Source organism: Saccopteryx bilineata, chromosome 5, assembly GCF_036850765.1.
Source record: "Saccopteryx bilineata isolate mSacBil1 chromosome 5, mSacBil1_pri_phased_curated, whole genome shotgun sequence".
NCBI lineage: Eukaryota > Metazoa > Chordata > Mammalia > Chiroptera > Emballonuridae > Saccopteryx > Saccopteryx bilineata.
Genome location: NC_089494.1, coordinates 10,073,635 through 10,359,822, shown reverse-complemented (window position 1 = coordinate 10,359,822; position 286,188 = coordinate 10,073,635). Strand labels below are relative to the sequence as shown.

At 42.1% G+C, this 286,188-nt stretch overlaps 3 protein-coding genes and 1 pseudogene across 9 annotated transcripts; 2 read left to right on the top strand and 2 right to left on the bottom strand.

Annotated features, from left to right (window-relative positions):
* The first annotated feature begins 18,279 nt into the window (after positions 1 to 18,279).
* Positions 18,280 to 21,803, top strand: CCL20 (C-C motif chemokine ligand 20). 2 transcript variants are annotated; one of them, XM_066280988.1, is made up of 4 exons: positions 18,280 to 18,419; positions 19,607 to 19,721; positions 20,592 to 20,669; positions 21,340 to 21,803. In XM_066280988.1, the coding sequence occupies exons 1-4, from the start codon at positions 18,338 to 18,340 to the stop codon at positions 21,359 to 21,361; spliced, it is 297 nt and encodes a 98-aa protein (XP_066137085.1). In that variant the 5' UTR covers positions 18,280 to 18,337; the 3' UTR covers positions 21,362 to 21,803. The 2 variants fall into 2 exon arrangements, with proteins under 2 accessions (XP_066137085.1, XP_066137086.1); XM_066280989.1 differs by having other exon boundaries at positions 18,289 to 18,419; positions 19,610 to 19,721.
* A 21,231-nt stretch (positions 21,804 to 43,034) lies between these two features.
* On the top strand, positions 43,035 to 89,405 carry DAW1 (dynein assembly factor with WD repeats 1). Of its 5 annotated transcripts, XM_066280179.1 has the most exons (14): positions 57,041 to 57,073; positions 63,489 to 63,561; positions 65,296 to 65,408; positions 65,536 to 65,680; positions 67,017 to 67,075; positions 69,749 to 69,871; positions 74,292 to 74,391; positions 79,349 to 79,456; positions 81,105 to 81,211; positions 82,096 to 82,198; positions 82,967 to 83,081; positions 83,883 to 83,959; positions 85,620 to 85,782; positions 89,084 to 89,405. In XM_066280179.1, exons 3-14 carry the CDS (start codon positions 65,314 to 65,316, stop codon positions 89,116 to 89,118), a joined length of 1,230 nt encoding a protein of 409 aa, XP_066136276.1. In that variant the 5' UTR covers positions 57,041 to 57,073; positions 63,489 to 63,561; positions 65,296 to 65,313; the 3' UTR covers positions 89,119 to 89,405. The 5 variants fall into 5 exon arrangements, with proteins under 5 accessions (XP_066136277.1, XP_066136278.1, XP_066136276.1 ...); XM_066280180.1 differs by lacking the exons at positions 57,041 to 57,073; positions 65,296 to 65,408 and adding an exon at positions 43,035 to 43,133; XM_066280181.1 differs by lacking the exon at positions 65,296 to 65,408 and having other exon boundaries at positions 56,989 to 57,073.
* Positions 89,406 to 116,798: 27,393 nt separating this feature from the next.
* SPHKAP (SPHK1 interactor, AKAP domain containing) lies at positions 116,799 to 241,864 on the bottom strand. 2 transcript variants are annotated; one of them, XM_066280176.1, is made up of 13 exons: positions 241,569 to 241,864; positions 219,542 to 219,620; positions 206,205 to 206,307; positions 188,305 to 188,418; positions 152,002 to 152,061; positions 150,247 to 150,381; positions 146,059 to 146,311; positions 140,774 to 144,503; positions 131,754 to 131,939; positions 129,890 to 129,976; positions 126,336 to 126,388; positions 126,054 to 126,238; positions 116,799 to 119,018 (listed from the first exon to the last, which is right to left on the bottom strand). In XM_066280176.1, exons 1-13 carry the CDS (start codon positions 241,594 to 241,596, stop codon positions 118,875 to 118,877), a joined length of 5,157 nt encoding a protein of 1,718 aa, XP_066136273.1. In that variant the 5' UTR covers positions 241,597 to 241,864; the 3' UTR covers positions 116,799 to 118,874. The 2 variants fall into 2 exon arrangements, with proteins under 2 accessions (XP_066136273.1, XP_066136274.1); XM_066280177.1 differs by lacking the exon at positions 129,890 to 129,976.
* Positions 129,062 to 129,192, bottom strand: LOC136307000 (U2 spliceosomal RNA; annotated as a pseudogene).
* Positions 241,865 to 286,188: the final 44,324 nt, after the last annotated feature.

Genomic DNA, 286,188 nt, shown 5'->3' with positions numbered 1-286,188 from the left:
CATGGACAGTGAATGGACTGAGGAAACACAACCTCACTGTTTCCCAAATGCAACAGATGATCTGTTAAAAAAGCACACAACAAAACAAAAGAAGAAATTCTGTGATCCAGTACATTTGGGAAATGCCTTGTGTTCCCCTTCTAGAGATTTAGAACAAATCTGAGCATATGAATGTCCAAAAACATCGGTAAAGTATTTGGTTGATTGCTTAGCTCACGGCCACCCGAGATGACCCTCCACCATCTCCAGGGACAAGGGCGGTCCACAGAAAGGCATGGACGATGCTTCTTCAGGGCCACGTGCGAGGCCTCTGCCCCTCGCCTGGACCCAGCCTGACCATGGCCTGCTGTTGGGCTTACGGGGCTTCTGCCCTGACTGCTGGGGCCAAGGCCACGCCTCAGGTCACGGTCCTGGAGACTGCCCTGTCTTATTCTCCGTGTCTTCTTCTTAGATCAGTCACCCCTCCCCAGATACCCCACCCCACCCTGGAAACGCAGCCCAGGGCTGGGGCTCTGTTAGCGCTTCCAATTTCATAATACATTCTTCTGCCTGGATGATTTACAACTTAGAGAACTCCAAATGGCTGTAGTTTTCAGCCACTCCACCCAAGGGCCTTTTCCAGTCATCCTTGTCCCCAAACAGTTTATTAATCCCAAGGTACGACGCTTGAAATATGGTGTTGCTTTCTGGAGTGCCTCATATAAGGTAGATGTTCGAGACACGTGGCTGACATTGTGGCCGGGGAGCGTCCGTGGGCTCACCCTCCCTTGGGGTCTGATTCCGGGCTGCGCTGTTGCCAAAAAACCATGCGCTTTAGAGTCGGGAAGATGCAGGTTTTCATCTCAGCTGTAGCACTTCTGTAACCTTGAACCAGATACAAATTTCTTTGAATTTCACTTTTCTCATCTGTACAGCGGGGATTAGTAAGCCGATCTCACAAACTTGTTGCGAGGATTGGTTTAGAATTGGTTTAGACACCGTCATTGTTAGCAAGAATCCCATGATTTTGGTATGAGCAGTTTCCAAATACAATTTTGAGAAACCATGGGGTTAACAGCAGATGTGAAATTTCTTAGTAAAGAAAAACTGTATAAGTTAATATTTGAAAACCATTTAGAACAAGCCTGGTACATAAGGTGTATAAGAGCTATGTAAGTGTTTAAAAGAGAGAGAGAGAGAGAGATCTGGGAACTGGACTAGCTGACAGGTGCAATCCATTGTGCTTTTGCAGAAGTCCTCCTGAAGGAAGGAAACACTCAGTAGATACCCAGCACATTTGCAATTTGCAAACCATGCAGCAATGCCCCGTGCACCCGCTCTCTTCCCTAGTGCTATCTTAGGGACCCCTGCCCTCCTCACGAGGATATGCCCCCTGCCCTCCCGCATCCACTCAGCTTCAACCCCCATATCACAACCTTTCCCCTTTGACCTGCCTCCTGTCCCCTGCTTCCTGTCCCCTAGATCCACGGGACACAGGGAGAGACAATCCCCAGCACCTAAGGACAAGCAAGTGCTGAGCGTGCCGGCGTTTTCTCCAGGGTCAGATGAGAACCTGGCCAGCGGTTCCTCCCTGCCATGTCCCCCAGAGACAAAGAGGGCTGGCTGCCTTTCGGTTGGCTCATTTCCCACCGGAAAGAAACGAACCGTGTGAGCTGCGGGACCAAGAGCCTTGCCCTGGCTTTGGGGGACTCGCTGGACCGCACAGCCGGCCTTCTGCACCAGGCTCTCTTTGCGGACGCAGTCTTTTAGCGAGGGGCTGGGGTCCCACAGCTGAGCCCAGGAAACAGTCAGTTGCCAGACCTCGGACCATGAAGCCAGCTGGTACATCTTCAGTGTGTGCTGTTCACATGTGTTCAGAACTTTGAAATCTCTTTTAAATTTATCGGGGTGACATTGGTTTCAGGTGTACAATTCTACAGTACAACCTCTGTATACTGTCCTGTGTGTTCACCGCCCCAAGTCAAGTCTCCTCCCATCACCGTTCATCCTTACGTAAACCTCTGCTGCCTCCCCCATCTGAATTTCTTTTCTTTTCTTTTTTTTATAGGCATCTTTCAGAGAGGGTGCTATACAGTCTGCAGATCTGGTCTGTATTGTTTAGCTTCGGCATCTAGGCAGAAAAATTGCTCCCATCCAGTGTGTCCGTGTGCTCCCGGCCATATGGCTAAGAAGCGTTAGAACACAGAATTAGAAAAATACTGATTGCAGTAGGAAAAGAGTGTGTGTGTATCTTGAACTTGGTGGTGCAGATGGTGCGGGAAAAAATATTATCTTGACTGTGCAATGAACTCGTTTTAGGACTTTGACTTACCTCTTCTGTGTGTGATTGACTTCCTCGTTGAGTTGAAGGAATGAATTCTTAAGTCGCTCGCAACCCTGAAATCTCACTGTGGATTTGAGCATCCAACCCTCTCCCCTCCAATTTCACATTTTTAACTTAAATCTCTGAACTGATAGAAAATAGATGACAGGAATAAAGTGGGTCCACCTTCTTCACATTTCTCAATAAGCCTGGGTTTTCCTTTTCGGGAATTGACAGAAACTACCAGAGCTGGTTGGCTCCGGTCCCAGCCCCAGGAAACCACCTTCCCAGCTGGGCAGAGTGGAGAGAGGGCCTGGGAACAGCGTATCAGTTAGGGTTTCCGAGGAGAGCATGTTAAGTAACACTTAAACGGCACAGCACGATTATCTGACTGGGGATAAAGGGAAGAAGGAGAGCAGTGCCAAGGCTGGGAAACTACCATCTCGACTCAGAGCAATCCTGGCAGTCTGCCCGCAGGAAGCAAGTGCGGACAGCCTGCAGCCCACTCTGTTTCAGAGACGTCCCTGGGAAGCCGAGGGTCCTTTCTACGTGGGGGACTCAAGGAAATGAACGGAAAGGAACAAGCACAGACTTTTTGTGTTTTTTCTAGAGTAAATCCGAGGTTTTGCAGAAAAGCTCCAGGCCGGTTAGAGAATCAATGAAGACTCTAATGAAAGATGTGACCTGCCTCCTCATAAAAATGAATGCACCTACACGCATCGACCCAACATGTTTTTTTTAAGACTTAATATATATTTTTGGAGCACTTTTAGGTTCACAGCTAAGCTGAGAGGAAAATGGAGAGATTTCCCGTGTACTCTCTGGCTCTACGTGCACGGCCTCCCCGGTGGTCAACACTCAGCCTCAGGTGGGTGCATTGGCTCCAGCAGTGAACCCGCAGTGACCGGGCATCGTCACCGGAATCCATAGGTTATGTAAGGACTCCCTCGTGGTGTAGTACATTCTGTGGGTTGTGACAGAGGTGTAACAACATGCGTCTTCCACTGTAGTTATCATACAGAATATTTTTACTGCCCTAAAGCCCCCCGCGTTTCACCTGTTCATTCCTCCCGCTGCCTCCAACCCTGACAACCACTGGTCTTTCTTGCCTTTTCCAGAACGTCATGTCCTTGGAACCGTGCAGTATGTAGCCTTTCAGATTGGCTTCTTTCACTTAGTAATATGCATTTAAAGTTTATGCATATCTTTCATGGCGTGGTAGCTTATTTCTTCTTTTTTTTAAGTGAATTTTATTTTTTATTTATTTTATTTTATTTTGTATTTTTTACAGAGACAGAGAGTCAGAAAGAGGGATAGACAGGGACAGATAGACAGGAAGGGAGAGAGATGAGAAGCATCAATCATCAGTTTTTTGTTGAGCATTGCGACGCCTTAGTTGTTCATTGATTGCTTTCTCATATATGCCTTGACCGTGGGCTACAGCAGACCGAGTGACCCCTTGCTTGAGCCAGCGACCTTGGGTCCAAGCTGGTGAGCTTTGCTCAAACCAGATGAGCCCATGCTCAAGCTGGTGACCTCGGGGTCTCGAACCTGAGTCCTCTGTGTCCCAGTCCAATGCTCTATCCACTGCGCCACTGCCTGGTCAGGCTTAATTTTTACCTTTCTCTGATATTTTAAAATTGTGGTTGCTGCCAACTCCCCCCCCAAACCCCAAAACTCTTCACTTCACACTCTTCATGTGACCCCTCCATCGTCATTTTTCTTTCTCATTTACTTCTTCTGTTAAGTTCAAGCTCCTATAAAATGACTTTTCCTGTTTTTACGGGGTTTTTATTATTATTATTAAAAACAGCCCCCTAGGGAAGGTGGACTAGCCCACCATCTTTTTCTGTCTTTGCGAACCAACCAACGGGAACCGTGGAGAACAAGTTTCTCCATGTCATTGTCATCATGTTCTTCACTTCTGCACTGGGTGAGAAGGCTGCCTCAGGTCACTACAATATTAGTGCAAACATAAAGTTCTGAGACCCAAGGCCAAGGTAGCTGTGGTGGGAGAGAGGGAAATGAATTGGAAGCCAATTGTAAAGTGCGAAAAAGAATTTGTGACCAGAAGATCCGGGAAATGAAGGGTGGGAGTCATAGAAGGTGACTTGAGTTGGTCCCTTCATCTGGTACACATCTTGAAGCTCTACCCGCTGGGAGGTGCTGTACAGATTAAGACAGGATAACATAGGTGTTTATGTGGTGCAAAAAGCAAAGACTCACAGGAATTCAAAATTAAAAACTGTTTCATCCAATGACAGGAATTGCCCTGAAAAAGTAACTTTTGAGTCAGGGCTTGAGTGTCCAATAAGATATGAACATCTGACAACAGGGATGGACCAAGTGAGGGGGTCGGGAATGGGAGGAGGACTCCGGGGGTGAAGGCAGATACAGCCGGAAAAGGCCCTCGAAATCAGCATGTCCACATTGCTGGTTGAGAAACAGGCCGGGAGGATTCTGAGGGGTTTTCTGATCCTTCTTGGGTGATAGCTCTGCACCTCAAGGGGTGTGGGCCGAGCTCCAGCAAGCGAGGCCCTTCCCACCTTCTCAGCCTGTGGGTCTGCCTGGCGAAGCTTGTCCACTCCAGGTACAGACAGCTGGTTACTCAGCGCGGCGTGGGCAGGGGGAGACTGCAGGCTTGACTCCGAGAACGGTCGGGCAGTCTCCAGAGAAGGAAGCATGGCCCCTTCCCTCCACTCCTGTCTCCCTCCGTGTCTGAGGCAGAACCGTGTCCTGCCTTCGTGGTCCTAAGCAGCGTCTCCCTTCCCTTTCCCTCTCCAAACCCTCGTGTTTGCATCACACCAACTCTCCCTCTTTTACTTTGATCACAGCCCTGCCGTGGGCTCCGAGGAGCTCCTGCGTTTGGGTCGGTGACCCGGTTCTCCCGCCTCAGTTCGCCCAGGGAGGTGGTGGTGCGTGTGCCATCCCGCCCAGCTGCCCTAACTGCTCCGAACTGGAGAGGGTCCAAGGGCTTACTCGTGACGCCTTCTCTCTACTCCCGAACCCATCTCTTCCTGGAATACAGGAAATGTAAATAGGTCACAAGAAAGGCAAGACGAAAAAGATCAGCAATCTCGACGCTGCAGGAGTGGAAGCCAGGCAGGAAGCCGCGGGAGGAGCCCTTGCCAGACCTCGAGGCGGAATGGGCACGTGCTGGGCAGAGTCTCTCAGGTGGTGGCACGCACACTGTGGGTGGGTGGCAAACGCGTTGGGAGCGACAGGAGAAGAGTGCAGTGGGAATTGCTTTAGAAACATTTTTTTAAACAAGACATTTTTACAGGTGCCAAGAGGTGTTCTTCCACACATAGGAACTGTTCAAGTGTTTTGCACCAACAATGAGAGTGCTTTATTTTTAGTCCTTCCCCCTCCCTTTTTAGCATACATTTTCTCTGGTAAGGAAACACTAACTCTTGTTAATGCCTCAGACAAGATTTGAGATCATAGTGATAGAAAAAGTGGACAATGTCATTTCTCCTTTTGTGTCAAGTGTCATATGTTAGATTTCCATATCCCACTGCCTTATTTTTAATCTTTTCATATGCCACAAAATTCTCTAAGGACAGAGGGCAGTTCTTAAATAACTTTGTTTTCCCAAGAGGGCTCATCAGAGTAGGCTTTCAGTAGGTTGCTGGTCTCCTAAATAGTAAATCTCTGGTCAATCTCCTTTAATAACTTAAAATCTGAAACACAGAATTTAGAACTTATTTTCCTCTTTCTCTTTTTTTCATCTCCTCCTCTCTTCCCCTTCCCTGTTTTCCTTCTCTTCCTCCCCTCCCTCTCTTTGTCTCTGTCCCCCCCCCTCCCCCCCATAGATTCAAGTCTCACTTCTGTCACTCACTACCTGTGACTCTGGGAGAGTTACTTTATATTTCTCTGTTGCAGTTTCCTCACATGTTAAGGAGAAATAATACTATCGTGTTATAAAGTATCTATCTTATAATGCTATTGTAACAATGAAATAAATTAATATCCACGAAGTACTTATAAAAGTGTCTGCCAGTAAGCTGCTATATAAGTGCTTGCTGTTAGTCCTTTTTCATTGATTCATGTTGTATCTTTCTGACTGAATTAGGAACTTCTCAACCACCAAGACTGTCTCTTGTCTTAACCTCCTCACTTAGTGTGGTGGAAACAGTATCAGTATTAATAGCTTGTGTTTGATTCATTCTTTGCATGAGACAAAGTGCTTTCAGTTAGATTGCCTCAGCAGTCTTCTCAGTGATACTAGATATTATTTATTTGCACTTTAGATGCAGAGCTCAGATGAAAACACAGGGCCACATGACTAGTCTGTGACTCAGGTGATGCTAGAACTCCAGTCCTCCTGACCTTTGGTCCAGTCCTGTTTCTTCCAGCCAACCTGACCACATGGCCCACGTTCAACAAAGATCATGTGTGTTTATGTGCCTCTCTGAAATGTTTCTTCTTTCCCATTCTGCAGCGTTATTCGGCCAGTTGTACCAGTGTTAATTGCTTATTTATATATTTTGGTATGATGGATATTCCTAAAAGATGAGGTTGGTATTTTTTTAATCCTCCTAATGAATTTCATTGCTAAAAATCATAGGAAGTGTCACCTTCAGTCTCTTCCTTCCCCTGCTCCTCCTTCAATAAGACTGTTACATATGAGGGGCTTGGGTTAAGGTCTGCAGGACAGAGGCAAATCAATGAATCAAGTTGGTCATGAGCCCCAAGCTACTCAGTCACCTCACCTAGTTGTAGTAGCAATTGAAACATATTTTGAATTAGGCCAATGATTTACTGAGTTTTCCTGAACTGCTACTATAGACCACACAGGTTGGTAGCTCTTGGTTCAAGCAGGAGGGCTTGGAGGAGCAGCCCATTGGGTTTGCTGCCCGTGGGCACCCGGGAGCTCGGAAGAAATGTGCCATAAATGGTAATGTATGCAGTTGGAGTGTCAAGGTCCTACGCCTAACCTCTGCTGTGAGAGGAAGAATGATCAGCCTGGTGTGATGTAACACAGTCTAGAAAAATAACGAGATGCAAAACGGATGCTTACTTAGGGTTAGACCATGGTGAAACAAAAGGAAGTTGGATAAGCCTACTGGTTAAACTGGCTTGTTACAAGCTGGTTAGAATCATAGGGCGATACAGAACTGGTTGAGGGGGAGGGTACGAGACACTGGAGTTTGGGAGATCAGGAGATGTAGGTCAAAGGGTACAAACTTGCATTTAGAAGGAGAATACGTTCCAGAGCTCCAATGCACAGTAAGGTGATTATAGTCAGTGTTACTCTAGTATACACTTTGAAGTTGCTAAGAGACAAAATTTTAAATGTTCTCACCAACACACAGAAACTCCTAAGACTATTAATACTACAAGAGTTCATAGCCATTTCTTCTTGTTTAGTCTACTTGAAACTGCTACTTAATAAGATCTATAAAAGAATTTCTTCATGTCACTGAGTAGTAAGTGACTTCTGAAAGGGAAATCAGAGTGCAGGTATTTGCACACGGCTCATTCTCTGATGGAGATGTGAAGACCCAGAGAACACAGTGGCTCCCCCAATCACACAGCGAGTCACCGGTTGGGTTAATTAGTCATTCTTTAGCTCTCATGATCACAATAACCTGCTTTTCTAAACCCGTTTTATGGACACATTTTCCTCACATAAGAAGGCAACTTCACAATTGAATTTTGAAAAAGCAACTAGCCCATTAAGCTGTTTCCAGTTAATGTTTACCTATGTTATCCAACACGAAATATAATGTATTATTGATGTTCTCTTGGAATACTTCTGTCTCTTCTGGGGCAATCAGCGAACGTAGGAGGACAGTGAAAATTTTGCAAAGCTTACTGCTATATTTTTATGAAAGCCTGGTAAGAGGTATTCCAAGAAATAAAGTTATTTTCTTTTCCTTCAGCGGCAATGTTAAAAATATGAATAAAAGTTTTTTAAAAAAATCATACTTCTAAGTTCATTACTGCCTATACTAGGAAATGGGGTTCCTTTTATTTGTAGTTTTGAAAACAGTTTATTCTGTTCTGATTATAAAAGCAGTATGTATTTATTGTAAAAAATTGATAAATATAGAAGCAGAATGGAAATAAGCAGAAGAACCTCCCACTACCGGAGAAAATTTCTGTTTCCACTCTGGGAAATTTCCTTTCATTGTTTTTTTAATGCATAAGAATAAATACACACAATTTCCTATAATGGGTTAACATGTCATTTACAATTTTGCGTCCTACCTAGCATTATGTTACTAGCATTTCCCTCTTGCATAAAATACTTCCAAATCATTTAAATGGCAACATATTATTCAATCCTATCGATATCCTATCATTATTTCAATCATACTCTATTATTATTACCTGTTGGTGTATTTTTCTTTTCTTTCCTAGCCTACATAGTGCTGTAAAGAACAGTTCTGTGTGTGATTTTTTGCAAACACTTCTAATTAAATTCTTAGTAGATATGAACTACCTTAAAACTGACCAGTCTCGGCCCTGGCTGCTTGGCTCAGTGGTAGAGCGTCGGCCTGGTGTGCAGGAGTCCCTGGTTCGATTCCCGGCCAGGGCACATAGGAAAAGTGTTCATCTGATTCTCCACTCCTCCCCCTCTCCTTCCTCTCTGTCTCTCTCTTCCTCTCCCGCAGCCAAGGCTCCATTGGAGCAAGGTTGGCCCGGGCGCTGAGGATGGCTCCATGGCCTCTGCCTCAGGCGCTAGAATGGCTCTGGATGCAACAGAGCGGCGCCCCAGATGAGCAGAGCATCGCTCCCTGGTGGACATGCTGGGTGGATCCCGGTAGAGCGCATGCGGGAGTCTGTCTGACTGCCTCCCGGTTTCCAGCTTCAGAAAAATACAAAAAAAGAAAAGAAAAGAAAAGAAAAAAACAAACAACAACAAAAAAACTGACCAGTCTCAGTTTTACTGAGTAACTCTAGAAACGTGAAACGAATGGACAGTGGACCCCTTCTCCACGGAACCATAGTAATCACACAATAGTGGAGAATTGAAACACCACACATCAGAACTTGGAACATGATCTTGGAATGGATATCATTCATAAAAACCTGATGGAAATCGCCAGCTCTAATGTAAACCTACGTGCTCTGAAGGGACACATGGCCTCGGTCCCTGACTGAACAGCATTCCTTTGCAAATTACTTTCTGCCTCATCAGATTATTACAGATAGCATCTTCATGTTCGCTTTGAGAAAGCATGCAGGGGAATTTTCCAGTTTACAATAGGGAGCTACCAAGATTTCATCAACAGAGCAGTGGCTCAGTTACATATTTAAAACCTTTGATCTGTTAAATAAATATGTTCAATACCCAGAGGCTCCTTTGGAAAGTACGGGAGCGATAGGGGCTGTCCTCCACCATTCCACTGGCTCTCTTCTTCCGGTTCTTCGATTTCCTTGGCAAAATATTTACTTTACGAGTTCAGGGTGTGGCATATACATTTCATGGAGCCTGTTCTCCTTGCGCCAGCAAAAAAAGAAAGAAATAAAGTTTCCCAGAGTTAATGAGGTGGAGGCTGGGCCATATCACAGTAGTTGATAACGCTCAGGTATTTGACTCATGTTCTGGGCTCCTATCTGATAGAGAGGAAGATGCAGTTGCTTCCATAAAGCCCTGAGTGCACGCTGCTATTTCTGGGTGTTGTGGAATGTCCAGGGAATCGGGCCCACCCCGTCAGAGTTCTGGGATGTAGCTTTGCAATGTCAAAACGATTGAACATGACCACAGTCTTTGACCCTAAAATTCCATGTTTTGGACTTCAGTGTGCATTTGTGTGTGTTCATGTGTGTGCATGCATGTGTGTGTTCATGTGTGTGCATTTGTGTGTGTTCATGTGTGTGCATTTGTGTGTGTTCATGTGTGTGCATGCATGTGTCTGTTCTATGATCCAAGTCTAAGCAGAGGCACTTTCACAGCAGGAAAGAAGTGGCCCTGGCAATTTTTATGAGTAAGAATTTCAGTGAGGATTCAATTGGAAAGATGCATTTCACCCCAGGGCAGCCCAGTGGAGGAAAAGTTTTTTTCTAGATGTGTGCAAAGGAAGTTTTTGTTTTTTCCAATGTCAAAAAACAAGCAAGGAAATGTCATCTGTTGGGCCCTCCAAAGACTGTGGGATGTTACCTGTTTGACTCGTGTTAAATTTCCATACTATCTGATATCAAAGGGGAAAGGCGACCTCTTAGTGGGTCGAAACACTTGAGCAGGAGATATTGAAGGGTGTTCGTGGGATGACGGAACCTGCTATTAAAGAAACGGAAGTGTAGGCTAATGGTATACGACGCCATCCATTTGATAACCCGAAAATAACCCCTCGAGGAGGAAATGAGGGACAGTCCGCTGACTTAGGGAAGAGGATCTGACCCCTTGATTCAGCTCTGGGCCTCCAGGTTTGACACGGACCAAGTCAAACGTGTCTCTGGCTTCAGCGTCCTCATCTTTAAAATGAAGGGATTGAACTAGATGGTCCCCACGCTGCTCTAGCTTAGAAATTCTATAATGTGATATTATCCAAACACTGTGGTAAGGACCATGTCTGTCCCTGAAGCTCGGTCCGGGTCAGGACCCCCTGGTGCGGGAGCTGGGATGCGCAGGGCTGTTCGGTACTGTGTCCCCACCCCTCCTGTCGGAACTGAGTGCTTTCACAGCACCTTCCTTACTAAAATAACTATCATCCAGTTGGTGCTCAATGAAGGCTGTTTTTAAAGGAGCTCTTACCTTCTTTTCATGGAGCCCATCAGAGAGCAGGAAGAAGGAACTCCCTTCGTCAGCGTGGTGGAGCTTATGTTTATCTGTCACAGATATAGGAGGGGAGTTAGGTGACTTTTAAATGATCATGTTTTGGGAACAAATAAATGTTTCATGCGATGCAAACATGGCACCACACATTGCCTTGTTTTACAGTTACTTGTGCGTGTTACCTCTATTATGGTATGCTCTCCTGAATTCAGTCGTCACGTTCTAGCCATTAGTATATCCTGTGGAATATCTTTCACCTAAGACACTGGTAAAAAAAAAAAAAAAAAAAAAGAAAGAAAGAAAAAAGAGTAAGAAACTGAGACTGTACCACAGCAGGAATGAGGATGCAAAAATGTGTCTGAAATTCGAAAAAAAAAAAGGTTAGAAAATAAAATCCAGTGTGATTAAATATAGCCTTCTAATAAATTAAGTTTGAAATCACTTTCTTATGTTAACCTTCTCATTAACGTGTGTATTGACCCTCCCAAAAAGCAATTGAAGGTCACATCTAAAATTTTTTTTAAGTGATAACTTTGAAATGACACATCAATCACTTAAGCACAGGGAAATACAATTGCGATTAATATAAAACTATCAAAAATCAGTTTTGTTTTACAGTTATTCAAGGGACAGGAAAAGAGATGTGATTAAAAAAATGATGAGAGAGAGGGAAGAGAAGAGGAGAGACAGCAGGAATGGAGGAAGGAGAAACGAACAGAGAATGCCAGCAAGGGAGAGTTGTCACACAGAAAGCAGGAGAACCCGTGGGCTGGAGTGAGTGCTAGGTGGAGGTGCGTGGAGGTTTGTTTGTTAGCAGCTTTACTGAGACATCAGTCATATACCATAAAATTTACCCTTTGAAAATGCACAACTCAATGTGTTGTAGGATATTCACAGGGTTATGCAAACGTCATCACTATTTTTAGAAATAAATTTAAGAAGAAACCACATAGCCATTAGCTGTCACTCTTCATTCTCCCCTTTACCCCGACACCTCAACCTAGCCCTAGACAATCATGACTCTACTTCCTGTTGCCAAGTTTGAACATTTCTTGTAAGTGAAATTGTATAGCATGTGGTTTTTTTGTGCTTGTTTTCCTTTACACTTCATGTAAGGTTTTCAAGGTTCATCCATGTTATAGGATCCATCAATACTTCATTCATTGTCATTGCCAAATACTGTTTACTACATTTTGTTTACCTACTCATTAGTTCATGATACATAGATTGTTTTCACTTTTTCTCTATTATGAACAATTCTGTCACAGACACTCATATGTAATTTTGGGGTTTTATTTTTGGTGGACATGCATTATCATTTCTCATAGGCATAGATCTAGGAGTGGGATTGTTTGGTCGTATGGTAGTTCTGTGATTAACCATTTGAAGAAATGTCAAACGATTTTTCAAAGTGGCTGCATCATAGTTCATCACCAACAGTGCGTGAGAGTTCAGTTTTCGTCATCATTGCTGGCAACTCTTATTGTCCATCTTTTTGATGATGGCCATCTTGTAGGTGTGAGGTGCCATGTCATTGTGGTTTTTGTTAACAATTTTCTAATGACTGAAGTTATTGAACATCTTCTGCACTTGTTGGTCACTTCTATATCTTTGTAGAAATGTTTATGCAGGCATTTTGAACGTTTATAACTTGGGTTATTTTTGTTTTTCCTTTTAATTTGCAAGGATTCTTCACATAATCTTTATACAAGTAGAAGACCCTTATCATATATATGATTTGCAAATATTTTTTTACCTTTCCATTTTTTTTTTTACATTTTTATAGTATACTTTGAAGCACCAAAGATTATAGTTTTGATATAGCTCAGTTTATTTGCTTTTTATTTTGTTGTTTGAGCTTTTGGTGTTGCATCTGAAAAACCAAGGTCATGAAGATTTACTCCTGTGTTTTCTTCTAAGAGTTTTATAGTTTCAGCTCTTTTTTTTATTTTATTTTTTACAGAGACAGAGAGAGTCAGAGAGAGGGATAGACAGGGAAAGAGAGATGAGAAGCATCAATCATTAGTTTTTTGCTGCGCATTGCGACACCTTAGTTGTTCATCAATTGCTTTCTCATATGTGCCTTGACCACGGCCTTCAGCAGACCAAGTAACCCCTTGCTCAAGCCAGCGACCTTGGGTCCAAGCTGGTGAGCTTTGCTCAAAGCAGATGAGCCCCACACTCAAGCTGGCAACCTCGGGGTCTCGAACCTGGGTCCTTCCACATCCCAGTCCGACGCTCTATCCACTGCGCCATTGCCTGGTCAGGCTAGTTTCAGCTCTTATATTTAGGTGTATGATCCAGTTTGAATGAACTTTTGTGTATGATGAGGTAGAGGTTTAGCATCATGTTTCTGGATGTGAATACCCAGTTGTCCCATCACCATTTGTTGAAATGACTATTCTTTCCCCCATTGAATGGGTCAGTTAACCATAGGCATAAGGTTTATATCTGGACTCTCAACTCTGTTCCATTGATCTATCTGTCTACACACTTATGTCAGCACCACACGTCTTGATTAGTGTAGTTCTGTAGTAAGTTTTGGAGTCAGGGAGTGTAATTCCTTTGCTTCTGTTCTTCTTTTCGAAGATTGTTCTGGATAGTTGGGATCCCTTGTAAGTCTTACAAATTGTAGTATTGACGCTACCATGTCTGCAAAGAAGCTAGCTTAAGTTGTGTTAGGAATCTTGTTGACTCAGTTTGGTAGCAGTGCCATTTTAACAATTAGAAAGTCTTCTAATCCATGACATGGGATGTCTTTTTATTTATTTAGAAGTCTTTTTAAATTTCTTTAAAGTAGGTTTTCAGTTATAATTTTAATTGATTTTGCTAAATTTATACCTAGGTATTTTAATATTTTTTGATACTATTGTAATATTTATTGTTTTCTTAATTTTATTCTCAGGTTATTCATTGATGGCGTATAGAAATTGAATTGATTTCTATGTATTGTTCTTAAATCTTTTAATTTTATTCCAGGATAGTTTTTTAGTAAATTCTTTAAGATTTTCTATCTATAAGATTATTGCATCTGCAAATTAGAATGGTTACTACTTCCTTTTCAGTTCATGAGTGTCTTCTCTCCTTTTTGGCCTAATTGTTCTGACTAGAGCTTCCAGCATAATGTTGAAGAGAAGTATTAAGAGCAGACAGCCCATCTTGAACTTGATCTCAGGGGAAAGCACTCAGTCTTTCAACATTAAGTATGTTGAAATTAATATTGTGGGATTTTTATAGATGATTTTTATCAGGTTAAGGAAGTTCTCTATTATTCCTAGTTTGATGAGTCAATTCCTGGTTGGATTTTTATCAGTTATTTTTTATATGCTTTTTCCCCCTTAATTCTGGTAGCATTATGTGTTACACATCTTAGGATAAATCCTACTTGGTGATGGTGCATGATCCTTTATATATGTTACTAGATACAGTTTACTAGTATTTTGTAGAGGATTTTTGTGTCTATACTCATAAGAGATATTGACCTGTAGTTTTCTTGTGATATTTTTTTCTTATTTTGATATCAGTGTAATACTGTCCCAATAGAATGAATTAGAAATTGTTTCCTCCTCTTCTACTTTTTGGGAAAAGTTTGTGAAAAATTAATTTAAAAAATTATTTTTATTTGGCCCTGGCCAGTTGGCTCAGTGGTAAAGCGTTGGCCTGGCGTGTGGAAGTCCCAGGTTCGATTCCTGGCCAGGGCACACTGGAGAAGCGCCATCTGCTTCTCCACCCCTCCCCCTCTTCTTCCTCTCTGTCTCTCTCTTCCCCTCCCACAGCCAAGGCTCCATTGGAGCAAAAGATGGCCCGGGCACTGGGGATGGCTCCTTGGCTTCTGCCCCAGGCGCTAGAGTGGCTCTGGTCGCGACAGAGTGACGCCCCGGATGGGCAGAGCATCGCCCCCTGGTGGGCGTGCCGGGTGGATCCTGGTCGGGCGCATGCAGGAGTCTGTCTGACTGCCTCCCCGTTTCCAGCTTCAGAAAAATACAAAAAAAAAAAATTGTTTGACTGTTTGGTAGAACTTATCAATGAAGTCATCTGGAGCTGGGCTTTTCTTTGTAGAAATATTTTGGTTACCAGTTTGATATCTTTACTTATTATGGAGTTATCCAAACATTTTATGTCTACTTGAGTTAGTTTTAATAATTTGTGCCTTTCTAGTAATTTGAGCTTTTCATCTATATTATCTAATTTATTGTCATAGAGTTGTTTATAGTATCTCTCTTTAGTCTTTTTATATGTCTTGAAGTCAGGAGAGATGTCCGCTTTTTCATTCCTGAGTTTAGCAATTTGTCTTTTCTCCATTCTTTAGCTCTTACCCCCTTTTTTTTTCTTTTTTCTTTTTTTTTGGTATTTTTCCAAAGTTAGAAATGGGGAGAAAGACAGATTTCTGCATGTGCCGGACCTGGATCCACCCGGCATGCCCACCAGGGGCTGATGCTCAGCCCATCTGGGGTGTTGCTTCGCTGCGGCCAGATCCATTCTAGCACCTGAGGTGGAGGCCATGGAGTTGTTGGCCATGGAGCCGTCCTCAGCACCTGGGGCCAGCTTTGCTCCAATGGAGCCCTGGCTGCAGGAGGGGAAGAAAGAGACAGAGAGAAAGGAGAGAGGGAGGGGTGAAGAAGCAGATGGGCGCTTCTCTTGTGTGCCCTGGTCGGGAATTGAACTTGGGACTTCCACACACTGGGCCGATGCTCTACTGCTGAGCCAACCAGCCAAGACCCCCCTTTATTTTCTTGATTAATCCAGTTGAAGCTTGTAAATTTTGTTGATCTTCTCAAAGAACCAATTTTTGGTTCCACTAATTTCCTCTATTGTTTTTCTATTCTTCATTTTCTTTATCCCTACAATACGTTTCCCTCTGAGCAGTGCTTTCTCTGAATCACATCAGTCTTGGTAGGTTGGATTTTTATTTTCATTTATCACAACATATTTTCTCCTTTCTTCATTGCTTTTTTCTTTGACACATTGCTTAGGAATGTATTGTTTAATATCTACGTATTTGTGAATTTCCCAACCTTCCTGCTATTATTGAATTCTAATTTAATTCCATTATGATTTGAAAACATACTTTGTATGATTTAAATCCTTTTAAATTTATTAAGACTTGTTCTATGCCTTACCATATGATTTATCTTGGACAATGTTTCTCTTTTTTCTTTTCTTTTCTTTTTTTTTTTGTGGCAGAGACAGAGAGAGTCAGAGAGAGGAACAGATAGGGATAGACGAACAGGAAGGGAGAGAGATGAGAAACATCAGTTCTTCGTTGTGGTTCCTTAGTTGTTCATTGATTGCTCTCTCATATGTGCCTTGACCGAGGGGTTACAGCAGACTGAGTGACCCCTCGCTTGAGCCAGAGACCTTGGGTCCAAGCTGGTGAGCTTTGCTCAAACCAAATGAGCCTGCGCTCAAGCTGGTGACCTCAGGGTCTTGAACCTGGGTCCTTGGCATTCTAGTTGGACAATGTTTCATATACACTTGAGAACATTGCTATGTTGTTGTTGGGTGAAGCGTTCTATAGATGTCTACTAGGTTTACTTGGTTTACTGTGCTCAAGTGCTCTTTTTTCTTTTGGCTCTTCTGTCTAGCTTTCTTAGTTATTATTGAAAATATAATGTTGGCTCTGGTTGGTGGCTTAGTGGATAGAGTGTTGGCCCGGAGTGAGAACATTCTGGATTCAATTCCCAGTCAGAGCACACATGAGAAGCTACAATCTGCTTTACTCCCCCCTCTTATCTCTCTCTTCCTCTCTCTTATCCAGTGACTCAACTGGTTTTGGTGTGGCCCTGGGTGCTGAGGATAGCTCGGTTGACTTGAGCATCAGTTTCAGATGGGGGTTGCTGGGTAGATCCTGGTCAGGGCGCATGTGGGAGTCTCTCTCTCAATCCCCCCTCCTTTTACTTAAAATATGTATGTGTGTGTGTGTGTGTGTGTTGACATATTTAACTTTATTGTTGAATTCTCTCTTCCTCCCTTCAATTTTCTCAGTTTCTCTTCATGTATTTTGAGGTGTTATTGTTGTGTATTTGGTCATAACTTTTGTATCTTTTGGGTGGATTGATTCTTTATCATTATGGAAGTTCCTCTTGACTTCTAGTCAACATTTTTGTTGTAAAATCTGAAATTTTTTGTTTTGTTTTGTTTTTTAAATATAAGCATAGCAACTTCAGTTCCCTTTTGTTGATTGTTTGATTGTATGATTTTATTTTTAAAATGATTGTATAATGTAACTCACTATTTTCTTTGGATGTGCAGCTTTATGATTTGTAACACATGTGTAGATATGTATAACTATGACCCTAATAAGATAAAAAATAATCTTATCCCTCCCCAAACTCCCTTGTGTTGTTTCTTTACAGTTCACCTGTCTTGCAAACCCCGTCCCTAGCATACAATGACATTCTCCTTAGTAGAAAGTTCTTATGCCAGTATCATCAGTTAAGAATGCATATTATATTATTATGTTGTTACTATTATTTAACATGCTTGGTTGTTTTAACCACTGCTGATAGTCTTCCCTCTTCTTCTTTTTCAACCCTTCTGAAGTTTGGATTGAATTATATAACAACATTTGCATGAAGAGTGTGGGACAGGTGAAGTTAGCTCTCTGGGCTGCAATATTGATTAGAGTCATATCAATGTAGCCGAATCTTAGAAGAGTTCACACAAAATCAAGATGAAGCTGAGGCTTGAGTCTTACTTAAGGGTTGATATTTTTCACAGAAGTTGGGGACGGACGCCACTACAGCATTGTTGTATTGTATTACCTGCTCTGAATGGTAGCTAAAGAATTCCAGGTGTTTGGAGATAGCTGAGCACCAGCTGTGCAGTTGTCTATGATCCCTGAGTATGCCTGGAATCCTACTTCATCCTCCTCCTCCTCTCTGACTGGCTTTGGAAAGCAAATAGGATATAACAATAGGAACTCTGGAATGTTTCTGTGTGGGGCTGACCTTTGCTTTATGGCTAACCCTTGTCCTCTCTTTCCTGAGACAAGAGATTAATGTAAAACTGGGTGGAAAACCTTCAAAGGATGTAACAGGATTTTCCCCCCTTTTCTCTCCTCCCCCAGCTTGACCTTCACACCTTCCCAACAAGTGAAAGGCAGGAAGTTTTCCTCATGGTTTTTCTTTGTGACGACGTGATGGGGCAGGTCCCTCACTGGGGAAAGCCCCACGGGAGAACACGCCTTTTGTGTACATTCCCAATATTTGCTATAAGTAGTGCCATCTCAGTCCCAGGTGGCTGTCAAGGCATAGCAGCGCTGAGAGCATTGGTACCCAGCACTGAGCACATCTGTTCTTCCAGAAATGATGAGTAGCAGCAGCAAGAGTTTGCTCCTGGCTGCTATGATGTCAGTGCTGCTCCTCCGCCTCTGCAGCGAGTCAGAAGGTAAGTATCGCTCTCTCGGCTCACACAGGAAGAAGCACCGTTTTCATTTTACTTGAATTTTGAGCTCATTTGGGGGTCCCCAAAGGACAGAAGCCTGTTAGAAAGGCTTCAAAAGGGAGTAATGGGAGTTGTTAGCTCACTGGTGAGTGAAGGAGGGAAGAGTTCCTCCACCACTGAGGCTTTTCTCCCTGCTGTCAACCCCAGCAGATTTGGGGGGGTTCCCCAGAGACCCCCCAAGCTCCAGAATGCCACCAAAGTGCTATTTCTGGGAGTGGTGTCAATTGGGTAACATTACCAGAGAATGGAGTGTTTCTGAAATGTGAGGAACACGCTCAGTTTTACAACTTTCTCAGCTCCCAACCAGTTTCTGTGAAGTTCAAAACTCATTCTTTTGGGGTGGCTTAAGGCACCTGAGTTTTTCAACCTTGCAAAGCCTCTGAAACATCATTTGCTAACTTTGTGATAACATTCATCTCTTATCTTACAACAGGTTATAATTTAACTTGGAGGAATGTCCAAGTATTGCTTTATTGCTGTAAGAAAACATCACTTTTAGCAACAGGTGCATTCCTAAAAATACACCTGTTGAACTTTTACGGACAAAATGAAAAATTTCCATTCGCTATTGTAATTTCAAATTGCTTTAGTCATAGCTCTGATCAAAGCAGCTTTCATCAATTACATTTTCCTTTGAAAAGTCTTATCCTTCCTCTCCTGCCGATACTCAGTAGCCAGATACTAGATGAAAATCTAACAATTTATTCATTTTCTGAATTTGGAAGCTTATCTCTAAGAGTTTCTTCCAGCGGGAGTTACTTATATTCTTTAATAATGATAGCGTGGGTTGAATAAGACAGTTTGTATTTCTAAAGATGTGCTTTTTAGGAGAAGTTGTGCACTTCTAAACGATACTATTGAACCAAAACTTCCCTAGCATGAACACTTTTTTTATTTTTTATTTTATTTTATTTTTTTAAAGAGAACTGGAAACTATGTTCAGTTGGGTCTCAAAGACACTGGAACTTCTCATCTAAAAACTTTATCTACCACATGAATCAGATTCCAGGTTCTCCACAATGACAGGTAGTTTCATACAGCTTATCACAGAACAGCTTATCACACTAAACAGTACTATTTAGTTTAGTATGAGTGTATCCCTGCAGCTCAAACCTCTCACTTCCTTTCAGCAGCAAGCTCCTTTGATTGCTGTCTTGGCTACACGGACAAGAGCATCCCGATCCGATTTCTCATGGGCTTCACACAGCAGCTGTCCGATGAAGCTTGTGACATCAACGCAGTCATGTAAGTTCCTGATTGATTTGAACTCGGTTGTATCAGGAGTCCATGGAAATTTCAGGAATAGAAAGTTTCTGCCGTTTTTGAGTTTCAGAAATAACAAGCGTAGCAAAGATAGCTTTGTTTTAGCAGTGCGTGCCTCTTTAAAAGCTCACACACACCTATATTTACTTTTATTAAATTTATTAGGGTGGCCTTGGTTAATAAAATGACATAGGTTTCAAGTGTAGAGTCCTGTAATATATCATCTGTATATTACACGGTGGGTTCACCATTCAAAGTCAAGTTTCCTTCTGTAGTGCCAGAAGGAGGCTGCACTCAAAGCTCACTCTATATAGAACTGGAATAAGGCAAATGTTTTGTTGTTTGTTTGTTTTTAAAAAAACACAGTAGGGGGCAAAGTCACTTTCTAAAAAACACTTATAGGCTACTGAAGTGCTATTTCAGAAAAATATGAAAACCATTATTGACTTGAAAATGAACATCTTCTACCAGAAAATGGTTGAGTCTATAAGTAAAAACTCAGAGTAATTATACTGTCCTGTATAGTAGTCTTGCATTATATAGGCTATTATACTTTGAAATAATAGAAGTTGTTGATCAGATATGTATGCAATTCTGGGACGTTATCTTCCTGCCATTGCACAACCACTTGCTAAATTGCAGAAAAAGCCAGGGAGCGTGGTTTCATTTCTTGCATCAAGCTTTATTGGGATCATTTACTTATTTATTTTTTGCATTTCGTTTCACCTCTGAAACAAATGAAATGCTTCGTGTGTAGAACAGTCAGTGGGAATGTGAAATTTTCATTGCATGTTCGATGACAAAGCCATTAAAAAGCTCTTTAAAGACACATGCAATTTTCTGATTTTCCAGCTTCCACACAAAGAAGGGATTCGTTGTGTGTGCAGACCCGAAGATGAAGTGGGTGAAACGCGCTGTGCACGTCCTCAGGTAGGCAACGGTCAGCGCGGCAGCTACTCTCCCGAGGGTCCGGGGTGCGAGCGCGCTGCGGAGTGGGGCTCCTAGGCTCGCTGCGATGTTTTGCTAAGCACTGTGGAATGTTTTAAAAGGGAAATTTGAGTCGGACCGTCAAAGCAAAAACTCGCTTTTTTTCACTTAGAAGTCATTTTTATTATTTTAACATCCACTGATCTTTCACATGCTGTATCAGCTTCCTCTGTGCAATTGATAGTCACAAGCTGGTTGATTCTTGTTGCGAGAACGCCGCCTGTTCATATAATTTACAGACCCCATGACATTTGTTTGTTAAAAACTGAAAAATGAACAGCGAAAAAGAGAACAATGGTTTTGATTTACGATGGTGATAACGGAGAGTCCCGTTTTACCAATGGACAGAAGTCATCTAACACCAGCGTGCCATGGACGCTGAATTGGAAGACACAACATAAAAATGTTCACATCCTGTTCTGTCATCACCCAAACTGAGTTATGACGGGCAAGGTCCTTCCTCTCTGAACCTCGATTTCCGCATCTGGGCTCAGAGCTGTTTGGCATCCTGAGATGGGGTTAGGGAATGAGAGGCGAGCAGTAGGCACCAAAGCCTTTCCCACTAGCCAGGCCCCTATCTTGGCTTATTCGTTTCTTCTCTTTCTCTACACAGCCACAGAATCAAGAAGATGTAGGAACGGACGGTCTCCGCAATGAAATTGGACACACCCAGGAACAGAAAGGACCTCACTGGCGTGGGTGGTTTCACTTGCACGATGTGGGGGGGTTAGCGCTTATCTGATTGCTGTCCTGCGGACTTGTCCAGTTAATGAAGTTGATACATATTGCATCACGCTTTGCTTTGTTAAGCATTGCATAGGAGTCAAACTCTTTTGTGTTAAGTTATTTATCTCTGTGGGCTTTTTTTGTGTATGTGTTTTTGCTATTTAATATTAATTTCCCATAAACTATTTAGTTTAGTACGAGTTATAAAATTATGCTTGGAGGAATAAAAGGATATTACTCTTTTTTAAAAAAAACTATTTAACGTTCTTCTGTTTACACAGTTTTGTTTCTTAAATTGTAATTACCTGTAAAAGAGAAAAGTGATGAGAATAAATATTAAAAAGAAAAAGAAAAAAACCACAAATGTTGTTTGTTGATTTACATAGCATGTAAGATCTATAAAAGTATTTAAAGGTATAGGAGGAAATAGAAACATTTTCTGAAACATTGTGTTCCCCGTTACTTCTGCCTAGTTATCCCCCTTTCCTTTGTCCCTCAGGGTCCTGGACTTTATTCTATATGAATTATAATACAAAGTGGCATTGTTTTTGGATTCAAAGTCATCCAAATCAGAAATTGGAAAGCTCCTATAGCTGAGATTCATAGCTCAGTATTTATTGAAACATAACGATTTTTTAAATTGAGAAATCACACCCATATGTCTACATGATCAAAGTCCGTTGATTTGAAAGTCTTGAAATATATGGATACTTTAGAAGGTTTTAAGAGTGCCATAACATTCTTAGATGTTTGCTCCTTCTAATGTTGGGATCATTAAAAAGGACCGAATTCCACAAAATAAATAAAAAATAAAAATAAATTCCCCCTTTTATTTTGTGACTCCAGGGACAGCACAACCATTTCAAAACTACCTGGAGACATCACTTAGTCTGTCATTCTGTCCCCAGCCAGGGACCTAGCAATGGGCCTCTCAGCACAGAACATTTCTGTACCTCAAAAGTTCTGCTGAGTTCGTTTAGCTGTTTCCAAAAGGAGCATGACCATGAAAAAGGTCCTTAGAACACAATATAGCCTCACTAACCAGCGGAGAGACTTCACGTGTGTGAAGCCCACGCAAGAACCCAGAAATTAGGCAAAAGGACCCCGATCCAGTGTAGTCACCAAAGTTTATGGCTCGCCTCCACACTGTAGGCGGGACAGTCTGCCTCAGATTCCAAAGGCCAGTGGCAAGGTCACTGGATGCAGGAATGCTGGCGATATGATGGGGAGCCCAGCAGGCGAGTCGTAAAGCTGGGCAGCGCTGGGTCATTTGGTGGAGAGCCAACAGCTGTGCATGGCTCAGTAGGCCCTGAAGACATCTCCCTCTCTGTGGTCAGGAATCATCACTTTGACTCATCAGGGAAAGTATGCTCAACATCCTGTTTGTTTATTCATCAAACATGAGCACAGTCCCTCTTCTATGTCAGGCACGGAGCCAAAGGAAGCATGAGATAGCCAGGGATAAAGGGAGGACTTAGTCTTTGCTCCCAGGTAATTAGGGTTGAGAAGTATGGTTAGCGGGAGGGGGTGACAGGTAAAGCAGCTGTCGTGACGCACGGTGATTAGCACTGGAATAACAGGGTGCTGAAGGGCATGAGAAGTAAGGGCTTCCAGAAGGAAAGACTGTTCTGTTGAACCATTTTAAATAGCCAACGCTGGATGTTTTTGAACTGTGAAGATAGCATTGGTATATTGTTCAGGTCAATACTTGAACTGAGGTAGGAGGGGCCGGTAGGAGCCACTCAGTTGAAAAGGGACGGCCCTTTGGAAATATCTGGGAGCATCTTTTATTTGTCCCAATGTCTGAAGGTGAGGCAATATAGATATCCAGTGGGCGGGAGACAGGGATGCTAAGCCTATTGGAATGCACAGGACAGCCTTGCACAAGGAGCTGTCCCACCTAATACGTCAGTCACTCACGCCACCAACCGAGCCATCCGGGATGGAGTGGTTGCAGGTGAAATGGAACTGTTACCTCAACGAAGTAGAGTGGTTTGAACTTGAATGTGGAAAAACACTGGGCGACTATTTAAAAAATCCAAGTGGGAGGAAAGGGAAGTAGGATGGAAGCAGGAAGCAGAGGGAACAGGGAGAGCTTTAATGTGCAAGGGGAGAGCCGGGAGGCTGCGGAAAATCATGCAAAAGACGGGCGCGGCGGAGAAAGCTCTGGATTCCTGAGCCCGTCCCGGACCACCCTCCCCCGCACCACCAGCAGTCTCGCTACTGGGAACAGCATTGCCAGAGAGCTCCGTTGGCTGATTGCTGGGAGACCTCACTGGGAGAGCCCCGCAGACCAGGAAACATTTCGTTAGTGTTCTGAAGGTGTCTGAATCTTCTGGGACCAGGAATACTAATAGCTATTAACTGAGGTTCTGGAGACGGAAATTTCTAGGTCAGAATGCCAATTTATTGATCGCAATGAAGACACTCCATGTTGAGTGTATGGGTGTAAGATCTACTTGGTTTGGAGTGTTGCTCAAGTATTTTGTTTTCTCGTGGATCTTCTGTCTAGTCTTTCTACTTATTATTGAAAACACGGTATGGACGTATCCAGTGGTTTCTGCTGAGTTGTCTATTCCTCCCTTTGATTTTGTCCGTTTTTGCTTCATCATGTATTTCGAGGCATTGTGTTTTCCAGATGGACTGCTCCTGCATCAGTGTGGAACTTCCTCTTCATTTCTAGTAACATTTTGTTTACTCCAGGGACTTTTAGAAACAGAAGAGCAGTTTTATTATCATAGATTAAAAGTTGAACACTTAATTCTTAATATCACTAGACATCCAGTCAATGTTCAAATTTCCTCATTTGTTTCAAGAAAAGTTGTTTTTCTATTCTTTTTTTTTTTTTTTTTAAGATTTTATCCACTCATTTTGGAGAGAAGAGAAAGAGAGAGAGAGAAAGGGGGAGGAGCATGAAGCAACAGCTCCTGTATGTGCCTTGACCAACCAAACCCAGGGTTTCCAAGCAGCGATCTCAGCGTTCCAGGTCGATGCTTTATCCACTGGGCCACCACAGGTCAGACATTTTATTTTTTCTTATTTTGTTGGCAGTTGATTTGTTTGAATGAAGAGCCCATAAATTCCTTACATTGCATCTGTTTTTTTCTTGTAATTTATGTTTCTTATTATCACACTCCCTTCATTTTTTTCTTTGCAATTTACGTTTTGAAAGAACTAGGATATTTGTCCTGAAGTTTCCTACCTTCTTAGTTTTGTTGATTTAATCACTATGGTGTCCTTTAGCATGTCCCCTGACTCTTAGAAAGAAAGGCTGGGCTTAAACTTGATTGGGGAGGGGAGAGGGACAAGACCACTTTACAAAGTAGCGTTCTGGTGTGAAGTTGTCTAACTTAATGCCAGCAATAGGAGAGAAAGGGGAGACTGTGAACTGGTGCTAAAGCCTTCAAGGAATGAGAAGAACTGACCAAGACCTTCAGTTCACAGCCAGAGGGAGGGAAAGCGGATGGTCATGAATGCACTTCAAAGGAGGTCATGGGGAAGACGTGTGAAAATAGAGAAGGTGTCCATCAAGGAAATACACGAAGGCTGGTCTTCACCTGCTCCTGGCTTAAAGGTTGTCTTAAGAAGACCATAGGGGAAGTGATGTTCTTGCCTATAGACACCGGTTTCAGTTGAGGCAAGGAGAGAGGGGAGTGAAAGGTGGAAGGACAGGGGAGAGCTGTCAGAGCAGGACGGCATGGAAACGAGCTGGAGGCACTCAACAGCACTGGGGGGGGGGGGGGAGCATGAGAGGCAGGAGAAAGGACAGATGAATGCTAGAGTTTGGACATGGGTGGTAGTCATGTCATTTATGATATCAAGACTCTTAGGCACTCAGTGCCAATATCACTTGCTAAGACTGCTGCTGTATTCTCTCATTTAAAGACTAGGAAGGCACTATGGTTATGCCATTGTGTGAATAGAGAAACCGATGGCAAGAGAATTAAGGAATTTATCTACCCTGGGTCACACATACTTTATGTGATGTGCGGAGAGATACGATGGAACCAGTTGGCCTGGCGTCTGGCATCACGGTGTTTTTGTGGCCCCTGTGAGTCTGCTGCTTCTTCATGTCGGTTCTTTTGTTGGTTCTTTGTCAGCCTCATCGTCATCTGTGTGTTCTGCTCTTCTAGAAAGTATCAAAGTGTTAAAATATAGAATATTTTAGCTATTTTTTTTTTTTGGTATCAACAACTTAAAATATCTGTTTCTTCAAAGAGTAAGCTACACCTGTGATGTGGGCACCCTCTTCCATTTCACACTGCTGTGCTTTTCCTTCTTGTTAAACCACAGTTTGTTGACTAAAACTTATGTTTCTACCCATTCAATCAGGAACTATTGACTGTGCCCCAGCTCTGCGTCAGGCACTGTTCTGGCCACTGGGGACAAGCGAGACGAAGTCTCTGCTTTCATGTGACTTGCGAGAGGAGGGATGAAAAAGGCTGAGTAGGTCACCAAAGAAGTGTATAACCTGAAAGAAAGTTAAAGGCGGGTACAGGGATGGAAATTGGGGCTGGGGCTGGGGATAGGGAACTTCTCTATATTTCTGAAAAGCCTGTAACAATTTACTCCCCCCCCCAAAAAAAAAAATGGTCAAGAAAAGAACCTAAATAAGGTAAGGAAGAGAAATGTGATCAGATGTGATTAAACTGACCCAAAAGTATGGTCTAAATTTTCTGAGATGAACTAAGGTCCATGGAGACCTGCTGCCCTAGGCCTTGGCTTTCTCTGACGGAAGGAGTAGAGCAAGGATCAAAATCCCTCGGGCTGTAAGCTAATTTTCACTAAATTGACTTTTTTTTTTTAAACCAAATATCAACTCTACTAAGGGACTAACCCGAGTTAGAAGAACTTAAATACAACTTTAAACTGATTTGATGATTTAATTTGCACACCGCAACATTAATTTATATCCGCAGAATTTGGTGACTTTGCAAATTTGTTTTCTTCCTCTGGCTCTAACACAATTGAAACAGATTCACAGCCTTTATGAATAAATCTGGTCCAATCATGTGGCGACGGAGAAGGCTGCCCACGCGCTAGCGTGATAAGCCATAGACTTCATTTTCTAGTCGGAACCAAGGCATTTATAGCAGTAAAGGGTCCCAGGTTTGAAAAACTATTGTAGTATGGGAAACTTTTATCACTTTCCTTCCTGCTCCCTTCTTCCTTCACTTGAATTTCAATAACTTGATGTTAAGTTTAAATTGAGCTAAATCCCAGGGGATGAGGGCAGTGTGTGATTAGATTCATTCGATCTCAGGTCATAATGAGCTTAGAGCTTAGAGGGAATCCAGGGAAGACAAGGGCAGCCCGACTTCTGAGTCATGAAATCTAGAGTCTAACCCAGGTGGGCACAGAGCCAAAGAGTGAAGGTCTCTTATGGGCTGAATTGTGCCAACTCCTCAATGTTTATATATGGAAGTCTTGACCTCCAGCACTGCAGAATGTAACCCTATGTGGAGAACAAGTCTTCAAGCAGGTTAATAAGGTTAAATGAGGTCATAAGAGTGGACCCTAATGCAATGGCAGGTGGAGGGGATTATGGGAAGAGGAGAGGAGGACACAGACACAGACAGAGGGAAGGTCACGTGAAAACACAGGGAGAAGACGGCCATCTGCAAGCCAAAGACAAGCCTCTGAGGAAACCAACCCTACTGACACCTTGATCTTGGACTTTCGGCCTGCAGAACTGTGAGAAAATTAATGAGTTGTTTAAGCCTCCCAGTCTGTGGTGTTTCTTCTAGCAGCTGTGGCCGACTAACACGGGGACCGGGCAGAGCAAACGGACACTGAACCCGGGTCCTTTGAGACTTAGCACAGGTGTTCCTAAACTCGCTCTTAACATGGTACGCGAACGCCACCTTTTCTCCCCAAACCCTCAGTTCCCTGTGTAAACTCTTCGGCCTAGAAGTTTTCTAACATCCATCTCAGCCCTGTTATTGGGATAAAATTACGGTCACAGAGTGGAGGAGTCCTGGCGAGACTTATATCCCCTTGTTCCCGAACCATCAGGCAGCCTGCCTCTCGCGTCTCCAGGCAGAACCTGACACGTATGGTTCTGATCTGAAAAACGTGAGGGGTGTCACTGTGTCCCCCCCAGCCCTCCCTCAGTAACGGGAGAGGCGGGAAGCCGGTTTAACCGCAGCCGGACGGCAGCCTGCCGGCCCTTGGATGGATGCGTGTGAGGTAGAGGCTTCAGGCACAAAGGCTAAGGAGCATCTGGCTCCTTGAACAAAATCCAGTCTCAGGCGGTTACGCCGGTGGCTCTGACCTTTCACCACTGCGTGGGGGGCCCGTGGTTCTCTGCTTTAGGCACATCAGGTGCAATCTCATCTGGCCCAGATGCTGAGTTTCATGTGTTTTCAGGATTCCACTTCCTTGGTTTCTGTCCTCAGGGCTCCCAGGGTGATTGATGCTCGTTCTCCCTCCGTCTCTTCCTGCCACCGTGGCATCGCTCAGCCCGGCTCTGATGCGGGCCGGGCCCGACCGGGCCTGCCTCTCCTCTGCCCGCCCTGCTGTACAAACCGTATCTGGATGGGAACCCTGCCTGCAGATGAGTCAGCCTCAACGGAAATGTCAGGCGGAGTGAAGGGATGTTTTCCGTTGTACAACTAAGGGGAGGGGAAGGGAGGGGGTGAAAATCTTGTCTCCTCCAAAACTAAAACAAACGAACAACCCCTCCTGCCCTCCAAAAAACTCTGACGACAAAACCCCTAAATTGCGCATTTTCACCTACAGTGAAGGAGAAGGAGAACGAGGCTTTAAAAAAACTCCTATAAAAGCAGCGGTGTACGAGGAACGCTTTGGAAGTTCCGGGAGCGGCCACAAGTCCCCCCTGGGACTTGCAGAAGTCATCCGAGATCAGCTAGGAAGCCCCCTAGCCGAGTGCGCGAGGACGCGTTTCAGGTTGTTTCAGGTGGGAAAAGGGACATGTGAGCACAAACACACACACGAGGGCCACGGCTGCCCGGCCTTCGTCCTGGGGAGGAGGGTTCGGAACAGCTGTGCCTCTGCTCCGTGTCTCCGTCCTCACCATCCCTGCCTTCATCCTGTGACTCTCACCTCCTAACAAGTTCTCCAGACTCCAATTCCTGTCTATTGGAATATGCCTGTACAGCATCGCCATACGCATCCTCAGAAATGGATTCTACCTTTCCCTGCATGATACATTGCCACTGGGTCGGCATGACCTATCAGATCCTCAGCCTGGGCTGCAGGGCCCTCCGTGATCTTGTCCATTGTGCTTTTAGGAGTAACTCACATGTTCCCCACACTCCAGGCTCACTGACTTCCTGTTCAAGGCTTGGGCAGTCTTTACTGTGGCTTCTTTATATATCTCTTCAGATAGCTTCACTTAGAATGCTGTCCACATCCCTATTTAATAGATCAAGACCCAGCTCCTGGGCCTTTCACAGATCGGTCCAGTCAGAGCTATCTTTTCATCCTTCGGCGCACCCACGGCACATCCTGTCTCCCAGCGATGGAGCGCGTGCCTCCTTCTGCCATCGCTGTACCCACAGAGCGGGCTTCATCTCTGCACAGTGCTGGACTCCTGGTGGGAAAAGGGCATCATGTCGTTTCGACTCCACTGCATTGCTTGCAGTGTCTAGCACAGGATCTTGCACCTAGCGGATGCTCTTTGGATGACTTTCAATGGCTAGGAAAACTGCTTGAGGCTTCCCAGGACTCGTTCGCAACTGGTGGCAGTGTAACCTGATACATTTTAAAGGCAATTTTTCACTTTTTCAGGATATGTCAAAAGGCTTAAATATGCACACACATTTCACAGAATCTCTATTACCTGGGACCTTATCCTAAGGAAATAATGGCACAAGGGCATCAATATTTATGAATAAAGCTGCTCATAGCAGTGCTAAAAGAACAACAATGGAATTATCCAACCAGGAGGGACAACTTGAATACACAATGGCCGTACAAGCACATATACTCAGTATATCCACTGTTGGTTTTCGCTGGTGTCACTCGGGATTCTTAAAATTATCAGGTTACTTCTGTACTGATTAGTAACATTATCATGCCTTGGACCTCCAGTCCCCATTGCAACACCTTCCCCAGAACACCCAGAATTCCCCACAATCCAGAAACGAAAGGGGCACTGCCTCAAGCCACAGGATCCTGCAAATGTCCTTCTGTCACCCACGATGCCGCTCAGTTTCTGTAGTGCTGCCTCTGTGCGTCCCTTACCTTGTAAGATCTAAGACTACCTCTGCCGAGGTCTCTTCCGGCCACCTGACTTAAGTTGGTCTTCCCAGTTATTATTTCATAGCACCTTCTAGATACTTAGAAAAGTTGACAAGCAATTGGTGACTCTGTCTTCACATTTGTAAAATGAGGGTAATTCTAGTAATCCCTGTGGGTTGTTAAGAGGATTAAATGAGTTTATGCTTGGAACCATGCCAGGCACCCAGTAGGCACCTAAATGTTATCATTCTGACACTAGTACTTATTATTATAATTATTTTATTCATTTATGTATCAGCTGGTTTCTTGACCATCTTCTGTCATTGTAACACAAGTTCATTAAGACACAGGTCTCTTCCTGTTTATTCTCACTGCCCCTAGCACCTAAAATAGTGTTTACGCATAACAAAGTCTCAATATATATAGTTAACTGAAATTATTTATGTAAAATGAGTCAGATGTGTGTTCAGAATATATGGGCATATATACAGAGAACACTTACCAGAAAAAAAAAGTATTTATAGTATAATCTTAAGCATTTTAGAAAAAATATATGTGCATATATAGAAAGGAATGAAAAAAAAATCAAGATAATAATTTTCCTTACTTCCAGGCTTTAGGATAAGGGGTACATTTTGTTTTCTTCTTGACATTTTTTTGTTCTTTTTAAAAATTTCCTACTGTGTACATATATTAATTTCATAAGGAAAAAAGTCTTTAGAAAAGAACACTAAAATTTTGATCGACTCTCTGGACTTGTCAGAAATAGAAATATCCACCTGGTTTCCTCTCTTGGTTGTTCAACCTAGAAATCCACAGAGACTGTGATTTTTTAGGTCCAGAGTGGGGTCTGAGAAGTTTACTTCTACAAGGTGTCCCACTGATTCTCGTGACTGAGTGGGTTGGGTTCCTGGGAAATGTCCATGGGAGAGGGAACAGGCCTGCTCATCTCTTAGAGGTCACGATCGACCTACGCACGTCCTACCAAGAGGGGGTCCCTAAGCTGGGAAACTGATTAAGGAAAAAGAAAAAGTTGATGAAGGCAAGAACAATTTTGTTTTCTTCCCCTTCTGAAGCACAGGGATGAGCTTTCTCTCTGTACACAGCAGGATCAGGTCACTGCCCACCCAAGGGGGCGCCATGTTAGACACGTACACCATGAAGACAAGGAGCAGAAGGGAGCCATCCAAGTAGGACAGGGCCTGGCATTGCATGTTCATCAAAAGATGAGGTTGGAAATCCAGCTCAGGTCAGATTGACTCCAACATCTATGTGCTTAGAGCTTCTGAAGAGAACGAGACCATCAGATTATTGGTAGTATTCTAGGCACACGTAATATACCTAGAATATAAGCTCCATGAAAACAAGGGCCTTGTTCTCCACCCTGTCTCAGGGCTCCACACAGTGACTGTCACATTCTAAGTACTCAGGAATTACCTGCCAAGTTAGTCAGTGATCATGAGTTCACCTGCTGAACTGCAACACAGTGAATGTGCGGTTTTCTTTTTGCAGTTCGAACATCTAAATTTCTTTGTTTTCCTTTATGAGTTTACCAATCCTCATGGCAATCACTGTTTCAGGAAGCAGGAACCAGTTTCTACCCAGCTTAGCTGATGCAGGATCTGCATGAAGTTGTTAACCATGAACCTCCTTCTGAACAGACCCCCAGGGCTCTCGTGTTTATTTCTTTACTAGTGTAAATTCTCTCCCCCACAGGTCAGACCAGGCTATCCCTGTGATATTTCACTATCACGTAACCATCCAATCTTTCCATTTTCAAAGAACTCAACTTAGTTGATACTCAAAAGAGGGCTGAGCATTTAAAGGGATTTTGGCACCAGCGTTATCTAGCGTTGTCATCTCGGGAAGCAGCACGCCTCCTGTGACAACGCCAGAGTTGGGAGATTTGGAGTGGATGGACTTCCGTTCTCATTTATGGTTTTGGAAGAAACTTTGCGCTTTTCTCTTTGTTTTGTGATTTAAGTTCCTTGTGCACATTTCTATAATCGTTTCTTTACTAAGTACAGATTTTTGTTTGCTTTTTTGTTATCTTGTTTTGTTTCATTATTTTTCTATTTTCTATTTGTGATTGAGTTGGACTCACAGAAGGGGTAAGGTTAGCGAGCATCTCAGGGTAAGACCGCAGTGACAATGAAAGAATCATTACTAAGTAGGCAAGTGAATGTACGTTGGTACTTATATTATACTTTAAAAGGGCCCCAAATGCTACATTAAATACGTTGTCCTTTGTTCAGCCAGCACTTCAATAAAAGACCAAGTAAGAGCCTTTGAAATCACTCATTTTTAAAATGTGTTTATTTTTAAGTCGTGCCTTCTACTCTAAATGTCTATTTTAAAATACTTATCCTTAATATTGCATGTTATATTATATCTTATTATTGCTCGACTCTATGACATACTACTTTGAGATCTGGTTCTGGTTATATTAACAATATCTGGAATGTGTCTTAAGCTAATAAAAGATTTTTAAAGAGCTTAGTTGTACATCACATACTATTAAAGTGTGGATTTTAAGTCACAGTTGAACATGAGTATTTACTTTATTGCATAGTCTTGAAAGAAGTTATTTTATTTTTTCTGTCACGGTGGAATTTCTTAATAGAGAGTTTCTGCTAAGTTGGTAAATTATTGCAGACAAGAAAGTAATCTATGGGAGAGGAAAACTGAGAAATATCAAAATGTCAGCATCGAGATTCTTGTATCAGGTGGCAGACTGGGTCTCAATATCTACAAGCCTCCACCACTTACAATCCTACATGTCTGCTCTGTACTCCTGTGCTAAGTGGGTTACATCATACTCACTTGGAGAGATTTTAAAAATATATGTCAGGCTCTACCTAGAGAAGTTCTTTTTCTGTACGTTTGGGGTGGAGTCAGGTCCTTTATTTTTTTTCTCAAGTGTCTGAGATGATTTAGAATCCTTGCTCAAGTGTAAGTTTCTGTTATTTTATAATATCTTATATTTTTAGATACTTCTTTCTTTTTTTTTTTTTATATTCACACAATGCTATCCATGGTAAGGTCTGAGAGAGAGAGTTTAAGGTTGGGCCTCCAGGACCGATTCTAGAACCACGGAAAACTGACCCACTCGGGGAGCTAGGTTGGAATCGAGACTCTTGCTTAAATCACCAGCAGCTAGTGATGACACTGTTGCCACCACTTCAGCCTCCTCTAGACTATCCAGAAACCGGAAGACAGAAATCCGTAGCTGCAGTCCAGGCAGTAAAGAGCCTCATCAAGGGACCCCAATCACGTATTACCCTGGAAGCTAGAGACGGTCGTGGCATGCTAGCAGAGGCAGCTCATGTTTCTGTGGCTTTGCCAGAGAGCAGGAACCAGAGAAAAAGGACACGAAGATTACCCTGCCTTACTTGCACATTCCAGATCTTGGACGAGTATATCTAATAGGCAGATAACATCACATCCTGCACCCTAAGTGAAAGGCAGTTTATTAAATGTTGTTTTAGCTTTCCAAACTCTCCAAGTAGAAGGCCGAATGAAGGTTGAGTGAGCCAATTTGCAATATCCATCACTCTGAGAGAACAAAGGGACCGTGGGGACCAAGGGCAGGTCTCCGCAGTGAAGGGCAGCCGCTCGTCTGGCTGTTGTGGGGAATACAAACAGGACGATGTCAGGACGGATGCAAAGCGATTTGGGGTCTAATCTTAAACCACCGAAGGAGAAATAAAACGACCAGATCTTTTTCAAAAGCTCATTTAGACTGCAGGATATAGGTGGGATTAAAGTAGACCAGTATCCAACCTGTTTCCAGTTTGGGGTTACTATGTATGAATGAGGCTCCATGAATATGCTTATAAAGTCTCTCTGTGGACCTGTATTTTTATATTTCTTGGATAAATAAGCAGGAGTGGAATGACTGGGTTAGAGGGAAAATGCATATTTAATTATATATGGAACTGCCATATCTTTCTCTGAAATAGTTAGGACATTTTAAACTCTCGCCAACCATGTGTAGGAATTCTAGTTGCTCTACATCCTTGAGGACATTTAATGTTGTTATTAGAAAAAAATTTTGGTAGCCATTCTAGTAAGTGGACAGTGGATTTTTTTTAAATTTAGTTTTATCTTTTGAATATGCAAAACATTGTGATCTTTCTCTGATTGAAAAACATGTTTTAGATTTTATTATTTCTGTAGTCTTACTATCAATCAGTCATAAAAATTAATAACCTTCATGTGATTTTAGATATTTTCTAATTTCATTTTTTCCACAGGATAGAAAACGAGGCTCATGAATCTTTCCTAGTGCATACTGAGAAGGTTGCAGAATGCGAGCCGTCCGAGCTCCAGCCTGGTGCTCTTTCTGTTCTACAAGCCCCGGCCATTTGTTTATGTGTTTACCCCCTTAGTGGTGACATTCTCTTCTTGCAAAACGTTGCTTATTCCTGACTTTTAAAAATTAGCAAGGAGGACAGCTGTGATCGTTTTGAATGAAGTTCAAGTTTTAACCTCTTGTTTCATGGACTCGTAACTATAACTCGCTCAGAAGGATTCATTTATCAATTAGGAAATAATGTGGTGGGATTTGTAGGGACTGATAACTGAACGGCTTCGAGATTCTCTCAGTTTACATCTCTCAGACATCACTTTTGGAGAATGTTAGGACAATCTACAAAAAGTTTCTAATGACAGATATTCCCTTTTCTTATCAGCTCTTTAGGCATTTCTTCTTAAAGGAATCACTTATCTGATACACACATGCCTAACAGGCAATTTGAATACCTTTTTTTTTTTTTTTTTTTGCATTTTTCTGAAGCTGGAAACGGGGAGGCAGTCAGACAGACTCCCGCATGTGCCCGACCGGATCCACCCGGCATGCCCACCAGGGGGTGATGCTCTACCCCTCTGGGGCATCGCTCTGTTGCATCCAGAGCCATTCTAGTGCCTGAGGCAGAGGCCACAGAGCCATCCTCAGCGCTCGGGCAAACTTTGCTCCAATGGAGCCTTGGCTGCGGGAGGGGAAGAGATAGACAGAGAGGAAGGAGAGGGGGAGGGGTGGAGAAGCAGATGGGCACTTCTCCTGTGTGCCCTGGCCAGGAATCGAACCCAGGCCGACGCTCTACCACTGAGCCAACTGGCCAGGGCTGTTTTTACATCTTTTAATCAAACTGTCAATCCATACAGACTTGTAATTTTAATAACTTTACTGGTGGGCATGCAATAACTTCCCAGGGGAGAACGTTTAAGGAGGGACTCTGTGAGATAGAGAAGAATGCATTCCTGTGCCTCCAGAGGCAGCAGAACTCCACAGAAGTCCCTGGAAAGCTCAAAGCTCTTGAATCTGAAACTGCTTGGTGAGGCAGAGGTGAAAGGTTTCTCTCTGAGCTCAAGAATGTGGGAACTCAATGGTTTTCTCCATCCTTTGTTTGACACACCGCAGCCTTCCTCACTCTGCTTGGCATTAAGGCTTATACAACTTTGCCTTATATACCAGCAATGCTAGTGGAGCAAATCTTTTTATATGTTAAAGAAAAATTAACTATCAGAGTTGATGTTGCCAATAGACACTTGACAACAAGTCTTCCCAACGAGAGATCCTTGGAAAGTATTGAAAGTATTCAGACATTGGAATAAACTTGTTGTGATTCATGAACATAAGAGACTTTTATGAATTAACAAATTTATGGGAGCAACTTTTACACCTCAGTCAACTGGGTAGCTCCTTGCAGACAGAGACGAAAGTGCCCATTCAGGCCCGTCAGATGGGCAAAGGTTGGATGGTGAGTTAAATGGATCAAAAGGAATTCTCAAAGATTACAAGTGGGAATACAAATTGTTACAACCTGTTTGAAAAAACAGTTTGGCACCTTTTACTAAAGCTGAACATAACTATTCTTTCTTATTTATACACCCTTGAGAAATGCATGCACACGAGTGCCAGGAATCTTGCACAAGAATAATTTTAGTAGCTCCAAACAGGTCCATCCAGTTTGAAGGAAGGAAATGAACAGTGGAGTCTTAGAAGCAATGGAAAGCTAGATGGAAGTGGAACATGCACACAGCAACTGGACGCAACAGCAGCTCGGAGCCTTGACCACGGCCTCGGCCTCGAGAGAAAGAAAGAGGGCGAAAGGCAGAGTTAAATGCTATTCCTTATGATGCAAACCCAGGTGGTGAAACTCTAAAGGAGAGGGAGGAAGTGGTTAGTGTAAAGCAGCGACTGATTTTCAACTGCTGTGCCCCAGCACAGTGGGTGCGCCAGGGTGTTTTAAATCATGGATACCTGACTATTTCCTCAGGGGCACTCTCCTCTTTTCCTTTAGATTGTCAAATAAATACATGACCACAGCCAATGCAACAATAGCCGTCTGGTGTGAATAAATCAAAACTATACCTATTTTTTTTTGTCAGATTGGCAGAAAATAAAATATATTTTTGGTGTGCTGCAGGATTTTAGTAATTAGTTTACATGAGCCAGGCGATGGAGAAGATCGCAGGTATAAGGGCAAGGCTAACAATGATCTTCAGGGGAGTCAGCAGGGTGTGACTAAAACAGAATAATTGAGTTTTCAGGGAGTGATGATGGGTGGAGCTTATATGGATTTTTAAAAATAATTATTTGACATAATGCATGTTCATTTTATACACTTTCATATGTTGCTATCTCTAACATTTAAAAAAATCTTTAAAATCTTTTTTTTTAAAGGCTAAATTTACAATCCCACCTTGAAGTTTGATTGATCAGGGGTTTAACCCCATTGGGTGATAGAAATATGGATAACATTTTACTACTTAGGCCCATGGTCGGGGGAAGGTGCAGCCTGGACAACCTGGGAGGGACAGTGGTGGATAAGAAGAGGAAGGGGAAGAGAATTCTAGGCAGGGGTGAGACTCAGCCTCGATGCCCAGGGCTCCAGGCTCGGCAGGAGGGGACCAGGAAGGGGCTGGCAGGCAGGTCGGAGGCCTGGAGGCGCCCTGCTTGTGTCTAGGGAATTTAGCAGGAGCCTTTCTGAAGGTAGTACAGTTTTGTTATGAAGCAAGAACAGGAAGACCTAAAGAAAAGAAGAGGAGACAAAGGAGAATTTAGAAGGGAGAGCTGAGGTCTAGACACAAAGAAGAGAGGAGAGAGAATGAGCTGGGAGCAATGTAGATATAGAACTTCAAGAGATAAAACTAAAAATATAAGGAAGAGCTGCAGTGAGAAAAAGTAAGAAGCGAAGAAGACCTTCGAGAGCCCTGGTGCGCTGCTGGTCGGAGTGCAGCCTGGGGCAGCCGCTGTGGGGAACAGTCTGCAGGGCCCCTAAAAATTAAAAACGGAACTGTCTTGTGACCCAGCAATTCCATTTCTGGGTATAGATTCGGAGAAACCCAAGTCACTAATTTGAAAAGATATCGGTACCCTTATGCTCATTGCAGTATTTCTTACAATAGGCAAGATTTGGAAGCAGCCCAAGTGCCCACGAATGGATGACTGGATAAAAAAAAGCAGCAGTACATTTGCACCATCAACTATTGCTCAGCCATAAAAAAGAATGAAAGCTTAACATTGGTGACAGCATGGATGGATCTGGAGGGTATTATTATACTAAGTGAAATCAGACAGCGAAAGACAAATACCACATGGTATCATGTATATGTGGAATCTGAGGAATAAAAAAAAAAGCGAACAAACAAAATAGAAACAGACTCACAGATGCAGAGCACAGTCTGATGGTTGCCAGAGGGGAGGCACAGGGGCTGGGTGAGACAGGTGACGAGATTAAGAAGTACAAATTGGTAGTTACAAAGTAGCCGTGTGAGTGTGAAGGGCCGCGTAGGGGAATGTGGTCGATCATACTGTAATAACTGCGTGTGGTGTGCCAGGTGGGGGCTGGGAATACCAGGGGGAGCACTTTGAAAAGTATGTGATTGTCTGACCACTGGGCTGTATACCTGAAATTAATGCAAAATAATCGTGAATTTTAACCGTCATTGGAAAATAAAATAATTAAAAAAAAAAGACCTTAGAACCTGGGTTGATAAAACCGTCTCCCTTCAGGCGAGGGAAGAGGGAAGATAAATGAGAGAGAAAGGAAAAACAAAGTTTCAGCAGAAACAAAGAGAAATGGAGGAGAAATGTCTAATGGGAACATGGCAAGAATAAAATAAAGCTCATTTTAAAGAGAACAAACATTTATAGGAAATCAAAAGGGCTCATATTTCAAATATCAGCAGAATCGAGTAATGGGAAATCCTTTAGGAAAGAAACAAGCGTGACACAAACTATTTTAATCATTAAGATCCTAAGAGAAATAATGAGGCAAAGTAAAAAAAAAACAACTACACATTTTAGAGTTAGGATGCAGATGAAAATATTGAAGAAGAAGAAGAAGAAAAGGGTATAAACGATTAGATTTTTTAAAAATGTGAGGTCTCTTTGCATCTTTGCTAAAAATAAAGGAAAGGGGGGACAGAAAAGATGTCAAAAGCCACAGGTGACCCCCCAAATAGGGAAAACTAACCATTACAGGAAAGAACAGGGAGCCTGGTGGCATTTGGGAGGGAGAGGAGGAAAGTAACGTAGAGGGATGTTAGAATCATGAGCTCACTTTCCCTCCAGGTGCGGCACTCCCTCAAGTGGAAAGGCAGGTTCTGCTCCAGCTGAAGGAACCAGGAGGAAGTGACCTCACGAGAACCTTCCTCCACTCTAGGGCAGAGGTCGGCAAACCGCAGCTGGCGAGCCACATGCTCACTCAACTCCTGCATGAATCTCCGGGCTTCCCGCCCTGCGTCTCCCGGAGCCTGAGCGGAGACCCCGCCCCCCTGCGCGCCCACACGTGGTACTTTGTTGTAGAGCCACACTCAAGGGGCCAAAGAGCCGCGTGTGGCTCGCCAGCCGTGGTTTGCCAAGCACTGCAAGCAGAAGTATTCTGTGGTTCCTAATAGTCTTGAGACTGGCTGGTTCCCAACCTCTCTGGGCCTTGTTTTCCCACCTGAAAAATGAAGAATGTGAAAGCTGAGGCTGTGATTACCTTGGAAAGGAGAGGGGAGGGGGGAGGGGGGGAAAAGGGGGGAAGGGGAGAGGAAAGGGGAGCCACATGCTCACTACACCCCCTGCGCGTACTGGCGCGCCGGCTCGTGGTATTCTGTGGAAGAGCCACACACTCAAGGGGCCAAAAAGCCGCGTGTGGCTCTCGAGCTGCGGCGAGCCGCCCACTGCTCTAGGGTAATTTGTGCCTTTCACGATTTAACTCAGTCTACCACATCTTGACCTAGTTGAAAACTGGGTCAGACCCTTTCTTTCTTTTTTCTTTTTTAAACGGAAACCTGAAAACCACCCTCTTTTAAACATATTCATATTTTGCACTATTTTCTATATTTAGTTTCTTTTCTACCTCTTTGGAGATGCTAACAAAAACTGCTTGAGCCCATTTTAAAGCCCCTGCACTCTGACTCCGCACGCAGGGGGCTGGGAAGAAAGGGGGATTTCACAGGCTGCTAAGAGGACTTCCTTGCAGAGCCCTCTTCGCCCTGAGTGTTGACTTAAATCACTTAGAGCTCTTACATTAAGGTTGTGACATATTTTCTCCTCTGAGCAGTTATGGAGGCTCAGGGAATAACTCAGCATTCTTCCCTGGAAGCTATCCACGCGCTCTCTTATCCCTTCCTCTTTCTCCCCGTTGCACTGGGATCTCCCTCCTTCCCAAGTCTTTCTAGTCTTCCTGGTTCGGTCCCCCATTTCTTTCTCCATCATTTAGCCCACTACTATCTTTCCCCCAACCGTCTGTTCTGTTTATCCATCCATCCAAATCTTCTTTCCTTCTTTGTCCATCATTCCAAAAGAGCAGCCTATCAAATTTGCTAATTCCCTTTTCCAGCAATACTTATATTTTCCTCTTTCCATCATGGCGCATTGCTAGCTATAGATCCACCTGAATAAGTAAGTGCACGACCCTTTAAAAAACGCAATGCCTCTACTTTATTGTCAGATTTCCATAGACCAGAAACGTCTGGGGCATCAGGGAAGGTGCCAATACGTTAGAGATAGTCACTGACTAGGTGGAGGTGGAGCCCCACCCCATCTCACCCCACACCTGTTATTTGTATACTGTTTAAGTCCTTGTACTTTCTATATTTATATATTGGTTAAGTGCTTTGTATATTTGCATGTTGTTTAAGTACTTTGCATACTTTGTATGTTTGCATTTTAATTAAGGACGCTGGAAAGCACTTTGCAGAAATGTCCTGGTTCCCAGACTCTGTGGTTTCACAGATCGGTTGTAAAAAAAGGGGGTGGGTGGGAGGCTCACAGTGAAGGGAGATTGACCAACATAGAGTCACCAGTTCTGATTTTTCAAAGCCAAGTCATTAAAAACAAATGAATAAACAAATACGGTATCATTTCCTTAAAAAAAAAAAAAAGACATTTTCACACCACACCTATGGGAAGAGCACTTTCGAAATAATAGAAACTCACCTTGAAGAAGCAGGGGGATGCTGTGCTGATCATCTATAGGTGTTTTCTAAAAAGGAGAATATGTTAAAGACTGTAGAATGATAAAAAAGAAATAAAATGCAACAGTTTATTTGACTTTGTTTGAATGTATCATTTTTTATTATGCAGGCTTGTCCATTTGCACATCTATATTTGGTGTGGTGTGAAACGAAGTGACAATATCCTACTTCAGCCTACATTTAATTTGGATCAGTTATTGTTGAAAATCTGTTCTCACATGCACATGTTGACAGAAATAGACACAAACTTTCACTCCATGTAAAGTGTTCTGGATAAAGAGAAAGAAATGGGACGCCAGCCATTTCTCCTGTGCTTCCTATTCTCGGGGACAAAGCTGCTCTGGGGGTGATTTGCCGGATTAGGAAGGGAAGGCCTTTGCTGCTTCTGCCCAGGGCTGACCCCGGAGCTGGGTACCAGCCTCTGGGGCCAGGTGAGAGAAGTCTGGACCAGGGGAAATGCCACCCCCAACAGATGTCACATCTCAGACGACTGTCTGACAGCTGGCCTGTCTCCACTTGGAAAGGTGCCCAAAATGTGAGGGCTGGTGGTTCTCCACAGCACATCAGAATTCCCTGTGTAGCTTTGGAAATGTATACGCAGGTGGTCCCACTTCAGATGGAGGGGCTAGTCGCAGGGGTCTCAAACTCGCGGCCCACGGGCCGCATGTGGCCCGCCCACCAATTTTGTGCGGCCCGCAGACTAATCAAACTTCATGGATTAATCTGCGGGCCAGTCTTCGGCCGCACATAATTGGTGGGCGGGCCACATGCGGCCCGTGGGCCGCGAGTTTGAGACTCCTGGGCTAGTGTTTCTGTGGTCTGATGCCCACCCTCATTAGGAGCTTTGTTGTACATCAATGACTGTCACCCATGGCTGCCCAGTGGATTTACTTGGGGAGCAATGCCTAGGCCTCACCCAGACCACTTACACCGGAAAGGGTGGTGGAGGAGGCAGCCAGGGCACCAGCAGTTTCAAAAGGCTTCCTGGGTGAGTCTCGTGTGCAGCCAAGGTTGAGAATCACAGGGGACAACATGCCCATATCCCATGTAATGTTGCCTACCATTTTAGGAGGCCGCCTTAAAGGAATCCTGCACATGACCCTGAAGCCAGCCCTCGGGGTGACTCTACAAGTCACCCGCGCTTCCTTAGGAGGCAGAGCCGGAGGGGGGGGGGGTTGGAACGGCAGTTAGCGTTTCCCAGGCCCTGCCTGAGGGCTTGTCCTGCTCCTGCAGTTTGCAGGCACTGCCCGGTCCCACAAGGACATCAGGAGCCTGGCATCTCTATTTTACAAGAGAAGGAGTCAAGGTTAGCTCAGTTGCCTAGACTCACGCAGGTGGGTCACAGTGTGGCCTGGCCAGCACCTGCCCTCCGCCCCCCCCCCCCCAGGAATGCTGCACAGGAGGGAGAAGTTGGGCCGGGGCAGGGTTCGGAGGAAGATGGTCAAGGACAGTGGCGAATGCCGTGGCTTGCACCAATGTGGCAGTCAGAGCGAGGCCGAGACGATGCTCGCTCATGGCAGGCTCTGGAGGAAAAGAACCCTTGGGAACGTCCCCTGTGGGAAGGAAAAGTGGTGCGTGAAGGAAGCTGAGAGTTGGTCTAAGACAAACTTTCTTATCCTGTTCCAACAGCTTCCCAGAGCTTTGCAGCCAGAGAAAGGGGAGGCCACTGTCTTTGACGTGAGACGTGTGAACTGCTCCAGGGGTGATCCGTCCACTCGCAAGGGAAAGGCGCTCTAATGGAAGGTGTGCGACTGGCCTGTGGTCTCTAGACAAAGGGCAGTAAATGCCCCGTGCCTTGGTGTTGCGCAGGCCATACCACGGAGAAGAGAGAAGAGGGAAATGTTTTCAAGGTCACGATGAAGGGGGGTTGGAATCGGTGGTGTGAGGAGCCAGCAGGATGTCAAGGTGGCCCTGGAGGACACTGGGGTCCTGCTGGCCTGGCCTGTGGAAGGTGGATTAGACTCGCCGGGTCCTGTCTCCAGGGTGGTGGGTGGACTGAGGAGTTCTCGTTAGGAGAAAGCTGCTCCTATCTGCCCCGAGAGGTGTGTCCTCCAGTACTGGGGAGAACCCAGGCAGGCTGAACAATGAACGACTCCACGGAGGTGGGAAGCTTGTGAGGTCTTGACAACTGACCTTCTGTGGTTCTGGGATGTTGGCTCAGGCTCTGAGCAAGGAATACGGAACGAAGGTTTGCTGTCCTTGGGCCAGGCGTGAGGGTACAGGGGCGCGCACACAGGCTCAGCAGGTGGGGAGGGAAGAGAAGCAATCAGCTTCTCTCATGCGTTTACGACCACTTGCTCCCAGGACCTGGAAGTCAGACTCAGATGACTTAGCATTGCGTTTCCTATTTTAGAGCTAACCCCCCTCTCTCTCCTTTTGTTCATATGCCCTCTCCTTTCCTCCCACTCGCTTAATGTCTCCTTTTTCCTCCTCTTTGACCATCTGTCTCAGCTATAGTTTTTTTCTCTTTTCTCTCCTACTCTTCCCTGAACCCCTTTCTTGTCATTCGTTAGTAAGTGGGTGACATGAACACACCTGTTAAACAATATCTCAGTGCTCTATGTACATAGGTACCTACCTAAACGTCCGTTCATTGTTCTGTTCCTGGTTAGGCGAGAGGAACTGTCTGAACGTAGTGAGCAAATACTTCAGTGTCGCACAGAAATTTTATCAGGCTCGTGAAATATTGTACTAAAGGGAAATGGTTTCCTTCTCGTATCTAAACCAGTTCTCAGAGGTGAACTTCCTCCTTCCGCCGCGTGCTGGAAAGTCCTGAACAGTTCATACCAGAAAACACATCACGCGTTGTCTATTTTGCCACTGGGTAATGAATAGCTCGCTTGTTCCGCTCCGGGTGACCAGGCACCAAGCGTTTCTAGAACAATACGCTCAGCAGGACAGGCAGCCCCGAGAGCCACCTTTGCTGCTTTGTGTCAAGAGGGGTGCTTTCCTCTGTGAAGAAACACAGTGTGGATCTTTATTCTTCTTACCTGTACGAAGGTAAGGTCACGGGTGAATTTTAAGAAGAAGCCATTCAAATAGTTCTGTTTTAACATGAAAGCGGAGAGCATGTAATAACATATTTTAGGAATTTTAACTGGGAAAGTACTTTAAAAAAACAACAGAGAACACTCTAGGCAATTGCTGCGTGTTAACGAACAGTTCCTGCTTCAAAAAGAGAACTAGCCCGAGGTGGCAGAGGAAGCAGGGGCTGCACAGAAGCCTGGTCCTGCCACCCGTCAGCTGCTTACCAACGCCCGGGGCAAGCGTGACGGAGTCCGGGAGTGTGCGGGGGTTACTGGCCCTCGATTCCAAAGAGGGCTTTGCCCAGAGCCTGTCCTACCTCTAAAGAGAAATCAGATCCTAGTTTTAGTGGTAGTTCCCCTGGCTTCGTGCCCCATTGGATAATATCATAAATTCTTTTATTATCATTCCTGCAATATTGCATATTCTTTTACTCATTATATTTCTGGAGAAGATATGATTAATTGACAAGCTGCCAGACAGATCTGTCCATTGTTAAGGGACGAGGAACCAACGCTTGGTGCCGTGTGCCAGGTGTTCCATTAGGTGGCTGACACTCACAATCTCACGTATTTCTCATGATAATTTTTTCTCAGAGGGATTGTCACACCCATGGAATGCAGAGGCTCAGCTCTGTAAAGGTTAGGGAATTGCCCACATTCTCGTAAGATCTGGTAGCAGAGTAGGGATTCAAGCGCCCATCTTTCTGACTCTCACGCCCTTGAAATTTCAATTGCAGCTGAAAACAGAGCCCAAATCTGGGCTTAAAGACCCCGTCCCTTGTTCCACTTTAGAGAGGTCTAGGGTGGCAAGGTCACGTGAGCAACCCGAGCTGGAAGGATGTCTGCAAAACATCGTCTTTGCTTTCTCAGCCTCCAGCTTGAATGAAGTCCCAATTCAAGAGGTTTGCAATGGACTTGGGGAGGTCAGTGTCCAGTCCTTGCCAAAGACGCACCTTTGGCTACTTGGTGACCATCAACGTCCCTATTCCAGGACTTAACTTTCAAACCAGCACACACACAAAATGCTCTTATTATTGTAATGAAATCACCCTTCATGCAAATGGGAATACATTCAGCTTTGTCCCCAAAGCAGAGACCCAAATTGTCATCAGTTGCAACATCCATCTCTGGGTGTTGTTCTTTGCTCCTTTAGTTTAATTAAAATCTTCTATTGTTACAGTAGGACCTGTGGACAAATGATGGACAAACCCTCTGTAGAGTAACAGGGAAAAGGGAGAGAGAAGACAAAATTAGGACACAGCACAAAGAGAAGAAATATGTTAGCTGGGACAGATCACGAGGCTTTATTTAGTATTTGCTATTTCTATCTCCCTTCCTTCACTGCCAATTACTTCTCTGCGCCCTTTGCCTTCAGCCAGCCCAGCAGGGTAGGGTTCTTTATTCAGAGACTAACACAGACCTTCATTTCTGAACGGCATGGATTTTAGGGAGGTCTTCGTTATGTTGGTTTCTCTGGTCTTCACTGATTTCTTGGTTTGAGGATTTTTCTTCCATAGTCTGCCTAATTTAACAGAAACTCCATTTCTCCTTGATAACCAATCCAACCTCCCTGGTCAATGTAATAACCATCTTTTTCTTTTTTCTTTTTTTTTTATCCCCTATTTACCCAGAGACACAAAAAAGCTATCATGAGCAAAGGGCAGTTTCTTAGCTATGGGAACATAACGGTGTTTATCGGTGGAATAACTTTGTCTTTGGAACCTCAGACTTCTAAACCAGCAGAACCGAAGTTGAAAGGATAGTCAGACTTTTGTGGATGAATTATACAGGTGGAATGTTGAGAGATGCCACTGCGTTTCCATGTTTGGATCTCAGATCAGTCCATTCTGACTGCGAGAGCATTGGTACCCATGATGGCTGCTGGTTCACAGCAGAGAGCACAGCAGGGCCAACACGCCCATCTCATCACGGGTGGTTTCCTGCCGGCCCTGGAGACTGCTCCACTGCGAGACTGTGGGAAGAGCAAGGACCCCCGTTCTTGTGCATGGACACGAGTCCTTGTTCAGAAGCAACACTGTTTGGATATCATGGTGATGCTTGTCTCAGTCTGCGCAGACTGCTGTAACCAAATACCGCAGACCGGGCGGCTCATACACAATAAAGATTTATTTCTCAGAGTTCTGGAACTTAAAAGTCTGAGATCAGGGTGCCAGCATGGTTGAGTAAAGACCCTCTTCCAGGTTTCAGACATATCTTCACATGGGCGAAGAGGCTAGGAGCTCTCTCTTGGGCCTCTTTTATAAAGGCTTTAATCCCATTCACGAGAGCTCCACCCTTGTGACCTAGTCACCTCCCAAAGATTAATACCATCATATTGGGCTTTAGGATTTCAGCATATGGATTTGGGGTGGGGGTGAGGGGAGACACACGTGCAGCCTATAGCAATAGGTAAAGCAGATTATGCTGCAAGAAAGAGACTGGTAGGCAGAGAAGGAAACTTTTTATTCGGCATACATGTCTTTCTCCACGGATGGAGCCGTTCCAATAGAGGCCACCTTCTGATGGTGTCATCTGGTCCCCAGGGAGCAGCACAAGAACATGAGTCAAGGGCAGCTGCTGTGTGGGTGGTCTGGACCCTTCTCTGTGGTGGTAGGCGGGCCGGCCCTGGGGAAGAAGTAGTCCTCGCTGGATCACGCCTCGGCTTCATCCCTGCCTTCTCAGCCTCCTCAGTCACGAATCCCATGAGTAATCAGGAGGGCTGGGGGAGCTCACTGACGGCTCCAGTGTGGGCTTCCTTTCTTCTCTTGAGCAGAGAAACTTCACTCCAGTGGGCACCTTCGGTAAGTGTTTATATGGGGCATAAATATTCTCACAATGTGGCCCCGTTCTCAGAATTCCCTCCACCTTGTCTTCTCTAGACGTCCTTGTCACCAAATTCCATCTTCTCCCCTTCCAATTCCCTGAACATTGGTCTAAATTATAGCGGTTACTCACACACGGGCCATCTTGCCCACTCTAAGTGGACTTTGAGACAGCTGCTCTGAGGCTACCCTGAGCACGGTGCTCTAGTCTCCCAGACCTTGCGGGCCACCTCTGACTGCCGATCTAACTTCGCAGCAGTCCACTGCCAGCTTGTGAAGCCATGCTTAAGTTATATATATTTGGAATTTTTTTCTTCCTCAGCCCACTGTGGGGAGCTCCCATGAGACTATAGGAGTTGGCGGCAGGTAGGCACAGCAGGTGTGTGGTGGGGGGGGAGGTGGTATAATCTTTGCTCATACAAGTGATTTATGGCCTCAGGATCTGCTGCAGCTGGAGCCTCAGTCTAAATGGTGCCCCCTCCCATTGACAGCGTGTTGCAGGTTACACCTGACGTTACGGCTTACTGAGCCAGACAACACCCAGTTCAGGATGGACAACTCCATTGACAAGGCCGGGTGGTCCTTGGGTCAGGTGCGGAGATGCGATCAGGGCCCTAAAGCAGACCCAAAACTATTTTTCAAAAGAAGATTTACTGAAGGAAGAGGGCATGGTTTGCTTCAAAACCCAGGGTTTTGAGTTGTGATCCTTCCTTCAAATTCCTTTCAGGCTCTACACTGCATTGTGAGCAGCCTCTGGGCCCAGTGGTGGAGCTATTTCCGCTGTAGCCGGGACAGACTGAGAACCTTCCTTACGCCAAATCCCACTCAAAATGGGGTCACCTTAGAGGTTACTCAGAAAGTCAGTGGGGGCCTTCAATTCACAGTGTTCTAACATTCCCACCAAGATTTTTTTGCTCCTCATTAGATGGGATACAGAGGGAAGCATCTTATTTTTCTTTCTGAAGTATAAATCTTAACACGCTCAAGAGCGTTTATCTCTTGGAAACATCTGCAAGGTGGCAGACCCTTGAGTTTCATGGAATTTATCTTTGACTGCTTGCGTCCGTGGGTCATGCTAAGGGGCCCTGCTACTTCTTGCTCATTTCATCGTACCAGCATGGCGCTCTCACCCCGTGAGGAAGCATGACCTCCTGTGGGTTGATGAGATAATCAGAATCCCTGCAGGCCATGGACTCTCAGTATCTCATCCTGTAAGAGTCACTGACCCAAACGTGTCTGACAGCACCCCAGACTCCTATGGTTGAGAGTTTGCTGAGTCCAGTCGCTTCTCTTACTAATTAGTGATTGGGCAGAACTTTATTTTCAACAACAATGATTCAGACAGGAAATAAAAAGTTGTCCAAGTCACTGTAGGACTAAAAGAACAGATTTTGAGCAAAAAATTCCAGGTCGGTGTTCCAGAACCACGCCGCAGAGCTGGTCAGCCAAGCTGGTGGCCAGCTGAGCCATGAGCAGGGAGCGGGCAAGCAGGACACCGGCACACAATGCGATGGTGACGGGGCCTCCACACTGCAGGCATTCTGGTGACACGCACTCTTCTTTCCCGCATCCACGACCCTACACACCAGCTGTGGGGAGTTCTGTTGAATCTGCTGCTGCTGCAAACAAACAGAAAAAACTACACTGCTTCCGTGACGGAGTGACTGAACTTGGCAGCTGCAGCAGACTGTGGCCCATGACATGAATTCTGCTTGCAGGCAGCATGGCCACCGCGCTTGAAGGGAGCCGAGGGCCGCGCGGAGGCTGAGCCGTGAGGATGGCCGCGGTCTCCAGCAAGCACCTGGACGCCTCCCAGGGGATGCCGTGCAGCTGCGGGAGCCAGTGTACGAGTTCTGGAAATGAAAGATCCTTATCAGCTGCTGGACTGGGAAGAGCAAGGAAAGCCCAGGAGCTCTGAAGAGGAGCTGGTTTGGGGAAAGGATGCTGCGACATAGGTCCAATTGGAGGCGGCAATGGGACCGAAACAGGAGAGAGGGTGAAGGAGGTCAGAAAGGCAGGGAGAAGCCATAGAAGCTTCGCGAAGGAAGGGGAGCGCCAACCAGGTCTGAGAAAGAGGACAGAGGGAAAAAAGGTTTGGAACCCCACTTATGGCAGAGCAGCTGAGGTATGCTCACCTGCGTCTTCCTGTAATTGCCCACAAATGAGGCCACAGGGAGATGCCAGGTAACCCAGGGGTTTAAGCCCCCGGAAGAAGGGTAACAGCAGCTACGGCAACAAGAACAGCATCGTTAAGTCTCAAAAGTTTCTATTTTTGAAAGTATCATTGCATACATTCGCATGGAAAACAAAACAGAATAAGGGCAGTTTGACTTTCTTTGTCTTCATTTTAAAATATTACTTCTCAGCACCCATGTGTTCAGTTCGATAAACACGTGTGAAGTCAAAATCCCGGCTTAGCGGCAGCCAAGTTGTCACCGTCTTGGTTTGTTCTACTCGACAGTGACTCCTGCAGAGACCACGTGCTCTCTGCCGGCGCGGACTCATCTCCGCGGAGTGTTACACAGAGAAAACCGCAGTTCCAGTCTGCAAGCGCCCGGAAAGCACTACTGTCTTAAAAGGAAAGGTAGGAGAAAATAGAATCTTAGGGTTTTTCTTTTTAAATAAAAACATTTAGGCTAAAAGGCAAGCAAAAAGTTGGTTAAATAAAAGAACTATTTAAAAAGGCCACAAACATAACACCTGAAACTTACATAACATTCTTTCAATTGTAATGAAAAAAATAAAAGGAAATCAACTCTCCGCCAATAAACATCTTACCGTTAAATTATATATATATAATTATATATATATAATTATATATATATAATTATATATATATAATTATATATATATATAATTTATATATATATGCCACGCCATATATAGACCATAAACGAGAAGAGGGGAACTCAAGTCATCTCTTTTTCTCAGAGCCTCAGTTTTATCGTCTAAGTGGGGATAATGGTTGTTACTACATGGAGGTTTTGTGAAGATTAAATCAGATAATAATTTGTATGATACATTTAACCTAGGGCCTAGCACACACTTAGCGCTCAGTAAATGTTAATTATCATTGTCCCATTGCTAGCAATTTGTGGGTCATTAGCATGGCTGTTTAAATTGCATGGTTTGATTTCTTATAGCTCTGTCACCTATAAATATTACTCTTTTATTATATATTCAAAAAGTAATGTGTTCTTTTTTTAAAAAGAAAATTTATTTCAAATACATTAAATTACGGTGAAGAACACAGTAGTAGCTCACACAAAAAGTTAAATGCTATTCGATGATGAAAGATGATTTGCTATTAGGTGATGGGCACACAAAGCAATCAACAGTTTAAATGCTGCAGAGATGTCCCCCTGAATGAAGCCTATGCACTCTTATTGAGCGATGTCACCCCATTAAATTTAATTTCTAAATAAAAAATTACCTTAAAAAAGTTAAGTGCAGTAGAAAAAAATAAATGTATCTAGCTCACCAATTTTGAATATTCTTTCAAAGCAAAGAGAAAGACACTTTCAAATGACAAAACCTCAACAAATACTTACAAAATTATAAAAAGTTAAAACCCACAAAAATCTGTCTTATGTACTGTTTGGGTATACCAGGGAAATGACCTTCAAAGACAAGTTTCAGGAAGCCAGAAGAAGGCAAGTACTCTGTGCAGACCCTAAACTCCTTTGTCTGACCCCAGCTCTGGGCTTTGAAAGGTAGCAAGTATTTCTGTTCATATATATAAAATATGTGTGTACTGCTGCCCCCTACTGCCAAATGGGTTATTTAGCAGCTAAGAAACCATAACTTGTTTGCAAAAATCCTTTGAAGTGATATTTTGACTAGTTAGATATATTGTGCATCTATGTATTCCAGAGTTAGATAATTCAGTTATAGGGGTAGATAACTGTAGTATAATAATGTTTAAAAGAAAAACCTTAAGTGTGTAGATATATCAAGGGGTTTACAGTGTACTGAGTATATTCATGCTGTTTCCGCTGTACAAAGCTCCCATGAGGCAGACGATTATTGACTCCACCGTACGTAGGGGAAACTGAGGTCACAAAAGTGACGTTGCCAGAATGACGTTCAAACTTCAAACTCTTCTGACTCATTTTTGTGTCCTTCCCAGGCCATGCTCTGTTCCTAACACAAACAGAGTCTCCAACAGCACCAGAGGTTTGACTCTTGGCAAGTTGAACCCAATCACACGCGACTCTGCCTTCTCCCTAATCCAATTCTGCACCGACAAGCAGCTCGCAAGCTTGACAATGAACGCACTTAGAAAGTTTATTATTGTTGTTGTTCTTTTCATGGCAAATAGGGAAGTTTAGAGGGGTAAAGGTGAAAAAGATGACAAGGATCAGCAACCCCCTGGGCACACGTGGGGGACTGTGGCGGCCTACTGGATTTGGGGGCCGTCTGGGCAGCTCACAGAGTCCTGCCAGGGAGGATGAGTAAGAAGGAACCTGGGCCCTGCTCAGCATGGGTCAGCCAGCTCGGGGGGGGGGTACCCCCTTCAGCCTGGCCCTGGAGGCCCTGGAGGGGTGAAGGGACACTTTATGTAATCCTCCAACCCAGAGGTGACACCTTTTGTAGCTTTCCCAAAGGCACGGGTTCAAGTGCATTTATCAGAGGGTGGCCAGATGCAGACTTCTGGATGGGGCTTGAAGCAGGAACGGCCCTGTAGGCATCGTTCAGAGCCTGTGATGGAAAACCCACACCCACCACGTAAGCTGGTATGAACAGACTTGAGCGTGAGGAGAAGGTGATTCTAGCCTGGTAAGGCTTCAGGACAGATGGTGTGGGAAGCTTTTCACCAGGTGAAAGGAATGACGAGGATAAGCCCAGAGCATGAACGACCTAGTTGGGTGTTACATTAGAGCCGAACAGAGTGAAAGAAAATGATTTGCTGATGAGTAACCAAAGGTTAGAAAGACGAGTGACTTGTTTAAAGGTCATCGATGAGAAGTCCAGGATCAGGACTTCCCGTGAGTCCCACTGCTGCTCGCCATTCCCATCGACTCTCTTACGAAATCACAGACGGAACAAAATTGTGGAATCATATCATCATAAGAGAAATTAGATCTCTTATCTAGTTCTGTGTCTCATCCAACTTAACATTGTGTGCTACCATAATCCTGGCAGCTGGTCAGACTTCCTTCTCAGCTGGAATGCTTCCTGTACTGGGAAATTCTCAGGACTTTTGGAGACAGCCGAGTCCTTGACTGGATACATGGACACAAAGGTCTTTATGTGGAAATACAATCTGTTTCCATGTGTCTGGGTTTCTGAGCCTTGACCTCTGTCTGCGCATAATCACTTACTTCCTCTTCCAAATGGACCCGGCAACCCTCAAGCATCAAGGCTGCATGGAGAACCTACTGTGTACCAGGTACAGAAGGTGGTGTCGTGTCCCCTCCCCCAGGTCCCCTTGTTCAAGTCCTTTGAACCTTCATTGTCCTTCTCTGGATGATCTCCAGACTTGATAAGCTATAGAACCCTCTCCCCTCTTTCAAATTCTCACAGGCCACTTCTTAAGACGATGAATTTATTTGGAACTACAGCGAAAGCAGTTATGTCTTAAGAAATGTAAACTAGTTTTAATAATTAAACTAATTGCTCTAATACTAACTGACATAACTAGTAAGGTACACCTGTTGTCAAGTTTCATACAAAGGGCTCCAGTCGCATGTAAGTGATCATCAGAGTAATTGTTGGTCTAGATTATCATCAATTAAAATGGAAACAATATGCATATACCCTTCCCCAACTTCCAACAAACAACCTTAGGATAATAACTACTTATTGTTGTAGTCACTATCCTTGTTACTTATGGAGTGTTTCTGAATGAGCCAGAGACAATAACAGCAACTCTATCAATTAGATACTGCAATCATTGCTTTCCAGTGGGGAAATAGAAGCCACAGGGGATATGAACTTTGCCCCAGATCACACAGCTGGGAGGTGGCAGAGCCAGGCTTCAAGCAGGCATTCTCCAAGGAACTGCAGCACATGGCAGAGTGGTTGTGTATCAGCCCTACTGGTGTGCCCTGCATGTCTCAGCAATGACTCATCGGCGAATACAAATGCCATCACACCTGGAGAGGGGCCCCTCTTTGTGATAATTCCAAACCCACCTGGAGCCTTATTATTTCTGTGAATGATTTCCCTGAAATCTTTTTTTCAGAATTAGGAACATTCTGGCACTGGAAGGTCTTTGATACATAGTTATTGAATGATTTGACTGGTGCCCCTGGGCCGGCCAGTTTTCTGGTTCCAAGTAAGATCAGATACTTTGTGAGGCGCTCAGCAGGGCAGAGGCAGGCCCCGAAGGAAGGGAAGTGATGTGCATCAGCGTGTCCCTGGGCCCCTCTTCTTGGGCGCCTGCGCAGCTGACTTCCGCTGCCAGGCTCTGGGCCTCGAGATCTCCTCTTCCCGTCTTGCTCTCCAGGAGGAAACTGTGCCTCTCTTTTATTATCTACTGCTTCCCATGAAGACCCCAAAGACAAGTGACACAGCTTGTCATTGATTGATGCCACGGCTCTCTTCAAGAGCAGCTGGGCCACATGGAAGCGCCAAGCCGCATCATAGCTGAACCCCTGCCTGCCTGTCCCATGTCAGTGCTGAATCAGAGCCCCCCAGGCTGCCTCCCGCCTCCCTGCCACCTCTGCTCCCCTCCCCCATCCCTCTCCCACTTGTAGGGCCCCCCCTGCCCATCGCAGGCACCTTCCTAACCTTCCCTCAGTCTGATGTCCGTGGGTCTCTCTCGGGGCACGGGAGCATCTGAAACCCAATTAGCTAGGAACTCCACTTTCTTCCCACGTCGTTTCTGCGTCTTATTTGCATCCTGGGATGTGGCTGACCAACCCGCTTCCTGTGACTGGCCATCAGAACGCACACAAGGCCCGATGGCAGGGGAAGGGCGCTCGCTTCCACTCAGCTCTGGCCAAGCCAGTGTCACTGACGACGGCCGTGTTTTCCAGGCTGCACCAATCAGCAGGAACACCAGGAAAGCGTGTTCGAACAGGGGCTGCTGGACCTCACCACCAGCATTTCTGCTTCCGTAGGTGGTGGGGTGGGGCGAGGATTTGCATTTCTAACAAGTTCCCAGCAGACACCAATACTGCTGGTCCAGCACGCACTGTGAGAACTGAAGCCAGAGTGGCTCCAACACACTCCAGTGAATTGGTTTGGGGCAGAAAAGTCATATTGTGTTTGTTTGTTTCTGGTTGTTTAAGGCAGGTCTCAGTGGGAAGAAACCCAGAGCCAAACACTCCATTTATCTGTACAAATCCATACAAACGGCAGTTGTTGGTTGCGTCAATGGTCAAGTCAACTGAGAACGCTGTGAATCAATTGAAAGTATTATCTGGCATTTAGGAAGGCCGCTCCAGTAGTCCCGTGAGGCAGTCATACCGAGTCGGCCACACGCTGGGATGAGTGCCATCACCTGAGTAATGGAAGAGTTTGGGTTTTGCAGATTTCTGTACCTCATTCATAACTAGTTGTGGCCGATTCAGAATGAAACAGTCCTTTACTCAGGTAGAGAGCGTCAGACAGCTGCTTCCAGGAATGAGTCAAAGGGTGAATCAATTAAGCACAGATTTAACCTCAACTTAAGTTAAGGCCAAAAGCGAAATCTGCCTGCACTCATAAACTGCATTTGTTCCTCTTTGGATCACCATTTTATTGGCATGCAGCCTCACTGCCTTCCTAGAAAAGGGGACAGGGGACCTATAAGTACAAGGACTCTGGGCTGTCCCATTAGCAGAGAGGGCCTAGAGGTCCTTGGGAGAAACTGTGAGAAGTACTTTGAAAACAATGGGCAATCTGGGTGCTGGGACATGCAGATAAATAACTCTAAAGGTGGGGGTTACTGACCACTGGTGTATATAAGCTGTGGGAAGACTGGACCTCACATCTAAGGACTGGTGCCCCAGAGTTGATAAAGAGGGCTCTGGATATGATGGCAAGGCCGTTAAGAAGTTCTAGAACCTGCCTTAAGCAACTTGAGCCAAGGGAAAAATGTCAAAATCTGCAGAGCTGGAATCCCTTCTTTTTTAAGAAGGAAAAGGACAACCCCTAAATTTGGTTCATGTAAGTCGGGGAAACCCTAGAAATGGAGGGAGTGGGGAAGGGTAGGCAACAATCGTGGAGGTTCTTGGTTTCATAACGAAAGGACAATGGAGGAGTAGAATGACGGGTAAAACGGGGAGTGAACTTGAACTTGGGGCTCTTAACAAAACGGAAGTGTGGCCAAATAGATTGATTGCTCTATATGCCCTGTGACATTCTGAGGTCTGGGTTGGCCTGTGGGAAACAAAGGCCACTTCTTGTTTTGGAATAATTTCCAACTTATGGAGAAGTTGCAAGTGTAGGTACAAGGAACTCCTTAAAGGCAGCCCTTTGTCTAGATTCAACATTTTCCTCATTGGCTTTATCATTTCCAATCAATCTACCTATCCAATTACACAACCGCCTCCCATACAAACATCATGCTTATAATATTTTTCAAAATTATTTGAGAGTTGATTGTACAATAGATATCATATCCCTTTATCCCTAAATAAATCTGAGGTTTTTTTTTTTTTTTTAAAGAATGACATTCCCTGGCCCTGGCCGGTTGGCTCAGTGGTAGAGCGTCGGCCTGGCGTGCAGAAGTCCCGGGTTCGATTCCCAGCCAGGGCACACAAGAGAAGTGCCCATCTGCTTCTCCACCCCTCCCCCTCTCCTTCCTCTCTGTCTCTCTCTTCCCCTCCCGCAGCGAGGCTCCATTGGAGCAAAGATGGCCCGGGCGCTGGGGATGGCTCCTTGGCCTCTGCCCCAGGTGCTAGAGTGGCTCTGGTCGCGGTAGAGCGACGCCCCGGAGGGGCAGAGCATTGCCCCCTGGTGGGCAGAGCGTCGCCCCTAGTGGGCGTGCCGGGTGGATCCTGGTAGGGCGCATGCGGGAGTCTGTCTGACTGTCTCTCCCCGTTTCCAGCTTCAGAAAAATACAAAAAAAAAAAAAAAAAAAAAAAAAAAAGAATGACATTCCTTTACACTGCCAAAGAATAATAACCCAAATCAGGAAACTTAATATCTATAATATTAATCTAATGTAAACTCTAATCCCTATTCACATTTTATCAGCTATCCCAATCATGTTATTTAGAGCTTTTTTTTTTTTTTCTGGTTCAAGATCTGAGATCACTTAGTGCATTTAGTTTTTCTATCTCTTTAATGCCCTTTAATCTGGGGTAGTTTTTCAGTCTTTTCTTTCCTTCTTGACCTGGACAGCTATTTTGAACCATTACCTGTATTTGGGTTGATGTGATGTTCCTTCATAACTGCAAGCAGGAATTCCAGAGAATTACTGCATTCTTTTCAGTGCATTGTAACAGGTGCTATGGATGTCAGTTCGTCCCAATATTGGTGATGTTAAATGCGATCGTGTGGTTAAATGGGGTCTACCAGATTTCTCCATGGTAAAGTTACTGTTTTTCCAAAGGCCTAATTTTAAACAACATAACCTTAAGCAATCACATGGGTGAACAAAATCTACGAGAGTGCCTTGTTTCTATAGGTGAACTCTTTGCCCTCCGTATTCAAACCTATTCCAGAGTCTTACTGATTAAGGGGAAATCTGAGCTAGAAGGTAGCTTGCATTTCATCTGGTTCCCTGGTTCCCAACTGTGGACGCTTCCTGCTGGTGGGATGAGATGAGTTTTGTGCTGCCCGTTTTCATCAAAGTCTTGCCCATTTTCATCATCTCTCCAGCCTTCCGAGTGTGTTATATGTCATTGACTCAGCTCCAAAACCTGGAGACTCTAGGAATGAGTGATGTCCACAGTGTCCTGTCCCCAACAGCCCTGTTCAGTTCCTGTGGACTCATGCCCATGGCTTCTTTTATGGAATCAATCTACCTCATATTAGGTCTTCCTCCTTCTCTGCTGCCTTCTTTGTTGCCCGGCATGGCTGTCTTTCCAGAAGAACCCTGCCTTCTCATGATGTGCTCAGAGTAGGATCGCTTCAGCACCTTCTGACTCCTTGAAGTAAGTAAGAAGGTGTAGCTGAGTGCTAGCCTGTCTTGAAAATTTCAAATAGTTGCTAATTTTTTTCTCCTTGATAAAAAAAAAAAAGAAGAAAAGGAAGGCCTTTGCTTTGCAGTATTTGGCAGGCCATAGTATAGAACAGGGGTCTCAAACTCAACTCAGCATGTGGGCCGCAGAGCAAGATCATAGCCGTTCCGTGGGCCGCACTAGGTCTACAAAAGGCAACTGTTACGCAACACTTTTCTCACTGCAGTTGAAAACAAACAAAAAAATCAGTACAACAAGCACAATCGTACATGCAGTTTACTCAGTGTCACAAAACGACCAGAAACTGTAGTTCGCATCACAACTGCTGTTAACTAAGCTAATATCTAGCTAGGATGCTAGAGAAATGAAAAATACAAGTAGGCCCCTAGGCTTACTTAATTTTATCCAAAATATTTTGAACTTCGTGGATTAGTCTGCGGGCCGCACAAAATTGTTCGACGGGCCGCATGCGGCCTGCGAGTTTGAGACCCCTGGTATAGAATAATTCACTAGCATTTTTAAAGAGTCACATTAATTTTACAGTTGCCTGCTGTTCTTCATCGAAAATTAATATGCAATTTTTAATTTACCACTTTAACAAGAATTTTCTTTAAAATTACCTTTTAAAAAGGGAAGCAAAACAAGTGGGTGAGTGATTTAGAAAAGCTGCCAGAGGTTAAAACTTGGTAGGTATGGAGGTTGAGAGGCGACGGGTGAGGAGGTAGCACAGGGGTTGCTTCAGTTTGGAACATTCCGATTAAGGGGCTGGGCGGCCAAATTCCTTGAAGGAAGTTGACGGTCTGCCTGTCTCTTCCTGTCCACAGCCTTCCCGACGGAAACCCGAGGTGGCAGGCAAGGCCCCGACGCTGGCAAGAAAGGGAACAGGACTGGGAAGCCTTCAGCCCAGGCAGGTGTGGGCTGCAGATGTGGGCTGCTGACACACCACCTTCCCATCCTCCACCACTCGCTGGTCCTGGTCATTCACTTTTCTAATTCTCAGTGGACTCACGTTTGAGACGGGGTGGAAATAAACGGTGCGTAATTAATACATCTGTTAAGACTGTGGATAAAGGCGTATAGCGCGCCTAGCACAGTGGATAGCTCCGCGTCAGCAAATGCAGGCTTTCACATTGAGGTCATTTTTCTTTTGAGGGGACAACAGGAGGGGGTGGGAGTGGAAACCGACAAAAGGATTTCGCTCCCAGCCCTGCTCCTTAGAACCCAATGGGCTACAGGGCGCGCAGCCAAGGCGGTGGTCTGGGCCAACGGTCCCCGACTGCGCGCCTGCCCTTCTGAGGTCACGCGTTGTAACGACAGGAAGGATTTCGATCCCTGTCCACGCCCAGGCTCCGATGGGCGCAAATTCGGGTAGTGGCAACGCAGATGGGAGTGTAGTCCCGGCGCCGTACCGGGAACCCCGAGGCAGATGAGGGAGGCAGCGCCCGCGTCTCAACGGGCGGGGACAGCGTCCTGCGAGCAGCGGCCCGGAGCTCCGCGCACGCGCACGCGCCCCGGAGTCCCCGGGCTGTTTGGTCGTTTCCATGGCTACGAATCCACTCTGCTTGGGGTCCCGGATCGAGAAAATGAAGCTCAAGAGCCTCATGATCCGTTATTACCCTCCAGGTACGGGCCGGACCCCCTCCGCCCTCGGTGGGACCCCGGACTCGGACTCGGGCCCTGGGCGGGTCGGCCGGGATGCAGAGGGCGGCGGGGACCCCGAGTGGGTGGTCCCTGTGCAACAGGAAGCGGGGCGCTTCGCAGCGAGGTCTCCTCACTCCCTCAGATGCTGGGCTCTGGTCTTCAAAACTTATGACTTCTCTTAGGAAGTCTTTAAACGTTGAAGCTGCGGAGTTACAATGCTGTCTGGTTAGTTAGGAACGAGGCGGATGCAGAGGGAGAGGTGGTGATGGAGGAGGAGGTCCTGGGATGTTGGTTTCTGCCAGGGAAGACTCCAACGAGGGCCATAGGGGTTGCGATTTTACACCCGCCAGAATGATCAAGTCAGGGTGCAGAGTATGAAAAGAAAAAACGCATCCTCAACGTAGCATTTTATTATTATTATTATTATTATTATTATTATTTGTATTTTCCCGAAGTTAGAAACGGGGAGGCAGTTAAACAGATTCCTGTATGTGCCTGACCGGGATCTACCTGGCATGCCCACCAGGGGGTGATGCTCTGCCCATCTGAATCATTGCTCCCTTGCGGTGGGAGCCATTCTAGCGCCTGAGGCAGAGGCCATGGAGCCATCCTCAGCCCCCCGGGGCCAACTTTGCTCCAATGGAGCCTTGGCTGAGGGAGGGGAAGAGAGAGACAGAGAGGAAGGAGAGGGGGAGGGGTGCAGAAGCAGATGGATGCTTCTCCTGTGTGCCCTGACTGGGAATCGAACCCGGGACTTCCACACACCGGGCAGACGCTCTACCACGAGCAAACCGGCCAGGGCTGGTCAACATAGCATTGCGTTAGTAACTGTGTTCTGGACCACATGTAGCAATCCATCAACACTTTATGGAGGGCCCACTGCCTCTGTGCTTTGCACTTCGTGTCATGGTGCTTTAATGAAAGTCTCAAGTCTTGCTTCCAGTGAGTTAAGGAAATTATGAAATAAGCCCCCAGAATGCTTTTGTTTCAGTGGGATAAAACTTGCCTAGTTCTCTTGTTTCATAGGTAAGGACATGGTTACCTTTACAGAATATTTGAAGTCCACTGGTCACCCAGCTGATTAAGGACAGTAATAGGAGTAGAACTCTTGGCTTCTAATTCAGAACTCACTATAAGAAAAAACAAAAAACAAAAACCCGAAATAAAAAAGTCTGAAAACCTTGCCACAAAGCAGTAAGTAGGTTATCATATATCCTTGCCCAATGAAAAGTTCTGGTCTTCTGGCAAGAGTGGTCCTGGACAGCAACTTTCTCCAATGCCAAGTTAGTACTCAGTAGAGACATTCATTTTTCTCTCTCCTAGAATTCCAATTAAGATACTGTGAAAAAGCTCCAGATATGGCAGTACATAGGACATTTTAAATGAAGACTAATGGCTTGTTCTCTTTAAGCAATCCGCAACTTGACTTGGGCTGTGCTAGTGTGTAGTCTGGTGCTGGTTCCCATAAATAGAATGATAAATGAATGTCTTGCTTTAATTCCTTTGCTGTGGAGTGTAGGTCAAGATTATGAGCTCTGGGATCGTAACTGCTCTCACCGCATAAAAATTTAGCAATGTGGGCCATTTGTTTTCATCTGTCCAGCTGTCAGCCAGAGGGCGATCATGGCAGTCATCTCCCAGGTCCGCCGACCCTTCCCAGCTACTCTCCCATTTATCTCTTTCCCTTCAGGGTTAACCTCCTTGAAAGAACCTTGTTTCCGATTTCTCTTCTCCCTTCTGCCTTGAAATGCTCCTATCATGTTTTCACCCTCATTTGCACCATGGAAACTGCCCTTTCCAAGATCCCCCATCACCTTCGACATGGCTGGATTCCCCGGCCACATCTCAGTTCTTGCCTTTTTGGACCTGACAGCAGTATTTGACCCATTTGCTCATTCTGTCCTCCTTCAGCTTCCGGAACATACTGTTTTATCTCCTGCCTCATTGTCACTCCTTCTCGTTCCATCTGGTTGACTTCTCTCCTTTTATTCTCTGACCTAGTGTCCTAGAGCTCTGTCTTTGGACTTTTCTATCTAAACTCATTTGCTTGGTGATCGCATCTATTCTCAAGGCTTAAGAACCACCCTGAGTAGTCCCGAATATGTAACTGCCCACCAGGGTCTTCGTTTGGATGTCCAGTGTGCATCTTACATGGTCTTGTGGTCTTCCTCACCTAAGTCAATGGCAGCTCCATTTCTCCATGATGGCTCACACCAATACCTTGGACTCGTCCTCTTCTCCTCCTTTGCATACTTTTCTTTTCACTTTTGGTCGGCTAACAAACCCTGCCAGCTTACCTTCAAAATGCATATAGTCATTCATTGCTTTGTGATGGGGATAGTTCTTAAGAAATGCGTTTTTAGGTGATTTTGTTGTGCAAACATCATAGCATGCACTTACACAAACCTAGATGGTTTAGTTTACTACATACCTAGGCTATATAATAGTCTATTGACCCTAACTACAAGGAGCAATAGTTATTTTTCATACTGTACAAAATAACACAAGAGAAAATGGTGCCATCAAGAAACGTGGAAAACACAGATGTATGAAGCTGCTGCTGGCATAACACAACATACTACTTTGCATCAAATATATGTAAAAGTAGCACATTCTAAAATAATAATGAAAGTATAGTAAATATATAAGCCAGTAAGATAGTAATTTATTAGCATTATCAACTATTATATACTGTAACACATAGTTGTATGTGCTACTTTTTTTTTAATTCAGTGAAAGGAGGGGAGGCAGAGATACAGACTCCTCACATGTGCCCTGACCGGGATCCACTCAGAAAGCCCACTAGGGGGTGATGCTCTGCCTAGCTGGGGTGTTACTCCGTTGCTCAGCAACTGAGCTCTTATTAGCACCTGAAGTGGAGACACTTTTTTTTTTTAATTTATTGATTTTTATAGAGGGAGGACCAGGGTGGGGGGAGCATGAACTATCAACTTATAGTTGCTTCACTTTAGTTGTTCATTGGATGCTGTCCTATGTGTCTTAACCAGGTAAGTGCAGGGTTTCAAACCAGTTGCCTTGGCATTCCAGGTCAATGCTTTATTCTCTGTGCCACCACAAGCCAGGCCCGTGCTACACTTTTATGACTGGCAGCCAGTAGGTTTGTTTGTGCCAGTATCACCACAAACACGTGAGTAATGCTCTGCACAACAATGTTACAAGGACTGTGATGTCAGTAGGCAATAGGAATTTTTTAGCTCCATTATAATCTTATGGGACCACCCTCATATATATAATCTGTGTTTATTGAAACAGTGGGACATGACTGGACAGAGTTTAACAACTTCTTCCCACAACCATGGCTGATATTCTGTTTATGGCTAGAGTTCCTACCCTTGCCCCGCTTTAGTCTATTTTCAACGAAGCAGCCGGGTGACTCTGTTAGAACATACATCTCATCATGTCACTGGCCCTCCAACAGCTTTTCTTCACATCAAGTGAATGGGCTGTGATCTCTGAGGCTATAATCTCCAAGGCCCTGTGAAAGCCTCCTCTGCTTTTGCCGCCCGGACGTGACCCTGCTTCTCCATCCAGTGACATCACTCTCCTCCGTGGTCCTAGGGTGGGCTGGACAGCTGTGTCCCCACTCAGGGTCTCTGAGCTTGCAACCAGCCTCCCCTTGACATCTGCAAAGCCAGCACTATCAACCCCCCCATTTTTTAGCTCTTTCCTCAGTCAGTAGTAAAGTGAAACCTCCCTTTCTAGAATTTCCAACTTCTTCAGATATTTCATAGCCTACTTTCTGCTTTATTTTTTCTTAGCACGACCTCAATTCAACACCATTTTACTTATGTATCTTAGTTTCCCCAACTGGAGTAAAAGCCTCATGAGGGCAGGGGCTTTGTCTGTTTTGTCTAGTATCATCTCTCTAGCACTTAGAATAGAGCATGGTAAATAAGTAGGCACTTATATCTTGGTTGAAGTCATGGATGAGTTTAATGAGATGATGTGTGTTACGCAGAATGCCTGGAACTCTGCCTGAAATGTGAATGGGTTGAACAGGTGATGTCCAAGGCCCACTCCAGCTCTGCAAGTCCAGGTGTCTAATAGCAATCTTAGATTCAAGGGATGCTTTAGATTCATGCTCACAGACTATTGCTTTAACGATTATTTTCTAATGAGAACATATCACTTAGCATTCCAGACTCTTAATTTCAGAATTCCAATCTTTGGTGAGCCGTGTATTGTATGCAGATTACAGCAGGTGGGAGCTGCAATAACATGATCAAGGAGGGAGAAAATCACTCACCAATGACTCACCCCACGGGACCTTCATCCCTATGGTCTATAAAGCATTTTGTTTTGCCTCCTAAGCCTCTCATTTCAGTCCTCCCACTTTCCTTTGAGTAATATATCTATCAGGAGCATGGTCTTGTTGGCTTCCACCGAATGGTCCCTCTCCTGACCTAAATTCCTTGACAACTAAAGGTACATGACAGCAGCACGGCTAATCAAACACCGGCCATTTCCTTTTCATCTTGGTTACATTGATTAATTCATAGATGCTTCGCTTTCATGAAGAGTAGGTGTTGAATACATGCTTTCCAACTGACTCAGTTATAACAGCCTTTGGCTTTTATTTATCAGGCCCAAGTTTCTGATTTTCTAGCCAGGAGAAGGAATGAACTAAACATGAATCAAGCTGATGAATGTTCTGAGCACTTTAAAGGATTCTGTTGCTTCAATATGATTAGGGATAAGGAATACTCACATCCTCTGAAGCTTAGCCTTTTAGTACATGACAGGATTTTGGGGGTAGTGGCTTCTTAACTATGTGTTTTGGGAATTATCCTATTGAATAATCATTCCGAACCAGGGGAAGGTCAGGAATATTCAGACCTGTGGAAGACAATTACCGTAAAGAACTGCACGTAAGCAGAGGCATCTTTATACATTTTCTGATCATATTTTTCACTGCACGTGTCACGGCCTCTCACTTATCTTGGGGCCCAGTGACCATGGAAGGCTGCCTATACTGCCTGAGGCTTGCCACAGTAAAAAGTCAACGTATATGTTTTAGATTTTGCATATCATTTTTGAGACCCTATTTCTGTATCAACCCAACTGATGTTTAGTAGTCAACATAAAGACTTTTGAACATTTTTCATTTTATTAGAAACAAGATAGTTGTGAACAAAGAAAATGGAATTGTGTAGACTTGTTGGCTGTATTTTAAAAGTTCATTTCCTGTGGATGTTAGATAATGCTGTGTGGGCTGTCAGATGCTAATCCTTTCAACCTTTTCCTGAGTTGTAGGTTACGCTTCTATTATTTATTTGTTGTTTATATTACTTATTTACTCAAACGGTTATTGAATGCAGGGTTGAAGGCTCCTTGTTAGTTCTTTGACTTCTCTTCTCTTGGTCTTTGGGCCGTAGTAAGCAAGCTTTGTTTGGTTTTCACTGTCTATACATTTTGGCGGTTCCAGGCTGCAAGTCCCTTTGGTCCCCAGTTTGGGAAGCATAGGAGATTAAAAAAAAGTGCAAAGGATTCACCATATTGTTGCTCCTAAGTCCTGAGACCTCTGGCCCGTTCACCTTCTCCTATACAACGCTTCATCGTTTTATCTTCGCCTGACGAATAATTTCAAGGGCATTTAGTTGTATTAAGAGGAAGGACCAAGGAAAAGTGAATTTGCATGATCTTGTTTTAGAATTAGACATCACTGCACATGCTTTGAAAAATTCAAAAAAGTGAGAAAGAAAAATGAAACAAATTGCCAAAGTAGATTAACTTCTGACACCGGTCGTCATCATAAATGCTTTATAACATGTTTGTTTATTTTTACAGGAATTATGTTGGAATATGAGACAAGGGGAGAATTGAAGACCAAATCCATTGACTTGCTTGATCTCAGTTCCAGGTGAGCTGCTATCAATGTAATAAGTAGTTCACATACAGTTTCTCCCTGGAAAACCCTGTCACAGGGCCGTGTGTGGACAAGCTGCATGCACTTGACACATTGCTTTAAAAATGTCCTGTGGTGTATTTCCTCTTTGTTTCAGTGAGCTCTACTTGAGTGTCTTGTTGAATGAGGAGGAGGTAGAAAATGGATCATTAGTCTGTCCTTCTCCCCTCCCCCCAATAAACCTTCCTATTTTTTTTAAAAAACTTTTAATTTAGAATAGTTTTAGAAAAGTTGTGAAGAGAAAGTTTCCACATACCCTATACTAAGTATCCTCTGTTACTATCATCTTAGATGAGTATGGTACATTATCATAATTAATGAAGCAGTACAGTACATTATTATTAACTAAAGACTGTATTTTATTCAGTTCTCCTTGTTTTGTTTTGCTTTTTGCCTACATCTCTTTCTGTTTCCAAGAGCATGCCCAGCAGGCCACATTACCATTGAGCCATCCAGTCTCCTTGGCTTCTCATGGCTGTGAGAGTTTCTCAGACTCTCTTTATTTTTGATGACCTTGACATATTTGAGGAGTATTGATCATTAATTTTTTTTAGAAAATTTAATGGGGTGACATTGATCAATAGGAGTGTGTAGGTTTCAGGTAAACATCTCTATAGCATTTGAACTGTTGATTGTGTTGTGTGCCCATCACCCAAGTCAAATCATTTTCTGTCACCTTATATTTGTCCCTTTTTACTCCCCTTACCCTTACCCACCTCCCCTTGCTAACTACTTCACTTTTATCTATGTCCATGAGTCTCAGTTTTATATCCCACCTATGTGTGAAATTATACAGTTCTTAGCTTTCTATGATTTACTTATTTCACTCAGTATAATGTTCTCAAGGTCCATCCATATTGTCGTAAATGGCGGTATGTCATCCTAGTTGACAGCAGCCTCTGACAGCCCAAAGGGGAGTCTGGCGTGAAGCTTGCTGGATAGAAGGGTTTCTCCGGGACCACAGTAGCCAGGCCCTTGGACTATCCCTTTACTTGCTCAGTCACGGGCTGAGGACCACTGGGAAGAGCAAGCCCTGACCTCAAATGCCGAGCTGAATCCTAAGCAGCTGTAGGGGGCACTGTCCACCAGCAAATCACCTCCCTCGCCGCTGGGCCATAGGCCTTCCTCAGAGGATGGGCGCTGGGCAGTGCAGCTTTGACCCATGGTTTGCAAAATCGCCCCACTTTGGATGCTTTGTGGTTTATAGTCATCAATATTTGTCTCGATCTAATATTTTTCTGGACTAGTAAATTTTACCAGAACTTCTCTAGATTATTTAAATACCAGGAAAAAGCATGAATCTTGACTCTTAGACCAGTTCTCTTTCAGGGAAATGATGTTCTAGCCACTAAGAAATATTAATAAAAATCACCATTATTCTTTGAATGTTTATTTTAGATCAGATACTTTCTCTTTCCCTGAAAATATTTTAGACCTAACCTTTCTGAAACCCAGTTTATTTAAATTATGAAAATAGTTATGATTAAAAACATTACATTAGAGAATTGCTTCAGGGTTAAATGAAAGAACATATATAAAGTACAAAGTATAGTAGCACTAAGAACATTCAATACATGTTCATCTGAAAGGAAAGAACTAAAGAGAAAACACGGTCATGTTCAGAACCAGCATGCACTTGGCCATCTTCATGGAAGCAAATGAGAATCTTTGCGCCTCTCCCTCCCCCAGGAGAAGTCTCAGGCAAGGATGGGGCGTTCCGGAGGAGAACCCAACCTGCTTTCATCCGGGCAACAGTGCTCTTTATTGATTTGCATGATGTGCCCCGCCCTACCCATCTCTTGGTAAAGATGAGAGTGTTCCTGAAATTTTATAAATGCTAAGCTTTGTAAAATAATGCAAGTCTTGATATAATGAACGTACACGTGACCTTGGGCATAAGAAAAGCAACTTCCTTTCTGTGCGTCTTAGCACTGATGTCACTACCTTAGTGGAAGAGATCCGGAGAGCCGAGCCCCTTATCACCGCTTCACGGTCAGACCTAGTGAGACGTTTAATACAGAGATTGCAAGAGAAGCTCAGGCAGCACAGCGACCACACGTTCTATCTTTTCAAGGTAAAGTGTGTCTTAAAAATCAATGAATTAGTGGCTATCCTATTAATCGGAGGTATAATACGAATCCTGAGTTCTCTTCCCCTCTGCGCCTAACGCGTATTTGCTAAGGCGAAATCTCAATGAACGCTTGTTGAATGAATAAATTCAAACATCTATTTCTTGAGTTTTAATAAAGATTTGTAGTCAATATATCTGTTCTTTCTCATGATAAATTTAAAGGATAACCATTAAGGCAACTTTAAGATATTGAATAACTGAGATTATTTTTCTAGTTAGAATAATATTAAAAAGTTGTGTTTCTTGGTGTAGCAGTATTTCAGGTGTTTGAACCAAACTATATTGCAGTAAATTATTTATTGATATGGCTTACATATCCATGTTAATGTAGTGTAAATATGTATTTTTCTCTATAGTTCTTGATTATTAAATTAAAAATATAACAAACGTAGCCATTTATTACTTCAGTAACAGCTTTTTTATTAATAATATTTAATAGTTTATTCAAAAATTGCTTAATGTTACATTGACTTTATTTTATATGACTTACATATAATTATCATATTATTTACATACTTAGCATAGTCTGTCTAATACAAAATATTTTGTATAAATACAAAAGAATATTTCTTTGTCCAGTAGGTGGCACTATTTAACTTCAGATCTGAGTTCTATAACTAGCATGACCTTGTGATTTATCCTTCAAAGGGAACATTTTTGATAGTTAAAGAAACCACTATTAATAGTAGTTACCTTCTGGCAGAGGACATAACTGAGACTGTCCTAACTTAGTCTGTGTCTGTGTCCATGAACAGACTGCCCAAATTTTCTATATTTATTCAGTAAATATTAAGCATCCACTATGTGCTAATAATGAAGGGATTGAAAGATAAATAAAAGAAGATATATTCTGACTCTAAAAGAGCTTTAGCATTAATAAAGTAATGATACATTGTAAACATACTTAGTTTATTTCTTCTATACACTGTTTGCAGATATATACAAAACCGTGTGTACTATGTAAAAGAAAGTGTTATAAATTAGTGCCATTTGATATCTTATTTCAGAGCAATATTTAATTTAAAAGGCAAATAGATGGAGGACACAGATCCAGTTATGTGTTCATGATTATTATTCATAGCTACCAAAGATGTTATTGTTCATAATAATAGAAGGTATAATGTATTTTTTTCTCCTTTGTTCAGATACTAGATACTGTCCATTTGTTACATAGAATTAAGACAAACCTGAATGTTTTTATTGGTCTAAAATGAATGTTAATGAATTAAATTTAATTTATTTGCACTTATAACATTTTATTCTTTTTCTTTCCTTGAAGCTTCTCAGAGCACACATACTGCCACTGACCAATGTTGCGCTTAATAAATCAGGCTCTCGGTAAGGTTCTCTATCTTGTAAAAAAGTACTTTTATTAGACTTTATTTTGTAGAGCAGTTTTCGGTTCACACAAAATTGAGCAGAAGGTAAAGAGATTTCTCATCTCTCTGCTGTCCACACACACCCACGGCTCCCCTCACTCTCAGCATCCCCCAAAGGGTCGTACATTTGATACAGTTGATGAACCTGCAGTGACACATCGTTGTCACTCACTATCCGTAGCTTTCATTAGGGTTCACTCCTGACTTTGTCCATTCTCTGGGTTGACAGATGTGCTATGACATGTGTCCTCCGTTATGGTGTCACACAGAGAGCAGTGTCCCTGCCTAGGGCTCCGGCACTTTGCCTATTTATTTCTATTTCTATTTTTTCTGTTTCTGTGTATTTCTATTATTTATCATCTTTAACATTCAGGGGGTAGGAATTTCTTTCCTAAAAGAAAAATTGTATACATTTAAGATATACAACATCATGATTTGATACACAAATGCATAGTGAAATAATTATTACAGTTAAGCTAATTAGCATATCATTTTACAGTTATCTGTTTTTGTATGTGTGATAAAAGTACCTGAAATATATTTTTCTAGCATATTTCCAGTAACCAGTACAGTATTAACTGTAGTCATCATGCCTGTATATTAGACATCTAAACTTACTCATCCTATGTAATTACTGCTTTATAAACTTTGACCAACACCTTCTCATTTCTCCCACTCTCCAGCCTCTGGTGACACCTGTTCTGCTCTCTGCTTCTATGAGTTTAACTGCTTTTTAAGATTCCACACATGAATGAGGTCATGCAGAATTTGTCCTCTTATCTGGCTTATTATTTCACTTAGCATAAAGTTGTCCAGGTTCATCCATGTTGTCACAATTGGCAGGATGTCTTTCTTTCTCATGGTTGAATAACATTCCATTACATATAACACATTTTCTTGATCCATTTAGCCCTGGATGGACACTTACATTGTTTCCATATCTTGGCTATTGTGAATAATGTTACAATAAACATGGGGGTACAGGTATCTTTATGACACCCTGATTGCATTTCCTTTGGATGTATGTACACAAACCTATAAGTAGAATTACTGGATCATATGGTAGTTCTGTTTTTAATTTTTTAGGGGGGAACCATGATACTGTCTTCCCTAATGACTGTACCAATTTCTACCCCAGAAGAAGCAAGGAAGAGAATTGCCCAGAGGAGAATCAAAGACACACTGCCTTGTCTACCTTCCTGTTTGGTTGAGTTTAGATACCCGAATCTGTTCTCACCTTTTATCATTACCACTTGGCATTCAAACGCACTTGTCAATTTTGTGCATTTTTTTTTCTGTGTTGGGGAAATACTGTCCCTAATAGAATATTTAAGAAACCAAGAGGCCCTGGCCGGTTGGCTCAGTGGTAGAGCGTCGGCCTGGCGTGCAGAAGTCCTGGGTTCGATTCCCAGCCAGGGCACATAGGAGAAGCGCCCATCTGCTTCTCCACCCCTCCCCCTCTCCTTCCTCTCTGTCTCTCTCTTCCCCTTCCGCAGCTGTGGCCTCTGTCTCAGGCGCTAGAGTGGCTCTGGTCGCAACAGAGCGATGCCCAGGATGGGCAGAGCATCGCCCCCTGGTGGGCAGAGCGTCGCCCCTGGTGGGCGTGCCAGGTGGATCCCGGTTGGGCACATGCGGGAGTCTATCTGACTGTCTCTCCCCGTTTCCAGCTTCAGAAAAATACAAAAAAAAAAAAAAAAAAAAGAAAGAAAAAAAGAAACCAAGATACTGTTATTTTACTTTAAAATATTAAAGGTCAACATACTACCTATTCTTGCAGCAAACTAGCCATGTTAAAGAACTGTTAAATATTAAACAAATATTTATTGAGCGCTTACTAGTGTGTCAGTCATGTTCCGGGTCCTGGAGATGATGGTGGTGAACCAGATGGGCATAAAATACACAACGCAGTTCTTTTCAGAGACTAGCAAGAAGCTGGATGTGGTGGTCGAGTGTACCTAAGTTCCTCGAGCCAGTCAGCGCTGTGGCTAATGGTCCATAGGCAGAAGTTTGAGTTTTCCTCTAGATGCTAGAAGGCTATACAAGGAAGGTTTAAAAAAATAACTCCAATTTTGGTGAGGAAAATCAGTTTGTAAGGACCACGGTGAGTCAGGAGCCATTAGAAGGTGGTTTGATTTGTTTCGGCAAGAGATGGAGGCAATGGTGCTGGTGAGAACGGGCATCACAAGGATGTGTTTGGGGCCTGCGGTGACAGAATTGACCAGCAGATCAGGTGTGTGGGATTGAGAAGAAGAGGGAAATCAAAGAGGATACTCAGATTTTATGGTTTGACTAACTGGAAGAATGATGCTATTTATTGAGATATATTAGAATTTCTAAGAAAATGTCAGTGATTATCATTATTTAATATAATTATTTTAGCATAAGACTGAATATTGGCAGGATTACTCTTTACTTTATTGGGAGTATTTTTGGTGTTTGCAAAAAAAACAAAAAGGACATTTTCAAAGACGAGGGGGTTAGATTTTGCTCCCCATTTAACTGTTTGTTCTGCATACACGATTTCTATTGCAAAAAGCATGATCAATGGGGTTGCAATCTTACAGGTAGAAAATGATCAACACACTGCTATTGTCACGTTTCGAGTCACACTGTATTTCTATCCCCGTGTCAGCTTTATCACAGGAAGCTACGACCGAACCTGCAAAGTCTGGCACAGCCTCTCTGGGACGCCGCTGCACACCCTGCGTGGTCACGGGAATGTGGTGTACGCCATAGCGTTCAACAATCCTTATGGGTAAAAACACATTCACACATGCACTTTCTCCCTGTCAACCCATCAGTCCATTTATTCATCCCTTCTATCCATCAAGGGGAGAAAAGGAGGAAGACAGAGAACTAAGACTTACTGCATGTCTGACGTATGCTTTGAAAGCCTTTTAGTTACCACCTTCAATGCTTAAAGGAATTTGGGGATTCGTGTTCCCATCTTCAAGATTAAGTATAGAAAGTTCTAGTCCCCTCCCCAGGATCACACAGTAGTAAAGAGGAGAGCACGAGTTCAAGTTCAAGGAGGGCTGACTTTGCCCGTGGGAGTCCTCTGACAGGCAGGCAGTTCCTGCTGGTGCTGGTAGAACTGGGCCGATGCTTCCGGAGAGTGTGACACACGTCAGTTAGATGGTTTACTTTGTTTAGAAGTTCATTTACATTCTTACCAAGTAGAAAAAAAATGTTTAGAGTAACATGCTAAATAACAGTACCAAACGCAATAGGAACATTTCAAAACCAATCTGTTGTTCATGGAGTCCATAGACCACCTACCAACGTTCTCTATCTGTCTTTCTGCACAACATGCTCTGATCCCATGGCTCCCAAGGGCTTGCAGAAACGGGGCTAACCACTGGAATGCCTGACCCCTCTGCCTGCTGGTTAGGTTCTGAACTTACTGGGAGTTAGCTGTGTTTGTCCATGAACCTGCGTGTGTTGGCTGTGCTTTCAGTTGTAATTATGTCATTTAATTACATTTTCCTATTAACTAATGACACATGAATTGCAAATGAAGCTTTTGTTTTCTGTGAAAATACAAAGAAGGTAAATATTTGAAAAACTTACTAAATAAAGTCGATGAGATCAATAGAAAACACATTGTAAAAAAATTTAAAAATTCTGAACTCAGATTGTTCTGAAAGTCTTTTAAAGTTCTCATTTTATTTTAAAGAAAAATAATTGGATATTGTAGAGGTTGGATACAGTTTTTCGACGGCGGATAATGAACTGAGTAATTGGCTGAACCATAGTAAAAAGAAGGCCTGAGCCTCATATCAAAAGATGGACAAATCAATGTATATTTGTACATATGAGTAAAAAATTTAAACATGCGGGTCTATTTTTCATGGTTGCCTATTTTTCTCTTTTTATTTTTAGATTTTTTATTTTTTTAGACAGATACAGAGAGGTAGTGAGAGAGAGACACACACAGGGAGAGTGGTGAGAAGCATCAACTTATACTTGTAGCAGCTAAGTTGTTCATTCATTGATTGCTTTCTCATATGTGCCTTGACCAGGGGGCAGCAGTAGAGTGAGTGACCCCTTGCTCAAGCCACATTGAAGACCTTGGACTTCAAGCCATTGACCTTTGGACTTAAGCCAGTGACCATGGGGTCATGTCTATGATCCTATACTCAAGCCAGCAACCCGGTGCACAAGCTGGTGAACCAGCTCTCAAGCTGGATGAGCCCATGCTCAAGCTGGTGACCTCAGGGTTTCAAACTTGGGTCCCCTGAGTCCCAGTTTGATGCTCTATCCACTGCTCCACTGCCTGGTCAAGCCATGATTGCCTGTTTTAACTGACTTTTTCCATTAACCAAGCTGGTTAAATAAACATACTTCTTCATTATATATTATGACACTAGAACAAGCCAGTGAACAGTATAAAAGCTAAGAAAAGATCACTGTGATGCATCCTGAATAGTGCCTTTGAGTTGACATGCGATTAAGCAGAAGCATGAGAGATGGAAGCCGGAGAGGAGAGGTGAGAGGACACCCTGGGTGAAGGGACTTCAGCAGCTCCCTATTTTAGGTGGGACTTTGTCAGGCACACTCAGTGGCCCCAGCCTCTTTAGTGAACATCTCATGTTGAGAAGCAGATGTGGGTCAGGACATTCTGTGTGGCCCAAACTCTGTTCTGGAGGACTGAGTTGCGATGAAAGGTTTGTGAACTAAGGAGGGACACCATGAAAGTGCTGTTTCGGAGGGCTGTTCTGGCAGAAAGAAGGATCAGAGGGTCTGGGCTGGGAGGAGACAGGAGGTTAGGAGATTAGTTAGGATGCACATAAAGTAGCACATTCATGTGGTGACAGAAACTTAGTCTAGGATAGTGGCAGAGGCAATGAAAGGAATTTAATAAAAATTTGCTACACTAGAGTAAGAATTTTATACCACAAATATTAAAAACCTGCTATCTAGTTGGCTAATGTCATATCTTTTGAAAATGTAATAGACTTTCTAGACATGGTAATTGTGATGGCACAATCAGACTTCCATAGGACATTACAATGATTAATTAATCCAATTAAACTATAGAAAATTTTAACTTTGATGTGTGCATTTTAAATTGTAGAGAAGGATAATTTTTATAATACCTTATTACACTGGCTTGTGGGAGAGAAAGATTTTATTGAACTGATAAATGATACTGTTTTACTTCTAGTGTAATTCCTACTTTTAATTGCAATGTTACGTAAAGGCTTTTGAAAGTATATTCTTGACAACACCATATCTTTTAACAGTCTAGTTAACAGGTGTCTGTTATTTTGGGGTGTCTGTCTGAGACCGAAGTGTTTGTGGAGGGAGACGTGAGAAGCATTCCTCCCTTCTTGGCCCTTCCATTGGATTCTACCTGTTTGTCCAGCTGATAGTTATCCTAGTCTGACTACTTATGTGTGGGCTAGGGCAATGTTTTTCACCGCACTTTCAGGCATTGAGCGAAATGAGCTAAAGACAGTTGATTAAGAATAAGGGGGAGTGTAAGTGTATATGTTTATGCGTATGTGTGTGTGTGTGTGTGTGAGAGAGAGAGAGAGAGAGAGAGAGAGAGAGAGAGAGATGAACTTCAACTAAGTTAGTGTTTAGCCCTTTTGTGTCTTAGGTCAGGAATAAGCTGTGACTCAATAAAGTAATTCTAGAAACATTGGAATTGATAGTATCTTTTATAACATGGTGAAACGTGGATGTAGTGAGCAGTATGTGATGGAACAGAAATTGATCAAGGAATCACAGCAACTTGAGACTGCTATGTTAAGGCACAGGGAGCATGGGAATAGATGGTGGGAACTGATAAAGAACTCACAGGGTGTTCATGGTGTCTTGAGCAGAATTTGAAAGACAGCTGCAGTTGGAAAGGTCACAGGATGCCACGGGAGAGCCAGTGCAGGGAGTAGGGGTGCAGAAGCTGCCTATGTGCAGGGAAGTTTGGGGGGGTGGTATGTCCCTGCACCGACATGGAAAGGGCCTTGCTTCCCTTGAGCATCAGAGACCCCAGAGGTGCTCTGTGGGTGGCCTGAGAACAAAGGAGAGAAGCAAGGCACCATGTTGGTCTGCACAAACAGAAATTCTGCACCTGTGCTGAGCATTCATGATTTGCATTATTGATCTTAAGACCCCTCCCCCTTTTTAACAATGAGCTTGCATTGTAAATGGTAACCCAATTGGGTGAACATTTCGATGACTTTTTTTTTTTAATCTTTTTTTAAAAATTGTATTTATTCATTTTAGAAAGGAGAGAGAGAGGGGGAGAGAGAGAGAAGGGGGAGGAGCAGGAAGCATCAACTCCCATATATGCCTTGACCAGGCAAGCCCAGGGTTTCGAACCGGCGACCTCAGCATTTCCAGGTCGACGCTTTATCCACTGTGCTACCGCAGGTCAGGCTTTGATGACTTTCTATAAAGGACAGATGTAGGGAGGGGTAAAAAAGTAAGTTTTAGTCCCACGGTCAAAGGTTAAACAAGTGAATCTACTCTTTCTCATTGGGCCCTGACAGCAGCCTGGCTTCCCGTCTTTACTGAGGGGACTGACGTCCGTATTGCCTGTCCTTGCTAAACCTGCTTTCTTGTTCACAGTCCTTATAGGCATTATTTTCCTTAGGAGACACTCACTGTCTAACTTCTTAAAACCTTACTTAGACATAACATTAATTGAACTTATATTTTATCATTAAAAAAATTCAATGCTATCTTTTTTAGGAGACCTACTCACAGAGTTTTTCTATGTTTATACAACTTATTATACAGGGTGGGGCAAAAGTAGGTTCACAGTTTTGAGTACGTGAAACACAGACTTTATTCTTGTATTATTATTAATTGATTATTGTGTTATTTTCCATACAAACAACTATAAACCAACATTTGCCCTACCCTGCACACATTAATTTTCATGTATTAGTAATTTTCTAAACTAAATCTTTTACCATATTCATGGTACTAATTTAAAAAGTATTTTTAATCCTAAACATATACTTTTAATATACAATATTTAAAATTAAATATACAGGTGCCATTGAAAATCTGAACCTCTATTTTGTTATCCATGAAAAAAATATAGCATTGCTTATTGTTTTGAAAGTGAAGTAAACTTCTCAGCTCGTAAAGATTCACGTATTAATTCAGTGCGTCACTTACTGTGGTTGAATATGATTTCTTTTTTTTTTTTTTTATCTTAGTGACAAAATTGCCACTGGGTCCTTCGATAAGACCTGCAAACTGTGGAGCGTGGAGACGGGAACCTGCTACCACACCTTCCGGGGCCACACAGCAGAAATAGTGAGTGCATTTACCTTTCTAAATTTTTGTATATTGCTGTTCTGTGGCTTCCTTTTTTTTCTTTTGATAGACTGCATTTTTTTTTTTTTTGACAGCAGTTGTAGGTCCGCAGCAAAACTTAGAGGGAGGAAGAGAGAGTTCTTACCCACCCCTTGTCCCCTGCCTGGCCCCCATCCCCGTGCCAATCGCATGTGCCGCCATTCCCTTCTTTCCCCAGAGCCCTCAGTGTCCTTCAAAGCGTGAGCCGGCTCGGACGCGTTATCGCTGCTGCTTTTTCAGGAGTCATTATAAAACTTGTGGTTCTATCTTTAGAATTGATTTTAAAATTCTACCCAGTATTTTTATTCTATATATATTACATTTTTTTAATAGCGGTGTTGATATAATCTACAAACTACTCTAATTTCAATATCTTGCAGACACCTGCACTAAATAGACACATACTATAATGAGTGTCTGAGTACAATAGCCAGACTGACTTTTTCTTTTTTCATATTTCTTTAAAGGACTGGCTTGATGAGGGTGATGAAGTTCTTAAAATAGCTTTTAAAATAACTTTCTATATCATGTCAAATATTTAGGCTGATTGTTTTCTGGATATCATTAGAACTCAAATTTGCATAAATCGTCTGATACTCTAAATAGCTTTCACTATAGGGAAGCGCTCGCCCTTGGGCGATTCTGTGATACATCATATAGCAATTAGTGAGGTAATTGGCACCCTGTGGAACACAGGATATAGCGTTTAAAAATAAACAGCATGCTTATTTTAGGAGCAAAATATATTTATATTTACCCTTCAAATTCATGGTATATTCATCTAAAAGGAGCTCATACTACGTTCAAGATGCTTTGCTAGATACGGGATATTGCCCTGAAAAATTACAGCTGACTCTTGAGTGGCATCCAGCGTGCACTCAGCAAGGCCATAAGCCCCGCAGGTACATGTATGTTAGCTTGGTTGTGCCTGATAACAACCCTAGGAGGAGGAATTCCCCACTTAACTCTTGATGTTACTGAGATGTAGAGTTTAAGTACCTTGTCCAAGGTCATAAAAATCTTTATTAGAGTGTGGCCATGTTCCATACTCCTCTGGAATTCTGAAGTTTTCTTTGTACGAAGTTCCCAGGAAGACAGCCATATTTCTTTGTGCTCAACATCAATCCAGTACGTATTTCCTAAGCACTGAGTGTGTGTCAGCCTTGGCCTGTGTGCTTGGGCTGCCAACGAGAATCAGCCCCAGCTCCTGCCCTTCAGGGTTCTGCAGTTTAGGAGAGGGAGTAGCGGCATTAACGAGTAAGTTCGAAGACGTGGTGCAGGTGTGTAGACGTGGGGGAGGAGCTCAGAAAGAGCACTGAGGGGCATTCGCGTCCTCTCGGCCAAGGGAGGAGTTTGGGAAGGACATTGCAGGGAAGTGGCGCATGTGTCCCAGGCAGAGGGGCCGCACGGGCACAGTGTGCAACCGTGGCATGAACTTGACATCTTCCGTGTCTCTGTGTGGCAGGGCAGTACTTTCCAAGCTTGCCCTGTGATGACGTGGATTTAGAGCTCACTGCGGGGGCTGCCTGTGGTGACGTGGATTTAGAGCTCACCGCGGGGGCTGCCTGTGATGACGTGGATTTAGAGCTCACTGCGGGGGCTGCCTGTGGTGACGTGGATTTAGAGCTCACTGCGGGGGCTGCCTGTGGTGACGTGGATTTAGAGCTCACTGCGGGGGCTGCCTGTGGTGACGTGGATTTAGAGCTCACTGCGGGGGCTGCCTGTGATGACGTGGATTTAGAGCACACTGCGGGGGCTGCCTGTGATGACGTGGATTTAGAGCACACTGCGGGGCCTGCCTGTGATGACTGGATTTAGAGCTCACTGCGGGGGCTGCCTGTGGTGACGTGGATTTAGAGCTCACTGCGGGGGCTGCCTGTGGTGACGTGGATTTAGAGCACACCGCGGGGGCTGCCTGTGATGACGTGGATTTAGAGCACACCGTGGGGGCTGCCTGTGATGACGTGGATTTAGAGCTCACTGCGGGGGCTGCCTGTGATGACGTGGATTTAGAGCACACTGCGGGGGCTGCCTGTGATGACGTAGATTTAGAGCTCACTGCGGGGGCTGCCTGTGATGACGTGGATTTAGAGCTCACCGCGGGGGCTGCCTGTGATGACGTGGATTTAGAGCACACTGCGGGGGCTACTGCGGGGGCTGCCTGTGATGACGTGGATTTAGAGCACACTGCGGGGGCTGCCTGTGATGACGTGGATTTAGAGCTCACTGCGGGGGCTGCCTGTGATGACGTGGATTTAGAGCACACCGCGGGGGCTGCCTGTGGTGACGTGGATTTAGAGCACACCGCGGGGGCTGCCTGTGATAATGTGGATTTAGAGCACACCGCGGGGGCTGCCTGTGATGACGTGGATTTAGAGCACACCGTGGGGGCTGCCTGTGATGACGTGGATTTAGAGCTCACTGCGGGGGCTGCCTGTGATGACGTGGATTTAGAGCACACTGCGGGGGCTGCCTGTGATGACGTGGATTTAGAGCACACCGCGGGGGCTGCCTGTGATGACGTGGATTTAGAGCTCACCGCGGGGGCTGCCTGTGATGACGTGGATTTAGAGCTCACCGCGGGGGCTGCCTGTGGTGACGTGGATTTAGAGCTCACTGCGGGGGCTGCCTGTGATGATGTGGATTTAGAGCTCACTGCGGGGGCTGCCTGTGGTGACGTGGATTTAGAGCTCACTGCGGGGGCTGCCTGTGGTGACGTGGATTTAGAGCTCACTGCGGGGGCTGCCTGTGGTGACGTGGATTTAGAGCTCACCGCGGGGGCTGCCTGCTGCCCACAGCCAGAGATGATGGGCAAGGATCCCTGATGTTGCCCAGGCGCCTGGGTTAAGGGCATGGACTCATGGCTCCCCTATAACCCATTCGAAGCCAGGTCACAGGGTATGTGTGATTGAAGTGGGAGAGGCCGTATTGTAGCTGCATAGAGGGTCCCATATGCTATGGTAGGGAACTGGGCCTTCGCTCTGTAGATGTTGCTGTACGGTTGAGACTTCTCAGCAGGGGATGGTGTGTTCCATTTTGTTCTGGTAGCATAAAGGGCAGACGGAAGTTGGGTGAGATTAGAAAGAGGGGCCAGTGGGAACCCCTGGTACACTCCAAGCAAAAATGATGAGAGCTCATGGTGAGGCAGGTGAGGGGAGCGTGAGAGAGGTGGGGGTTGGGAGGAGTAGGACTAGGTTGCCAAGGTGATATGAGGCACGAAGGAAAACACGGGGGTCCCGGACGATCCCCTGACTTGAGGCTTGGACCATTAGCAGGGCCATCTGCCAAGGCTGTACATAAAAGAGGGGAAACAAGTTTGTTTCATATGACTCCCATGTCTTAGACAGACTGGTAAAGGCTGCCTGGGTGATAACCAAATACGGGCATCCATTTGGCAGGTGGCTCTTGGGGATGAGCATCGAGGTCTGGGAGGGAGAGGTGGCTGTGTGACTCACTGGCATCTGAGTGGCACTAGGAACCGTCGAACAAGGGAAATTTCCCAAAGCAAAGGGCGGAGTACGGGGACAGCACTGATGGGACCTGGGCATGACGGAGAAGGGCTAAGAAGTGAAAGAATAGCAGCATGTTGTCAACGCTTTCCAGAGGACAAAAGGGGTCGAGAGCCTCAGGGAGGTTACGTGGAAAGACCACCCACGCCTCTCAGGTTGGACCTTGTGCCACATGGTCGGGTCTAGTTGAAGACTGGCAGTTGGGCAAACACTGAGCAACCATAGACTGTGTTTGCAAGCTATTTAGTTGAAAGGGACAAGAAGGTAGTTAAAGGGCCCACGCAATCAAGGGAGGATTTGCTTTTATGTGGGAGAAGCTGAAGCCCATTTAGGCCCCAAGGAAAGGTTGATGGGCACATCTCCAGTAGGAGCGGAGGGAAGAAGGCACTGTCTTCAACTGGGCAAAGGGATCCGTCCGAATATGAGACCGAAAAACGGAAAAGCGAGGCTCAGTGAGGAAATTCCCACCTGATACGTGCATTTTCTCACGGATGTTGTAGGAGGCCAGGTTATCAGCTAAGGAGGGGTGAGCACAGGTGTGGGGCAAGAAAGGGGGATGGGAGACGGCACTGAGCCGGAAACGTTAGAGAAAGCAGAGAATGGTACGGAGGACGCAGCTGGGGGCAGAAGGATGAGCAACACCAGCAACAGGCTGTGCTGAGTGACGAGGCAGGGCGGGCCAACGAGTGGATCAAGTTCCGCCTGATTCCAGTTGTCAGGAGCTTTGTTGACGGTGCCGTTGAAAGATAGGACTAAGTGTGAGGATGCTGGCGGAGGGCGATGCTCCCAGGTGACAGCTGGGTGTCAGATGATGGACCAGGAGGAAGGGAAGGGGACTTAATGCGATGGAGGGTGGGCTGATTGGGGGACGGGTGTGGTAAGGAGGAGGGAAAGCCGAAGTATTATTGAGAGAGAGTCACTAGAGATCGGTGTATCTGTAGTGAACCTTCTAGAGGTTATGTCAAGGTCCAGGGTGTGACCATGGGGGCGACTGTGGAAAGGGGCCCAGGATCAGGGTCTGGAGGTATAGGATGGAGGGCCCCCGCAGCGGCCACCCGGGCCTAGGGGTTGAGAGTGGGCAGAGAGCCAGCGCCCTTGGGGAGTGCAGGGAGCGGTCGTAGCTGTGATGGCAGCAGCAAGGAAGATGGCGGTCTTCGCTCTTGTTCCTCTGTGGTCTGGAAGTGGCAAAGGGAGCCGGGGCCTGCGGGGGAGCAGGCAGCCTCCTCTCGGGGTGACTGCGTCAGGGTTCACCTGCAGTTTGCAGCCAGCACAGTCGGCCTTGGGTTGAGTATCTGTACAGAGTATTAGGCTGAATTGCTAAGGTAAGGCACCTTGAAGGCTTTCTCTGGAAAACGAACACCTTAAAACTCTCTATTTCTAAAACCCTTTTTCCATTTCGTGTAATCCAGATGTGTTTATCATTCAACCCTCAAAGCACGTTGGTGGCTACGGGAGGTGTGGACACCACGGCCAAGCTATGGGACATTCAGAGTGGAGAGGAAGTACTCACTTTAACCGTACGTTAACGTTAATAACCTCGAGTTTTCCATGTTTATCAGCCCTGCCTCAGGAGCAGCCTGCTGTGTGTGCGCTTGTATTTGTATTCGTATTACGAAGTGAGCTCTGCGTTAGACAGTGGTGTTTAGACGGGACCCCCAGAATGCCCCCACCGGTTTGCAGGCTTCTCAGCACGTGGCCCAGTGTGTGGGGAAGCCGGCTGATGCTGCTTTGCTCCGGCTTGCTGCAGCCTATGCGCCACACCTACAGTAGCTTAACACCCATCGCCACCTCTGTGGCTGAAAACAAAGTCGGTGGAGGCTGAGGAGACAGAGCTGGTGAACCCCGCCAGAAAATTCCTCAGAGGGATGACTGTTGTCCCTGTTGTCCTCCACCCTCCAACCGTTTGCATCACCAAGCCTGAAACGATGAGGCCGGAGAGGAACCGGCCAGAGGCACTGCCCCAGAGCGAGTGGGTCTCCCCGGGGCCCTGACTGCCACCAGGGCGGGTCCAGCACCTCCCGGTGACCTGCTCCCCTCCGCTTCCGTCCACCTGTCCCCAAACCACCAAACAGAAACAGAGCTGTTCTCGGAGGCAGTCAGTAGGAACCCTTGGACAGGAACTCCAGTTTTCTTATCTTTTCAAAATATATAAATGAGTTAAAAAAAAATGTAGGGCTCGTTTTCTAGGTCCTACGAAAGTTAAAAAATGGGCCAAAACAAGAGAGGAAACACTGTTTTTCACTAACCAAGCGCTTTTCTTCCTTAACTCAGAGTGACTGGCATTAACAGAAGTATTCTTTCTCTGACTCTGGTCTCCTGGGCCGAGGCCACTGCCTCCCCCAGAGCATCCGAAAGGGTGGCCCCGCCCTGCGCACCTGTCCGCGCCCGGAGGACGCGCCAGGATTCCGTGTTGTGAACGTCAAAGTTCAGCTACGTTTGATTTTTGCCATTTGGAATGGACCAAAAATTTAATCTGGAAATGAACTTGTATATTATTTTTAAAAAATAATGGTGTGAACATTCTAAAATCAGCAGGAAGACAAGGGCCCTTTTTCATGCAGAGTCTTCTGCCGGGAGGGGCTTTCCTCAGTGCCTCAGTCCGGGTCATTGACCCTAGACTGTCACCAGGAGGAAGTCAGGCTGAAGGCCAGGGATTTATTAATCAATTCATGGTAAATTATTATAAGGTTTCCTTTTTTTAAAAGTTATTAACTTTATTTCCCCAACTTTTTTTTTTACTTATCAGTTAGCCCGTAAGGCCTACAACCCTCTGGTGTCTCCTAGACATTGTGACCGAAGCCCTCTGATTTCCAAAACGTGGCCTCTTCCTTTGAAAGAAACAAACAGACAAACAAACAAACAAACAGCTTTATTGAGTTTAAATGGACTTGCTTTAAGTGCATGTCCATTTTTAGTAAACCTACAAAACTGCACTGTCATCACCCAAATCTAGTTTTAGAATATTTCCATCACCCCAAAAAGCCCCCTCTGGCCCACTGTGGTCGGTCCCTCCCCGTTGCCACCCCGGCCAGCCAGCCGGGAGGCTTCTCGGTCCTGCGTGTACAGCTTTGCCGCTTCCAGCAGTTCCTTCCAGGTGCTGATGCGGAGCATCTGCCACACTTCCTCGAGCTAGACGCCTGCATGACAACACCCACTCTCTTTTAGGGACATTCGGCTGAACTCGTCTCCTTGTCCTTCAACACCTCAGGGGACAGGATCATCTCAGGGTCTTTAGACTACACAGTTGTAATATGGGACACTCTGACCGGAAGGTATGCTTAACTCTTAAGACTTTTTCAGCCTGGATCAGAGGGCTAAGAAGACAAACCTTTGTTATTTATTAGTTTAATCTTAAATGTATTAACTGTGTGCTCTGGACTCCATAGGAAAAGGACACACGTATTTTGTTCTTTAACGATATTTTCTGATCCACAAAGAAAAAATATGTGCTTTCTCAGAATTGTGAACAAAGAATGCCAGTTAGCAACCTAAAAGGGGAATGTTAGCAATAACCCGGTTATATAGCTGTTATTTATTCCTTGTGTTAGTAATCAGCACTCAATGGCTGGTCATTAAGGTAGGCATGGATATTAGTAATAAATAAAATCACGGCTAATTTCCCAAATTTAATTTAGTCCGAGAACTTCAATTTCCTTCCGAATTATTTTTGGTTCTAGTTGCTAAGAAGTTAACTGAATTACAGCATTTGTGTTATAAATCCCCACCCTGGACTTTTCTGCACTTTGATAGAAGGGTTTATTATCAGGGGTGGCCAACCGGACGGAGACAACAGGAAATGAGAAGGCAGGAAGGGCCTGGCGACCCTGACGGGTAGTGTGTGAACCACCGGGGCCTCACTCGTCTGGTGAATACTTCCAAATTTCAGACTACCGTGATTTTTCACCCATGCCTTTCTGAAGAGTCATCTTAAGCAATGTTGCTATCTTTGATTGTTTAAAATCTAAGTATATTTTTGTTGAAATGAAATTAGTTGACTCTGTTGAGCTACAGTAAAGCCATCTTTGTATTGGCATCAAAGACATTATTCTGTAAAAAGAAAAAACTAGAATTTAGACTCTTACCCCAGTGGGCTTGCCGTCATTAATGGTGCACGTATGCTGCTGCCAGGCATCTTTGAGTCATTTCCCTTTTGCAGGAAGGTGTATACCTTAACCGGTCATTGTGCTGAGATCAGCAGTGCCGTGTTCAACTGGGACGGCTCTACGGCAGTCACTGGCTCTGTGGACAGAACTTCTATGGTGAGCTCAAGAACTGTCTTTGCTTTATAATTCTCATGTCTGTGCTTTTCACTGTGTCAGATACTAGTTTCAACATTAACAAATCGCAAGGGCACTGTAGAATTAAGGTATTAATGTATAAATAATAATTGGTCATTTATTAAATTTCAAGTTTTTGACCCCTCAGGTTTAAAGGAATTTTGATGTAGTACACCAAATTTAATTGATTCAAGTGTATTGAGATATTATTTTTAAAAGCCACCTCATTTTTTTATTTAATGGCCTTCTCTTCACTTATTAAACATTGAGTAAAGTCAGGCAGTCTCAACATAGTGTCTCCCTGCCTTTAAGTTTCTGTTATTCCAGAATTATTATTTGCTTATATATCAAATGTATTATAATCTTAATGAGCTTTTCATTTTCTGACACTGCAATTTGAGATCAGGCTCCTTGTCATTTGACGGCCTTAAGAAAAGAGGACACCTCCTCTCCAATCAGTGAAGTGTGTGCTTTGAGATTTTATTTTTTCTCTAACGTAGTGTTGGATTTGCACTCCCCATTCTAAATGTCTGTCTGTGGTCTCCTCTATGTCCATACTGTGCTTTCTTAGCCGGTTGGCTGCGGCCCGTTGTCAGAATCAAGGTAAAATGAACAGACCGTGAGAAAATTATGCGCGTGATTTTGGCAGAGTTATTTAACCAGCCATAGAATGTCATGAAGACTACTTCTGACCATCTTGGCATTTTAGACAAGAATCATCGTTTTCTTCTCCTTTGTAAATAATTGCAGTTGTGGGATGCTACAAATGGCAAATGCTTGGCAGTGTTAACAGGCCACAGTGATGGGATAATGCAGAGCTGTTTCGATTGCACTGGAAAGCTCGTCGCAACTGCTTCGGCTGACGGTGGGTCATTTGCTCATACATTCAGTGTGTGGAGGGATGTAGGCTTTTGTTTGGTTAATATGTATGATTCTGCGAGCTAGGTCCTCTCCCTGGTGGGCAGCTATGCTAGGAGCTGCACGTGTCTCAGCTCTGTGAAGCCCATATAAGTTACCGCACTACGTCTGTGTTAGGGACTTGATAACCACATGTGATGCTTGCTGCACAATGTCTGCATCCCCTCCGTGGCAGCCACATATGATTTTATACGAGGCCTTCATCAGCTCTTTGTTAATGATATATAGTGGTATATTTTGGATCATCTTATAATAATGTTCATGCATTATGTTACACAATGTCAACCCCATCAACTTGACCACCGTCCATGGTCCTATAATAAATCTCTATTATCTTCTTTATAACCACGTGTTGCTCCACAGTGTCTAGCAAACCTTCCTGATGAAGATATATGATGCTCTGCTATTCATCATAGTCCTGATGAGCACTTACGATAATATATATATCACGGTATATACACACTATGTCTGTGTCATCGTATTGATAACCATAGACTGGTGCCACACTATGTGCGCCTCGGTCCCACCACACCCACGTATGATGCTACAGTACAGCTATGTCATTTCCCTGTTAACTACACGCACCATTATATTATTTTGCTGGTGATTCATTTTAACTACCCTGTTTTTATTTCATCATTTTTTCCCCTTTAAAATTATATTTGCATACTTCTCCTCTTCCTAAGACTTTTCAAAGGCAATTCGTTGATCATGCATAGACTTTCTTTTCCCCATTCTTTTCAAAAAGGGACAGCAAGAATTTTCAGCACAGTCACAAGAAAATGCATCACTAAATTGGAAGGTCATGAAGGTGCAATTTTACAGGTGAGTTGCTTTCTCATTTAGAGCAATTATTTTACTTTCAAAAAAAGAAAAGCTGGTTTATTATGAGTACCTACCGGCACTGAGCTGCGAAGGTGTGCTCAGCGGTCTCATTCTTCCTGAAATCACTTACCTGACGACATGGTCTCTAAGTGTGTCCTCCAGCTCAGTATAATAAATGAGCTAAAACTTTTCAAAACTATAAACAGTGTTCTCCTCAGCCACCCCCAAACAATTTAGTTAGCTGAAAATACATATCAAAGCTATTTAAGATGCTTACAAAGTACTTTTCCTGCTTTTAGTAGATACCCAAGTTTATACTGTGCAAAGAAAAAACACGCTTTGTAGTAAGTATCAAGTATTCTGTAAATTAGATACAATGGAGGAAGTATTTCATGGTAATATTTAACACTCAACAAAGTTTAAAATGACCTATTTTGAAACTCCAAGGCTTTAGCTTAGAATTTTGAATAAACTTTTCCCCAAAACTTATTTCCAGAGCATGCTCTCTCCCGTCCGGCCCCTGCCCCTGCTGCTGGTGGCCATTGCCAGCCCATTAGGCCTGGTCTCCAAGGAATGGCAGAGCTCATTTTCATTAGCTGGGAGGCCATAGGGACCGGCAGGAAGGGGGACAGGGCCAGTGTGGACATGGGTGACAGGCAGAGAGAGCTCCAGTTGTATTTCTGAGTGTCTGGCTTGACAGCTATTGACATGTCTGGCGTGTTCCTTTCAACAATTGCCCATCTATTTTTGCGTGTGTATGAAGACAAAGAGTTCTAAGACTCTATATTCTTGCATTTTGTGCTTAAGTGATATATTGCTTCTTGAATTGCTACCTGGTAACGGCATTTCTGTAGAGTGCTAAGGTAAGGGTTAATTTTCATTCATTCATTCAGCAGATGCATTTTGGGAGCTTCCACTGTACTAGGCATGACTCTTGGCATAGATGACACAGTGATGATCAAAAGAAAACGGGACATGGCTCTGCTTTCATCAGACCTTCAGTTATAGAGGAGGTGGCACGAATCATTAGCTTCTGATGACTTAGACATAGTATAAGACATAAGTATAAGCATAGTACCCAAAGGACTGGAAGACCAACAGTTTCCCTGACCGCTGTTCACAAACCATTAGCCAATGTCTGGCACTTAAGAGACTCTCAGAACACATTTATACTTGGAGTAGCAACAGACACAAGGCCCTCTCCTGTAGGCCCCGGTGTTGACTTACTCTTGGCACAGATTGTATGCTTTTGATTCCAGAAAGTTGGGTTGCAGAGGAAGCATCAGGGTTTGGGGTAGGAAGGGACCTGACTTGTGTTCTCATCCACCCCAGGGCCCTGCCTCCTTATTTGCATGGAGAAAGGCATCAGAAGCCTTTGGAAAGAAGTGGGTGGGGAGGATTCAAACTATAAATGTGCTTTCATCATTGTCCTTAGACTTGTGAGGGGGTAGGCAATTAAACTTTTCTGTCTAGGTTTTAATTTGCATGTATTAGTTCCTGCAATATTTTTTCCCCCATCATGAAAGAACTGTTGTGTGTAAGAATAAATACCAGGCTGGGAAGGTGACAGGTGCTTAGTAATGTCCCCCTTTTTTGCCGATTAAAAAACATTGGGAATCCTTATGCAAACCTGTCCTGGTTTGTTTCTCCTCTTTTGTAGATTTCTTTCAACCCCCAAGGGAACCGTGTTCTAACAGGCAGCTCTGACAAAACAGCGAGGATCTGGGATGCTCAGACGGGCCAGTGCCTCCAGGTGCTGGAGGGGCACAAGGACGAGATCTTCTCATGTGCTTTCAACTACGAAGGGAACATGATCATCACAGGTGGGGTGAGATAAACACCACAGACTTGCTTCCCCTTCTAAATTGGCCAGTAGAGATCTTAAGCTAAATACCAGAAGGAGTAGAAGGAGTTCACCTCTTTCCCCTACTAGGGTCCCTGACTCATCCTGGGTGGTGGGGGTCTGTGGGGGGTTCTAGATCCATCATTTAATTTTAGTTGCATCATGGAACCACAAGAGGGAGCTCTGCCATGGACTGTAAGGCTTTGCGATTTTGAACTTTCGTTGCTCTTCTAGACAAAGTAAGGACTCTGTAGGCTGCCTTGCTGGTCACGGTGTTTCCTCAGGCATCAGCCATCAAATGGTTAACATGCAGTTGATGTCAGTCAGGGTTAGTAAGTAAAACAATTGAAAGCCTGGGTTCTCCACAGTTGGAAGTTAGCTCATTAGAGATTTATTCTTTGAGTGAAGTTGTTTTTTCCTTGAGATACCATACTAATGTGCAAATATTTGGGGGAAAAAACACATATTGAGCGTTTTTCATCCATTAGCAATTTATTGTGAACTAATCACATTAGCAACATTTTATGAGAACTGGATTGAGCATAGATTAAATTTTGGAAAGGAGAGAAAAATGACAAGAATATGGTCCGACGTCAGTGTGGTGTCCCCGGAGGGGCTTGGCAGGGGTGGGTGTCACACAGTGGGGGCCGGGGGGGGCCTTCAGCAGGCACAGAGGGCCTGGTTCCCCCAGCTCCCAGCGATTCGCACGCTGTTGACTACATTTAAAACTTGCCTGTCTAGTAAGTTCAATGTCACAGATGTGAGGCTGGCTCTGTGTATTGGCTGCTTCGTAGTCATACAACTTCAGGAATGCCGAAAATGAGCTCCCTTTCTGCCCTAAAATACTTCGTCCTTCTACTTAATTATGGATAAGTTCTAAAATTACAGATTACTTTTTTTGGGGGGGGGAAGGTTATGATTTTCAAGTGTTACTGAAAGATAGCTACGTCTAAGAGAGCAACATTAGAAGCCATGTAATTTAATGAGAACACATGTCAAATCCTTTCCCGTGACAAGGGGCTGTGACTAAAAGGCACAGGATGCTCTGGAGGGACCTGATGCCAAGTAGGAAAGAGGGAGGCATGGTTGGGTGGGCAGAGGGCCAGCCTTGCCCAGGCCCTGTGCCTCAGGAGGCCAGCTCCACAATAGTCCCTCTGTCAGTTTTCACAAAGACCGTGGGGAGCTTAGGGAAGGAATATCTGTTGTCTGTTTGTTTTATTGCTGGCGCTTAGATTCCTGAGCTTGTTTAAAGATCTTGTTGGTTTACTTAGTGTATCTTAAAGCACCAAGGTGCTGAATCCTGGCCCACTGGAGGACAGAGCTCATTTGGATGCGGTGACACACATGTTTTGCCAACAACAGAGCCATCACTTTGAATTGATCCGCCCTATTTTCTTGGCCAACTCCAGTGTCCACCATGCATTTTTTTTGACAGAGACAGAGAGAGAGTCAAAGAGAGGGACAGATAGGAACAGACAGACAGACAGGAAGGGAGAGAGATGAAAACATCAATTCTTTGTTGAGATTCCTTAGTCTTCTCAGTTGTTCATTGATTGCTTTCTCATATGTGCCTTGACCGGGGACTCCAGCAGAATGAGTGACCCCTTGCTCAAGCCAGCAACCTTGGGCTTAAGCCAGTGACCTTGGGCTTTAAGCCAGCAACCTTACCTTGGGCTCCAAGTCAGCGACCTTTGGGCTCAAGGCAGTGACCATGAGATCTTGTCTATGATCCCATGCTCAAGCCACTGACCCCGTGCTGAAACTGGCGACCTCAGGGTCTCAAACCTGGGTCCTCTTCATCCCAGGTCAATGCTCTATCCCCTGTGCCACCGCCTGGTCAAGCTCCACCAAGCATTTTTTTTTAGTGGACTGTGTGGGGTTAGGTTTAGAACCACAAACTGGAAGATGATTGGCCAGCATGGTCATTACATTTGAAAACATATGAGGTGCATTTGGTGGAATGTGTGTTGTTCACAGGCTTTTCCAATCCACGGAGTCCCCACACTTCTTCTTCTTTTTTTTTAAAAGAGATAGAGAGAAGGAAAGATAGGGACAGCCAGACTGGAAGGGAGAGAGATGAGAAGCACCAGTTCTTCATTGTAGCACCTTAGTTGTTCATTGATTGCCTTCTCATTTACCCCACACTTCTTATACCCATGCTCTGCGCCTGGCCTCTGAAGAAAGCCACACCGGGACCATCATTCCATACACGGAATGTGGAAGGTGCCCCCCGGGGAGGAGTATCTCAAGGCTGCTCTGGAGAGTGTCCGTCCTAGTAGCGGGGAGTGTAGGAAGGGTGCAACTTTTACATTTTGACTGATTTTGAGAAAGATCTATTGACATTTTGATATGCTCTAACATGGAACGTACTCTCTTTTCCTATGTTAACACCCAAACCTGGAGATGTTTGAGTTCTCCATGTTTCTACCTGGTGGGAGGGCAGAGGGAACAGCTGAGGGGGATGGTGGGCATGGTTGCAACCTCTGGTCCTTGTTGGGGACCGAAAAACCAACAGGGCTTTGCAGTTTAGATATTTGGGGGGACAGAGGTGTGGGGAACCAGCAGTAAGCTGACAGTCTGCCCAACCCCCCACCTCACTTGTTCTGTGAAGTTACTAAAGGCTGTTAAGCTGTGGTGCTGGATTGTTTATACTCATCCTACCCCCATGTCCCCTGGAAAGACTGGAGGCAAGTTTCTTCTATCCTTTGTTTTGTGTGAAGTTGAGATGTTATGTATGGTGGGGGTTTTCTGCACTTGGTAAAATTCTTGGGTTGCCTTGGAGATATGATCAGAGATCTCACTGATTTGCTAATGGCCCACTTTGCCCTATAAATAAAGGAGGAAGCAGCTTTTGAGCATGCTCTGTTCTTGCTAGCAGCTTTGCAGCACCCTCCCAAACCCATCCTTTATTTCTTTAAGCGTATTTTCTTAATTCTGCGCCGTTCCCACTCCGGACCTGGAAATACTAGCCGCGCTGGTTCGTGACAAGTCCTCTCCAATTTTAAATTCCATGATCTTGCTGGTGTGAGTAAGACACCACTTGCATAATTTTGGACAGCAGAATCATGCAAAAACAAACAAACAAAAAACAAAACAGAAAAAGAAAAAGATTTGCACTCCAGAAATACATGACCTGAGCATCTCTCGGGCTTGGCAGCTGAGAACTAGCACATTTACCACATTGCTAATCAACAGTGACCCAGAAAATGCCAACTTGTAAAAAGAGAGGCAAGTGGAAGAAACAAAGAAAAAAACTAACTTTGTGAAATTTGTCTTAATAGGCAGCAGGGATCACACCTGCCGGATATGGCGTTGAAGGAGGAAAGCCAGTTGATGAACACACTCGCTCGCACTGGGAACGGGGACCGGAGCATCACGGATGGCATTCAGGCTATTTTGATATTTCATGTTTCCTCTTTTTCCCATGAGCCAACTGTTTATACACAGTCCTTAGCTTCGCAGACATGACTATCAAGACTGATGAAGTTATGTCATTTCTTGATATTATCTGATGGAGATGACAGGAAACAGCCTACTGTTTGAAAAATGTCACTGGTTATTTCATTTTTATTTTTTAATAGCATTAGAACACTGATAAATGAAACCAGAGTAATTTAACAATGTGTCTCCTCAATTCTTCTTTGAAGGCTGGTTATTTTAATTTCTATTAAGTAACGTTCTTGGAGAAATTCTTTGTGGATTGTACATAGGTATTTATAGTGTGTTTTTAGAGGGACAGGTATGTTAAATATGTGATTAGAAGTTTTATGATTTAATTAGTTTACTTTTTCCAGCTAAGAATGAAAAAGGAAACTTTGAAATAGAAGACTAATCTTCCTTCTTTCACATTCAAGAACGTGTTCCCCTACCCTAAAAATCTTGAGGACTTACACCAAATAAAATTAAGGCAGTACACAGGGAAAATGAAACAGATCTCATTTAAGAGCAAATGTGTTCTGGATTCATGGTGGGCTGAAAAAAATGTAGGCAGGTGTATTTATAAGGAAAAGTTAAATAGAATCGACATTCAGACTCTTGAATTAAGAAATCTAGACGGAAAACCATTGAGGTACCAGGGAAAATCAAACACCAACCTGATTGCAGCTGACACACTAAAAACGCTTTATAAAAGCCTGTTTCATGTAAAAGTGGCACAATACCTATTACAAATTAAGGTGAAAAGAAAGAACAAAGATAAAACCAGTGACGCCTGAATCCTGAGCAAGAGATCTTATAGAATTATTTTCTTTTTTTTTAAACTACATTTTATTTTATTTATTTTAATTTTTTTACAGAGACAGAGAGAGAGAGAGTCAGAGAGAGGGATATATAGGGACAGACAGACAGGAACAAAGAGAGATGAGAAGCATCAATCATCAGTTCTTCATTGGGACTCCTTAGTTGTTCATTGATTGCTTTCTCATATATGCCTTGACCACGGGCATTCAGCAGACCGAGTGACCCCTTGCTTGAGCCGCGACCTTGGGTCCAAGCTGGCGAGCCTTGCTCAAACCAGATGAGTCCATGCTCAAGCTGGCGACCTCGGCATCTTGAACCTGGGTCCTCCGCATCCCAGTCTGATGCTCTATCCACTGCATTACCACCTGGTCAGGCTAGAATTATTTTCTTAATAATAAAAATAGTAGTCATTGTGGCTTATTCTGTGCCAGACGTTGTCCAACCATGTATGTAAGATCATCTCATTTAATCCTCCTGGCCCATACAGCCCTGATTTTACAGTGAGGAAGGTGAGTCTCAGCCAAGTTAAATATTTTACCAACAACATCCAGGTATTAGGCAGCGAAGCTGAACTCAGAGGTTGAACTCCGTAACACCACTCTTAAGTGAACAAGGTTTAATAATGAAAGAAGAGGATCAGATCCATCAATAGAAAGGTTTGGGATGAGAATTACCTTTCAGATCACCTGTGGGTGTCTAACCCTCCAGGAGAAAAAAGTACAACAAAGCAAAACAAAGGAAACAAAATTTCCACGCGGCTGCTGGCAGGAGCAACTTCAGAGACAGCAAAGACAAGATGAAACTAGACCCCAGTTCACCTACTTCTTTTAAATCTCTAAAGCAGCAGCTGACCCTGACTCTTCCTCTCTAACTCTTTGGTGACTTTAGGGAAAGTAGCGATCCTGTCTTGTGGCATCACTCTAGAGAGTCAGCCAGTGTAGGGTTACAGAGATCATCTTCCATCTTACAGACCAATTCAGATTTAGGAAGCCCTTGGACAGAAAATGGCCTGTTCCTCCCACTTTTATGGATGAAAGAATTTGTTCTTTATACAATATTTATGAAGATTTCCAGATATCCTCATCTACTTAAAAGTAAGTGTTGAATACTTAAGATCATAACAAAAGCTGCCGTATACTGCTTCTTGCTAGTTCTCAGTCTACAGAGAGTGATGCTGTTGGCTGGGACGCACTCACCTGGGCCGGTACTCTTTGTGGCGGTACCCACAGCCATTTTCCTACCCAGAGCCAGGCTGTGGCTGGACTGGGCCCTGCGGCCCTCACTGTGATTGAAGGCTGCACCTCAGGAACAACCGTCAGGGAGAGAGAGGGAGGGTGTGTGGACTTGGGCCTCCGCCTTTGTCAGGGGCCAGGGTGGGGTGCCTTGGGCCTCGTGGGTTCACTCTTTAAAACAATAATTAAACATATTTTGAAACCCAGGAGTGCGAATTAGTGCATGGGAAGGGACGAGTGGGGTTATCCAAGCAGTCAGTTATCCAGGTTGCCCCTAAATGGAGACTTCCTGGGTGGAAGAGGCCTGGCTCCTTACCTAGTTGATTGGCTAGTCACTGGGTCACATGGCTGGCCACGTGTATTCGAGATGGAGTCCGTGGAATGGATGCCTGGGCAATCCAAAGCTTAATGGCACATGCTTACACTATGGTAAAAAAAAAAAGCACATAGTCAGGAACTTACACTGCATGGACCCATTGAGTTCTCGTCTGAAGAATTGTAGGGTTCAATGAGAGTATATGGAGGCTGGAGTCGGAGCGCTGGGACATATATGCTGATTTCAAACTCTAAATCATTGGCAAGTCACCTCACCATGCCGCCTGGGTTGTCTCATCCGGGAAGAGGTAGTAATACAGTTCTTGTTTTGAGGATTACCTGGCACATCACAAGTGCAGTGATAAATGTTTGCTATTATTCCTGTGATCGATAGTTAACAGTCATCCTGAAAAACAATTGGGTTTCATACACAGACATGGTTTTCAAGGAGGAACAGTGTTATTTACTCATAAGTTGTAGTTGAGTGATAAGTCACTTCATGTGTTCTAGGCATCTTCGGGAGAGTTGGAAATTGAATCTTATCAATTCAATTAAAATTTAAGAGCTCTGGGGACATTTTTATCTGAAAGGTTCTCTGTTGAATAGGGGAGCTGAGATGTGAGAGATCATCACTACAGGAGATTATGGTCTAATTCATCTCCATATATTTCAATTTTATACAGGATTTTATGAAAGTAGAACATCCTCGTAAAAATGAAATGTCTTTTCTACCAACTCATATCTGAAACTGAAGTAGCGCGTGATGGAGTATGCCTGAGTAAAGCTAAAATGAATGCTTTTTGAACTAGACAATGCTTTTTATACCTGTAAATCTTACATTGTCATTTAAAAACACATCAATAATCTTTTAATTGAAATTACAAGTGAATTTATCATGTTTTTTTCCACTGCAGCTATTACTCATAAAAATAGTTTATCCCTTTGGATCTTCAAAGGGATGATATTTGAAGTTAAAAAAAAGCATTTAAGATATTTAAAGACATAGCCCTTTTCAAATACAAGAAATTGTAAACCGTCTCAAAATACCATTATCACTGTTACCTTAATTAGGATGGTTTGGGCTGCAAGCAACAAAATACGTAATTAGAACAGGTTGGTCCCCAAACTGTTTCTTCGGTGGCCTGATGTTTCACGCACCTGGGGTTTGGGGGCTTTCTGCCTGCCGCCCTTGCTGGTGTCTGTCTGTCCTGCGTAACCTTCCCGGCGTCTGTCTGTCCTGCGTAACCTTCCCAGGTGCAAGATGGCTGACACAGTTTTCTTAGTTTACGTATCTTGCCATCTTTTTTAATATCATCAATTTTCCTTAATTAAAAACCAGATTTTAGGCCCTGGCCGGTTGGCTCAGCGGTAGAGCGTCGGCCTAGCGTGCGGAGGACCCGGGTTCGATTCCGGCCAGGGCACACAGGAGAAGCGCCCATTTGCTTCTCCACCCCTCCGCCACGCTTTCCTCTCTGTCTCTCTCTTCCCCTCCCGCAGCCAAGGCTCCATTGGAGCAAAGATGGCCCGGGCGCTGGGGATGGCTCTGTGGCCTCTGCCCCAGGCGCTAGAGTGGCTCTGGTCGCAACATGGCGACGCCCAGGATGGGCAGAGCATCGCCCCCTGGTGGGCAGAGCATCGCCCCTGGTGGGCGTGCCGGGTGGATCCCGGTCGGGCGCATGCGGGAGTCTGTCTGACTGTCTCTCCCTGTTTCCAGCTTCAGAAAAATGAAAAAAAACAAAAAACAAAAACAAAAACAAAAAAACCCCAGATTTTAGCTAACCAGTCTTATTTTCTCTTTAATATTTATATATAATCTAAAAGTTCATTATTCCCCTTCCACACTAAAAGCACAAACAATCTCCTAGTTAGTTACCGTGGCTTTCTTTGCCCTATCAGATTATTTCTTTCTAAAACACAAAGGCAGATATCTCCCAATACTTGCGTATTTTACAGTTTACAAGACTTGCATACATTTGTTCATCTAATCAGAGGAATAAGGTAGGAGTTATTCCAGTCCTGATTTAGAGCTGATAAAACATGCTTGGGCAAGCGAGAGTGGCTTGCCCAAGATCATTTGGCCAATAGGTGGCCAGACGTGAACTCAAGCCTAGAAAGTCTGTGTCCTACAAATAGCCCAACAAGTCTATTCAACAGTGACCTGCTTTCTGTGGGTGTTCCCACAGGGTTGTGGGATCACATATTGCTAAATTTGTCTAAATTTCTTATGAACTTTTTGAATAAATATGTTTTTAAAAAAATAAACATTATGACCTGACCAGAGAGTGGCACAGTGGATAGAGCATCAGACTGGGATGCTGAGGACCCAGGTTTCCAACCTCGAGGTTGCTGGCTTGAGCACGGGCCCATCCGGCTTGAGCACGGGGTCACCAACTTGAGCATGGGGTCACTGGCTTGAGTGTGGGATCATAGACATGACCCCATGGTCGCTGGGTTGAGCCCAAAGGTTGCTGGCTTAAAGTCTAAGGTTGCTAGCTTGAGCCCAAGGTCACTGGCTTGAGCAAGGGGTCACTCACTCTGCTGTAGCCCTCGGGTCAAGGCACATATGAGAAAGCAATCATTAAACAACTAAGAAGCTACAATAGAGAATTCATGCTTCTCATCTCTCTCCCTATCTCTCTGTCCCTATCTGTCCTTCTCTCTGATGATCTCTCTGTATCTGTCAAAAAAATAACAAAAATAAATATTATGAAACATGGTGTTCCCCCCCCCAATTAATGAGTTTGATTTTGTATCTTTACTGTGCCTATAATTATCTTGTAATGAAGTCCTCGTTCCAACTGGCCAGATAATTCTAAACTCTTATCCCAGCAATTACATTGTAACAGATTAGAAATATTTTTCCTAAACATTACAGACACTAAGTAAAATAATTAAAATTAATAGCCTTTGGAAATAAAAGGAGTCGATGTTCAGATTCTGATTGTTTTTACTTAACCAGTGAAAAGGTAGATACAGTAATGATCTAGAAGCTCCACTTAGAAGTAGAAAGGCCTGTGTGAGATTGTGAAAGCAGGCCATTCACTGTCAGCTGGACGGTTTTCTACCCAGTGACAATGGCCACAGTAAGAGTGGGCCCCGCGTTATTACCATGGAATTCATTCACAAGTGTGGGTGGTGAAATCACTCTTTCTAAGACAATGGAAAGAAAGACAAAACCACAAGTGTATACAACAGGACTCCCCATGTACTAAAATACGTATTTGTTTAATTGCTTCATAAAATAATCTAACCTGAATATAAAGATACATATGAAACAAAGAATCTAAAAATTGTTTTAGAAAATGTAAAGCAAAACAGACCACAAAAGCCACAAAAATACTTATTTCAGTAAATAAACTGAGTTAACTTTGTTTAATGAAATTGATATGTTATTAAATGAATAAAATTAATGAATAACACTGTCTGGATTTTTTCCCCTCTGATGTATATAACTACATTTATGACTCTGGATATTTCTCTAATGGTCTTTATCTATTACAAAGAGTCAAGTTTTTACATCTGGCTTGTTAAATCTGTGATAAGGGATTGATTTTCCTGGTTTGCACAGCACAATACACTTAGTATTTGCCTTTTAGACCCATGTTATTTAGAGAAAAAAATCAAACATTGACTTTGCTGGAAAAGAGACAGAAGCCATAAAGATATTGGTATTAACCCATTGGGTACATTTGAGGTTTGATTCTATCTTTCAATAATTGCTGATTGTTTCTGAGCCACTATGGTAGGAGCTATGTTTATAAACAACATACTTCCTTTATTTATTTATTTATTTATTTATTTTTAACAAAAAAGCAGGCTAAGGAAATTTGGGTATTCTTTTTTTTTTTAGAATGAAGAGTAATATATATATATATTTTTGCATTTTTCTGAAGTGAGCAGCGGGGCAGGGTGGGGGAGGCAGACAGACTGACTCCCACATGCGCCCGACCAGGATCCACCTGGCATGCCCACCAGGGGGTGATGCTCTGCCCATCTGGGGTGTTGCTCCGCTTCAACCAGAGTCATTTCAGCACCTGAGCAGAGGCCATGGAGCCATCCTCAGTGCCTGAGCCAACTTTGCTCCAGTGGAGACTTGGCTGTGAGAGAGGGGAAGAGAGAGAAAGAGAAGGGAGGGGGGGGTGGAGAAGCAGATGGGCGCTTCTCCTGTGTGCCCTGGCTGGGAATCAAACCAGGAACTTCCATACATCGGGCAGACGTTCTACCGCTGAGCCAACCAGCCAGGGCCAAAGAGTGTATTTTTGAGCCCACCAGTTAGTTTTCGATGTTCAATATGATAACTAATGTAATTGACATCTTAGAATTGAAAAATAAAACCTGAATGATGAAGTGATGGAATCCTGATAGGAGAAACACTGTCTTATTATGGCATAAATTCTTACCCATTAAGGGAGGATTCAGTTGGTAGTTGATGCTTTTGAGATTACAAGACCCAGACATTCTCAAAAAGTTTTCTCTTAAAAATTCATAGTTTGATACTTTGTGACATTGCTCGGTTACAGGAGAGTGGTCTGTGCTTCAGAACAGCACTTTGAGGATAAACCCAGCGGAGACCCACAGACTTCTGAGATCAATTCATTTTAACATCTAGAAAATTCCACCTTTGCATTGGCAGAACCTGGAGCCTTTTACTAAACCTTTTTACTACTTACTCTGACATCTTCTTTCCTCTGAAACGCCCTGGTTTTTATAATAAATCCCAAGATGGATATTGGCTTAGAACAGCAACTATTAACCGTTTTCCTCCATGGCACACATAAACTGATTACTAAAATTCCGTCACACAAAAAATTATTTTTTATTGACTCGAGAAACAAACAAACAAAAAAGGTAGAATTTTGATTCATTCACAACAGATGGCTATTGTTGTGTTGGCTGTTGTCATTTTTTTATTTGATGATCTAGGAAAAGAAGTCAGTGCCCCTGACTAAATAGTCAGGTATCGTGTGTTTTAAAAATCCTTGCGTCATGCTGTGCAGCTCACTTGCAGAAAAATCGCTGGCTTAGAATGTGGGAAGGCACTGATAAAACTGTGTGTCTGTTTGTGTAATAGGGATGTTTTCTGAATTCTTCTCATCCAGGTAAAACCTATCAACTTCTGTCTAAATTTCCTTTCGAATTCGGCGTTTCAGGTTTATTACCCAGAACTTAAAGAGTGTACGACGATTTGTGGGCCTGCGAGAGATGGGAACCCTCGAATAGTGACATGGAAACTGTAGGTGCAGTGAAGGCAAGGACTGATACTTACTTTCTTTTGGGGAAATGTTGGATGCATCTCTCGGAGCAGAGTCGCCCTTGCTCCTAGTTTCTTGGGACTGTGGGATCTGAATTATTAGGGAATGACCGCAGTAGATGAGATAGCTGTGATTTTTTTTCTGAGCAATGACGAGCATCCTTTTTACTGCTCTTAGTAATGAAAACCAGAGAACGTTGCTGTGTTTTAAGAGAGATTAAGCTCGCAGGCCTTGACACTTTTACTCTTTCTCCTGTCTCAGCAGGTGGCAGTGTTTGTCTTTCGGCTGAAACAGTCTTGCTTCCTCCTGCAGCTGCAGATGAAGGGTAGAAGGAGTAAACCTTACTAACTGTATGTCCTTTGCAGATCAGGGTGATGTGAGGCTATGTAACAGTGCTCAGTGGCATGGCTTAAAGCGGAGGACCGTCTTGGCAGATCTGGGTCAGATGACATATCTCATTAATCCTGGTGCATGGCAGAGACATTTTTTTCATCCATTTATAAGGACAGACCAGTAAGGAGGAAGTAGCTATTTTTCTCTACAGATCCTCTCTGCTGGAAACCGTGTTATAATTATTTATTTTATGATTGACCCAGTCTATCCCAGAATTGAACATTCAGTTACGTCTTTCAATATTAATCCTTGATCAGAGTGTGACATGGATTTATTTTTATGTTTCAATAAAGTTGATTGTAATTCCAGTGGGTTGAGGATCTAAGAATTGTGAGGACTTGGCATATTATTACTATTTGCACAAAATAGTAAATCAAAAGGGTTGAACTGATTTGTGTTTGGTTATTAAAGACAAAAGGAAGTCTCAAACCAAATTACTAAAGACTGCTTATTTACAAATGTGTCAAAATTAGAGGGAATTTGTCCGATACTTTAAAAAATATCTTAAACATGAAACTATTCCCCAGGGCATTCTAATGGGTCTATTAAAATTTCAGTGATTCATAACTTATTGGAAGAGTTGACAAATGACCTTAAATTTGAGTTTTAATTACTCCCAGTGTCAATCAGGAAGCTGGTGGCCCTTTGTGAAAATGATCACAGACACTCTTGCCCTCGGCATCTCCGGCGTGCTGACCCCTATCGTTCTCCATGTGGGCTTATGCCAGGCGTGTGATGGTCCCCGGGGGGTCTTTTGAGATGTGGTTCCTGGTTTGGTGTTTTCCTTCACTTCTACGCTTTATTTGTAGGGATGTCTCAGACACACTCTCTTTTGTCTTTAATTACGGAGACAGCAGTTCAAGGGGGAAGGCTGAAGATTTGCTTCATTTGGACGTGGTTTTTCCCGTTTCCTAGAGGAGCACATATTCCCGGCGTCAAGGGTGATGCTGGGTGTTTTTCCCCAGGCAAGAAAAAACTCGTTTTTTAGGTGTGCCCGAGGCAAAAGGACAGGTACACTTTTATTTCCTAGGCCAGAAAAATCTCCAACAGGAACTAAAGTAGCAGTCACAGTTATTAACTCTTGAGTTATTACCATGAGCAAATAGGGTGAGTCATCCAAAATTGCTAAATCTAACAAAGTTTGATCTACAAAAACTAATTTTATCTGGTTCGACTTCACGTATCGCTGTATATCTGCAAGGCGAGGGGTTTTTCTGTCCAGGCTTATCCTCAAACACACCCTCGGTGGTGGCCCAGTCCCCACCCCTGCTGGTGTCCTCCTCCTGCTGAGGGCAGGTGGCAGGATCCACACAAAGGCCGAGGACCTCGGAGTCACTCCGTGACCCTGGGAGAGAAACCCCACTGAACGTGGGGTATGACAAAGAGCTGGGACTCTGGAACCCCACAGCGCTCAACCTGTCGTCCCGTTGTTACGAACAAGCCATTTCACGTTTCTGAGTCTGTTTCCTTATCTATGAAATGGAAACACATCAACAGAATGAAACGGGGGAATGCACAAGAAGAAACACTAGTTCCCGAGGCCTGTGGGATGGTTGGCAGCTAATAAGTGTTCTTGACCTTCCATTCTCCATTGAGAATGTGCCACTTCGAGGTTGGGATCAGGGCTGTCTGGGGTGACGGCAGAGGCGAGCTTGCGGGAGCTGCCCTTCTTGACGTGAGCAAGGGCACCTCTGTCTTTCTGGTGGCCGTGTGCCCACCCTGCAGCCCGGAGCCAGCCCGTCTCAGACCTGCTTCTCAGGTTTTACCGACTTGTGTTTAGACTAGCATCAGCTGCTTTCTTAAGTATTTGCGCTAATGCTCAATTTTAATTTAGTATTAAGACAATTTTTTAAGCATTGGCTCTATGTAAACACTTCATTTCAGACCATTTTTTAAATACGTGTAAAATATTTTTAGAGTTGGTCTGAAGTAGGAGGATAGAAATAGAAGAATATGATTCTCTCTCTCTCTTTCTCTCTCTCTCTCTCTCTCTCTCTCTCTCTCTCTATATATATATATATATATATATATATCTCTGAAAACAAGTATCTTTAGAGAAAAGTCAGTTGCTGAAAAATGTACATGAAAAATTACAGATAATTTATTAGTCGGTGAGTCAGGTCAGCAGGTTTCTCCTTAATTCTGAACAGTCCAGTGAAGTGAGGATGTCAAGGCATATCAAGCAGTCATATAAGCCACTGTCTAAAGAAGTCCAACTTTCCCATTCTCCCGTTCCAAGACACCTGTGAGGTGCCCCTCATCTACATTTCTGGTCACACCTGCTCTCCTGTAGCTCATTCGTTACAGGCTGAATTGTGTCCTCCCAACATAACCCCACGGCCGGCTGTGCTTGCTGAATTGCATAGCATTTCTTGCGCCTCATGGCTGACTGTGTACATTGCATTCTTTCCTTCCCTGACCAGTGTGGAGAGGGACAGACCAGGGCAGCCTGAAACCCTCAGGGCAGGTGGTCAGGATGAGCATGTGACTCTCAGGCACAAGCTGAAGCTCTGTCCACAGGGAGAAGTTCTGCTGAGAAGCCTTAGGTTTAGGGTCTGTTAACTCATTGAATCAGGCCTGTTCAGGTTATTCAGGATGATATTCCTCACTTAAAGTCAACTGATTATGGACTTCAATCACCTCTACAAAATACCTTCATGGCAACTACTACATTCTGTTTATTGAGTAACCAGAGACTGTGGCCTGGCCAAGCAACTAACCATCACAGAAAAGAACATGAAACAAACCATTAAAAATATATTGATACGTTTCGGGGAGGAGAAACATATTTCTAGTTTCCTTTGTTTTGCTAGAAGCTTAGACTTAAATTTAATGTTCAATTTTAAGACTTAACTGAAAAGACTTAACTCATTCCAGGAAATTAATGCAGCTATCAAGTTAATTGAGTGTCGAATTAGGTATCTCTGAAACCTGCCAATGCGTAGGCTCTGCTTTGGAGTAATAATAAACAATCCTGTGGGCTAGGGCCCTGACACTGGTACTTTGACCATGTTTCCCCAGTGATTCTAGTACTTAGCCTGACTTGAGAACAACCACTCTAAATGGTTTTGAATGTTAGAGCTGTCCTATTTAAAAAGATGTTTGGAATTGAAATGATTTGGTCATCATAATGGAAGTAAATATCTATATAAATTAGAAATAGTTATTCTAGTTTAAAAAAGGGCACTTATTAAAGCCATTGATATTCTTGAAGTCACTGCAAACCCATCCAGAGCAGGTACCGTGTATTGTTTAGTTATCAATCATGATAGGTGAAGGTATGCTGCAATTAAAAATAAAACCTCAATTCTCAGAAGTAAAACAGAAAGTTATTCTGCAAATCTACTGTGTATACTGAAGACCCTCTAGGGTAGCTGTTTCCTCTGGATGGCTCATTAGTCATTAGCTAGTTCAGTTGGTTGTTTTTCTTTATGAAATCTAATATTGGTACATAGTAAGGGATTAATAGATGCTCCATGAATTCACATGCCACCTTTTCTTCACTTTTAGACCTTATGTGTGATTGTGTGTGTGATTGTGTGTGTGTGTGTGTGTGTAGTGGACCCTATTCTTCTGCCCAGCCAGACAAATAACAAGAATTTTAGATACAGCCTGGTGTGACCAGTGGCTGTGACAGAGCCTTGTTAGAAGATTGTTCCCCTGCACTTGGGGTTTCTGATGAAAGTCTCCAGTTTAAGCAATGGATTCCTATGCTTTTGTTTATGCTTCTGCTGTAACCCTGTATGGACCATTTTGCATCAAAAGCTAACATTTCTTCATAAAAAGCATCAAACTCAAATGCAGACATAAACACACACACATGCAGACAAATACTTCAGGTAGTTATAAAACTGAACAGGATAAAAAGGAAGAAAAGACATCATTGGCCATGATAAATGAGGAGAAAAGGAGGTAAATAGAACTTCTATATTTTTTAACATGTGAGTCATTTACCATGACTAATCTTTGTGTATTGTAGTTATTGATACACAGGAATGCTTTTCTGGGAAGCGGGACCTTGTGTTTAGTTTTGGTGTTCACAGGATGCCTGGGTACCTTCATGCTTAAGTGTTTGGCAATTAAAGTGGTATTCAAGTTAACTCTGTTAGGCTGTTAAGTCCATCCCCAAAGTATTAAGCTATTCTTGCAGTGCCTTTAAAGCAGTGGTTCTCAAACTTTCTAATGCCGTGACCCCGCAATACAGTTCCTCATGTTGCGGTGACCCCAAACCAAAAAATAATTTTGGTGGCTACTTCATAACTGTAATTTTGCTACTTATGATTCGGAACGTAAATACCTGATATGCATTATGTATTTTCTGATGGCTTTAGGCGACCCCTGTGTTTTGGTCATTTGACCCCAGCTGGGGTCACGACCCACAGGATGAGAACCGCTGCTTTAAAGGATATTTTATAAGGGATTCTAAAAGTTAACACTTGTATACTCCCTTTGCCTGGATCTGATAATCTTTAGAGTTTTCTCTCTGTGTGTTCATATTGAGATCTGGACAGAAGCACATAGAAACAAATCACAGTGTCTCTTTTATTACTAGAAAAGGATCTCCAAATGGCACAAGTCAACTCTAACATATTATTCCCCTTTAATAGTGTTAGGAGTTGGAATTCCTACTATCTAAGTAACCTCATAAAGGCCCTGGTTCTCCAAGAAATAAACTATATTTGCAGACTGCAATGTTGAGGGGCTTGGGAGCAAATGCCCCTACCCCTGCTGAAAGCACCTTCAAATCAGCCTAAAAGATGGATAAAGTCAGGGTTTTCACTTCAAGGTCAGTTTCTACTAAACTGCCCTTCCCTTATGGAAGTTCTGGACCTGTCAATGTTCGCATGCGCAGTGAGTATATATTAGAAAACGTGTTTTTCTCAAGCCCACGTGAACAATTTCCAATACATTAAAAAAAAAAAAAAAAGAATTATCTTTTGAGTTCAGAGTTCGATCAATTGAGAAAATTTTGAGGGGCTAATTTGAAAGTTCTTTTTAGTATTTAAAGTGGATTCTGACTTTAAACTTACCACGTTAATGCTAAATAATTATTTCCAGGGGTGACAGACTAGCACCAGCATGTGGTACTGCTGAGATAAATCAATGCACGATTGTTCCAGGAGGATCTGCTTTGTGGGTTATGTTTCTGCAAGTGATTATTAATATGTCTGAACTGGTCAGAGTGAGACTATAGGGGGAAATTATACTCATATTTTGGCATTTATGTCTTCTCTAAATAATAAAATTCTATGATCAATTATGTTTACCACATTGATATTAAAAAAAAAATCTGGCCCTGGCCGGTTGGCTCAGCGGTAGAGCGTCGGCCTAGCGTGCGGAGGACCCGGGTTCGATTCCCGGCCAGGGCACACAGGAGAAGCGCCCATTTGCTTCTCCACCCCTCCGCCGCGCTTTCCTCTCTGTCTCTCTCTTCCCCTCCCGCAGCCAAGGCTCCATTGGAGCAAAGATGGCCCGGGCACTGGGGATGGCTCCTTGGCCGCTGCCCCAGGTGCTAGAGTGGCTCTGGTCGCAACATGGCGACGCCCAGGATGGGCAGAGCATCGCCCCCTGGTGGGCAGAGCGTCGCCCCATGGTAGGCGTGCCGGGTGGATCCCGGTCGGGCGCATGCGGGAGTCTGTCTGACTGTCTCTCCCTGTTTCCAGCTTCAGAAAAATGAAAAAAAAAAAAAAAAAAATCTGAGGATGACCTTCGAGGATATGAAAGGATTATCTTTTCCTTCAGTTATTAAATAAAAACAAAATGTATTAGTTAATTATCCCAAATCTGTTTGGCTCGATTTTGAAACAGCATGATTATGTAAATCATTGCTCCCTGCCTGCTGCATCTGTTTTCTAAAACTGCAGTGAAAAGAAGAGGACTTAGGCTTCATTGCTTTGAGTTTTTACGTGACAGCGACATCCAGAACATCTCTTATTCAAATATTCCAGATGTTCTGTCAACACAGTCCTAATTGGATAATGTAGTGATTTGGGTTTCTGGTGTAGTTTTTAAGTTGTTGATCCTGAGGGAAGGGAAAAGTAAAGACATTTACATTGATCATGAAATAGGTAGACATGGCAAGTGATTTGTAAAGTTTGTCACATTTAAACATGACAAAGTCCCTGGAATTTAAGAAGCTAAGTAACTGACCCAAAGTGACCCAGTTAGTGATGACAGAGCAGGGACTTGAACCTTCAAAGTTCTGCTTAAAAATCTTGTACGTTTTCCAATACCGTGTAGTACTTCTGTTGGTTATGAATTCCCCTTCATTTTGCAGATCACAGTCTCTAGATGCTAAGAAGTGTGATACATATACATATATGTACATATACATATATACATATATACATACATATATCAAAAATATATATAATCATATTTTTGGAAATGTGCATATTTATATGTATTAATAGTAATTGCTCACATTCTACTATATCTTTTTCTTCATTTATGTCTTAAAGGACCTCCATTTAAAAATCTATCAATTATTTTTGGGAGTCTTTGGAGGGATTTTGTGTCAGCTCAATATTTACTCGTGGTATTTTGCTTGGGAAATGCCTACTTGGTACCAGTTACTGAGGGTGGGTCCAAGGTTGGTTTCCAAGAACTTTCAGAGCTACAAGTCCCAAGGATGACAAGTGGCCTTCTCCTTACATCCTATGTCTCTCTCACACTGTTTCCCATGGACACAGTTCCTTTGGCTTTCATCTGCAGACCCACCCTCCACAGGACTTAGATATTTGTTCGTGGCCAAAAATGTGGGGACAAGTGTCACACTATTCTCTATGTTATGTTTCCCAGTTTAACTTATACACTTCTCACTCCTTGCAAATCATCTCTACTGAGAGATAGAGGATCTCCCCTGCATCAGACACTCTCAGATGTGCCTGCATATCTAATATTTATAAAAGAAAAGTTCAGACATGTTTAGTTATGGGTGGTATAAACATACACTTTTTTTAAAATATAGAAAATACGCTTAGAATGTGTTCTATCAGGAGTTTAAATTTTCCTAACTCCTGGTCAATTTTCCTATCCAGCTTTACATATGTTATTCAAAGTTCAGCACTGCCATCCTCCCAGAGCTTGTAAGCAATGCAGAATTTTGACCCTGACCATGGACTTACTGAGTGAGAATCTGCATTCCTGTTGACAATTCCACCATTTAATAAAATGACAGGTGATTTGTATACACATTAGAGTTTGAGAAGTTTTGGTTTCTGTTAGTCGACCATCTCCTGAATAAACTTTAGGTAATGGTGAGTTAGGTAGTTTGAACCAAACCTCCAATGATACAAATAAAAAGAACAGGAAAAAAAACACAGAATGAGACAGTCTAGACGGAAAAACTTCTCAGGTATTGGTCTGGCAAAAGCAAGCAAAAATCCTCCTTAGGAAAAGTGTTTGTTGTCATAGTTCTAGAATAGAACGTCTAGCATGCTATCAAAGACACTAGATGCACAAGTGTGCACTCAGGCGTGAGTGAGAACCAGCAGAACAACACACAATAGGAATAGACCCACTGTGACTTCAGATCTGGGAATTATCAAACAAAAAGTATAAAACAACTGTGTTTATTATGTGTAAAGAAATATATTTTTAAAAATATATAACTTGAAAATATCTGTAGGGAATAGGGAACTATAAAATATGACATGTAGATTAAAAAATAGAACTTCTACAACTGTAAAACAGTAACAAATATAAGCACAATGAATCGGTTTAATAGCAGACATGGCTAAAGAGAGAATTTATAACCTTGAAGACAAGTCAGAAGAAATTTTCTAACAGAGAGATACCAGAAGAGTGGGCAAAACAGAAGACACAGTGTAAAATGTTTACATGTTTAATTGGAAAAAAGAAAAGAAAGGAGAGAATGGTACAAAAACTGTCATGGCTGAGAATCTTCTAGAACTGTTTAAAACACCAATCAGAAATTCAAGAAGCTTACTGAATCCTAAATATAACAAAAAGAAAAGACTATTTAGATACACAGTAGCTGAAACACATTGCTGAAAAATCTTAAAATCTAGTTTTGAAGAGAAACAATGGCAAATTTTCCTGTTACTAACTTATACAACAAACAACTTAGTGGTACAAATGAAATTTTTTATGCTAAAGAATTCTGTGTGTTAGGAATTTAGGCAAGGCACAGCATGGATAGTTCATCATTCCTCCATAATGTGTGGTGCTTGGGCTTGATGACGAGAGGGCCGATTTCCCTGGGCTGGCCAGCAGGAACGTTTATGCTTGGTCTCTCCAGTGTGATCGTTTCAGATGGTTTTTCTATAGCTTCTGGGTTCCCTCACAATGAGTATCCAAGAGCACCAGGCAGAGGTGCATGGAATTTAATGATCTAGCATCAGCAGGCACGTAGCATCACTTCTACCAAACACTTTTGTGCGAATGTGTCTGAGCCCCACTCAGAATCAAGTGCAAGTGCAGTTGAATGGGCATTAGGTAGCCTGTTGTCATTCTTTAAAAAGTTACCTTATCAAAACTATACATGCTGTAAGTAAAGTAAAGACGACTCTTAAAGGCATGAATTCTTGCAATGACTTAATCATTGGTTTGATATGATTTTCATGGTGCTTTATTAGGGCGTCTATTATAATAGATGTACAGGATTATCAGTTTGTTTTTTTCAACTCTTTTACTTATTTATTTACTTATTTATTTAGTGACAGAGACAGAGAGAGACAGACAGAGGGACAGATAAGGACAGATAGACCGGAAAGGAGAGAGATGAGATGCATTAATTCTTTGTTGCAGCACCTTAGTTTCTCATTGATTGCTTTCTCATATGTGCCTTGACCCGGGGTGACCCCTTGCTCAAGCCAGTGACGTTGGGCTCAAGCTGGTGAGCTTTGCTCAAACCAGATGAGCCCACGCTCAAGCTGGTGACCTCGGAGTTTAGAACCCTGGACTGCATCCCAGTCCGATGCTCTATCCACTGCGCCACCACCTGGTCAGGCCATAGGGCTATCAGTTTTGAGAGGAAAGGTGCCAGGCTTAAGTGCATTTTATTATATGGAAATATAACAAGATAATTCTTTGGAGAGATATTTAATCAATTTCTTGACCACTTAGCTCCAAAATCAGTTAAACTGTTAAAAGAGTGTGAATGATCTTTCTAATATTTAGGAAGAAACACCTTTGGTCTCAGGAAACCTCAATTCAATAGAACCATGTATGATACCACAAATACGTAGCAAACAAGATGGAAAATGGAAGAATAAAAAAATATAAACAAATAAGTCCTTTTGTCCTGACAGAAACATTTAATTAGAATACAATGGCCCCCTGGCTGGTTGCTCAGTCAGTGGTAGAGCGTCAGCCTGGTGTGCAGGAGTCCCGGGTTGGATTCCTGGCCAGGGCACACAGGAGAAGTGCCCATCAGCTTCTCCACTCCTTCCCCTCTCCTTCCTCTCTGTCTCTCTCTTCCCTTCCTGCAGCCGAGGCTCCATTGGAGCAAAGTTGGCCCGGGCGCTGAGGATGGCTCTGTGGCCTCTGCCTCAGGTGCTAGAATGGCTCTGGTTACAACAGAGCAACGCCCCGGATGGGCAGAGCATCGCCCCCTGGTGGGCATGCCGGGTGGATCCTGGTCAGGCGCATGCAGGAGTCTGTCTGACTGCCTCCCAGTTTCTGGCTCTGGAAAAATACACACACAAAAAAAAAAAAAAGAAAGAAAAAGAAAAAAGAATACAATGGTCAATCAACCCTAGGCTCAGTCATATGTCCATCCCTAAATTAACCACTGTGGCCAATGAAATAGGAAACACTGATTGGTTGAGCCTATAGAATGGGACAGATAGAGGCTAAAAGAGCCTCTATCATGTGCCCATGATAGGAAATGTCTATGTCAGGCAGAGGAAATCACTTTTGTTAGGCTCTTCAAGGTCATGGCTCATTTGTGGGGAAATGGCAGGAACTCTAATAGCTGGAGTAAACAATACCTACAATCTGTGATCACTAGAAGCACGGGAAGCAGACTATAAGTATATTGCACTGAAAGGTGATTACACAATTGTTTCACTACTGATACTCTTTCAAAATAAAGCAGAAACATGTATTCTAATGATGCTGAGATAGGAGGCTGCGAAAGTATAGAGAATGCAGAAGCATTACATAAAGGTTTTATTCAAAAACTCTTTTTTTGTGGCCTCCAGGATTTTAGCAACTCTAGTTCAAGCTAAAGTTGACTATCCTCAATTATAAGTTCTATTTATGGGTCCATGAACTTGACATTTGAAAGCTTCCCCTGAGAGTCACCTGTCAAAAGTGTGCTTGGCCCAGCTGAAAACTATATTTATACATCCTTCAGCCTGTTTTACCTCTGCCTGGGCAGACTCATGTGCCATTTATCAAGCAGGCATCAACTGGAATGACCTTCCCACCACAGAGTCAAGGATTCAGGGAACACACTGACACTGCCCCTTGGATAGTGCCTTGCTGCTTGCAAAGCATGTTTATGAATGCCGCAAGTTAATACAATTCTGTAATGAAGGTATATTGATGCTCATTGTACAGACAATAAACTGAAGTTCAGAAAGGTTAATGATTTTCCCGAAGATACACAGATGGTCAGTGTCAAATGAGACTCAAGACCAGACTCCCTTATCTCAACTCCAGTCCTCCTTCGGATCTTGCTTTTTCCTCTTACGCATAAAGCAGATGTTACCAGAAGCCTCTCACTTGTTAAAGTATGGCTTGAATCACTGAATCTACATTACATTTTAAGCTACTACATGTAACTGGAAATATAGCATTAGTTTGCCTGTGCTTAGGTTACTAGAATAATAGAAAATACAAGTAACCTACTATCAAAACAAATGTGCATAAAACACCATTGTTTGGATAGACCCTACATCTTAGTTATGCATTCAAGTTCTTCTACATTTTGGAAAGTAAGTTCCTTTATTTTCCCATGCTGTGTGTCCTATATTGTCTTGGCTTTGAGACCCCATCCTGTCATTAACACTTTCCTTTTTGCTTAGCATTATCTTCCTTCCATCTCTTCCATATCCACTTTTCTAAATTTAACCCAGGCTTTAAGGTACTGTCACACAGAACCTCGAAGTCATTATTCTCCAACTGACCCCTGAAGTTATCGCATTGTAACACAATTCCTGTTCAGCACTATCTCTCTGTCTCAGAGTGTATATGATGGTAGAAATGCAAAGGGAAGCCATTAAGGTTCCCTGAAGTTGTCTTAGAGCAGTCTATAAAACCCTAGACGGGGTGGATTAAACAACAAACATTTGTTTCTCACAGTTCTGGAGGCTGGGAGAGTCCAAGGTCAAGGGGCCAGCAGATTTGGTGTCTGGAGGATCATGCTTCCTGGTTTGCAGATGGCTACCTTGTTTATATCTTCATATGGCGGAGAGCAGAGAGAGATTATCTGTCCCATATCTCTTTTTATAGGGACATTAATTCCACTCAAGAGAGACTTACCTTTATAACCTAATTTTCTCCCAAAGATCCCATTGCCAAATGCTATCACATTGGAAATTTAGGCTTCAATGTATGAATTTGGGGAGGACACATTCAGTCCATACTATTCTTTCCCCCCACCAACTTATGACCTCACATAAAAACAAAAATTATTTCATCCCAACACCTACAAAAGTCTTATCTCATTTCAGCATCAACTCTAAAGTCTCAAGTTCCAAGTCTTATCTAAGTCTTATCTGAATAAGACACGGGTGGGACTGGAGATGAGCCACATATGGAAGCAAAAGTCTTCTCCAGCTGTGAACCTGTGGAACCAGCAGGCTGCGGACTTCCAAGACACAGTGGTGGACAGGCACAGGGCAGACACTGCCATTCCAAAAGGGAGAGATAAGGAAGAATTAGGGGCGACAGGTCCCACGCAAGTCTGAACCCTGAGAAGACAAACTCCATGATCTTACCAGTCATTCTCGACTTTGCCTTCTGGACCCACTGTGTTGTGCAACCTGTGTGGTCACAGTCAGGCCCTCATACTCAGAAGGGCCTTGTTGGTTTACTGCTCTCCTGGGTCCATCTTGGGATTGTTAATAATTTTTTTTGTATTTTTTTTTCTGCAGTGAGAAGCAGGTAGGCAGAGACAGACTCCTGCTTGCACCCGACTGGGATCCACCCGGCATGCCCACTAGGGGGCGATGCTCTGCCCCTCTGGGCTGTTGCTCAGTTGCAACTGGAGCCATTCTAGTGCCTGAGGCGGAGGCCATGGCCTCAGCGCCTGGGCCAACTTTGCTCCACTAGAGCCTTGGCTGCGAGAGGGGAAGAGAGAGATAGAGAGAAAGGAGAGGAGGAAGGGTGAAGAAGCAGATGGGCACTTCTCCTGTGTGCCCTGGCCAGGAATCGAACCCGGACTTCCACCTCTGGGCTGATGCTCTACTGCTCAGCCAACTGGCCAGGGCTGTTACTAATTTTTTAACTAGGTGTTCTGCATTTCTATTTTATACTGAGGCTTAATTGCTATCAATGTCAAGTAAGTTATATGAAGTTTTGTTCCTTGTCCTCTCTCGTTATTCTGGGACAGTAATGGTAACTGAGAAAACATATGATTGAACTGACAAAGGATGATTTGTGGTTTGTGACTGCTTCTCCTACCCTACGACCATCCTCACCTCTCCTGTCTCCAATTCATGTCAATTTAAAACCTTTCAGCAGAAATTCAGAGTGCAGGCTCTGGAGTTCACTGCATTGGGATGACCCCTCTCTGCCTATCTCTAGTTCTGTGAACTCAAGCAAGTTACTGAGTTTCACCATGCTCTGGATTCTTCAGTAACGAAGTGGTAACAACAATACCTATTTCACAGGGCTGTTGCGGAGATCAAATAAGTTAATACATATATGGGAAGCAGTTAAAATGTTGTCTGGCATATGTAGCCAGTGCTCAACATACATTAGTTGTTACTGCTATTATACTTTGATACCTTGAATTAGGTCGCCTCACACTTCTGAATCTCAACTTCCTTACCTGCAAAATGGGACCATCACTTGTTTCCCCTCCTGTGGACTGCGTGGGCCTGAACAAGGAGCCCGGATGGAGAAGTCATCAGTAAAATGTTGGCTAATTGCCCTTGGGCGCATCCCCCCCCCCCCCAGGCTGTCGCCGTTTCCAGGACCTGAGAATCCGATCAGGCTCCAACTTGTTCAGACACTCACTAGCTGACATCAGACCCTCCGAGTAAAGGCTTGCCAAAACCTCTTTGCTGAGTCAGGAAAGGCCATTTTCTTCCAGGAATAAACGTATTTATTTAAAAATATTGTTTATTCATTAGTAAGAGGAGTTATGATGATGACCGGTTTGACCTCGCTGACATTCTGAAAGACAAGACTCCATCCATGCCTCAGGCAACAGCAGGCTCTGGGTCACCGACAGGTGAGCTCAGGCGGGGCAGGTAAATGCCACCTGCAGGGATAGTGAGGGCTGGAGAAAGTTCAGGAAAGGACACAAGGGAGTGGATTAGAATCTTAGCCAAGGGTGGGAGAAAGGCCCGAGCAACAAGGGGTTGAGAGGAGACACTGCTCAAAGAATAAGGACCGCCTGGCTCCTAGCACACTTCTGTTCTTTGCAGTAAACTCCAAACTCCTGTTCTCACCATGGCCTACGAGGCACCTGTCAATGTTGCCATGGCAACGAGCCACCTGGGCTCTGTTCGTTGTTCAAGTGTGGACAATAGCTGACTTTGCTGCCATTTCTGCTTAGTGCCAAAAAAATCACGTTTATGTAATGACCAGGGGCCATTTTATGTGGAATTTTTGACTTCTTCAAATTTCCCTAAAGAGCACCTCGAAACCGCTGGGTTAGGCGGCGCTGAAGTAGCGCTCTCCATCCCTCTAGTCCTCTCCCTGCCACGCGCTCAGTTACATCTGTTTTAGGTACCGCCTGTTTATGACGGCTCAGCATCTGCGACCCTCACGAGAAGGGAATTCTAAAAGGCCAAGGACCTCGTCCGGTCTCTTCTGCATTTGTTTCGTGTCATCTAGAATGCTCCTTGGCATGCCTGGTGCCGAATACATGGTTGAGGAGTGCCGGCTGAACACGAAGGGCTGTCAGGGTGCCAGGCACTGCTGACTCCTTTCCTTAGGTCTCTTCTTTGTGAGTCAGTGCCAGGCTTCCAAGGCCTGTGCCATCATGTTAGTTACCAACAGGCTGCTATAAACATTTATGGCTTCTTATTTCTTCAGAGGTATGTGTAGGAGTAACTGGTGCATGTTTAAATGGCTTTTTTTTTTATTATGCTAAAAAGAAATAACATTAAATTTACAGTCTAAATCCTCCCTTCTTTCCCTCCCTCCCTCCTTTCCTCCCTTCCTCCTTCCCTCCCTCCCTCCCTCCCTCCCTCCTTTCCTCCCTCCCTCCCTCCCTCCCTTCCTCCCTCCCTCCCTTCCTTCTTCCTTCCTTCCTTCCTTCCTTCCTTCCTTCCTTCCTTCCTTCCTCCCTCCCTCCCTCCCTCCCTCCCTCCCTCCCTCCTTCCCTCCCTCCCTTCTTCTCTTCCTCATTCCCTTTCCTTTCCTTTCTTGGATGAGAACATTTTCTATGCAAAACTACCTTGAAAATAGCATTCTTTTGTGTTAGAATCTGACCCTTTTGACATGTTTTCCTCATAAACACATGATCTCCAGTGGGGTGGAATTTATTTATTTTTATTTTTTTTTTAATTTTTTACATTTTATTTATTCATTTTTTTATTTTTTTTTTAGAGAGAGAAGACACAGAGAGAGAAAGAGATAGAGAGAGGAAAGAGATAGAAAGAACAGAGAAAGGAGCAGGAAGCATCAATTCCCATATGTGCCTTGACCGGGCAAGCCTAGGGTTTCAAACCGGCGACCTCAGCGTTCCAGGTTGACGCTTTTACCCACTGCGCCACCACAGGTCAGGCGGGGTGGAATTTTTTTAAACATTCACTGAAGGTCCACTAGGTCCGGGATAGATTTTACCCCAGAGGGAGGGTCTGGGGACTGACAGCAACAAGGAAGACATGGGCTGTGCCGTCTGGAGATGCTGATGCTAGTGCAGGGCTCTGAGCCTGGTTAGTGCTCCTGAACCTGGACAGGTAGGTAATCCCTGAATTCTGTGTGTGTTCAATTTCCCTCAGATCTTCGAAAAAGCCTGTACACCACACAAATGTTAAGAATTAAAAAAAGGCCTGACCAGGCGGTGGCGCAATGGATAGAGCGTAGGACTGGGATGTGGAAGACCCAGGTTCGAGACCCTGAGGTCGCCAGCTTGAGCGCGGGCTCATCTGGCTTGAGCAAAAGCTCACCAGCTTGGACCCAAGGTCGCTGGCTCAAGCAAGGGGTTACTCGGTCTGCTGAAGTTACTCGGTGCCCACAGTCAAGGCACATATGAGAAAGCAATCAATGAACAACTAAGGTGTGGCAACGAAAAACTAATGATTAATTCTTCTCATCTCTCTCTGCTCTTGTCTGTCTGTCCCTATCTATCCCTCTCTCTCTGTCTCTGTAAAAAAAAAAAAAGGAATTAAAAAAAGAAGTACAACTCCATTGTGTGTGTGTGTGTGTGTGTGTGTTAACAGTTTGAAGCTTTTCCTCTTCTCTTTACCAAAAATTGTTCACAACTTGATTTCGCTGCCTCTCGCCCTGACACGGAGGAAGGGAAGCTCGCTGTTTAGCAGGAGGCTGTTCACCTTCCTTTTCCCGGGACCCTGGATGCCACACAAGTGCTTTGCACCTCACGTTCATACCACCTGGACCCTTCTCTCTGCCAAACAGAATGTGTAGAATGTTCCAGTTGGAAATGACCTCCTGGAGTCCATGCTGGCCACACTCTTTGTTTGTTATATTAAAAGCAGAACATCTCCAAACATGAACATCCCGGAGGACTCATGCAGCTGGGCCTGAGTCACTGCTTTTTCTACTATCTCCCTGCACTTTATTTCATCTTTCAATTATAATTGACATTCAATATAATTATATAGTAGTTTCAGGTGTACAGCATGGTGGTTAGACGTCGGAACATGGCCGAGAGATTAAACGGCAGCCTTGAGACAAGTCTTTGGTGTGGCTTTGCAAGGCCACATCCTGACTGTTTAGGGGAAGCAGCTGGTCCCTACAGCCATTTTCCTACATGCCTGGGGGGTGTCAGTTGGTCACCTTTCTCTGCACTTGAATCCACTGTAGACTAATTTGATTGACCCAGGCTCTGCTAATTTGCTTGATGAGCAAAGAGACCAATAACTACGATGAGGCTGCAGAGATCTGGGCTCTCAGTCCTAGAGGCTGGGAGTCCCCTGTGCCCATCTTTTCCATATGTTGTGTTGTGTGTGATTTTTCTTGAGTCCTGCAGCGCCTTCCTTTCGTGCACACCCACGGCTGAGCTGGTCTCGGCAGTTAGGCATTTAGATAATTTAGAAAGTGATCCCTCGATAGTTCTAGTTTCCATCTGGCACTATACATTGTTACTACAGTATTATTGGCTTAGTCCCTGTGCTGTACTTTACATCCCTGTGACTATTACTGCCAATCTCTTCACCTCTTCCACCCACCCCCAAAGCACCTCCTATTTGGCAAATGTCAGTCCATTCTCTGTATCTATGAGTCTGTTTCTGTTTTGTTTATTTTATTCTTTAGACTCCACATATAAGTGAAATCATACAGTGTTTGTCTTTCTCTGTCTGATTTATTTCACTTAGTGTCATACCTTCTAGGTCCATACATGCAGCCACAAATAGTAAGCTTTCATTCTTTTTTATCGTCAATATTCCATTGTATATATCATATGTACCATCACTTTTTAAATAGACAATTTATTGACTTAGGTTGCTTCCTTCATGTCACTGCAATGAACATAAGGTTGCATATATCTTTTCTGATTGGTATTTTGGATTTCTTTGGATAGATACCCAAAGTGGATTTGCTGGGTCATGAGGTAGTTTTATATTTTACTTTTTGAGGAATCTCCATATAATTGTCCCTAGCAGCTGCAACAATTTCCAATCTTACCAAAAGTGCACGAGGGCTCTTTTTCTCCACATCCTCAACAACACTTGTTTGTTGATTTAGTGATGATAGCCATTCTGATGTGTAAGATAATACCTCATTGTGGTTTTAATTTGCATTTTTCAGATGACTAGTGACAATGACCTTTTTTTTTCATATATCTATTGGCCATCTGTATGTTCTCTTTGGAGAAATGTCTATTCACGTCCTTTGCCTATTTTCAAATTGAATTGTTTGGGGTTTTTTTTGGTGTTGAGTTTTATAAGTTCTTTATAAATTTTGGATATTAACCCCCTATCAGATGTATCATTGGTGAACATTTCCCTTTTGGGAGACTGTCTTTTCATGATGTTGGTGGTTTCCTTAGCTGTGCAAAAACTTTTTAGATTACTGAAGGCCCATTTGTTTGTTTGTTTTTTCCTTTGTTTATCTTGTTCAAGGATATATATATTACTAAGAGACATTTTAGAGAGTTTACTGCCTATGTTTACTTCCAGGAGTTTTATGTTTTGGGGTCTACATTTAAGTGTTTAATCCATTTTGAGACTATTCTTGTATATAGTGTAAGATAGTGGTCTAGTTTCTTTTCCTTCCTTCCTTCCTTCCTTCCTTCCTTCCTTCCTTCCTTCCTTCCTTCCTTCCTTCTTCCCTCCCTCCCTCCCTCCCTCCCTCCCTCCTTCCCTCCTTCCTTCCTTCCTCCTTGTTCTTCTTCTCTTTTTTTTTTTGATAGTATATGTTCGGTTTTCCCAACATTATTATTCAATAGTCTGTCCTTACTGCATTGTATATTCTTGCCTTTTTGTTGTATATTAGTTTACTGTATATAAGCATGGGTTTATTTCTGGGCTCTCTATCCTTTTCCATTGATCTATGTGTCTGCTTTCATGTCAGTACCATACTATTTTGATTACTATAGCCTAGTAGTCTACTTTGATATCAGGTAGTGTAGTATCTCCAAGTTTGTTCTCCAGGTCTTTGAACTTGGACCCATCCCCAGCCTGATCTAGCCTACAGCCCCTTCTGAAGGAGCCCTTCCTGAGAATAGGCTGGCTGTCCCTCAGCTACCTCCCACTGCTATATCTTGTCCACCTCACCCTCCACACTTGGTTCTTTCTGGTCTTGTTTATTCCTCTTTATAAAATAAATCCCTTTGTGTCTAACTTTTGAGACATTTGCAGATCTCACAACTGGAACATTCTTGCCATTGCAACAGTCCTTTTACTGTTCCTGCAGTGATGCTTTCAAATAAAGTCTCTCCTTGCCCTGGCTGGTTGGCTCAGTGGTAGAGCGTTGGCCTGGCGTGCAGAAGTCCCGGGTTCGATTCCCGGCCAGGGCACATAGGAGAAGCACCCATCTGCTTCTCCACCCCTCCCCCTCTCCTTCCTCTCTGTCTCTCTCTTCCCCTCCCACAGCCGAGGCTCCATTGGAGCAAAGATGGCCCGGGCGCTGGGGATGGCTCCTTGGCCTCTGCCCCAGGTGCTAGAGTGGCTCTGGTCACGACAGAGCGACGCCCCAGAGGGGCAGAGCGTCGCCCCCTGGTGGGCGTGCCGGGTGGATCCCGGTCGGGCGTATGCTGGAGTCTGTCTGTCTACCCGTTTCTAGCTTCAGAAAAATACAAAAAAATACAAAACAAAAAAACCCAAAACACACACACACACAAATAAAGTCTCTCTTTGTTAATGCCCAGGTTTGTTTTTATTTGACATTACTCTCTGGCTGACTTGAGAATGTTTCTTTATGTAAGCATATTCACATCTTCTTCTCATTGAATAAAGTGCCTGGAAGTCTCAATGTCGTATCTGCATAAATTCTAGTAATTTATTTTCTGAATTCAGAAAGCATTGGTCCATCATCCTCTAAGGATGGCGAGTTTACCTCTAGCTTACTTGAGTCTAGGTTAGTTTATCCCCAGGCCTGGAGACTACTGTTTGTCTTGTGCCTTTGTCTCCTGTCCTTCTGACTTATAGTAAAGGCCACAGTCCATGGGCCTTGGGAAACGCTGAGGGGACAAAGTCCAGTTTTCAGGTTCCTGGTGGGATTCTCCAGATGAGGGCGATAGGCCCCTCCTCCCCTCCCCTAATGCCTCCTAGAGCCTCAAGCTCGGCCCCTCCAATGCATTATTTATATACCTGTGGTCCTCAACCAGTGGCTGTTTCATTTCCCAGGGGACCTTTGGGAATACTGGGGGACAGGTTTGGTTGTCCTCACTGGGAGAAAGTGGTTACTGACAGCTACTGGCCAGGGGTGCTGTGAAACATCCTGCAACATGCAGGACAACCCTCCGCAACAAAGAATTACCCAGCCCAAGTGTCAACAGTACCAAGGCTGAGCAACGCTGATTTACACAAGCGTTACTGACCCTAAAAGATTTAATCAGAGAACATCTGCTTACTCTGAGCTCAGAGGAGACCGGGGCTTTCAAGGTGGTATGGCTGTAGACAACATCTGCTCATTCCAAAACTGACAGCGTGACTGTGAAGCCTGTCTGAGGGATGTGTGTTGATCTTCACCCAATCACACTGTGGCGACTGATTTCTACTCAGGCACTTAAGCTCTCAGAGAGAAAAAGGATCAACCATTTGGCCACAGAGATTTATTGATTAGTTTGCAACAGTAAGTACAACATACATAACTTCATCACATGGTTACAGTCCAATGTTTGTGCTTTGTAGGATAAGTAAACATTCATAAGAGCACAACAAAAGCGTACACGATGCCCCGGGGTTTGTTTAAAAATAAATAGATCCTTTTTGATTATTTAACAGCACAAAGAATCTTCAGCTGGAGATGATGGATACATTTTAAAGTTTGACATTTGATTAGGTTACATGAATAACCTAAATTTGGACTATTTATATACTAAATGCTTAATGAGTATGGCGATGAATTCCGGGGGTAGGAGGTGGGATGGGCAATGTGTCTTACAAGGAAGCTTTCTTGACATTTCAACGTATGGATGACACACAGGACCAGCATTGCTGGTGTGGGCCTTGTTCCTATTTAAAATCACTTCATAATCTCTAAAAATACTGTAAAAGCATAGTCCTTCAGGAAATCTTTAATAAACACCTTCTTTGATCAAGAAAATAAAAGCCCGTGTAGCTCATTTAGTTGAAAGGAAAGCAGAGTTATTTAGGGAGAAGTTAGATACCTTCATTTTCCAAAAGACTAAATCTGTTATTAAAATACCAAAAGGTAACAAGGTATTCTTTTCTCCAAATTAAATGCCAATATCTTTGAATCCAGAAGAGTCTATGATCCTAACTGGTATGTCAAATCCTGCAACTGTCAGTATGCATGTCATCTGAAGAGCGGGTCTGCCATGTGGCTACCGACACATTTATAATGAGCCCACTGAGAACAAGCCTCAGTGTGCGGCTTAGGACCACACCTCTTCAGGTTCTATGGCTCTCTAAGATACCTCCAGATACTACTGAAGATAATTTCTTCATCATTTACAATAGAAATACAATGGCAGTGTACATTTTATATAATTTAACACACAAGCCGATTTTATCACAAAAGACCTTTTTTTTATTTTTTATTTTTTTCCAGAAAGCTTGCTCTTAGGATAAGAATTGTGCAACCACTTCAGCCCACAAATAGAGATGGAAACAAGACAATCTTTGTTCTCCCTCTCAGCTGAACACCAACCGTTTTCTGGTTAGTTAGGAATCCAGATATTGTTGGGGAGGTGTATAATATTTATCAGTGGGTGGGTTACAGAAAATAAATGAAATCACTTCAGTAGAAGACAATAAGGATACTCTTACATTTCTGTTAATACCCACTAATATTGGTCTTTTTTTTTTTTTACTACTTATTTAAGTGAGAAGAGGGGAGATAGAGAAACAGACTCCTGCATGCACCCTCACCGGGATACACCTCGCAACACTTGTTTGGAACTGATGCTCTGCCCATCTGGGGCCATGCTCGCAACTGAGCTATTCTTAGTTCCCTGAGGTGGAGGCTCCACAGAGTCATCCTCAGTGCCTGGATGATGCGCTCAAACCAACTGAGCCATGGTTGTGGGAGGGGAAGAGAGAGAGAAGGGGGAGGGGAAGAGGAGGAGAAGCAAATGGTCACTTCTCCTGTGTACCCTGACTGGGAATTGAACCAAAGACATCCACATGCTGGGCCAGCACTCTACTACTGAGCTAACTGGCCAGGGCCTGATATTGGTCTTAAAATGAAAAATTTTTATATTGAAGTTCTAGAAATTTCCCATCAATATTTTAAGTGTTCACTTGAATTGATCGCCCTGTAATCTGCTCAAAAAGTAACATAAAGGTTACGGCATAGTTTAGAAAATTATTTTGATCAGTGACTTTGTTTTCAGTTGATTCACAAAATTAGAGACATTATACATTGTATAATATTAAAAATATGCAACAGCAGCTTTCTTAGAGTTTGGGCCTCATTATAAGCTTTTGATTTGAGGCCCAGTAAAGTTTCTGTTTCCCCAGCCCCTCTCATACAAACTCTTGAACTCACCCACAGGTGGAATGGATTTGTACAGGTCTATATTTTGCTTGTCCTCAGATTTATTCCATGGGCAGTAGCCTGGGACAGCAGATTTTATTATAGCTCTGCTAATGTGATGCAATGTTTGAGGAAGTGTAGGGCATTTAGAGCAAATCAAAGCTGCAATACAGGAAAGGAATACCGTACAGGGCACAGCTGCCTTATCCCAGTTCCAGCAGCCAGTCGAAGAGACTCGGGGTCCCGCCTTTCTGCTCCTCACGCAGCTTGCAGTACTGAACCACGGCATGGAAGATATCCCCCACCTTCCAGGACTTCCGATGAACCAGCCGCACGACATCTAGAAACTAAAGCAAAGCCCTAGGTTAGAACTCACCTGTCACAGAGGATCCTCAAAGTCATCTCATTCTACCACTCTCCCAAAGCCAATGGCTCTCCTGACTAATTTTATTTTTGTATCTCTGGTGACATGATACTATTTTCCAAGTCAGTCTATTTTTTTTTACTAGACAGTTTAGCTCATTGGAGAGTTCTTTCAACTGAGCTGGAATTTTCCTCCCAGCAGTTGCTATTCATTGAGGGAAATTAGAAGGAGTTCTTCTCTCAAGAGTCTCTTCCGTGTTTAAACAGTTTCCTCTGGTCTGATTTTCTCTGGAGTAGACTTTCTTGGATAGGACTGTATAGCATGGCTCCAAATCCTCCCATTGGTGTCACAGATCATCTCTCAATGGATGTAGACATTTAGGCCAAATAAATCAAGTGCCAAACTTGTGCGTTGGGTTCCTACTGCTTCCTCATTTCATCATTGGAAGTCCTCTCCACCAGTGGTCCCCAACCTTTTTTGGGCCACGGACCGGTTTAATGTCAGAAAATATTTTCATGGACCAGCCTTTAGGGTGGGACGGATAAATGTATCACATGACCGAGACAAGCATCAAGTGTGAGTCTTAGACAGATGTAACAGAGGGAATCTGGTCATTTTTTAAAAATAAAACATCGTTCAGACTTAAATATACATAAAACAAATAATGTAAGTTATTTATTCTTTCTCTGCGGACCAGTACCAAATGGCCCATGGATCAGTACCGTTCCGCAGTCCGGGGGCTGGGGACCACTGCTCTCCACTACCATCAAGCACTAAGAGAGGCTGCCTTTCCATTGTAACAGGAAAAAGAAAGATTGAGAAAACACCCAAGATTTATCACCTATTATTGCTACTAGCTTCAGTTGACCACAATTTAGAAAGTTTCTGACTGCAGATAAACTGTGAGTTGCAACGTGGGAAGACAGGGACATTCTTATAGATCATTCCCTTTACGATACTTGGAGATGGAAAACCCAGCCTGAAGACTTCTCAAACTCCTTATTAACATACTTTAAAAAAGTAACAATTATTGGGAGCCCAAACCTACAAGAAGTACTTTCATGCATGTAATCTCATTTAATTCTGTCAACAACCTTATGCAGTAAGAATTACCAGGTGAAAAAATGGAGGGCCTGAGAGAGGAAAAGGTGTGATGCATAGTTTTCTAACACTCCAATCCAATTATTATTATTATTATTATTATTATTATTGAGAAAAAGAGGAAGGGGGAGAGAGAAAGAAGCATCAACTCATTGTTCCATTTCCTGTGCCATTTGGTTGCTTCTCATATGTGCCTGACCAGGACTCCAACCAGCAACCTCAGACTTGATCTGTTGCCTAGGTGACACTCGATCCACTGTGCCTTCGGCCAGGGCAGTGGATTTGTCCAGTACTATGTATATTTGTCCTCCAACACCTGGCTGCATTTTGGTGGTAGGAGAATGTGGCATTGGTATTTGGAGCATTGGGAGAAAAGGTTGGCTGGTGATTTGCTAGTTTTATGAAGAAGGAAGACCCATTCAGAAGATGAGGGGGGTGGTTTAGTTACTCTTTTTTCCAAGTTTCCTTCTAGGATGTTTTACTCTGCTCTTTTGTGTTTGCTCAGATGTTTAAGATCAGCCAGGAGATTAAATGCTAATTTTTAATCTGTCTTTTTTCTTCTTTCCAACTTGAATTTGTTAATTCGTCTCAATTACCGAGAAGTCATTTTCTAAAGAGCTACTATTAAATTATGTTTCTTCTCGCAGCTGTGATAGCACCAACTATTTGCACAGTTATAGGAATCAGTGCTTTATTGTACTCGCTTGTCTTGAGTTGACTCAATCAGAATAAAACAGTTTTCTAGGCTGAAAAATAAAATACTTAACTTGTAATGCATGAAAACATAAACATTATCTCAAAGAGTTTTAAGGTGATATAAAAAGGGAGACAGATGGGAGGCTAGTGGCAACGATATTATAGACAGTAACCTCCCAGAGAAGAATAGCATCTTAGCTATCCTTCAGCATCTTGTGCATACATTTAATAGACACTCAATAAATATTTGCTGAGTGACAGATGGAATGAATGTTCAAATGTAAGTCAGGTACATTCAAAATGATCAAGAATACTATTTGGAATATGGAGTGACATCTATAATCATTACAGATAACCTTGTCTAAGTAGTTATTCTTGAGTTTTATGTAACATATTTGAACAGATATAATTAAAAATGAACATGCATATCTTGGGGCTGTTAACTCAATAATCTTCTCTTGAAAGGATGCTCATCAGAAATGGTTGGAGGCTGTGGATCTAGTCAAAGGCTGAACAGAGCTTCAGTTGGGGCAATCGTAATGGTCAAGGAGCCAAACCAAAGCTGGACATGGGGCAGGCTTACTCTGACCCAGTGACTGAGAGTGACATGGTGGGGGTGGACACCCAGGACCTCTCTTGAGTGCTTATTACAAGCAGTGGAGTAATGGAAGGTGAGGTCCATCAACTCCCCTTGCCTCAGTGATACGACTCCAGAGAGGCTTTCTTGTCCAGGAGGCCTCATGATTTTGCCTAGCTTCCTGTCTGTCCTATTCTTGCAATTTCAGAAAGCTTAATCCTTTAGGTTAAGGCTTTGCTTGAAATGCAAATCCCCTCAATAGGGGAACATTCCCAGCGGCTATGAGCAAGTTATGGAGGTGGATAAAAATAATTTTGTGAGTTGTTACTTATATCCGGATGTGTATGAGTGATCCGAGGCATGTTTTCTATCGGAAAAAGTAAAATCGGGAGATATCAGAGAAAAAGGGAGAAATGCTAAGATGTCTTTACATGATTTAATTAATCAGACTTTTCTAGCCCTTGCTGGAAGTCTAGAAAGGAGGTGTTCTTGGTGCAGAAGGCACGACCATCAAGTTTCTGGAATCTCACTGACAGGCCCACAGGTTGTTGACTTCTCCTCAAGATCATCCTTAAAGGTCACCAGTGGCCTTAGGCCAGACAGATCCCTTGAGAGTGTCTCCTCTCCATAAACATGACTCATACAGATGCAGTCTATCTAAAGTACACAGAAATATAAAATTAGCCTTAGCTTCTTTCTATTTTCTTTTTGTAAATCCTGGTTCACTGGACCACCATTTTGTTCCCAACTTTTATATTCTGAGTTACTGCTCTAAAAGAGAATCAAAGCTCTAGGGCAGATAACAGTTTTGAAACCTATCCCAGCAGGCTCTGGGCTGCAGACCTTTCTGGTAACCCAATGTCAGCTTCCTTCCATCCCTTTGGGACTGGCTGACGGAGGCTCTCCCAACGTGGTGACAGCTATAGGACGTCACTGACTGACCCAAAGTTGTCAGAATGACCCACCAGCGAGGCCACTGTGCCACTAATTTGTGGAATAGTCACAAGGCTAGAATCTGCCTTATGATTTCTAAATCCCGATCGTTATTCCAATAATACAGCTTTTAAAAATGATCTGGTCCCACTGAATGCACTAGGAACACCCTGCTCGGAGGCAGTGATAACTAAACCCCCGACTCCGAGACTTTGAGACATCTCTGCGGCTGATGAAGGAACATCTTAGTTTTCTCTTCTCCCTTCCTTAACAAAACCTTCGAGATAAAAATGCAGCTTTTTTTATGTGTGAAGAAGCCAGAAAAAGACATTTCCAGCTCATGACCCTAGCCTTGTAAATCCATATTCTAAAGAGCAGCTGGTCTGATATTGTGCCTGTTGATGTTACTACCCTGGTCATTTCACGAATCAGCTTTTATAAGTCAGGCATCTGGGTTCTTCTGGGGGTTTTTCTCTTTACAATTAATTGGAAAAAGAAAGTCAAAATTGTTCTTTTCCTGCCATTTTGGAGTCAGTAAAATTAAGTTCCCTTTGTCTATGTCACAGCTGGCGTTTCCTTGAGCAAATGTTTTGGCTTAGGAAACCAGAAGAATGTGTGTCCTGTGATGGTAAATCATCGGGAGATGCATTGGAGGAAAAGTATTCACGTGGCAGGTGGCTCTTATATTCTCTAATCTACTAAATTAGATTGTTTACCAAGTCATACGGTGTGATCTATGGGAGCTGTTGCAAACTATGTGGGCTTTTTTTTTTCCACACAGATTTCTGAAAGCAGCGACTTTCTTTTGCTGCGAGGCAGAATTCCGCCTCATAAAGCACAAGTGAGCTGGTCTTTACCTTGTCCCTGCACTTATGACCTGTAAGGCTGTGGTTTTCAGCCTTGACTGCACCCTAGAACCACCAGGAATGTTGGCCAAACCCTGATGCCTGGGTTTCATCCCAACAGGAGATTCTGATTTAATTGGTCAGAGCACCGAGGACTATTAAAGCTCCCGCATGATTCTAGCACATACTGAGTCTGAGAACCATGGCTGAAGAATTCAGATCGAGAACATTTCTTAGGTTTATAAGCAAAGACACTTAATATCTATTATGCACTGAATGTATCTCACGCCCCCCAAATTCCTACGTTGAAGCCCTACCCCTCTGTGTGACAGTATTAGGAGGTGGGGACTTTGGGACATAAATAGGTTTAATAAGGTCTTAAGGATGTGACTGCCATGGTAGGATTCATGCCCGTATATGATGAGGAAGGGACTCCTGAGCCTTCTCTCTCTGCTGTGGGAGGACACAGCTGGGAAGAGGGTCTTCATCACAACTAAATCTGCTGGCACATTGTTCTGTGAGAAATACAGTCTGTTGTCTAAGCCACCTGGCGGGGAGTATTTTATTATAGTCACCCAAGCTGACAAAGGCAGCATCTAATTCTTCTGTATTTTTCCTTCCTTTGATACATATTTCTTTAAAACTGAGATGTTCAGGGCAGTGTTTTTGCAAAGGTCAGGTTACCAGTCAATATCATCAACACTTTCCCGATATTCTCCTTCCCCCGCTTTGCATGCAGAACGAAGTAAGAGACTAGAGGTGAGACGACTTCTTTTCTGACCCCCACTTTCTTAGGAAGGTAAGCATACATGCTTCCTCTCTTTCCTCTGTCCTGTGCACTGCTTCCAAGAAAAGAAAATGATTCTCAAAGCAGGATTAAAAGTGAAGAGAGGAACCTGGTTAATGTGAGGCTAGTCACCAGCCCACGCTAGCTCATGGAGACTCATCAGATTTAAACAGAAGAAAAAAGTCGGGAGTCAATGATGCTCTGGACCCAGAAAGGAGAATGATTAGTTAGCCATTGGTGTCATTTTTTAAAAACCATTTGCTTTCATGATTCTTTCTTGTCTCAGACAAAGTGCATTAAACTGAACTGATGTCAAGGTCATTGTGAATTAAATTTACAAACTGTTTTAGATCCTCAGGTATGAGGATTCTCAGCAACTGTTGCCCTGGAATTTAGCATATTTAAAAGCATATACTTCAAATTCTGCCTCTCCTTCAGGTTATTTCCTGTGGAAGCCAGTTTCAAACTCTGGCACTCATCAGAATCACTGCCCTTGAAAGAAGTTGTTAAGAATGTATATTTTGGGGCCCCAATCCTAGAAGGACCTAGAAATAAAAATTATAAATAAATGTGCCAGGGGATTCGGTACATTTGGCTCGTAGCCTCAGTGTAAAATTTACTATTTCTGTGTGTTTCTTATCTGCCTTGTTCAGAATGTTTCCTTCACAGCCCAAGATTGCTCTTGGTTTATGTTCTCCCTACCTTGGATCTCCCTTGAACTAGAACATAAACACCAAGAGGGTAGAAAATATTGTGTCTATTGTTCTCTGTATCCCCGGAACCTAGAACAGTGCCTGGTGTGTTGTACATGCTCAATGAATGTTGAATGAATATTCTGAATGTATGACTTTTAAGTAGACTCAGCATTTTAATCAATGGACAAAACAATTAAAGAGGAAATTCGAAAGTGAAGGCATCCTTTATCAGAGAGAAGTCATAGTACACTGGGTGCCCAGAATGTTTGGAATTTGCCTTTTGAGTTCAAATAGGGCTGGGATTAGTTTTAAGCTCACTCTGGGTGCTCCCCAAACTCTAAGGTCAACAGTGGGAAGAACAAGCCGCTTCAATGTTCATTCGTGACATCCTGTGTCCCATAACTTCTGCCTCCCTTTTCACAAGGCAGGAGGCTTAATAAGTTGGAAACATCATCCCTGGCCAGTTGGCTCAGCAGTAGAGCATCAGCCCAGCGTGTAGATGTCCCAGGTTCAATTTCCAGCCAGAGCACACAGGAGAAGCACCCATCTGCTTCTCCAACACCCCTCTCCTTCCTCTTTGTCTCTCTCTTTCCCTCCCAAAGCCAGGGGTCCATTGGAGCAAAGCTTGCCTGGGCACTGAGGATGGCTCCATGGCCTCTGCTTCAGGTGCTAGAATGGCTCCAGTTGCAATGGAGCAACGCCCCAGATGGGCAGAGCATTGCCCCCTGGTGGGTATGCCGGGTGGATCCTGGTCAGGCACATGTGGGAGTTTGTCTGTCTGCCTCCCCACTTCTCACTCAGAAAAATACAACTAACTAACTAAATAAATAAGTTGGAAACACCATAAGGGAGACATGATGGCTAAATTAATTCATTCAAAGAAATTCAGAATTCTCACAACTAAGGACTAAAGGTATCTATTTCTGAATGGTGTTCAATAGTCAACTGATAGTAGGAAAAAGACCCTTCTAAACTGAACAGAGATGCCTCTCTAACCTTCTCCAAGCTCCTCCACACCACTTAGCCACCTGGTTAATAAAAAACAATCAGAATGAGGTCTCTAAATGCGCTACTGACTTAAGAAAGTCAATATTGTGCTTAAGGTTTTGCTTTATTTAAGCAGTTCTGTCCCAGAGAGCAAACAGTGCTCATTTATAGAGAAGCCACTGTGCTAGAGAATCTTAATTCCCTCCTGTGCCCCACCCCCTTCCCAATTTAAGAAGGAGAAGATTTTGTTCTTCAAATTACGTGACTTGGAAGTAAAACCCTGATGCTAAATGGAATAAATAGCATCATCATTTAATGTTTCCCTTGGTAATACTGGTGGAACACTTATTTTCTCGGCAAAAATATATCAGTGATATCCAAACATGGAACCCAATACCTTTTCAATTCTGTCTTCCTGAGATTTCTTAAAGTAGATGGTAGGGATCCCGAGTTCAGAGGCAGCGATCCACTGCAGAGTGGCTCGAAGCTCAGCGTCGGGACACTCCGGCTCCAGGTCGAAGTTGATCACCAGCAGGCTGCCCTGGCGGGCGGCAGTTTCCGCCAGGGCTCCGGGGACGCATCCTGAACACAGACAACCACACCACCTTACTACACCTTCTGCAGGGAGAGCGCGGACCGCGGGCCAATTGTGTGTCAAAAGGATGGGAATGTGGCTTACCCTCTCTGTGTTCTGACTGTCCTCTAAGAATCTCCTTTTCTTCTACTAGTTCACTTTGGGAGAAAACAACAGTATATGGTTGGTAATGTTTAGGAAGAGTAAGCTGTAAATGGAAGATGAGGTGATGGTTTTACTGATCTCAAAACTTCTGAAGTTTCATTCTACGTTCACTGTTTCCATAGATGCTAGAAAAATAGCCACATGGCTCTTATGTAGGGCTACTGGGTCTTCAATCAATACCCTTTCCCTAGACAACAAAAAGGCCAGAGGCACTGCATGGTGTCAGTGGGGATAATTAATGTGGAAGACTCAGAGAGGCATCTTGCTCAAGCTTCTCTCTATTAACACCCAGAGGCTTGGACCATCCAGGAGAGAGTAGGTTAACTAGTTCTGATTGGGGGGGGGGACTTATCCTTTAACTAGTTCTGATCGGGGGAACTTATCCTTCTTCCATACTTCACCATCATTTAAAGCAGTGGTAGTCAACCTGGGTCCCTACTGCCCACTAGTGGGCATTCTAGCTTTCATGGTGGGCAGTAGCAAAGCAACCAAAGTATAAATAAAAGGATAGATTTAACTATAGTAAGTTGTTTTATAAAGATTTATTCTGCCAAACTTAGCAAAAATCTGACATAAAGTACTTGGTAAGTAATTATTATTATATGCTTTAACTTGCTGTAACTCTGCTTTATAAATTTTATAAAGTAAAGTTCCTTCCCTACTTTATAAATCACCATTACTGTAGAACCGGTGGGCGGTTAGAAAATTTTACTACTAACAGAGATACAAAAGTGGCGGTAGGTATGAAAAGGTTGACTAGCCCTGATTTAAAGGATCATATGTTTCTATCTTAGTGCCATGTTTTTTTCTACACTATGATACCAACATAAAGTTGCATTTTAGCTTAGGAAAATATTATTTTCCTACATGGATATGTATTTCAAGAAGGGAAAAGACAATCAATCAATAAGCTTCAGAAATTAAATTGTACAATAAAATATTTCAATGAGTTGACATTCTACTAACTCTACTAACTTCTTTTTATCTGAAGAAGGTAGTAAGCTGGAGGTGGTTTAGAATAGGAGAGTCATGCCTGAAGTGTGTATTTCATCAGACAAGTAGATGTTCAACATTCGAGGTGGTTTTGCATAGTGAGCACTTAGTAGTGAGCCTTGAAGATGGTGGGTATACTCAGAAAATGCTTCCAGAATGGGACTATATGGCCCAACAGTTAAAAGGAAGTGACCTTTTGGGGAAGCCTGTGGTTGTCTTATATTTTTGTCTTATCTAAAAATTAAAGTACAAGTGTACTTAAACCTGTCTTTTTATGAGAGAAAACTCTCTCTTATATTGCCTGTCACTGCTAAGATCTGGCTGACAAATTCCATTCTATTCCTAATGTTGAGAGAGCCTTAATTGTTCTTAAACACACACTTAACAATTATATAGAAGGGTGGCCAATCACCTAAAGGTCTAGATTTTCTTCTAGATCGCTATGTGAGTGACATTAAGTAAAATGACATCTGCTAGGTACAGTTGCTGCTCTTACAGAGCTGTGCAATGCTTCTCTGGATGGTGTTGGTCTTGGTTTTACCTGAATTCATCTAGTCTGTGGAGCTGTGGGCTCATACCATGGAGAAAGATGGAAAAAGGAGTTAAACAAATGTCTCTTGAAAATAAAGCCATTCCAAAGTACTGTTTTCATTTGTTTTGTTTTTTGGTTCTCCTTTTAAAAAACAAAACAAATCAAACCCAAGATAATATGCGTGTTCATCTCTATTTATGGGACAAGAAAGGATGCATTGCCATCTTCAGTTTCTGGGGAGCACACCCACACATGGGATACTTGATTATGTCATAGAGCAAAAATGCTTTTGCTATTGAAAGTCATTGAGGAAATAGGTTAGAGAGCAATTAGTCCTATTATTTTATTTTACTTTTTCCCCCCTGAACTTTCAGAAATATCCAAATAATAAGCTAAGTCAGTGGTTCTCAAAGTGTGTGCCAGGGTGCCCTGGTGTGCCCTAGAAGATTTCCAGGTGCGCCCTATGGTATTCCAGAGAAATATGTGCCTGTTGGGGACCAAAAAACCAACAGGGTTTTTGGAGTTTAGATTTTGGGGGGACAGAGGTGTGGGGAATTGGCTGTAAGCTGACAGTTTGTCCAACTCCCCACCTCACTTGCCTGATTAGGTTGCAAAAGGCTGTTAAGCTGTGGTGCTGGATTGTTTACACTACCCACCATGTTCCCCGGAAAGACTAGAGGCAAGTTTTTTCTATCCTTTGTTTGGTGTAAAGTTAAGATGATATTTATGGTGGGGTTTTTTTGTACTCAACACAATTAAGAGTAAAAACAGAGGAATTCTTCAATGTATTGACAAAGAAATGAGAGTTTTCCTTTCAAATATATGCCCAAACATTGAACAAATTGCTAGGACACATCAGGCTCATGTTTCTCATAAACACAAGAATGAAAAAACTTAACACATCATGCCGGGACCTGCCAAATTTACTAAATCTTACTAAGAATGTATCTATATATATAAAAAGATAACATTTTGTCATTTTTTTTATTTTTTAACCCCTCTTTTTTTTATGAATTCTAGAAAGCATAACTCAAAAAATGTAACATAAAAATGTTTTTTAATGTCAGAATAAATTTAATTTTGTCATATTTTTTCATTTAACTACCATAAAAGCATGCTTGAACTTTATATTTTTTTCTTTAATAGTTGACTTAATTATTATAACATATTTCTCAGAAAATTGTATATAGTGCACCTACACTTATTTGTAGGATTTTAAGCTGATAACAACAGATACTACACTTGATTTTAGCCAAAAGGCCAAGAAGCGATTATTTGTAGGATTTTAAATGTGCCCCGACTTCAAAAAGTTTGAGAACCACTGAGCTAAGTCATCATGGTCAAAAAAATAGATTGCAATTCATTTAATTTTCCAGAAGCATCACAACTTCTAGATGTAGTCCTGACCTCTTGTTCCTCTCCCCATCGTCTAGTCATACATATTGTGCTTCCCTGCGTGCTTCTTCCCCTTGTTCTCTGAAACCCCCTCACGGAGGAGGGGCAGAGCTACTGGGTGGGGAGGACACATCTCTATCACGGCACCGCTGGGTGTTCGGCACACTTAGTAGTGATAATCCCAGGTGTCTACAAGTAAAGGGAAAGCCATCGCAGTATACTGTATTGAACAATAATCTGTATTGGTTGGCATGGCAAAATTTAAATAGATTTTTGCTTTTCTGTGTTCAGTTAGGTAAAATAATATATATTTCTAGTTATATGGGTGAGCTTTATCTGAGATGATTATATCATAGGGGGCAGATTTGAAATCCAGAAAGGAGGTGATGGTAGGCTAGGGCTATTCTAGGCTTGAGTTCTTGCTCCAGTGACATAGAACCACACATGCCTGGGAACCACAGCAGTACAGACATCATGACATCGGTGGTGGGGCACAACCTGAGTGATCACAATGGGTTGCCAGATGGAATTGGGTTGGCGGTCTCACAATCACTGCATCTTCGTGGCTACTTACTTAATCATGGGAGAAGATGGCATGCTTTCCTGATAACTGTCCAGGTCCATAATGCCAAGACTGCTAGTGGCACTACTGTTGCCATTGCTGATAAAGCAAAAGTTTACATATTAATGCCAGTCTCCACCACCTGGCCACACCGCCGACACGGATAATCTACTGATCCTAGGGGTCCTTCCTGCAGTCCCCGGGAGAATACTTCTTGGTGTCTAGGATTCCTACGCTGACATTTATTTCTGATAAAAATAGGGGAACACACAACAAAAGACATTTTTCGCTCAAGCTAACTGCCATCAACATTTTCTAATTTCCGTGGTGGTGTTTTACATTGGGTAGATCACACCAACTAGGTGACAATCAACGTGACATTTTTCTTCTTCAGTCTAGTGACAGTGAAGGCGTTCATCTATTAGCAGAAGACCCATAGGGACGAAGCTGCTTCTGAGAATGCTGCCTGGGGAAGATTCTGGAAAGTTTATCTGCCTGCTTTTTCGGAAACCGGGGGGCACACATTGCCTTTGCCATTCAGGGGACTTTCCTGAGGGACATTCCACAGGATGTGCACCTGGCTAGGATTTTGTTTTTAATGGAACTACAAAATTCACAAGTACAAGGCTGGGGCATGCCAAGTTTTATCACTCTTTTATCTTCAACTCTTTGAGTGGCAGCAACACCTGCTACCTTCGGTATGATGGCAAAGGAGAGACCACTTATTGCATCCCTGTCATAGGTTACACCATCAACATACGGTCAACTCGCTAGCCTGAAATTTCTTTACTGAAACAGTAGAGTTGAGCTATTCTTTTAGGTTCTCTGCACTTGCAAAAAGAGGTGCATCCAGTTTCATACAAACCACTGCGTTTCCTCACACCTTCTCTATTTTCCAATGACGTCTTTCCAAGTAAGCTTTCTCAAGGGTGAGAGTAGGTGTGTTGTAAGGAGACAGCCCTCCCTTGGGAGCATTGCGAGTCATCAGCTAGTCACCCTCCATTTCAAATTCCTGTCATGAGCTTTGCGTGGGATTACTGGCTATACTCACTGATTGAAATCTGATGACTTAGACCTGGTCCCGAGTGGAATGAACCCTGTTAACTTCTGCTAAGTCCGAAGATTCAAATTATTTTTTGTTTTTGTCTCTGCATTGTTTTTGGGATTTCAGACAGATTGTTCAACATTATGAAATTTTCCTAAGTCCAAGTGGAGTGAACTGCCAGAAAACTCTCAAGGAGCCAACACCTGGAGTGTTGGCATCCCCATTTCAATGGGACTCGCTAGACGGTCTGTCGGAGCAAACAAGACTTCAGGCTGACATGTGGATATTCTTCTTGGTTTTACCTCTCAGGGGAATCGTTTTCAGTTTATATCTGCTGACTGGCTGGGTTCCAAGATCTGACCTCTCATTAGCTCCTCTCTAGTTTTTCTAAAGCAACAGGAGAGGGCAGGGCAGAGAGGAAAGCAGAGGGACAGTCAGGCCAAACACCACAACAGTGTGGCAACACTTGCCTCATGTCAACCCAGCCTGGGTTGCATCTGAAATACAAATGAGCCAGAAAGAGAGAATCAAACACATTGGGTGTAAGAGAAGCTCTGATTAAAAAAACACAGTTTCACCATTGAATGCATGAGCTGGGGCTCGCAGAGACGAGAACACAGCTGACTCGGTGCCATGGCCAAGGTCACAGAAGCCATAATTGGATATTCGAATACCTGTCAGCAGAAATCCTGACAGGCTGGCACCTTGACCGAGTAGGAGCTTTCTTTTTTGTGCTATTAGGAACCTTTGGCATTAGGAACCACTTAAAATGCATTTCTGGGGTCTGTGTTGAGACCTGTTTCCCTAAGAAGTCAAGTGGAGAGCAGGTACCTCATGGATCGCTCACTGAACTGCAGAAAGCTACTGGCGTCGTCTGGGTTGTCCTCCTCGTTGGCAAGCTGGCACCAGCTGTCTGTGCTCTCCCCGCTGCTGCCAGGAGGGTTGGGGACCTCATCGGGGGCTCTGCCATCTGTCGAGACTTCAGCCTCTGGTACATCTCTGGCCTCAAGGCTGTCACTGTGGATGGTAAGCTATTATTACCAAGAATAGGAGCACAAACCTGCATGTTTCACGGGACCTCGTTGGATGCTCTGTTGAGTATGACTCTTCGTCATACTGAGCAGGATGTTATTGGATACAGGTGCAGTCTGTATTTTAGGCCAGTACTTCTGCTGGTACCCTGGGTCCCATTTTGCCTTTTCAGGGTAACTCTCCATCAGTTTTCCCATCTCTTCTTTCTTTTAATGCTCTCAATTCATTTCAAAATCACCTATAAGTTCCCTGGTCCACATACATAAGAATTATTGAGGGGCAGTGGTGTTTGAACTGAAGACACCCAGAGCCTCCTCTCCAAGGATTATGATTCAGGGTTTCTGCAGAGAGACCCAGAAACCTGCATTTTAAACACCCCCACCCAGGAAGTCTAATGCAAGTGGTATGTGGAGCATGCTGGAAAAAATATACCCACCCCAGCCCTGGTGGTTTCCAAAGTCATTTTGCCTAGACATGCCTCTATACATATTTTGCACTTGCAGACACATTTTTACACTATCTTCTCCCTTAAAAACTTCTGATTTTTGTCAGCACCACTTTTCTGGATTAGTGCTTTAGACCAGTGGTCCCCAACCTTTTTTGGGCCACAGACCGGTTTAATGTCAGAAAATATTTTCACGGACCGACCTTTAGGGTGGGACAGATAAATGTATCACGTGACCAAGACAAACATCAAGAGTGAGTCTTAAACGGATGTAACAGAGGGAATCTGGTCATTTAAAAAAAAATAAAACATCGTTCAGACCTAAATATAAATAAAACAGAAATAATGTAAGTTATTTATTCTTTCTCTGCAGACTGGTACCAAATGGCCCATGGACTGGTACCAGTCCACGGCCCGGGGATTGGGGACCACTGCTTTAGACCAAGTTAGTGCTCTGAGCATTTATCTTTCCTCCCCAGGCTCCTCTGAAGTCCTGCCTGTCTGGACACCTGTAGATTGGAGCTTGGTTCTCTGTTTCTCCTCTAAGTGTCTCTACAACCAGGTCCGATGGTTCTCTGCTCTCCTTTCCAGTCTGTCCCTCAGCAACCTCATCCACTCTCCAGCCTATGCGAATAGCTTCTGAACTCCAGCCTGATTCAGACACTCTAATCAGCTGGCCTGACCAGACCCGGTCTGCCTCATTACAATCTCAAAATCGATGTCTCTAAAATGAATTCTGGTGGCCCTGCATCCTCTTCCTGTGTTTCTTATTTCCATTGTTCTTTCTGAGCATTTGGACTTAAAATCTTGCAGTCTTCTGCATTCAGCCTTTTGCAGTCAATCAGTTGCTGTATACTTTCAGTTCCACCTCTAGAGTATCTCTCACACACTTATCTCTGTCTTTACACTCATGACATTACCTTAAATTCTTTTAAACTGCTGGAATTTTAGATTTGGAATACACATCATGGATTTCCTGTAGATTAGGATGCAAAGCTCAGTGAGGTCCAATGAACTGGTACCAGATGTTAGACCTCGAGTTTTGAGACCCGCGGGCATTGCTCCTGCTGTTACTCCTTGGCCAGACTACCCTGTATCAGCCTCCAAACAGAAGAGCCCCAACTGTTTCTGCTCTCTCAAAACCTTCTACACACAGCTTCCTAACTAATGTTCTTAAGACATGTCTTTGACCATTCTTGTCAAAATTCTACAAGAACTTCCTGAGGCTAAACTCTGTCCCTCGTGTATCAATACTTCTCCTGCCTTCCAGGTTTTATCTACCTCCACTCCAGTCATTATTAAGCAAACAAAACCATCTGTTGCTTCTCAAACATGCCAGGAATTTTCTGCCTCTTGGTCTTTGCCCTGTTGCTTTCTCTGACCAAATGCTGGAGGATTGAGGTGATCTGAGCACTGTTCCTGAAGCCCAGCCACTGTAAGTTCCCTAACCCTTACTCTAACCCCAACTCTTACTCTTACCCTAGCCCTAACCCTAACCCTCTACCACCTGTCAGTAAGTCAACCTCTCTAAGAGAAATAATAATATTCATTTCACCAGTTTTTTTTTACATCATCTAAATTAGAAAATAAAATTTATTTAATACATTTAGCTTAATGCCTGGACCCTCACCCCGAAGATTCTTTCTTACAGCATTCTGGAAAGATGCAGTATTGCGGTGTGGCTGTTTCTAGCATGCCATGTTGCTAATATTTGGTAAAAAAGAGGTCCTTAATAAGCTTAATTTCCTCTCATAAATGCTGATATGCTTCCAAATAGAGCCAAAAGAAAGGAGAAGAATCAATGCAGCCAGAGACATTTAGAGAATTTAGTTAAATTCAAATGAAAGCCAAATTCACTGATAACAAATGAAAACAATATATATATTCCACAAAAAGTGGAAAGGAGCCAGTACAGAGAACAAAGGAGAGCATTCTGAAGCCATTTGTTTGTTTAGTTAAAAAGTCATTTCCTGAACTAATGTTTTATTAAATTAGGGCCTTATGTTATTAGGAAAAGTCATTGCAGGATATTTCTTACTAAAGCAGAAGTTACATCTCAGTGATGGACACTGAACGTCCACGTTAAAAATGAGTCTCTCAGTGGATTTTCTTTTATCTCAATTTCATACTCTATTTTACAGTAAATTTCATATTCCATGTTGCATAACTGGGGAATTCAGAATGAGTAATGATCACCGTAAACACTAGTTCTCATTTCCCTTTGAGAGAATTTATAGCTCTGCTTGTTTATTTATAAATATTGCACGGATGTGACACGCAGATGTATATATTTGGCTTTTCCCCACTTCTGGTCTTACAGTTCACAAACAGAGCTTTAGAGGACTGCATATGATATGCTATTGAATTAATCTGTAGGATTTCTGAGTTAGCGGAGATCTGACCATTTAGCTCAGTGTTCATTTACTAGCAAACCAGTGTCGTAATTTTTGCCATATCTGCATTATAATAAAATTGATTTAAATTAGTTTACTTTTTATAACCTATATATGTTTATTTTATAAAAGAATTTTGGTTGGCTCAGCGGTAGAGCGTCGGCCTGGCGTGCGGGGGACCCGGGTTCGATTCCCGACCAGGGCACATAGGAGAAGCGCCCATTTGCTTCTCCACCCCCCCTCCTTCCTCTCTGTCTCTCTCTTCCCCTCCCACAGCCAAGGCTCCATTGGAGCAAAGATGACCCGGGTGCTGGGGATGGCTCCTTGGCCTCTGCCCCAGGCGCTAGAGTGGCTCTGGTCGCAGCAGAGCAACGCCCCGGAGGGGCAGAGCATCGCCCCCTGGTGGGCAGAGCGTCGCCCCTAGTGGGCGTGCCAGGTGGATTCCGGTCGGGCGCATGCAGGAGTCTGTCTGTCTCTCCCCGTTTCCAGCTTCAGAAAAATACAAAAAAAAAAAAAAAAGAATTTTGGCCCTGGCCAGATAGCTTGGTTGGTTGGAGCATCATGCTAAAGTGCAAAGGTTGCCAGTTCGATCCTCAGTCAGGGCACATACAGGAACAGATCTATGTTCCTGTATCTCTCTCTTCCTTATTCTCTCTATAAACTAAAAAAAAAAGAAAAAAAGAAAAAAAAAAGGAGAAAAGAAATTTTGAATTATTTCTATAAAAGTAAAGTAAAAGAGGAATGACTTGCTACAGGTAGAAGGTAACAATAAAAATAAATACATAACCACAGTAAAAGCATTCTTTCCAATAATCCATGCAGTTGCTTATTACTGTAAAAAGTTCAGTGAAGGAAACAATCATGACAATTAAACACCTTACATATTTTAATTTAGCTTTAAATGCATAAACATGTACTTATTTGCCAACCTCTAGACTAAAAGAGCTTTTGGTATCATTGATTTTTTTTCTACTTTTTGTAATCATTGATTTCTGCTCTTATTTTTATCATTTTATTCCTTATATTACTTTGGATTTAATTTGATCATCCTTTTTTAGCTTAAGGTTATTTATAATTCTTCCTTAAAAGGAAACATTGAAAGATATTAATTTCTTTTCTAAGTGCTGCTTTAGTTGCATCCTGCAAAATTGATGTGTTGTGTTTTCATTTTCATTCAACTTAAAATTTATTCTAATTTCCCTTTCAACTTATTCTTTGACTAATGGATAATTTAGAAGTGTGTTTTTGCCTGACCAGATGGTGGCACGTGGGTAGAGCATCGGACTGGGACATAGAAGACCCAGGTTCAAAACCCTGAGGTTGCCAGCTTGAGCGCAGGCTCAACCAGCTTGAGTGCATGGTCACTGGCTTGAGTGTGGGATCAGAGACATGACTCCATAGTCGCTGGCTCAAGCCCAAGGTTGCTGGCTTGAGCAAGGTGTCACTCGTTCTACTGTAGCCCTCAGTCAAGGCACATATGAGAAAGCAATCAGTGAATAAAGGTGCCACAACAAAGAATGATGCTTCCCATCTCTCTTCCTTCCTGTCTGTCCCTCACTCTGACTCTCTCTCTCTCTGTCAAAGAAAAAAAGCTGTATGTTGTTAGTTTCCAAATATTTTGGGGGATTTCCCAGACATCTCTTTGTTACTTTTAGTTTAATTCCATTGTGATTGGAGAACATATTTCATATGATTTTAATTCCTTTTAAATGTATTAAGACATCTTGGTGAATGTTTTAAGTGCACTTGGAAAAAATGTATATACTGTTGTTGTTAATGGAGTGATTAATAAATATTAATTAGGTCGAGTTGACTGAGAATATTGTTCAAGTCTTGTATATCCTTATTGACTTTTTGTCTATTATTCTATCAATTACTGAGAGAATGTGAAATTTCCAACTATAATTTTGAATTTGTCTATTTCTCTTTCCACTTCCACCAGGTTTTATTTCATGTAGTCTGAAGTTCTTTTATTTAGGTAATTACATATTCACAATTTTACACATATATTTTTAACAAATTTGATATGGTTTTCTTTGTTGGAATCCTTTGAGACTTGGGCTTCACTATCTAGAGATTTATTTTTACCTTTGCTAAGACCTTACAGTGCTATTAACCTGAGATGCTTTAAGGTAATTTATGAGCTTGTGGGTTCCCTGGACCACACATGCATTTAGGGCAAGCTGTGGTTATAAATTCTTAGAGAATGTGTTCCCTCCACCTCTACCCAGAGACCTAACCCTGAATGACAGATTTTTAAAATCATCTCCCTTTTCTAGCAGAGGCTGGTGTCAGTTTTAAGTCTTAACCGTTCACCAGCCCACATTATTACTTCCTGGTTTCTTTAGCCTTTAGAAAATAAAGGTGTATATTGCTGAAACTGACAAACGTTTCAGGACCAAATGCAGAATCAGTGTTAACTTATCACTTTTGTTTCCAGATCCTTTCATTTTCTGCCTCTGAAACGATGAGGATGATGATTATGATTAATAACAATGGTAAGCTTATTTTTAAGGATGTTTATTATATCAATCCAGAATTTCTAGTTGATTTATAGTGGGAGAATTTCTCAGGCTAGCTAAACTACCATAATGCTTGAACTGCAAGTCTTACTTCTTTTCTTCACATGGTTTGCCCCTTACCTACCTGCTAAGTCTCATCGCACAAGCTAACACCCTATCAAGCAGCCACTTGGACCAAATAGTTACTCTCCATCACACTACTCCTTTTACTATTTATCTCGTCACACTCTCCAATATTTTTTTTCCAAAGAGGTTTTCTATGTATATTGTCTGTCTCTCCTGCAGCTGTGTAATAGCCATGGGACAGGCACCTAATCTCTATATTCCTCTGCATGTGCAGCCAGCCCCAAGGATAGTATGTATTAATGGATATCACTTATCTGTTGTCTGAATATGATTTTTCTTGAAGCAAATATAAATGAATAAACAACATGTTTCTAAAAAAATCAGATTGTCAGTGAGTGCGACGTGTGATGTTCAGAATTCTCAGTTTGGTGTTTAAACTTGTGGTCCTAAGTCATCAAAAAGTTAGATAAATATTCTTCAATGATCTCAGAAGGGACAACTGAATTAAGAACACTTTGTTGCCCACCATAAGATTATATTTTTTTCACAAATCAAGAACTGAAATACTATATAACACATCATCTAAACTCTTAATAGTTGAGGGATAATTCAGGTATCTGGACAAATGTGGTGGCCTAAAATACAGCAAGTATTTCTATTTGGACATGATTTCCATAATATATTCTCTTTATGAATATATATGTATATATATATATTATGTTCAAATTATAAAAGACGTTACTCTTTTTGTTAAATAAAATAAGTAAGTAATGTGATTTTATTTCAGTATGTTGAGATTTGATGAAGTTCTTAGTAAGAATTATGAAAACGTCACTAAGAGAGTAGCCTAGAAATATCTTCAGGACATGACACTTCCCCACCTCCAAAGAGAATTCAGATTGCTTGAGTCACTCACACACCTCTCTCTTATGAGTGGGTGGGTAGGAACTCTCTTATAGGGAATTGAGTTCTGTATTTAACTATTTTGACACATCAAATTTCATGACAACTCTGAGATTAGAAAATGTAATCTAGATATAACTAACTTCTCCTGGGAACTTTCTTGTTTTAATAAAATTCTCACACTACTCATCACAAGTTTTTCTTGGACAAATAATCTTCTGGAATTAAGGCAACCTTATGCCCTAACAGAAGGCAACAATACAACCATAAAGCAAATAATTTTTGAATTGCAGTGACTTTAAGTATCCTCTTATGATATTATTATTATTATTCCAATCTACAGGAGAGTAAACTGAGGTAGAGAGATTAGGGAACTTGCCAAAGTGACATGTTTACAAGGTTAGTTAGAGGAGTTCATGTTCTATAACAATTTTTTATATTGTTTCATCAAGAAAAATATATTCAATATTTAGTAGTCCTTAGGCTTTGGAAGCAGACCCATCTCTTCAATTTCTAAGGCTGGTGATTCCACATTTTTCACTTTTTATTACTGGAAAACAAAATCAGAAACCAAATTACATATCGTGAGAATATGTGCACAGGTCATGTGCTTGGGTCATTATATAGAACACAAACGTAAATTAATTGGAGACTTTATTCACACATATTTCCAAAATTTTTGAAAGTCCCCAGGTTGTACCTATTTTAAGTACAATATTAGTGATATTTAAGTCAAAGTTGTATAATAAATTTCATTTAACTGCAGTGACAATCACTATTTAATTTGAGACTATAACCATATATCTTGTTGAACTATTATTAGTTCATTAATGTTTCCTACCTAGGTAACCTTCTTTGACTAAATATCTTAGCTATTTTATGATCTCTAAGTTCAAGGAGACTTTAAATTAAGGGTTTTCTATTTTCTGCTATCTCAAGTTAAAATAATTCTAAAGAATTACGCATTGGCTCTTTTGTTGCTTTAACTCTGGTCACTTTTAAGAACTTATAATTTACTTAATAAAGATTAGTTATGATTACATGTAGGTGACTAATATTAATAAAAAATTCTTCATGGTAATATTTGATTACTAGAATGCATCTTGAGTTCATCACCTAAGAAGACCATGGTAGTGCTATATAATTTAAAAGGTACTGAGAAGATACAGCTTTACTGTTTAGAATTCCAAAATAAAGACTTTCCTCAGTAATGTTTGAAATTATACCGATAGAAATGTATTCTTTTGCATTTTCCTCTTGGTTGCAAAAAATCTCTAAGAAAAACACCACATTAAAATAGTTTTAGATAACCCCAAAACAAAACAAAACAAAACAAAACAAAAAAACCTGTAATTCTCTGTACTTCCTGAAGGTGGCGAATATCGAAGTGAGAGGTAGTGCTTCTGAAGACTTTGATGAGTATTTTCTACAGCTGGAGGATTACTGATCTATCAAAACCTGTCTTCTTGGTCAGCTTAGCCTATACTTCATTTGTCTTAACTTTGTGCTCTTTGGTTAGTGTATTTTCATGCTTTCTTCCTTTTGAGTTCTTCCAGGATTTATCCTAATTGGAAAGTATAGTTCTTAACACCAAAGGGTTGAGAATGAATACAAACGTGCACCTGGACCACGCACCACCTCTACCTCTTAATGATGTCGTCTAACGATGACATCATTAGAAGCTAAAGATGAAGTCCTTCTGCTTCCCGGATGAGGGTGGGAGAGGACTGGGGATGTTCGGGAGCTAATGAAATTTTATAAAGGCAGTATGTATTCAATGTGCTTATTGCAGGGTTCTTTGTACAGTAAGCACATGTCTTTGAAGAACTATGCAGGTTATTCCTCATCTTGTTTTTCATAGATGTAGCTTAATTTCTTTTCTGTTTTGCTTAACTTTAACTATAGACCAAAAATATGAAAAATAATGCAATGGTCTTACATTCACTAATCTCATGATTCTTCTATGGAAAATGAGAGCTGTAAAAAGAATTGGCATTTCTTGAAGCAGCCTGAAATAATAATTACTTTGCCTCGAAGTCAAGATGCAGTGTCACCTTACATTACAATTTCTGGAAAGAAATTGAAATAGCAGTACTCTAGTGTTGTTTTGCCCTTAATGCTGCCGTAATTATACCATGCATGTAATGAGCCAGCACCTGCAGAGCACAGTATCTCTGCAGAGATCTTTAGAACAAGGCAAAAAAGAAAAACCTAAAGAGTCCCTAGAGAAAAAACAGTATCAAAATAATTTAATGTCAGTTTCCAATATTAAAGTTCCTTTAAATTTAAATTTTTTCAAATGGATTAGTTGACACACACACACACACATTTATCTTTCTATATATTAAGTGCATCTTAACCCAGGGAGGTCATTGATTGCCTCAGGTATTCAGTTCTTGCAGCAATCAAGTTACCAAGGTTTAGAGTACATACTGATTAAGATTACTCCAGTCCCACGCACTCTTATGGTCCCACGGGTCATTCACTCACCTGTGGCTTTGGCAGGCACTCTTCTCAGTGTCTCCATCCCTTGCCACCTCTGGGGCTTTTTCTTCTTTCAAATGCTCCTCTGCCTCTTCTAGGGGGCTGCGTTTGGAGAGGAGGTGCTGAGGGTCACCTACACACTCTTCTCTCTGATCTGTTTCAATCTGAATCAAAGGTACTTTCCTTGAACAAAGCGCTTGCCTGGTGTGGTGTCTCAGGACACCGTCATGGCACAAGGAAGTTTCCTCTTTAGGATCTAAACTAAGAGGAGCAGCTCTGCTTGGAGAGGAGACTGGGGGACGCTGGCTTTCGGTGACAGAGTCCCTCCTCTGGTAATCAATAGATTCCTGGATGAGAAGAACTGGCCCACTCTGCACTCTGCTGGAGGCTAATCTGTTTGCACACTGGTCCACTTGCAAGGGAGAGCCACCGGAAACGGGCTCCGCATCTGCCTGGGCATCATCCACTATGATTTTGTTCTTCCGCATGAGGGCCTCGATCGAGTTGGCCCAGGTCTCATGAATTAGCATGGTTGTGATGTGGTCGGTCCCGCCTCTGCGGTACAAGCAGGAATCAGATTTGCAGAGCCCTGTAGAGGAAGCGCCGCTGACTGGCTGCACGCTCAGGAAGTCTTGCTGGCTGTTTTGAGCAAAGCCATCTAAGGAGTTGGCTTTGAATGGCGCACTCACCGTCAGCCTGGCACCCAGGGACCTGCTATCTGGCATAGACGACTGTCTGTAACACAGTGGGGATCGCAGAGAAGGCGACAATAAACCGGCTGTCCAATCCTGGCTGCTTCGCCTGGAGGAGATGACGTTATCTTTGCTTTCTCGTTCAATGTCCCTCAGCATGTACCTGTAGAACTCCTCGGTGATGCTCTCCGTGCTGGACTGCTTGGAGGGGCAGCTCGGCCTCACGCTGAAGTGGTCACCTCTCCGGCACGCCTGCTGCAGAGCCGAGTGCACAATGCTGCTGGCGTTCTTGCCGGCGTAGTAATCCAGCAGTAACTCAAAGCCTCTTCCCTCGCTTTCCATCTGGTTCACCATGAACCTGGAAAACTCCTCGGTGATGCTCTCGCAGCTGGACTGCTTGGAGACGGAGCTGGCCCTGCTCACCGGCTGACTCAGGGTGCTCATCAAGCCCAGGCCGGGGCCCTCGGCCCTGGCGCCGCAGTCCTCCTCCGCGATGCTCTCGCAGCTGGAGGCCTTCAGCCGGTTCCACCTGTCCGCGCTGTGCAGCCGGCTCCGCGCAAAGCCCTGCGCTTGCCAGACGCCGTCCACCATGGAAAACTCGCCCAGGTTCATGATCTTGGCTGCCACCTCGTTGGCAAAGATATTGACAGAATCCGGGACGTCCTCCAAGTTCACGGACTCGTCCACCACTCTGTTCATCAGCTTCTCTTTGAGCTCCGGGTGCTCGTCCGTCTTCCTCTTGATCTCGCTGAGCCGCGGGGGCTTGTGCTTCCTCACCGAGGCCCCGGCGGCCTGACTCTCCTTCCTCCTCTTCAGGGAGCGACAGGATACGTTCGGGGTGACCAGAAACTCGTTCCCTCTTTTCCACGCACAAAACCAGGGCTGTTTTCCACTTGAGTTGTCAAGGCAAATGGCTGCGATTTCGGTTGCCATGGAGACAATGGTCTCCGCTAATTCTTCGGCAAAGTCTGTAATGCAGTCTAGGTCTGTGTGCTTTGCCTGCAGCAGAGACTGAGCAGGAAGCGGCGCGTCACTCCCTGACAAGGACAGATGAACCTGAACTTCACTGTTGGGGGATGAGGCACCAGTGGATTTTCCTTGGGTGTTGGGACCCAAGCCGTCTTCGGCATCCTGGGACCCGCGGCTGCCCCTGGTGGCTGCTGGTGGCCATTCTCCTTCTGCAGAGGCTCCACATGCGTTCTCCTTGGGACTCAGAGGCTGCGGAGGGCTTTTTATATCCTTTCCCACGGTACCTTTCAGATATGTGTCCTTGGGGAATATTCTAGCAGTGGAAGAACCGGGCACTCTGGCACTAGAAGGCAGTTCAGCTTGCGGCGTGGGGTTCTGGAAGACGCCGGGCTTGGCTAAGCCCTGGCTGTCTTGCCCGGGAGGCCTGTCATCCACAAGGTTGTTGATAGCAAGACTAGCGCTACGTGGACGAAAAAGTGGAGGGCTGCTGGAGTTTTCAGCGGCTTTTGCCCATGCCTGACCAGCAGCCTGGGCAGGTGGCTGGTTGCCCAGTTCCGTTTCCTCCCACCATTTACCCTGCTGGACAAGACGGCTCATCTTCCTGAGCGTGAAGCGCATCACACTGAAGAGCAGCTGATTCGTACTTTCCATGAAGGCATCCAGTGCTTCAGACGAATGCCTGCCATCGCTGGGGTCTGTTATTTTACTGTGCTGATGAACTTCATCACTGGAGTGCTTCAGGATAACACTGGACAGGGCCTGTGCCAGGTCATTACCGTGGGCATTTCCTGAGCACGAGGTCTGAGGCTTTGAAGCTGCTTCTACAATTCTTCTGTTCACTGATTCCAGGAGGTCGCCAGTGCTGCTGTAGGTATGAGGCCTTGTTAACACCAGGGCAGCCTCCTTGAACAATGCCTCTGCGATGGCTTCATTTCCCAGCTCCGTGCCCTGCCCCGCGGCTAAACTAAATGGTGGGCAGAGTGTGGCAGAAGACGCAGGCGCAGACATGGCTCCGCCCGAAGCCTCGGGGCGCCTCACCTCTCCTGTCTCGCCCAGGCCACAGACAGCAACGGCACTGGCCACCTGGGTCATGCCACACAAAGCAGAAGGAAAGGAGTATTCATTGATGGAAGGTTCCTTCAGGACTTGGGATGCTTGAGGCTGCTCTGGGTGGTTTGCATTAAGGGATTCTTGCTCCATTTTTAGTCTTTCTGTGGCCTGTGGACTGGAAATAGTTCCAATCACGGTGGCCGCACAAGCTAATGCTACTTCTAGAGCACTCTGGGGGTGCCTGCTGGCGTCCTCTGTAGAGGGGACACCTGAGGGGTCAAAAGAGACTTCCATCTCGGGCCATGAAGAGAGGCCTGGGTCCTGGGTGGGATGACTGCCATCGGGGCTCTGAACAATGACAATTTTGGGGAGCTCATTCCATGAACGAGAGACCACGGCATCTTTTGTGGAGCAGCTGCTGGGGAGCAGAGCACTTCCTCCAGAGACACAGACGGCGGATTCCTGGGGTCGTGTAGGCTGAGACTGGGATAATCTAATGAATGCATCTTGCAGCACGGATTCTGCTAAATTTGTAGCATATTCGCCGGGGGAGGCTTCTCCATCTTGCATGGGAAGAAGAGCGTTAGTTCCATCTTCATGGTCCCCGGGGTCTAAGTTGTGGTCATGCTCCATGACAGTGCCGCAGGCAGAAGAAGGTCCTGCTTTTGAACCCACCCCGGAGAAATACGCACTGCCTGGAATATATAGTGCCTGCAAATTTTCCACTTGACCTTTATGATTTCCTGAATAATCATCATCTGTGGTTGTCCCCTCATTCCCCACAGTGTCGTCACCTTTCCACTCATATAGCTTAGCTGATGGAGTGAGACTCTGCAAAGTTGCGTCTTCTGCTACTGTTTCCAGAGACCCTTCTGTTTTGGCCAATGACGTATGATATTTGCTGATGTATTTGTCTTCCACAGTATAAAGCGACTTTTCCTTACTGTAATTCCATTCCCCCTGAGTGATTTCCTTTGGTTTTTTACTTTCCATAACATTGGTTGAGACATTTATAGTCTCGAAACCTAGTGAAGAGAAAATGAAGACCCCTATTACTGTTTGAATAGCTGCTTCTCATGAGTCTAAAATAACAATTATTTTCTTAACATGCTTTAAAGTATCAGACACCTTTTCCTTCCTCCCCCAAATGCATTTGAATGTTTCTTCAAGAAAAACAAATCTGAAAAAAGCTTTCGTGTTTCATTATGGGATGCTGGCCAACAAAATGGATTTTAATGCAGAAAAGGAATGCAAGTGTCACAGTGGGAGAAGAAGGCTTTTGAGAGCTGAGAGCTGGTCACCATTTTTCGGGTGACTCCAAAAGTGAATCTTGTGACTTCCCAGTGAGGAGAAAGGGAAGAGGGGGGATGTTTAGAACAACCTCAACAGTGGGTCTTGTTACAGAAATTTGCCCTGAAATCTGCCTTGGACTTACCCCAGGGACAGTGGCAACAATGTCTGGGGTATCTCTTCCTAAGGCTAAGAGTGGGGGAAGAAAGTCCATTGTTCACTGGGCGTCATTCATGAGTCAATAGAAAGAGCGAATAAATGAGTATTAAGGACTTTCTGGGTTATTTCCTTCTGTCCTCACCTTAGTAATAGCATAATATAGTTACACATCAAATACGACATTTCAGCCGACATCGAATCACATATACGACAGGATTATAATGGAGATGAAAAATTCTGATCACCTAGAGACATTGTAGCCATGGCAATGTCCTGGTGCAACTCTTTCCACTTGTATACAAAATGTTTGCTATAGAACAGTGTACTGTGCTGCACCTGCAGCAGCCGCATACATCTTGTTCACCCAGTCTCTTGATTGCACCATTTGCTCTTGTTCTTGATTTCATCTCACATTGTTTTTTAGAGTAATATGCTGTTGAGGCTTATAGCCTAGGAGCAATAGGCTCTACCACACAGCCTAGGCATGTAGTCGGTTATAACATCTAAGTTTGTGTAAACTTACTATGATGTTTGCACAACAAAGAACTTGCTTAACAATGCATTTCCCAGACGTATGACAATATCATACCAATCATATCATATCATCACATCATATCATATCATAATCAATTATATCCATTTTAAATAGAATAGTGCTATTTGAACTACTATTCTCCCAATTTATAGACAAGGGCTCAGAAAGATTAGATAACCAGCCCCAGGGTTCACCGCTTCAAAGAGGCAGTGAAGATTCAGGCCAGTCCAACTTGGCTTCAACAAATAGGTAGCTTGGATGGAAGTTTTAGGGAAGTGAACTCCCCCACCCCCAGTGAGAGTCTCCATGTCTTGGCAGGCAGGAGGATTTCCCTTCAAAACACCCAGATTTCCTTCAGCACCGGTCCAGCATCTTCAGGGAGAACAGAACTATCTAGCCATTAGATCTAAGTGCACCAGTCAGCATCTTCTCTGGTGTTCTCTTATCCTCCTTCCCTCCCTAAAATCAGTTAGTGAAGATTGTGATGTGTCAGCCGAACTGATGTGGCCTGAAGCTTTTCTAAAATTTCATGCAGACACATTTTTCTAGGGTGGCTAATTTCAGAACGCACACTTGTTTTCCGGGACAGTTCTCACCGTTCCTATATTCTTCCGCCTCGCTCTCCTCCAAGTGCTCAGACGCGGTGAGAAAGTCTTCCTCGATTGAAGACAGGGAGCAGTTGGTGTCATCCTCCACCTTCAAGATGCTTGTGTCCAGGTGGAGCTGCCGCTCCTGAACCAGCTCCAGACCAATCAGAAATTTGTTGATTTCAAAGATGATGCAGTTGGGACTGTTTGGCCTGTTCCCTCTCGCACACTGGACCAAGCAGATATCTGGCAGCCAAGGACACTACAAGTGGAGAGGAAAAAAGGCATTTGTTAAAAGAGAAAACAGAAAACCATTGACTCTGACCTTTCTTCTTCCACCAGTCTCTCCTGATAGAGACTTAAAATATTTGGAACGTCTTCTGAGCTTATATTGATGAGCTTCTTGAAAAAAAATTCAAGTGATGTTTGGGAACACAGAGTACCTAGGAGAAAATTTGATTTAGGGAAAAACAGACCAGTTGTATATATTTTTTTCTCTTCCATCAAAGCAAAAATTGCCCTGGGCAAAGTTAAACAGGTGAGGGAGACTTTATTCAAAGCTATTGAAACAGGGGAGAGAGAGGCCAGAACTGGGTTGGACCACAAGTCCCCACAACAAACTGCAACTGGGTTTTAAAGAGCTGGGAGGAGAACTGTAGTCCATCTGTGTTCCATAAGTGGATTTACCCAGAGGAAAAGTAAACTGGGTAGTTTTGCAAATTGGAGCAAATTTTCCAAAGGCCTCCACTGTTATGTGGGTACCATGATCTGTCTGTTTCCATAGACCATCACTATTGGGGTAACACAGCAATGGTACATCTCCTCTTAGTCAGCTATTGCCGGTACCTGCTTCTTTAGGCATAGTCTCAGTTTGGTTACCTTGTCCCATTAGAAGTTGCTTACTTGCTAATCTGTAGGTAAGGATGGAGATTTTGGCAGAGGCCACTTGAGCTGGGTTAACTGGGGATGTTTAAGTCAGTACCAAGGGCGTAGCTAAGGTTCCCATAGACCAGGTGTGGAAGGGAACAAACAAGCCTGACCCAGGAAATTATGGTACCAAAGACAGATTCGGGAGGTCAGCTTCGAATTTGCAGTGGTTCATATAACAAGTTGCCTCACTTTCTCACTTAACGTTAGTCTTCTAGTCTATAAAATAAAGATAAAAAAAACCTTTCTCTATTCTCAGAAACTAGTCATAGTGAGTCAATAAAATAATATAAGAGCACTTTGAGAAATGTGGAGGACTATTTGACTATTAAAATGTGTAGTCTTTTTTTTTTTTCTTTCCAAAAAAAAAAAAAAATTGAAGAAAGATTAAGTAGAAAAGCATGTATAAAGAAACAACAACAAAAAACCCCAAGGACCAGGGTGGAGTAGTAAAAACAGGAAGAGTCATCATCCACGTACAAACCGTCTACGCTCCTTTGGGCTAGAAAAGTACTCTATTATTACAATGCTAACGCACGGAGCACCTGGCCTGCTCTCGGAATCTGGTTATCCATGAGCAATGCTGTCTTTGGTGATCTCTGTCTCTGTCTTGTTACCTCTGCAAATGACTCGATTGCTTGTTTGCATTGCTACATTATTTTATGATTAGATTATACAATTGGAAACATGAAAGAAAATCTCCATAACATCCTTCATTTGTTTACGTGTTGAGTCATTCAACAATTATTTATTTTATTTATTATGAGCCTACTGTGTGCTAATCACTCACATAGGTGCTGAGACACAGTGATAACTGAGTCGGACATCTTGTTCTCATGAAACTACTTACTTACAGTCTGGTGCTCTCTTGGACCTTTTTTTGGTGTGGATATTAATATATATATATATATATATATATATATATATATATATATTCATATAAACACATAACACAGCTACCCGGGCATGTGCCTCAAAGACCAATGAATACATATCAGTGAGCAACAAGTGAGGAGTGGGCACAGCAGTTACCTTTTCTCCCCCAAACCATCCTCAGTAGAGTCTTAGGATAACTCTTTAAAAATCTTAAGGATAATCATTACAGCAGCCAAAAGTCAAGTAAAATACTAAGTGGAAAATACAAGTAAAACCAGTTATTTTCCTCCACGAAAATATTTCTCTGAGATGCTTATTCTGTGCAGTCATAAGCTCTCCTCCAGTGGCTGTCCTTTTTGCTGTGGACATGAAGACATCATCCTACTAAGCATGCCTGAGTCTGAGGAGGTCCAGGTGCAACCCATCAGCCCTCCCAAACTGCACACATCTGGATCTTTGTTGGCTGGACCAGGAGGCCCTGGGGAGGACTGGAGAGGATACAGGAGTTGGAATCCAACGGTCCTGGCATGCAATGCTGGTTCTTGCGCTTTATATTTGGGTGACCTTGAAAGGACCGTCTAGCTTTTCTGTGGGGGAAATGATACAGAAGAAGTGATGGGAACCCTTAGAAAAAAGAACTTTGAAGTGTTTCTGTTGTAGTTCACAGGAGATTTTGACAGCTGTTAGAAAAAGTATGCAGAAATTTAACCAGGTTTTTGATGATGTGTAATAAGTCCTGGGCAATTTTACTCTCCCTTTCCTTAATGGACATCTAAGCTGCATTTGTGACCATATGTCATTTAATTTTCTTTTGGTTCTCATACCCTGTGGGATGTCATTTTGAGCCACTCACACTCCAGTAAATTCACATGAAATTAATTTACCTCCAACACCAGAGGTGATTGTGTGACCCAGGCCTGGCCAATCTGAATACCATATCCCTCAGGACACAGTGATTGGTTCAGAAATGGGCACATGACACATGAGAGCCAATAACACACAATGAGACTTTTGCTAGGAGCCAGCTGGAAGAGATACTGTCTTTTTTACTCCCAAAGAAATTTTGCCTCCTTGTGGGAAGACCTTGTCTGATAATGGGATAAACAGAGAGAAAGCAGGAGGGAGACCACAAGAAAAAGCTCATGTCTGATGATGGTATTCAAGTCTCTCTATTTAATCTGCCCACTGGGTTTTTTAGTTACATGAGACAATGCAGTCTCTTTGTGCTCAAGTCAATTTCCTTCCATACTTAATTAGCAATCCAAACTAACAGGTCTTGCTCCACAAATATTCTTAAAACTCAGGCTTGTAAATTATGTTTGATCATCTGGATTTTGCCTAATGTGAAGAGAGGGTATTCAGACCATTTTTGTATTCTCTTTTCAGATGACTTATTTCCTCACAAAGGAAACGTATTATTAGATTGAACTTGAGGAATTTTGTTCTAGTCTTGATTAACAAATTGTAAGGGTCTATGTGTACAGTTTTATGAAGCATTAGGAATTGGGCGAGAAATAGTGAGCGGACCTCAGGGTTTTTGATATTTTGGAAGACTGCGGAATAAGGTATTTAAAAAATTTCAGCAAAACTAAAACCTAAGAAAGCACAATTTAAAAACAAAGGCTATTATCTTAATTTGTAGCTATCATTATCAACATATTTCAGAAAATTAGCAATCTTTTATACAGTGTGCCTCTAGATGTATTTTATATATTTTTTCTGTAAATTGATTAAATAATTTAATTTTTTAAAAATTTTCCTCACATAATGAGTATAATAATGTCTTATATAATAACAATGGACATCAGTATGTTGAATGAAAATAATAGCATTTTAAGTCCTGCTTTATTTGTAGTAACACTTTTTTTTTTCTGGGATTTCATTCCTTGGGACCAGGAAACAACTTTGCATCCTGAGGCTGCTATCTTGTATTTATTATTTGGTTGTTAGGTACATCCTGAGAGATAAAACACCCAGAAGAGAACCTGTGGGATTCTGGAACCACAGAGTATGAATTAGAATTCTGGTATTGTTCTTGTAACTGATGACAATTCTGTTTTTATTACCCAGTGGATTTGTAGAAAATCAGACTCACCAATCAGTGCCTGAGCTGTGTCAGCTCTAGTTCAAGGGCCACTTAGCAGCACCATGAACAGAGAAAAGAATAGATCTCAGGAGTTGACATAAAGGAATGTCTTTCAAATGCTAAGTGGCAATATTTAGGAGAAACACAAATAAAGACTATTCTTGAATACAAAGACGTTAACAAATTTTTATGCTATAAGAGTTAAGTGTGCCATCTATTTGGGGTTCATACTGATATTTGCCAAGAGTCAACCATGGAGAACGTATCACTAGTGAATGAACTCCTTATCCAGAGGTTATACTGCTTACCTGTGAAACTTTAAAACCTGCCTGCAGATTCCCAGATGTTAATCCACTGAGGAGGACAATTTCATTTTCTTTTGGTTTTTGGACATTCATGGAGCTGATAAGTTTTGGGAGATCTGGTGAAACGCTGACCAATTTCTGTAGAGCAAGAATCTTCATTAGTTTAGAGGATTTCTTTTCATTTTCAAAACACCCCCAAAAAGCACTACCCCAAAACCACTTTACATGCAAAAAATATATTATGTAACTATTTACACTATTTACCTGATCTACTAAAATTATTACCAGAAGAGACTGTGTAAAATTAATGCATAAAGGTTTAGATTGAAATAGAAAAACCCTAAAGCATAAAACTTTAAAAAAAATTTTAGTACTAAATTTCCAAAAGTAAACTTATTTATTTACTTATCTATTTATTTATTTTTGAGAAAGGCAGGGAGACTAATATAAATATCCAAACACACAGTTTTTTGGCATCTCATCTTGATGCACTCTGCACCGTAATTCCATCAAATGTAATCGTATGTACAATCTATTTTTATTTTTATTTTTCTGAAGTGAGAAGCGGGGAGGCAGAGAGACAGATTCCCACATGCACCCGACCGGGATCCACTTGGCATGCCCACTAGGAGGTGATGTTCTGTCCATCTGGGGCATTGCTCCATTAGAACTGGAGCCATTCTAGTGCCTGAGGCGGAGGCCATGGAGCCATCCTCAGCGCCTGAGCCAATTTGTTCCAATGGAGCCTTGGCTGCGGGAGGGGAAGAGAGAGATAGAGAGAAAGGAGAGGGGGAAGGGTGGAGAAGCAGGTGGGTGCCTCTCCTGTGTGCTCTGACTGGGAATTGAACCCGGGACTTCCACACGCTGGGCCAACACTCTACCACTGAGCCAACCGGCCAGGGCCTGTACAATCTATTTTGAAAACCCTTCTAATACTACACAGATGAATGATATTTGGAGCTTATGAAAAACTTCAGATGAAGGATTGTCAAGAAAAGCATTACAGAAGTAACTGAGTAATTGCAGGTCGACGGTTCTGTGATGGCCAAGCCGCCAATGGTGGGCTGCTATACATGAAACACATTGTATCAGAGTATGAGAACTCTCCTCAGCTTTGGGCGTGAAATGACAGTCAGATCACACTAATCATTCTTCCTATTGAGTTCACAGCCTCTAGCCCAAAGGACAAAGTGAGCCCTTGAGTTCCTGTGTGTGGTCAAGGATTGACATTAGGATCCACTCAACCCAGGGTGATCTTAGAATCCTCAGCTGCTGCAGAGTGCAAAACGTTCTCACCCCAGATCAGTGTCGGCCAGGCTGGGTCGGGGAACCAAGGCTGGAGGGAAAACACTTCACGATGCGGAAGCAGCAGGAAGCAGCAGCCTCAGAGCCAGAGGGAAGGGCTGGCTGGCATCAAGCAGGTTTTGGAAAAACCTGGGAAAAGTCATCTGAGACGGACTGCTTGGGAGTGCAGAGGGGAGAGCAGGAAAAGCCACTTTCAGGGACTGGTGGGCAGGAGAAAGAACTGCTTGCAGAGCAGCCCTGTCTCGTGGGAAAGCAAGTTTCACAGAGACAGGGCGGGCCAATTACACGGGAAAGTGCAGGAATGGGGTCAGGGAACTGGGCTGTGACGAAACCATCCAATCAGAGTCCCTACAAAATGAGCATAATTTAGAGATGACATCTTGTTGGTTTTCCTGTCAGTGTAGCCAGCTCTCACTCATCACGAGCTCCTGGGTCTCGGGTCCCCAGTGTTACCTGCTGCAGGTGCTCCGGGCTACACTCATCCTTGTTCGCGTCCAGGTTCACAAAGCAGACCTGGGAAAGGGGCGACAAGAGGCAGTTGAGCAAACAACCTGGCGGTTGTGTTTTAAGAAAGCAGGAGTCAGTGGGGGGCAAATGATTTGAGTCGCACATATGCAACACAGTTGTCTGAACACAGACATCTCTTTTACCTCGGGGCTTCTACGCAGCCCTCTATTCCCCAGTCATAATTCCCACGGATCCCACCAAATGTCCTCTTCCCTTCACGGCCCACCTAACAAAGCAGTCTCTTTGTACTGGAGTCAATGTAACAGCCACTGCAACATCTCAAGTTTATCAAGGGTTATCGAAGCTCATGAAATAGGAAAACAAAAGACATATATAATACTTGAAACCTTTGTTTATAACATCTCCTCACTTCCCTCTTCCCTCTTCTCACTTAGTTTTCCTCAAGTATCCTGGGCTTACAATAGCCATACATTGGGAAGATTATCTTTTATATTATTCCCATTAAAACAAACAAACAAACATGGTGTAGTTATTATGTTCAATGCTACATTATCAGATAAGTTCCTTCCAGGTCAGAACCAATCTTGTATTTATAATGTCACACACCTAACGACTAGCTTCTACCACATATGCCTTGTTCTTTCTCTCCCGTACATACAGTTTTGTGTTTGAGGTGGTGGGACATGCTCGGAACTGCAGCACCATCTCTGAGCTCACACCGTCATGTCTCAGTGGCTGGCTGAGCTGTCACTGTCTGCGGCAGGAGTATTTCCGGAAGCCATTCTGACATGTGGATGGCTAGCAGTCATTTAACTATCAATGCAAGTGACTTTAAAGCACATAAATATATCTCGTGTAAACACAATGACACTCAATTTCCCTTAAGTGAGACCTCACACCAGTCTGTGGTCACTCCAACGACTCTCGGTATGAGGGGAGGTAAGATGTAGCGAGAGTCTGAATGGAAAGAATTGTAATTAAAATTTCCTTTCGAGTATTTTACAAAAACATATACCCACGTGAGCACATTGCCCAACCCCAGCCAAGAGCACTGAGAAAGGAGCCTCGGATTGTAATCCTTGATGATTTTACAGTAAATCCACCTTAAGGTGGAATGGTTTTTTTTTTTTTTTTTTTTTTTTTTTTTTTTCCTTTTCATTTTTCTGAAGCTGGAAACAGGGAGAGACAGTCAGACAGACTCCCACATGCGCCCAACCGGGATCCACCCGGCATGCCCACCATGGGGGGACGCTCTGCCCACCAGGGGGCAATGCTCTGCCCATCCGGGGCGTCGCCATGTTGCAACCAGAGCCACTCTAGCGCCTGAGGCAGAGGCCACAGAGCCATCCCCAGCGCCCGGGCCATCTTTGCTCCAATGGAGCCTTGGCTGCGGGAGGGGAAGAGAGAGACAGAGAGGAAAGAGAGGGGGAGGGGTGGAGAAGCAAATGGGCGTTTCTCCTGTGTGCCCTGGCCGGGAATTGAACCCAGGTCCTCTGCACGCTAGGCCGACACTCTACCGCTGAGCCAACTGGCCAGGGCTGTGGAATGGTTCTTGTGATGGAGTTTCCCTTGTACGTGTTTCCTCTCTTGGCAGGTATGGGTAAGGACTCCGGAGTGCGGTGAGGGGACTCAGTACCCTCCATCTCCCAAGCGTGTGTGTTGGTGCTGGTGCGAGGGAGGCAAACGATACAAGGGGCTGTTTTGGTTCCCAGGGAGTTCTGATATGTCTGCAGGCAGAACACACTGCTGCAACTATGGAAATAACACTGTTACTAGGCATCACAGGTCCTTGTGCTGGAGGAAGAAGTTGGGAGAACGGGCGCACTCACAAATGGAACTGCAGAGAAGGCTGGATGTGAGGTGCGCTTGGAAGGCAGGGAAGACACATACAAAAGGAGAAGGGGGAAAATGGCGGAAACGAGAACCGGATGGCTGTTCCCTCATCAGCACCTACTGAGTGATGATAAGAGGCTTTCTGTTCGGCACAAGGTGAGGAGGGGGAGACGGCAGAGGCTGTGAAGCCCAAGGCGAGAGGCCCCTCCTGGAGAGACTCCACAGTGAGATCCAAGTTGTGAGCAAAATGCCTTTCTTTCTGCCCACTGGAAACCCGGCACAACAAAGACTCTGGGTGTAATTCAGTAGACGTTTTATTTTTTATTTAAAATTTTAAAAAATTAATTTTAGAGAGAGACGGAGAGGGGAAGGAGCAGAGAGAAAACAGAGAAAGAGAGTCAGATAGAGAACATCAATTTGTTGTCCCACTTATTTATGCATTCACTGGTTGACTCCTGTCTCGTCTGTGCTCTGGCCGGGGGTCGGACCCACACACTTGATGTATCGGGAGGACACGCTATCTGACTGAACTACCCAGCCAGCACATCAGCAGGCTTTCTAAAGAGTGGGATGAAATGAGAAATCACAATTCTGTGAGTGCTTCCTGTGCAGTGAGAGTTGTGAGAGCGCGAACGGTTCGATGGAGATCTCTCCACCTGTAAGCGAGGCTTCTCCCTGTGTTTCTATAGGAGTGTCCGAGGACAGTTCGGGAACGGGAAGTTGAACACAAGCTTCTCGGGGGTTCGCGTGAGAGTTACGTGTGACTAACGCGTTAACGCTTGGGAGTCTGCCCTGTGGTTCCGTGAGCTGTGTACTGAGAGGAAGGCTTCGGGTCTGGCGAGGATACTGAAAGGGAGGCGCGAGACCTCAGCCACTTGGGAAGAGTTCACGGCCACCCTGTGCCCTGTGTGGATGCTCACCTCAGTCTGAAGTGTTGCCATGGAGTTTTCATCACATGCCCACGTGGGCAAATCCATCCATGCCAAGTGACCCAGGGAAAGATTTTTTTTTTTTAAGTATGGGTATTTACTTAGACACCTCTCTTTTCAAACCCAGTCTATTTTTCTTCAGCCTTCACTGGACAGTGAGTTCATCAGGTCAGGCCTGTTTGTCACCGTATTTTTAGTGCTCGGCACAGCCTAGCACTTGCCTGAAACTCAGTGAATGCTTGTTGATGTGTGTGTATGGCTCGGGAGTACTGGCTCGGGTGACACGTGTAATAATTATTTTCCTTATTTATGCAGTGGATTTTAATGTAGACAATAAACAAAAGTGTTTTTTTTCCCAATAAAGATAGAAGGGACTAGACAGAGAAGTTATAGGAAAATTAACTGGATGAATATTAATCCACTTAGACTGACTGGCAGTTACAAAGTAGTCACAGCGAAGTCAAGGACAGCATGGGGAATCCAGTCAATAATATTGCAGTAGCTACGTGTGGCACCAGGTGGGTGCTACAATTATTGGGGATATAGCATTGTAAGTTATACAAATGTCTAACCACTCTGCTCTACACCTTAAACTAATGTAATATTAAATGTAAACTGTAATTGAAAAAGAAAAGAAAAGGAAAAATAAAGTGCTCAGGTTGGCTCCTTTGTCCCATGATTAAGGATTTGCTAAAAAATAGAAAAAGGCAAACATTGAGACCCACAGTCAGTAAGAAATGCACGTAAAAGTTTTCAATGTGTTCCTTGGAATGGAAGCTGTGTTTGCGCTGGCCTTGTTTGGACCATCTGCAGACATGCTCCGCCGGAAGCAGATGGGAACATCATCTGCGAGAGAACCGACGCCTCCTTTCTTGCCTGCCGATAGGGCTAATTCTGGGTGGCACACGCCTTTTATTCTCAAATGCCTCTCTTCTATCATTATTACAGTTTTAAAATGAAATGGTGTAGAAGTTTAAGTATCACTAAGAAAATGCCACTTTGTGATTTTGACTTTTACATAATTCTCAGTCTTCAAAGTTCTCTATACGTAGTCAAAATTCTAATGTCCATAGGCAATAGGCCGTCTTCTCTGCTTAGTAATATGGGTTATTTATTCAAACAGTGTCAGTTATTTATTTTACTCATGCCTCTTTCATAAATGTAGAACCGCGTAATGTTTAAAATTTCATAACATCTTATTTGATAGTGATATAAAATTTATGTTGGTAAAAGGTTACTATGAAAAAGAGGTTCACATTTAAATCTAATAAAACAGGAAAGAATCATTTTAAGGACGTTGTAATTCATAGCGGCTTTTGTGAGTTCACAGTATTTAAGAAACAGTTTTATTTCAACATAAATTAAGCCAGACAAAAACAGTAATTATTATGGCATGTAAAAATTTCAGGTTTGACTTAATGAATTGAAACCGCAGGGAAAGAAGTAATAGTTATTGTCATGGTCACATCATACTGCATGGGGACAGTTTTATTTTTTCATGTAGTCATTTTTGTCAGCATTCTGGACTGTTCAGATCGTCAGATGCAATCACTGAGAAATGCCATTGAGTTATGATCCCACCAAGGGCAAGCCGTTGTGCAAGAGGTTGTACGGCGGGGGTGGGGGTGGGGTGGGGGGTGTTTAGCCCGGAATGCGGCCTTTTAGACTTCCATTGCTGTGTAATTTTTTTGTATCTCCCGAAGTCAGCTAAAACCTATTCAGGACATCATTCTTATGGAGATCCTGCTTAGAAATGTTAACAAAAAGCATAATGTCTAACTGCTTTAAAATCCTGGCATTTGAATGTTTACTATGACCAAATATATAGTTAGGCTTTATCTTCCAAGAAATCCAACTCTTTCTTTCTGCATCTTCTAACAATGCGGCCATCTGGCCATGTGGTGAGGGTAGGATCTCTTAATTTCATGGTACGAAAATGCTCCTCCACAAATCTTTTAAAGAAAAAATGGTCTCCTTTCTTCCCTCAACCAAAGGACTTCTGCTAGATTCAGGAGCCAGGAGCAAAACTCGCTCTTAAAAAATATGGCATTAGCCCTGGCCGGTTGGCTCAGCGGTAGAGCGTCGGCCTAGCGTGCGGAGGACCCGGGTTCGAAACCCGGCCAGGGCACATAGGAGAAGCGCCCATTTGCTTCTCCACCCCTCCGCTGCACCTTCCTCTCTGTCTCTCTCTTCCCCTCCCGCAGCCAAGGCTCCATTGGAGCAAAGATGGCCCGGGCGCTGGGGATGGCTCTGTGGCCTCTGCCCCAGGCGCTAGAGTGGCTCTGGTAGCAACATGGCGACGCCCAGGATGGGCAGAGCATCGCCCCCTGGTGGGCAGAGCATAGCCCCCTGGTGGGCGTGCCTGGTGGATCCCGGTTGGGCGCATGCGGGAGTCTGTCTGACTGTCTCTCCCTGTTTCCAGCTTCAGAAAAAAAAAATATATGGCATTTTCCTCTGATTAGTACTTTGGTCTGATGGTCACTAAAAATGGCCATTTCTACATCAGTGTTGTTACGCCTTGGTGCTGTCAGACATCCTGGAACCCGCGGGACTGTTGAAATGACAGTGCGTTCGTATCCAGTATTACTGCTTTGAAATGATTGCAACAATCACACAAAATGAAACGGAGAGTTTGCTGTACACTTGAGGATGTCAAAACCTCGATGACTTTTATTATTGTCAACATTAAAAAAAATCTTTGCAATGTTGTTCTGGAGTAGTGATTTAAGCAGTTTGTGACAAAAGACACAGTAAAAAGTATAGAAGTTTCTAAACAATGACAGATATTTTAGCTAACCACGCATCAAGCCAATATTCTTGCTAACTAAAAAAAATTAAATAAATATTAAGAAAAAAAATAAATATTAAGGATACTACTGAAGGTAATTATTTATTTTCCCACCATATTTGTTGTTTAAAGAACTTCTTTTTGGAGCAAGAAGATACATTTATATACGTCTGATATCTGTTGACCAGATAAAGAACACAGAATATTTATTTAAAATTTCCATGTTAAGGATCTGCTTTAATTTACATACCATACGGCTTGCACCTTTAAAATGAATCATTCAATAGTTTTTAATATATGCAGTGTTGTACAACCATTGTCACAGTCAGTTTTACAATATTTTGATCATTCACACACACACCACATACACACACACACACACACACACCTACCTATTAATAGTCTTCATTTCTTCCCAAATACCCGCCCCCAGCATGAAGCAACCGCTAATACAGAGTGGGGCCAAAGTAGGTTCACAGTTGTACGTAAATGAAACAGAACTTACTCTTGTATTATTGTTAATTAATTATTGCATTATATTCCATATAAACTGTAAACCTACTTTTGCCCCGCCCTATATACTTTCTATCTCTCTATATATGCCTATTTTGAATATTTCATAAAAATAGAATCATATAATGTGTTTTGGGGTGACTAATTAAACATAATTTAAAAAAGTTATCTGCATCATAATGTGTAACAACAGTTCACTTACAGTATTTTTATTGCTGAATAATATTTCTCTGTATGGCTATATTGCATTTTATTTATCCATTTATCAGTTTGTGTGCATTTGAGTTGTTTTCAAGGAAATATTTATTTTTCAAAATCTTCCCTGCTGAGGATTTGGAGATCACAAGATAAGATGACTTTTGACTGTAACTTTGCTATCATTTGGTATTTGGAGGTGACAGCTTTCTCCTGCCACCTACTGCTGCTGCTAGGGGTGGTCTTAAGAAAATACGATGATGCCCAGGATGATGGAGACAGAGGTGAGTCAAATTTCCTTTGGAACAGGATTTATCTGAAAATTTTACCTTGTTCGTATGTTAAATTGAAAGAAGAGTATGATATACCTGGGTCCACCTTCCTTCCTTTTTCTCTCAAAGAGTTCATTTAGATTACTAACATACAAAAAGCTGAGATAAATTTCTGAATTTCAGGCATCACGCCTTGGGACAGTGCAAGCAAAGGAAAGCCAGGTGTTGCTCAAGTATCTAGGAGGCGAATTATTACAGACATCAAGGAGGATGATGAGCGGTCTTCTAGTCGGTGGCAAATCTTTCGAATCAAGATGATTTCCCTGTTACCCACTTTGTTTACTGTAATTAAGCCAAGTGTCAGAGAGCCACAGAAATCAGCAGTGAGTTTAACAGGGACATTATTTTTCTCAGGTGTACGGAACACGGGTCAAGCGCGAGGAGTCGTTAGAGGGCCCCGGAGTCCTGGAAGAGGAGCAGGAGCTCAGGAGGCCGGAAGTGAGATGGCCTGTGTGCCGCCCCTAAAACCCTCACGTCGAGAACACGGCATTCTTACCGATTACTAAGTTAAATCTGATGGTTCTACACGGCTCCTCCTCCAAAATTTGTTGTACTCAAACTGCTTTTTTTTTTTTTTTTTTTAAATTAAGATCTTATCACTCTCTTGAATGCTTTCAGTTCAAAACTTTACTTATCTGGATCAGCATGTTCTAGCAAAAGAATGACAGAGGGAACAGGCTATTCATGGATCATAGAGGCCAAGACTGACCTAGGTCCCCAAAGTCCACGAAACAACCATGATAGAAGAACAACAAAAAGCAACGGGAGAAGCAAGTTATGTCGCAAAAAACCACCTGATTTCCAACTCTACATCTATGGAAGTTAAAAAGAAAAAATACAGTGTAAAGCAGAAATGTAGACATGTTAAAAACATCAACCACTGCTTAATCATTATCATTTATTAAGCTCCTAAATATGAAGTGTTGTTCGAGACAATTTACAGACTGAAGACAAGAGAACCTCTATTATTGGAAGAAAGGACCAGGAATCAGAAAAAGTAAATGCCAACTTTGATGTGTACAGCTCAACCACCTGACTCCAATACATAATTTTAATTTCTCAATTATGTATGAAAGAACGTATGAGTTAGCTTTCTTTTAAATATTTTTTAAAAATCAGTTTTTAAACGCACTTTTCGTCAGTGTTGAAAAGCTAATCAATTAGTTGGCAAAAATCTTCCTCCAGGTAGGATAAAACAACCTAACCCTGACTACGGCATCAGAACAAAATCCTATAGACTTATAGACTGAATACAAGTATTGCAGGTCTTTAGATTTTATAGAATTTCATGTTTTAGCTCTTCCACTAAGCTTAAAGATGATTTTTATTTTTTCACTTTTAAAGTAATAAATTAAAATAAACCTCCAGTGGTTGCCTTTTTTTCTCCTTTTAAATTCATAAACGTTTACACAAAGAAAATGCAAAAAGTGTAGAAATTCACGTCTGTAGTCTGGGTAGCTCAATTATCTTAGAGCAAATGAAAAGCAATTTAAGCACAAAAGTACTAGGAATACTAGGATAGCAAGTCTAATATAAACATAAAGTCTAGTCTAAATATAAAATGCAAATCATTTATCTAAATTAAACCTCTACCTAGTCAAACTCGGAAATAACTCCCAACTTGACCTCTCTAGAATGCCTCGAATATATCTGAGCAAACACTCTGTGCCTCTTTATGCTGAAATCCCATTAAAATAGGTAAAATGTGCGAAGAACAAAAAACAACAGCGACTACTAAATACACATACTGGGTGATGTCACACGGGGAAGCCAAGTGATACTTATTTAGAGAACTTAGTCTTCACATCAAGCTGCTGAGGGGGAAAAGTGTTCCTTCCTTTGACCAGAACTGTCCAGATGGACTATGTACATCAACGAGGCACCAGCAATGGTTGTCAGTTCCATGGCATTGCATCTCAAGAGCCATTGGCCAGCTATCGGTCTGCCTGTGAAGTCCCGGGCTCAAAGCAGGCATTCGAGTTACTGTCCCTATCACTTGGTTTCTTGGTTTCCTTTAGAGACTCGCTAGTTTAAAATGTTCTAAAAGACTGACAAGTGCTTAGAAGTAAGTTGCTTTTCAAATAAATGACTATTACAGTCAAGCCTTTGAAAATTGGAGTTTTGAAGTTTGTAGTTTTGACACGAATAAATAGTTACACAGATAAAACAATTTAGAGAGAAACAAACAAAAATATGTGAGGGAACATCTATCATAGTGAAAAGACAAGAACTTGTTTCTTTTGACAACAATTCTGGTTAATTACAAAAATATTCATGTTTCGAGAGACTTTCTGCATGGTGAATAGTTTGTTTTTTTCTTTTTTTCCCTTCTGTTGGTAAAACAGACATATATCTTGATTTCTGATTTTTTTTTGTCCAATTGGCTTCCTTGAACTTTATTTATTTAAAGTAATGACTTCTAAAAAAAAAAACAAAACAGCCCTCCAAACGGAGGCCCTAGTTCAAGCCAGCTCAAGCTGTTATTAAATTATGGCAAATACACCATAGCATGGAAGCTCTGACTGCGGGATCAAGTGTTAAAGATAGCGACTCAGCTCTCCAAATGCCTGACACTCTCTAACCCACGTCAAAAACACCGAGAGCACCAGGCCAGGGAGCTGGGTGTTTGGTTTGGTTTTGCTTTAAGCTTCCTATTTTGATGCTTCTGACTATAATCGTGGAAGCACCCATTAGCTTGTCCTCATCATTTACAGAACAAAATTAAAAACAAAAACCACTGTATTGATAGTTTCCTGGCTGAGATTTAAAATTCCAGCTTTCAATTGAAGGATACTTTGAATTGCCTGTTGGTAGCTCTTGGAAAGCTCCAGAAAGACCCCCTCTCTGTGAGGGAGGAGACAGAACTGTCGGGGGTGGGGCAGAGGGGAAGCCGGGGCGAGAGGCTGATTCCTTTGTGATGTCCAAACCTCATCGTCAGACCGCGTCTGCTGCCAGCTAGCGTTTTCCCACCCCAGAGGAAAGCAGAAGAAAGCAGAAAAAATATTCCTGGGCTTCAAACAGCTGTTGTCAAATAAATGTAAAATTCACTAGGAGTAAATAAAGAAAGAAATCAAAAAAATCTATTTAAAATGTAAGTGCAAATATATGTAGAAAAATGTGTTTTTAGTCTTTTTACTGCAGTACAGAACCATAGAATTTTAGAGCAGAATGTGCATTTAAAAATGATCTCAGGCTCAACTCTCCTGTCTGTAAGGAAACTGAACTTAGATAAACTGAAACCTAGTCCAGCTGTTCCTTCATTCATTCCTCCTTTCATTCTTTCATTCCTTCTTCATTGAGTTAGGTCACTGATGAAGATAGAGAGATCTCGAATTTTTTTGTATCAAATGTTCCATTTTGGCCCAACCCTGTGTTATCTTGAACTATCACTTTCAGCCCGATTTGGAGTTTTGTTATAAATCTTGGCATTATCTGGTGGGACCAGCTCTCCCTAGGCACTGAGCTAGCAATTCTCATTCTTTCTGCCTTGAGAGCATCTTAAAATGTTTCTTTTTCACTTTGAATATGAACAAGAAGATAAAATAAATAAGCACAAAATAATATCTCTGCTCTTCAGGAAGTATTACTTTAGAATATGAGTCGGACAAAATCGTCTTTTCGCAGGGATTCAAGGCATGAATACAAGTTTGCTTATGCAGTATTGACAAATATGTTTTTAAGCCAATTATCAGGTAGCTTTGAAGTACGAGCAGCAGAATCTCGTTCACATTCCCTGTGGCTTACGTTGGAAAATCTCTTTTTCTTTTGAATGTCTGCATGTGTGTGTTCAGGCATATTTCAAGGTGGGTTGCTCTTTCTGAGAGTAGCTTAGATGGTCCTCATGGTTAGAAAATTAATAAAATAGGCCCTGTCCGGTTGGCTCAGTGGTAGAGCGTCGGCCTGGCGTGCGGGGGACCTGTGTTCGATTCCCGGCCAGGCACATAGGAGAAGCGCCCATTTGCTTCTCCACCCCCCCTCCTTCCTCTCTGTCTCTCTCTTCCCCTCCCACAGCCAAGGCTCCATTGGAGCAAAGATGGCCCGGGTGCTGGGGATGGCTCCTTGGCCTCTGCCCCAGGCGCTAAAGTGGCTCTGGTCCCGGCAGAGCGACGCCACGGAGGGGCAGAGCATCGCCCCCTGGTGGGCAGAGCGTAGCCCCTGGTGGGCGTGCCGGGTGGATCCTGGTTGGGCGCATGCGGGAGTCTGTCTGACTGTCTCTCCCCATTTCCAGCTTCAGAAAAATACAAAAAAAAAAGAAAAAAAAAGAAAAAGAAAATTAATAAAATAAAACTCAGCAGGACTCAAGAAAGACACATGTGACTAGTTCAACGGAGTAAAGATGTTGCATTAAGTATTTGCATTTTACACTTCAAGCATACACTCTCAAATGCCACTGCACAATTAAGAACTGAGGCATAACTGAAAACAGAAATTGACTGAACTTTACGCTCCAGCTCCTTCCTTTAACGTTATCTTCTATACTACAGATGCAGAAAGTGTTCTGATGCTCTCTACAGTGAACCTAAAACATCTTATAAGTGGATACTGTTGAGAGTATGCTATAGCTTACTATTTGGGCTGAATATCCTGCAAATTAATACAAAAAAGAAAAATGAAGGAAGAAAACCAAGAAAAAAACCCACTTTTCCTTTAAAAACTAATGGACCCTATAAAGACTAAATCTAGACTCCAGCCTAATTATCCCTGATATAATGGGTATCATCCAATTCCTTTTGGAGGTTGGAAACTGGCACGTGGTCCAAAATTTGCTGATACCCAGCCTGGAAATGCAGGGAGTGTGGAATAGATTGTGCTTTAAGTGCAATCAAGGTAGCATTATTCAACTGAGTGATTTCACATTAAAAATCTGGCTCTGGCCTGACCTGTGGTGGCGCAGTGGATAAAGCGTCGACCTGGAAATGCTGAGGTCGCCGGTTCAAAACCCTGGGCTTGCCTGGTCAAGGCACATATGGGAGTTGATGCTTCCTGCTCCTCCCCCTTCTCTCTCTCTGTCTCTCTCTTCTCTCCCTCTCTCTCTCCTTTCTAAAATGAATAAATAAAATAAATAAATAAATAAATAAATAAATTTAAATTAAAAAAAAAAAAATCTGGCTCTGTAGCCATTTTTTTACAAAGTAAAAACCCTGGGACAATAAGGCTGTATTTCTTTGTGGTAATAATTCCCAGACCCTGTTAAGTGTGGTGTGTGCTCCCCTAATTCACATTGTCTCCGCCATTTCCTATTGTATTCTGGACCCTGAGGCTTCATGGCAAATGTCTTCTGTCATTGTTGATTGCACGGTAGTTTATTTTTAATACTAGAGAAAACTGTCTCTGTACTGAGGTCTGTATTAAAAGCAAAAAAATAAAATAAATAAAAATGCCAAGACTTAGTTCTGAGACAAATGGCAGAAAGCCCATTTCTTTGTGAAAGCGTGTACTGGATCCTCATGTTTATCAGGCAAAGTGTGTGTGTATGTTTAAAGAAAACAAAACAAAATGATAAAATGATATTGTAAAACAACTCATCACAAAAAAAAACTATGCAAGTGTAAAAAAATGCATGATGAAACAACTGGAGATCTGTAAACAAAAACATTTGCTTCGGATGTGAGTGAAATGACTGATGATTCTGTGGAATTAGTTATGCATTAGGGAAAATAACCTGTCTAGGCAATGGCTCTTTTCAGATGACAGATTTATTAAATAAAGTCTACTGAGTGCAAAACAAAATGAACAGAAACAAGCTTTTACAAACAAAATTCTAGCTGAAAAAAATATTGCTCGGCATGTTGAAGTTACTGCTAAGAATTTACTGTCTAACTTACATGGAAAAAAATTATTTGTGGCAGCTGCTGAAAGCACAGGTTGATATCTGATATCTATCTTTTATCTATCTATCTATCTATCTATCTATCTATCTATCTATCTATCTATTATCCATCTGCTTGTATTTGATCTTCAGTGTTGATGGTAATTTTGGTTTAACTAAGAATTTTTGGATATAGTGCCCCTGATGACATAATCAGTTAATGACATACCTTGTTTATAGAGAGAAGTGAAATGACTTATTGAAGACTGGTTAAAATTAGTAAGAGGCAGTGCTGCTGCAGTGGGTGGTGTTAAAGGAAAGTGTCAAAATCGGACTCATACAAGTAATATACACAGTGACATTTTTCAAGAATGTCAAATTTTAGTTTATGTGATATATTATAATCTCATTTCTGTTCATTTTGTTTCTAAAGTTATCTAGACAATGTTCTGAACATAGCAATGAACTCCATGAAGTCAATGTGCTCCTGTACCTTGAGTCAAGGTGAGATGGCTGGATGAACTGGACGTGAAGTATCAATAGTATGCAATTTTGGTAGCTTTTGTATGACAAGGTGACGAAGAAAGTGCTAACTGTTGGAAGACACTGACTTATTCATGCATCTGTGATTGCACGGAAGATTTGGCCACTTCAGTTGCCTGCACAACTAACTCATCTAACCTCCGAATAGTCATTATAATGCGTGACTTTATTGGTCTAGCCATCCTGAGATGATTTTCCTGGTGAGTTCTCCTGGGAAGAAACAACCTGGTCTACGTTTATATGTTACACTCTGCTCCCCAAATAAAAATGAACCATGTTCCCCATGCTTTTTGAAAACTGATGTTTAAAAAGATTTCTCTGGTTGATGTTAAACTGCAAGTAAAATTAATTACCGTTTCTCAATGTCTCTCTCTTAATATTTAAATTGTGAAAGAAGCCAAACTAATGGATATTACTGAAATACAGAGTAATAAAAACTAGGATCTAACGAGGATAACGTCAGGACACAGAATCCTATAACTCTCCCCGACGTAATGGCCTTAAATATAAGAAGCATGCGTCTATCCAGGGTTGGCAGTACCTGTGTTTGGAACAGCTGTTTCCCATTATGAAAAGTAATCAAAGTAAACATCCCATCCAGCCAGAGAGAGGCATCATGGCTAAATTTGGTTTTGACCACTGCACAGTGAAAAATAAAACTTGCCACCAACATCTCGTGTACAAGAAAATATTTTTAATTTTTAGGTTCAGATCAAGCTTGAATAGCTTAAATATACCATTTTAATCAATAATGGAATGTTTCTATTTTCTTAGAGCACATGGGTTTAAAATTTTTTACTTTAAATTGTTATTTTTAATCTCAGTCATGTTTGTAGTATGTTAAATATTTTCATCTCCATTCAAAAAAAAAATGAGTGACTGATTTTGACATAATTATACTGCCTGCATCGTCCCTGTGGTCATTTGAGTTTGTGTTTCCTGATACAGGTGTTAATTAAAGCATCAGACCAGGAAGGGAAAGAATATGTAGAACAGAAGACATAAGGGGCCAGTGCGGAACTCTTTAAAATACTGAGGCAGGGGCAGAGTCAGAAACTGACAGAGCACACGAGCAGCCAGGGGCCGGGAAAGTGTGACGCGGAAGGACTTACGGGAAGAAACCGTTGGAAGATGCGGTTTTCCATGAGCCTGAGCATACCTGCGTTTTTTTGCTGGGTATGCCAAAAATGCAACACCCTGACCGCTCTTTACCAGGCCCACTCCTGGGCCTTCGGACTGCAGAAAGCAGTCTTACAGGATGAAGTCATGTCTCCCCTCCCTGCCCACAAAGCGGGGGCTCCCTTACGGTTCTCCATAAAAGCAGTGAATTCTCCCAGCTCAGCAGCATTCCTTGGTTGTGAGGCAAACTCCCTGTGTGCATGGCACACTCCTGGGAGCCACCTGTGTCACCCCTGTGGTTTTGGGGAAGCAAGAAAAAACTAACCAATCACACTGCCTCATTGGCTACTGTTTGTGCCGTGAGTAAGGCAATTCTTTCCCTCTGACCCAGTAGTCTCCTGGCTTCCCCAGCATTCATAAACCCGTGAGAGGCTAGCTCACTAGCTTGAAAACAGGACAAAAGTCTCAGCTCTCTCACTGTCCTTGACACACACACAGTCAAGGAAGGATGAGCAGCGTGGCCAACAGGTTAAAGAAGGTCAAGACTGAGAAGGTTCTACTGGTCCTCGATAAACTTGGCACAAGCAGTTTCCGTGGGGTGCTGAGGGCTGAGGAGACAAGCTGAAACTATTTAGAAAAGTCTGGCTCTCGTGGAAGTGCAGGGGGTGATTTATAAAGAAGAAATGGCGATCAAAGGGAAATTCTATTTCCGGCAGTGATTTTTCAGTTACTATTTCAATCTGCTGTCTGTAGGCTTTTGTTTGATTCCTGAGGATGCTGCTTAGGGCTGTGCAGTGTGCTCTGTGAAACTCCAGGGGGCGCCAGCCCCTGTGGTTTAATTTAGGTGGAAGAGCATAACTTACCACAGAGCTTCAAGCTGCCCTCAGAAAGTGAGAACAAAACCCAACCTGTCATAGAACCAGAATGAAAGAGGTATGCTTAACTTTTCCTAATAGACAACTGAATCAAAGCCAGAGAAACCCAAATGTTCCCCCTCCCATTTTTCTCATATCTTCTGTTGTCTTTTGTCCCCAAGATATTTTCCAGTGAGATGTGGCTTATTCTACAGCTGCAATATGTCTGTGTTCAGCAACGTCAACGACCTGTGGTCCCAGCGCCCACATCTGACCTTATCCTCAGCCACAGGTCACATCCTTTCAGCACTTCCATCCCTGTCCCTCTCCTGTGGGTCTCACCTTGGCACCTTTCTATAAAATGATAATTTGTGACTTTTTGGAGTTTAAACTCTTTTAAAAAGGTTATCCAACCTTCCCTCTGTCCCCTTTCAAGCCACCATGATGCTGTTTGAACACGCAGGGGGCAAGCTCCCCTCTGCCTTGCAGGGAGAACTGAACTGAACTGGGGGTGTTCTGAAACCCCCGCTGTGTGTGGGCAGGGAGCCAGAGCCCAGGACTGTTGGGGACCCACGTTTCTAGGTCACACCCTGCTTAGTCAGTGACAGATCACACGCGTGTTAGTGTCCACGTGCAAGGGAACACGTGTCTCGGCGAGCAGAACTCTTTGAACCTCGGGGAGCACCCATTCTCCGTAATAAATTCACAAAGAGACCAGAGCAGATCGATTTTCCATAATAAATTCACAAAGAGACCAGAGCAGATCATCTCAGAGTTCACCCCCTGTCCGTGCAGTTTGGATGGGCTCTCCTGTCTGTGAGGCTTCCTTTCCTTTCTTTACTCACCCGTCCTGCTTCATTGTTTATTCCTTATTGCAAAACACATCCAGGGTTGTTCTTCTTCACCTCATTTGAAAATTTAACTCCACCAGGGTGAGTTCAAAAGAATCAGGCGATGTGAATTCAAAGGATTCAAATCACAGAATCCTTGTTGAAAGACTCAGCCACCTTGGTCTTTTCTGTTAGGTGAGTCATCAGGGTGGCTGCTCTGCTTCTCTCCTTCAGCAGAGGAGTGAGAAGGACTAAGAGAGGGGGGAGCACTTGGGTTTTATGTCCCCACACGCTACCAAGACTCAGTGATTGGAATCCCAAGGGCTCACTGATGTCCCTGGAAATGTTGGTGGGTGCTCCCAATCACAGCAAAAATGGCTCTATCCTTAAAATTGCTCAATGAAAGAAAATGGATAAAGGCTATTATCAAGCCAACACAGTTTACAAAATATAAAATTCTATACAATGCGTCACATGTGAAGCTAGAAATCTGGGGAAGCAGAGGTATTTCGTTTCCTGTGATCCACTAAAATCGCCTTGGTTTAGGGACTGGCAGGCCCTCCTAGGGCTGAGCCATCCATCCATCCATCCATCCATCCATCCATCCATCCATCCATCCATTCATCAGACAGGCCATCTGTCAGCCAACCAGGCAGGCAGGCAGACGGTCAGAGAGAGGCACTGCTATTCACTCTTCTCTTTCAGGGCCCCTGGTTCAGAGCTGTGAGTGAATTTGATTCCAGACAGGGCCTCAGGCTTTCAAATGAGCATTTCTGCTTTTCTCTGTTTATATATAAAGGATAGGTAAGATTTCATTTGAAAAATGATTTCTGCTTTTTAAAAATTAAAGCAGTTTTCATGTTTAGCTTACAAAAATCACAGTGCAGACAGACAAGGATAGATTTGTGGAAATTAACCTCAAGGTCAAATTGGCCCTATTCCATATTGGACCCTACTACCTTAATCCAAGCAACTGTCTTCACTAAGGCAGATAGCATTCTTTGATAATTAAAAAAAAAGGTGTTAATAATGCAAAAGTTATGGTAAATATATACTGTAATTCAAAAGTATATTTAAATGCAAAAATATTCTCTAATGGAGGTTAACTGATATAATCTCAGATACATTATCTGTGCTCTACATTAATGCCCCTAAAAAAACAAATCTTGAATTATTTGAAGTCTTTCAGAAGTATCCCCCTAATATATGACTTTGCCTTTATTTGAGTCTGCCTATCTCCTTCCTTCCTTCCTTCCTTCCTTCCTTCCTTCCTTCCTTCCTTCCTTCCTTCCTTCCTTCCTTCCTTCTTTCCTTCCTTCTTTCCTTCCTTCCTTCCTTCCTTCCTTCCTTCCTTCCTTCCTTCCTTCCTTCCTTCCCTTTTCTTCCTCTTTCCCTCCATTTCGTCTTCCTTCTTTCTCTTTCTCCTTTCTCAACACGTATTTCCGCCAATCAAATTTCTGTTCAGCATGAAATAACCAATGTTCTAAAAGGAAAATGAGGTCTAGCTCTATTGCAAAGCCAAGAAAACTTCAGCTTTATGAGGCAGAGACTATCTCAGCCATCATTGTAGTACAATGACAATTATGGTAAAAAAAACACATAATTATGGAAGTAAATTCAAATTACAGAATATCATCACAAAATTGAATCTCAGTGGAAGGGTTTTTATAACACTAACTTTTTTTTATCTTTTACAACACAAATGTACTGACCTTTCAGCACGTCGTCTTTTGGTTTACACAGTTGCGTCTGTTTTTCAAAATTAATCATGACTCAAGGCTCAGGTGTGTATGCTCATGCCCCTGTTAATTTACTTCCTAAAATCAGAAGTCCAGAAATAGAAGAATATTTCTTCTAATCACGCCCTCTTTGAATTACCAATGACTTGCTATTTTTTCCAAAAGAACTGACAAGTGTTTGAGTCTCTTTCTGAATTGCAAACCACACATCAAATATTTCTCAACCACCAGGACATTGGCTTTTGTGACTTCTGGTAGGTTGTGATGAACAGGCTACAGTAAAATGGGATGGCAAATTAGGGTTTACAGGACTAAAAATACTGTTAGTAATTACAGCTTTGAGAAAAACAAAAGCTAGATTTATGCAGGAAGCAATATTGTTCTCCTAAAAGATGCCAGATTTTCGAGGGAAAAGAAAAGGCAATATATCTGTCTAATTCTCAGATGTAAGTCAGTGGAAATGCTATGAAACATATAATTTCTTAGAACATTTGGAGTAGTTAAATTAGAAGAAGTAAAGCAGAAAAAAGGCAGAAACAAGAATAAAAGAGTTTGTGGAAAATTGTTGTGGGAAGGTCATTTCAATAAAAATTTCCAAACATATCACGGCTTTATGTGATGGGAAACAGGGGTTACAGTCTTGATGGTGGAAAGTCCAGTCCTTCAAACACCTGACGCAAGAAAAGACCTGGGAGTTTCCTCAGGTAGAACAGAAACTGTCTTGTTTCTATCCATACCAGACCAGTAATGCAGAGAGCAGTATTGGTCTTTCAAAGGGTTAGCTACTTGCTCTAGCAAAGAAGGTGGCAAACATTTCCTGTAAAGGGCCACATAACAAATAGTTTGGTGTGCAGACCCTCAGGTCTCTGTTGCATTCACTCAACTCTTCTGCAATGGAGGAGAAGCGGCCAGAGACAATATGCACATGGATGGTGTGATTGTGTCTCAATAAAACTTTATTTACAAAAGCAGGCAGTGGGCCAGATTTGGCCATGGACTATATTTTGACAACTACTGCTTTAGAAAAGGATATAAAATCCTAAGACTTTACTTTCCCAATTAATCCTTTAATTGGAAAGTGACATGACCATGAAAAGGTTGCTTTACAAAGGCAATCGGAAGACCTAGTTACAGGTACCAAATCCCCACTTTGTGATTCTGGGCAAGCATTGCAACTTTCAGCACCTATGTAGTTTTCTTCATTTATAAAGTAGCTTCAGTGAAATAATACTGTTAGTGGAAACTGTTTATAAATGGAAGCACTATAAAGCTCTGATATGAACATGTTATAAGTGAGCTGAAAAATTTATTATTATAGATAGGCATCTAAAATGGCAGCAGTAAAATATCTATGGGATCATTAAACAATCACTTTTGTAATTAAGGAGTCTTCCATCTCTGTACAAAAAGGAACAGGCAGATCTTTCAGTTGTTATGAAATCAAAGGTCTACAAATGGCCACAAACAATATGGAGAGAGTGCGGGAAGAGTTGGAAGACTGGACTCTTTTATTTGTATTTTTTCCAAGTGGGAGGAGGGGAGATAGACAGACATACTCCTCCATTCACTCCAACTGGGATCCACCTGGCAACCCCCATCTTGAAGCTGATGTTCTGCCCATTTGGAGTCATGCTTGCAACCAAGCTATTTTTAGCACCTGAGGCAGAGGCTCCATGGAGCCATCCTCAGTACCCAGGGCTGATGTGCTTGAACCAATAGAGACATGGTTGTGGGAGGGGAGAGGAAAAGAGAGAAAGGGGAGGGAGAAGGATGGAGAAGCAGATGGTCACTTCTGTGTATCCTGACTGAGAATTGAACCCAGGCTCTCTAGAAGCTGGGGTGACACTCTACCACTGAACCAACCTGCTAGGGCCTAGACTGGACTCTTGATGAGATCATCTGAGTCTCATTCCTGGCTCCGCTATTTACTAGCTGTGTAACATAAGTATTCCATCCAAGTCAGTCTCACTTGGAGAGAGACTATATAGAGATGTTGTCTAAATTAATGAATCTATCCAGTGCTCTCAGCAGAGATTCTTAATAGACCAGAAATATTCAATAAATATTTGTTCATTTTATTGAAAATTTCACAAAGTCATCTAAGTTTGGAATGGAAGAGCCTGCTGAGGTCACTGACCCAATGTGTGAATCACCTGCATGATATTGTGACTCTGTGCTGACCCCACCTCCATCTGAGCACTTCTTTTATTGAAAAGATCATTACTTTACACAGAACTCTGTATACATGAGGCATTCAGTACTTCTATCATTAGTACAGAAAAAGCATTTCTTCATAGAAAGAATAAAGCTGTATTTGGGCTCTATTGTTTGTTTGTTTTTCTACACATTCCTAAGCCCAAATAAAGCAATCGGCGGGGTCCTGTCACCTTCATTAATGGTGTCCTCTGGACATAGCTTCTAGAATACAACACTGGCTAAGAAACTTTACTTTGCCTGCCTCTCGTAGGGTTGGTTGGCAAATCCATGCCCACTTTATCTTGCAAGGGCAGTATGTTTATTAATCAGTTCCTGGCATTAATAATTAGTATTACAATTTGCAAAACTCTAGACAAGAGTTGATAGTAATAACAGAGTAGGCATGCATATGGGAAATCAACAAATGGCTGCAGAACCGATTTCAAGGAAGCCTAACGCCTACGTGAATTATTTCCGTAGTCAACACATTGAGAAAACATCAGGTCCATTCATTCTGCACTTTTATATATTCACACATAAATATTGTTTAGGATAAATTAGTCAAGTATTTTGTGTGTGTTTTGTTTACAAACAAATGATACGATGAAAATTTCCACGCACCCCAGGATTCTGTTGTTGCTATGACATTGTAAAAGTCCTCCGTCCTCTGGAGCTTTGTTTTAGGTCATCTCTAAAATGCTAAAATGTTCACTGTTGATTCCCTTTGAAAAGTGCTTTCATAAACTTAAAACAGAAGGGGAATTTTCCAGGTGCATTAATTCTCCCTTCAGTTCCCAGGCATAGGAATGGGGCTGAAGTCCCAGTTTTATGTGTGTGTTTCCTCTTTCCAGGAACCTCTCTTTAGATAAAGGGCTCTCTGCCTAGATGAAGCATGAGAAAGGCTTACGGTGAACAAAGGAAAAGGGGCACCTTTGCAGAGAGATGCCCTGAAGGAAGAAAAATAGTCAATAAAACGATGTTGCCGTAAGAATGGCTCGAAGCCTGTGGCATTGATTGGTGAGCTCCCTTCGCAGTGACTAAGGTAAACCAAAAACACACCTCTATTTCTCTTACTTCTTAGGTAGTTTGGACAGAATGTGTTTTTACAAACTAAACGTCAGAACAATGGCAATCTGCTGAGTTAACAGAACGCATGTTGAAGGTCAGTGTTAAAAAATAAAATAAAGGCAGGAAAATTATGCTGCTCTCACTAATTGAGCAAAACATCACTTTCTTCCAATACTGCACTGTCCAAAGAATATATAAGTATTTGAAAAGAGTCTTAAAGTTGGATGGAACTTTTGAGATCACAAAGACCAAGTCACTTGGGAATATGTTGTGATAAATTATGACCCTTAATTTTAATGTCAGTTATTTTAGCCTGTAGCTACCTCATTGCACTTATCATTGCTCTTTGACAGAAATTGCAGTGACCAGAGAATTCTCCTTGGTACAGCGATAGCCATCCATGACTATAGAGTAACCAGAGAATTTTCTTTGGTTCAGCTATAGCCACCCATGACTACAGAGTTACAAATACATGAAAATTATGGTGGTTTCAAGGATACATGACTAAATTGTCTTGTAGGTTGATAAACGTGGTTATGTGGGGACAAATGAGTGACATAACGAAACAGTTGGGTCTGCTGTGCCATTAGAACCACAGAGAATGACTCAGTTTTAGCTATTTCTCATTTATCATCCCTTGTCAGACTTTCTTTCACATCCAAATAGCTTCCAGTTAACAACTCTATTATAATTCAATTTCCATAGTCAAAGGAAATACTTTCCAAATAATTTATTCTGTGGGCTTATTTTCAAATTATACTCCCTCAGGTTAATCAATGCCTTTTAACCAAGCTTTTAATGGCTGCACTGGGCACTGAGTGACATGTGTTACATGTTTTAGAATAAAGTGAATAGAAGCATCTTCTGAAGGTGCTCTTCATGTGTTACAAGAAACTCAGTTTTTTTCCCTAAGGAAAATATTGGCTCTTCACAAACATTCACTTCTCAACTTTATATAAAAATGGGAGGCTCTTCCTCAGGGCCATTAGCTGCTTTCACTTGCATGACAGAATGCCACCTCCGTCTTCAACAAGACTGGTTGTTAGGGAAAGGATATGAAGCTAAGTTTAATGGGAGACTCAAAACTCCCTAGTTCTTCAGTTACAGACCCAACCTGGGTCACAAACTCAAGCACCTCTGAGAGTCAAGGAGGCAACAGAAGGAAATGAGCTGGAAATAAGAAACTGTAGGGAATTCTGGGATTGGGATGACAGTGAGGAGCTCAGTGGACCAACTCCCCAGCAAAACAAGCAAAGCTGGCAAAGACTATGAAGGCAGATACTTTAATTCTCTAGAAATTGTCCTAAAATCATATAGAATATAAAGATGCATCTTCCAAGAAAATCTAAATCTACTAAAGCTCCGAGCACAGAGAGTCTGCGGCATTTAAAACCCAGCTCCCTTCCTCCTTCCCCTTCCCCCCCACCCAGTCCAACTGGAGAGAAACTCCATTTGGACGTCTCTCCCCTCAGCTCCCAGACAAGGGTCACTGTGTCTCCCTGAGAGTCAGAGACAGCCGGCACTTCTCATCCCCTCCGACTCCAAATTGAAGAGGTTGAGTTCCTGGAGAGGGAAGCCCAGAAGTCAGGGGCTTCTTTCTTTAGTGGAAGCCCTACTCCGATCTGATGTCACCCCAGGTGTGACAGCCTGAGAACCCTAGGGCCATGCCCACACATTCCAGCCCTTTTGTGGAGCAGATGTTTCCCCCGGGCGGGGCCGCCACAAAAACCAGAAGCAAGCTCTAGCATGGCCAACAGATAGCCTGCGGGCCAGATCCGGCCTGTGGAATGAGTTTATGCTGCCCGCAATTAAATTTTTAATATTCTCCGCACGACGCACTGTAGAAATGAAATAAGTGGTCCTTTTAAATCGTTATACATAAACTATGATATCTAACCATTGTACAACAGTGAAAGTTAAAATCTCAGCTACTCAGAAGCGGAAGCGTCTTTGATTATTGGAAATCGAGATATTTAAGAAGATAGTGATACGCGGAAAAAAATTCCGCGTGTGACTAATCTAGGGTTAACTTCTAAAAATTGGTTAAATGGATTCACGATACTTCTTTATTTTTTAAAAAAATTCCATTATAAAAATTTACAACTTTTGTACTCATCTGTGCAATTTTTATAAGCAATTGAATAATGGAAAATATGGAAATTTAAAAAAACTTGACAAGGAATATTTAGTAATCTTCAGCTCAACTTACATTTGTGAACAAACTTTTTCTTTAACGAATCTAAATAAAAGTTCAAGATCAAGAATGAATGATTTACATTTGGAGGCTGTGTTAAGAATAGCTACTAAAGTATAGAGCCAGATATTAAAAAAATAATAGGCGATGCAAAGTGCCTCAACACGTCACATTAGTTTTTTTGTTGATTTGTTGTACTAAATTACTTACATGTATTCATAAACAAATTACATAATAAAATTTTGTTTACTTAAATGCATCATTTCTGTATTTAACATTTTTTAATTTTAATATTTCATCCGGGCAGTGAAAAAAGTTTTCTTTCTAATCTGGCCCAGGGGCAAAAACTGTTGGCCACGCCTGGGCTAGCTCCTTACCCGGTGCAGAGCGCTCCCAGAGTCTGGCCAGGAGGGGCAGCGCTCTGCGAGAAGAGAGAGCTCAGAAGCTCTCCCCAAAGGACTGAGATCATTTGAAATAGCAGCTGGGGAAGTTCAAGCCTAAGGGCACGCTTAGAAACAACAACTCTTCTTAATTAAGAGCAAAAAACTAAAACGCAGACCCCTAGTTTACTAGAGAGAACAAGAAGAGATAGCTAAGAAGAGCCCTCAATGGGTCAGAACAAAATTCCAAATGAGCCTGACCAGGTGGTGGCGCAGTGGATAGAGCGTCGAATTGGGATGTGGAGGACCCAGGTTCGAGACCCCAAGGTCGCCAGCTTGAGTGTGGGCTCATCTGGTTTGAGCAAAAGCTCACCAGCTTGGACCCAAGGTCGCTGGTTCGAGCAAGGGGTTACTCGGTCTGCTGTAGCCCCACGGTCAAGGCACATATGAGAAAGCAATCAATGAACAACTAAGGTGGGGCAACGAAAAACTAATGATTGATGCTTCTCATCTCTCTCCGTTCCTGTCTGTCTGTCCCTATTTATCCCTCTTTCTGACTCTATCTCTCTGTAAAAAAATAAAATGAAATAAAAAAATTCAAAACGGGTCTCAAACCTGCACCTGCCTAAGTGTAATTGGAGCGGCTCGCTGAGCAGTTTATCCCCCAGGGCTTGGCTGAAAGCAATAGAGCAATCGCGGGTAAGTACTGGAGTCAACCAGGCAGAGCGCAACACTAACATGAAGCAGGCAGCTTAAAGAAAGATCAGGGGACGACACAGCCAAGGAGAGGCTTGCTACAACGAGCTGTGTCTCCCTAGGTGACTGTGCACGGGACCAAGGCTGTGCATCGCTTAGGAGGGACAAGAAATGCTTAACCCTGGGAGGGAGAAAACAGACTTCATTAAAACAAGCGCCCTGGCCGGTTGGCTCAGCGGTAGAGCGTCGGCCTAGCGTGCGGAGGACCTGGGTTCGATTCCCGGCCAGGGCACAAAGGAGAAGCGCCCATTTGCTTCTCTACCCCTCTGCCGCGCTTTCCTCTCTGTCTCTCTCTTCCCCTCCCGCAGCCAAGGCTCCATTGGAGCAAAGATGGCCCAGGCGCTGGGGATGGCTCTGTGGCCTCTGCCTCAGGTGCTAGAGTGGCTCTGGTCGTGACATGGCGACGCCCAGGATGGGCAGAGCGTCGCCCCTGGTGGGCGTGCCGGATGGATCCCGGTTGGGCGCATGCGGGAGTCTGTCTGACTGTCTCTCCCTGTTTCCAAGCTTCAGAAAAATGAAAAAAAAAACACAAAAAAAAAACAACAAAAAAAAACAAGCAAGCCAACTCAAAGAACAAATAAAAACGTCAAACAACAAAATAAACCCAGGAGAAAGGGGAGGAGGACACTGTTTCCAGAATTGCTGTAGTGCCTAAAATGTCCAGTTTCCTGAGCTTCTGCGATGCAGAGAATATTTGCTCATATTTCTAGACCTCTCAGAGATTCTGGAAGAGTAGTATCCATATTTTAAGACCCAGGAAAAGTACAGGAAGTGCCACTCGGGATGACCAAGGACTTGGTCACTTTGGTTTGATGGTACAGACATAGCAGACCTTGCTTAATAGCATTTATACCTATTGGTGCTATAACTAGATATCTGTAAAATATAATCTGACAGTAATTAAAATATGAACATGTGACAATCTAATATTTACTAGAAACAACCAAAAAGATAAACAGTTTGGAACTTTTCAATAATACTAATTTAAGGTCTTCAGCATGGATTCATAGTACAAATCTATGCCTCAACTAAAAATAATCCTACCATGCAGAAATGTAATAAAATTATTATACTGGGGGAGGGGTCTCCCAGGGAATTGACAATGTGCTGTACCCACTGAGCCAGAAGCTGGTGAATTTGGACTCCAGGTCCAGCCTTGCTACTAATTTTCTCTGCAGACTTGAGCAATGCTTCCCTTCGTTGCTGCTTTGTTCTGTCACCTGAAAAGTGAGTGGAACGGGCAATATATCTTCTCGGGTTTATTCCAGCTCTTGGCTTCTGCAACTTCACGAATGGAAGTTTAGTCACTTAGTTTGGCAGGAAAGAAAACTCGAGTACATTCTGTTTGTTTAGCATATGGTGTGAGTACACTCACCAAGTGATATTTTATCTCGGTGCTCCACTGGGTGCTGGCAAATGATTATGGTGCGTGTGTCTTCCATGTCACCATGCACCAAGGTCAAAGTGTTCCCTCGCTGCCTTGCCATTTAGTGTAACATTTTCAAAACTAATACAATGACCATGAATTAGCCCCTTTGGAATTTAGAGTCCGTTGAATTAAAACTAGAGCCATGGTCTTGAATTAGATACTGACTCAGCAGTCTCCGGAGGAATTCTGTGATGCTGGGGGTTGTGGTGGGGGGTGGGGGGTGGGGGGAGTAGGGGGACTGGAAATATAATTATTTATACCATTGGAATTCTACAATCAATCTAGGAATCTGGTGGTGCAAAGAGTTTCAGGAGAAAAAGATACCAGTGGTCTCTCAAGATTGCTAGAGTTTTATGTGCCTTTTTCTTTCCTTTCTGTGTTCGCTTTTGTTTTTTTGCATATTAAATATACTTAGAAGAAATAGGTGGGGTTAAAGCAATAAAAAGCAACCAGGGGATGGGAAAGGCACAGCCAGACTGAAGAGTGAAAACAGCTTTTGCTAAGCAATTAGAGACAAAGAGTGAGAGAGAAAAATAAGTGTGGTTCTAAGGACGATCGCTGGGGAAATGTGTGCAGATTACAAAACCATCAGTATAGTTTGAAATTTCGAGAGGCAGAAATATTTTTGGATATTTATTTCCAGTTAGGTTGAGTTGGGGTTATTTTTGAGGTGTCCCGGTGGGCGTGTCTCACAGGCACTTAGAGATAGGCCTGTGGTTCAGAGATAGTGGTCACTGGTCTGTAGATGGGGCTGAAACCATGAGGTATAGGTGATTGATCCTGTGACAAAAGAGGGCAAGCCCAGCGGTGGGGGGGTCTTGAATTGGACGCTGGGGTGGAAATATACCTGCTGGGTTAATTTTTACTTTTTGAACCATACTTTATTGTTTGTCTTCATGAAGTGGATTGCTCACTTACCAGAACAGCAGTTGCAACAGAAATATATTTGTATACATATCAAGTACATGTATAACAGATATGATCTATCTATATTATGTATTATATGTACATATATGCATACATATACACACATATGAATAAAGGAAATAAATGGCATAATTCGTGTCCACTGTCCTTTATTTTCAAGATTGCGTAAGGCTTTATTTCCCAAACCGTCCCCTGAGAGGAAGGCCGCAGGGAGTGGTCCTGCCTATCTGTGGACGGTGGTAAAAAGGTGGACTAGCTGATTCAGGTTAGAGAAAGGGCGTTCTGGTCATGTACTTTGGCCCAAGACTCCCAGACTATCTGAGCTGGAAAGCTGTTGAGAGGCTGTTTAGTGACCGAGGTCTTAAATTCAGATGCAAATGAAAGTTGGCAGGTGCCAAGAAGGAGGCCAGGTGAGCACAAGCTGGAGTGACAGGTGTCAGCAACCAGAGTCCTGCTAGCTGATTCCACCGCTCAGGGTGCTCCATTTTCCTTACGCGATCTTGAGAGAAAACTGTATTACTGGCCACCATTTAAAAATCAAATGTCATACAGAAAACTAGATTTTTGACTTCTTTGAAAAAATGAGAAGTTCTTAAACCCAGGGCCCACGTTCCCTTTTAAAACTGAGGTGAGTTGGCACGCTTGCTCTTTCTGGCTCTTTCCGGGGAAAGTGCGGAAAGAAATACCCTAGGAGCCAAGGATAGAACTACGGCAGTGGGATTAGGGTGCTTTGCTTTCTTACTGCTTTCAAAGCTCTGTTATAAAACTACACGACACGTGACAAAAGAAAGTAAATGAGTTATAAATATATGTGCTGTATCTCAATCTAGAAATTGGTTGGCTGGGATGTTCCAGGGGTACTGGATCCTAATTGGTGGAAGAAGCAGCCATTAATTAATTGATTTGGACCTACGGGCGAGTGTCCCGAGCTGGTGTCTCATGAACTTTTCATTTTCAGTCCTTCCTCCTCGTGCATACGGCTGTTGATGAGAGGCATGGGTGGACTGGGACCAAGTGGGAGAAGTGGACACTGTGACTTCACTCCATGTCACCCAAGTGGGAAGGTCAGGGGGCGTAGCTCAGGGTGGCACACGCAAACGGGAACTACCTCCTGGTGACCAGAAGTTCAGGCTTGCTGACCTTTAGAGCGGCTGCAACCGAGTGTGATTTTGCTCCCTACCCACCACCCCTGGCTGGGGGACACTGGCCGTGTCTGGAGACATTTTTGGTTGTTACAACTGGGGCGTGGGTGCTACTGGCATCTAGTGGGCAGAGGCCAGGAGTGCTGCTAGGTTTCCTACAGTGCACAGGGCAGACCCTGCAACAAAGAGCCGTCCGGCCTAACACCACACAGCGGCCAAGGTTGAGAGAGAACCTGCTTTAGAAGGATTCATCCTTGGTGTCTAGTAAAACGACCCGAGCCACTGCTGACTTGGGCTGTCTGCTCCAGGATTACAGTAGAAGGCATGACATCGCAGGGGGCATACCTGCTCCCTTTCAGCCAGTCAGGTGCTCCTGGAAAGTACAGTGCACGCCTCCAGCTACTGCCATTAAACTAATTCCACCATACGGACGCTGTGCTGAGAACTGTCTGGAATACTAAGTGAGGGCTGACACTAGTCTTAAAAAGAGAGTAATATCCAAGCATGGAAGGGCAGAAATTCTGCTTTTAGGGCTCTCTCATTTCCCAATAAACCTCTAGGGGGCGTAGGCCTCATTGTTACAAAAGAAAGAAATAATGGTCTTAACTAAAAAACGGACATTCCACGGTGGTCACTAGCCAGGTCCATTTTTAAATGTCTTCCTCCCTCTTTCCCTCCCTCTCTCCCTCCCTCTCATTCTCCCTCTTTCTCTCTCTCTCTCTTCTTTCTTTTTTCATTTATTTATTTAAAAACCTGAGATTCTATGTTGTAAAAAATAATAATAATGCTATCCTTCTCCTTGTTTTTCTGAGATTTTGGAAGAACCGATTAAGAAAGACATGTTAATGCAAACAAATAATTTGACCAAACAGAAATCAAAATTATGTAGTCAAAATTCTTAAAGCTGAAAGAGAATTTAATGAGAAACATTGTTTGTTTTTCTTGACAAGTTTTCCACTCAGAGGAAAATTGCAGTAATAGCAGGAATGATATGAAATTTGAAACTCAGAGCTATGCTGAGCTATTTGAATAATGCATTCTTCTGTCAAAATACATTTTAAAACAGTTGAGAGAAGCGGTATGAACAGCTGGGTTTAAAAGTACACTCAGATCTATTCATCTGACGGCCTTTTCGGTGGCAAAAATTCTCAAGATCCATCAACACTTCTTCGGGTATTTGAAACTCAGGCCTACGCACTTCAGTGACAATCTCTTGTTTGGGGGAGGGCTGGGACACGGACATCGCTGGATGAGCACTTCCCGAGTACCCAGCACTCAGTGGCAAGCACCCTGACACTGTCTACAACTCTCCCTGGTTTAACTGAGTTTCTCTGCTCTCCCAGGGCCACCCTGAAGACCCTCAAATCTCTTTTCCCTCACCCTGATCTTACCAACAGCTTCAATTTGTAATCCAAGTTCCAACTTGACATTTCCACTTGGATGACTCAAGAGATGAGCCTCACCTCGCTCCTCTACCTCCAACCAGTCTCACCCTCCCTCGGTCTTCCCCATCACAGCAAATGAAACTTCCATCCACCTACGAGCTTCAGCCAAAGTCACAGGAGCTGTTCTTGATTTTACTCGTTTCTTTATCCAATCTCTTCATTTGTCCTGTTTAATATATATTATGTAAAATTTTGCAGCCTATTTTTTATAGATAATTATATTTAAGACCTTATTTTTATGTGCTTAAGTATTTTTATTTTTATTTTTGCAAACCTAGCTTGCAAAGAACATCTAAGTTTTCATGGCACAGATCTCTGACATTTATTTAACCATTCCTGTACTATGCAACATGCAAAATCTCCCTAATTTTTGCCATTGCACACTGTTACTTTTATTAAGTCCTTATATATAATTATTATATATAGTGCTTATCATGCACTATATATAACATGCAGGCATGTTCTAGCACTTTAGAAGTGTTAATGCATTTTAATCTTTACAATCCTGAGATAAATAGCATCATCTTTATTTTGCGAACGAGGAACTGGGGCACAGAGAGATGAAATAACCTGCTTTGTATTTCATAGCTACAATAGAAAGAGCAGCTGGGATTCCCTGTCCTGCACCTGTCTACCATGTTGCCTTGGGTCCATCACTCTGCACATCAACAGTATTTTACACTAATTTGCACGTAACTGCCATTTCTTTAGAGCAGGGGTCCCCAAACTTTTTACACAGGGGGCCAATTCACTGTCCCTCAGACCGTTGGAGGGCCAGACTATAAAAAAAACTATGAACAAATCCCTATGTACACTGCACATATCTTATTTTAAAGTAAAAAACAAAACAAAACAGGAACAAATACAATATTTAAAGAACAATGAAATTTAAATCAACAAACTGGCCAGTATTTCAATGGGAACTATGCTCCTCTCACTGACCATCAATGAAAGAGGTGCCCCTTCCAGAAGTGCGGCGGGGGCTGGATAAATGGCCTCAGGGGGCCATATGCTGCCCATGGGCCGTAGTTTGGGGGCCCCTGCTTTAGAGTATATTTCAAAAAGAGGACCAATAGGCATGAACACTGAAAATGTTTTACACAGTACTTATTACAAAGTTTTCCTTCAGAGAGATTATATTAATTTTATCAATTTATGCTTTCACTGTCAATTATGGAGAGTGTCCTCTTAACTGTGTTTCTATCAACAGAGAGCGTAATAATTTTTTTAAATCTTGAGCAGTTTATTAGGAACAAATTATTTGATATACTTGCTTCATTTTGATTATCATAGAGGTTAATATTTTTATGTGTATATTAAACACTGCATTTCTTATTTTGTGAACTTCTTACATTTGGTTTTTGTCAACGTTGTTATTGTAATTTTTTTTTCTTATTGAATCATGGCAACTCTTTATGTATGGAGATTAATATCTTGAGTTTGTCATTTGGTTTCTCATTTTGTTTCTGTTATTTACTGAAATGTAAAAATTTTCTAATTGGTTTCTGCAGTTACTTCAAGTTTAGTCATTTAAACAATCACCAATATTTCCCTTTTAATTCTTTTTCATATTATGAATATTAGAAGTCTTATTTCACTTATCTAATGCTTAGATTATGCACTGTAATTCCTGTAGTAAAAAAAAAGTTCTTATTTTTATTATGTAGCATTATATCAACAACATACAAGACAGAACTGGACTCAATTTTCAATCCAAAAAAACCTTTCTCTTTCTTAGTTTCAGGATTCCAAACTGACAAACATATGGACTAAATCTATGGCTATCCCTAAATTACCATTGCATTATTTGGCCACATTCTTTAGGCTTAGCTTTGAAGTTATTTGTCACAAAGCTCCTTCTCAGTTTTATCACATTTGCTGGTCTTTATGTCTTACATAGGACCTTCAGGGATGCAGAGCTACCTACTGGCTTTGGTGAGTAACTCTTTTTCTCACCCTCCCTCTGTGTCATGCTTCCCACTAACGTGCTCCAATTGATTGGCTTCTAGAGGCTTGGTGAGTTGAGTGGAACTTTCATTTGACTGAGAGTCAAAGAGTTTTCTCTGAGGCCTTGGGTTTCCCAAAGTGCCTCTTGAGCTGCTTCCCAGGGTGAGGCGTGGCCATGTGCACGGGTTGTGAGCAGCCTGCTCTGGCACCCAGAGCCTCCTTGCTTTCTCTGTTTTATCTAGAACTGGCTTAAGAAGCAAGCTTCCAAAATAGTTCCCTTCTGGACAGTTCTACCGTGGGAGATACTAAAACTCCTAGAAATGCACCAAGATGGAAGAACTGGAACTTACCAGAACCTCTCTCTTGAAGAGCAAATGCGGATCAAGTTGGCAGAATAATCCGCCAGGAGAGGAGTCTAGGAGCTCCCTCCCACCCCTCCTTCCGGAGAGGCCACGTGCTCAAGGAACACTTGATGGTGCCTGCACTGCCTCCTGGGGAGCAAGTGTGGCCACTAAATTACTGGGCTTTTGTCCCACTCAGCCTGGCTGACCTCTGCCATGAGAGTTTGAGCTGTTCCTGTTATGCAGACAGTATCCAGCTGCTCCTTGAAAACTATTGACTACGTATTTAAATATCATTGCGCAGCGGGGACTGAATGAGAAGTCCGAACAAAGGTATCCGCAGCTCTGTGTTCAATCCTGGTCTTAAATGTTTATATTCCACACCAAGTCATGTAGGGATAAAGAGGTGCCATGGCTGTATCTTGTTCTCAAAGTTTTAGAAAAGAATCATAACTGTGCATTTGCACACAGATGCATATACACACACAAAAGAAAGGGTCAAGAAAATGTAACAATGTTAGCATTTGGGGTATCTGGGAATTCTTTTACTCTTCTTGCAATATTTCTGTATTCTTGTAATATTTTGTAAGTCTAAAATTGCAAAAATAAAAAAAATTAGTTTCAAACTTGGTTTCTGAAGAAAATTATACATGAAAAGTTGCTTGAAGACCTAGTAAATATTAATACTTAGTTAATGTAGCATTATATCAACAACATACAAGACAGAACTGGACTCAATTTTCAATCCAAAAAAACCTTTCTCTTTCTTAGTTTCAGGATTCCAAACTGACAAACATATGGACTAAATCTATGGCTATCCCTAAATTACCATTGCATTATTTGGCCACATTCTTTAGGCTTAGCTTTGAAGTTATTTGTCACAAAGCTCCTTCTCAGTTTTATCACATTTGCTGGTCTTTATGTCTTACATAGGACCTTCAGGGATGCAGAGCTATCTACTGGCTTTGGTGAGTAACTCTAGATAATGTAAAATGTCCCTGCACAGTTCTATAATGTATATGTCCATAAATGACAGATATGTTTCCTTGGTCAAGAGAATCTAAACTCCTCCTTAAACCAACTTATCAAGTTAAGTGTTTTTCTTTTTTTTTTAATGCGGACTATGTAAAGATATATTTAGAAAAATAATATAAAATAAAAAGCAGTCATCAAGATACTATTTTGTCACTGTTCCCACTGGGTTACATTTGCATTGGAGACCCAGTGAATAGTGGTCAAATATCTCCTTAGTTTTGCAATATCAGGTATGATATATTGAAGGCTGCTTGAGGACTTGATTTCTTTATTTACAAAAATAAGGTCAATGTAACACATTTCAAATACTGTGATTCATTAATTAAAATGCATGCTAGGGCACATAATTTACTTGTAGGGTGATAGCCAAGAGTCTTGAAGTGATCAATAAGAAAAGAGTCTGACAGTAACTATGAATAAAAATAATATAATTGTTGAGGTAATTTTAACAAATCATTAAACCAAGAGATGGTTCCTGAAATATCAAAAATTAAATTCTAGTAAATAGCAAAGAGCAATAGTGGATTAAAGAAGTAACTTAAATTCTTTCTTTCTCTTTCTTTCTTTCTTTCTTTCCTCCCTCTCTTCCTTCCCTCCTCTCTCTCTTTCTTTCTTTCTTTCTTTCTTTCTTTCTTTCTTTCTTTCTTTCTTTCTTTCTTTCATTAGGTGAGAGGAGTGAAGATGGTGAGACAGCTCCTCCATGCACCTGGCAATCCTATCTTGGGTTGATGCTCAGGTACTGAGCTATTTTTAGTGCCTGAGGCTGATGTGATCCAATAAATCCATTCTTAATTAAAGAAACAAATCAAGAGTCCTGAAAAGTCCAGTTCTACTACTCATGTTGAGGACTTCTATAAATATAATGTCTCAGGTCTTGGGTTTGGAGATTGGTTTCAGATTCCATGATTCTCCTCCACTTTCTCCTCATCTCCCCATTAAAAAGCTAACAATCAGGCTAAGAAAAAACACCAAAGGCTGATGTATATATATTTTTAGAATGGAAAATCAGAATGAAAATAAAATTATATAGCTTGATAGGGGAATGCTATTTAGAAAAATATAAGCACGGTGTTCATATTTAATATCTCTTGAAAAACGTTTAAGGCTGACTTTCAAAGGGCTTCTGACTTCCTGGCCAGTAGTTCTTGTTTGGCATGCCTGTCACATTTCTGCCTGCTTCAAACTGCTCTTCACTAAGACTTCTCACTTTAACTGCAGAGTGAATGTAGTTCCCTATCGAAATAATGACTAAAACTCAGTTGATACTTAAGAACAAACAGCTGTACTGACCCCCACACTCAACACCCTAAAGGTTTTCTAAGCCTGAGATTGTTCTTCAATAAAGTTTTTAAATGGACATCGTGAATTCAGAAGCCTTGGAACACTGAGGCACTAAGTTCTAAGACACAGCAGATTCATAAACTGTGCTTGTAGTTCAGTGGAATGGGTACCAAGCCAATCAAAATAAACGAAAAGGTTGGCTACTATTTCAATCAGGAAAGAAAGAGTCAAAGAAGCATCAGTTCATGTATATAGAATAGAGTGACCCAGAGTTATAAACAGAGGACAAAGCAATAAAATATGGACAGCACTGCTGCAGGTTCTTCCAATTCTGTTGTGATGATTTGTAAATAGATTTAGACTTGGGATGGTTTTATGAAACTAAATTTTTAAAAATTAAACATTAACAATGGTGCTATTATTGTGAAATACAGGGGTGTTTCTTGGAAGCTTTTCTTTGAAAAATAATTAAGTACTTTTTCCTCGACTCTTGTCTACTCCTGTGAGGCCATTTTGACCAAGAGCTCCCTGTCTCCGTCAGCCATCTTGATAGCTCATCTCTATTTCTCCTCTAGATGATAACTGCCCCTCAGCAATGTCCCGCTCTGGCCTCCGTTTCTTCTCCCCATCCTAGAAATCTGTGCCAAATCCTAAAAAGTAAAAGGACTTGTAAATTAAGAAAGTGACTACAGAGTATCTTTTTTGAGAGATTACAGCTAGTTTTTCAAAAGGATCCTGAAATTTAGGTTTAGAATCATGGGCAATATTTAACATTGGTGTCAGTTTCAGTTATTGTGAACTATTGTGGGAAAACAAATCTTCCAGTACACCTTTGTATTTAGATTTTTCCCCTTTTGGAAAGAATAGGAAGAACCACAACGACAGGATGAATCAGCTTACCCTCACTGACGTCATCCAACACTGCAGAGGGACAAAGAGTTAAGAAAGGAAGTCAGATAGTTTTAAGTCCAGATTTGGATCCACTGGGACTTGTGGGGGAGGAAAGTTTTCTTACACCTAGGAAGATTTAATGAGAATCTTAAATTTGGCTATGTATTTAGCATTCTAATTGTAGACCAGCACTTCAGATTCTGAAAAATATGAAGTTTAGAGATGACCTCTCTGCCCTTCCCTAGCTAGTTTTTATTGCCCCGACTTTTGTACCTTCTTCAGATGGGAGACTTCTTGCGGTAAGAACTGCTTGGATGACAACTTTGACCATTGTGTAGCTGCTGACAGCGTCCACTCTCCATTTCTCAAACCCTTTTACATTTTATAGCTGTGTAATTCGAAACCGGTATCAGCTAATGCCTCAGTTTTCCCACTTATCTCAGAACTGAATTTACAGAGAAGGTATCACTATTAAATTACTTGCCACCTAATCCTTTTTGTTTTCCCCAAAGATTTCTAGCCATCATCTAGTATTCTGCACAAGGGATCAAAAGTCTCAAAAGTGGCAGACTCAAAATCATTTGCTTAAACCAAGAGATTGAAGTCAGTCTGTTGAATGAACGTCGCTTCCCTTGTGCCGTGAGACTCTGCAGTGTGAAAAGTTTTACATCCTCTGTCTGTCTGCCAGTTCTCTCGGTTCTGTTCATTGTATATAAAAAGCTTCTCCATCTCATTTTCAGCTTCCTCCTTCTTTTTTATTTATTTTTTTAACAGGAGTGCTGGCATGCAACTTACTTCCATGAATAGCTCAGAGCTAATGCTCTCAATTTAGTCTTGAGAATTACATTTCTCTCCTTTCGAAAATGTTCTCCCCCAAACCCTGTAATCATGACCCTATAAGACCTAGGTGATGTCAATGCAAATGAAAGTATAGCCTTGCAGAACAATGTAGGAAGGGTCATATTTCACATCAACCGCAGGGACTCACATTCTAAGCCATAAGAAGTATATTGATCGATAACAGCATCTCTTCTCTTGCAAAGGAAGGTTTTGTTATGTAAAGCTTAACTCCAGTATATTAAAATGCATGTCTGGGAATTTCTTAGGTTGAAAAGGTTTTCAGACAATGACTATATCTTATAAATAAGGTAGAGAAATTTTAGACACTCTCTATGGTGGAAAATACCTACTCTCAGGAGTTACACGATATATTGAAAAGACTCTTAGAGGGCCCTTGCATGGCCTGTTATTTTTCACCAGACAATTCTGTTGTTGTTGTTTTTTTATTCATTTTAGAGAGGAGAGGGAGAGACAGAGAGGAGAGACAGAGAGAGAGAGAGAGAAGGGGGGGAGGAGCTGGAAGCATCAACTCCCATATGTGCCTTGACCAGGCAAGCCCAGGGTTTTGAACCGGCAACCTCAGCGTTTCCAGGTCGACGCTTTATCCACTGCGCCACCACAGGTCGGCCACAATTCTGTTTCTGAATCAGTTTCGAAAATATAAACATGGTTTTTCCTTTTCAGGTAATTGATCAGATTAATCCACTTGTTGAAATGAGCGAAATTAAGAGTAGAAACACGAGCACCGCAGAGGACCGCATGTTATTTTGTTAACAGTCCACATTCACCAGTTTATGCTTTCTCCAAAGGAGGTTTTCCCAACCGCGCATCTAACGAAATTTGGGAAACCTCTGTCCTAAGCCCGAGCACATGCACCTTGCCGCATTCCCTGCCTTCTCAGCCCGTGGCCCGCCCGCGCTGTGTTTACTTACGGAAGCGCACGCTGTGTTCTCGGACTTGTCTTCCACAAAACCGATCTGGCAGGGCGTCCTCTGGTTCTGCAACCAGTAGTCGGTGGACTCGAGCAGGCTGTTGCTGCAGAGCACCTGGAGGGGGGGGGGTACGGAGAAACGTCTCAGTGCTCTGGGGCAAGGTGTCCTGCTTAAACAAGCAGCTCTTTTCCGAGGAAAGTCGGTGTTTCCTTTTCCTCAGAGCCTCTGGAGATTAGAAAAAAAAAGAACCTGCAGGATAATGGCACCTCTAGACGGTGTAAAATATTTACTCAGGAACTGGTGTTAGAGGAACACGTGGATGTTAATACTGGTGTTTCCTCTCTCATCAAATCCAGCAGCTGGAAGGAAGGCTGGATGGAGGTGTGACTTTGGCATCATCTGCACTCAACAGCTTGTTTGGAGGAACAGTTCAATTGGCAACAGAGATCAAACTTCATTTTAGTTCATTATTAAGTGCTCTTTTACTAAATATACTGCTCACAAACATTAGGGTATATTTCAAAATGAATATGAAGCGATAAAATATCCTCTAATGTTTGTGAGCAGTGTATTTCCGGTTTTGAAAAACGGAGTGTCTTTCCTTTGGGAGCAATGTTGCCACTGAAATGATCATTCTTCAGTTCTTTAGCTCTGTTAACTTGTCTGTGAACGAGGGGATAATTCTTCTTGAACAGGGGTCCCCAAACTTTTTACACAGGGGGTCTGTTCACTGTCCCTCAGACCATTGGAGGGCCGGACTATAAAAAGAAACTATGAACAAATCCCTATGCACACTGCACATATCTTATTTTAAAGTATAAAAACAAAACGAGAACAAATACAATATTTAAAATAAGAGCAAGTAAATTTAAATCAACAAAATGACCAGTATTTCAATGGGAACTATGCTCCTTTCACTGACCACCAATTAAAGAGGTGCCCCTTCCGGAAGTACGGTGGGGGCCGGATAAATGGCCTCAGGGGGCCACATGCAGCCCACAGGCTGTAGTTTGGGGACCCCTGTTCTAGAACACCTATCAGTTTCAAACTGATTTAGAATGAGTACAGTGCATTACAACCATCATTTCCCCCCATTTAGAAATAGTACGGTAATGCCACACACACTTTGAATACATGATTTAACAAAACTAAGTATGATTTACAAATACCTTATTTCTGGGCTTAGATTAAAGCAAGGAAAAAAAATCATATTTCTTAGCCAAAATATTTTGAAGAAGCAATCTCATAAATAACCAAACGATTCAATTTCTTTCATGTCTAAACACTACCTAAATATTTTATAGGATCCTTTTCTTCATCTTGTAAGATTTCCAATGCTCTTCTAGTATGCTTTACTTCATTAGGGTTCATGTCTGTTAATCTGACCATATCTTCGCTTAAGCAGTAAACATATTTAATCAGTTTGGTTACAGCCAGAAAAATAGAATGATACTTCAATTACATTTTATTTGTGCAACATAGGATTGTCATTCTGTAAAGATAAAAATACATTCATCTTTGTTATCTAGAGAGTGAAATAACCAAATATATTTCTGACACATTTTTCTATAACATTTTTTTTTGTTTTGGCCAAGAGTTATTACTACTTTTAACTCTTTTCCCACTCAATGTTTATTATTCCTTGGAGATGACAAATGTTCACTATTTCTTTCCAGCACAGTATAAAGAGACACTGTGGATAATCAGGTAATTGAGGGATGAACTTGGGTTATTACTGCAGACTAAAATTGGCAATGGAATGTCTCAGCTTTCTTAGAGATATTTTTACCTTACCTGTGGTTCTTAAAGTGTGAGCTGGCACCTTGAGGGGTCCCTGAGATCTTTCAGGGCCAGTGGTCAAATGATTTTATAATCGCAGTGAGATGTTATTTGCCCTTTTCACTCTTGTGGTCTGGTGAGTGCTCAGTGGGGCTGTCCAGACACTATGTGGCCTGTGATGGTGCAAAAAGTGAATGCAGAAGCAAATCTCCTCAACTCTTCCCACTAAAAGGTTTTGTTTTGGAAAACAGATGTTTTACATAAAATATGTATGTTCACCTGTAATGTGCTTATTTATTTATTATTCTTTAAAAATTATTTTAAAATAATAAATTACTATTTTCAATGGTATACTTATTTAAAGTTAGATAAACAATTAAACACAAATAGTTTTTTTACCTTTAATTTATAATATATAATATGAAAACATCAATTCTTATACCCCCTATAAACTAAAGTTTCATGAGATCCCTAATACTTTTTTTATTTTAGAACGCGAAGAAATTTTGTTTTTAAGAAAATCGAGAACCATTGACTTAGATTACTTTTATTTAATTCACCACCATTCGCTTTTATTTCCAGCATAGAGTGGAGTTTAAAAGCATGGGCATCCACGGTCTAACTGGGTTGGAAACCTAACTTGGTCATTAGCGGCAGGGTGAACTCGGGCAGCGGATGTAAATTCTGAGTTTCAGTTTCCGCACCTGGGAACAGAGGTAATGAAACCCCACTGGTGGGATCACTGGGGTCTTCAGTGAGGTCATAAGTCACGCAGATAGCAAGTTATTCTCTCAATACCTGTTTTTCATTGTTACTATTAGAGACAAACTGCAAAGGAAAAGAGAAAGTTGGCTGCCGAGGCCTGAAATTGGTGGATTGAAAGCATTTCTGATGGGTGAAGACAAGCTTTCATTCTAGCAAATATTCTCCTCTGAGGTGTAGTATGAATAGTTCCAGCTACTTTTTTTTTTTTTTGCATGCTTAGAATGTGCTGGGAAATGGGCTAAAATATTCATGTATTTATTTATTCTTTTTTAGTTTTAAGATAAAGTTTACTCTTCATTGCGATGTTATAAGGAAGGATTTGTTGTAAAGGTTAGATTCTTCAGAAAAACCGTCATTTTGAATATGACCTTGAGGCTCGGAGATATTGGAGTTTCTGCCCATCCAGCTCAGAGCTCAACTCGGGGTTTGGTTTTGCTTCTGGAGACACCGAACAAAGCCCGTGAGTGAAGTCATTTAACGACGCTGCCTTCCACATCCCATACCAGTGGGTCTAATTGGGGATGTGTTTCTGAAAAATTCTGAGCACTAATACTTGTAAATATAACTACATTTTGCTATGGGCTTCCATTTTACAGTTAGTTCTCATTAGTGAAATGCTGAGGTGACGTTGTTCCTGAAGCAGCAGCAACCCTCTGTGATATAAATGAGAACTGAATGAATCCTCCTGGCAAATATTAATCAGTATTTTAATTTCCCAAAGGAAAGCATGCCTGTCATCGGCTCTCCACCTGGTTTTGAGCTTTAGAATTCGGCATGCCTTTCAATAAAACAAAAGCCCTTACTCATGGTATTCTAAGAACATTAGAGACTTAAAATAGAGGCATCAAATGGATGTACCAGTTAATAGTATTTTACAGTGTGGTTTAATAAATCCTCTGATTGGAATGAATTCTTAGCTCATTCTTCAGAAAATCAAGCCTTGGACTTCTTTTATATTGGAATATATGCAGGGCACCAGAGCATCATGGTTGCAACAAAATATGTCCACAGAAGAAAGCAACTGTCACTCAGGAAATGAATGACTCTTGTCCTAGGTCAGCCTTGGGAAGAGACAGAGTCCAGACACAATGCACTCGGGCCTTTCAGAAAAGGAACGGGCTGGGTTGGCACAGTTTCCTCGTGCAACACAGAGAGGCAGAGATGAAGGTGCCAAAAAGCATCAGCCTGACACCTGACCCTGACATTCCTGAAACCGGGAAAGGGGCCGCCCCTGACATGACTGGGTCAGCTGCTGGCTACCTGCTGGGAAACTTCTTCTGGGGAATAAGCACAGAAAGAGTAACGTGTGGCATATTCCATTCTAAGGAAACTTTTTTTGTACCTATCTTTGACATAAGTAATAGCTAAAATGATACAAAGCCCTCCCTTACCCTATCTTAGAAGTGAGGAAACCCGTCACCAGCCTGTGGACCTGTCCACTCAGTGGAAAATGCTAGAAAGGCTTCGCACATGGCGGTTCCATGTCCTGGACACTGAGTGCCTTCTCTAAGGTCCGTCTGCGCTTTCAAGGGAGCAGACAAGGTAGAGGAAGGAAGTGGAACTGGAAGTGAAATCTAAATCGTTCAATGCTTAAGAGAGGTTTTGAAGACAGCTTCTTTGTTTGGTGAGAGTATTCACTCACTATGTAATCTTAAAATTTAAATGTTGCCCTGGCCGGTTGGCTCAGTGGTAGAGCATCGACCTGGCATGCAGAAGTCCCGGGTTCGATTCCTGGCCAGGGCACACAGGAGAAGAGCCCATTTGCTTCTCCACCCCTCCCCCTCTCCTTCCTCTCTGTCTCTCTCTTCCCCTCCCGCAGCCAAGGCTCCATTGGAGCAAAGATGGCCCGGGCACTGGGGATGGCTCCTTGGCCTCTGCCCCAGGCGCTGGTGTGGCTCTGGTCATGGCAGAGCAACGCCCCAGAGGGGCAGAGCATTGCCCCCTGGTGGGCAGAGCAATCGCCCCTTGGTGGGCGTGCCGGGTGGATCCCGGTTGGGCGCATGCAGGAGTCTGTCTGACTGTCTCTCCCTGTTTCTAGCTTCAGAAACAGACAAAAAAAAAAAAAAATTAAATGTTGTTCATCATAATTTAAAACACAATGCATCTGATCATATTAGTAATTACAATAAAAATGTCTCATATAGTTTATACTTAGAAATGACTATTTAAAAAAATGTACATTCTCTAATTATTGACCAAATAATACTACATTTACTGAGTACTCTCTGGGCCAATTCGGATAATAAACATAACCTAAATTAAACCTCTGGATTTATGAGGTAGAATTTAAAGGCTATTATATCTAATGTGCTTAAAAAACAGTGCTTGGCACCTAGCAAGGGCTCAATAAACTTTGGCTAACATAGAAATGATTAGTCCCTATGCCCAGGCTCTGAGGGGCCAATCATTTGTCTAGTTAGTAGATAACCAGGACCTGAACCAGACTCTCTGATCCCAAAGCCCCATTAGGAACTGCTCCATTGCACGATAGTAAAATTATGTAATTTCTAATTTTGGGGTTCTATCACATTCTAGTCTATGCATTTACCCACTTCTCCTTCAGGGCTCTGATCTCTATGGAGACCAGTCTTGATCTTACTTGTCTGTGTGGTCTAGTTGCCCAATAACAACCAGCCTCAGTTTATCCTCTATAAACAAGTAAGTCATCTGAAGGTCCCTTCTCTACTGACCATCCAGTAATTCACCCCTCCCTCCTCCAATCACTCCCCTCCCCTCCCTTTTCCCAAGTACAGTAAGAGCCAAATAAGTAAAAAAGAATAAAAATGCAGGCTTCCATAAACCAGTCAGCATCATATGTAAAGCCACTGTAACCTGTGAAAAGCTTTTGACTTAATGGTTTAGAAAAACCATCAGGAAAAGAAGAATGCTGGAAGGAAGAGTATGTGCTTGAGAATTTAATGGTTCTGAGGCGGCATGAATATAACCCCCCCCACTGAGAGTGTGTGTCACTTTCTGAAGGGGGAAAGAATAACACTCACCAGGCTCTCAAGGACTCATTTATTTATTGGCTATTTTTAGTTGCAAGTTCACTTATTTCAGATGAAGAGCTAATAATAAACGTGCCCTGCATTCTCAAGTTTGAAATAAAAATGTCACGTTTTCTCTTAAAAATTTCATGATTGTTTTAACTGGTAAAGGAAAAAAAAAATCTTTCTGCTCTATTTTACACTTTCCTTTTTTATAGTGAGAACCAGGTTGTGGGAATTTAGTACTGATACAGAGCAGTGGTCGGCAAACTCATTAGTCAACAGAGCCAAATATCAACAGTACAACGATTAAAATTTCTTTTGAGAGCCAAAATTTTTAAACTTAAACTACAAAGGTAGGTACATTGTTATTAACTTAATTAGGGTGGAGTACCCTTTGTGGAAGAGCCACACTCAAGGGGCCAAAGAGCCGCATGTGGCTTGCAAGCTGCAGTTTGCTGACCAAGGATATAGTGGAAGGTGGGTGAAATGGACTTTTAGTAACCTGGATACCACCCTAAACATTGCTGAGCATTGCCTTCAAGTTTTTTAAAAAGTATCTTAGATTGGCGAAAACAGTAACTTATGGTTAGTCACAGAGGTTTGGAGGCAGAACTGAAATTCTATCCAATATTATCATTTCCTGAGTGACCTTGGGCAAGTCATTTAACTTTGGTGGGACTTAGTTTCTGTATCTATTACAGGAGGACAATTAAAACCACTCCACAAAGTTGTTCCAAGGCTAAAATAACAACAAATATGTAAAGAGCTAACCTCCTAACAGAGTAGGCAATTGATGGATGATAACTATTGTTATGAGACCACAGTACAACTTAGACGATGTTTGCCATCTTAACATTTTCTCAACTTTGGCACAACAGTGGACAAATTCTCCTTTTTTATTTGTGACCTCCATTCTTGTGTTTCTCCTCCCGCTTCTCTGATCTCCTAAAGTCAATATTCGGTCAACAAAGGTTTGTTGAGTTCTTTGATGTCTTACACTGAGGATATTAGGATGAATAAAAATGACAGCTGTCTTTTGGAAATTAGTCTCTAGTAGGGAGAACAAGCACTCACAGAACTGTGATACAGACCACAGGTGCTCTGATCAATGGCAACCCAGGTCAGATAGCACCCAGGTTGCAGTGGTCAGTTCCACCTGCAGGAGGGGTAACCGATTTTGTACTTGACCAGAGTTTTGAAAGATGCATCTCAGTTGTCCGGATAATTGGGAGGGTGGAGGGGACATGTCCATCTTTTTAACTAGCTTTTCTTCTCTGATGCCATAGAGCCTCAGCCTGTTACTCTTTCCACTCCCCCAGACATGTCCCTGGGAGAGCTCCCTGACTCTCAGGACATTCATTACCACCTGGAGGGAGAACTCACTGGTCTACAGCTTCAGCTTTAACCTGTCTCTAGAGGTCGGCTTTTCATACTTCTCCCTGTTAGTTGTGAGTCTTGGATCTATGACTATCTCCTTGGACTCTTCGCGTCTAAACCCAAATCCTCCCTTCCCTAATTTCAGTCCTTAAAATAAAACCAGCTTCCTGGTTCTCCTATTTGCAGATAACGGCAGAACAATCCTCCTAGTTAGTCTTGTGCCATCTGGAATACCGCTTTGTCTATTTCTAGTTTTATATTCTGTTCTTCAAAGTTTAAGTTTTTCTTTAATTCATTTAACATTTAAGTGCATACTACGGGCTAGTCTCCAGGTAACACAATAGACTAATGCAGAACTTAAAAAATCTGCAAGGGAGCTAAACAGTAAATAAAGGAGCGTTGAGATAGATATTTAATTACAAACTGAGGTGGGTCCTATGGAGAAATTCAACATGGTGTAATGACAGTGAGTAAAGGGGGTGCAGATGGTACTGGGGAAGGGAGGTTAGGGAAGGCTGGACACACACAGGGACCAAACAATTCACACCGCAACCATCTCTCTTCTTTCTCCAGCTCTCCTACTCTGGAGCCCCTACATCCCCCAGGTTCACTGGAATCAAAATGAGGGCTAAGTACCTAAGCTTTGAAGATATAAGGTTTCAAGTTCCACTTTTTTCCATCAATTAACTGTGTAGCCTGAGCCAAGTCACTTAATCTCTTAGAGACTCAGTTTACCCACTGGCAAATTGAAGATGATGCTATCTCTCACAATGAGAGATTTAGAGTAGACATCGGAAATAATAAATGGACAGAGGATCTGAGTATTTGAGATGTTAACATATTGTCGAATTCTTATGAATACGGTTACTGACGTTACGTAACTCTCTCCCAGGCCCTTTCTCTCAGTTGGTTAATTGACCCAATAAACATGAATGTTTTACCTTCTCGTCCTATGAGACAAGTGGCTTGACCCAGGGAAATAGGAAGAAGGGCAATATTTGCTGTTGGCAAGCCCACAATTTTATGGGATTATTGCAGAACTGAGGCCTAGCATTAAGAGACAGATCCCAATTCCGCTCCCTCCCGTTAATCACTTCATGAATATTTATTAAGCTCCAACGTTTAGGATACTGTGCTATACCCAATTTAGGTGTTTTCCAGGCTTTACCTCCAACCATTTTCCTGCACATACCCTCTGCTATAATCTACTAGTTCACTAAAGAGCTAGGCTCTCTTCTTGGAAATTAATGTTCCCATGCATGTCATTTAAAGATTTCGTCGACTGTTGACCTGGGCCATGTTGCACCCTAATGGGGCAAGGAATGAACCAGGCAGCTTTACTGACAGTTCCAGGGAGCCACCTGCCTTTCTGGTGTCACACAACTATGTGTACCCTGAAAACAGCAGGGCATCTCAGTGCAGTCGCAGGGACGGTCTAAGCACCAAGGACAATTTGGAAGCTTCCAACCACACTTGTTTATTTCTGCCGTATCGCACAGATGCCAGCTGGCTGAGGAATGCTTTGGAAGCTGGTCAGAGCTCTCTCCACACAAAAGCGACAACTGAGTTGGAGTCTCAAGCACAAAAATGTAAGAGTTACAGAAAAAAAAACAACGGAGATACTCAGGAAATGCAAATACAGTATAATTTATGAATGGTCAGCAGTGGTTTAAACTGAATCAAGTTAGACATATAAGTAGAGAACAGTTGATTAATTGCCATTTGATTGCTCTTTAGAATCCATATAATGCTGTAACGTTGATACGAGGAGAATGTGCTTTTTAATAAAGCTAGATGTAAGGAAAATGATGCATGTAGGAAAATATGCGATGTGCATCAAAGCCTGCCATTGCTTTGGGATGATTTTGTGTAGGTGGGCCAAGTGTAGGAAGTGCAGGATTTGCCACTGGATGAAGGGAAAGCAGATTTAATGGCCATGGGTCACTTGGATGTTAGTGCATGCCTCTTGCCTTTGGCAATGATAAGAAAGTGGCAATTCTCATTTCTCATAGTCTTTTCTCTTCTTTGGAAGAAGCTACTGGAAATAACCCCTTTTAGGCTGTCTACAAATGGACACATAATTTGCTAAGGGATGTACCTGCTTCTTGGATACTCTGCATCTTGAAGAATCTGAGTCCTTGTAGAGGTCTATGGGTATCATTCTCAAAACCCAGAGATAAGCCCAGTAAACGCAGGCTCACAGATGAGGGGCCCATTCTGAGGGGTTCATGAGCCAGAGGGTCCCTTTGGAGGACTGTTCATGTGTGCCTGGCATGTCCTTCCTTCCCACTCTGACACTGGCAGGACTGCAAACTTGGCACTCTAATCAGAAGGGCAAGCCTGCTGGGATGCAGGAAAGAAGCGTGCTATGAGGACTGGTGGACACAGTGTCCACCCCAGGCTACGAAGCTGAGAGGGCTTCTTAGACTGCGGGCTGAAAGGAAAGAGAGAATGCCTCAGGTGACTGTTAGGGAAGTCTTTCTTTAAATATCCAAACAGAAAGGGGAGTATTGAGTGCCAAATTACGTATTTAAAAAAATGTTAGGCCTTTCTCATTTCTGGCTAGAGATAGTTAGTACATTCCATAAAAGTCTGGGGTAATGGCAATAATTTGGAAAAAAAAGATGGCTTGCCCAGGTCCAATGGTACAATATCACTCTCAATTCCACAGAATGTTCTGAGATATTTTGGGTTCTCAGAGCCCTCTTTTTTGATTAAAAAGAAAAGAAAGAAAAGAAAAGACACTGCAAGATGCTTCCAGGAGGTCTTTACAGCAAAAAAGGATGCTCGAAGAACCGAGCGGTAGAGAACAGAACAGAGCCAGACCTGCCTACTGGAATCCTAAACACCAGGTAGCCATTGTTGGCAGCGAAGGGAGGTGGAGCGGCGTCCTGAATAGAAGTCCTTGGATACACTGACTTTCGGAATAAGAAACCAAGTCGTTGTCACACTGAAGAGTAAGCCATAACTGATCGTTTTAAACAAAGGTGCCCACCTAGGACTAGCGGATTGGCATTTTCCAAAGAGTGAACTCGCATCTGCAGCCCCGCCTCTGTGGTCCAGCGTGGACCAGGCCGCTGTCACGGCAGGGGATGACACTCAGCATCGGAACCCGTTTCTGCTGAAGGTGGAGGAGGTTAGTCCCCTCCAGAGTCCTTGTGACCCGCTGCAACCACGGCTCCTAGGTGTCAGCCTGTCTCAGGGCCTACAGGAGGGTCCATAAGCAGTCAAGGAAATTGTCCTCCAGCCCCACTGAGGGAATTTTGTGGCTGACTCTTGAGATGCAACTGGGCTGAATCTGAACCCATGGGCTTCTTTCTGTCGCCTCTCTCCCGGGCTCTCTTCCTAATGACCTCCTGGCACCGCCGCCCACGGAGATCTTGGCCCGAAGAATCGGAATGCATTCTTCTGTTTAAATGGCACTGCCATGGAGTCCCACAGGTCTCCACTCCCCCCTGCGTCTCCCCCGAGTTGGTTTCTCTCTCCTCCCGTGGACAGTACACAGGTTTCACCTCCCTCTCCCGGCTCCCTCATCCACACCCGGTGCACCTCTCCTGGGGTCCCAGATTCCAGTCTTCCCCGGATCACCGTTAGACCTACTGGATTCGCTTTCTTCAAATACCTCTTCTACTAAGCCAGTTCTCTTTCTTTCCTCAAAAATCTCCCTGCTTCTTCAATGCCGCTGATTACTCCTACAGAATGGCCACACGCAGGACACCCAGCCATCTGACAGATGTGGACAGGGTGTTCTCTGGCAGGAGAAGCTGGGCTCTGGGGCCACTGCCAGTCTGCTTGGTCCAAAGTGGGTGCTTACAGAGCTGTGGGTGTTTTATGCTCCAAGGGGAAAAGCCTAGAGTCTTCCTGCCACCAAAAGGTAAATATTGTGCTGATTTTATTATCAATTTTATTTGTTCAGTTTTGTTTTTTTAAAGTTCTTCCTTCCTTTAAGGAAACAGCTTCTACAAATACAGAATATTACAGGGATTTTTCATCACATGCTTCCTGAAATTTGAGGCTCTTGGCCAAGAGCAATACAATTCTGACTGATAAGAATGACTTCAGAGACAGGGGTCAGCTGGTCTAAGAGTCTCCCGATTTGTATGCCCATGCCCGCACACATCGATCAAAACGCCTTAGTTAATTACACGTCATCAAAAAGAGATGGGCCGAGATGAAAGTGTACTTTACAGAATAAGAGGAAAAATTGAGGGACATCCACTCTGTCATTCTTTAGATATACCTATGCCACTGTTGATAGCAAATTGAAGTCAGTTTAAAGGAGGCCAGTCATGGCCAAAGAAAATGCTCTTGAAACTTCAAAGAGCTGACAGATGTCATATTAATGGCAAACTCGGCCTCTGGAATCCTGAAGTGTTTCCAGTCTGTTGCCTTTGATAAGTCCAAGTTTAAGGTGGATTTCTCTAACATGACAATAAAAAGAAGATATTTGGGGTGTTGATTTTTCTCCAACAATTCTTCCCTTGCATAAAACCTATTCAGGGACTATATCCCAAATAGCAAATCTTCAGGCTTTGAAGTAAAGAATGGACTGAAAATACCCAGCTATTGTAGAGATAGGACATTGACTAAAATGCTTTCAAAGCTGAGGAAAATCTAACAGATACCCAGTAATGAGAGGATATTGTGTGTTGTGCTTAAATTAGTTTTTAAATTCTATTTAAGTGAAGCTTGCCCTGTATAAAGATCATTTATTTGGAATCAACAAAAACTTTTGAGCATCAACTGATAACAGCTTACACACTGACCTTCAACATGCGGATCAGAGAAGTTATGTGAGGTTATGTCATTGGCCTTAGGCCACACAGTAAGAAGGGAAACCTAGAATCTAAGTCAAGTCTTTACATTCTGAGTTCAGGTTTGTTACATGACATCCAGCTGCCACACTAAAGAAAAAATTTTGATTCATTTTAAAGAGAATCGAGGACCTTTCTCACTTAGTGTTTAACATATATAAAAGGAGAACATTTGTTAAGCGCCTATAGCTTATTTAATGGAAAATTCTATTATTCAGTTTAACAATATTGGCTATGTCGTCCTATGGGAAGGACTGGTTCTATAAGAAGAGGGGGACATCGGGCAACATCTGTAAGACACACTTCAAGGAGGCTCTAGTTTCCACTCCCCACCAGCAATTCTTTCTGTCCCATTTTTCTCTTGTCATGTTTTGAAATCCCATCATTTAAAAAAAATTTTTTTAAATTCATTTGAGAGAGAGAGAGAGAGAGAGAGAGAAGGGGAGAGGACCTGGAAGCATCAACTCCCATATGTGCCTTGACTAAGCAAGCCCAGGATTTCAAACCGGCAACCTCAGCATTTCCAGGTCGACACTTTATCCACTGCGCCACCACAGGTCAGGCGAAATCCCATCATTTTAAAGGCATTGTTTCAGAGAGTCATACTGCACACAATAAAATCCCCTGGGTCTGGTGGGTGCTCATTACCTTAGGGTGATAAACAGGTCAGCTTACATTCCAGCTTGGATGGACTGACTTTGTCTGCTCAGAGCTTCGTGACGGGCAGGATTTGGAAGTCATGTCCAGGTTCAATAGGCTCCATTATCAATGCCAGTTAAAAGAAGGGGGCAAGAGCACTAGTTCATCGGCAGTAGTAGTAGTAAAACGGATTTTACGTGTCATTACTATAATACACTATGCAATCACTAACACCTCAGTGTGAATTTATTGGATAACTTTCCTAATATTAGAAAAAGGAGAGATGGGAGAGCAAGGATAATTCTGAAACTAGAGCTTGGACAACCACAGAAAGTATTCTGCATACCAGAGCACTTCGGGAGCAAACTACAGACGACACATCAAGGCCATGTATAATTGATATAGGGCGGTGTGGTCCTCTTGGTTCTAGGGAAAGCCAGTCCTTCCCTGGCAAAAATATATACTAAGGAATTTCTCTTTCAAATAAGTCCACCAATGTCTCTTTCCCGATGCTAAAGCTTTTTCACAGCCACGGATTCCAAGGACTTAGTGACCGTCCTTCCTCTTTTCCTCCCTTCCTTCGTTTTTTGTATTTTTCTGAAGTGAGCAGCAGGGAGGCAGAGTGACAGACTCCTGCATGCGCCCAACTGGGATTCACCTGGCATGCCCACTAAGGGGTGATGCTCTGCTCATCTGGGCTGTTGCTCCATTGCAACCAGAGCCATTCCAGCACCTGAGGCAGAAGCCACGGAGCCATCCTCAGTGCCTGAACCAACTTTGCTCCAATGGAGCCTTGGCTGTGGGAGGGGAAGAGAGAGAGAAAAAGGAGAGGGGGAAGGGTGGAGAAGCAGATAGGCACCTCTCCTGTGTGCCCTGACTGGGAATTGAACCCAGCACATCCACACACCAGGCCAATGCTCATTCACTGAGCCAGCCAGCCAGGGATGACCATATTTCTTTAACAGCAAAGAGAAACTGAAGCAATTGATCTGCATAAGATTCCCAAAAGCCTTCAAGATTCACTATGAAGCATACAAAAGAAAGGAAGTCAACTGGCAATTTGTTAGAAGCTGATTATCCAACTAATGTATTATCTTTTGGACCCTTGTTTTATTTCTTCCACTGGTTAATTTACTAAAATATCAGTTCTGATAAGAAGATTTAATGGGGAGGAAGATGAAGCTATTATATGAAATGGGTTTGGGGAATTATCAATGGATTTCAATTATCCATGTTACTCTCCCTGAAGGTGATTTGAATGCGAAGGCAGTGATTTAGCAGGTCAGCCTGGCTATTTCTAAGATATAGCTGCCCTTGCTCTTTTTGCCTCTTTTGTCCAGAACGTCCATTATATGTGCATTATAAACATACCATCCTCACTTTCCCAGTCCCATTATCTGTGATAAAAAAGGTTTTTAAAAGAATTGATCCATGATCATTTAAATCATCCCGCAGTAATAAAATAGAGCATTAAATTAGTCGATAATCAATCTCTTTTTATTGCGGGTCTAGGCTCTAGATACAAAGAAGAAACCATTGTTGACCACTGTATTGAAAGGAAGGGAAACCAGGAGAGCCCCCGTGGTGTATGGTGAATGCCATGTGTAGCTACTAAGCTGTCTCTAAATGCAGCTATTCTGTGAGCCGAAGAGAATGTTTGAAATGAAAGAAATGGACTGAGAAATAAAAAAATATACTACCAAAACACAAAGGTGTTGACCTCTCCTGCATTACTTTATAGTAGCTCTTCCTAAATTTGGGTGGAAATTCTTTTTACTCATTCAAATCTTAGTCATACTCCAAAGTCCAAGTTAAGATCCACTTCCCTGCTGAAGGTTGCTGTCTATTGTAGGTCCAGGGTCTGCCTCTGTTCTTAGCTTTCAGTGCCTATAATACTAGCTTTCATAATATTTTTTATAATTTAACATTAGCTATCTTGACTTTATTAATCTATAGTTATCTTAACGTAATTATCTTCTGACTTTTGAATTATTGTTTGACTTTTCACGTGAGAAACCAGTTTCATTTCCCAGACAACACCATAAATTCTTCAAGAGCTGCTGCCATTTATAATCTATCCTTATAGTCCTGTCCAAAATTTTACTAAGTTTTGATGGTATTTAGGTTGAACCATATGAAATTGCCAAATATTGTACCAGTCTGATCTGTAATAAAGGCAATTTCATATAGTTCAATGTACTAATAGTTATTCTGGAAATAACTGTGGAGTGAGGTTATATTGTAATTTCTTATTTGTAAACATATTGTAAGTACACAATATATGTGTGTATCCTGATAAACGTCATTTGTTCAAGATCACACAACTAGTAGTAATAAAACTGGGTGTCCAGTTCAGGCAGTCTGGCTCTAACCCTTCTTTTAAATCCCTCTGTGACTCTAACCAGAAGTGTCGGGAGAAGACCCACAACTGCTGGCTGACAAGGTCACAGCAGGAGAAGACCCACAACTGCTGGCTGACAAGGTCACAGCAGAAGAAGATCAAAAACTGCTGATTGACAAAGTCACAGCAGAGAAGACCAATGGCTGTGGGGTGACAAAGTCACCGCAAAGGAAAGGCACAACAATACTTCCCCCTTTGACCTTTTTGAATTAATCTGGCCTTATATCCCCCCTTTTCTGGGTGTGTGCTATTATTTGTAGCACAGGGATAATAGTACTGTGCTTTCCCTGTAGATTTGTAGTAATTTCTTTGGAAATGAGACAGAAGGTGTAAGTTCCACAGAAAAGCCTGTAAGCCCCTTGAACTGGGCTCATAAATATAGGAGGCTGGCTATGATATCCCTCATAAAGGGTTAAGTTTGTAGAAGAATTTCTTCTTATTACTCATGTTAGAAAAAATAAAGTTAGAACTTAACTAGTATATGAATATAGTAAATGAATAAAGTTTAACTAGACATTAGAATCTTAGGTAAAGTGTAGTAGAGTGGCCTGTTGCGTGGCCTTGGATAGGAGTGCAGCTGGCAAGTAAAGAATGTTTTGTTAAAAGACTTGTTTTGTCACTGAAGGCAGTTGCCGGGCTTTTCTCAGTAAAACATTCTCATGAGATTTTTGTATTTTCCAAGAATAAGGAGAGGAATGTGGTGGGATTCATAGCAGCAATAGCAATTAATGCCTTCTGATATTATGTTGCTACTAGCTATCTTGCAGGTGCACTCTATGTATCTTTAAGTAAAAGTTACTCTTAATGCTATGTTAGTTTCTTAAATAAGCAAGCCTTGTGAAAAAAGAATTAGGACACTACATGAACTCAAGGCTATTTGCCTGAGCAAGCGGTGGTCCTTTGCTAGTCCTTGATGATTTGGTCTGCTATCTCTCTCTGCACCCTTGACTCACAACAACAGTAAAATAGAGTTATTAATTAGTACTAACCTTTTAGAAGTTTGTACCAATATTGTTATTACTATTCAAGTTATTGTATAACTATACTTTGAATGACTTACCACCTGATTTGTAGCTTATAGATATGAATTAACTGTTATCTAGAAATATGTAACCATAGTGAAACTAAAACAATGATGTATTCAAAATACCATGTGATTGTAACTTAGTGTGTGTGCATAAAAAGTAATGTTAGACCAGCCATTGAGAGAGATGCCTGGCAGTAAATGCTAACCAGAGAATAAAGAGAAAGAAAAGAATTCAGCTCTCACTTGATTTTCGCTGACGCCGTCTCCTCCTGTGGGACCCCTGGATCCCCCCCAGGGCTGGACCCCGGCACAGAAGGAATAGGCTTATCTAAAATTTAGAATCTACTAAATATTGTTTAGCCTTGTGGAATACAAAGCAACTGGTGAGGACTTCATAATTCAGAGTTACAGAGTTGAACAGAATATCCTGTGGGCTTGGAGGCCTGTAGCTTTCGCTATTTTATGAGCAATCCAAAATCATTTTGACTTACAGCAGCGGTTGAGAACCATTGACTTACAGTGTCTCAGTGCTCAGCATTAAAAACTGAAATTTGTAGCATTGACTCTTCTACAAGAATTTTATAAGAGGGGAAAGAATAATAGATTATATAACACTTGAAAATAAGGGTCTTTAATTAATTAGATCTGTTTTTATATTGGGTTATGAATGCATGTATTCAAATATATACTTGTGTAAAATTATGTTTAATGTGACTTTTCTATAATCAATATGTTCTCTAATGCAGATGTTTGTTCATTTCATTGGTACTTGAAAACTACCGAAAAATATCATACAAGTGAAGAATAAATAAGGCTGCTTAATTGTGTGTAGGGATCAATAAGTAGGTATAAACATACATATATAATGTTCATCATGTATACGTGCATTTATACACAGACAGTATGTTTAGTAACAACATTTGTCTCAACATCATTAAATATTTTTTACAAGTTAACTTTTGTATATAGTAACCCAGTGTAGTTTCCTCTAACTTTGGATGAGAAGAAGCACCTTCTCCTCTGGAATTCAGCACCAAATAGCGACCAAAGCATCGGGTGGACAATCGGGTGTTTACTTTAAGTCTCTAGGCCTTAAGTTGAATTGGCTGGAAAAATGAAGTTGTTAAATTAGATGATTTTATGTTGTCCAAATAACAACTTCTGGCAAATGTCTCATAGTAAGATTTACCAGAATAAAAAAAATTTTTAATTACATTTATTGGGGTAACTGGCTAATAAAATTATAAAGGTTTCAAAAGCACACTCAATAATACATCATCGATACTTTGTATTGTGTGTTCACCACCCAAAGTCAAGTTCTTCTTCCGCCCGCATGCCTTCTCTCTTTGGTAATCACCATACCACAGTCTGTGTCTCTGGGTTTGTGGTTTCTGTTTGTTTGAGGTTTTTGTTTCTTTTTGCTTAATCCCCTCACCTGTGTCACCAGCCCTCTCTTTCCTTCTGACAGCTGCCAGTCTGTTCTCTGCATTTATGACTCTATTTTGTTAGTTTAGTCTGTTCATTAGATCCCACATATATGTGAAACCGTGTGGTACCTGTCTTCCTCTGACTGGCTTATCTCCCTCAGCATAATGCCCAGCACGTCCGTCCGCGGTCTCAGAAGTCCATAGTCGCGGACAAGCAACTTTGTTTCGCCTAATAAATAAGCCACACACACCCTTCTCTTTAAGAAAACAGCAAAAGTAGAATAGTCCTGAGTTTTTCTTAGATATAGGCTTCAGAGTGTAAGATTATAAAAGGTGAGCCATTCAAAACCTGTCAAGACTTTTCTGAATGGAGACCCGAGAAGCTGTCCCCCCCAGCTCAGTGTGGGACAGGGGACAGAGAGGAGGTTCCGAACTGAGGTGCTGGGCCCTGCAGACTCACAATGTTCAAGTCACACCTTTCTGAACTGCTTGAGTTCTCTGATCATTTCCAGGAATGACGTTATTTAAGGCCCTGAGGAGTTATCGCAAACAAAGGGCGGGCCATTCTGTTGTTTCTGTTGGTTGTATTTCAGAAAAAGGACTTGAAAAGTCAGACTAAACGAGTACGGAAGTCCAGTCGGGGCGGGGGCGGGGGACGAAGGTGGCAGCGGGAGAGCTTACCTTCCTGCAGGCGGTGATGGAGCTCCCGGGGCCGCTCCCCGCGCTGCTGGTGCCGCCCTGCTGGGCTGCCGCAACCTCACACATCAGTGGTGACTCCGAATGGCTGTGTGTGCCCAAAACACAGAAGAGAACACATTCCAGTGAGCCACCTCCATGGTCAGAAAGGAAGAAGAATTACGCCATTGATCAGAAATCATCGTTTCAGACTGGCTGACCGCTGCAAATCCTCCCGCTGCCGTTTCCCTGCTGGCTGCACTTCTGCGGCTGGGGGGCCGCGATGAGCTCTTCTACTGTGAATATAAAACTGCAGCCCAGGGCTCTGTTAACATCTTTTCTTTATTTTTAAAATTTTTTATTTAAATTTTATTTTTTTTATGACTTTAAATTTTATTTCCCAGTTATAGTTGACATTCAATAGTATTTTGTATTCGTTTCAGGTGTACAGGGGAGGAGTCGGACAATCGTAGAGCTCACAAAGTGTTGGCCCCGATATGTCCTGTACCCACCTGGCGCCACATGCCCAGACCAGTGGCAGCTCGTGATTCTGGGTCCTGAGGGAGAACGGTGCGGAATTAAGAAAATAGACTCATTGAGAAAAAAAGGATGGTAACGGGAGTCCTCTTCAATGCCGATGGCAATATCCGAGTGCCCCATAGCCCCCAGTTTGCTTTATTATATAGCCATATGCAAATCAAGGAAGTCCTTGATACAAAGTTACACATCTGAGGCATAAACAGGAATCCCCCCACCATGAAAAAGCGAAAGCAACCAACATCTGAACAAACAAAGGGTGAGAGGAAGGGCATGTAAATTGAATCCAGCAACTTAAGCAAGCAAGTGAAGTGGGTGCAAATACTTCATAGCCAATATGGAGGTGGGGGGTGGGACTTAGCCTTTTGCTAAGCCTCGAATCTACAAAGGCTTTTTGCCACTTGCAGTCCACAACAACCATACAAAGTTAGTACACTATTACTGACTATGTTCCCTGTGCTGTACTTACGTCCCCGTGTCTGTGCCGTCACTCCCAATCTGTACTTCTTAACCCCTTCACCTTTGTCACCCAGTCCTCAAAGTCCCTTCCCCCTGGCAGGGAAGGGACAGGCCTCTGTATTTGTGAGGCTGTTTCTGTCTTCTTAATATCCTTCCTTAAGCAAGAAGTTTTAAAAGCCAAATGACCGTCTTTCTGTCTTTATTGATTTTATTTTTTTTAAATGAGGGGAAATGTAATTTTAATCAGAAGGCATGAAGGCACCACAAACAAAAACAACAACAAAAAACATAAACTTTCAAAAACACAGATCATCTCTTTTCTTTTGAAATGGAAATATATTTGATGCGTAACATTGTGTGAATTTAAGGTGGACATCACGGTAATGGTGCCCACCAGTAAAAGGCGATGATCACTGTGGAATCGGGACATCTCTTTCTATCTCTGGGCTGGGAGCTGGGGTAGTCCCTTTCCCTGTCTCCGAATTCTAGACTCTCTACCCCTTTTCCCCTCTCTGTCCACTCTGGGTGGGCCTGTCTCTACACAAGGTTGTATCAGTATTCTAAAAGATTCAAAATTATTTCCACATCCTCAAGACCTGGTAAGAATTGAAATTATTACCAAACTTGCTTTTCATGATTTGACTGGAGATTTTAAATTGAGCTCAATTAAAATACAAAAAAGTCGGCCCTGGCAGGTTGGCTCAGCGGTAGAGCGTCGGCCTGGCATGTGGAGGACCAGGGTTCGATTCCCCGCCAGGGCACATAGGAGAAGCGCCCATTTGCTTCTCCACCCCCACCCCCTCCTTCCTCTCTGTCTCTCTCTTCCCCTCCCGCAGCCAAGGCTCCATTGGAGCAAAGATGGCCCGGGCGCTGGGGATGGCTCCTTGGCCTCTGCCCCAGGCGCTAGAGTGGCTCTGGGTGGCAGAGCAACCCCCCCCCAGGGGCAGAGCATCGCCCCCTGGTGGGCAGAGCGTCGCCCCTGGTGGGCGTGCCGGGTGGATCCCGGTCGGGCGCATGCGGGAGTCTGTCTGACTGTCTCTCCCCATTTCCAACTTCAGAAAAATACAAAAAATAAAAATAAAAAATAAAAAAATAAAATACAAAAAAGTCACCTGAACCTTAAAGACATCAAAAGAGTTCTCTTTTGAAAATAAAATTTGGAATTTAAATAAAGTACTGATATCTTGTCTACATATTTTATTTTTGTTGATGTTTACCACAAAGAACATGTATAATCCATTAAAATACACTTTTTGAAATATGATCTAATAATTCCTTATATGATTTTCAACCCAGTATATAGAATTTTTCTTTTAAAAGAAGCACCAAATAGATTGATTAAATAAACATTATATTTCTTATATACAACCTTCACATTTTAGTATCTAAATTAGTCAAACAGTGCTTGAATGTAGTCTGTTAGCATTTCTATTAATCACTACAGATGACTTATTTCTATGACAGCAGCTGGTGCTACATCATAGATCATCAACTTGGGTAAAAACTGCACAAAATAATTCAAGAAAAATCTGTTTTGTTTAAAATTTTTATATATTATTTTCTGAGTAACTGCCATACAGAGAACTAAAATGAGCTTAATTTAAATGGAAAGATATCTATCATCCATGTTACCTTTGCTTAACTGAGAAAAGGTAATAGAAGGAGGAAGGAAGGAAAGAAGGAAGGAAGAAAGGAAGGAAGGAAGGAAGGAAGGAAGGAAGGAAGGGAGGGAGGGGAGGAAGGAGGGAGGGAGAGAGGGGGGAAGGAAGGAAGGAAGGAAGGAAGGAAGGAAGGAAGGAAGGAAGGAAGGAAAAAAGGAAGAATGAAGGAAGGAAGGAAAGAAGGAGGGAGGGAAGGAGGGAAAGGAAGGAAGGAAGGAAAAGAAGGAAGGAAGGAAGGAGGAAGGAAGGAAGGAAGGAAGGAAGGAAGGAAGGAAGGAAGGAAGGAGGGAGGGAGGGAGGGAAGGAGGGAAAGAAGGAAGGAAGGAAGGAAGGAAGGAAGGAAGGAAGGAAGGAAGGAAGGAGAGAGGGAAGGAGGAAGGGAGGGAAGGAGGAAGGGAGGGAAAGAGGGAGGGAGGGAGGGAGGGAGGGAGGGAGGGAGGGAAGGAGGGAGAGAAAGAAGGAAGGAAGGAAGGACTGCCTAGCTTTTCTGGCTCTGTCTCTTCACTTATAAATGAAATGTTTAGGGTAAAGTCTGTGATGCTTTAGCTCTAAACATCACTTGCAAAATCTCATAAAAGCCTGAGTTTTCAACCCTATTTTCACAGGTTTCCCACAATGTGTGCCTATAACTTTTAAAACTGCCATTTAAGCCCTGGCCGGTTGGCTCAGCGTAGAGCGTCGGCCTGGCGTGAGGGAGTCCCAGGTTCGATTCCCAGCCAGGGCACACAGGAGAAGCGCCCATCTGCTTCTCCACCCCTTCCTCCTCTTCTTCCTCTCTGTCTCTCTCTTCCCCTCCCGCAGCCAAGGCTCCATTGGAGCAAGGATGGCCCGGGTGCTGGGGATGGCTCTGTGGCCTCTGTCTCAGGTGCTAAAATGGCTCTGGATGCAACAGTGCGATGCCCCAGAGGGGCAGAGCATCACCCCCTGGTGGGCATGCCGGGTGGATCCCGGTCGGGCGCATGCAGGAGTCTGTCTGACTGCCTCCCCATTTCCAGCTTCCAAAAAATGAAAAAAAAAAAACACAACAAATAAAACTGCCATTTAAGTGTAACTGTAATTTTTTTTTCTTAAGTTGGAAACGAGGAGGCAGTCAGACAGACTCCTGCATGCGCCCGACCAAGATCCACCCGGCATGCCCACCAGGGGACGATGCTCTGCCCATCTGGGGTGTTGCTCTGCCACAATCAGAGCCATTCTAGTACCTGAGGCAGAGGCCAGAGCCATCCTCAGCGCCCGGGCAAACTTTGCTCCAATGGAGCCTTGGCTGTGGGAGGGGAAGAGAGAGACAGAGAGGAAGGAGAGGGGGAGGGGTGGAGAAGCAGATGGGCGCTTCTCCTGTGTGCCCTGGCGGGGAATCGAACCCGGGACTCCCACACGCCAGGCCGACGCTCTACCACTGAGCCAACTGGCCAGGGTCGTAACTGTAATTTGAATATAACTGCAGTTTAACTATTGAATGCTTTTTGGCCATAGGATAGTTCAATTTTTACCCAAATACCAAATAGGGTATCATTGTGAGGTTCCAAATCATTTACACGTTAAAGACAGGACCGTAGACCAAGCTAACTTTGGTCTGTAATAACTTTGCCCATGAATTAAGGAAATCATATATTATTCCTTATAGGAATCAGTCAAGTCCCTGTGTGCAGGAGTTCAGGGAGACCATCTGAAGGGTCCACACAACACGTGTCCTATTGCTATTATGTCCTTAGGCTGCTCTGATGATCTAATGAAGAACGTCCATCCACACCATCCCAAGACTTATGTCTATTGTTAGAAAATCTCCCATGTGTCCTCACAGGGATAGCAATCGTGGGAGTGGGAAGTAGGCAGGACAATAAGTAAGGTTGAGACAGACCCAATATAAAACAGAATAGAAACAGTTCAACAATATCTGATCACTTTAGAAGGGAATCACATTTAACTAAAGTAGAGTTGAGTAGATCCAAAATCAAGGTGTAATGGGAACACAGAGAAAAGGAAAAGATCACCCCTAGAAATTTCTTGTTTTCACACAAAGCATATTGTACAAGACTTCAAGAAGACAAGGTGCTACAGTGTTTATTACACACAAAAACGTTTAAGAGTTACTGAGCTAGTCAGGTGCTAGGTAGGAAGGGCAAGTCTACCCACATATATCCTGGTATGAAAGTTCTTCTGCATATAAGACGGTAACGATCCTGTTGGAAATGAAGGTAAGAAAGGGAATTTGAATGTCTTGCTTGTGTTCAGGGCTCTCTCCATTTGTTCTAATGCATAGTCTGTACAGCATTTATCAAATAAATTTTAAAAATATGTATATTTGTTTATTGTGAGTATTAAATGGGGCAGTAGAGGTACACAGTGGGACTAAAATCAGTGTGTTATTTGATAACAGGCATGACAACTCCACTGTACCAATATTCAAACAAAAGCATCTTCTGGTCTCTAGAAACACATTAGAAATCAATTCAATGATGTCTAATATCCAAAACTGTATGTAGAGAGGTCTATCTTTTAGACCAGGTAACATGGGTGTGAATTCCAGTAGGTGACTCGACAACAGAGCCCAATCTGTTCGCATGCCTTTGGGACAGAGAGGGAATTTTTAGCCTATTTGCAAAGATGCTGTCCTTGGTCTCCAGAGAAGCAGCCTCTTGGCTGCTACAGGATGAGGGAGAGATGGCAGCAAGAAGCAATGCATGCATTCAAATGAGTTCCAACGGACATTACAAGAACGGCTGTCAGAACACCATCCAGCCTCCGAACTTGCTCGTTCTGGGTAAGGCTGCAAGTTCTTCCCTGGGATACTTTCGGTTTTGACAAGTGTTGACGGTAGTTATCAAGCACATCCTTTCAGATCAGTTTCGTGCTAAAACCACTAAATTGACTTCAACCAAGAAGATCAAGGTGGCAGAAATAAAGATACAAAAGCAGAATTCGAAGTAGTGACTTTAGAAATGTTGTAAGAAGAGAAGTCTCCCGTACAGGAAGCCTCATTGCTGAGTAAGGCTTGAGTTGCCACTGTGCCGCCATCATTAATGATCCATGCAGAGTGGATAAGTAGGTCACCCTCCGTAGTGACAGTGGCTTAGGGACTATTCAGCTATTTCCCTAGAGAGAAGCATCCAGTGCCTGGAAATTTTGTTCTCTATCGGTCGTTTCTCAAAGTGTGGTCTGTGAAGCAGGAGTAGGGATACGGGCTGGGAGCCTATCAGCCAGCCCGGAACTCACGTCCCTGTCGAGCAGCGCCGATCAGAACCTGCATTCGGACAGTCAACTCAGGTAACACATACTCTCATTCAAGCCTGAAAAGCCTTGGCCTGACACTAAATACACACTCTCCTTTGCCCTTGGCCATCTGCACAGGATGTTCTTCTTTTCGGAACACCCTTCCCAACCCCCCTCCTTCCTCCTGGATAATTCCTACTCTGTGCACTCAGGTCACCTCTTGTACCTTCCTCCTTTCCACCCTCTGTCAAGGAGGCCAGTTCTCTTGAACCTCCCCCCAATGCCCCACACACATACACACACACACACACACACACACACACACACACACACACTCACACCCTCACCTCTCCTCCACCTCCGTATTTACACCTTCACACCAACCCAAGAAGTGAAACAGACGCCTTTGTTGTATGTTCCAACAGCCTGAACCATGTCCAGTGGTCACGCTTGTCATAATGGCATCTCATTTTGTAATATCTGACTGTCTCTTCAGGCTCTAAGTACTGAAAGGGAGGGGACCCTCTGGGACTTAGAACCGTGCTAGGTAGTGATGGGTGCTTATTTAGTATTCATTAGTGTTGTTCTTTTTATCTTTCTGAGCATCCTGGATGACCTCAAAAAGTTATGCACGAAAGGGTGTTGGAATTCAACGCTAAACTTTCTGCAGTAGCGACAGATGGTGGTATGCGCCACGTCTGGGAAGATAACTTAAAGAATTCCCCTAGATGGTTCTAATGAAGAGGGGACCTGCTGCTAGTGTTTGTTACTAATATGTCAAGTAAACAAAGTGTCAAGTTTAACAATTTTAACAGATTCTTAAAGATAAGATTTGCTTTTATCTTATCTTCTTCCCCCACTTAAAGAATTCTTTTAGTAAAATGTCATAATTACCATTGGTCCCATTGTCTCAGTTTTAGTAAATATACTTATTTTTGAGCTTTCTTCTGAATCATTTAAACTCAACACTAGAAAGAAGAGAGAGAGAGAGAAAGAAAGAAAGAGAGAGAGAGAAGGAAAGAAAGAAAGAAAGAAAGAAAAGGAAGGAAAGGAAGGAAGGAAGAAAGAAAGGAAAGAAAGAAAAGAAAAGAAAAGAAAGAAAGAAAGAAAGAAAGAAAGAAAGAAAGAAAGAAAGAAGAAAGAAAGAAAGAAAAGAAAGAAAGAAAGAAAACCCAAAACAAAACACACCTATCAGAGGAGATCTTGAGCAAGGAATGGAATCAAGTTGTTCTGGTTAAAATTAATTTAATGATATACTCCAACCCAGAATTTAAAGGATTTTAAAACACTGCTCTTCATGGTTCAAAATAGAAGTTTGCTAAAGTGAACGTCCTTATTTTATCTTCAACCAAAAGATTAACTTGTTACATGAAGCTCAGTGGTTCAGGTCAGCCTTTCAAACACTGACTTGGCTTTTTGTTTGTTTGTTTTGAAATTTTCTTTTAGAAAGAGACACATTGATTAGTTGTTTATGCATCCATTGGTTGATTCTTCTTTGTGTCCTAACCAGAGATGCAGCCCACAACCTTGGCTTATCAAGACCATGCTCTCACTAACTGAGCTACTCGGCCAGCCCTGATTTGTTTTTTAAAAAAATCACATGATGTGTTAGTTTCTTTTACATTTGTGTTCTTACCAATCTATTGCAAAGACTCCCTCCTTGATCAGACTTCAGTTAGGCTACTCTGAGCCTTCTTTTTAAACTAGATCTTGACCTGCTAAGGCACTTTAGCAATAATCCGCCCTCCCTCAATATCTGATCAAGTTCCTCATCCCTCACCCTTGATATCTAAATCCTGGGTCAGCCTTTGCAAGAATCCTGTTAGACCATTTTGGCAAGAATCGCCCTATCCTTGATATCTCCTCTCAGAAATTTCCTATCCACTACCCCTTCTCTCTGCCCCTTGGCTATAAATCCCCATTGCTTCCTGTTGTATTTGGAGTAGAGCTCAGTTCTACACTGACATCTCTCTCCCCTATTGCAGTAGCTCAAATAAAATTTGCCTTGCATTTTTGACAAGTGCCTAGTACAAAAGTCTTCTTTTCCACTGTATACTCTTCTGCTCCTTCTCTAGTTTTATCTCCTGAGTAAGAAGTAAAAAGTTTACTCTATGTTTTTTTACTTCTATACTCCTGTATATTTTTGTTTTCTAAGTTTGAAAATCAGATCGTAAAAATAAATAAATAAATAAATAAAATAAAAAATAAAGTAAAATAAAATAAAAAAGAAAATCAGATCGTGATTTTCTCATCATATCATCCATTCAAATTAAATATGTCACCAGCTCCTCAGCGGCTGAAAGACCTAAAAAGTCCTAATTAATTCTGTAGGATTTTAGTAAACTTTTCATAAGAAACAATTATCCAAACCTTGAAAACATTTAGAAACAAGTGTGAAATGCATTGGTTCAATAATTAAAGCTGGCTGAGTATTGTCTAATGGCAATATTCAGGCTTTTTTTTTTTTTATCTCCAGGACCAATAAAATAACAACATCGACAATAACATTATAAAGTGGCCAACCTTTCATTTTTTCCAAAAAAAAAAAAACCCTTGCTACTTCTGTTCTCACCATAATTCTTCAAAGAAAGAACATCAGGACTATTGTAACAAAAACTATGATATATTATCTAAAAATGAAGGGGTTTTTTAAGGAAAAGATTGTTGACAAACTTCACTCTCAATCACTTTTGTCCTCAGAACAGTGAAAATACTATTAAAAACCCAAGTTTGTGCACTTTTTGTGAGGAATTATTAAATGGCAATAAAGAGAGCTTAAAAAGTTCATTATTAATCATAAACTAGCTCATTGTTAGCAGAAAGAAGGGCCTAAAATTAACTTTAATTACTCTATCTCGATCTTGATTGTTAAAAAATGACATAATTAATAGCACTATTACTTCATTTGGGACGTAATTAGTAAATGCCAATGGCGGGTAATTTCCCTGTTTTCGGTATTAGATGTACTGAAATCTTTCATCCTGAAAAATTATATCGAATACTCTTTGGTGGAGATTTCATCCAGGCAACTACTAAATCTATCAAATATGTTCAGTGAAAACATGAGCCTGGCCCTGGCTGGTTGGCTCAGCGGTGGAGCGTCGGCCTAGCGTGCGGAGGACCCGGGTTCGATTTCCGGCCAGGCACACAGGAGAAGCGCCCATTTGCTTCTCCACCCCTCCGCCACGCCTTCCTCTCTGTCTCTCTCTTCCCCTCCCGCAGCCAGGGCTCCATTGGAGCAAAGATGGCCCGGGCGCTGGGGATGGCTCTGTGGCCTCCGCCCCAGGCGCTAGAGTGGCTCTGGTCGCAACATGGCGACGCCCAGGATGGGCAGAGCATCGCCCCCTGGTGGGCAGAGCGTCGCCCCATGGTGGGTGTGCCGGGTGGATCCCGGTCGGGCGCATGCGGGAGTCTGTCTGACTGTCTCTCCCTGTTTACAGCTTCAGAAATATAAAAAAACAAACAAAACAAAACAAAAAAAAACATGAGCCTGTTCATAACAGTGTTATTGGTGATTATTGATATAATATATATGAAATAAATATGTAATATGTAAAAATGTATTATATGTATAAAATAAAATTTATAGAACAATCTTCTGTGTGTCAGATTTGAAAATTTATATATCTCTGGGTAAAGTGATGACGGCAAGTAATAAGCTCATGAATTTAACCACTTCTATAGGGTGGGGTAGGTGCAGAAGAAGTATTTTAATGTAAGAGAAAAATGTGCACATCACTGTTGTATGAATATGTATATATATATGAACACCATTAGATGCCTACTGTTGAATTATTTATCCCTAAGGTACTTTACTTATTTTTTAAAACATTTTGGGTGCACATTTGCTTGGATGGTCAGAACTCATTCTGTCACTGCACTCTGCTGCATTTAGACGTTAGTCCAGAAGCTGTCACAGTAACTACCCTGGCATCCAACTCTGTCTGCTCTTCCATTAAAACACTTAGGCAAGTGCTTCACTCTGGTATACAATCCTTTTTTAATATTACTCCTGGCAAAAATGAGCGTCGTGTAATGCTTAACAGGTGTCTAGAGCTCTATAAAGTATTTTACGTAGTCATTTAATTAAATCCTTTGTATAGATGAGAAATCAAGGATTAGCGGTTGACACAAAATCCCAGGTTATATCACTGGTAGATAACAGATCAGAGACTTGACCCACTTCTCTTAACACTACCCCATGTTATTTTCCACTGTAACCTCTAACAGTCCTTCTAATATCCTTTGCTGAGTTTCTTTTCTTTTCCTTCTAAAACATCTATAAATCAGACTGCACTGAGGAGTAATTGGTGGACTTGGGCCCCTTTAAATTCAGCATCTTCGTGAGTCTGTTGTACTTATTTTCAGCACAAGTGCTTGTCTGGAAAATATTTGATTATGCAACCTCCAAATAACAAGCATCCCTGACATTTTAAAAATTTACTTTGCGTTTTGAAATAAAGCACTTTGATACATAATTTTATTAGGGTTGAAAGAGGTCTGTTCTACTTTCATAGCAGAACTTTTCATAAGTCATTCAAAAAGCTACTTATACAACAAGCAAAGAATTGGACTTACTTTTTTCCTTTTGGAGACAGTATCTGTAGAAATCACAATGTAGTAAATATATCTATACCTCTCAGCCTTAATATCTATCAATCTCCACTTTAAGGTACACTTATATTTCATAGTGAAAAAATAGGGGTTTTACAACCAAGCTGGATTGAATTTAAATTATTAGATTTTATTTCCAAATGTGTTATTGAGTTCTAGAGATAGAATAGAACTTCTAATTCAGTACTGAATTTCACAAGATAGCACAATGCCTGGCAATTATTCAGTGCCTAATACCGTGATGGCGAACCTATCACACACGTGTGTAGCTATTTCCAATGACATGCAGCGGCATACCAGAGAAGTATGGGGCCGCATGCTGAGAAGGATGTTTCATCCTCGGCTCCTGCATGGCCAGGTGCACTAGCCGAGGATAAAACATTGGCTGTAGTGTAGATACTCTGTGCCGGAGGTCTGTAAGCCAAAACAACAGAACTCCGGCACAGAGCGTTTAGTTCTGGGACTTCCGGTTAGGCTGTTAGGGGATCTTTGATCTCACTTCCGGCCGGCGGAGCAGGGAGCAGTGGAATGCCGTGAGGGACGCATCTCTGGGGGCCCTGTGATCGCCATTACCAGCAACCACATAACCACAGCAACCATCATCCAATCTACTGTTCTGGGGTGTCGTGGATTTCTAATTGACCATTAGTACTGAGATAAATGAGGTGGAGGCTGGGAGAGGCTAGAGCCTGTGCTATGGATGCCGTTTCCCACCATTAGAAATAGCAGCAGCCATCTTAATTTACATAAGATGCAACTTGCAGGATTTCAAGGCAGCATCTGGGCTCAGGTGTTTGTCGACTTGAGGTCAAAGCTTTAGAATCTGGAACGGTGCTGCTTGGAGAATCAAGAGGAGTGCCACTACGAACAGGAAATTTGGAGTGCCTGGAACCGATTACCAGACACTTTTAGCACCCTGAAAAATACAGCAATGGCTTTACTCACAATTGTTCCCTCTACGTCCTTTTGTGAGACCTTATTCTCAGCTTTAATATCAAAACCAACAAAAGAAACAGATTGACTGATGAAGTTAGTAGTGCTTGCTTGGGCTTGAAGTGTACAAAATACCAACCTTCAATTGAAGATTTAGCCAATGAAATTCAGCAACAAAAAAGTCACTAATAGGCAGGTTAGTTAAAGAATTCGACCTCCCCCCCACTTATCTTAGTTCACGGCATCCCACACAACTTAAATAATATCAAGACCAACAAAAGAAACCGACTGAAAGATGAACAAAGAAGTCACTCAGCAGTAAGTTAAATAATTAGTTTTTGGTTTATAAATATAGTTATATATTACAATTATACATTTTTGTTATTTAAACTATAAATATCATGAAATTATGGGTTTTTTCTCAAAGTGACACACCACCCGAGTTATGCTCGTTTTTTTGGCAAATTTTGACACACCAAGCTCAAAAAATTGCCCATCACTGGCCTAATAAATAGGGTGGGGTCAATAAATGGCACCTCTTAAAAAACTCTTAGTGTTTATTTTCAATTGTCAGATGAAAGTAAAGATGATCTTTTCATTCTAACTCCATGCTTTTGTCTGTGATAGTCTACAATCGTGAGGTACAAATGTTAGTGAAACTAACAGATAGCTAGAAATAGTCCATATATTTACAATACACCATTAGTGGAACTGCCGCGATGTTTTATCAAGACAAAACTCACGTAAATTATAGTTGCAATATTCAAAACCTGCAGAATGACCAATATCCACTCATTAAACAAAGATGGAATATGAAAAGCCTAATGATTAATATAAATATGTAAAAATTAAAAAATGTCTTAGGGTCATATGATGTTGTGGAAATATTACCATGTGTTGGAAGACAGAAAAGTTAAATTTGGGTCCCAGCGGTCACTTTTACCAGCTTGCCCTTGGGAAAGCTGCTAAATCTCCCTGAGCCACAGTCTCTTCGTCTGTCAAATGGGACCAATACTATCTACATCACAAGATTCGTCATTGTCGAAGGGAGAGAATCTCAGTCAAGAGTAATAACAGATACAGCTCATTGAGCACCCACTCTGCCCTAGACATTGTGAGAAGACCTTCACATTTATCACTTCATATCCTCATAGTATATAGTACTGTAGGTGCTCTTAACCTATTATATTCACAAAAACACTGAGACTCAGAGGTTAGGAATTTACTAAGGTACACTGTTGATTGGCATCTTACAATGGGGCCCAAACCTGGCTGAACCTGGCCGCAGCCTGTGTTCTTTCCCGGATATGATGTGTCTTTATATCACACCACTGGCTTTTGTTAGAACCAGCTTCCTTAGAACTGCTTTTCTTTAGGGTGCCTCATCTTATGGGGACACGGGGCTCAGAGAAGAGCAATGCAGACGAAGGGGCAGGGTTAGCAGGAGGAGCTGTCTCTGGCTGCTCCACCGGGTGAGGTGGCTACTCCTGTCGCCAGAAGAGGGAACTTGAGTCATTTCGAAGCATCACCCAAGCACCACCAGGCCCAGGCCTCCATGGAAGGAGTGGAAAAACACCTCCCTTTGTGACTTCAGGGATGCAGTTAGCTAGGCCTCACTAAGAGCTTCTGTCTAGTCTTGATACTAAATTCCCTATTAATGGCTTAGAGCCATTAAGAGCTGGAAGAGGGTGGCAGGATCCCGCAGGGATGAGGCACAGAGAGGGTAAACGCTGACAGTAAAAATGGGTAAGGTGCACAGCAGTTCACATTTTGGCCAGAATAATACCGTAAACCAGGAAGCCTGCAAAGTCAGGACCAAAATCTGAGGGTTGGGTACCCAGGGGGCTCATGGGATGCTGCAAATAAACAACAGGCCCTGGTCATGACCTGCCTGTATTCATCCCCGGGACCCAACATCCCACAACCCACCTGGATTCCTGGGAGTGGTTCCTGGCGGGCAAGGCAGCAGAGAGGCAGGCAGGTGAGTTTGGTTCAACTAGCCACATGGCTGATGGAGAGGGCCACACCCACAGTACAGGTGTTACACACACCAGCAGACGTGGAGGGGAAACAGGAGAGGGGGAAGGGAGAGGATGAGAGAGGAGGGGAGAGGAGGGAGGAGAAAAAGAGAAACAAAAGTTTTAGTATCATTCAAGGAATAAAACACACTCACAGCAGGCTGTCTTTAAAAAGAACAATAGTAGTTAGTGGATGACATTATAACAAAAAAAAGTCTCAGAGAAGGGTTCAAAGATGACATGCGTATTTTCAGAGCGTCTCTCATGCTGGAGTTTTGTTTTAGGTTGAATTTCACATCTCTGATGCATGAAAAGGTAATTTACACCTTGTAAATGAGAAGTTTAGAGCCTTCCAATCTGGTTTACTGGTTTATGGGTATCCACAGGTAAAAATCACACTTGTAATTCAGTTTCTATGTAATACGCAGTTTAGGCATGCTCTAGTCCTTTTATCAATGCAAGTCAAAAATATATTACCTCAAAGAGACACCTGGTTTGAGTGCAGGGGGCAAAGAACCAGGTGTGAAAGAGCAGAGACCCCTGTGGTCATAGAAAACCTCTAATTAATGTCATTCTCTAAGGGCTATAATTTTTTCGAGAAAGGTTGTGCATGCTTTCTTTAAATGTAGTCCTAGAAAATTCATACTCATTGATAACTTAAATACATTTTTAAATCTCACTTTTCATTTCTGGCTTGTATGAAGAAATAATAGTTTACATTTGTGTTTTGATTTATATTCAGCTGACATGCTAAATTCAGTTATTAATACTAATAATTATTGGCATAGTCCTTTGGATTTTTTGTGTACACAATCAAATAAACTGCAAATGCTGAGAGTTTGGGTTTCTTCTTTTCCATATCCTTTACCTTTTATTTATTTTTATTGCCTTATTGCATTGGCTAGGATTTTCAGTGAAGCATTGTTTTGAGTAATGCAAAAATCTCCTTAGAGTTACACCATTATATGTTATCATTACTCTAGGTTTGTTTGTTTGTTTTTTTAATTAGGTTAAGGAAGTTCTCATTTAATTTTATTTTTTTTAGTGTTTTAATTATAATAATTGTAAGATGTTGCATTTTATCAAACACTTTGTTGCATTTATTGTTATAAAAATTGTTTTTTATTATTAATTTTGATAGTTCATAATAATTGATTTCTAATGTTAAATAGTCTTGAATTCCTGAGATTAACTTAGTTTAATAACAATGTAGTATCCTTTTTAAATGCTGTAGAACCTAGCTTGCTAATATTTTGGCTGGGAATTTTTCCTCTATGATCATAAATGGTACTGATTATATTTCCTCTCTTTTCTGTTAGGTTGGTATCCAGGTTATGCTGGTCTCATAAAGTAAACTGAGGGTACTCCTCTTTTCCTATTTGCTGCAAGAGTTTGTATGGGAATTGTTTTCAAATGTTTGGCAGAACTTTCCAGCAAAGCTATCTAGGATTGGAGCTTTTTTGTCAGAAAGATTTTGACCAGAGTCAGTATATTTAATGTTTATCATGGTTTCTATTTCATCTTGAGCTACTCTTATTTTTTTAATTCAAAATTTCCCACTTAGTCTGATTTTTACATATTGACATAATTTTTATATTATTATAATTCTGTGTACAGTATCTGTGTAATGTTCAGTTTTTTTCATTCTTAATATTGTTTTACTGAGATTAACCCTCCCTTTCTAAACTAAACATACCAGAGATCTATCAATTTGAGTTGCTTTCTCTTCAAAGAACCATCTTTTATAGTCTATGTTTTCTTTGTATTGTATCGTATTAATGCCTGGTCTTATCATTTACTTTTTCGGGGGTTATTTTATTATTCTTTTTAAAATCTCAGGAGATAGATGGTAACTATCATCTTTAGCATTTATCTTTTCTCCTCTCTCCCTTCCTTCCTTCCTTCCTTCCTTCCTTCCTTCCTTCCTTCCTTCCTTCCTTCCTTCCTCCCTCCCTCCCTCCCTCCCTCCCTCCCTCCCTCCCTCCCTTGCTTCATAAAAAATAACCCTTCCAGGCTATAAATTTTCCTCATAACTGCTTTACCTTCATTCCACAAGTTTGGAAATGTGCCATATTTATTATCCTTCAATTCAAATAATTTTCTGATTTTCATTATAATATTGTTGATCTGTACATTTGGAAGTGCTTTTTTATTCCTATTTAGATGAAACATTTATTTCACTTTTTATTATTGACTTCCAATTGAGTTCCATTTTACTCATGTAACATAATCTGCATGACATTAATCCTTGATATTTGTTAGAATTGTTTTATAATCCAAAGTATGGCCAGTTTCTATAAATTTTATATGCATCCTGCAGGTTTGGGTTGTAGTATTGTATTTGAAATGTGTGTATTAAGTTAAGTTGGATGTGATACTCAGATTTTCTAAGTTTATATTGACATTTTTGGATAATATCTTTTTATATTTCTGTCCACTTTTTTGTGTTAATTTTGAGACTACTTTATTATATGAATGCAAATTTTAAATGGTAAATATTGCTAGTTATTCACATTTATCATTATGCAAGGACATACTTAACTTCTGATCATGATGCTTTAAAAGTTCATTTGGTTTAATAATGACAAAGCTACATTATTTTCCTTGGTTAGCTATTATATTGTATATCCATCCTGTTTAGTATTTAATATTTTAAATGTCTTACTTTCTTTAATTAAAAAAAAATCCAGGCCCTGGCTGGTTGGCTCAGTGGGAGAGCATTGGCCTGGCGTGCAGGAGTCCTGGGTTCGATTCCCGGCCAGGGCACACAGGAGAAGCGCCCATCTGCTTCTCCACCCCTCCCCCTCTCCTTCCCCTCTGTCTCTCTCTTCTCCTCCCGCAGCCGAGGCTCATTGGAGCAAAGATGGCCTGGGCGCTGAGGATGGCTCTGTGGCCTCTGCCTCAGGCACTGGAATGGCTCTGAATGCAACAGAGTGACACCCTGGAGGGGCAGAGCATTGCCCCCTGGTGGGTATGCCGGGTGGATCCCGGTTGGGCACATGCGGGAGTCTGTCTGACTGCCTCCCGTTTCCAGCTTCGGAAAAATGCAAAAAAGAAAAAAAAATCCAAATGTTAATCTTTGTATTTTGTTTAGAGCATTTATTCCATTCACGTTTAATGTAACTGCTGATATATTTCATTTTGTCCCAACTTTCCTTTAGTTTCTTGTCACATTTAAATCAATTAAATTTTGTCATTTCTTTTGAGTAGTTCAGAAGTTATATCCTTATCCCTCCAATCCCTTTAATACTTATCCTTGAAAATAGAATATCTATGTTTCCTTTAACACATTCTAAAACTAATCAACATCTCTATCCTCTTCCTGGTCAATTCAAAAATCTTAGAACCCTTTCACTACAACTAACTCCTTTCAACTTGTATTTTTGCCTTGTGTTAATTATTTTTAACAACCATAGGGCATTATTTTATATTGTTTTATAAAGTAAATATTTGCTTAGATTTACTAAAGATATAAAACTTAATTTCTTCTTTATTTCTTTCTGTATCTCAGACCTCATATCTGGGATTGCTTTTCCTCTGCTTGAAATCAATATTTTATCATTTTCTTTGGCAAGAAGGAATAGTCTCAATTTTTGTCTGTGAAAAATATTTTTATTCTTGGAAGTATTTTCACTGAGCATAGAATTCTAAGCTGGTGATTATTTTCCTTCACACATTAAAGAATACCACTTCATTATTTGCTTTTATGAAGTCAGCTGCCAATTTCATTATTAGTTTTTAATGGTAATATATCATTTTTCTGGCTACATCTTAGATTTTCTATTTATCTTTGATGACCTGTTGCTATTTAGGTAATAATTCTTTATTATCTTATCAAATCTATAAATTGTGGTCTTGTTATTTAAGTCATTTTCAACAAGAGGATGGATGAATAATTTTGTTATGTTACTGGAATCAAAACTCATAGACCTTTACAAGTTATCTGAAGGTGTCAGAAAGGACACACACAGAGGGAAAAATAGTTACCAGCAGGTTTCAGAGTTGAGAAGAATATGGGTAGGACAAGGGAGATCCTATTGATGTTTGTGATGGAGGAGGATACCAATTTAGGAAGACCTGACTTATTTTCTGAAGAGCTTTTCATAAAGAATTAGAAGCAGTTACAGAGAAGGAAGTAGATAATTAGATGACCTAAAGATATCTAGTTACTCATACATTTCATTCTATAGCAGCTGTCTATCACAAAAATAATAATGGTAATGATAATTATCATATCACCCCTTAGAAGTTAAATAAAATTGTCTTTATATTTTATGAAGGTTAATGTACTGCTAAAATGACTAGATAGCTTATATTTTTCAATATAAGGACCTGACTTTAAATCATTTACTGAACTGGACGTCAAAAATAACTTGGTAGGGTAAGTGTTTTAATTTTTAGTTTAGAAAATATGGTCTTGATATAAAGCACACAGTCTCTTTCACAGAGACAGGTATACTTTAGAGGGAATTTATCCTTACACACAATATGTCAAAATATCCAGGAAAAGATAACATCACATGTGAATTTATTGTTAACATTACTAAACCTTACATTTTCATGTTATAAATTCATTAGAATAATTTGTCATTGTGCTTGTAGATTTCATTTTGCAGAAACAGCTTGGGTAAGTGACTCCAATACAGAATTTAGATAGAATGCATGCTGCCTCCCAGCCAGACCTAAATTGCTTTCCCCATAAAACATTTTTACCCTAATGGAAGCTGAGAAGCACAATCCAATATCTTAGGCAGGCAGAATGATCAATTTTTGTATGACTCTTCACTTGAGTTCACTTAAAAAAAAAGCCACTTAATGATCATGTTTTAGAATCAGATGAAAAAGTGGAGCAAAGAACCAAACACTCAACTAAAAAAAAAGTAAGTAAATAAATGAATTAATAAAAAAACCAGACAAAATGCAGATCATCATATGAAGTCCTAATTATAATACTTAAATACATTAAATTTGCAAAAGAAAAATATATCTGCATTTTCCCATGTCATGAAAAAAGGTATGTGAGCCAAATCAACATGTAAAACATTGTCAAAGTGCAAATAATATTAGGAAGATTTTGTAGTAGTCCTCGAAGCATTTATAAATGAGGGGGGGAATTTTAGTTACAAATGATAAAGTTTTAATTTGAGCAGCACTTCAGAAATTGGAATAATTGATATTACTGGCTAAATTATATCTTTGCACAGTTTACAGATAAAATATTTTTAAGCCAATTATCTTTGTATAAGGGTCACTATTTAGACCACCTGAAATAAAATGTTTTTCAAAATGACATAGCAGGCTTCTTTTTCTTTTTTTGTGCCTATTATATTCTTAACCACAAGTTCCTTTCCAAGGTACTATTCGGCATTATCAAAGTGTTCAACTGTAGTTTTCATCCAAATTAATTTTAATTACTGAGGTTTCACTGACATCATTTTCTTATTTTGTCCTTAAAGCTACCTTTTCTCAATCTATTTGATTTCAAAAGATGAAACCAAATCCTAGAGCTGGACCCAGAATCACTGTTGGAAAGTTGATGATGAAATACCCTCTCCAGTCATTCTGTAGGAGCCATTTCTGAGTTAACACTTGATAGAGTAAGAACTGTTCGCTTTCCAAAGGTAGATGATTAAAAAAAAAAAGGCAACCAGAACACAAATGATTAAATAGCTATAATCTATATGCAATTATTATTCATGAGAACGCTAGTATTATGCCACATATGAATGAATAGAAACCAAAATGTTGCTCAGTAAAAACATTACAAAACAGATATAAATAAATATTATATATTATACACACATGTTATTTTATAAATCCATAGATTCCCAAATAGCCAAGATGGAAGAAACGTTGACTTGTTCTTGGAAAATCCAGTTCATCCTTTCTAGGGGGAGCAGAGCACGGAATTTTACTGAGGCCGAGCAGATGAACGTGCTTCATCATCATTAGGACAATACAGCCATGGGCACAGCAGGCTTCTGCTGTTGCCTCATTAGATGCCACAGAGAAAAGTGAACTGAGAGAGAGGGAGAGCCAATCCCTCTAGAGAGAGTAGGTAAGGAGACTTCCAGGCTGCCTAGCGCCTGGCACCGTTATTCTCTTAAGTCTCAAGTGTTCAAGAGGGCTGCAAACATTTTCGAGAGAAACCCTTTAAACTTCATATTTATTACCAGTTCCAGCGGCAAACAGGCAATAGAACGTCTGTCTATGTGGAGCAGGCAAAGCCTGGAAGTTTGGGAGCCGTTAACTCAGGGAGGGGACTGGGCAGGAATCAGTTTACTGTTAGCTTGTTTCTGGCCGGAGAGGAACTGAATGTGTCCTATACAGAAGAGCAGCACAGTTAGAAATCTCTTCCCTTGTGACAGATCGGTGTGAAACACGCTACCTAGGAGAACAAGATTCTCCCTCTTCCCCCTGAAGACCTACTCTGAGATGATTGCTATCTTTTATACCAGCTTTCATGGCATCTACATGATGATTTCCCAAAGAAGCTGACGTGTGCATCTCAGATACAGCCACGTCCTGATTGTGAAAGGACTACAGAGAGAAATGCCACAGATGTTTTGTGTCAGTATTCCTGAGGTGTACTGTATGAGTGCTTGAATGTCCCAATTCTCCACTGTACGTACAATGAAACTTATCCCTCCAACTACAATGATATGTGCATGGCCTAACATCAGTAAATCGTCATACTTAGCTAGGCCAGACCTTCTGGTCACTTACTCAGATTTACCTCTGAGCTTCTCACTTGCTAAGGCAAGATCTACAAACACACAGGCATTGAATTTTTTTTTCTTGAAATGCTCAATCAAAATGAGATTTCTTCCTAACAATGGCTTAGTGGTTTCACTGGCTGTTTTGTAAGCAGAAAAGGCAGGAAGGACATAATCCTTTCTAAGCAATCACAAACTAGGCAAAAGTCTTCTTGTACTTTCCTTTTTTCATTCTTTCAATAAATGGCTGTTGAACACCCAGCATTGTGTGAAGTGCTCAGGATACTGCAGTGAATGAAGCAGATAAAATCTTCACCTTTGTGGACCTCATGTTGTTTTGAAGGAGACAAAAACAAATAACATATAAAAATAAAACATGTAAGAGATCAAGGAAAAGAACATTTGAATGTTACTCTCGTAAAGTAAACATTTTTGCATACCTTGCCTAGTTCTTCTCCACACACAAATAATGAGAATCAGATGAGGAAATATTAATTTTGCCACAGTCACAAAGTATCCATACATCAAATAATAGGGTCTTAAAACCAAGTCTTCTAATTCCATACGTTGGGATTTCTTTCTTCATTACAAAGAACTGTCTACACAGCACCCAAAGTAAATTAAGTGTTCCCAGAGAGCTGTGTATTGAAGATCATGGGAAGGAAATTTGCAAATGATCTGAAAGATTGAATACACACGTGAATATTGCAGGGACCTGCACTCATAGTCTCAAAGAAAGCAGAAGTCAGTGAGAATAGAATAACAGCTGGATAACTAACAACGGAACACCTGCCATTCCCCTTTTCTATTTGTATTTTATAGAAATTGCTTTCAGAGGAATTCTGAGTCTGTCTGCCTCGTGGAAGGTGCTTCTGTTTCTCTGACTGATTAACATGGGGTCAAGAAGGTATTATTTGGGGGAAAAGGCAGTGGAAGAAAACTAGAGAACAGTATATGAACTCAAGGACAGGGTTGGCCTACAGAGACCACTGGGTTTTGGGTGAGTCGACTGTTTCCCAATCACTAGGGAAGCCTTCGTTGGACAGCCTTGGAAATAAACACTTTAGGATGAAATATTTTCAGACTGATAAAATATTTTCAGACTAAATAAATATTTAGATGGCCACACAAGAGCAGTAGTTGTTTTGTCTAGGTTGAATAAATAGGATTCATAAAAGGAAAGGACAGCTACCAAGAGAAACCAGGAAACAAGTTTTAAATAGTGTTGCTTCTTATTAAGCCATAGTTATTAGCCTGCAGCAAAATGCATGAAGACTGATGTGGAAATGCCAGGGGCACAACAGCACGCCGGTTTTCGTGAAGCTAATTATGACGGATGCTCTTGCAAAAGGTCAGGAATGATGCAGCAGAACGGACAGAACGCTCACAGGTTTGTTTCTCCCGTGACTGTGCACTCTCGCTCGCGGGTTTGTTTCTCCCGTGACTGTGCACTCACGCTCCTGGGTTTGTTTCTCCCGTGACTGTGCACTCACGCTCGCGGGTTTGTTTCTCCCGTGACTGTGCACTCACGCTCGCGGGTTTGTTTCTCCCGTGACTGTGCGCTAACGCTCGCGGGTTTGTTTCTCCCGCGACTGTGCACTCACACTCGCGGGTTTGTTTCTTTCGTGACTGTGCACTAACGCTCCTGGGTTTGTTTCTCCCGCGACTGTGCACTAACGCTCGCGGGTTTGTTTCTCCCGCGACTGTGCGCTAACGCTCACGGGTTTGTTTCTCCCGCGACTGTGCGCTAACGCTCGCGGGTTTGTTTCTCCCGCGACTGTGCACTCACGCTCGCGGGTTTGTTTCTCCCGTGACTGTGCGCTAACGCTCCTGGGTTTGTTTCTCCCGCGACTGTGCACTCACGCTCGCGGGTTTGTTTCTCCTGTGACTGTGCACTCACGCTCGCGGGTTTGTTTCTCCCGTGACTGTGCGCTAACGCTCGCGCGTTTGTTTCTCCCGTGGCTGTGCGCTAACGCTCGCGGGTTTGTTTCTCTAGTGACTGTGCACTAATGCAAGGCAACAGGGAGAACCCCGCAATTATTTAGGGTATTTAATGAGGGCCCATGTTCCGTGTTGATCACCCATTAGAACAATTTCCTACTTATTGCCCAAATTGTCCACTAACTGCATTCTTCAACTACTTTCCTCTTGTTCAGACCTGAGAGGACCCTGTGAAAATGAAATACGCAAGATACTTGTGATTGTATTTTTCTTTCTTTTTCAACATAGTTGGCATTATTTTATCCCTTATAAGAGGCCAGCTACCCCCAGATCCAGTCTTGGGGGTGGGCAGAATAGCCTGGAGTGGGAAGAACCAAAAGCAAGTTGAAGATAAGTCCTAGGGAATATGAAAGGTCAAAGTCCAAGCGACGGAATTCTGCCAATTTTACAGAGTGAACATGGGGTCCACCAGGAAAATGAGAAAGCTATCATAAGAATCCAAGTTGAGGAGGGTCGGAATTGGGAGTGAGAAAAGAGTATGGCATGAGGAATGGGCAGTCTGACCCCTTCCTTGTGTGCACAGTTGAGAACATGGTACTGTCCCCACCAATGCCATCAAGGAGCTCTTGGGAACCCTCTGGGTTGCCTTTTCTCTCTGCATGATGCATGGCCAGGCCCGCCTGTTGGATGTCTGTTTGAAGATGCTCTTATATAGCTTGAAGCTCAAGAAATACTTTCATTTTTTTCTTTTCTTTTGTATTGAATTGATTGGGGTGATGCTGACTAGTGAAATTATATCAGTTTCAGGTGTACAATTCTATACTATATCATCTGCATGTTGCATTGTGTATTCACCAACCCAAGTTAAGTCTCCTTCCATTCAAGAAATATTTTGAAAGTATCCTCTTAACGACAGTTGCCCCCATTGAATAACCTTCTTCTAGTGATCCCGTGACCTTAGTTCTCTATTCTCCCTCCTACCTCTGTCTCCAAGCATTGAGATATGGACATTATAATTAATAAGCCTCAATAACAGCTTCTATTTATGGAACATTTCAAATATGCCCAGCACTGGGCTATATTTTCTTTTTGCATTATCCCATTAGCGTGTCCAGCCTTCTCTAGCTTGAACTACAATGACATGCCATGGTTTTTAGAATGAAGACCCAGGGGCCCCCGAGGCTCAACATATTCTGGCCCCTATGTAACCTTCAGGTCTCATAGGTCACTCTGCTCTTCCTCACTTCCTGAGCTCCAGACACACCTGGAACAGTCTAAGTGAGCTGCTGCTTCCTAGGGCTCCAGGCCCCTGTCCAGCTGCTGTTCTGATGGCCAGAAGCACCTTTCCTCACTGGCCTTTCTCATCTCTCCCATTCAGGTTTTGTTCTTTTTCCTTTGGAACACACATGCCAATCTGCTATATATCCACTGATGCTATTTGATTAATGTCTTTCTGTCCCCCTAGGTATTGAAGTTTGATGACAAGGGAACTGGCTTTATTTGTGTTCACTATTGCATACTCAGCTGATATTATCTGGCATACAGTATGCGATCAATATCTGTACTAAATTAACACATGAATGAATAGATGTTATTTTTTCAAAGGCTTATATTTATCTTACGTTTCACCCCAGCTCTTTATAAAGGAGCTACTTTCCATGGCAGTGTTTTCTCCCGCCCACCCTAGAGTTCAGTGACTCCAAGGATTAGACTGGATCTATATATCACAATGGCCCTGCTCACTACAGCCACTGTCGGAAAACCCATCACACGGTTTTAACCCAGTTGACCTACTTGCTGCCTTCTAGACTTTCAGCAAAACCGTGGTCCTATAAAAAGAGAAGAGAAGGGGATTGCCAATTACAGAGCGTCTCCTGGCCTCTTGGAACATCATTTGGTGTTTTACATGTATTCAATTCCAATTACTACCTGTGCATTAAAAATAGACGAATAATTGTGAGCTATTTTAGAAACAGAATGGCCTCTGTAATCTTAGCGACAGAGAATTTCCCAGAAGATTGTTTGACTTTGTGAAATATTCAATTGCACCTGCATTGCTTCATTAGGTAATTGGCTCCTCTACAGGCAGTTTGTGAAAATGGAAAATATTTTCAGTTGTGTCATTCCCTGGAGAAAACCTGGTAAACTTAAGATTAGAAATTGTCTCCTCAAAGATCAGGTGTCTTTATTCTTTATTTGCTAGACCCTGCAGTTTCAAAAATTGTATAAGAAAGTAAACTGACCAGTGAGTAACACTGTCCAGTGAAGATCCCTCCCCACCTAAAGTGAGTGGTTGTCTGTGCCCACTGCTCAACCCCTTTGGTGGTTGCTGATTTGTGATTTTTATGTCAATAAAATGCCAACCAATTAAAATGACGATTCTAGCAGAAGATGCAGAGACCCAGAAAGGAGAAGAAAACAGTGCTGGAAAACTCTTTACCCCATGTCAACCCATTGCCGAGTGAGAGTCTGGCCGACAGAGGTCAGTTCATTTTGGAAGCAGACAAAACTGGTAAGAATGATGACATGACCGAGTCTTCACAAAAGTATTTGAAAATCAAAGAACTGAAGGGAGAATTGGCAAAATTGATATGGCTGTTGACTATATTTACAGAATTGACAATGTTATGATCTTGTGGGGGAAAGTGTCATGTTAACATATGATTCGAAAGGAATAATTATGATCATCCAATCCAATCAACACTTAATTCATTGTTTACTATATAATTCATATTTACTTTTTTATTTTTAAAATATTGATTAAATGAATTTTATGTATTTTATTAGTTTTAAGGATAAATTCCCAAACATATTAACTTTTCCTTTTTTTTTTTTTTTACTATTTAATGACATTTAGTCTTCTTTGTAGTGACTTTATACGCCCTTAGCTAGGTTCTAATTATCTTCACATGATGAAGATGGCATTCAAGTCACTAGATTTCATACTTTCCTTTCCAGTAAGGAAGTAAGTTCTCCTGCATACTCCTCCCCAACTCCCAAATATGCATACCAGTCCCATACAGCTTCAAAGTGGAACCTTGGACCAGATCTTCACCTTCTCTGCCTCCTTTATGCCTGCCCTTCTCCATCTTATAGGCATGATATCAGATCCAGTAGAGATACTGAGTAAATGTCACTATTAATATTTTGTCCATATCTTTTCTTCTTCATGAAGAATGGCTACAGTCTACAATGGCTGAGTATGATCAAAGTGGGGATGACAGCTTCTCTGGGCAACGTGTCCTCTGGATATTGAATCTTTCTTTAGATACTTCTTTCATAGTGATTCATGTGATGAAACTGCCGTCATCACATTTTTTTTTTACCACTGCAAGAGGGGAAGACCAATAGTTTAACAGAATGCCAGCTCAGATCCTTGACCTGTTGCAAATTACACAAGAAAAGTGTATGTACCTTCTTAATTGCTATTTTGAAGTACTATTGATTCATGCAAAAAAAAAAGTCAAAATTAAAATTCTTCAGGTTATATTGGGTGCATGAGTCAGCAGAGAGCACGTTAATATAGGGCCAAGATTTTATATAGAAAAAAATGACTTCATTTGGTCCTTTATTTATTTTCCATCTGAATTTTATTTTTGATTTGAATTACCCAAACCTATTCTTTAATTTAAACTGGCTACTCAAACTATGAGTGAATGGTTAAGTCTATTGATAGGCACAATCTATCAAAAGTCACTTATTGCGTTCTAATTATATTCAAAATTATATATTTATAGGACAAAAAACAATTGTGTTATTTAACTTATGTTAATATTGAAGAATTTAAAGAGGAAATTACAAATTTTCCTTGTATCTTTAGAAACAAAAGTAAATATTTAAGATTTTTTTTTAATTAATGCATTTTAATACCTGAGCAAAGTTCACTAACTAAAAAGGGTGCTTTTAGGCACTAATGCTCTTGATACAAATTGTTATTATTACACATGCACATATATTTAAAATGTATGTGCAGCATCTTGTTTAATAAATAATTAAGAAATACATTTCATAATATTTTAACATTTTATTTTATTATGTTTATTCTAAAGCAGTTGGTTTTATTTTAATTATAAAAATATAATAATCATTTCAAAGAAACCGCTTATAACTATTATAGATATAATGAGTCTATCATTAAAAAAGGTCTAATTAAATATGAATAGACCATTATTTTATATGAGTTCCAATTTGCCACAGATCAATTTAATTCCTCTAATGTGCAGGAAAATTATTCTTTTGCTTTGCTTGTAAAGAAAATGATTGATTGACTGCATGATTGATTTAATGATGGATATTCCATCTTGTTCCACTAAGACTTTGTGACAGCTAACAGAAAAGATACACAAAATAAAATGATAAAATACAAGTTAAAATTCAGTGCTAGCCTGACCAGGTGGTAGCGCAGAGGATAGAGCATTGGACTGGGATGCTGAAGACCCAGGTTCGAGACCCTGAGGTTGCCAGCTTAAGCACGGGCTCATCTGGTTTGAGCAAAAAGCTCACCAGCTTGGACCCAAGGTCGCTGGCTTGAGCAAGGGGTTACTCGGTCTGCTGAAGGCCCGTGGTCAAGGCACATATAAGAAAGCAATCAATGAACAACTAAAGTCTCGCAATGCGTAATGAAAAACTAATGATTGATACTTCTCATCTCTCCGTTCCTGTCTGTCCCTGTCTATCCCTCTCTCTGACTCTCTCTTTGTCTCTGTAAAAAAACAAACAAACAAAAAAACTCAGTGCTAAAGAAAATAGAAATGATAACAAGAGGTCAGTATAATCGTTAAAAGCAACACAAGCATTCAGGTAATAAAGTCCTATTTGTTGTTATGGTTGAACTTTCAGTTTGCTTCTGGAATTTCTTGAAGCTGCAGTAAAATGGAAACATGAACAGTTATACAGATAGTATATTTCTTAAGGGAAATAAGGGCAATGACAATAAAGAAAACATGGTGACAGATAAGTTCTGCTATACCAGAAAATTCCACGAGCTTCTACTGTATTTAGAGCTCATCACCATTATTATCATTTTAAGCAAATCCAATGCAGTGATGAACACAGGAAATCAGGAACCCAGGGTTTTAGTCTTGGCTCTTCCTCTAAACCAGTGGTTCTCAACCTTTCTAATGCCATGACCCCGCAATACAGTTCCTCATGTTGCGGTGACCCCAAACCAAAAAACAATTTTGGTGACTACTTCATAACTGTAATTTTGCTACAGTTATGATTCGGAATGTAAATACCTGATATGCATTATGTATTTTCCGATGGCTTTAGGCGATCCCGCCAAGGTCACGAACCACAGCTTGAGAACCGTTGCTCTAAACATTTGTAAGATCTGAGCAAGTCATTTAATTTTTCAGTTTCTTTTTCTGTAAAGAAGGGGGTTGGGCCAGGTAACCTTTACTAAAGTTCTTTGTAGTTCTAGTATCCCATGTTCAACAGGCTCCCATTTTCCCAGCACACAGAGAGAAGCACTTGATATTTCAAAAGGCATATTTTATAGGTCTCATACTCATTAGGGAGAAATTGTTTTAGGAAGTTAGGGGCCATCTATCAATTATGTCAGATGCTTCTGCAAGCAAGTCAGATCGATTTGATGAGGTCTCAGGTTCTCTTTCAGGAGACCTTTCTCTCAAGTGGTCACTCAGGAAATGAAAAGAGAAACTAAGATTGGTGCGTGTTGAATGAGACAGCACTGAACAAAGTGCTTTATAAGAACTGCAGCTGGAAAGAACCGCTTCTTCACCACCCACAGGAAACAAAAGTGAAATGTAAACACTTCCATTCCACTCTCCTCTGTTCTTCATTTAGGAAGGATGAGGGAGCCTTACTCAGCAGACAAATCTTACGTGCCCATCAGGAGATGAGAGGAGAAAAGCTGTGGTACATTTACACAGTGGAATACCACTCAGCTGTTCAAAAGAAGGAACTCTTACCTTTTGCTACAGCATGGTTGGACCTGGAGAGTATTATGCTAAGCGAAATAAGCCAGGCAGAGAACAAGTACCGTATGATCTCACTTATATGTGGAATCTAATGAACAAAATAAACTAACAAACAAAATAGAAACAGTCTCATAGATAAGAGAACAGACTGACAGCTGTCAGAGAGGATGGGGGTCAGGGCTGTGTGAAAAAGCTGAGGAAATTAAATAAAGAAAAAGAAATGTATAGGCACAGACAACAGTGTGGGGATTGCAGGAGGGAAAGGCAGTGGGGAGAGGCGGAGGAAGACAGAATGGGGACAGATGGCGAGGGAGGGAGACTTGACTTGAACGGTCAACACACGATGCAGTATGCAGACGGTGTACTATAGAATTGTACACCTGAAACCTATGTAATTTTATTAATGAATGTCATCTCAATAAATTCAACACAAAATTAAAGAGAAACTTCTATTTTGTATGACCCCTGGAAGTAGTGACATGAGGGTGGAGCTGGAGAAAAGGAAGAACGGCTCTCACCTAATCAGTTGTTGAAGCATCAGGAAGAAGGCCCCGCGGACCAGCTCCAGGTAGTAACAATAAATACTGCAGCCAACAGGGCTCTCTTCTTAGACACACGGAGAGTGAACTGGGAATCACACTCATCCTGACAGTAGTCCACACATTTCCTATTTCACAGCCTCATACGGCTGCGGTTAGGGATATAATGGTGAGACATACACACACTTTACTTAAGCAAATTTAGTACTACATGTTCATTTTCCTTTTTTCTATTATTTTTTGTCTCATCATTAAAAATACAATAAACTTATATGTAACTTTTTATTACATATTGTACATTTCTATATAGTACTCATACACACAAATAACTAGACTATCTTTCTTACAAAATCCAACATGCCATAATTTATAAGCCTCTTAAGGGATTTTCAAAGGTCACTTTGATTTCACACCATTTCAAGATAGGCCAAGACATCAGACACAAAACCTCACACTAGGTATTTCTAATACTGCACAGTGATTGCCAAAACAGTGATTTGGTAACATGTCAGACTTCTCATATACAAAATCATACAATAAAATAAATTTGTATTGTTCTAAGCCATTAATTTTGTGGCAATTTGTTAAAGCAAAGAGAAAATTGATACAATACCTTGGTTTTTTTTAAACTAGTTTGTATTTCTGAAACTATACTTTCTAGAATTATAATAAATGTGAATGGCCTAAATATACCTATTAAAAAAAAGAGACTGTCAAATGAGATTTAAAAAGTAAGCCACAATACCCTGTCAACAGGAAACAACTCTAAAGATTTTATTTATTGATTTTTAGAGAGAGCATGAAGAGAAATAGAAAGGGGGTGGGAGAGGCAGGAAGCATCAACTTGTAGTTGCTTCTTGTATGGGCCTTGCCTGGGCAAGCCCAGGGCTTTGAACCAACAACCTCAGCATTGCGGGTTGAACCTCTTTCCACTCAATCACCACAGGTCAGGCAAGAAAAAACTTTAAATATGAAGACTTAGTTAAATTAAAAGCAAAAGGATGGCCAAGGTAAACCAAAAAAAAAAAAAAAAAAAAAAAAAGCTGGAGTAGCTATGCTAATATCAGATAAAGTAGACTTCATGTCTGACTTAGATATACTGTTTACTAGGATAGATTTTTAAAATCTATCATAAAAGTTATCATTGAAAGAGTTTAAGTATGATAAGCAGTAATAGCTAAAGGTCCCCAGTATCTACTAAGTGGTAGAACCAGGACCTTAATCTCTGTGCTGTATTCTTTACAAAAGAGTGAGCTTTTATTACACCTTCTGTGAGCATTATGTGCTCCACCTAGGGGGGGCACTAAAAACAAACCACCCCATTCTCTAAGCTGGTCTTTCTTTTGGAGTGGTGGATGTTGCTTTACGTGCCTTGATTTCACCTTTCTCTTTTAAGAGAATGAGATGTGCATTTCTCTGTACCCAACCAAGAGTCACTGCTACAATAAAGGCTGTGGCATTATAGAAGGTTGGAAGTAAAAGTGACCTAGATCAGTATAGTATATGCAAGGTGTATGTCAATATATCCAGGAGGAGACAGAGGAGCAACAGGTCAATCAACTTGCTCTGGGAGTCACAAACATTATTTTCAGGACAGGATTAACTACCAGGTCTCCCAGTATCAAATACATCACGTTTTCCTCTTTCTTTTCTTGTAAGTCTTTAAAGCTCTAACTCCCATGTACAGAGTAAAACTCCATTAAAATTAATAGTACTAGAGAAAATGGCCCCTTGGGAAGAAGATGAGTTTCAATAGTTAATTTGCAAATTAATTATCTGGTGGTAGATACATATTTTACTAAAGGAACCACTAGGATGGAGATCAAGGGTCCCTAAAAGTATCAGTAAGTAAAGTGGAGCATCAATGGTGGGCTTGAAGACATTTTATAGTGTTGTTTCTACGGGAACTGCCTTCAGAGTTTCCATCTCTTATCCTGGTACCCATTACCCTGCAGCAACGTGGGATGTCAGCATCCTAGGTGCTGGAATTTACTAATTCTCAGTTTCTCTTTATTTTTTTATTTTTTCTTTTTTTTTATATTTTTCTGAAGTTGGAAACGGGGAGGCAGTCAGACAGACTCCCGCATGCACCCGACCAGGATCCACCCAGCATGCTCACCAGGGGGCGATGCTCTGCCCATCTGAGGCACCACTCTGTTGCAACCAGAGCCATTCTAGTGCCTGAGGCAGAGGCCACAGAGCCATCCTCAGTGTTCTGACCAACTTTGCTCCAATGGAGCCTTGGCTGCAGGAGGGGAAGAGAGAGACAGAGAGGAAGGAGAGGGAGAGAGGTGGAGAAGCAGATGGGCGCTTCTCCTGTGTGCCCTGGCTGGAAATCGAATCCGGGACTCCTGCACGCCAGGCCGACGCTCTGCCACTGAGCCAACCGGCCAGGGCCTCAAGTTTCTCTTTCTAAAGGAAATAACACCTCTTGGGCAGTGTGTCACTAACAATTACGAACTGAGGGGCGTGGCTACAGCAGTCCTGGTCTTGAAGAGAGTATCCTTTCCAAGACAGAGAATGAACTTCAGTTCACACTTCAGACAGTATCTGATATCTGTTGCTGATCCTCCACTTGTTGGGAGTGACAAATTCATCTTTCCTGAGAGTTCTTGATAAAGAGGTCACAGAAACGTAAATGTATTGTTGAATTTATCCTTTTCTATGAAATTTGAAAACTGATAACCTTGTAGTAAAAAGTTGTGGATGAAAGACCTTCGTCTAGTTTACAGGATTAGGTGGTTTTCACCATTAAACAAAATCCAGTTAGTTTTCCCTAGAACTAACATTCTTAAAGATAAAACCTTGAGATTCTGGTGGGTGTTAGTGAAATGTTGCTAGGTAAACTAAGGGTTGGTTAAAATAAACTGCCAGGAAATCTAAATCAAAATGTCATATTTTTGCAAAAGTTCATCTTTGATGATTTTCTCATTCAAAGTACCATATTAAAAAAATTATTGAACTAAAGCCCAGTAAAAACCAAACAAAACAAAAAGAATGAAACAAAACAGTATAAAAATGCAAGTGGTTTAAGAAATGAGAAGTCCTTTTCTTTGAACTTCAAATTCAAGCTTTGACATGGTCAGGGTGACAAATTATTTCTGTTTAAGAAAAAAAAAAGGGCCTGACCTGTGGTGGCGCAGTGGATAAAGCGTCGACCTGGAAATGCTGAGGTCGCTGGTTCAAAACCCTGGGCTTGCCTGGTCAAGGCACATATGGGAGTTGATGCTTCCAGCTCCTCCCCCCCTTCTCTCTCTCTGTCTCTCTCTCTCTGTCTCTCTCTCTCTCTCTCTCTCTGTCTGTCTCTCCCTCTCCTCTCTAAAATGAATAAATAAAAATAAATAAAAAAAATTAAAAAAAAAAAAAAAAGAAAAGAAAAGAAAAAAAAAAGGTATTTCAGCTTTAAAAAAATGATCTTGCTTTTTGGTTTTCCACTGTGTTCTCATGATATCAGTGTTTGTCCAAACTGTGCACCAGAAGCTCTCTTTTCTCCATTTGAAATAACAGGTGGTTTTTCCATCACTGCAAGAAAGAAAACTGAATCTAAAGCCAGAAGAGCTTTGTGGATGACCTAGCTCCTCTGCTACGTACCATTGTGGGGATTTTTTAACTCGAATGCTTTTCTTCATTTCATATCCTTTGGCTTCATTTTTTTTTTTTTTTTACCCAGGAAGTAGAGATGATTATATCCATCACAATTAACTCACAGCGATGCGATGTGATGATCAAATCATATAATATATGGAATAATACTTGATCAAATGTACGTCTTCCTATACACACACAAGTTACCAAGATGAGTGCGACGGACATTCCTCCTGTGAGTGGTAAGCTGTATTGTCCTACAGTGTGCTAGAACAATAGCGCACACTAGACCAGAGTCCTTGGGTTCTTGTCTATTTTCAGAAGGCTTAGTTGGGTAACCTTAGTAAATTACATAAATTTCTGGTAAACTCTGAGATTTAAAAAATAAATTCCTTTATTTTCCCTTTCAACTGGACAGTTCGTTACAGATCACTTGGGTTTGGGGTCTATATTGCGATTTACATGGGGACAGGTTATCTCTGCCCAGCTCAGCCTCCTTATTGGAGACACCTTCCAGTTTCGATGACCAGTGACTTTAAGAAATATGTAATGTAATCTATATAATTCATTGTACATTTAAAAATAAAAATATTCAAAGGAAAAACTAATTTGGGCTCTTGCAGAGGTAAGGTCATAGAGTAACTCGAAGAACCATAAATAAGCCTTTTAAAAAATGTTTCAATTAAAATTTCAATCACATAAAATTAAAATGTACTGTGATAATAAAAATTAAAAAATAAAATTTCTGTCACTTATATCTTTGATTCATTAAAGATTTTAAGACCTGAAAGCCAGCAAGCACAAAAGCATCTGTTATGTAATTAACTCGATATATTGCTAAATCATTTTGTTTTCTCAGGTCAGTTGTTAAAGAAAACGTCTGAAGTTGCTTTAAATAGTTCATATTTAGCAAACACAGATCTTGGTTGACAACAATTTGATTTTTCATGATCATTGCCATTTCTCGGAAAAACTTGTATGTTCAGTCATCAATTCTTTAAAATTCAAAGTTGTGTAAACAAGTGGTATAACTAATGTAATATTTCTACATAACACTTAAAATTTCTATTTCACTTTTTGCATATCAGTCCCTATCACTCTCAATGAAATATTATAGAAAGGAAATTGTTTCTTGTATTCAGTGAAGTATTCAGAGCACCAACTGAACTCATCTAGTGGAGTTAACTGAATTTTCTATGTGAATAAGCAGGCTAATAAAATAGCTGAGTTTCTACACTGATTTGTGGAAATACGCTGTCTCTTGGTAAATAAATAATACTCCTCAAAAGGTTTAATTGGTTTCAGCTGATGTTAAACTATACTACCATTTTTATAGGCTACTACAAAACACAGAGCAGTATCATTTGGTTTGCTCTTTAAAGAATCATTTTACCAAACTACAATAGGAATAATCTTGAAGAATCACTGTCATAATGCATTTCTAATATTTCAGAAGCTGTCCAAGCTTTGAATAGGAATCTAATCCTGATTCAGACACAGTAAGTAGTATTGGTCCTCAAAACTGAATTTAAAACAAGCAATCTCTTATCAAAAGTGTCTCTACTGGAATGTGGGAACCACACTGTTCACCATTTCGATTCCAACGACCTCAGGCAGTAGAATCCATTGGGTGGAAAGCAAGCCCCCAGCTTGCTTGACCTTTAAAACGCTTCATACCTTTACTTAGCAATCAGTGGCCATATATATTTTAAGTTTAAAACACGATTCCTGCGGTTTTTCCTGTCCTTTTCGTGCATTAGGGTAGAATGGAAAAACTCAGTGTTAGTGTGACCTTGTTTGGCCCCTGGGTGAGAGATTTTTCACTAAGAAGCTGCTTCAGGCCTTCCACGGAAGCCGCAGCGCGCCTTTTCAGAGCCCTTTGCTACTTACAGGCAGCGAGGGATGCTTGAAGAGGACATGCTTGTGGAGTTGGGCGAGCTCTATTTCCTTACAGAACATAAACACTTCCAGTCTCTAGATGGCAGCCTTCAACGAGTTTGAAAAGCAGTCCCTGTCTTGCTCTGCGCCCCCCCCCCCCCCCCTTCGCACCGCCACCGCGGCTTCTGGGCAACCTAGTGTGAGCCACATGTGTGCCTTACTTAGCCTGTGGATGCTGGGTTTTGCTGCTCTCCAAGAATGCGAGCTTAACATGTTTATTCCAGTGCCCGGTGTTCTCGTCTGAAAGCTGCCTAGACGCTTGCTTGAAAAGGGAAGAAAAGGATGAGGAGACGGTCTCACTAAGCCCCCCAGCTTGAAGAGGTGGGGTTGCGGGGGACACTGAGCCAGAGTCACCTCCCTAACGGAGGCGGCACCCCTACTCTGGGTGTGGACGCTCCACTCCGGAGCACAAACAGCACAAAAACCACCTGCCCAGCCGGCGGACACTACCAGGGCTACAGGCTCAATTTACCCTGAGGTTTATGCGGGTAAAATAGGAAAATCTCAGTTTCTCTAAATCGCAAAGGACTGAATCCGAAGGAGCGCTGCGCGGAATAGGAGCAAAGGGAGAGAAGGAAACCGGTCCAGACGCGCTGCTCCCACCTGGCCGCGTGTATTGCGGTGTCCTTGATCCACCCAGCGTGGGGACCCCAGGACTGGGTGGAGTCAAGGAATGCGCGCTGCGGGGGATGCTCGGGGGGACTCGCAGCCTGGCAGAGGGTGGGGGGCAGCCGATGCGGGTGGGGCTGGGACGGATCGCCTCGGTCCAGGATGAGGGCAATCTCCTCACCCCACCCCACCCCACCCCTTACATCCTCACCCCATCCGTATCCAGCAACCACTGCCACTCACCCAGGTCAAGGTGGATGGGAAGGGGGGTAGTTTGCCCTAGTCCTGCTCTTGTCTATTTCTATCCAAACCTCGGAAACGAGCTTGTACAAGGCGCGAAACCTGTCCAGGCTGCGTCGGCGGAGAGCCCGGCTCAGCTTTCTGGGCAGGGCAGACCCCGCTCCCGGCCCCGGAGGCGGGACGGCTGTACCCCGTCCCTGCGCTCCCGCGCCCAGGCCGCACCCACACCGCAGTTCACAGGGATCCCCATCTCCCGAGCGCTGTCGCCCAGCCCGGGCCCGACTTAACTGCAAGTGCAGAGTCCTCCGTCTGCTCCGCGGGAGCCCCGCGTGGACCCAGGCGCCCCCAGGGCAAGTTCCTGAGCGACCCGGAGCGGAAAACGGACTTGGCGGGGCACTGGGTTGAGCAAAGGGAAAAGCGGGTCTCACCTTGGTGCCGAGAGCAGGGAGTTGCCATCCATTGTCGATGGGCACGCAGAGGAGAAAGGCGCCAAGTACAGGAGACGGACCGGAAGCTGCGGCGCGGGGACCCGGCTCCTGGAGCCAGACACGGACGCGCGCGAGAGAGGCGCGCGGGCTGGGACCGCCGCGGGCTGTCGGAGACACGCTCCTCGCGGGCGGGGAGCGCTGCGCGCTGCGGTCGCTGGAAGGTCCCTCCCTGTCGCCCCTTCTAATACGGCGAGAAGGCTTGGCCAACGCTCAAACCCTTCTGCCCCGCTTGCGCTTTCCCCGTGTCACTTGTCACTAGCTCCTTCTGCGCTTTCCTTGCGGCTCCCGGTGCCCAGCAGAAGTGCCTCCAACAGAATTTCTCTCTCCCCGCCCTGCCGTCCTGTCCCCTCCTCTCTCTCTCTCTCTCTCTCTCTCTCTCTGATATAGCAGTCTGAGCCCTAAAGTTGTTCGCCCCTTTCCCAGATTCACGCTTTACCCCTGGCGAGGTCCATATCCCCACTGGTCGCTCCCACCACCCCTTTGGCCACCTCTCTGGATTTGACATTTGTTTTCTGCCAGGTAACAATGAATCCTCTTGGAGGCCCCAACTCCTTTCCCTTTACCTAAACTTGACCGGGTTTGAGTCTCACAATTCTTTACATGACTCATTTTGCTTAATTGTGACTCCCTCATCTTTGCTTGTTAAAAGCCTGTGTGCACTTAGAGACCCCAAAACCAAAAACAGGGGTCATCCTTTAGAGGCCAGCGCCCAGGCCCTGGAAACAAGGACTGTCACAGAGACCCCCACAGTGCCTGCTATAGTACCACCTTGAGCCAAAAAGGAGTTATTTTAGGAAGAAAGACAGATAGTAGCCATGACTGTTAGAGATGAGTTGTGCTGTCCACCCTGATCCTTGAAAACAATTTTTTTTTTCACTAGAAAACATTTTTTTAATGGACCTTGACCAAGCCTCATGCCAAAATGTAAAATATAATAAAACTATCACACTTTTACTACAAAAGTTAGGAGCAGATCTTTGGGACCCAGAGCTACGCAAAACTTCTTGGCCTTGACAACAAAGCCACGATTCATAATATAAAATTTGATAAATTGGACTTGGTTTAATTTATAAACTTTTGCTACAAGAAAGACCCTGTTAGGTGGATACAAAGACAAGCTATGCACTGGAAGAAAAAAATTGCCTGTCCTATATCTGACAAAAGACTAATATATTTTAAAGCCTGTCAAAAATCAACTGTAAAAAAACAATCTAACGAACACTTGGGCAAAAAACACAAACTGAAATTTCACTCAAGAGGATTTACAGATGACAGTTAAGCATGCAAAAAAGATGTTCAACCTCCTAGAAAAATGCCAATTGAGACCACACTGATATTTCACTACATACCTATCAGCATGACTAAAATAAAAAATAATGGCAAGACAAAGTGCTGGTGAAGATGCAGAGAAAGTGAGTTTTCTCATCCTTCATCCATTGCTGGTGGAAATGTGTAATGTAAAAATCACTCTGGGTCAGTGGGAGGCTTCTCGCCCCAGCCCCTGTGCTTGGAGTGTGCCTTCTGCTTGCCTGTTCCACATGACCAGTTGTCCTAAAGACACAGCCTTGAGATAGTAAGCTGTTGTTGAGAACATCTGGATTCAGTCCATGACTGATTTCTCTTAAAGCCTCAATGCAAATGTTTAAGATTGCGGCGAGCGAGAGCAGAGATCTACTCATCTTGTGGTCATACAAGACAAGCTTCTGATGTAAGTTCCCTTGTTTACTATGTCTACCACCTACCAACCTGCAGTGGCCTGCCTCTTTCTTGAGTCTTTCATTGTCTTCTGTGTATGTGTGTGTGTGTGTGGGGGGGGGGGACTTGGGGGCTGGGAGGTGTTTCAGATTTCATTAGGAAGCTCCCAAGGGTTTCACCCAACAATTGGCTTGCCAGCCAGGAGATTGAAGAAATGGCCTTGGGAAAGAGGCAGCTGAAGGCAGAGCCAGAGGTGGCCATGGACCTCTGGATGGGGAGGGGTGGCCCTCACGTTAAATGTGTTAAATGCTGTGGACCCCTGCATGAGTATGGGGACTCCCTGAACACTGTCAGCTGCTCTAATTTGCTTGTGTGGGGACCTGTGCAGAGCATGCTGTGACAAAGAAAGGGAGTGAGTGGCTGACGCAGTGGGCTGGCCTCTGCTGTGGGTGGTTTGACAGGTCACCAATGCCCTGCTAGAGACTTAAGGTTGGGTTGGAAGAAGACCTGCAGTTAGAAGGACTGTGCTACATTTGGAACTAGCAGACAAGGCGGGAGAGCAGGATGATAGTGCCATTTTGGAAAGCTAGGAGGACATCAGGTGCCACAGACTAAGATCTGAGTGACTGTGACAAAGCCTGGTTGGGAAGCAAACAGGTGGAATCCCTGGGGAAGTGATGAGAGGGTGAAGGAGGATGCTGTGTGATTGACAGCGAGAGAGACAAATCCCTGTGCTGTCCAACCCCTAAAACAAACCAAAAAAAGCAAAAATGCAGCAGCAGCAACCCCAGCTGGTAGGGCAACCCCCAATTCAGGAAATGCTCATGATGAGAGCAGGCACTCCTGCTGTGCTTATGGCTGTAGCTGTCCCTTTCCAGCAAAAGGCCAGGAGAAGTACCGAGGCATGATTAGTGCGCCTATGGGATGGGTGGGTTGTGGAATGAGTGGGTAGGGGTGGGGGACAGTGGCATTTCTCTGACCAGGCAGGAGGTAGACAAAATGAGCACCGTTACCAATATACCTGTTCTCTGGCAGCAGCAGCATAGCACTGGGGAGGTACAAGGTACTTAACTCCCTTACTGATGAAATTATTTCATTCTGCAGGGAGGGTGAATTTCTGGGGCATGTGAGACCCTGGAAATCTATAGAGAAGGTACAATAAAGTCTTGTGGCATTGGCAATGACAGAGGCCACCTATGCCCTTGCCTTAGAAGGCCGTGATGGGTGATTGCTAAAGATACAAGGAAAATACCTGTGCACTCAAAGTCCTACAACTTTCCTGATTACCGAGACTCAGAGTTTTAGGTTACAAAACAAAGTAGAACATTTTTTGTGTTTTGCAATTACAGTGATCACTGCACCTGTCAAAACAACTAAACCATCTGATTCCACAGCAAGGATGGGGGATATTTGTTACTTCTTATGCATCATGTTAAAATAAACTGTGGGGAAATTTATATTTAAAAAACTGGAGAATATGGCACCCTAGAACCTTCCAAAACATTCCTTTGGCTGAAATTTGCCTTTCCAACTTCTTAGCTTTACCAGGGTTCTCACTTCTGGTGCTTGTGGCTCTGCTCTCCGAAATGTCGGCTGCTAGCAATTACAAGAGCAGGAAGAGGGAGGTGTCATCAAGCAGATGGTCCTGGATGGTAGCCATCAGAATTTGAGCTCCTGAGGGTGTGGGAGGGCTCCAGGTGCTGTTATTTTAATACGGCTTCAAAACACAGTCAGAAATCATTTATTTTGGTTCTGATTTCCAAAACCAGCCTGAGGAGCTAGAAGGGGAGGATTCTGAAGTTTCAGATTCAAGATTCAACGATAGCCATCATATTTGAAAGGATATTTACTGCACCAAATCTACGCAGCTCCTAAAAGTGCATGGACATGACCCAGGTTCACCTGGAGTGGCATGAATGAGCAGCCTGCCTAGCTTTAAGGATTGGTATAGAAGGGGAGCAGGTGAGGTGTGAGGTTTATTCAATAGCTTTGGGAGTTTGGGAATCAAGTCAGTATATTCCAAGGCAGCAGCAAACAGGGAGAAGCCTCCACAGAGCCCAGCTTTGGCCATGCTTGTCCGGGCAGCCTCCCCGGTGTCTGCAGCAGTGCTGGTGGTGCTGAGCAACTCAACAAGACAGCCTGCAACGCTCTCTACTTAATGTCATCCACATTCAACTTCAACGGTAAATACCTTCCTGGACACATTAACGTTCACCCATGGGCAGCTGCTCTTGAACACGGTTGTATCATGATCTTTGGGTCAGTGGGTCTCATTTCTGGCTATGTATCAATGCTTAAGCCCCACAAAGTCTAATTAATTAAAATCTTTAGAGATGGTGCCCGGATATCATCACTTTATAGAAGTTTCTGAGGTGATTCAAATGTGCAAAGTCTGTATGAAACTCTCCTTAGTCTACAACACCTCTTGGAAAGTTTGTTTTTCCCCAAACACCTTATTTTAAAGAAAAGAAAACCAATCTAGGGGGACATTGACTTGCTTAAAGTTTCTTAAGTTAGGTACGGAGCTGAGCCTAGAAGTGTCTCCCATCTTGCCAATGGAGAAGGCTATGACTGTGCTAGTGACAGTGCCAGGTCATCTACAGCAAACACAACTGTGCTTTGAGCAGATGGTTAAGAATTTCCTTGGTCCATCCCAAACAGTCCCAGCAAACTTCATCGACTTTCACAGCTTCTAATTAATGCTTTTACTCCACAAATATTTATGAAGCTCCTGTGCAAGGGCAGACCCTCTTTGTAGGTACTTGGGTTATATCAGTAAATAAACCCTACAAATATCTTGTCCTCCTGCTCCTTACCTTCTAGAAGGAGGATACCCAGGCAATAACACCTGTAGAAATAAAGGTCCCTCCCGCTTTCTGAACGTTCACATCAAGCCACTTGACCTTTACCAGCGTGCCCCAGGGAACTGAACACTCAGCATCGCAGCATCAAGCTGCCGCAGCTGGGAAGCGTGTCTGGGACCGACCATCTGTGCTTTTCCCCGATTGATTTCGTGCATGCGTCTGTTAGCAAGACGTGTTCCTAAGGTCTCAGAAAAGCCCGAGAAAGCTCCGGGGTGATAGGCTTGGTGTACAGCTGGGCGTTATTAAGGGTCTCGATTGTGCTGGGACGGAAGTGGCCGGCATCCGCCGCGCCTACTGTTCGCCAGCAGAGAGGGTGGACACTGAAAACTGCTTGGGCTGCTGCGGGTTCTGCTCGCAGCCCTGTCGCCCCTTCCTGTCATCGGCGTCACGGGAGTGGAGACAATGGAGAGCCGGCTGCTGGAGTGCAAGGTTGAGTGTACAGAGCTCGGCGTGTACTTATTGTGTCATTCCTGCTTTTATCATCAATTAGTGTTGGCTTCGGTTTTACGTGTTATTTGGTATAATCTTTTTTTAAACTTCTTTTATTTTTAATTTGTCCATTTTAGAGAAAGAAGAAAGAGAGAGAGAGAGATGGGGAGAGGAACAGGGAGCATCAACTCCCATGTGTACCTTGGCCAGGCAAGCCCAGGGTTTCGAACCGGCGACCTCAGCGTCCCAGGTCAATGCTTTCTTTACCCACTGCGCCACCACAGGGCAGGTGCTATTTGGTATGATTCGGTAGGTTATTTTGGGGGTCTACAAGCGCTCAAATTTTTTCTATATAACTTAATGGCAATTGCTTTCTTTACTTTACGCCATATCGGCTTACGAAAAGTTCCACAGAAACACTATACACTTGAACAGTGGGGGAAGCTGTAAGCGAATTAGTTTAATGAGCTAAAAAGAAATGTTAGCGGGGGAATTGGAAGTATCAGGTAAGGGCCCCTTCCAGTAAGTGTTGCGGGTCAGCCTTCCTGAGACGGTGACGGTTGAGGAGAGCCTGGGCAAGAGTGAGCATCCTGGAAGAATGTTCCAGAGGGTGGGGGTGAGGCCAGCCGGAGATGAGGCCCCACAGCCGGAGTGTGTGTGTTTGAGGTGGGTCTGTAGAAGGGCAGTGTTGCTGGAGGCCAGTAGCCCTGGGGCATGTATGGAGGTGGGGGGGGGCGGAGCACATCATAAAGGCCCTTGCAGGCCACTTGCAGGACTTCGGGTTTTATTCTGAATGAAACGGGGTGTCTGTGGAGAAGGGTGAGCAGAGGCATGAAACCTGCCTCACATGCGCAAAGGGTCATTCCGGCTGTGATGCGGGAGCCGGAGGGAAAGCAACCGTCCGGTCTAAAGCGGTGGCGGCGAGAAATAAAGGGATTCTGATTATTTGTTGTTTTGTTTGTTTGTTTTAGGTATATTATTATATTTATTATTGTTTTTCATTTGCTTGAAGTAAAGTCACTTTCTTTTGTGCGTGTACAGGTTCGTGGGGTTCGACCAATGCATCGAGTCAGGTCGCCGCCACTTCAGTCGGGATGCAGGACAGCTCCCTCCCTTCCCCCTCCAAATTCCTTAACGTCATACCTTTGTCATCAGACCTTCCTCCCATCCCTAACCCCTGACAGTACGGATGTCACCATTCCCGAAAAGCTTCCTTTTTCCAGAGTGTCGTCTATGGAAAAGGATGAGGTCTGTAAAAGGCTTTGTAAAAGGCATTCGTCTGGCCTCGTTCCCACTGCTTCTCTGCACGGCTAGCTGTGAGAGTCCTCCTGGCTGGCAGCTCCGGATAGCTGCAGCTCTTACATGGCAGCTTTAGGATTCTACAAACTAGCCTTCCAAGAAGTAGAAGCCTCCAGTCTTTTTAAAGCCTGGGCCTGGGATATGGCACTGTATCAATTCCGTTGTGTTTTTCTGGTCAAGCAGGTTTCAGAACCTACAGAGAATCAACGGGAGGTGAAATTCATTCCACCCCACAATGGGAAAAAGATTAAGCATAGAGGAGGGAAGAAATGGATGATGCTCTTGTTGGAGGCCAGCTTGTTGTTAATAACGGGTGCTGTACCTGGCTTGGGGTAGACATGCAAAGAATATTTGTTAATCAATGGGTGAACAAATGAATGAATGAGAACATCGAGTATCGGAGCAGTTGGTTAGACGAGCTACACAGTGTCTGGCACCCAGTTAGTGGCAGGGATAAGAAAATAAGTTCTTCCACTTTAAACCTAATGCTATTTCCATGATGCTGAACTGCGTAGCGAAGTGGCCAGTGGCATGAGCATGATCTCAAAGAGTTTACAGGCATTTCTGTGACACAAGGGGCGATCCAGCACACGAAGAATGGACTAGAAAGAGGCCTGAGGACAACAGGAGTGTCAAGGACCACATGGCACAATACTGGTTCTTTAGCACCCCTACCTACTTCCCCCCAAATCAGTACAATAGTCACTACCCTCAAATCCCTCTAAATGATTTCTTCTTCAGAAGTAACCAACGAGATATTATCTATTACATAGTTCAAGTCTTTAGATTGGAACCCTGAGTGAAAACCTAATTCTCAGCCAGTCAAGGTAGAAAAATGTATTGCTGACTCAGATTCGTAAGTGGCTGCACACAAACCCGGACTCCGCAGGGGAGGAAAGAGTGCAATGTGTTCTTCTTTATGTAATGCGTGAGCTTAGGAGCTGTCTGTGCAGATTTCCCCAATTAATTCAAACCTGGAAGTGTGCAAAACCTTCCCCAAAACACTGTCCTTGAAAGAGTTCCAGCCTCATTTGCAAAAGCATTTATTTGCAAAACTTTCAGTTTCACGAACGTTTAGCCAAAGCATATGTGTTCCCAGGAGACTATTGTGTGGCCAGTAAGCATTCATTTCGTTGAGACTTGAAGAAGTGAATAGTGCTTGCAATTCACCACTTTAAAACATTCCGGACCAGTTATGCCAAAATTCTTTACAAAATGCAGGAGTTAATCTCTCCGAATAGTAGGGTTCCATGGGAATAGAGGTCTGGAGAAGTCGTTCTCATTTGCTCAAGCAGAAACTCTTGTTAGTCTAAGCGTTCACTGGGGAACATTCGAACCGAGGTTTTACGTTTACTGAAGGTGTGTGGAGGCACCCATGATGAGCAGAAAGCTCCGTGTCCCTAACTGGGACCTTGAAAGCCAGTGTCAACTCCAGAGTATAAGGTAAGTGACTTTCATTTCCGAAATCAAAATTCAGTTTTGCTTTAGAGAACAACCTCTCAAATCCTGGGTTTAGAGTCATTTCTGGCAAAGACAGAATTGCCTTAGCCTCGGACCGTCTCCCATGGTGAAAGGAGAAGAAGACCGGTGGAGCCAGAGACTAAATCCCCCCCTCTCAGCTTGAACTCGGTCTCAGGTTTTCCGTAGGTATCTGAGATATTCCCAATATCTGGGATCGACATGCATAGGATGTGTCTCAGGACCCCAACCTGCTGGCCAACATACAATCGTTTCCCGCACAGATGGTCGTCTGTTGAGCCAACAGTGATACAACTTTTTACCCCGCACGCCACCGTTAGTGGACCAGCAGGCAGACCTTTGTGTTTCGCACTGAAAGCTTTGCTCGTGGCGCCGCCAGTCGTGGGCACTGCCGTCAGGCCTTTTCTTGGTCAGAGGAACGTTTCTTGGTTTGAAAAGAAAGAAGCTAGAAGTAATAAAAAAAAAAGTCCCTGTTTGATTGATGTAATGCAAACTTTAATAGACAGTTTTACACACTTGCAGATGTAACCAAGGGTTTCCTTCACATTGTTTTTATTTTCCAAACAGGGGTCCAGGTAAATTATCGGTAGTGAGAAAAAAAGAAATCAGCTTTTCAAAGATAGAAGAGACCCAGCAAACTTGTCTGATGTTTAAAAAAAAGTCATTGCAGCGCTGGACATCCCAGCGGGCATGAATGGGCAGCTCTACTAATGGGCTGCCCCAAAAGGGGACAGAATGAGTGATTGGTCTGGGTGTCGTATTTAGAATGATTTTAGAACACGTTTGCCAGTCTCTGAAAAGTTTGTATCAAACCACTAAACAGAGGAGCTATAGAGGCTTGGAGTTTGGTTACGGTGAGCCGGAGCAGTCTTCTGTGGCTTCCAGACCTACACACAGGTTCCTTATTGGAGACCTCTCTCGTGGCCTGGAGAAGGCCAGTCTCCCAACACAATGTCCTCATTAAACTGAACTTTAGCAATGCTGGTGTCTTTATTATCCCAGTCTGTCGGTTCTAACTCTTTAGCCAGAGTTCCCAGTATTTGAACAACACAAGAGGGTTGTCCCTCTGATTCCCAGAAAGTTCTCTTCTTTTTTTCCTAAAAAGGGGATGTACATTTATTTTTTTTAATGCAATTGAATGGTAACTTTTTCTAGAGGTTTTATTTTAAAGAACTGACAGTGTTTATATGAGCTTTGATGACACCAAAGAGAATCATACATTTATTAAGTCAATAATTTACTAATAATTTTTCAGTTAACTTTGCTTTTTCTTGAATATGTTTTTCAGTATTATTCAGAGAAACAAAGGAAATAAGTTTTTCTGCGTGTATATGTGTGGAGAAAGAGAGAGAGAGAGAAAGATATGTATCTCTTAAGAATGAATGAATGGTCCTTTCTGGTTTTTGCAATCAGTTTTAAATTTAAACAGCTAAATCCTCATTGCTAGTATGTATGCTTACCTATTTCCTCTGAAGCTCTTATTCTTACCCAAGAGCCAAGAAGTTACAGTTTCTTTCCATGCTAATCCTTTTTGCCATTGTTGTTCAAGTGACATTCATCTTAGAGAACTAATTACCTTCTTATTTACTGGTGTTATTTTTTTCATGTAGAATCTTGATTTCTGTGTATATTCCCTTTGTACCTATTGTCTCTAGCAATAGTTGGTGCTCAATAAACACTTCTTTAATGTATTTAATCAACACATACTTATTGAGCACTAGCATATATTCACTGTTATGATAGCTGCTGGAGGTTACACAGTGAATGGGATCTAGTCCAAGATAAGAAAGGGCTTTTCATCTCATTAGATCCTTAAGTGGGTTATACATGTAAAGCTAAACATTTATTAGTCTCTTTCTAAGTTGTTTTGTACATACTGTTTCTTGTGATGTTCACAACCACCACCTTGCGATCTCAATGAAACAGATATAACTCCCACTCGGAGTGAGAAAAGAAAAAGTCAGAAATTAACTTCAACAGTGGTACCAAAACTGGAACCAAGTGTTTTCTGTTTAGTTTTAAATGCTATTAATTTTTTAATTACCAGAAGAGAGAATTATACTATTATAGGTCATATCATGAATATGGTACAAAGTAGCATGGTATAACAAGCAGATTCCATAGTCTGTCATTTTTATAGCTAAAAGTTCATTTTTAACTTTTATACTTATCTTTACTGAGGTCTAATAGACACATAATAAAGCACTGCTTTAAAGGGTACAATGTGATGAGTATTGACAAATGTGTGCACCCATCTAACCACCTCCCAAATCCAGATGCGAAACATTGGAACCAGATTTTAATCTTCGGTGTTTCCACTGTGCCCCCTTGGCCTTGACCTCAGTCCTCGAGCGTAGGTTTCTGGGAGCCCATGCAGGCATGGGGGTGGGGGGACAGACTCAATGATAGGCAAGATGCAACCTCACCCTTTCAATGCCCATTGACTGGGTCCCCTGCGGCCAAGCCCACGGTGATGGATGGCAGAATGAGGTTGTCTAGTACTAGACTCTAGTGGAAGGGCAGGGCACCAATGATATGCTAAGCACTTTTAGGAAGTGGAGTCTTTTTTATTCTTTCTGGGCTCATATTCTGGTTATTGTTTTCACAGCCTTTTTTTTTCTCTCACTTCTTCATCGTTCTACACACTATCCATCAGAGAATGCATCCCTTTCAGGTGGGTAACTCTGGTTACCTGTTGCTTAGAGGAAGATGAGCTTTCTCGTTTTTATATATTTTTCTATTTGGAGACAGATACAACAGACAATTTTAGAATGGGAAGCCATAGATAATTGGGGTGACTTCTGCCAAACGTAAAAGAAAGTCTAGGCCCTGGCCGGTTGACTCAGTGGTAGAGTGTCGGCCTGGCGTGCAGAAGTCCCGGGTTCGATTCCCGGCCAGGGCACACAGGAGAGGCGCCCATCTGCTTCTCCACTCCTCCCCCTGTCCTTCCTCTCTGTCTCTCTCTTCCCCTTCCGCAGCCGAGGCTCCATTGGAGCAAAATATGGCCTGGGCACTGGGGATGGCTCCTTGGCTTCTGCCCCAGGCGCTAGAGTGGCTCTGGTCGCGATAGAGCAATGCCCCAGATGGGCAGAGCATTGCCCCCTGGTGGGCGTGCCAGGTGGATCCCGGTCGGGCACATGCGGGAGTCTGTCTGACTGCCTCCCCGTTTCCAGCTTCAGAAAAATTAAAAAAAAAAAAAAAAAAGTCTATCTACCGCAGGAGGTTTAGAATGTAACTGCTGACCTCCCTGCAAATTATCGCTCTGTGAACATGGAAATTGCAGCCTTTTCCATGAGGTGCCAACTGCAAGCAATGTGCGAGTCATATTAGATGACTCACAAAGGAAAATTCTCCCTGCAGAGCAAAGGGAGCCTATCCAGGAACAAATACCATTCCTGTAACAGTAGCATTTGTCACTTAAGAAAAGCAACACGAAAGTTCTGCGTCTCCTTCCCCACATGCGAAAATAAAATATTTCTTCTTTGAAAACGGGCAGCACTGGCTGTTGATAGGAAGCAGAAGAGGAAAACATTGGCTCTCGTGTTCATTGACAGGACACGAGCGGTCGTTCTTGACTCTGAAGTTGGGTGTAGAAAACTCACAGGGGAAGCATGAAAATAAAAGGACATTTTTGGATCCTTTATAAAATATACTAAGCCCACCAAGGAATCATTCTCAGAGGTGTGTCACGCTGTGCACTGAGCAATTGAAAAGAGAATCAGGAGACTAAAAATAGCAGAGGCTACCGCGCTGCCCTGCAGAGGAGCTGCCGCATTCCGTGCCTCCCTGGCAGGGGCGGCGAGGCAAGTCCACGTGCAAACGGATCACTGCCGCTTCAAAAATTACAGCTTTTCCTGCCAGTTATCTACCTGAGAGCTATAAAACTCATGTTCTTAATCTATGGAATAGGCTTCTTAGAACATAATTCAAAGCTTTAATTTTTAAATGCAACACAGGGAAACCATACATAAAATAAATAAACATATAGTCAGATAGATAGATAAACATATATATGTATATAGATACATAAATAAGTACCAAAACACACTTGTGTATAAGAGATGTCTAAGAAGACAAATTACTATTAAAAGAATACTTGTGTTATTCTGTATAAAACAAGCCCTTCATTTTATTTCTTATCTTTATTTTATTGTTCTTAGTGTGCTCTTTTCTACCTTTCTGATTTCAAAATGAAGTGTTTAGAGATAATTTGAGGGGGGGAGGAATCTTAGAAGTTCCCTGTAGCTAACGATGAACACTCATCCTGTCGGCAGTGACGGTGCCGGAAAATGGTGGTTCACCTTTGCCGGACCTCCAGCCTGAGCGGGGGTCCCCTCCCTTTTGGGTAGTATTTGGTATGTAATAGGCGCTCAACAATTTATATAATAAGGTGTGTTCTCCCATATTAGTTTTCTCTCCCAATCTTTATCCATTTTCTTTTAAGAAAAAAAAGGTTTTTCAAAACTCCTCCATTCTCTTTAAATCGTCCATCCCTTTGCGTCTCCTCCTGTGCCCTTGAGAGATGGTCTTATCTTTTGTTTCACAGCGAAGCCGAGGGTATGAAACTGGAGCTGTCTACTTTCCTGCTTCAGAAGCCAAAGAGTCTGCCGAGTCCACACCAATCCGACAGTCACTGACACTCTTGTCCCCATGGGTGAGGGGCATCCTATGAGTGCTAATCCCAAAGAGAGAGAGAGAGAAAGAGAATCTCTCATGCTACTGTAAGCATGTAAGAGCTCACCCCTGGCATCACGAGCTGATCATACCGACTCTGAGACCCTTGCTGCCTTAGGGGCCGAGCCACTAGACTCGCCAGTGGAGAACAAACAGCCTAGTGAATGAGCCTCAAGGACAAAACAACCAGACAAAAACAAAAACAAAAGCCACAAACACCAAGCAAGGCTGGGATCATTAGCAAGAATGGGAGGCCAGGATTACATTCCATAGACACTCAAGCTGCAGAGACCCCTCTGCATGCATTAGGGGCCCCGGTGGGGCAAAGCGCTGAGTGTGGAGGAGCCTCAGAGGCCCAGCCCCGAGTTGGGGTGTGCATGAACGTTAAGACCCGTGCCGCTGCTCTGGATAATTCTGTAAGCAGGAGAGGAACAGGCAACAGTCAGGCTGCCTTTGCTCCTGCTGTTTGGGAGCGCAAGGGCCCATGTTTTCCTTAGGCTTCGTGGACACATTGAAACACAGCTGGTCCCTTCCAGCATGAAGAGACCCCCCGCACAGAAGGCAGTGGAGTGTACTTCCCAACACAAGCTGAGATGAGGAAGTGGTCCAAATCACATCAGCCACATCTGGAAATTGTGTAGAACAGAACTCTCGAGGGGCTACCCAGGGCAGCCCTGTCCTGAAGCCCCCGGGAAAGCCAGTCTCGGAACACTTGTGTCCCAGAGGGCGTGGAGCAGCAAACACACTCCAGTGACCGGATGGGGAAGCAGACAATGACGTCTGGACCTTTGCTTTGGTCGCTTTCTCATTCCTTCCGGGAGGATTGAGAAGTAGAGCAATGGAAGAAAAAAGAGCAAGAACTATGTTTCACAAAAGAAGAGACTCTTGTCTGTGATAGAATCGGCATGTTGACATTTGGACCAGATCTCTTATTAATACCATCCTGTACATGAACAGATTATTTTCAGTAACAATATTGAAAAAAATTATTATAACAAAATAGAAATGCAGACCATGAAAAATTTCTTTCATTGAACTTTATATAAAAATTATGCCATTAAAAATATGAAAAGGAGCTTGAAATAAAAATAAAATAAGTGTTAAGGTATAAAAGAGAAAAAAGTAATGAATTATTTTTAAATTTATCTTTTGTTGGGGTATAATTAACATGTTAGTTTTGAGGGTACAAGATAATGAGTCAATATTTGAATATATTGCAAAATGATCACCACAATAATTCTGGTTAATATCCATCACCATGCATAGTTACAATTATTTTTTTTACTTGAGTTGGGGAATTTTAAAATGTATACTCCTAGCAACTTTCAAATATCCAATAGCAATACTATATCAAAAAAACAAAATAAAAAACCTATGCCAGTATATTAGTCTATCACAGTAATGAATAACATTATAATCTTAGTTTTCTCCAAATTTATCAGTAACTGTTAAAATTGTCCTTTGCATAGGTATGCTCTTATCTAATTGATAATGTATGTTATTCATTTTAATTACAAAATTTTGCTTTCATATGTAGTAACAGGTCCAAAAAAACATATCTTAAACATAAAGATAATTTTGGCACAAATTCATAAAAATTTTATTTCACAGTACATTTCAGAAATTGCAATACGATTTAGATCTTTACTTCTTCAGAGTTGATACTAGAGGCAATTAAATATTAATATCTCTATAGTTGAAACATTTCTACTAAAATATATAACTTCACCAAAAATTCATCACACACTTTTGTTATATTTGGAAGAAACTTCCAAATTTTCTTTCTTCTGCAAAAATCAAAGTAAATGGCTAAATGGCTTTACGTGATTCATTGATTTAGAACAAGTGACTAATTCTTGGTGAAAATGATGAAGGCATTCAAATATTGTCTTTCCAACATCCCTGACAATACAGCACCATCCTCTTTTGTCATTTCTCTTGGCATTCTTCTTTGGAACTTGATTTTTTTCTATATATAAATTCTGTTTACTTAGATGTCATTGTTGCAGAGTCAATAACATTCTTCACAAGAAACAATCTTGAATCCTTGTGTATCATTGTACATCGTTCAAGTTTGATTCTGGATGTTTGCAAATCTGTATCTGATTAGCCTCATCTAAAACTTCACATCTGAAAAGAATGAGCTTCCATGTAGAATACTGCAGTTATTAAAGGGAAAGCTAAGGTGCTCACCTGAAGCTTACGTGTGTATTATTAAAACTCAACAGTAACCCTGGCCATTGTTTATGGGTTCGATTATATAAAAGAATTTTTCAGGGAGAAGTATTTCACTGCTGACATTGTTTTACAGTGAATGTAATAAAAAAAAAATCCACCAAACTTTTCATCGGTTTTATAACTGCCTGCACCCTGACCAGACTGCTTCTTCGTCCTTGCTCAAGGTATTCCACGACCTCTGTCCGCTGCTGATCACATTTTCTAAGGAGGCAGATCAAGACCTACAAATAACCAGAAGCCTGTCTGCGGCAGGGGGAGAATAATACCAACAAGGAAAGGGAGACCAACCGATTTAGGGAGGAATTAAAATATAAAAATAAGAAACGGCTGAGGGAGAAAACCCTGAATATGATATCTATATTTGAGCTCCTGGGTCCGGTTGGGTCCTAGACCCAAGTTTTTGTTTCTCCAGTCCTATGACATTCCAGATGCAAGAGCACCAGGTTAATTCCAGCCCCAAAAAACGAGGCAGAGAGAGCGCTGTCGTCAGGGGACTCTCCTCCATCGCTGGGAAACTGAAGGCCAGGTTTCCTTACCTATTGTTGCCTGTGGTTGATCTGCTTGTCCATTCTGCACACAGATATAATTAGCAATGGTAACTGGCTGTAAATTCCAACAGAGGAATGATACTTTCTCATATATAAAAATCATTTATGCATGCAACCCAGTTTTCAGGATTACAAGCATGAGAAGGGGCCAGATGCAGTGAATTCTCAAAACCCACTAATTGGAGCCCTCCTGTGTGCACTGCTGCAGCCTAACAGCCAGTCTCTCAGTGACATGCTGATTTTATTTTATTTTTTTTATTTGTTGAGAATAGTTCTTCACACTTTCCTTTCAATTCTTTTTGGTGTATATTGAAGCGAGACCGTTTTATGACATCTCATCTCCCTGGCAAAAGGCCTCAAAAAATAAAAAGAAAACCCACATATATTTCCTGAAAGTTATGTAACTTTCTAGTAAACAAGCAGAGAAAAACATGCAATCTTAACTTTGTCCTAAAGTTGTTTGCCTGATGTGTGCTCCATCATAAAAGAGCTTTTCATCAATCATATGTGGAATTAGAATATATAAAATGAAGAGAAGTTCTCTATGCCACTAGCTCAGCAAAGAGTTTCACTGGTGACTAATAATGAGAAATCCAGTTTCTCTTTGTTTCATGTAACCAATGATCTCCCAAAGGACATTGTCCACTCAATGGCTCAGAGCAAAGTTAGTTCTTTGGCTCATTTGCTGCAGGAGCCAAATATATTGAGGCTCAAATGATGCCTCTGCTATGTTCAACCTCTGTAACCTACATTTAATGCTGCTCAGTGTTCTCAACTGCGTCTCCAATGGGAATATAATGACTTTATATGGGAATATAATGTAGGGGTTTTGCTCGATTATGGAAATATAAGTACCTCAAATAGTGTCTGGCATAGATGTGACCATGTTTTTTTTGTGGCAGAGACAGAGAGAGGGACAGATAGGGACAGACAGACAGGAAGGGAGAGAGATGAGACACATCAATTCTTCGTTGCGGTTTCTTAGTTGTTCATTGATTGATTTCTCATATGTGCCTTGACGGGGGGGGGGGGGGCGGTGGCTACAGCAGATGGAGTGACCCCTTGCTCGAGCCAGCGACCTTGGGGTCAACCTCAGGGTCTTGAACCTGGGTCCTCCGCATCCCAGTCCGATGCTCTATCCACTGCACCACCACCTGGTCAGGCTAGATGTGATCATCTTTATTACTGTACTCAATGGTATTTTATCTGTTTCTATGTAAATTACAAACATATCCCACTTATGTAGAACTTGACCTCTTACGGTTATAACTGTATCTTAGAATACCATCTCCTGTTCTCTTGAACGCCTTCCCCCTCCCAACGTGACGTGCTTCTTCAAACTGTGGGTTTTTAATCCTTCTTCAAGAACGAGCAGTTCTTAGCCTATTATTTTTTTTCTTCTTATCCTGAGACATAGAGCATGCCATCCTATCCATGTTTCTTAATTTCACAATCATTTTCCTTCTCTCTGTGCTGAATTCTGGTAATTTTCTCAGCTGTGTTATACAGTTCATTAATTTTCTCTTCTACTATAACCCACACAGGAATTTTAATTAGTCAACAACAGGTGTATCATTCAGCTATTTAGGGATAGGCGCCGTGGGGTCGCTCTCAACCCTGACTGCCCATAGCTTCGCTTGCGGAGCTTTAAAAAGTCCTGATCTTAAGGCATTCATTCTCTCAGTTTAATCGGAATCTCTGGGAATGAGGACAGGAACACAGGGACTATTTAAAGGTCGGTGGCTTCAATGAGAACCCAATGGTGAGGAACTGAGCAGGTGGGAAGGTGGAAGGCCTCAGCTCCACATCAGAGTTTCAAGGTGACTAATAACAAACAGAATGAAAGAACAAAGTCTACATACTTGAGCTCTTAGGAGGACTAGAACCAACTTCAAATATATTTATTGTGCATTTCAGCACAGAAAAGGGAAAAAATCATTTTCAAGAAGCATTCATTTTTAATTTAACTTCATTCTATTGCTACATTTCCAAATATAAAAATTCCGTACCAATCATGACATCATCATGCTGTAATTTTACTTCTGTGACTGGCTGGATGGCGATGTTCCCCTGTGTTAGAGTAAGTTTCGGGTATGTGACGGAGAAATTTAGGGGCAGGGAAAATGATAGTGTTAGATTCAGGGAGTACTGGGGCTGCCAAAGAGTGTAACTATTGAAGGAACAGTAAGTACTGATATGGCTCCTGTGAGGCTGGGAACAAAGAAGGTCAGAGACCCTTATCAGAAGTTTAGGTTTGAAATTTGCCACTAAGCTAAAACCGCATAGCCCCTGTTGCTATGCGGCCCCTGTTGCTATGCTGCATGTGACTTCCCTAGCCAATAGCTAAACTGCCACATCTGCTTCTGTACTATGCTTGCTCACTTAGGATATATAAGGGCCTGGCTGTAAGCTCCAGGCGCGGCTCCCATTTGCAGCTCCTTGTGAGCACGGTGTCTCCGGACATCTCTGGAGTTCGTCCCTGTGCAGGTTAAACTGGCCAATAAAGTAACATCTTAACTCCTGAAAGTCTCCGACGTTTGTTCTTGTACCCGGTGGATGCTACAATAGTAGTTCGAGTATTGTCCGTGTGTCTGGCACTTTCCATGTTCCTTCTAATTTTTACGAGGGATTAGGTATTGCCATTCTCCTGTTTAACAACCAAAGAAACAAACGTGACAAGTCTCAGCGGACTGTTCACGTTTGCACAGCTCCTGAAAGTCAGAGCTCGAATCCCAGCCCCTTCACTCCAACTGCGGGCTCCGCCCCCTTCCGCCCTTCCCCGTTGGTTACTGCTGATTTGTAACTGCAACCATTCTGCACGTCGTGTTCCACTGCTCAGCTCATACCTGCTGCCAGTCCTCTGGGATCTTTTTGGCAGCTACACTCAGTTGTTTTGGGACAATTCCATTCACAGGTGTCTCCCTCTCGGAAAGATTTTCCAACAGCTGGCCATAAATATTCTCTAATCCTGAAGACTCTGTAGTCTTCAATTCTTTATCTTCAATCCATGCATGGTGTCCAGCAGAGAGAAAGTGCTCAGTATGTGTTTATGGAACAAATATATGAAGCTAGAAAGCCCGGCGGTCATACGAAATGACCGCTGTTCTAGATATTATAAATTGTAATTAAAATGATTTGTGCAAAGGTGTCTGCTAATTCAAACTGAATTACCCAGGGCAGGCGGCAAGGACACCCCTTTGCTTACTGCCCTATGGGGTTTCCCCCTTCTACTTGCTTAATTGCTTAAAGTAGAGTGTAATGAAGGAAACCACTGGCGGTACATTTCTTAAGAGCCACCGCTAGCTCAATAAATAAAGGTGATTTAAATAATAAAATGTTAATTCACATGTCAAAGATCTCTTTGTACACAACATTTCTTATGTAGATCTTTCCATCATTTTTAAGCTCGCCTTGCAGAGGACCATCAATTATTTTTAATTTTACGTCCGTTCTTTCACGAACTCTTGAACAGGCAACATAAAGTTGACTGTGTCCAAATGCAGGCTCAGGTAAAAAAATGCCAACATGCTTAAGGGTTTGGCCCTGAGACTTATTGATGGTCATAGCAAAGGCAAGTTTTACAGGAAATTGTCTATGTCTCAATTGAAACGGCAACCCTGTTTGAGATGGAGCCAAATCAATTCTTGGAATGACATGTATTTCACCTTTAGAGGAGCCAAAGACTTAGCTATTATGACATTATTTTTCAATTGGAGAACCTCTAGTCTTGTACCATTGCAAAGACCCTTCTGGTGTTAAGATTTCTTAACAGCATAATAATTGCTCCAATCTTTAACCTCAATTTGTGAGGTGGCATGCCAGAAGGCAGGACTATTTGAATGCCGTGGCAACTTCACCCCATTGGCTAGTACAGTTACTCAAGCAACCAATAAGCTATTGGCGACAAACAGACACTTAAGCCGCATATAATAAAGATGAATAGAGGATGAGCAGAGTTAGAAATGAGTCCCTCAGGGACTTGTGTTGGCTGAGAGTCTAAGTTATTTTATAGATTAAAAAAAAAAAAAAACCCATATATAGAGCGTCCAACATAAATAGTTTCTAAAATGTGGTCCTTATTTTCATGATGGTGTGTTTTATCCTGTGAAGTTTATAAATGCCCTTAACTCTGCTGACTTTTAAAGAAACTGAAAGGAAATCTATAAATTTTTCACACATTTTCAGCACAGATTCTAGATGATCTTTTAATAGCATCAAGCACACTAGAATTCAAAAAGCCACCATTAATAATTAATAAATGATTAAAATTATATATACATATATTTATATATATACACACACATGCATATATATGTATATATTGCATAGCCAGCTCCCAATAGATTAATCTTAATTTTAGAAGTTTGTATTAAGCGTTCTTGCTCTGTGTTAAAATTACTTCTGACTGTTCAGAATTTTTTAATTTTCTTTGAGACTAATAATACTTTTCATTTTAACTTTTTTATTGAATTTATCAGGGTGACATGGGTTAATAAAATTATATAGGTTTCAGATGTACAATTCTTTTTTTTTTTTTTTTTTTGTATTTTTCTGAAGCTGGAAACAGGGAGAGACAGTCAGACAGACTCCCGCATGCGCCCGACCAGGATCCACCCGGCACGCCCACCAGGGGCGATGCTCTGCCCACCAGGGGGCGATGCTCTGCCCCTCTGGGGAGTCACTCTGTTGCGACTAGAGCCACTCTAGTGCCTGAGGCAGAGGCCAAGGAGCCATCCCCAGCACCTGGGCCATCTTTGCTCCAATGGAGCCTTGGCTGCGGGAGGGGAAGAGAGAGACAGAGAGGAAGGAGAGGGGGAGGGGTGGAGAAGCAGATGGGCGCTTCTCCTGTGTGCCCTGGCCGAGAATCAAACCCAGGACCTCTGCATGCCAGGCGGACGCTCTACCACTGAGCCAACCGGCCAGGGCCCTGATGTACAATTCTATAATACGTCATCTATATATCGTATTGAGTGTCCACCACCTAAGTCAAGTCTCCTTCCGTCACCATCTGTCCCCCTTTACCCTAACCCACCTCCCCCACCCCCTTCCCGCTTGTGACCCTCATACAGTTGTCTGTGTCTATGAGTGTTTTTCTTTGCCTATTCCCTACTTTTTATGGTTTTGTTTGTTTGCCTAATAAAATATCTGCCTCGATTTTCACTAAGTGATTTAAAATAAATTTATTTATTTGTTTATTTTGAAAGAAGAACAGCCATGATCCCAGGGCGGTCGGATAAAGGATAATTTGCTGTGATTTTCTGAGCAATACCACGAGAACAAGCACTGACCCTCCAATATGTGAGAAACACAAAGAAGGAGAATTAGCCAGCGATTCCTGAAAAGTAAATACGTTGGCCTTTTTTCCCTTTATCTTTCTGTAGTCCAAGATTTTCAACGCCGATCTTGAATCTGAGAAATGATTACAGGTTGTTTCAATGGATTGCTCATGAAAAGATTGACATTTCAACTGCATTGCAAACACATTCTTATTTAAGGCTATAGAAAGATTTTATTTTATCTTTGGAGCAATTCCATCTCGCCACATTTGATTATTTCCATGACAGATGTTTTCGGCTAGCCCAGGGAGGCATCACATGTTTTTTTGTGAATGTGACTTTCATCATGACATGCATATTCTCCAGTAATCCTTTGTAATGCCAGTCTTGAGCCAGCATACTTATACTGGATTAATTTCCGTTTGATACCCTATGGCCTCCAATTAAAGAGCCAACAAAACACTGGGAAAATGTGATCGTTACTTTAAGTAGGTTTCCTGAAATTTACTGACATTTTTATACTATGTCATATGAGGGAATAATGAGGCTGGTCAGATATGCCCATTTTAAGGACGGTTTCTTCTTTTTTGTAACACTTGGCTGAGTTTCCCACTGTTCCTGATGGAGCCAAATATAAGCTTGATTTTCTACATTTAGAGATGGGAATCCAGTATGTAGCTTCCTAACTGAGTTTGTTTGAATAGTATTTATATAATTAATACCGTGAACAACTGTCATCTGTGCCAGGTTCCTCATCTTATTCCCCTGCCTCTTTCTCAACAGGAACCTGTATCTTTAATTTTTTATCAGTTCTTTGCTTTTAAACATAATTTTACTAGGTATAATTATGACTAACAGTGCAATGACTAGTTTTCCTTTTTTGGTGAGATTCATATGTAGTCTTTCAGGATTTATATTTTAACTCAATATGGTCTTTCCAAAATTCACTTAACATATTTCTAGACGAGATATTAATTTTCACTGTTGTATAATATTCTGTGGAGTTTATAAAAGAATGTATTTGTTCCTTTTCCCCATGAATGGACTTTTCCCCTCTTGGGACATTTTTGTACCTTTCTCCTGGTGTACATATGCAAGCATTTCCTCAAGACAGGAATTTCCTGAGCCATGACTATACATGTGTTCAATCTCTTACAAAATGAAAAAATCAATTATTTTCCAAAGGGGTTGTACTTATTACAACGTCCACAAGATTATATGTGTTCTTCTTTCATATCCACATCATGCTTGTCAGCATCTCAGGTATTTGTCAATCTAATGAATGTAAACAAGAGTATCATTGTAGTCTTAGCTTGCATTTCTTAGATCACTAATGAAATTGAACATCTTTTCATATGCCAGCGAGACTGAGTTATTCTTTCATATAATGCTTTTTTCACATCCTTTGTGCATTTTCCCATTGTGCAACTTATTATCTAATCTTCATGTATTGAGTAATTGTCCCATTTCTTAAATGATCTTCAATGCTATTTATATTACATATCATAATTCTTATTTCTCAGCTGTGTGTTTGATATATTTGTGAATCCCTGCACAAAAATAAACTGGATCAATTATTATACCTTTGTAAGTTTTTATAGCTTCATTTTATTCTTTTTCTTTTGAGGAATGTTTTGAGTATATTTTTGTCCTTCACTTTTCCAAATATATAATATTTTCAAATAATTTTGTCAAATTTCACATAAAATGCTCTTAGGGTTTTTACTGAAATTATACTGGGTATTCTGATCAAATTGCAAAGAATTAAAAAATGAACCTACCTATTTAACAAAATAAAATATTTATTTGCTTCAGTTTTAAAAATATGTTTAAATAAAATTATGTAAGTTCCTTGATATATCTGATACCTATATTAGATAAATGTTTTGATACATTTCAGCACTTATGTGTTATAAATAGTATGTTTGTTTTTTTTTTAAATCTGTTGCTGGCTTTTAGAAATGCAATTGACTTTTGTACATCCATTTTATTTTCAGAAACCTTTCTAAATTATCTTTAATAATTTATAGATTTTGATGGTTTAATGTAGATAATTATATCATCTACCAATTAAAATTTTAATTAGCTTTCAATTATTCTCTTCCATTGTTTATGCTTTTGTTTGAGGATTTAATTTACTTTTTATGGGTTCACAGTATTTCTACACATACAGATTTATGTTTTTCATCAGTTTAAAATATTTATGTTCTTTATCTTTTCAAGTATTGCCTCTTTCTCTGTCCTCTCTTCTTATTAAACCCCAATTAGATAAATGTATCCCATTCTTATTCTGTCTTTCACATCTCTCAAGGATTGTTCACCTTTGTCAGATCCCTGACTCTGTGTCTCATGCGTCCTATGTCCTATACAATTTCTGATATACCTTTTAGTTCTACATATTCTGGTTCACTAAATACTTTCTCAACTGTTGTTTTTAAGTTGAGATTACAATTTTTAATTCAAAAATATAATCTTTGTTTCACTAAATATTTATTTTTAAATAACTTTCTATTTATTCCTGGTGATCTCTTGTGGTATATTCATCTTGGACTCTTATTTCTTTAATACTTGAATACATAACTATTTGATATTCTGTGTTTGGCAGTCCCAATCCCTGTGATCTTGGAAGCAATAAGAATATAATTTTATTTTATTTTATTTTTAGCAAGAGAGAGAGGGACAGACAAGGACAGACAGGCCAGAAGTGAGAGAGATGAGAAGCATCAACTCATAGTTGCAGCACCTTAGTTGTTCAATGATTGCTTTCTCATATGTGTCTTGACCCTCGGGGCTTGAGCTAAGAGTAACCTTGGGCTCAAGCCAGTGACCATGGAGCCATGTCTATGATCCCATGCTCAAGCCGGCAACCCCATGCTCAAGCTGGTGAGCTCGCACTCAAGCTGAAAGAGCCCACATTCAAGCCGGCGACCCCATGCTCAAGCCGGCAACCCCATGCTCAAGCTGGTGAGCTCGCACTCAAGCTGAAAGAGCCCACATTCAAGCCGACGACCTCAAGGATTTAAGTTTTGAAACTGGGTCCTCAGCATCCCAAGCTGATGCTCTATCCACTGTGCCACCCTTAGACAAGAATATCATTTTATATTTCTGTTGTTCTCAGGTAGTCACTTGCTTGCTTTAGTGTTTGATATCTGTGGACTCATTGCTTGGACTTTATCTGGGGCAGATTTGTATGCTTTAATTAGAATAACTTTTCTCTAAAGCAAGACTATCCCCCTGTGGGTCTCATTCTATCTTCCTTTCCACTGTGACTTGCCATGAGGTTTTCAGGCTTAGTTTTCTTACACTATATTTCTTAAGGTTCAGCTTTGTCTTCCTTAACTGAGTTATCATTGGCATCTGCCTAAAAATAACCTTCCTTTCCTGATTCTTCAATACCTAGTCCCAGCTCCCTGATCAGCTCCAGATCCTATTAAAACATGTGATGTGATGAAATGAGAAGGGGGGGGGGGTTTGGGAGGAATTCTCTTATCTCTTTTGAAACTATGAAGATCATATATTTTCTGCCATAGATTGTATTGTTATTCAGTCATAATGTTGAACACAAACGATCTACATGAAAATTCTTTGACCAAGTTCTGACTGCAAGATTTCTTTCCTACATTTCAGTGAAGACAAGTTTGTTTCACTGGATTATATTAAATGATAACAATAATAATGAACATTTTTAAAATGCTTCCTATATGCCAGACTGTGGCAGACTGCAAGTGGCAAAAAGCCTTTGTAGATTCGAGGCTTAGCAAAAGGCTAAAGTTCACCCCCCCCCACCTCCATATTGGCTATGAAGCTGAGTATTTGCACCCACTTCACTTGCTTGCTTAAGTTGCTGGAAGCAATTTACATGACATTCCTCTCGCCCTTTGTTTCTTCAGATGTTGGTTGCTTTCACTTATTTGTGGTGGGGGGATTCCTGTTTATGCCTTAGGAGAGTTCCTGTTTTTGCCTCAGATGTGTAACTTTGTATCAAAGACTTCCTTATTTGTATATGGCTATATAATAAAGCAAACTGGGGCTATGGGGCCACTCGGATATTGCCATCAGCATTGAAGAGGCCTCCTGTTCCCATCCTTTTTTATTAATGAGTCTATTTTCTTAATTCCGCACCGTTCTCCCTCAAGACCCAGAATTACGAGCCGCGCTGGTCCGTGGCACCAGACATTATTTTATACACTTTATATTATAGTTAATTTCTCCAACAAACATATTCAAGAAGTGCCATTATTAATTCCACTTTAGCAAAATGTGGAAATCAATACACAATAAGATTAAGTATATTGCCTAAGGTAACATCTCTAGTAAATGTAGAAACCATGGTTTCAACTTGGGTAATCTGACCCCCAGAGCCAGCTTTCTTTAAACATTGTGATACATTGCCCCCATAAGAAACAAGTCAAAGTACTCAACACCCTGAGATTCTCCAGGCTAGGTAGCTGCTTTGAGACTTTTGTAGTTTGATTCATTGCTAGAATCATCCCTGTTTGCATTTCTCTTTAGGATACAGTTTTCTTTCATCTTGGATTTTATTTTATTTCCTAACCTACTTTCCAGTTATTCTCAGGTAGGGGATGCTTGACTTAAGTATTAGGACTCAATTCTTTACTTGGCCACAACCTATGAAATTTTCTGGAATAAAAAAAAAATGTCTAAATAAACATTTTAACCAGAAATCTCCTAAAACATCTTAAATTATTGAAATTGTCCTGTTTTGAAATACAGTAAAGAAAAAAACGGTAACATGAAATGGCTTTTTAACAGGTGCAAGTGATTAAAACTGAAGTGTGATAAAAGATGAACTGCTCAATGTACACTGGGGTGGAAAAATATCCATTTGAAACAGAACTGTCCTTCTGAACTCTAGCTCTAACGTAATGTGATTTTCAGTGCTTTTCTGTCCTAGTAACTTTTATTTGATATGTTTTCCTAAGATCTCAAGACATATTGAAGACATTTATCACAGAATTCAACAAAAAAAAATTTTCAGGTCTTAAATATTACCGTTGAAGTTTAAAGGCAAAATTGATCATTCTATGAGACGAGATTTAAAACTAATGCTTATCAATTGACATTAGTAGAGTGATTGGACCAACCATTGTTTATATGGAAATATATTCTGAGGCAATATTCTAAATAAAACTTTATTTTCTATTAAGCATGCAATTTTAGTGATGAAAGAATTAAATGTTTAAATAACTATAACTTTCATAGTTCATTGCTAATATAAACATTCATGCCATGTTTTCCAAATCAAAGTGTTTATGTTATGCTTATAGATTTATCCTCAGCATAAATATTAAGATCTAGTAGTAGTGCATCCCTAGTATTATTATAATTTTAGTTTGTGTAACTCAACTTTTTGTTTTCTATGTGATTTTAGAGATTAATGCACAAAAAACAACTCAATTATTAGTCTTTAGATATGCAAAGCATAAATATATAATTTTATTACATTAATAAGTAAAAAGGAGGAGAGACAGAGCTATATAAAAGAAGAGTTTTTATATATGATTGAAATTAAGCTGATACAAATTCAAATAAGAGTGTTAAAACTTTAGGATGTTAAGTGCAATACTTATGGTAACCTCAAACAAAATAGAGAATATACACAAAAAGGAAACTTGAAGGAAATTTAAATACTTCACTACAAAAAATATCAATAAGCACAAAGAAGAGAGTAATCCAGGAAATGAGGGGAGAAGAACTATAAATCCTATAGAAGAAAATAGCAAAATGACATAAGTAATTACTTTCCAAAACAATATTGGAAAGAGGCAAAGTAGGAGGACTCGGACTCCTTGATTTCAAAATGTACCTCAATGCTACAGTACCTGAAACAGTGTGGTAATGTAGACAGACACGTAGACCAAGCAGGGGAATAGAGAGCACAGCAATAAACCCTCACATACATGGGCAAGTAATTTTTGACAAGAGTGTCAAGACCATTCAGTGGGGAAAAGGCAATCTTTTCCAGAAGTAATGTACTGAAAACTGGATATCTACATGCAAAACAATGAAACCAACAAAATAATCCGAATAAAAATATACAAAACATTGAACTAGATTTTCTCAAAGAAGATGTACAAATGGACAATTGGCACATGAAAAGATGTGCAACATTACTAATTGCTAGGAAAATATATACAAACCAAGTGAGATACCACTTCATACATATGAGAATGGTTGCTATTAAAAAACTACCAAACAAGCATAAAATCGCAGAGGTTGGTGAGGCTGTGGAAGACTGGAATGGTTGGCGCCATTGTTAGAAATTGTATACGGTGCCATTGTTACACATTTATATACCTATGTTCATAGCAGCGTTACTCACAATAGCCAAAAAAGGCAGAGGCAATCCAGGTGTTCACTGATGGGTGAATGCATAAACAAAATGCAGTATAAGCATTTAAAGAAATATCCAGCTTAAAAAAAATAAAATTCTGATACATGCTACAACAGAAATGAGTCTTGAAAGTACTATGCAAAGTGAGATAAATCAGACTCAAAGGCACAAATATTATATGATTCTACTTATTTGTGGCACCTAGAATGGTCAAATTTATAGAGACAGGAAGTAGAATATTTATTTCTAGGAGCCGAAGGCAGAGGGGTGAGGTGTTATTATTTTTTATTTTTATTTTTTTTTAAATTTATTTATTCATTTTTTTAGAGAGGAGAGGGAGAGACAGAGAGAGAGAGAGAGAGAGAGAGAGAGGAGAGACAGAGAGAGAGAAGGGGGGAGGAGCTGGAAGCATCAACTCCCATATGTGCCTTGACCAGGCAAGCCCAGGGTTTTGAACCGGCGACCTCAGCATTTCCAGGTGGACGCTTTATCCACTGCGCCACCACAGGTCAGGCCGAGGTGTTATTATTTAATAGGTACAGAGTTTTAGTCTGGGATAATAAAAAAGTTCTGAAGATGCATAGTAATAATGATTGCACATCCATATTGGTTTGAAAAATTTTCAAAAATTGTAAATGCTTGTTAAAATTTTTAAACAATTCAGAGGTGCATAAAGTATAAAAAGAAATTCTTACTTCCCTTACAATTTCCTTGAAATAGTAATATTTAAACCAATTTTATGATATTAGCCCAGATTTTTTTTTAAAGTAAAGAGCACAGACAATGTGTAGGAAGTGCTAGTAAAAATTAACAAAAAAAAATGACACTTATAAAGAGAAAGATAAATGTATCCATGACAAAAGAGCAATTAATTACATGGGATCATAAATGTTCATCCAAATATAAGGCTCAGTTCAGGAAAAGCTTCAGTTCTTTCTAGATGGTTAAATAATATTTGGAGCACAGATGGGGCTTTTTGGCTCCTCACACATATAAAATGTGATGTGTTTATAAAATAGTCCCTTAAGGAACAGCAAAACGTTTCTCTATTTCATAGAAAACTTATTTTTCTCTCACTATCTCTTTAACTTTAAAATTCTACCCTCAGAAATCTACTATGTGAAAATGCTTAATTAAATAAGTTTTCACCATAAGCTTGTTGTGCAAAAAACCATAATTTATTTGTGGTTGACCAGGATAAAGCAATGGGTGAAAAAAGAAGTGTGCTCTTAATGACTGTAATTCTCACCTTGGAATCCACCAGACTTCATTCTTACCATCCAGAGAAACTGGTTTCTTCTTTCTGGCATTTTTTCCATATTCTCACTTCTGTACCCTATCATGGAATTCCCTCCAGCTCTAATTTAAAGAACCCATCCTATCCGAGGCAGAAGAGCTGCCCTCTGTGGAGTCTTTCCCATACTTTCCAGCGGGCACTGGCATGCTCTTTATGATAGTACTTGGGCCAATGGTCATTGAAATGTCTATTTTTTTTTGTACCTTTGTGGCTTAGAGATTTCATTTGGGTAAACCTTGTTTTCTCTTTATGTTGTTCACACACATGGAACAGGACATAGATACATGATACATAATCATTAGAGACATCAAAATAGCCTGTGGTACCAATGACAGGCATTCTGTAATAATAGGCTACCTCCCATTTTCATATCTGCCTGCTGTAATACAAAATGTATTCCACATACTTTACCAAATCATTTCTTTTGCACGTGTTCTGTCATCTCTTAGGCATGATCTCTCAATTTTCCTAAACTCTACCCATCAAACTATATTCATTTGACAGATTTCCTAGCTCTCTAATTGGGTTGAGATTATTAATCCATGACAAAATTCTACTTCCCAGAATATAATGTTTTTATAAAATGTGAAATATTGTTATCCTTCTCACTTTTACATATTCAGGAGTTTAGGAAAAAATAAAATATTTTATGTTACATTTAAATTTCTTAAAAAGAATTATTGTTATTTTGAATGATCTGCACTGGTCAATATTTTGAATGACAGAATTGATTTGTTTTGCACAAGCAAAGTGCTTGTTATTTAATAATCTATCTCTTTATATTATATATTTGACAGAATGAAGCATATCATAAAATTGATTTAAAAACTACTAAGATTGGCATTGATTCAGGGCAGGTTCCCACTGTGAATGAGAGGTTTCTACTAACCCTTACCTACAAATGTAGGTAAAGCCAGCGCTACACCTTGTCTACAACCGAGATCGATACTAATCCTTATGCGTGCCTGAGATAGCCAACAGTGACGCTGGATTTCACCTGGGACTGACGGACTCACGTAATAGAAGCCGATGCTTGCCGAAGTAGATCTGAAAGTGTGGTCTCCAGAGCAACCGCAGCGGCGTCACATGAGAAGCTGTTACGAATGCAGACTCCTGGGTTCTACCTGAAACCCCCTGAAGCTGAAATTCCAAGGGCCGGGCCCCCAAATCTGTATTGTATCAGTACTCCAGATGATTCTGATGCACTAGTCCTTGTCCAGACCATAGGCTTACCCAACAGGTACTGCTCACATGACCCCTACTTTTAGTAGCAACATCGAGTGTTTCCTGCAGTCACTGGGGACAAGTCATGATTGGATTAAGCCAGCCTTGTGTGTGGTGCTTGTCTTTGGCAGGACTGGCACAGGACAGGGCCTGCTAGCTACCCCTGGCCAGTGCGTTCAAACAGAAGCCTACGGTGCTCTCCTGGGAAAAAGCCGGTTTCTTTGCCAAAGGCAGTTTGTAAAGGGCCAGCCAGCTAGCCCCAGTTTTGGCTATTTTATGGCCCACAAATAATTATGCAAAAAGTATCCGGATTTAGAGATTAATTTTAAAATCAAATGCTCACATTTTCTAATTGCGTTTCAGATTTAATCAATTTTAGGGGCTGTGATAGAGCAAAGAAACAAAACAAAACAATAGCAACCTCTCTCTCTCTCTCTCTCTCTCTCTCTCTCTCTCTCTCTCTCCAGCAGATTTGTGATGGCTTTAGGAGAACGGGGAGAAGCAGCCTCGTCTGGTGAGTGGATATAATGCATGACTCTCTTCTAGGGTGGAGAAGACGGTGGGAGTCCACTGAGCAGGGGACTAAAGGAACGGAGGTGAGCTGAGGCGGGGGACTGGCAGGTGTTCATGAGGCAGTGAGATTCTCAGGGCAGTGGGTAGTAACGGCAGGTTCTTAAGCAGATAACACGAGGAAAGAAGAGAGGAGGAAGTTATTGGTTCAGCCTTCCGGGATCGAAAAGGCAAGTTTTATACTGAGTAGTATTTCCTGTAACTAAGCCATTCTTTTGGGGATCCTAAACCCCCCTCCCCCAATCTGTTCAGCGGTTTGCTGGAGGAAGGTCAGGGACTCAGCATGGAGTACCATACCTAAAACTGCGGTACATCAGCAGGGCGCACATCACCGCCGGATCTGCAAGGGGAGCGCACACGGGAGCCTGGATCACTACGCACTCTCCTTCCTATAAGTGATCATGCGCGAACGCCTCTCACTCCAGCAGCAAAACACAGCGGCCTGTGAGGGAGGTCTGGGCCCAGGGAAGCCCATTGGAAAGCTGGCAACAGAGGCATCCCCTGCCTAGCAATTAGCAGTGTTCCAGATGACCAGCAGATGTAAACTGTAAATCACATTGCACGTACAAGCTGCCCGGGCACAACAGAACAACCCTGCCAAGGAAATGATCAGAAACCATGTCAGGATGCAGCCAAGAGCCAACCTTGAAAGCAGACTCTTCGAACGATAGCAGCCCCGGGCCTGTTATGTTAACTGTTTTCCGCACAGTAGATTACCATTTAAATAATAAAATTAGCCAGTGTCATCTTCACACATTGCATATTTGGTTGCTCAAAATATTTCGACTTTACTATGTAATGATTTTCGGTTGATAGCACATATGACTTTTGCAGTAACTGTAGTAAGTCTTGTGCAATAGATAAAAAATATCAACAGAACTTTAATATCTTTAGCAAATACTAGAAGATCATAAAACTTAGAATAATATATTTAACTTTGATTAATAATATTCTTTTTGCTATTTTTTTTATACATTATTTTAGCCAGCATCCATGTAAAGAAGTAATGGCCATGACATTTAGGTAGGGAAATGTTGGAGGTGATGGGGTTGGTGATATGATGGAAGCCAATATTGTACATTGAAATGTGGAATGTTTAAAGCAAAGCCGGTTATGTGGATACTTAAAGTGATGACATAAAGACTCCTTCTCACTTTTCAATTGGAGAGGGAACTACTGTCTCCTCTTCTTTGTGTTTCTTGGGTTTGCTCAACTTGCTGAAATAGCAAATGTTCCTGACAAGCAGAGAAGAGCTTTTACTAGGTGGCTCTCAAATGGAATTAGTGTAGTCTGTTTTCCAGATGGTGTCTCCTTCTGTAATCTCCAGCCAAGGCTCAGAGGTTTTGGACCACAGATACTTTAAAGAAATTTGTTTTCTCCCTCTTCAGTGGAAGGAAAAGCTATTGCTTCCAGCTATCCAGTATAAAATCATGGTATCAACGATAAACCCTCGCTCCCTGGTTGAATTTAAAATTGGCTAGTCTAGGAGCGTGGCTTAAATCCATAACATTTCTCAACGTGTCTTTCTACCCTGAGTCTCAGAAAGAGTCCAAAAGAGCTCTCAGTTCAGTTAAAATATTCAGCTGAAATTCCAACTGGGATCCTGGGATATATACAACAGGAGTCAAGGAGACATATTATGTCTATAAAACTACACTGTAACCCACGTGGTAGCTACTCATGAGCCAGCTAATAGTCAAGCGTGCTTCTGCTTTCCCATTTATCTGCAGCATATTCAACATTATTACGGAGAGAGAAAGAAAAGCCCTAACCTCAGTTCACCTTTTGCAATCTAGTTCAAAACGGTAGATGTTCAAAAAGGATTAAAATGACAGTCATGAAGTGGCACTCTCCGCTGTCTTCACGGGATGCTGTATGCATCGGGGAGGGCTCCTCTACAAGGAACGAGGACGGATAGAGTGAGTGGCTACAACAGGACGACGGCCACGCTAGTTGCTTTTATACGGTGACCTAGGAAACACCTCACAACCTTAGTTTATTATGGAGAACATTGGAACTAGAGTGGCCCAAGCAAAAAGCCCAAGGTCACACGATCTTATGTGGAAGAACTTGGGCTCAATCATCCTCTACCTTGGTTCATAGTTGAAGATTTTGTTCACGACAGTGGCTAAGTACAGAGGCATGGCACTTTTATGAATGAGAAAGAATTTCTATTCAGTAAAACAAGAATATGGGGATTGAACATTACTCTTCAGAATAAGACAGAAATAAAGGACATTTGAAATTCTCAGTCATAGAAAATGTGTCGTGTTGGATATCTGAAAGTACCCTGAGCTGTCTTTCCACTCACTCTCACATGTTTCTCTCCTTTGGGACACGATTATCCATTTGATATTTGTACATGAGACAGCTTATAGTCCAGCCCCATTTCACTAACATTTTGCATTTACCTGTAGCACATGTTACGGAGAGCAAAGAATCATGTTCTTTTTGTACTTCATTCAGAAGTGTCTTCTGAGCTATGACTTTCCCTTTCTGTTGTCATGTTTCATTTTCAATTGAATTGGAATTAAAAATGGTGGTCTTTCTGACATTAAAATGCTCTTCATAACCATGGTTGTTGCAGAATGAGGTGGAAGTAAGAATGTGAGGAACTGAACCCAACTCCCTAGAACTATGGACTACGTCCTCCGGCATGCCCCATAATCACCTCCATCCAATGTGGTTGATCTAGAATTCTGCATTTTTTGTTAAGTAATAATCAATCAAGTCTAGTGTATAATGATTAGACTATACTTTGAGAAATCTTAACTTAGGGCAAGGAGTGATCAAAAGTTAGAGAAGGGGTTTTGAACCAAGATGGAGAAGCAGAGAATTCCACTGGATCATTGGTGCTTGAACAAGGTTAGTAGCCCTTTAAGAAGGGATAGTAAAATCACATGGTAATGTCCCAATATGCACAAAATTAGCTCTACAAACACCAAGATTTATTAATTTGCTAGGTCACACTTTTCCTGCCCAATAAAGAGACCATCTAGGTATGGGATGAGGTGAGCCATTAGGTGAGGGCAATGCTGCAGGGACATAGGAAATCTTTGTGGAAAAAGCAAAATTGTTGATAATGGAAGGGAAAGCATTCGTTCGTGTTAGTGCACAGAACACTTTATTCTCCCTGATTCCATAGAATTTAGTCTAAATTCTGTCCTCAAGTGAATAAATAGTATGGATTTGGGGTAACGGTGCTAAAAACTTATTGCCTGACCAGGTGGTGGCACAGTGGATAGAGTGTTGCACTGGGATGCAGAGGACCCAGGTTCGAGACCCCAAGGTCACCAGTTTGAGGACAGGCTCATCTGGTTTGAGCAAAGCTCACCAGCTTGGACCCAAGGTCGCTGGCTTGAGCAAGCAGTCTGTTGTAGCTCCACAGTCAGGACACGTAAGAGAAAGCAATCAATGAACAAGTAAGGTGTTGCAACAGAAAACTAACGATTGATGCTTCTCATCTCTCTCCATTCCTGTCTGTCTGTCCCTATCTATCCCTCTCTCTGACTCTCTGTCTCTGTAAAAAATAAATAAATAAAACATAACAAGTTTTTATTATATATTTATTTTAAGGATACTCAAGATGGAAATGTGTTCATATTTTCAATTAATAACATATCTAATAAACTGCAACTGAACTTTCATTTTAATGAAAATTTATTCTCTATAGAACTATAAGATGGAACCTGATTAACTTTTAAAATAGTCACTCAGGTTAGCTATTTTATGGGATATTAAAAGATATGTATATGTTACATATATAAATACAAGGTGAAGCAAAAGTAGGTTTACAATTGTAAGTATGCAAAATAGAATTTATTCTTATATTATTACTATTAATTATTATATGCTTCTCCATATGAACAACTATAAACCTACTTTTGCCCCACCCTGTATATATGTGTATAATTTTGAGTCCTCGTTAATAGAATCCCCTTGGATTCTCACTACTGATCTTAGAAATAAAGACAGGATAATGTTATTTTCACAAGTTCAGCTGCCTTTTTATCTATCTTATCTGAAATGTTTCAGTCTCCTCTATACTTTGAAGCACTGATTGACAGGGTGCTCATTGTGATTCAAGAATGTCACTAATTTTAAAAATTGCTTGCAGAGAACACATGTGTCAAAATCGGATGCCAGATTGTAAAAATAACTCAAGTGCAATTTTTTTTTAAGAATCTTCCTCCTGTTTGTATCTTGCCATTAGCCAAGTTAAAAAAGAAAGCAAACATCAAAATACTAGAGACAAGAAATATCAGCCTGTTTCATGGGTATTAGTTATGTGTTATCTTTTATTAGGTAGAGTGGTTGGGGTGTTAATTGTTAGAGAGAAACAGTTGCATTTTATTAGGTTTGTCTTTAGTAAGAACTTTTGTTAGCTCCCAATTTACACATATCCAATATTTTCAATGCAGAATGGACCCGACTAGGAAAGGCTACTGGGGCAAATTGATGCACACTTTTTAAAGTATTCTGTTTATTAAAAAAACTACAGCTTTATTGAGGCATAATTGAAATAATTCTTAATTGTACACATTAAGAGCATACAGTTTGATAAATTTTGACTTATGTATATACCCATGACATAATTATCACATTGAAGCTAATCAACAAAGTCATCACCCCACCCCCAAATTTCTTAAACCTTTTGGTGATTCCTCCATCTCCCCCAGTTTTTGCCGCCATCCCTAGGCAACCACTGACATACTTCCAGTAACTAGAGATTAGCTTGCATTTATAGAATTTTATGTAAATGATGTCCTACAGCATATACTTACCTGGCTTTTTTTACTCAACATAATTATTTTGAAATGTGTTCATGTTGGTACACAGATCAGCAGCTCATTCTCTTTATTTTTTTGAGTAGTATCTCAGTGTGTGGATATATCTCTCTCTGTTTACCCATTCACCTATTAATGGACATTTATGTTGTTTTAACGTTTGACCATGACACAAAGCTGCTGTGAATATTTGTATACAAGTATTTGTGTGCATATATGCTTTTATTTCTTATTGGTAGGTGTCTAGTAGTGGAATATTTGGGTCATAGGGTAGATATATGTTTAAATTTATATGAAACTATTTTCTAAAGTAGTTGTACAACTTTCTGTTTTCACTGGGAGTATATGAGGGCTCAGCTCCTTGGCTCCTCCATAGCCAACCTACTAAGCGTGACAGGTCTCTTGTGGTTTACAGTTGCATTTTCTGAGTAAGATTGTTATTAAATATAATTCCATTTGTTAATTAACCACCCAACTATCTTCTCTGGTGAAGTATTTGTTCATATATTTTGAAGATTTATTTTTGTTAGTTTTTTTTATCTTTTTATTGTTAACATGTGTTTATTCATTAGCTATAAGCCCATTATTGGATATGATTTACAAATATTTTTCCCTAGTCTATGGTCTGCATTTTCATAAGAGTATCTTTTGAAGGGTAACAGTTTTTTATTTAAAAATGGATGAATTTATAATTTTTAAATTTTGTTTCCTATTATGAAATTTTTGCCAAATCCAAGGTCACTAAAATTTTCTCCTATAATGTCTTCTGGAAGTTTTATAGTTTTAGCTCTTATGATCCATTTCACCTAAATTTCTGTATATGGTGTGAGATAAGGCCAAGGGTTTTGCATATGGCTATCCAAATGTTCCAGCATCATTTGGTGACAAGGTTATATTATGCCCACTGAAGTGTGCTGACATTTTTGTCAAAAGTAAATTGGCCATATTCATGTGGGTCTATTCATGTATTCTCTAATAGATCCCATTGATGTGTGGCTATCTTAACATCAATAACACACCAATGGATTATTGTAGCTCTATAAGAAATCTTAGATTGTGACACTTTAAACTTTGATATATCTTTTCAAAGTTGTTTAGCTATCCTAGTTCTTTTGAGCTTCCATATATATTTTATAATCAGCTATAAATTTAAAAAAATGTTAGTTGGGATACTGATTGGAATTGGATTAAATCTATGGATCAATGTAAAAATAATATACTAACAAGATTGAATCATGTGATACATACAACATATCTCCCTATTTATTTAAATCCTATATAACTTCTCCCAGTAATATTTTGTACTTCTTACAGTATGGTCCTTGCATATCATTTGTCAAAATTATTGCTAAATAGTTAAAAAAAAATTCTGATGCTAGTATAATTGGTAATATTTATTTAAATTTTCAACTATTAGTTATTAATATGTAGAAATACATTTAATTCTTGTATATTCCCTTAGTATTTTCCTAAACATACTACTTATTTATTTTATTTGCAAAAAAATTTTTTTTACATTTGTATCGTGGAATATTACTCAGGAATGAAAAGGAATGAGCTACTTATATAAACAACAACCTGGGTAAATCTCCAAAGAATTATGCTTAGTGAGAAAACCAAATCTAAAAGGTTAAAACTGCATGATTCCATTCATGTAACATTCTTGAGGTGATAAAATAATAGAAATGAAGCACCAGGTTTTAAAGAGAAGGTGGGAGTGGAAAGGAAGTGGGTGTTTCTGTAACACGTCAACATACAGAATCTGGTGGTGATAGAAATGTTCTGTTTGTTGACCATACTAATCTCGACAACCTGCTTGTGATATTTTGCTATAGTTTTGTAATATGTTACCACTGAAGCAAACTAGGTGAACGTTACACAGGATCTTTCTGTGTTGTGTCTCATGCCTGTATGTGAATCTATAATTATCTCAAAATAAAAAGTTTTGTTTAAAAAAAAACCTTCCAGGCTTCCATTACATCCATCCTTTGTTTACCTTCCTTAACAGATCTAATATAATTATTATTACTTTTAATGTCATTTTCTATTAATTCTCTCATCTGTGTCATTTTATATCCTTTGATTTTTTTTTCCCCCCTCACTATGGGTGACATTTTTCTTCACATGCCTGGAATTTTATTTATTTGTTTATTGGTTTGTAAGCATTGTGAACTATATTGTGTATGGGATATCTCTGTGTCCTATGAGTAGTCTTTTGCTCTGTTTTGGGGAGGGGAAAACTGTAGATCTTGGAGCTCTTTTTCTGTGAGTTCTCTTCTACCAGATACTCTCACCTGCAAACTGGAACCATCCATGTCTCCTTGACCAGCCAACACCACTCCTGCAATGCAGGGAAGGTCCCCTCCCCCCCACCCCATGCTGTGTCTCAAAATTCTAGCAGTAACCTGGGGTAGATGCAGGCACATCTTGTGGCCACCTAATTTCACAACCCAGTGTCTAGTTTTCCTTCCCAGGATATGACCTTTGGGGACTAAACTATTCATTAATTAATAAAAATGTTATTTGTAGGGACTTTATAGTGTATGTGATAGGTCAGCTTTTTTAAAATATGCAATTTTGTTGTATTTTCTTTTAAAATTCTTAACAATTTATTTTCGAACAGAACTTTGTATTTATAATTTTGTATTATTTTTTTTTAGTAAGTAGAGCCTCTAGAATTGTATAAGCTTTATTTGATGGTATGGTTTGCTATTCTTTTTATTCATTCTCTTCCAAGGAGCCAGGTCCCATTTTCTTGTTAAAAATCATTGATTGGTGATAGTGGTCTCTTAGCTCTTTTAAATCCTCCCCTTATGTATATCTATGAAAGTCTTCTCTGAATCAGACGTCATCTGACATGAAGGAGGCCCATCACAATTCCTCAGTAGTTGAGGAAAAGAATGTCAGAAGGTGTATTACATATGGCTCCCGTCCCTTCTTCTATGGAATACAGTGTGTGCTGACAAGGTTTCTATTATTCTAAATGTTTGTTCAGTTGGGTTACACTAATTAGTGGGGTGTTATTTTATAATTAGAGATATCTTTGGGGGCAAAATAGTTTGTTTCTGGGATAGCAGTCATCACGCCAGAGAAAATGTAAGAAATCTCATTGATGATCTATATTGGCTACATGTCACAGAATATGTATGCAGATTAACAAGGGTTAATGTCTGAGAGTGGGATCATGGAATAAAGGTCAGTCTCTCTATGGAATGTGGCTTTCTGTCCAGATATATGCGTGGACATCTCATACTGACTGTACTCAGGATGTAAACATGCTCCTCCCCACTGCTGGCTCTCTGATCCGTGAGTGGAGACCGCCTGGACTACTGTGTTGAGATGGACAGCAGAGCCCAGTAGGAATAGTGCTGGGATCTCTGAGCAACACCCAACGTGGCTGGGTAACCCGAGAGGCATCCTAAATCCTCACATTGGCCAGCTCTGGATTCTGACGTCATGGTGTGGGCTCTTGCTCTTCAGAGGTCAGGACTGGGTTGGACACTGTAGAATCCCTTATATCTCTCATGGTACCTGACTTGAGGGGTCCTCAAAAAGCAATGATTGTTGAGTGAATTCTCCATAAATGGGCTCTGCTTGTCTGTAGTGCTTATTACATCATTACATAGTATAGTATCTCTCTAATACTGTAATTATTTTCTGTTTCCTTCTACCAGCTTGAAAATTTTACAAAAGCAGGCATTCCTTACTTTTTTGCTTTCTTCACTGATAGAATCTTAGTATTTAGAAAAGTTCTTGTGTGCCATAACTAGCATACAATACACATTTATTGAATTAATGCCTTAATTACTATAATCACTGTGATTTCTATACCTTACATATTCAATTTTATGTAGAAAGTCAAACTGTAGCAGGGAGGAGAGAAGTTTCCATTCAACTACAACACAAAATTAGCATCAATTATTCCCTACCTTCTGCACAGCTGCACACAATTCCTAAACAATTACCTCTATTGTCCTCTTTTTTCTCTGCTAAATAGAAACTGTCTGAATTTTTCAAATGCACTCATAATAAAACAGCCATGTCTTGAAAACAATGTTCCCTAAAATTTTCCTTGTGAAGAAACCATTCCGTATTCATCACATGTATGAAACTCAAAAACCAAAATACTGTCAATTGATTGGGCCATCCCTGTTTTTGACCACACACCCCACATTCTTTCTTTGTTTGCTTTTAAGTAGAAACAACCCAGGCAAAGATATTTTAATCTCCATGTTCATCGGTCTATTTCAGATGCTAAATAGAATATCCCCGTGAGCTGGTTAGGAACTTAACCAACCCAAGGGAACTAGAGAGAGGAAAAACTTGAGGGAAGTGTCAGCCCCTTCTAGGCAAGTTCACGGCTGCCCTAAGCACTTAACAGAGGTCTGTAAAATGACTCTTAAAGCATGTTAATCAGTGTGTCTATGACTTTTTAATCTCTCTACCTTACATGATAGCCTCCCCCAGTGTTTAATAGGCACAAACTAATTCATTTCCAATTGACTCCTGAATTACAGAATATTGAAATTCTCAAGGCTTGAGCCATTGACTTTTGTTCTTTGGAAACATCAAGTATTAAAGATAGTTTACAATGCTTTGCAGGATTCTAATTAATAGTTTTATAACAATTTAAGCATTACAACCAATAAGGTAACTTGTCCTGTGGGCTAGATTGACAAGGGTATCGAGAGGTAGGTAGAAAGAGTCAAGTCTCACTCCCCTGTTCCTGTCATTAATGACATCCATCCCCTCAAGCAGCACCATCACCATTTCTGTCCTTGGGGTCAACAGAGACAGACTTTCCAGACTGAGCTTCCCCTCCTTTGGTCGAAGCTGACTCTGGCCTACTCAAGGATGTGTCAGCTGTGCTCGGGGAAGGTCTTGTTAAAATTAACAAAGGGTGTTACATCTCCTTCTCTCTTGCTGCTTGTGACTTTGGCATTCAACCTTCAAGCTCTTTCTATACTTCTGAGGTGTTGAGAGTTTGGTTCAGGGACCCATTGCATCAAAATTATCCGAGGTCCTTTGGAACACAGACTGCCAGGCAGAAACCTGGGAGAGGATCTCTGGGGGCAGAACAGGTAAGAACAACTTCTTCATGTGACCTCCCAGATGTTTATGACATATGTCCCTGGGCACCAAGACTCCCAGGAAGAAGAATTTGACTTCATAATAAACAACATCCAGATGCTGCATTTCTTTCTTTTATTTTTTTCACTTAAGTGAGAGGAGGGGAGGTAGAGAGAGAGACTCCTGCATACACCCTACCCTGACCGGGATCCCCCAGTGACCCCCATTGGAGGTGATGCTCTGCCCATCTGGGGCCATGCTTGCAACAGAGCTATTTTTATCACCTGAGGCAGAGGCTCCACGGAGCTATTCTTAGTGCCCGGGGCCAACGTGTTCTAATCAATCGAGCCATGGCTGTGAGAGGAGAAGAAAGAGAGCGAGAGAGAGAGAGAGAGAGAGAGAGAGACGAGGGAGAGGGAGGAGAGGAGAAGCAAATGGTGGCTTCTCTTGCGTGCCCTGACCAGGAATCAAACCTAGGACTTTCACACCCCAGGTCGATGCTCTACCACTGAGCCAACCGGCTAGGCCCTCAGATGCTCCGTTACTTTCTCTTTCTTCATCCACACACACAAAAAGCGATGCTATGGTTTCTGGTACTTGTCTGATCTCACTTTGGTACAAAGACCTAATTTCTTCTGTGAGTCTTTTTACCCAAATGAGCTGCCAGGAGTTTCTGTAACAGTATTCCGTTAAAAAAAAAAAAATCATGTTAAAATTGTCATGTTTCCTTAAGAGGCTTTGGCAATCTGAAGCTGTTTATAAAGATGTAAATTCAGTCTCTGTCTTTTTTTTCGTATGTGTTCACGCTGAAAAATAAATCTTAGTGTTTTATACTTATGAATAATGCATACACAGTGAAAAAAAAATGCAAAAAAGAGATAACCCCATAAGTTCCTGATTTGAAAGTCTCTAAATATCAGCCTTGAAATTCTCCAACATCTGAATAGATATGGGTTTAACTACAACAGAGAAGATGACCCGCTTCTGTAATAAATCTTTCAAGTTCAGAATGAAATGAAGTCTATGCTTTCCAATTAAATTTGGCTGTTGCATTTAGGCGTCATCTTTGGCTAGAAAAAGAGAAATTGCAGCCGTCAGTAACTGCCACCTGCTTTTGAAAGGTGAATTTATGGCACTAAAACAAAGGAGAACCACCTTTATCTTTCACAAAGTAATCCATTCCCCCTCTCCCCCACTCTTTCAGGCCTCTGCTCAAGCGGAGGAGAAGGCTCTGGGGGAGAGGATATTATTAACAGGGCTAGGTTGGAGAGAAACTGTAAGGCAGGCAAAATTTGGGGCTGGTGTCGTCAGCAGCTCTCTGTCTACAGCCGTCTTTCCCATCTGGGAAGCCATTACCTGCAGGTCAGGCTTCTGGCACTAAATGGTTGCTTTCTTTCAAAAAAATGTGTGTGGGGGAGGGGGTTGGAAGGATTGAAAGGAGGGAGAGACAGAGAGAAAGAACGAGAGACGGATCTGATATCATTTGTTCACATCTTGAATCAAATTTGTTCAATATTTTAATATTTTTTTTCTCCAAGATCCCTTGTATTATACTCCTGTCGAATTATGAAAACAAAGAGAAAAGATTTAGCAGCCACAGAGCCAGAAGCCAGGATGGGAGGGTGATTTGGTGGGGAGATTCTTCCCCCGGTCAATCTCTGAAGGTGTCTGCTTACCCCTGTGCCTCTTGTCTTCCAGCCGTCCAAGTCCAAATCCATGATTAGGAGCATGCAGCCTCACTGTCCAGGTGTGCTGGACGTAGAGACAGAAAGTGTTTCTGCGACATTATTGAGCTGGATCTCAGAAGCCAGCATTTATGAGGCGGGTTAACAGACATTCCTTGGCTCGGTTCCAGTGAAGTCTTAGAAGGCGTATCCTAAGGGGACGCCTTTGTTTTTCCTTGGGGAAAAACACGTTTGTTCTTTATTGAAATAACCGGTCTTCTGAGCCTATATCCAAAGTGCAGTTTTCTCGCTCTTGCTCCTGGTAAAAGCACACTGTGGCAGGCGTTGTCAGAGGGGCCAGCGGGACCTGCAGCTGTCGGGGAACTCGCCAGCCCTCTGCACTGCGGGCCTGGGCTCTATCTGTGCAGCGTCCAAACAGAGCGAGCGAGGGAAAGCGGACAGTCGAGAAGATGGGTGGGCAGTCGCCTCTCCTCAGGGGCCCAGCATCTCCTCACTTGTCCTACATGCTCTGCCGAGGGTTTTTGATCACAAATGCAGAGAAATGGACGCTAGTTTTCTTTCCTCTTCTTCAAACTTCAGGGGTATAACGAGTTACATAACTATTCTGTAACAAGGAGCTGGGTATTCTGCAAGGAATTGTTCATCCTTTTAAGTGTATTTCTTCCTCGACATTAGGAAAATAGGGCTGATTTCACATTATATGTTTAAATCTGCATAAATGAGATGTTATGTGAATACAGTTTTCCTTTCTCCATCAGATACATTCATATTTCTTAGCCTTACATACGGGTGCGGCAGCTCAAAGACAAAGCATCAACCTAATATCTACTAAGGTGAGGATATTGAGCAAATTCATCAGTTTGAGTTCTGTTTGAAGTTTTTGTTCGTTTGTTTATTTCTCTGTTTTTAAAAAAATTACAAGAGGATTATACTTATCAACTGTAGGTTAACTATGAATAAAAGATTTCCTTGGCTTGAAGCATATTAATCATTCTAACAGTAAATGCACTTGAAGATGCAAAGTTTTCCTTTTTTTTTTTTTCCTTTGTATTTTTCTGAAGCTGGAAATGGGGAGAGACAGTCAGACAGACTCCCGCATGCGCCCGACCGGGATCCACCCGGCACGCCCACCAGGGGGTGACGCTCTGCCCACCAGGGGGCGATGCTCTGCCCCTCTGGGGCGTCGCTCTGCCACAACCAGAGCCACTCTAGCGCCTGGGGCAGAGGCCAAGGAGCCATCCCCAGCGCCAGGGCCATCTTTGCTCCAATGGAACCTTGGCTGCGGGAGGGGAAGAGAGAGACAGAGAGGAAGGAAAGGGGGAGGGGTGGAGAAGAAAATGGACGCTTCTCCTGTGTGCCCTGGCCAGGAATCGAACCCGAGACCCCTGCACGCCAGGCCGACGCTCTACCACTGAGCCAACCAGCCAGGGCCAAGTTTTCTTTAATAGTCCTTTAGAATTAAATTGGTGGAGTAGTCTACCAGTTGTGTGATCTTGAAACAGGTCACTTTTGTGTATTTTCTCAACTGTGAACCAAGATAAGGATAAGTAATCTTTAAGATCACTTTCAGGTCCTATTCTCTGATCACACTAATGATTACAAACCAGGATTTATGTATATTTTTTTTCAATAAATATTTAGCAACCGTATTTGTACCTGGAATTTAGATAATAAATAGTTAAGCATTTGCAGGCAATATTTAGCTTTGAGAACAATTCTATAAAGTGGCTATTTTATCCCAATTTTAACAAGAAGAAAACTGAGGGAGATTGAATGACTCCCCCCACCCCCACCACCAGATTTCTCAATTAATGATTGGTCAAAGTGGGACTCAAACCCAAGGGTGTGTGTATGCATGTGTGTGTGTGTGTGTGTCTTAAACTTTTAGACCACTTACTGTATGTATCTTCTCACTGACTGCTTATTATAAGTATAATTCTGTCTTAGACTTTGTGACGAATATACAGAAGTAAAATACAAGGTCCCTTTTCTCAGGGAATTTGTGTTCTAGTTAAAGAGTTTAGACACTGAATATTGAGTAACACGATACTGCAGCAGCTTCCAGACTGGGGACAAGTATGAAACAGATGGGAGAGACAACAAAGGTCCTGGGTTGCTGTGAGTGGAAAGAACACGGGAAGCTTGGGGTGGGGTCAGGCTAAGAGAAGAAAGCCTGGAGAAGGACTTCTGGGATCTTTAGGGCTAGAGGGGCTCTCAGTTTCTCACTATACATTGTTTCCCTTCAGTATTTTCCCAGCCTGGAGGTATGATTTTGGAATTCAAAAAGAAACAAACCAACCAAAAATCCTTTGATGGACCATATAATTGCTTTTAAAGCAGAGAATGGAAACTTGTTCTAAACGTTTAGGAAGATGCCGTACAAGATTTCAGATTTAAGGGGCTGTTGTAGTGTTGACCCTGGACTGCGATGAACGAAGGCCACTGTGTCAGCTCTGCAGAAAGAAGGGGCCCTGCGGAGAGGCGCCAGGCAACCGGTTCACGGCTACCCATCGCCCTCCCGTGTAAATACGTATGTTGTGAGTCCTCCTCCGCTCTCCTGAAGCGAAGTCCACAGAAGGTCCCCATCTGGATATGGGTTCTTGTATCTAAATCTAGTGCTTCCATTAGCCTTTGAGTAGTGAGTTCTTTATATGCTCGCTGACCCCTGGGAGTGGCTTTTTTTTTCAAAAAATGAAATTAGGCTCTGGCCGGTTGGCTCAGTGGTAGAGCATTGGCCTGGCATGCAGGAGTCCCAGGTTCAATTCCTGGCCAAGGCACACAGGAGAGGTGCCCACCTGCTTCTCCACCCCTCCCCCTCTCCTTCCTCTTTGTCTCTCTCTTCCCCTCCCGCAGCCAAGGTTCCATTGGAGCAAAGTTGGCCCGGGCGCTGAGGATGGCTCCATGGCCTCTGCCTCAGGTGTTAGAATGGCTCTGGTTACAACAGAGCAGCACCCCAGATGGGCAGAGCATCGCCCCCTGGTGGGCATGCCGGGTGGATCGTGGTCGGGTGTATGCGGGAGTCTGTCTGACTGCCTCCCCGTTTCCAACTTCAGAAAAATACACACACAAA

Excerpts from the sequence above, each read along its gene's own strand:
- CCL20 (XM_066280988.1), top strand. The coding sequence starts at position 18,338 with ATGATGAGTAGCAGCAGCAAGAGTTTGCTCCTGGCTGCTATGATGTCA. Across the intron at positions 18,420-19,606 it reads CCTCTGCAGCGAGTCAGAAG|CAGCAAGCTCCTTTGATTGC; the intron begins GTAAGTATCGCT and ends ACTTCCTTTCAG. Across the intron at positions 19,722-20,591 it reads TGTGACATCAACGCAGTCAT|CTTCCACACAAAGAAGGGAT; the intron begins GTAAGTTCCTGA and ends CTGATTTTCCAG.
- SPHKAP (XM_066280176.1), bottom strand. The coding sequence starts at position 241,596 with ATGGCAACTCCCTGCTCTCGGCACCAAG. Across the intron at positions 131,940-140,773 it reads AGTGCCTGCCAAAGCCACAG|TGACAGCCTTGAGGCCAGAG; the intron begins GTGAGTGAATGA and ends TACCATCCACAG. Across the intron at positions 129,977-131,753 it reads TTCAGTGAGCGATCCATGAG|CAATGGCAACAGTAGTGCCA; the intron begins GTACCTGCTCTC and ends TTGCTTTATCAG.
- DAW1 (XM_066280178.1), top strand. The coding sequence starts at position 57,581 with ATGGCTACGAATCCACTCTGCTTGGGGTCCCGGATCGAGAAAATGAAG. Across the intron at positions 57,663-63,488 it reads GATCCGTTATTACCCTCCAG|GAATTATGTTGGAATATGAG; the intron begins GTACGGGCCGGA and ends TTATTTTTACAG. Across the intron at positions 85,783-89,083 it reads AGGGAACATGATCATCACAG|GCAGCAGGGATCACACCTGC; the intron begins GTGGGGTGAGAT and ends TTGTCTTAATAG.